The sequence below is a fragment of the Sorghum bicolor genome, chromosome 7 (genome assembly GCF_000003195.3).
Source record: "Sorghum bicolor cultivar BTx623 chromosome 7, Sorghum_bicolor_NCBIv3, whole genome shotgun sequence".
Lineage (NCBI taxonomy): Eukaryota > Viridiplantae > Streptophyta > Magnoliopsida > Poales > Poaceae > Sorghum > Sorghum bicolor.
The window spans coordinates 8,302,661-8,591,018 of record NC_012876.2 but is presented as its reverse complement, the minus strand read 5'-3'; the positions used below and the strand labels follow the sequence as shown (position 1 = coordinate 8,591,018).

The 288,358-nt window shown below is 44.2% G+C and overlaps 14 protein-coding genes across 23 annotated transcripts in view; 5 read left to right on the top strand and 9 right to left on the bottom strand.

Moving 5' to 3' along the window:
- Positions 6,019-7,886, bottom strand: LOC8085153 (5-pentadecatrienyl resorcinol O-methyltransferase-like). The gene is made up of 2 exons (XM_002443972.2): positions 6,988-7,886; positions 6,019-6,535 (listed from the first exon to the last, which is right to left on the bottom strand). Exons 1-2 carry the CDS (start codon positions 7,807-7,809, stop codon positions 6,236-6,238), a joined length of 1,122 nt encoding a protein of 373 aa, XP_002444017.1. The 5' UTR covers positions 7,810-7,886; the 3' UTR covers positions 6,019-6,235.
- On the top strand, positions 67,892-93,282 carry LOC8085150 (general transcription factor 3C polypeptide 3). 4 transcript variants are annotated; one of them, XM_021464312.1, is made up of 18 exons: positions 67,892-68,507; positions 68,870-68,984; positions 69,537-69,644; positions 71,094-71,275; positions 77,852-78,047; positions 78,893-79,150; positions 79,659-79,805; positions 85,973-86,081; positions 87,059-87,172; positions 87,315-87,484; positions 89,153-89,271; positions 90,176-90,248; positions 90,333-90,410; positions 90,909-91,035; positions 91,302-91,416; positions 91,916-92,106; positions 92,185-92,297; positions 92,646-93,282. In XM_021464312.1, exons 1-18 carry the CDS (start codon positions 68,254-68,256, stop codon positions 92,913-92,915), a joined length of 2,739 nt encoding a protein of 912 aa, XP_021319987.1. In that variant the 5' UTR covers positions 67,892-68,253; the 3' UTR covers positions 92,916-93,282. The 4 variants fall into 4 exon arrangements, 3 of the variants coding, with proteins under 3 accessions (XP_021319987.1, XP_002445208.2, XP_021319988.1); XR_002454665.1 differs by lacking the exon at positions 92,646-93,282 and having other exon boundaries at positions 68,129-68,507; positions 91,302-91,405; XM_002445163.2 differs by lacking the exon at positions 90,333-90,410 and having other exon boundaries at positions 68,129-68,507.
- LOC8071169 (probable gamma-aminobutyrate transaminase 3, mitochondrial) lies at positions 102,198-108,821 on the top strand. The gene is made up of 19 exons (XM_002445162.2): positions 102,198-102,371; positions 102,908-103,029; positions 103,141-103,225; positions 103,369-103,441; positions 104,533-104,630; positions 104,867-104,959; positions 105,334-105,407; positions 105,807-105,845; positions 105,928-106,016; positions 106,092-106,168; positions 106,266-106,340; positions 107,210-107,257; positions 107,357-107,440; positions 107,524-107,611; positions 107,697-107,775; positions 107,860-107,950; positions 108,042-108,120; positions 108,339-108,454; positions 108,547-108,821. The coding sequence occupies exons 1-19, from the start codon at positions 102,327-102,329 to the stop codon at positions 108,619-108,621; spliced, it is 1,530 nt and encodes a 509-aa protein (XP_002445207.1). The 5' UTR covers positions 102,198-102,326; the 3' UTR covers positions 108,622-108,821.
- LOC8085149 (cysteine-rich and transmembrane domain-containing protein A) lies at positions 112,041-157,628 on the bottom strand. 3 transcript variants are annotated; one of them, XM_021465284.1, is made up of 2 exons: positions 157,205-157,628; positions 112,041-112,402 (listed from the first exon to the last, which is right to left on the bottom strand). In XM_021465284.1, exons 1-2 carry the CDS (start codon positions 157,525-157,527, stop codon positions 112,357-112,359), a joined length of 369 nt encoding a protein of 122 aa, XP_021320959.1. In that variant the 5' UTR covers positions 157,528-157,628; the 3' UTR covers positions 112,041-112,356. The 3 variants fall into 3 exon arrangements, with proteins under 3 accessions (XP_021320959.1, XP_002444016.1, XP_002444015.2); XM_002443971.2 differs by lacking the exon at positions 157,205-157,628 and adding an exon at positions 112,934-113,226; XM_002443970.2 differs by lacking the exon at positions 112,041-112,402 and adding an exon at positions 156,688-156,989 and having other exon boundaries at positions 157,205-157,622.
- Positions 118,281-142,383, top strand: LOC8085148 (protein DETOXIFICATION 16). Of its 3 annotated transcripts, XM_021465282.1 has the most exons (9): positions 118,281-118,654; positions 118,750-119,294; positions 119,392-119,478; positions 119,582-119,638; positions 119,726-119,964; positions 120,064-120,182; positions 121,161-121,250; positions 121,333-121,401; positions 121,513-121,843. In XM_021465282.1, exons 1-8 carry the CDS (start codon positions 118,373-118,375, stop codon positions 121,381-121,383), a joined length of 1,470 nt encoding a protein of 489 aa, XP_021320957.1. In that variant the 5' UTR covers positions 118,281-118,372; the 3' UTR covers positions 121,384-121,401; positions 121,513-121,843. The 3 variants fall into 3 exon arrangements, with proteins under 3 accessions (XP_021320957.1, XP_021320955.1, XP_021320956.1); XM_021465280.1 differs by lacking the exon at positions 121,513-121,843 and adding an exon at positions 142,150-142,383 and having other exon boundaries at positions 119,726-120,182; XM_021465281.1 differs by lacking the exon at positions 121,513-121,843 and adding an exon at positions 122,370-122,406 and having other exon boundaries at positions 119,726-120,182.
- On the bottom strand, positions 131,615-134,441 carry LOC110437090. The gene is made up of 4 exons (XM_021465283.1): positions 134,302-134,441; positions 133,826-134,216; positions 132,716-132,795; positions 131,615-131,783 (listed from the first exon to the last, which is right to left on the bottom strand). Exons 1-3 carry the CDS (start codon positions 134,307-134,309, stop codon positions 132,736-132,738), a joined length of 459 nt encoding a protein of 152 aa, XP_021320958.1. The 5' UTR covers positions 134,310-134,441; the 3' UTR covers positions 131,615-131,783; positions 132,716-132,735.
- On the bottom strand, positions 167,563-168,530 carry LOC8071166 (cysteine-rich and transmembrane domain-containing protein A). Its single transcript, XM_002443969.2, has 2 exons — positions 168,119-168,530; positions 167,563-167,958 (listed from the first exon to the last, which is right to left on the bottom strand). Exons 1-2 carry the CDS (start codon positions 168,316-168,318, stop codon positions 167,913-167,915), a joined length of 246 nt encoding a protein of 81 aa, XP_002444014.1. The 5' UTR covers positions 168,319-168,530; the 3' UTR covers positions 167,563-167,912.
- LOC8071165 (histone-lysine N-methyltransferase ASHR2) lies at positions 170,135-176,156 on the bottom strand. 2 transcript variants are annotated; one of them, XM_002443968.2, is made up of 2 exons: positions 174,846-176,154; positions 170,135-170,581 (listed from the first exon to the last, which is right to left on the bottom strand). In XM_002443968.2, the coding sequence occupies exon 1, from the start codon at positions 176,108-176,110 to the stop codon at positions 174,896-174,898; it is 1,215 nt and encodes a 404-aa protein (XP_002444013.1). In that variant the 5' UTR covers positions 176,111-176,154; the 3' UTR covers positions 170,135-170,581; positions 174,846-174,895. The 2 variants fall into 2 exon arrangements, with proteins under 2 accessions (XP_002444013.1, XP_021321501.1); XM_021465826.1 differs by lacking the exon at positions 170,135-170,581 and adding an exon at positions 170,588-171,445 and having other exon boundaries at positions 174,846-176,156.
- On the bottom strand, positions 179,877-182,658 carry LOC8085147 (protein INVOLVED IN DE NOVO 2). Of its 2 annotated transcripts, none has more exons than XM_021465844.1 (6): positions 182,069-182,658; positions 181,763-181,944; positions 181,200-181,289; positions 180,826-181,113; positions 180,466-180,682; positions 179,877-180,323 (listed from the first exon to the last, which is right to left on the bottom strand). In XM_021465844.1, the coding sequence occupies exons 1-6, from the start codon at positions 182,640-182,642 to the stop codon at positions 180,313-180,315; spliced, it is 1,362 nt and encodes a 453-aa protein (XP_021321519.1). In that variant the 5' UTR covers positions 182,643-182,658; the 3' UTR covers positions 179,877-180,312. The 2 variants fall into 2 exon arrangements, with proteins under 2 accessions (XP_021321519.1, XP_021321520.1); XM_021465845.1 differs by having other exon boundaries at positions 179,900-180,323; positions 180,461-180,682.
- LOC8155534 (homeobox protein Hox-A13) lies at positions 184,314-184,935 on the bottom strand. Its single transcript, XM_002488921.2, has one exon. It carries the CDS (start codon positions 184,785-184,787, stop codon positions 184,314-184,316), a length of 474 nt encoding a protein of 157 aa, XP_002488966.2. The 5' UTR covers positions 184,788-184,935.
- LOC8085042 (equilibrative nucleotide transporter 1) lies at positions 195,367-197,507 on the top strand. The gene is made up of 2 exons (XM_002445159.2): positions 195,367-195,995; positions 196,582-197,507. The coding sequence occupies exons 1-2, from the start codon at positions 195,455-195,457 to the stop codon at positions 197,304-197,306; spliced, it is 1,266 nt and encodes a 421-aa protein (XP_002445204.1). The 5' UTR covers positions 195,367-195,454; the 3' UTR covers positions 197,307-197,507.
- On the top strand, positions 260,120-263,629 carry LOC8071164 (AUGMIN subunit 2). Its single transcript, XM_002445158.2, has 6 exons — positions 260,120-260,416; positions 261,328-261,438; positions 262,299-262,403; positions 262,564-262,632; positions 262,751-262,864; positions 263,102-263,629. Exons 1-6 carry the CDS (start codon positions 260,318-260,320, stop codon positions 263,402-263,404), a joined length of 801 nt encoding a protein of 266 aa, XP_002445203.1. The 5' UTR covers positions 260,120-260,317; the 3' UTR covers positions 263,405-263,629.
- Positions 264,502-268,375, bottom strand: LOC8071163 (methylsterol monooxygenase 1-1). The gene is made up of 5 exons (XM_002443966.2): positions 267,919-268,375; positions 265,874-266,196; positions 265,646-265,793; positions 265,513-265,545; positions 264,502-264,852 (listed from the first exon to the last, which is right to left on the bottom strand). Exons 1-5 carry the CDS (start codon positions 268,246-268,248, stop codon positions 264,778-264,780), a joined length of 909 nt encoding a protein of 302 aa, XP_002444011.2. The 5' UTR covers positions 268,249-268,375; the 3' UTR covers positions 264,502-264,777.
- The window catches only part of LOC8071161 (probable LRR receptor-like serine/threonine-protein kinase At1g56130), a 6,264-nt gene continuing 815 nt past the window's right edge, over positions 282,910-288,358 (bottom strand). The window contains exons 3-24 of the mRNA XM_021465779.1: positions 288,220-288,291; positions 287,988-288,056; positions 287,832-287,903; positions 287,475-287,546; positions 287,331-287,402; positions 287,180-287,251; positions 286,815-286,886; positions 286,648-286,719; positions 286,489-286,563; positions 286,307-286,378; positions 286,144-286,209; positions 285,977-286,042; positions 285,821-285,865; positions 285,675-285,739; positions 285,208-285,587; positions 284,926-285,124; positions 284,685-284,843; positions 284,467-284,585; positions 284,130-284,340; positions 283,800-284,031; positions 283,564-283,714; positions 282,910-283,468 (exon numbers count right to left, since the gene is read on the bottom strand). Coding sequence (XP_021321454.1) covers positions 283,109-283,468; positions 283,564-283,714; positions 283,800-284,031; positions 284,130-284,340; positions 284,467-284,585; positions 284,685-284,843; positions 284,926-285,124; positions 285,208-285,587; positions 285,675-285,739; positions 285,821-285,865; positions 285,977-286,042; positions 286,144-286,209; positions 286,307-286,378; positions 286,489-286,563; positions 286,648-286,719; positions 286,815-286,886; positions 287,180-287,251; positions 287,331-287,402; positions 287,475-287,546; positions 287,832-287,903; positions 287,988-288,056; positions 288,220-288,291 — 2,773 coding nt within the window. The 3' untranslated portion in view covers positions 282,910-283,108. The remainder of the gene's footprint in view (positions 283,469-283,563; positions 283,715-283,799; positions 284,032-284,129; positions 284,341-284,466; positions 284,586-284,684; positions 284,844-284,925; positions 285,125-285,207; positions 285,588-285,674; positions 285,740-285,820; positions 285,866-285,976; positions 286,043-286,143; positions 286,210-286,306; positions 286,379-286,488; positions 286,564-286,647; positions 286,720-286,814; positions 286,887-287,179; positions 287,252-287,330; positions 287,403-287,474; positions 287,547-287,831; positions 287,904-287,987; positions 288,057-288,219; positions 288,292-288,358) is intronic.

Genomic DNA, 288,358 nt, shown 5'->3' with positions numbered 1-288,358 from the left:
CTACATCAACTAGTGCAAGTACATCTAGAAATGATTGTCAAGTTATACTACCATAGTTCCCAAACACATCAGAGCAATGTATAGAAAACGATGAGTATAGGAACCTCCTCTCAACCAAACAATCCCACTCTACCAATCCACCTACGGGGGAAGGCCTACAAAGGATTCAATGGATCTATCACACCCATAATCTACCTCACTACCCGACATAACTAGGGATATCCACAGATAAGCAAAACATCTAGACACCGTGTCTACATATTGCCTACCACTCACCATATGATCAGTTAGATGAGCACTATACGAACCAGTGCATGAATATAATAGCAAACCGACTAAACTAGATGTATTAAAGTAGAGAATGAACATAATAATTAAACTAAGATGAAGAACAATGTTGCTAGTAAATATCATACAAACACAGATAACATAATAAGAAAGAAAAGCTTAAGAACTGTACTAGACTCTTCTCTTCTTGACAACTTCTGGAATCCAAGACTGATTAACACGCCATGACTTCCTCTAATCTAGATCTAACTATGCTAAACTATGAACTAGAAGGCTATGAGGAACTAGAACTTGAAGCTCTAGATGACTTGATCTTCAACTGGCTCAACCTTGAATGACTTGAATGAATTCTCTAGGGTTTTCAGGGGGAGGTCTGGCTCCACTTATATAGCCTGGTGGGATGCACGCCAGCCGTTTGATCAAACCGACTTCACGTAGGGCTAAGATTGATCCTCAAAGGCGGTGGAGGAACATTCCAGAAGGGGGGAGAGGGTTCCTCTCATGGGAGGACGGCTGGCCTGGCAGGTGGGGCCGGGCGGCCCCACCTGGAGGTGGCTTCGCCTCTCCTTTGCTCTGGTGTTTTCTGGATCCTTCTAGAGTAGTTTGGCACATTCCTGAGTTTTGGATAATTCCGTGGTGTAGATTTGTAGTTATGCCCCTTTTTGGTGTTTTCTGGTTCAGTCCCTGAAAATTGATAAATCACCAAAACTCGTGGAAATTGTTAGATAAACCCCTAGCCTTATAGATATTCATGTGTGTTTCATGCCTTTCGATATATAAAATATTATCTCTATCCACCGTCAACACTCCCTAGGTTGCTTCTAACTATCTCTGCCTAATACTCAAAAATCTTGGCATACTCTCCTTTGCAAGACTCATACACCCTTCTCATCACTATAGAATTTGCTCTCTTAACCTTGGACATTGATACATCTATGCCCATTTCAATCAACACAGTCTCTTTTATGTTCTGGAGCTTCCACGATGGATTTGCCTTAATGATATGCTCATACTTTTCTGCTATTCTTGGCCCGGTGACAAGTTTATTGTCTTTCCTTTTGGGGCAAATATGTTCATCAGTGTACGACTTGATCCGAAGTCTATCATCGTTTGTCTTCCTAGAGCCAAAGATGACCCCAAGGGTAGCCCTTCCATGAACATTTGGCTCTTATCCGAGACATCTCATCCTTTGGAAAGATCAAGTGTCTCCTAGCTTCTAGCCCATACTTGATCAAGGCATCCTTAAACTCTTTCCTTCCTGTGAAAGTCATGCCAACACAAAATACTAGAGTCTAAGCCTCACCATCATATCTTGCAAACCTACTATGTCTTCTAATACCTTCAGTTGCTTGATCAGAATCATAGCTGGCCTCTTCACTAGTGTCAAACAATGGTGGGTCAGGCTCATCTTGTAATGCATCTTCCTCTACAATTTGTGGGGTCTGCACATTAAGGAACCTTTCCCTTTGTTCTGTCCCAACATTGGCAGCAAGATTCTTTCTTAGTACACATGCAGTGCTCTTGAACTGACTTGCTTCTTCATCAGATTGAGATGCATCCTCATCACATACGCTATAGTCTTCATCAGATTCAGATATATCCTCCTCTCCTTGCATATATTCTTCATCACCTTCAGATTTAGATTCATCTTTGTCTTCTTCCTGTGAAGTCTTTGTAGTTTGATCATTTGTTCCCCTACTGCAAGCAGTAGACAACACTTGATCATCAACTGTCTCTCTAGATTTGTACATCCCAACAAACACCTCTGCTACTCCACTACCACTTATGCACTGAGACATGTGAACAGTTGATGATCAGTTGACATGGCAGTGCAAGACACTGGTGCAAGACACTGGTGGTTTACTTAAATCAATCGCTAGTGCAACAATTTATTACTATTGGTGGTTGATTTGAGTGAACAGTTAGTGGGTTTGTTTTATTAGTTATATCCGAAATCTAAAAAATTTTCAAGATTCTTCATCACATCAAATATTATAGCATGCATATACATGAAACATTAAATATAAATAAAAAATAATTAATTGCACAGTTTATTGAGCCTAGTTAGTTTATAATTAGATAATAATTAGCAAATACAAACGAAAATACGGTAGCCGAAAACTTTTCACCGAGAAACTGGGCTTAATGAACCGCGGGTAGCAACGGCTGAAAATTTTGCCTGTTGCTCTCACGGTCTCACCTACCACCGAATCTCCACCGCTCCCCTCATCTACCACCGTTCTCGTGACCATGAAAACAGTCCTGCCATCGTTGCTCGTGGCTATGAAATAACTCCTGGTCGGTTGTGTTTCTAGCTAGCTCTGCAGTCCACTCTTTCCCATCCACTGCAGTGGGATGAGCGTGACAATTTATAAAAAATAAACTCAAACCACACACACATATAAAAGAAGAGAGAAATAAGTATCCAACTTAAAAATCAACTCTAAGTACTTTGTGACATATGTTTTGTATAATAAGAGTATGTTTGGAACATAGGAATTTCATATAAATGATGTGGAAATTTTATAGGGATAAGTTTTAATTTCAATGGAAAGATGCAGGAACATTAAAAAAATTTCCCCGCTGAAACGGGACCTAAGATTTATATTTGACGATAGCCTATGCCACAATCATATACTATACGGGTCACAACCTCCTTAATTTATTTTTTAAGTACTGCAGATTATACAATTTGTAAAAAGAAACTCAAAATGTGTGTGTACATAAGGCCAGTCTCAGTGGTCCGTTTCAATGTACTATTTCCAAAACAAATCCGCTGACAGGGCATCAATGAAACGAATAATGAAACAACCTCCACAATACATGAGTTTCACCTTGACGTTTCCTAGGCTGGGCAAAGCATTTAATTACTGCAAAATGATTGGATCACATGCAAGATGGTGAAACGATTTAGCCCTAAGTGGGGATTTCATCTCGTTTCACCCCGTGGGAAACAACGCCCGCGGGGTTTCACCATGGTGAAGCTACCACTACGGGAGGCACTGGCTTCCCCTAGTGTCAAATGCACTCGGGGAAGGCTTAGTTGCACTCTGGGAAGCCTTCCCCAAGTGCAACACTCGGGGAAGACTGCCCGGGGGAAAGACGTCTTCCCCGAGAGCTAAAAATCATACACTCGGGAAAGGCTTTCCCGAGAGCCGTCCTAGCACTAGGGGAAGAGTTGACGCCGTTGGTGGTAGCCGGCGCCGTTTACTTGTTTTAAAAAAAATCTTCCCCGAGTGCAACACTCGGGGAAGACACCCTCTTCCCCGAGAGCCGCGGCCCAGGCACTCGGGGAAGACACCCTCTTCCCCGAGAGCTGCAGCCCAAACACTAGGGGAAGACAGCCTCTTCCCCGAGAGCCACTTCCCAGGCACTCGGGGAAGACACCTTCTTCTCCGAGAGCCAAGGCTTGTGCACTCGGGGAAGCCACTTTGAAAATTCTTTTTTTTTACTTTTTCATTTAATCAACTATATATATATCACAATCCAAAAATCAACATCAATATATCACAAACCACATTTATATATATCACAAATGACCAAATTTATACGAAATTCAAATATATTACAAACCACACGTTCAAGAGGACATATTATTCCAAGTTCACAAGTTTAATACATAAAAACAACTCCCAAGGCAGCTCACGGCGACTGTCCAGTGTGCGATGCCAGCGAAGGTTGGGACGCCCCAGCTTGCGATCCCGGCGACGGTCTAGGTGTGCATAGCATGCCGTGCGATCCTGGCGACCCTCCGACATGGTTGGACGCCGCCCCCGATGCATGCTACAAAAGAGAAGGCATTGGATGTGAGTGACAAATAAAAATGTAGAGTGTAAAGAAAAATTGGAAATTTCGGCAGTTTCCAAAACCTGCAAGAGAAACGTCGACACGAAGGCCGACAACCACATGTCTGGCACGATGGCCGACACATCAACAAATCCAGCACGAAGGCCGACACATCAACAAATCCGGCAAGAAGGCCATCACTAGGTTTTATGCTAAGTATGAGCAAAGAAAGTAAAACATCCATACTAATACTCACCGGAGTAGACTCTCGACGATATGGTGGTGGTAGTGGTGTAAGCAGCTGTGCTGGGATCTCCCAACCTTGTTGTTGCCCAAGTTGTATCTTATGTTACGACAACATAACCTTGTTGTTGCACAAGTGATCACATGTAAAGATGTCTAGATTTTAGACATTCAACATCGCAACTTGTTCCAAACCTTCTTAATTTTTTATCATAGCCTCTATATGTGATAAAATGACGCCCAGACAAGTTTTTTGATTTTTGGATTTTTTATGGATTTTATATAATTTAAAAACACTTTTTCCGTAAGTTGTATCTTATGTTACGACAACAAGATGTTTCACATTTCATTTGAGGTTTTGGATATGGCCTTAGCATATATAAACCAAATATCGAGAATATCATTTTTGAATAAAGAAATTCCATTATTTAATGCACCTGCAGTTCAAAATTGAAGTTTGCAAAAAAAATCAATGAAACGTAAAAAACAAATGAAATATACTTAAAGAAGTTTAAATATCACCAAATTTGAACAAGGAGTTTGAAATAATGTGGGAAGGCATCAGAAAAAACTGGGAAAAAAACAAAAAAAATAAAAAAACTTTTCCGAGTGCCTTTCTTGGCTCTCGGGGAAGGGCCTCTTCCCCGAGTGCAAGGCTCACAGCTCTCGGGGAAGCCAGTATTTTCGCCGAGTGTCAGGATTCAACACTCGGGAAAGAGCGTCTTCCCCGAGTGTTTTTTTGCTCTCGGGGAATATTTTTTTAAATTTTAAGCCCTAACGGCGCCGTTTGTTTGGGACGTCACGGAACACTTTTCTTCCTCGAGAGCGGCTCTTCCCCGAGTGTTGCGCTCGGGGAAGGTGACTTTTTCCGAGTGTTATTCTTTCCCGAGTGCAATTCTTCCCCGAGAGCAACACTCGGGAAAGACTGGCTTCCCTGAGTGCTCGATTTTTGGCTCTCGGGGAAGCCTTTGACACTCGAGAAATTTCGATTCTCCCGTAGTGTACTTTCTTCTCTCTCCTCTTCGTTTCATGCAAAAAGTGCAATTTTGCTGATATGACGGTCTAATAAATGTGCATGACATCCTGGTGAAACCCCCACTGAGACTGGCGAGAGAAAGTAGCTAACTTAAAAATCAACTCTTTGTGACATTTGTTCTGCTTAATAAGGCCTGTAGGAACTTTATATAGGAACGGGTACAAGAATTTTATAGGAATCAACAATTTCATGAGACATAAGAAAAAATCTCCGTTCCAAATGGGACCTATGTTTTATACTCGACGATAGCCTATATATGCCACAATTCTACACTATACGTGTAACAACCTCCTTAATTTATTTTTGAAGTACTTCACATTATATGGTCCTCGGCAGGAAGAATGCTGATAAGCTGGCAGAAAAAGGCTAAACTCCAGAACCAAGTAGGCTTTAAACAAATATCATTGTGTTATAGTTTTTAATACAAATTTGGACACAAAGTTACTTAGAAAAAATAGTTTTCTGGTCACAAATAAGGGCATTTTGGAAATTGGCAAAGTTTTCATAATATGGTTACTAATTTCTGTTGTGACATGTTTATAAAAATTTCAATGTTATGATATTGTGACAGTACTTTTTTCATGTCAATGTCCTACCACTCCAAACCAAATTCTTTGAAGAATGGTGTGGACCAATAATCCCATCCATCCAGACCTTCAAGCCAATAACAGAGATTCCAGAGTAAAGAATACACATGGTAATGACACAACAGATTGGTCATGCTCTTTAACAGGGAGCTAAAACAGAAAAAGGAAATTGAATCTGAACCCATACATTCAGACTGACTGAAATTTCACCAATGCCAACAACATAAAGTAACTAGAATACAATCACGCCATATGCTTTATTATTTCTCTAGCAGACTTCTTGTTTGCTGAGTATTCATGGATATACTTCAATGATCGACCAGAGGCCCAGAACCGGCATAATATTGTAGTCCTTAAATCCAGCTTCGAGGAATAGTTTCTTCCACTCTTGCTCATCTCTTTCAGCCCCACCAATTTTCATCATATTCAGATCACACAGTACTTGCGTCTCTAGAAGCTTGGTGTCTGATGGCTTAGATCCAACCACAATATCAATGATTATTGCCTTGCCTCCGGCATCTCTTGAAGGGATAGCTTGCTTACAATTCTTCAATATCTTGATACACTCATCATCGCCCCAGTCATGCAAAATCCACTGAAAAAAAACATTAATAGGTCAATCTCAGTTCATCCAATTCTTGTGCATTATGTATGGACACACCTTCACATGAACTTCTGAATTTTTGTTTTCTGAGTGCAGTCCCTTTCACCCTTTGATATCTAGAATGGAGTGCCTATTTAGTTCTAACACGATTTATTTGCTCCATTTTATTTATCCTATGAACCACTGCATGTGAAATTCAACAGTTCTGATCATCCATCCCATTATTCTCACGTCTCAACCGTCTCCAGGTTTTGGAAGATTTGTGTCACCTTTATTACCTTAAGTCTAGCAATATACAGCTAAAACTACTTGTATATTATGGTAGGTTCTTACGAAACTCAAAATCAAGTCAATATGGGCAGTTTATTAGAATGAGCATTTGAAATCCCTAATGTTATTATTATTATTAATGTTAGAAAAAATAACAATAATAACCACAATACCTTGAGGAAGACAGCATTTGCCGGTGGAATGCTCCGAAACATGTCACCCGCAACAAACTGCACGTTGTTGCTAACAGAAGCAGCAGAGGGAGCCTTGGCGACAACATGAGGGAGGTCCAGCACACTACACTTTTTCATACACGGGAACGCCGCCGCTATGGAGATGGAGGCTCCCCCAGCCCCGCCACCGACATCTACCAGCGAACCCATTCCATGGAAGATGTTACTGAGCTCCTTCAAGACAATCTGCATCAGGAAGCGGCTGTGTGCGGCCATGGAGTTGTTGAACGACACGTTGGCTGCATGGTCGCGCTCGGACTTCTCCCAAAAGGTTATGCCTTGCTTCAGGGTGAAAGGGCATGGGCCAGGCTGTTCATCATGCCGGAACCAGGTGCTGAGCCCCATGCTCAACACCGAGTCGCGGAAGGAGTTGAGTTGCTGGCTCAGCGTAGGGAACAAGCTCGGCGAGCTCTTGCTAATGAGGATGCGGGAGGCTGTTGTCAGCTTGTAGACAGCAGCAGGTTCATGCCCGGCTGACGATGCTTTTACAGTTTGTTCATCTGATGGCTGGATGGTGAAGATTCCTGCGACGGTGAGAGCGCGCATTAGGCGACGAAGTCTGGGAATCTTACATGGGTTGACACCAATCTCTCCGGCTATCTGGAAGATGGTGGCGGCGCCACCGTGGTGGTGGATCGCATCGGCAATGCGGAGATCCAAGGCAACGGCAAGTGCCACTGACTTCATATAGCTGAAGACCTGGTTGTAGAGCTCGGCTTGGGCTTGGAGCAAGTCCTTGCTCTCCTCGCTGATGAGAGCCATATTTGTATTGTGCTGTGAATAGATTTTTAGCAAGCTGAGAGGAAACCCGAAGTAGTGTTGTAGCTTGCAGGTTCGCTTGTCTTATAAGTGTAGTGTTTTTTCTCTCACGATAAATTAGTGAACAATATTTTCAGCCATGACTTTATAGACCAGCGAACAGGCTCGCCTCTCTCGTGACGGAATGGAATCAAAGAGAACTAGGATGATTTTCCGCGCGTTGCCGTAAATATGAAGAAGGAATATAAATATGTTAGAGTGTGTATTGGCTAGTTAGACGATTTGTATATATGTTTAGAGCATCTCCAGTAGTGCTACTTAAATCAGACTATGTAAATGTCTATTTGGGTAGCCACCTATTTTAATACTACCTAGATTTTGCTCTCAACTGCAGTAGTACTACCTAAAACTAGCTACCCATTTTTGTATTAGCAGAGGATGACTTCTAGGTCCTATAATCAGAGTATGCATGGGAGAGAGAGACACATGGGTGGGAGAGAAGTTCTAGGTAGTGTCTTTGACCCAACATGAATGGGTAGTGGAGATGAGGGATTTGGGTAGCCAACAAATCTGTTAGGTGAAATAGGTAGTCTGCTGGAGTGGATTTTTAACCCTTCACTATTCAGATTGGAGATAGGTCGTCTATTTAGGTAGTCTTTTGGTTCTTATGACTCTTATAGAAATAGGTGACTTGGTGAATGTGCTGTCCTCGCCGAGAGCCATATTCGGTTTGTATTCTGTTGTGGGTGGATTATATTACTAGCTATATATAGCATAGACGAAATCACAAGTAGTGTGATAGCTTGCATACAAGACCAAGAAATAAGAATTTATACGCTTGCCCTCTCTCATGAGTCACCGTGAGACTCAAAGAAAATCAAGCCACCGTGAAGACACTGTTGCAGACGGTGACAGCTCACTCACCTTGTCGCAGCATACAGTGTGTGCCTGCAATAGTATTTGTGCGCATGTCACTTACAGTGCAACAGCAAAAAAAAAGTCATCCAACTGATCAACAGGATATAGACATACTACCGGTCCTGATCCGATCCCGCAAATCATATCAATTGTAGTACAATTATTTAGATTCATTATTTGTTGGCACGTTCATAGAATTCCCCAATGCATTAATAACATACTTGAAGGAGAAGGTACAGAAAATATGCAAGGCTGGAAGGAAAATTTACTATCAAACACACATAAGAAAGTTTTAATAGCCATGCACGTATGGCACGTACGTGTTTACTATTGTTATAGGTGATGTTCTATTATATTATAAAAAAAAGTTAAAATTGTTGAGTACTCAAGTAAGATATGGTTTCAAAATATTTTGTTGCTAAGGACACGCCATGATAATTTTTTACACAAATTATATATTCATTTTGAGTTTGTACTAATAAGAAAAAAATAAATTGATTAGTATTGAGAGAGTCATCACTTGTAATTAATATATTCACGCAACATGATTGATACGGGAATTAAAAACTGGTTATATTACATGCGCACACATGAGTCTATATTATATATGGGTTGACACGAAAATATAGGAAAAAGAAAGCATTAATTAAAAATTAGGTAGTATCAACTTTCGTTCCTTAACACTACCAAAAAAAAAGATCTTGAGACGAGCCTCTGTTATTTTCAGATGCGGGCAGAAACTTTACATCTCTCCCAAAATACCTCACAATTTATGAAGTACGATCGTTTTATTTACACGTGCACCTGTTGATGTCGAATTAATCCCAGATCAGACATTAGCTAGGGCTAGAACGTTCAAACAACCCCTCGGACCGAAGAATACAGCAACAGGATCACACTTACATGATGAAAAAGAGAGAGGTTTATGAGCAAACCACCAAAGGGTAACCAAACACGATTAGGCGACCAAGAATGACTAGTTTTTGGGCAAACTAGCAAATGAACCATCAAAGCTCTCGCCTGGGAGGGACCTCGTCGGGGCAAGGACGACGCCGCTAGGTTGTCCTAGGTCCGCTAGCAAGCTGACGACACCATCCTTGGTCATTAGATCAAGAGATGAATAGCATGGGGTTGGAAAAGATAGGGCAAATAGAGGGTTTGTATTGTATTTTGATGATTGTGAGTTGGAATCCTCAATCGGCCATGATCCTCTCGTAGAGGGGTTGGTCTTATCCTAGTAGCAAATACTCTTAAGATGCAATTTTTAAGTTTTCCACGAGTTTGAAAGAATTAAAATCGATTTTGGATTCTTCTTGATTTGGACTACGAAAGTTAGAAGCTCCGATAGGGGTAAAAAGTTTCGGGGCCTCGTGAAAAGTCAGAACTTTCGACAGGTGGTTGAGAGTTTTAGCTCCGCCAGGGTCAGAAGTTTCAGGAGGGTGAGATTTTCTCTAGGGTGTAGCTCCTTCATCCACACTCTAAATTGGAAGTTCCATATATAATTTTTGACTCTCAACGTCCGTTCTAAGTTCTAACAACTTCATAAAATGAACAATTTTGGTTGTCAACAACATCAAAAGTTGTTTGTCTCTCAAAATCGATTAGGGGGCTGGCCTATTAATAAATCCACCTTTGTTACTTGGGCCAAATACATTTAGCCCAATCTAGCCCACTTAGAAAATTATAGGCCCCCTCCGATGGTGGCAGCTGATACAGATCAAGGGGTAGCGCTGGACTTTGTGGACGATATCTAGGGCTAGGGCTCACGGCTTGTGCTGATCCGGCAAGGAGGAGCGATGGCACACGTGGATTGCAGGAGCGGTGGTGGCTCATGGATCCGATGAGCACCAATTGCGGTGCATTGATGGGCTTGGCAGACCTCGTCGATGGGCTCAACAGGCCCAATTGATAGGCATACTATTTGTATTTCTTTAATTTATTAATAGAGGTGAGTATTGTGTCTAATTTATAGTGATGTGGATGTAGAGGCGACGGTCTACCGCCAATGCTTTCTGACCGGCTCAGAAAAATTCTTGTAGTAGTGTAATCCATTTACTTTGTTTTATATAAAAGTGCTGAAGGTGCTGGAGTTGTTAGAGATTGTTAGGTCAATGGCTACAAACGACATACTAATAGTCTCTAGGCCAAAATACAATTTCTGTAGGGAAATAGAAAAATGACTTTGGTTCAATTATGTTCTCTTTCCTAAAATAGGACACTAATGTTTTAGATATAAATGTCCAATGGGTGGCCCAGCACAGACCTGTGCAAGGCACAGCCTGATAGGGGTCTGAGGCGGGCATCGTGCCTAACCTATGGCCTCTAGGCACGACCTGCTGGGCTGGTTTTCGGGTCGGACCAGCTTAAGAAGCACGACTAGTCCAGTGTGCCGGGCCAGCTTGCCCCCCCCCCCTCGAGGGATCAACAGTAACGTCATTGTGTTAATTGGCTATTTTTCGTTATTGTATATGTGTATATGTGCTCTCTCATGTTGTCAATGTTAAAGAGGCAGTGATTCATTTTTGTTTTGTGTAAGTTGTAATTTTTTACATAGGGCCTGTTTGGTTCTCCTTGCTAAATTTTAGCTAGCTAAAATTATTTTAGCTACTCTTGGGTGACTAATGAAACTAAACTATTTTAGCTCCTTTTAGTCAATGTGTTTGGAACTTTAGCTACTAAAGTGACTAAAATTTAGCTAGCTAAAATTTAGTAAGGGAACCAAATAGAGCCATAGTGTTAATCGGTTACTAGGGAGCTCCGAAACAACCAAATGTGTGAGCATACATGTCGGTTGTTTTGTTGCTTTCAAATAACCGGTTATTTGGCAAGGACAGAACAACTGAAGTTTTTCCATACAGAATTCGGTTGTTTACTTTTTTGCTTCCAAATAATCGGTTGTTTGGAAGGGACAGAAACATCCGAATGGTCAGTAGACAGACTCGCATCCATTTATTTGAAGAAACACATGGGACACAGGAAAATCATTCTTCGTCCAACGAGTAATCCGGATCACTTTTTCCTTGCCCTGTGTAGTTCCTGGCTAAAAACTTTTAGTACTATCACGTCGAAAAGTTGAACACATGTCTGGAGCATTAAATATAAATAAAAAAATAACTAATTGCATAAGGTTACCTATATCATTTAGGAAGCGTATGCTATGACGTCCGGTGGCCCCCGTCACGAAGACCAGCATGGAGGTGGCGGCACCGTACATACAGGAGGGGCGGCGACACCGTGCAGGACGCGACTCGAAGAGACACGAAGGTGGGGGTGAGTTGAAAAAAATGAATAAGATTGGATTAGTGGGAGGGTTTAAGTGATTAATTGTCCCACACCTCCACCGGAAGCCATCGGATTAGAATCGTGTGCACTTAATTAGAGTTTGCATAGCTAGTTGGTTTTCATAGCATATGCTCCCTATCATTTAAGCATAATTAATTTATGATTGCATAATAATTACTTATAGTTATAAATATACTATATTATTTAAAATCTTTTCTTCTGACGAACTAAACAAGGCCCTAAAAAACTAGCATGCATGTTGGCACCCCGATCCGGACCACGTTTTCCTTTTCTTTTAGGATCCAACATGTGTTGGGCGTTAGCAGGCCGTGGCCCACTGAAAGCCCTAATACTAACCTCTATACTAAGTGTGTAGACTTAATGAGGTTGGTACATGCCAAGTGATGGAGCAAGTGATGATCATGGTGATGATGGTGATGACCACAAGATGATCAAGTGCTTAACTTGGAAAAGAAGAAAGAGAAAAACAAAACCCTTTGGAGATCAAGGCAAAGGTATTGATTAGGGTTTTGGTTTTGGTGATCAAGACACCATAGAGGGTGTGATCACATTTAGGATAGATAGCCGTACTATAAAGAGGGGAATTCTTTGGCTAAGCGGTTATCAAGTGCCACTAGGTGTTGTTGTTCATGTGCATGCATTTAGAACGTAGTGAGCTAACTTAACTCCCTCGAAGAAAATGATTGTGAAAATACTAACACACGTGCACTTGTTGGTACACACTTTGTGGTGTTGGCACACTTTAAGAATGAGGTGGAGTTTGAAGGGTAGAGAGAGGTTGGTTTCCTCTCTCCCTCCCGCTGAGCTTGCGAGGCGGGATTCGACGCTTTTGAGAAAATGAAGTGCATATCTTCTATTGCGCCGGTGGGAAAATTGGAGAAGTCACGGGAGTGTTTCTCGCACCGGACGCTGGCCCAGAAGCACTGGACGTTGTGTCTGTGCGTCCGGTGTGCAGGCTGCCTAGCTCAGCTAGGGTTAGGCACCGGACGCCAGGCACAGGACGCAGGCTGGAGCGTCCAGTGTTCTGAGTCTGGTGTCCGCGCGTTTTGCAATGCTCCCTGGGTTTAAGTCTGGTGAGCACCGGACGGTCCAGTGCTCAGCGTCCGGTGACCCCTCGTTTATGCAGACCTCCCTGAGTTTAGGACCGGTGTGCACCGGACGCGTCCGGTGCCAACTTAGGAGCGTCCGGTTGTCTGTAGGTTACCGTTAGACTCTGACGCGTGAGATTCAAAAGCTGACACGTGGCTGACTTTGGAGCACCGGACGTAGGTGTTGAGCGTCCGGTGCCCCCTGAAGAGCGTCCGGTGACCCCGAGTTTTGCCCAGTGAGAGAGCCAATGGCTCTATTTGTTTAAGGGGTCTATAAATACATGTTGGTCGGCTTAGGGCTCACTCTCTTGGCATTCTAGCATACATAACATCCTTGTGAGCCTAAGCAAACTCCTCCCACTCATCTCCTTCATAGATTATTCATCTTTGTGAGATTGGAAGTGATTCCAAGTGCATTTGCTTGAGTGATTGCATCTAATGGCACTTGGGGATCGTTCTAGCTGCGGTTTTCTTGTTACTCTTGGTGGTTGCCGCCACCTAGACGGCTTGGAGCAGCGAAGAAGCTTTGGCACGAGTTGGTGATTGTTCGTGGCCATCTCCCAGTGATTGTGAGGGGTCTTGTACCTTCCCCGGCGGGGAGCCGAAAGGTAACTCTAGTAAAGTGCTCGTGTCATTGAGTTACCTCACTTGTGGGTAGGTTCTTGTGGTGTCCTAGTGAGGACGAGGTTCGTGCTACACCTCTTAGCCACCGAACCACCAAGTGTTGGTCGACACAACGGGGACGTAGCGTGCCGGCAAGCACGTGAACCTCGGGAGAAAAATTGGTGTCTCAATTGCGTTTGATTGGCATTCTCCCGGTGCTTGATTGTTTATATTGGTGATTGGTTCATCCCCTACACGGCAGTATAAATATCTCATCCTATCTTTACTTACCGCAAACTAGTGTAATTAGTTTAGTTGCTTACTTTGCTTTGTGTAGCATAGTTCACTAGTGTAACTTGTAGAGACTTAGTTCTTGTGTGGATAGTGATCATAGCAACTAGAATTGTTGGGTAGGTGGCTTGCAAACACCTCTTTAGAGCTAGAGCAAAAAGCTTCGCTTTGTTATTTACTAACCTCTTGCTCTAGTGAGTTTGTAGAATTTTTAAATAGGCTATTCACCCCCCTCTAGCCATATTAGGACCTTTCACCCACATGCATGCTGGGCAGCCAGTGATTGCAATTTTGCATGCTGGTACGTCGTCCAGGTGCAGGTGTGCAATCGCGCAAGGCAGTAATCCCACGCTTAGGCGACCAAGAATGGCTAGTTTCCGGGCAAACTAGCAAATGAACCATTGAAGCTCTCACCTAGGAGGGACTTTGTCGGGGCAAGGACGACGCCGTTAGGTTGTCCTTGGTCCGCTAGCAAGCTGACGACACCATCCTTGGTCATCAGATCAAGAGATGAATAGCATGGGGTTAGAAAAGATAGGGCAAACGGAGGGTTTGTATTGTATTTTGATGACTGTGAGTAGGAATCCTCAATCGGCCATGATCCTCTCGTAGAGGGGTTGGTCTTATCCTAGTAGCAAATACTAATGCACTTTTTATGTTCTCCACGAGTTTGCAAGAATTAAAATCGAGTTTAGATTCTCCTTGATTTGGACTACGAAAGTCAGAAGCTCCGATAGGAGTAAAAAGTTTCGGGGCCTTGTGAAAAGTCGGAACTTTCGTCAGGTGGTTGAGAGTTTTAGCTCCGCCAGGGTCAGAAGTTTTAGGAGGGTGAGATTTTCTCTAGGGTGTAGCTCCTTCATCCACACTCTGAATTGGAAGTTTCATATATATTTTTTGACTCTCAACGTCCATTCTAAGTTCTAACAACTTCATAAAATGAACAATTTTGGTTGTCAACAACATCAAAAGTTGTCTGTCTCTCAAAATCGATTAGGGGGCTGGCCTGTTAATAAGTCCACCTCTGTTACTTGGGCCAAATACATTTATCCCAATCTAGCCCACTTAGAAAATTATAGGCCCCCCTCTGATGGTGGCAGCTGATACAGATCATGGGGCAGCGCTGGGCTTTGTGGACGATATCTAGCTAGGGCCAGGGCTCACGGCTTGTGCTGATCCGGCAAGGAGGAGCGATGGCACACGTGGATTGCAGGAGCGGTGGCGGCTCATGGATCCGATGAGCACCAATTGTGGTGCATTTATGGGCTCGGCAAACCTCGTCGATGGGCTCAACAGGCCCAATTGATAGGCATACTGTTTGTATTTCTTTAATTTATTAATAGAGGTGAGCATTGTGTCTAATTTATAGTGATGTGGATGTAGAGGCGACGGTCTACCGCCAATGCTTTCTGACCGGCTCAGAAAAATTCTTGTAGTAGTGTAATCCATTTACTTTGTTTTATATAAAAGTGCTGAAGGTGCTGGAGTTGTTAGGGATTGTTAGGTCAATGGCTACAAACGACATACTAATAGTCTCTAGGCCAAAATACAATTTCTGTAGGGAAATAGGAAAATGACTTTGGTTCAATTATGTTCTCTTACCTAAAATATGACACTAATGTTTTAGATATAAATGTCCAATGGGTGGCCCAGCGTGGCCTAGCACAGACCCGTGCAAGGCACAGCCTGATAGGGGTCTGAGGCGGGCATCGTGCCTAACCTATGGCCTAGGCACGACCTGCTGGGCTGGTTTTCGGGTCCGATCAGCTTAAGAAGCATGACTAGTCTAGTGTGCCGGGCCAGCTTGCCCCCCCCCGAGGGAGCACCCATTGCACTAGCGTCAGAGGAGACTATGGCCATAGATGGAGTTAGAGAGGGAGCCGTTGCGTGGATGCACCTAGCCGTGACCTCCACACGCTCACCGATGTTGGAGGGAACTGCTACCGCGCTCTACCCCACGTGCTTGACGAGTCTTGGCCGCTCGGGCCTCAAGGTTGTTAGATCTGGTGGAGAGGGAGGTGCGTCACCTATCAAGGAAGGAGGAGGAGGCGCAGCACTTGCTCAAGCTCATAGTGGGGAGCGCCCGAGTGGTTGGGGACTGGGGACTAGGGAGTGAGGCCACGAGGAGCCGACAAGCATAGAAAGTGATGTTGGAGCAAGGGAGGCGATGCACATGAATCTATGGCCTATTAAGGAGTATGTTGGGCAATACATATACGACCTATTAAGCTCCTAGTAGGCCTAGCATCGGGCCGAGTCATTTTTTGCAGGGTGGATCGGGCTACTCGGCGTGCCTAGCCAGCGGCCCAAGCATGGCCCTAAACATCGGGCCAAGCCAGCCCGGACCCACTCACCACCACGCGGGGCCATGCTTGGGTCAGGCCAAAAAAACCATGCTTCAGGACATGCCTTCAAGCTGCGGGCTGCATGGACATCTAGAGTTTGGGAACGACTGGCTTGATTGGAAGTATTTTTGGAAGTTCCCCATCTCACATAAGATTTTGAACTTTGGTTGGAAGCTAATGAATAATGGTTTGGCGATGCAAGAAAACAAACGACGAGGATCAATGGAAATAATGGATACATGGAGAGTGGCAATAAACCGGAAATGGCTATGCATGGTGTGGTTGGATGCCCACTACCCACATGCCATATGGCTAAGAGAAGCCACGCGAGGCCATTGGCTGCTGCAGGACGAGGAGCAGTATGTTTGCGTCACCCATGTTCGCTTGAGCTTATTATCTACTATTTTTATGGAACTGTGTTTTTCTCTTAGAATAAATCAACATCAGTCTCCATATCAGCATTAGCCGCACAAATGATGAGCCGGTTTTATTTTACTTTTACAAGAAATCTCAGTAGATCAAGGTGCCCAGGTGATGCTGCTACTCTGGAGAGCGTGGCAGACCCCAATTTTTTTTACATTTTGGTATTTTTTCTGAAATGAAAATTACATTTGGCTCTTTATGTGATATAAACTCATCTTTGAACCCTGGGGTCACTGTCAAAACTCATGGCTCCGAGATAACACATCTCGGTGCCACAAATCTTGGCTTTGAGGTGCTTGGCCATGCACAACAGCGCATCCTAGGTGGTACTGACATGGCTGGTACCTCAGAGCCACAGATCTTGGTGCCAACCTCGGAGCCGAGATCTGTGGCTCCGACCTCGGAGCCATGGATCCTAGCGCCGAGTTTGGATTCAGAAACCACTACCAATTTTTTCTGCTTGAGCTCATTTGTTCCTCCTCCCTCTCGGGTGCTTGCCCTCCATAGAAGCAAGTACATAATGTTGAAGTCTCTAGACAACTATAACTAGATAGCTATATATAGAATTAAATTAGCTAACTATATGATATAACTAGTTATCTAGTTTTACATTTAGATTTGATAGGTAGTTAGGTAGTTAGATAATGTAGTTAGCAAATTTATTTATATACATAGATAGAAAATTTAGATAGATATTTAGTTAGGTTACTAGGCGATGTAATTAGATAATGTATTTGGACTGTATGAATTTTGCTTATTTTGGATGTCTACAGACTTTGACATTATGTAGTTGCTTCTATGAAGGGCAAAACCCCGAGAGGGAGGAGGAACAAATGAGAGTAGGTTCATGCAGTAAAATTTATTTCTGAATCCAAGCTCGGCGCCAAGATCCATGCTCCGAGGTCGGAGCCACAGATCCATGGCTCCGAGGTCGGAGCCATAGATCCCGACTCCGAGGTCAGAGCCACAAATCTCAGCTCCTAGGTCGAAGCCACAGATCTCGGCTCCTAGGTCGGAGCCACATATCTCGTCTTTGAGGTCGGTGCCAAGATTTGTGGCGCCAACCTTGGAGCCAAGATCTGTGGCTTCGAGGTACCAGCCACGTCAATACCACCTAGGATGTCCTACTGTGCATGGCCAGACACCTCGGAGCCAAGATTTGTGGTGCCTAGATGTGTTACCTCAGAGCCATAAGTTTTGGCGTCGACCCTCAGGGTCCAAAGATGAGTTTATGTCACATAAGGGGCTAAATGTAAATTTGTTCTAGAAAAAAGGCCAAAGTGTAAAAAGTTAGGGTGGCAGACCAGAAATGATACAACCCATGAGACAAAGAAGATGTCAGTTAAGAGACCTGTTAGCTTTTTGTGCAAGTACAGGCTGGAACTATGCCAAACAGAATGATTTTTAGATAAAAGAATATAACACTTTGCCCTCCAATATTCACAAACGAATGATTATAAGCCGTTTACATACAAACTCACGGTATTTTGACCACACTGATCCACCATACGATGAAACAAAGTAAAGATATCTCCTACAACTAAAAAGAATAAAATGTCGACATTTTTTGGTGCAACATTGCTTTGTTTGGTCCGTCTGCCTCCACCTGCGATCCTCCAAACACACGCCGGTATGTGGGCGTCCTCGACGCATGCTCAATCACCCCTAATCACCGGCACCGAGGAATCACAGCAATCTCCATGCTCGTCTCGTGCGACTCCCCTCTCACCAGTGCTCTGTTGACGGTCCTTAAGTATCAAATTTAATTATCAAATAAACAAAGAAAAGGATCCAAATGAAATCAACATCTAGACTTAGGGTTTTATCTGACAGAATTCCACGAGTTTTGGTGTTTGTCTATTTCTGCAGGGGGTTATCAGGAAATATGGAAGAAAGGCCCACATGTCGGGATTACGTAAAGATATTAACGTGCTGCGCAATTATCTTACATCTAGAAGACTCCAGAAGCCATGAGACCGAAGCGGACGCGAAACGGGGCCAGAGGCAGGGCGCCCGCCCTGTCCTACTGGGCGCCCGCCCCCTCCAGGAGTCCAATCAGGACTCTGCTTTGCGGGAGATTTCCACCGACCTAAAGGATGAATCTAAACCATACAATCTATGTCGGTTTGATCCAATGACCCATATTCACTTGAAGGGACTATAAAACCAGACCCCCTGGCCCCTGGAGGAGGGAGCCTCTCAACCCTAATTCATTGTTCCATCAAGGGAGAAGAAGCCTCTGATCAAGATTAGAGCCACCACATCAATTAGACATCTAGATTAGCATAGCTACATAGGATTAGAACTAGAAGGAGTCAATCTTCGATTGGTTTCCGGATCTGTCAGGAGGATTCTTGGTAATTCTCTAATTGTGCTTCTAATTGCTTTCTAATTATCTTTGTTCTTCAATATTATGAATATGACTTTGTTCTACTTCAATATATTGCTTATGACTTTGCTCTACTTGCTTATATTCAAGATTATATTGTTCTTAGTTTATCATAGTTATGTACTTGGCTTAGTTAGATTCGATCTATATACATGCTTAGGATCGTATAGCGTTTATCCATCGGATCCATGGGTAAATGATAGATATTGTGTAGGCGTGGTGCTTATACCGTATTTATCTGCGATTGTACCCAATATGCCAGATCGTGGGGTGGTTCGTGATAGTGACAGCTTCATTGATTCTTATATAGTCCCCCTCTCGTGTATTGGGCTGGCAGAGCAACATTATTACAGGGGAGTGATTGCTATGTTTCTCATATTCCTTGCTAATATCACTATGCATGGGCGTAGTCTTGTCTCGCAATGATTGCTAAGTATGCTTGCACTAACTATGATAATGCTAGACTATATAGTTAAGAATAACTTAGGGAATATTCTTGTAGTTCGTTCTAATACCATGCTAATGACTTTCTAGAGTATCTAATTGAGGTGCTTATCATATTTATTATGTGGCTAGATCAGATTAGTTATCCTTGTCACTATTATTATTTCATATATCTTTTATGTGACACTTATCCCTGTATGAAGAGTTAGATATAATGTTCTCAATTATACATGCAATGATAGATGCTCAATCTCATATTCTATTCTGTAATCAATAGTGATGATTGCTAATCCCTTCCCAGTGGTAAAAATATAAATAACGATACCTGGAATACTTCCCGGTTAAAATGCTACATCGGTATTAATCTGTGCGCTTGCAGATCCCATTCATTATTTATTTAGAAGAGCAATTGCATATTTCAATACCGCGTCTCTTATATCATGCTGGGGATGACAACTTGGCTTAAGTGGTGTGAGGGATAGGTTTGGCATTTTTGGCACCGTTACTAGATTTAGAGAACTTAGTCTACTTTTGGTAATGATGTTAAGAATACCCAACTTGCTCCTCCTCTCAACGTGCAACTCCCCTCTCACCCCCCAAGGTCCCTGACATTGCTGCCATCCATGTTTGCCTCCGCATTGGCGTCCAGCGGTGGCGGCTACTGATGAGGTTCAGGCTCGATCTTCCGAGAGATAATTGGTAAATTTGATTTGTGCAGGACTCGACATTGGCTATCTGGCTTCAAATCAGCGTGATTCGAATCCTGCAACCGTTACACCACTGCTCTGTTGGTTATCAACCAAGTGCAACTTGATTGACCTCACCAAGAAGGCTGTTCCTGCAAGCGAATCGAAGAACACAAGCAAGAAGGTAAAAACTCAGAATCTAAAATTGCAAATATGAATGACGTGAATATCAATGGAGGGTTCAAGAACTCAGTTCCAAAGGACTAATCGACACAGTTGAATGGTCGAGATGGCGGACTAGAGGGGGGTGAATAGTCCTTTCTAAAACTTATCGCACCGGCTAACCGAAACAAATGCGGAATTAAAACTATCGGTCTAGCCAAGACTACACCCCTCTATCTAAGTTCTCTAGCACCTTGTAAAAGATCCTAAACAAGCAAACAAGGTGCTACCTTAGCAAGAGCTCACCTAATCAATTCTAGAAGCAAGGTCACACAAACCTATGCAACTAGTACTTTGCAAACCGAGGGAGCTCCTACACAAACTAGTGAGGCAAAGCGCACAAAGCCTAAGCTCACTAGCAAGCTCAATAACAAGGCAACTAATGCCAAATTAGAGAGTGCAACTCACTTAGCTACACTAACTAAGCAATGTGACTAACAAGGTTACACAAACCAAATTAGTCACGTAAGGGAACTACTTCTAGCTACACAAGCAAGAAGGTAACTAGCAAGCTACACAAGCTAACTAATTACAAGAGCAACTACACAAGCACAAGTATATGAATGTAAGAACAAGCTTGTGTTAAGGACTTGCAAACCAACGGGAAGAACAAATGTTGACACGATGATTTTCTCCCGAGGTTCACTTGGTTGCCACCAAGCTACGTCCCCGTTGAGACAAGCTCCAAGGTTGCCGCCGGTCCTCTTGCTAGTGGTGACCCGCAAGTCACACTCTCCCACGTGGAGTGCTTACCACAAGCTCTAGCACTTGACCCGGCCGGACCACTTGTCGCTCTTCACGTCTCACTCAACTAGAGTTGCTCTTCGCGATCCCCGTAGGGTGAGCACCGTACCCCTCACAATCTCTTCTCCGGAGCACCGCACAATCTCCTTGCGTGCTTCGACGGAGTCACAAGCCACCAAGCCGTCTAGGAGGTGGCAACCTCCAAGAGTAACAAGCACCACCGGCTTGCAACACGAACACCTAGTGCCACTCGATGCAATCTCTCAATGCAACGCACTAGAATCGCTCACTCACACAATCGGATGAACACTATCAAGCATATGTGAGTTAGAGGCTTTCCTAGCACTCCCCAAGCATGGACACTAAGTCCCAAGGGTGCTCAGCATCAGCCAAGGCCAGCCACCACTTCTATTTATAGCCCCAAGGGCTAAACTAGCCGTTGCCCCTTTACTGGGCAAAACACGTGGGCACCGGACGCTCACAGGGAGCCACCGGACGCTCAACTCCCAGCGTCCGGTGCTCAGGCGTCGGCCACGTGTCACTAGCCGTTTGAAAACGACCGTTGCCGCCAACAGCTACCACGCGCCTGCGCCTGACACAGCACCACCGGACGCTCAGCTAGTCCACACCGGACGCGTCCGGTGCACACCGGATCCGTGCGCAGAGAGCTCCGCGAACTCGCACGGTCACCGGACGCAAGCCACCGGACGCACCCTGAGCGTCCGGTGCTCACCGGACTCATGCGCAGAGAGGGTCGCCAAACCGCCCGCACACCGGACGCTGAGCACCGGACTCTCTCCGGTGCGTCCGGTGCACTCTGCTGCACCTGACAGCACACCGGACGTTAAAGGCCAGCGTCCGGTGCCGCCTCGTAGAGCGTCCGGTGAGTGTTTCCTACTGAGAAACACTCCCGCGACTTCTCCAAATTTCCCACCGGTGCAATAGAAAATATGCACTTAATTTTCTCAAAAGCGCCGGACGCTCTACCCTAGGAACACCACCTCCTTTGTAAAGTGTGCCAACACCAACAAGTGTACACCACCAATGCAAGTGTGTTAGCATTTTCACAAACATTTTCCCAAAGGAGTTAGCCTCTCAAACTTGCCACGCCACTCGATCCTAACACGTATGCAAAGTTAGATCGCTCAAGTGGCACTAGATGACCGATTTGCAAACAAGTTTGCCCCTCTTGATAGTACGGCCATCTATCCTAAATCCGGTCATAAACTTCTCTACACACTTATGACCGGTGAAATGGAAATGCCCTAGGTTATACCTTTGCCTTGCGCTTTCCATTCCATCTCCTCCAATGTTGATGCAACACATGCACCAACCAATCACCAAATGATATGATCCACTTCATATCATCACGTGACCGTATTGGTTCATCGATCTTGACCTCACTTGCTCTTCACCGTTGCCTCGGTCCATCGGCGCCAAGTCTTGCTCAAGCTTCACCGTCACATGCGGTCCCTCGCTTCAAAGCCTCTGACTTGCCCTTCACTCTTGCAACTGGTCCATCGAGCCAAGCCTCATCTTGATCTTCTCCACCTTGGTCACATGACTCCATGTCATGTCTCATATGCAATGAGCTCCTCCATCATCACATCATCACCTGTGGACTAATCTCCTGTGTATCTCACATAAACACTATTAGTCCACCTAAGTTGTCACTCAATTACCAAAACCAAACAAGGACCTTTCAACAGTGGAGGAGATCAAGAACGGGGGCCCTGGATCACTGTAAAGGATTTGTCACCATAGGTACAATAAACGATTATGTTTCTTAATGGAAAACTAAACTCTAAATAAAACCCAAGTCTAAACATCGACGGTTGTATGGAATATAAAGGAGAAGCGACCTAGGGTTGGAGGTGACCAGGGGGATGGGCTTAAGGCCTTAATTCGATACATGACCAAGTTGGCCTAAAATAGGTGACACAACACATTGTCATGGACATAAAGATTAATCCACGAAAGATCTCGAGCTGAGACCAGATCCAAAACAACGGCGTCGTTGTCCCCTTTCCAACAAGTCCAAGATCACCCTGTTTCGATGTCGTATGAAGAAGTTATGATCAAAACACTGACGATGTGTTTGCTGAATCTGAGAGTGACGTGGTAGTTGAGTTGGAGATGAATTGCAACTTGAAAAAGACAATGGTGTCAATGTATCTAGCGTGGTGATGTTCTCATCATCCTCCCCTTCTTGAATTGAAATTGATAAGGTTCAGGCCCAATCTTCCGAGAGGTAATTGATAAATTCAATTATGGAGAACTCGACGTTGGCGATCCGGCTTCAAATCAGCACGATTCAAACCCTGCAACCATTACACCACTGCTCTGTTGGTTATCAACCAAGCACAACTTGATTGACCTTGCCAAGAAGGCTTTTCCTGCAAGCAAATCGAAGGACACAAGCAGGAAAGTACAAACACGCAATCTGAAATTGCAGACATGAATGACGCGAATATTCAAATGAGGGTTCAAGAACTCGGTTCCAAAGAACTAATCAACACAGTGGAGGAGATCAAGAATGGAGACCCTAGATCACTGTAAAATGATTTGTCACCACAGTTACAATGAACGATTTAGTTTCTCGATGGAAAACTAAACTCTAAACAAAACCCAAGTCTAACAGCGGCGGCTGCATGAAAAATAAAGGAGAAGCGACCTAGGGTTGGAGGTGACCAGGGGGAGGCGCCCACAACATGGGCTTAAGGCCTGAATTCGATACATGACCAAGTTGGCCCAAAATATGTGACGCAGCATCTTATCATGGACATAAATATTAATCCACGAAAGATCTGGAGCTAGGACCAGATCCAAAACGACGACGTCATCGTCCCCTTTCCAACGAGTCTAAGATCACCCCGTTTCAATGTCGTATGAAGAAGTTATGATCAAAACACTGACGACGTGTTCGTTGAATCCGAGAGTGACGTGGTAGCTGAGTTGGAGATGAATTGCAACTTGGAAAAGACGATGGTGTCAACGTATCCAGTGTGGCGATGTCCTCATCATCCTCCCCTTCTTGAATTGGAGTCGTCATCGACTCCATCTTGGCGATGTCCTCATCATCCTCTTCTTCTATAATTGGAGTCGTCCTCGACTCTTCCCCATCAACAAACTCCTGCAAAAGGTTAGTGACAGCAGGCAATGCACAAGACATAATAGGTTGACAGAGCATAGTATAACATGGTACATCTGGATTATCACATAACACAGCAGTAGTAGAAGTTGTAGCAAGTAAAGCACCTCCATATAACTTATTTTCATTATTTTTATCAATGTTTGTGGAAGGTTTATTGTTAATCTCTTTAGCATGTTTAACAATATCCATTGGTGACAAAGGCAGCAAAGTAATGTTCTTGTTCTTATGTATGAAAGTGTATGTATTAGTTCTACCATGGTGTAAAGCATCATTATCAAATTCCCATAGACGTCCTAACAAAATTGAACAAGCTTGCATAGGCACAACATCAAAATCAGCAGTATCATGATAACAACCTGTGAAGAAACTAATGCGGGCTGATTTAGTTACCTTAGTCTTACCACTATTATTGAACTATTGAAGTTTATATGGATACGAATGTTGTCGTGTGATTAAACCAAGCTTCTCAACCAAATCAGAACTCACCAAGTTGTTGCAACTCCCGCTATTAATGATGGTGAGAACACGACAACCCTGCACAACAAGATATATATGGAACAAATTGTGGCGCTGTAGCTGCTTCTCTTCTTCATGTACCACACGTGAACTCAACACACGCTGCACAAGAAAGCTAGGATAGCCCGCAGAGGCAGCAACGGAGTCAATGGCGATGGTCTCTGTATCTTGATCGCCCTCGGTGGAATCTGTAGCAATGTTAGCAGCAAGGGCTAAATCATCTTCAACATCACTAGCACTTATATATCCAACCTCGATAGCAATGAAAGCACGGCGACTGGGGCAATCCTTCATGACATGTCCCATGCCTTTGCATCGATGGCAAATGATTTTAGCGTTGGGTGAGGAGGAACTAGTGGAAGCATCCAGAGTGGCACCTTTCTTCAGTTGTGGGGGCTGCACATTAGACAATTTACTTACCCTAGAAGAAAATGCAGGTGTAGATGGTTGTGGTGCAACAGAAATCTTGAGCGTCTCTAGCTCAGAACGCTGCTGAAAATTCCTCCCATTATTAGACCTAAAAGAATGGTGTTGCTTGCGTCTCTATACTTCACGTTCTGCCTTTATAGCAAGATGATACAATTGGAAAAATTATGTCATTCTTTGTAATCAAGAATGTTTTGGATATCATGATTTAAACCACCAAAGAATCTAGCACTAGCATCAACATCATCATCATGTACACCACAACGAGCTAAATCAATAAGCAATTCTTGATACTATGCTTCTACACTTTTATCTCCTTGTTTTAAAGTTTGCAGTTTAAGATGTAAATCACGTTGATAATAAGGAGAAACAAAATAAGATTTCATACGTTGTTTTAAAGCATTCCAAGTTTGAGGCAAAGCAGCAACATTATTAGTATTGCAAAGATCACTCCACCAAAACAAAGCAAAATTAGTAAACTCACTAGTAGCAAGTCTAACTCTATGCTCAGCAGGCACATTATGAGAATCAAATTTTTGTTGAACAACAAGCTCCCAATCTAAATATGCCTCAGGATCAACATTACCGGCAAAAGGAGGTAGGCTAAATTTAATTTTAGCAAAAGGATCATTATTACCATGGTTATTACCTCCCATACCGCGACGATTGAAGTTGTAGCGGCGACGGTTGTGTGCATCATCGTCATCGTCCACATCTTCATGATCAGATAGATCTCATCTGCATCTTCATTATCACCACGATGAGATTGAGGGCGTTGCTCAATCTGTTCAATGCGGGTGACCAGATTGTTCACAATGAATGTTGTAAGTTCACCCTTGGACACACAATCATTGAAATCCATTGGAGATTCTGCCATGGTTAGAAAATAGAGAAAAACAACAGCAAAGGATTATCCCTATAAACTAAAAGGAACCAAGTGGTGGTGGTAAATGTGGAATACAAAATCAGAAGCGGCTTACCACAGTCTTACAAGTGTTTTTACTAAAGCCAAACAGGAGCAAAACCAAATTGGCAAAGTAATCTGTTGTTGAGCGTGGGTAAACAGTTGCAAGATGAACCTGTGCTGACTAAAGTATATGTGGAGCTTTGGACAGGCACAATTTAAGTAGCAAGGATTAGCAATATTCGAATGCAGAGTTAGCTAAGTTCAATAAGTATCCAAAGGACAAATCATAATTGCTGGCTAAAACGTGTCTAGACGTAGCGCAACAAGGTGAAACAAAGTATGATGGAAGGAACTCAGCGAACAAGCAATAGAGTAGATTTTTTCCTTTATCCTAATTTTTTCTGGATTTTCCCAAAAGGCACCAGTAGGAATGAAGATTTTTTTTTATTTTTTTACTATTTTTTTATATTTTTCTCTAAACAAGGATCACAAAAGATGTAACCACAAAATTTGGCAACTACAACTGAGGTCAGATGTGGTCTACAGAAATTCAGAAAGTTCTCTAAAAAGCGTGCAAAACCCTTGTCAATTTTTTTTTATTTTCCTGAATTTTTTTGGCAATTTTAGCGAAACCAAACAAGTCTTTGCTGAGTTTGGGTCGGGTCCAAATGGTGTCAAGAAACTGCTGTAAAAATTTCAGATTTTTCTGATAAACGAGTAAAAAGTTATGTCTGTTTTACTCAAGGTATCTCAAGTTATGTTTTTTGAAACACGGCGGCGGCGGCGGCGGTTAGGGCAAAGCGTCCCTAAACTCCAACACCGATCACAGGATGAATCTTTCCTGTGACTAACAGCCGCCTGATGATGTAAGGAGGGCTGCGAAGCAGGCAAAATAACAGCGGCTGGCAACCTATCTAGGGTTAGCGCGGCGGCGAGAGATCACACAAGACGGCTAGCGGAGGCAAGTTGAGTAATGTGGTGGCTTTGACTTATTGTTTGGAAACAGTGGATGTTATAACGGCGGAAACTAAGACCAACAATGGTGCAAATGAACTACGACGACGAACACAATCAAAACCAGCAACTAGACTCAACCACAGACACAAACTCAACAAAGCAAATCTGAAAACAAAATTGTAAGGCACAATGGGTGATAGGACAGCGGAAAATTAAACTATTTTTTGGGCTTTTTTGGACTGTAGGTAATGAATAAATATGAATCGAGGGTAAACAAGATTATACCTCGCGGTAAACCTGAGATCTCTGATACTAATTGATGAGGTTCAGGCCCGATCTTCCGAGAGGTAATTGGTAAATTCGATTTGTGGAGAACTCGATGTTGGCGATCCAGCTTCAAATCAGCATGATTCGAATCCTGCAACCGTTACACCACTGCTCCGTTGGTTGTCAACCAAGCGCAACTTGATTGACCTCGCCAAGAAGGCTTGCAAGCGAATCGAAGAACACAAGCAAGATGATAAAAACTCGCAATCTGAGATTCAAATATGAATGACACGAATATCAATGGAGGGTTCGAGAACTCAGTTCCAAAGGACTAATCGACACAGTGGAGGAGATCAAGAACGGGGGCCCTGGATCAGTGTAAAAGGATTTATCACCACAGTTACAATGAACGATTCAGTTTTCCAATAGAAAACTAAACTCTAAACAAAACCCGAGTCTAAACAGCGACGACTACGTGGAATATAAAGGAGAAGCGACCTTGGGTTGGAGACGACCAGAGGGAGGCGCCCACAACATTGGCTTAAGGCCCGAATTCGATACATGACTAAGTTGGCCTAAAATAGGTGACGCAACACCTTGTCGTGGACATAAAGATTAATCCACGAAAGATCTAGAGCTGGGACCAGATCCAAAACGACGGCGTCATTGTCCCCTTTCCAACGTGTCTAAGATCACCCCGTTTCGATATCGTATGAGGAAGTTATGATCAAAACACTGATGATGTGTTTGCTGAATCCGAGAGTGATGTGGTAGCTGAGTTGGAGATGAATTGCAACTTAAAAAAGATGCGTCGACGTATCCAAAGTGGTGATGTCTTCATCAGCTACTTGCGAGGTCGTCATCCATGTTTGCCTCCTCATTGGCGTCCAGCGGTGGCGGCTAGTCCTCGACGTTTGACGAGCAACTGGATCTCGAGATTTACAGGTGAGACTGCCTAGGGACGAACCCCACACCGCCACGCACGACTCCTCCTCTCCTCTTCCCCATGGGCAAGGCCCCAGGCCACTGGCCGCCACGCCGCTGACCACCAGGCCATGCCGCCCCCATGACTCGGGGCAACCGGCGTTGCAGCCACCTAGGCCCACCTAGGCCGGACGTGGGTGCTAGCACCGCCATGGTCGCGTGCTCACTCGTGGGCTCGAGTGGTGCCGCCAGTCAGGACCATGATTCTTCGTGCCTCTGATTCCCCCAACAATTTCGTCCTGATTTACCTGCTGGCCATTGATCCTGCCCTCTATACTGCTTTTATGTTAGATTGATGCACTACTTTTTAGTTCAAGCAAGTTATCATCATGGGGAAGAAGGTGAGTCTGTGGCCAGCCTGGGCAATGGCCAGGAGCCAGCGCCGCTTGCCTGCGCCGCCGTCGCCGACGAGCGATGACCCCAAGAAACTTGTAGCTCCCTATCCCCACACGCCCGTAGCACGCCCGCACAGCCGGACTTGCCATCCCACCATCACAGCTCATCGCACACGTGCTCGGTTCGCACTGCTCCCGCAGCTCGCTAGCTTCAGGGAAGGGATCAGTTAGATAGGAACAAGAGACAATGACACACTCGTTGATACGGAGAGGTGGCGTTCAATGCTTTCTTCGTGCTGGACACCGAGAGGAGACAGGGATCCTGAAGCAGCCGTCCATATGCAAGCTCCACAAAATTCATGTGGTGATATATACACTTCTGATTTAACAAGGGGAAAAGGTAAACTAATGCAGTACAAATATTTGGTCGTGATCAGAACCTAACCAATATGTGCTGCTACAGAAATACACTTTTACTTGATATCGTGCCACTTGTGAATTAAAATAGACAACTGATTATGATGTTAAACATGTTTTGTTTTCGTACGTGTTTTAGACAAATAGTTTCATATGTGTTTTTGTTTCAAAATGTTTGAGATTCTATGCTTATTAATGTTTCAAATATTTGAATATGTAACACCAGACTCACTGAACATGGAGGCTGCCTCTTTGCCATATAAATTTGTTTGAACCAACAACCTTCTATACTGACCAAACTGAACTTAGCTTGAAATGTGAAATCCCAACTTTAGCTTGACATGGGCTTCACATGTATAGTAATTTTTTTTCTAATCCTTAGTTACACCTAATACTAGCCGATTCCTATGCTTATACCTGCATTTTTTTCTATGAATCCTTATTTACACATAATCATTGAGATATGCAGTTGTATTAATTTGTTATACTCGACTGTAAAGCTACTGATCTAATTTAGTAAGATGTATTGCACACATGTGCATGTGGTGTATGTGTTGTGGATTGGCCAAATAAAAGCTATAGGTATTGAAAGAAAATAAGAGAAAAAAATTATGGTGGGGGGGGACGGGCAAGGGTGCCGAAACAGCCCCCTAAAAAAATTATAATTACCTTAAAAACTAAAATTGTCGCCTTGCATGAATGACCCGCCCCCGCCACCCCCCATCTCTGTCCTTTGCCGCCCCGAAGAAGATGACCTCCGCTCCGTCTTTGGCCCTGTCGGCGGGCCTCCGCCCCCTCTCTGAGGTGGCTCGTGGTCCGGAGTTCGCGGCGTTTGTCTTCGCCTCCTTTGGGCGCCCTGTGGCTCTGTCGTCGGACGCCCCTGATTCTTTCACTTTACTTGCTGCTTTTGGCCGCTGCCGCTTCAGTCTATCTGAAGAATCGGTTGCTCAGACGCTTGGCTCGATTCTCGGTTGCGCTTCAACCCCTCTTCGTGTGGGTCTTGTGGAAGACCAGATTTTCTTCTTCTCGGTCTCTTGCAAAAAAGTGGGGCTTGAAATCTATAAGTTAAAAGGTTTCAAACGTTTGGAGTTTGAGCTGTTCTTTCAGTTGTTCAGTGATTCTGGGTTATCTTTTGCTCACAAGCACTGCAACCCTGTTGTTGAGTTTTCTTGGCAGACTGTCCGTCGGAACCCCTCCTTTGTTGAGGTTGTTGGTGGCGCTCCGCTCTCGGGCGCTAATTGCATCCCTCTTGGTTCTTCGCCACTGCAAGGTCAGCAGGTTATCAGCCGAAGTCAGCATTCGTGGCCTGAAGTTCTTTAGCTCCAGTAAACCCTGTGACTGTCAATAGAAGAACTGCTCATGGTGCTTGGCAACCCTCAGTCTTTTCTCGGCTACAGTTTCCTGATCCTAATGGTGTGCAGTCACCTGTTGCTCAACGTCCCTTGGTTTTCGATCAATTGCAACTTCCTGTTAGTCCTTATTCTTCGCCTGCGCTCAATTGTTCAACCCAGCAGCCTGCTTCCCAGGCCGATGATTGCTTGGACTCGAGTTTGAATCTGAATCCTGACTTGAATATTGGGCTACCAGTTAATACCTCTTCTATTTCCAATGCTGAGTTCGCTATGGGCACTGTGCAATGCCAGCGCTGTCTCTCTTCGTCTCACCCGAGGTCGGCCTGTCGTGCTCCCATTAAGTGTTTCAATTGCCTGGGCTGGGGCCACGTTGCAGAGGCTTGCCCCGTGGGCTGGAATGCGCTTCAAGAACGTGTGAAGGGGCGTTCTCTTGATAATTTTTACAAAGACTTTGGCTCTGGTTTTGATTACTCGGCTTAGTTCAAGCTGGAGAATATGACACTGGGCCCGGTGGAACCACCACGAATGATTCACCTCCTCGACCTCAACGATGACCCCTCGGCTTCTACAGAGCTCTTTATACCTTTGCTGCCACCGCCAACGGGGGTTTCGGCTACAATCCACCCTGCTCTAGATTGTACTTCCAACCCCCAGTTCCCCTCCTCTCCGGCGATTTATTCAGAGAGCTCCACCATGGCGTACTTTCGTGCCAATCCTGCACCCTTCATCCTGCCTGGTCAATGCACTCGATGTTCAAGCCCGTAAGCCGATGGAGAGGGTGGTTCTGATGAGGCCGCAACCCAAGATTCATGATCTCGCTATCGTCTCCATTGAGCAAATGCCAAATCACCAGGTAACCTTCCAGGCAATCCGCGATGTGGTCTCTGATTTTCTTACCAATGTTCAACGGGTCGAGTTCACGGATATGCAGCCAACCCATCTTGGTCAAGCGTTTGTTCACTTCAAGAATGTTTTTGATAAAGACCGTTTGATAGAATCGGGGCCTTTTGCTTTTGGGGATATCTCTATTTATTTTGTGGATCATAACAAGGGAAGAAACTGGAGGGCAGTTAATTTTAATAGAGAGTGTTGGTTGCTCTTGCTTGGCTTCCCCCCAAAATATAGGCAAGATGATTTTGTTGTTACTTCGGTCAGTGGCTTTGGCAGAGTCATTTCTTGGGTTGATGATGAAAGATACCTTACTCGCATTCTTGTCAGAGCTCGTGTCATTGATCTTGAGTCTATTCCTCAGTTCCTCGTTCTAACTGAGGGCGAGGGCTTTCATGGTGAGTCTTGGACTATTCAGTGAGTGCTCCAAAGAAACATGCTTGGTGCTGAGCCACAAGATGAGGATCCTGCTCCTAGTGATGGCGATTTTCCACCAGGCGGGCCTTTTGATTTCTTCGGTTTTGGGCAGCCTGGGAACGGCCCTGGCTTTCATCAGCACAATATGGCAGAACAGAACCCCCCTGCTGGGGCCAATGGTGGCCTCCCTGGTCATGGATTTGTGGACCCTCAGGACATTCAGGAAAATGATGCTCAAGCTCAGGAGCCTGATAACATTTGGGCCAATTAGGAGCCTCTCAACCCTGCAAATTTCTAGGCCAATGTTGAGCCTGCTTTCGCTGCAGCCCCCAATCCCTGATCTCAACCTCAATGCTGGTCCTGCTGCTAACCCCCCAGTGATATATCTTAATGCTCCCATGGACATGGAAGAAATGATTATTGACCCTGTTTTTGGAAACCCTCAGCCAAATGAAATGTACTTGGAGCTCAAAGATTTCCTAGAACAGATCAATGAAGCTGAGGAAGATGAGGAAAATGTTGAGGAAAACCTGCTTGAGGCTAATGTTGTAAACTTTGCTCATGATCCCCTCGATATGGAGGTCAACATTCCCATCTTAAATGGGCCTGCTGATAATTTTCTGCCCCTGGAAATTCAAGAGGATGATCTGATGAATGATGAAGAAATTCAAGAGATGATAGAAGAAGAAGCAGCCCAACCCGCTGATCCCCTGGTTCATAACCTGCAGGTGGGCTTTGTCTTTACAAATGTCAGCATTCCTGCTTTTGGGCCACATGTGACTAAACCTAGTAAGGCCTCTCTACTTTGTTTGGCCCATGGGCTAGATCTTTTGAACCGAATGCAAGTGCTAGAAAATTTATCATCCCTGCTGGTTGGGCTAAGTTCTTTGCTGCTCTATTGCTCTCCCCAAGTCACTTTGCCTGTGCTAAAGATTTGTTGTCAAGCAGCTCCCTTCTTTCATGTCTCAATGATGGGAGTGGTTTGGAGCTTTCCCTGCCCAGGAAATGCCCCACTGAGAAAGCTCCTTTTTTCTCCCTTTTGAACTCCAAGATGAGGCCTCTGAGGAAGTCCTTTCTTATGCTCCTCCCCTTGATGAAGATACTGATTCCAGTTCCAAAGCATCCAAAGGCAAGAAGCAACCCAAAGGAAAGCCAATTCTGAGTGAAAACAAAGTTAGGAGGAGCCCAAGAATCAAGATCAAGAAGAAGGGCTTTAAGCCCTAGGAACAAATGTGTACTCGTAGAGATTGTGTTGGTTGTGGTGCTGCTCCCACCTCCTTGTATGGGAAAACTATCAGGCAGATAGGTACCTCTCTATGTGATCTTGATGCTAGACTAGTCTCTGATGATGCTCTGAGCAGGATCAAAATGAACCCTGCAGCTGGTGGTATCATTGGGAGAGATAATCCCCCCCGAAGCTCATCCAAAGCAGGTGTTGCCAAGACCAGGAAGACCCCAGGAGTGAAGATTAAAGATGTTGCTTCCCCATCCCAGAAGAAAAGGAAGATGCCAAGGGCTTCTCATGATGAGAACTCCCCTGCTGTGACCAGCGAGGAAGAAGATTATGACAATGAAGGTTGAACAATGTGTTGTTGCTGCTGGTGGTGACCTTTAGTCCCTCCCATTTTGCTAGTCTTCTTGTGGTGGTTTGATACCCCACATCCTTCTTCTTAATGTTTTCTATTTCCTTTTGTTTTAATCATCTTGGTGTACTGAACCATAAAGTTAGTATAGGGTCAAAGGTTTTGCTGATTACTTGCCCGTGTTCGTACTAGTGTTATACACTATCGTACCTAGAAGTGCCACTTCCCCCCTTCTCTATGGATAGGTCCCCCTCTGTTAGATCCTAGAATGTGTTGTGCTCGAATGTTAGGGGGATCAATGCTGAAAGAAAGTGGGATTCAATCAGAAGCAAGATTGTTGAAAGTAACTGTGATGTGGCTTGTTTCCAAGAAACCAAGAGGGAGTTTTTTGATAGATTATATATCAAGCGGTTCTGCCCGACCTCGCTTGACTCCTTTTGCTACCTCCCTTCTGTTGGTGCTTCAAGGGGATCCTTGTTGTCTAGAAAAGTGCTGTCTTTGAGGGAAATGAAAATTTTCATAACAGTTTTGCTATCTCAGTAGAATTCACTTCCATGATGAATGGTGAATCCTGGATCCTGACCTCTGTCTATGGCCCTTGTGACAGCAAAGGAAAAATTGAGTTCATGCACTGGTTTGAGAACATTCAAATGCCTCATGATGTTGAATGGCTCATTGTGGGTGACTTTAATCTCTACAGAAAGCCCAAAGATAGAAATAGGCCTGGTGCCAACATTGCTGATATGTTCCTGTTCAATAGTGCTATTAGTGCTCTGGGATTGGTGGAAATTCCACTTCATGGAAGAAGGTTCACCTAGACTAACAAGCAGCAACCACCTCTCCTTGAAAGGCTTGACTGGTTTTTCGCATCCCAAGAATGGACCATCAAATATCCTGATACCCATGCAAGATCACTTGTAATGGAGGTCTCTGATCATTGGCCATGTGTGATCCAGGTTAAAACCTTAGTCCCAAAAGGAAAAATCTTTAGATTTGAAAACTATTGGATGCAACATGATAGTTTCCTTTCCCCTTGTGGCTTGTGCTTGGAATGGTGATTTTCCTCGGCAGGATGCAGCAAACAGGATTTCTACTAAATTCAAGGCCCTTAGAAGTTGTCTTAGGTCATGGCAGTTGTTGGTGCAAAACTGATCTGCAAACACAAAGGGCTAATACCCGATTCAAACGTTGAGGCGTGCCAGCCGATTTAACCTTACTATCGGCAAAGGTGATAACTCGAATACTTTAGTCCTGACAACAGCGATGCGCCCGGATGTCACGGCTAAGAGGTACTCACGCGGAACTCGAGAACACGCCGAGCTTAAGTCGACGAATTCCTAAGAACTCGTAATAAAAGGAAAAAGTATGACGAAGTCGTCGAAAAAGTAGATGCTGGAATATGAGTAAAAACGTGTGTTTGGTTGATTGATAGATAGATCATTACAAGGTCCTAGGGTCTATATTTATACCCTGCTCAAAGAGCTTCAACCAGACACGACTAGAATTCGAATTCCAAATTACACGGAATCCGTATACAAAACGACTTAAATAAATAAGGAAATAACAAAGCTATCCCCCGTGACGAACTGAAATTCTTCCACAAACCGACCGGCAGCTTCCGGACTCCCCCTTTGTATCATCGGCAGACTCCCTTGCCATAATCATCGGCATAAACACACCATCGCCCGTAAACTTAGTCACGTTCAACCTCTCCTTTATCGGCAACCATTCTCATCGGCAACTCATCCTGTAAACCACACACTGCCGTCTTATCCTGCCATCCTGGACACGTGCCCAAAAACGGTGTCAACACATGCCCCCAATTTCGGAGTATGAAACTATTAATGCTCCGAAATTCTCTGCAGTAATGATGCCTTTTCCCCGCAATTAATGCTCCTAATCTGGTAACCGACAACCTCAATCTGAACAACTCCGATCCTATTCTCCTGCAGATTCCTCGAAATCCTCAACTTCCTGAACGGGCATTTCCTTCTCATCCGCATATCGGCAATATTACCGTTACGAAGCCCTACCGATGGACTAATCAGGATGTTCGTACAAACGGTTACCTTTACTTTATCCGCCCATCGGCAATATGACCGTTACAGTACGCTGCCGATGGACCGACCAGAAGATCCCGCACAGTAAAATATCTCCAGGTAATGACCGCTTCCCGTCAAATCACCTGCACAATCCCTTGATTATCGTGCGAACAGTTACCATATCTACCTGAGCACCCTCGGGTTTCTCGGATGCGGCAAAGAGATAAGTCAGATTTGCCCTTGCCCGTTTTGTTCTATAAATAGTTCCTTCTCGGGTACTCCTTCTCCATCACATCATTCCACCTTCCCAACTTTTACTTTTCCAGCGGCGGCGCCATTCAAAATCTTCAATACCTCCGACAAGCACTCCTCCTCATCAACTCCGGTGCCCTCAAACGCTCTCCTCGCGGCAAGATGGCCATTAGCTTCGTCGTCCCTGAGGTCAGATCTCCATCCTGTCTCCTGTATTTTTCTTCATCCGTAATTCATTTTACTGAATATTTTCCTTTTCTTCCCCCTTTTTTATATTTCTTTTACTCCCAAAACCACTAGGAGCTGTCTAACAAAATTGTCATCCCCACCGATCAACCACACCTTCAATGCCTCGGCCCTCTAGGGGACCCAGATCCAACTGATCTTATTAACGCAGAAACCAACAGGATCCCCTTCAGAGCCGAAAACTTTTCTTTAGATCTGTGGAAAGACACCTTCCGCTCTTGGCCTAGCCCTACCGTAGGGTGGAAAGATTGGTTCTTGAGGGTCAGTAACTCTAATGAAGTCCGGTGGGGTGAGAGAAAGCTAGATCAATGCATTAGGTTATCCATTGCCGATATGCACAGGAATGAGTCACAGTTGATAGCTGCGTCTTACTTTTGGTCAGACACCCTCAATGCTTTTGTCTTTGGCCACGGCCTTGCTTCTCCTATCCTTGCCGATGTAGCCATGCTCACCGGTCTAGATGTATCTTCTGCCGATAGCACCCACTTTTTTGATACTGCTCCTAGTGCCAAAGTGGAGACTCGCGCTATCGGCAGCTGGTCAGGGTACATTCAGAAGTATCGTGGGAAAGGGCCTGTCACCATAAATGAACAAACCACCTTTCTGAACATGTGGCTGGACAAGTTTGTATTCTGTGGTCGATCGGCAGGACCGACTTCCGTCTATCTATCGGCAGCAGAGAGACTGGCTAACGGTGGCCGATTTCCTCTCGGTCGATACTTGCTTGGCGCTGCTTACCATCTTCTCCATTAGGTGACCCAGAAACTCCTGCTCGGCCAGTCTATCGGCAACTTGGGAGGCCCCTAGTGGTTTATTAATATGTGGCTCAATCTGCATCTGCATAAGCGCCTCGACTTTAACTTGTTCACACAGCGTTTCCCAAGAGATATAGCTGAAAATCATGTGTTGGGTGAAGAGGAATCGGCAACACGCGCCCCCTTGAACTTTGGCAAAGCTGTCATAGTTCTACCTGGTTCAGGGGGTAATCCAGATCAGATCGGCCGATTCTTCCAGATTCTGTATGAGGGTGTTGATATTTGGGAACGCAATAAGGAATTGATCCGCAAGCGCACGGATATCGGTGAGCACTTCACCCGGGAAATTATCCAGAGTATCGTATTTATTTTTTTACCACTAGGAGAAAGAGTGCATCTGACTAACCGGTCTATTACTACTAACCTTTACGCACAAAGAATGTCTTTCGATGTGAGTGATAAATAGAGAATACTGCAACCGTAGTCTCCTTCTAACCTTGGTAAGGATGATCTACTGTTCTAATGGGGAGGCTAACGGAATCTAGACAACACAAAGGATGTTCGACCCGCACCTATAAACCCTATCCTTCCTGCTAACGAGATGTGATCTACAAAGGTAGCTCGGAATTGTCACGTTCCTCACTACTACCACGGTCCAGCTAGTCAGGGAATATCTATGAGTACCCCAGCCTAAACACCACGTTTACGCCAGCAATGATTACTCTAAACTCTACGCGAAGAGATTAAAGTAAACTCATAAACCATAAGAACAATAAAACAAGAACTTACTAGAATTTAGAAGTCGAATTACTGAAGAATCCTAGGAGCAAGCTTCGGGTTAGAAGAACTTGATCCCGCAGGTACAAGCTTGGAGTAGACACCGACAGGCCGGGCTTCCTCCACTCTTCACCTCCACTCTATCTCTCTCAATCTAGTAGAAACTAGAAGATCTATTTCTACCTTACATTGGTTGCTAAGCCTAAAAAGAAATATTAATTAGAGAAGAGGTTTTCCTTCGAGGGCACCCCTCAGTCTCTATGATAATTTCTTCATGTCTTCTCCAGGGGCCAGGGGCCTTGCTTATATAGTCCTCCCCTTCTATGCGTTTTTGGGTCGATAGGCGAGGTGGTACTATGTTTTTCTTGATCCAATAGGTCGGTGGAATATCCCGAGCGAAAGAGTCCTGATTTGGCTCCAACAGGGGGGCGGGCGCCCTGGGCCTGGCCCAGTTTTGCCTCCGCTTCGGTCTCGTGGCTTCTAGAGTCTTCTAGATGATGTAAAATTACGCGATGCGTTGATATCTCTATGTAATCCCGACATGTGGACCTTTCTTCCTTATTTCCTGATAACCCCCTGCAGAAATAGATAAACAACAAAACTCGTGGAATTCTGTCAGATCAAACCCTAATTCTAGGTGTTGGTTGCATATTGGTCCTTTCTCTTGTTTATTTGATAATTAAAATTGATACTTAAGAACCGTCAACAAATACCCCCATACTTAGGCTTTTACTCGTCCTCGAGAAAAGGATGGTTAAGAAAAATATCTGGGGTAAAACATTTTAAAGCATTCTCTATATAATTGCAGGGTGTCAAAAATCCACTGTGTACCATAGTCAGGGATGTATATGGTTAAGAGTAAAGATCCTTTCTTCTCAACCCTGCCACTTGGAGCTTTTGTATATTTTTGAAAGAAAATTAGCATACCTTTTTATCCTCATAGGTTCTCAGATCACTCATTATCTTTTATATATCTCACTGAGGTTGTTTTATTTTTTGCAAAAATTCTCAAGCATACTTACTTTGCATCTACTGCCTGATCAAAACGGGATCCGAGGAGGGGAATGTCATACTCTTAGATCAAAGACTTTGAAAATTAAAAACTTTGTCAACTCTTACTGGCATATTGCTTATTAGAGGGACCATGGGCTATCATTTTTTTTAAGTGGATACCGAGGTACCCCTAATTCTACTGCCGGACACTTGTCCATTTTTTTCTGCGAGGTTGTCGAGCACTTGCTCCTTTTTATTTCCTCGAAATATTTCTATTTTTGCATAGCCCATGCCTCTAATGCAATAATACTTCGGAAGAGTGAATCTTACTGAAATAATATCTTGATCTTGGGAGCATGATAAATCTCTCAACAAGGGTCTAACTCATTTTGGACAAACTCAATACAGAGCAGATAGCTTTTATAATCATAATTAATATTTCAGTTTTATCAGGCATATAAAACACTGAGGATGGTAGCTATAATTTTGAATATTTTGAAATAAATTCTCCAAGCAACAATGATATCAAGAATAAGAAACTCATACTCTACCATCACATATTCCATATTAACTTAAGTAACACAGGGTTTTAAAATGATTTTATAACAATTGCAAGTTTTCAGGAAATATCACAGATTGAGATTAATCATGATTAGAAATATTTTAATCCTTTTATTTTATCATGTCGGAAACAGTAATCTGCATAATCCAAAATAAATGTATGTACGAAGTAAAGTGTGCAAAGTGTGTACCTGAATGGTGGAGTGGTGTAGTTGGAGTGTGTTTGGTATGTCGAGGGATCTCCTCCATACTTGTTTTCTGCTTTCTTACAAAAATAAAGTAGAGACACACAAGACATAATAATAATAATAATAATAATAATAATAATACTCTTTATTGATCTTGAGGCATTTATTACAAAAGACTGATAGCAAACTGATAATAAAAGTAAACCCAAACCGAATTTAAAGATAGATAACTAAGATGTATTGCCTCAAGGTCTAATCTAGATAACTTAGCGGCGCTCTAATTCCTTGATCTTCTTGTTGGCACTGGCAAGATCCTGCCTAAGGCCTAGTATAACGGTGTTGTGGTTAGAGAGCTGCCTAGTGAGGGAATTAATCGAGGACTAGAGGTCTATGATAACTCTATCTAGCCTGCGAACTTCCTCATCAATATCCATTATAGTCTTGCGATGCTTGGGAGGTGTCTCAAAAGCATTGAGAGAGTGCTTCGGGGCTGCCTTTGGAGGGATGAAACGGACTTTGGCTGCTCTAATCCCTTCAAAGTAAGGCCTTTCCTCCTCCGTAGTGTAGCGAATACTGCTGATCTCGCCGCTTCGGTTGGTCTTGACTCCAACGACCCTCTCATTGGGTCTAGGTGGAAGGATCCTTGTGCCGATTGGCACCTTGATAGTGGTCTTCGTCTTGGATGATGATCCTGTGAGGAGTAGGGGTTGTGGCGGTGCGGTGAGAACTAGTTGAGCATGGTAAGATTGGGCGGAGCTGCGTTGGCGTAATGGCATGGCTTCTAGCTGACGCTCTGTGTTGGTCGGGACGAGAGCACGGGCATCGGGGTCTTCCACTGGCTCCATGTTGAGGTTGAAGGGGACGACTTCCCAATCGTCGTGGTACTTGTCGGCCATTGGAGTAGCAAGGAACTAATAAAATTTTAATTGAAAGAGAGCTAATCAAGCTCTAATTGAAGGAGAGAAAGCTGGGTGGCTTGGTGTTTGAAAACTGAGGTCAGGGGTCTGTTTATATAGGGGTCAAAAGGGTGCCTCAATGGGTTGTTCGGGTTGCTCCCGTCGATGTGCGTGCAAAACTTTCCATCCGAGGGATTATTCGGATCACCCTAAGTGCATTTTCCATAACAGAGAAAGTCGGGACCGAGGGGGAACAGGGGTTGGGCGCCCGCCCACTTGACCTGGGCGCCCGCCCTCTCTCTGGCCCCACTGTGGGCCCACTTCTCCGAGCGTGTTTCTAGATGCGGAATTATTTAGAAAAATATATATATGACCCAAAACCATCAGACCAAAAGTGTCGGGCTCTAATTCTCCATGGGAAGGTAAAAATGGACTACGTCTATTTCTTCAAATTCCTCATTAGGCTCTAAAAATAATTTAAGACGTTGACCATTTACCTTGAATAACGTACCTTCACTATTTTGAAGTGTGATAGCTCCGTGGGATGATGAATTGATTACCTTAAATGGTCCTTCCCATTTGCTCCGGAGTTTTCCATGCCCGAAAAGCTTTACCCTGGAATTAAAAAGTAATACCTTATCTCCGGGTGTGAACTCCTTCTTCTTGATTCTCTTGTCATGCCACCTTTTGACTCTTTCTTTGTAGATCTTTGAATTGTGATATGCCTTCTCTCGCCATTCTTCCAATTCTGATAGTTGCATTCTTCTATAATCTCCAGCAACATCTAGGTCCATATTCCATCTCTTTATGGCCCAGTGTGCTTTGAACTCTAGTTCAACAGGTAGATGGCAAGTCTTCCCGTACACCAATTGGTATGGAGACATTCCAATTGGGGTCTTGTATGCTGTCCGGTATGCCCAGAGTGCATCGGGTAACTTGTCTTTCCATGCCGTTCCCATTTCATTTACTGTCTTCTGAAGAATATTCTTGATTTGTTTGTTGGAAGTCTCTGCTTGGCCACTTGTCTGAGGATGGTAGGGGGTAGCGACGTTGTGACGGATTTCATGTCTTGATAGATATTGCTTGAAGCGTTTGTCGATGAAGTGTGCTCCTCCATCACTTATCACTACTCCGGGAACTCCAAATCTTGGAAATATAATTTCTTCAAACATCCTCTTTGAACTGACGTTGTCGGCATGCTTGCAAGGTAACGCTTCTACCCACTTGGAGACATAGTCAACTGCCACCAAGATGTACTCACACTTCTTTGATGGAGGAAATGGACCCATGTAGTCTATTCCCCAGACATCAAAGAGCTCAATCTGAAGGTTGTTGGTGAGTGGCATTGCATCCCTTGTATTTATGTTTCCGTGCCTTTGACATGGCCCACATCTTCTGATATATTGCTTCGTGTCTTCATACATTGTAGGCCAATAGAATCCACACTGCCAGATCTTTGAATGTGTACGGAATGCTCCATAATGACCTCCATATGGTGATGAATGACATCTGTCGATGATCCTCCATCCTTCCTCAGTGGTCACACATCTCCTGAGTAAGCCATCAGAGCATACTCGGAAGAGGTATGGCTCATCCCATATATGTGAACGACTTTCTTGAATAAGCTTCTTCTTGTTTGCTCCTGGTGGTACATACCCTGAAACCATAAAATTAACAATATCTGCATACCAGGGGTCAGACCTGTTAATCCCATAGAGCATGTCGTCCCGGAGTGAATCATTGATGGGGGTTTCCTGTGGACTCTTAAAATACATTCTAGACAAGTGATCAGCAACAGAATTTTCTACTCCCTTTTTATCTTTTATTTCTAAGTCAAATTCTTGGAGTAATAAAATCCATCTAATCAGGCGAGGTTTAGCATCTTTTTTAGTGAGCAAATATTTTAGTGCAGCATGATCAGTGTAAACAATTATTTTAGCTCCAACTAAATAAGATCTAAATTTATCAATGGCAAAGTCAACAGCCAGAAGCTCTTTTTCAGTGGTTGCATAATTAAGTTGAGCTCCTGTCAAAGTTTTACTGGCATAAGCAATTGCATGATGCTTCTTATCTTTAGTTTGTCCCAATACTGCCCCCACAGCATAATCACTAGCATCACACATAATTTCAAAAGGTAACGACCAATCAGGGGGTTGAATGATTGGTGCAGAGATGAGTGCTTTCTTTAATAAATTGAAAGATGTTAAACATGCATCATCAAATTCGAAAGGAGCTTCCTTGGCTAGCAAAAGAGTAAGTGGTCTAGCAATAAATGAAAAATCTTTTATGAATCTACGATAAAAACCAGCATGGCCAAGAAAGCTTCGAATTCCTTTTATATTCACAGGTGGAGGTAGTTGTTCAATTACTTCAATTTTAGCTTTGTCTACCTTAATCCCTCTTTCAGACACTAAGTGTCCTAGCACTATTCCTTCTCTAACCATAAAATGACATTTTTCCCAATTAAGGATTAAGTGCTTTTCTTCACATCTTTGCAAAACCTTGTCTAAGTTTTCAAGACAACTATCAAAAGTTTTTCCATAAACAGAGAAATCATCCATGAAAACTTCCATAATCTCTTCAATCATATCAGAAAATATAGACATCATGCATCTTTGAAAAGAAGCTGGTGCATTACATAACCCAAAAGACATTCTACGGTAAGCATAAGTTCCATATGGGCATGTAAAAGTGGTTTTGCTTTGATCATCAGGATGGATCGGGATTTGATGATACCCTGAATATCCATCTAAGAAACAAAAGAATGAATGGTTTGCTAACCGCTCTAGCATCTCATCTATGAAAGGCAAAGGAAAGTGATCATTTCTCGTGGCTTTATTTAGTTTTCTATAGTCTATGCACATCCGCCATCCCGTGACGGTGCGTTGCGGAATTAGCTCATTCTTTTCATTCATAATAACAGTCATGCCTCCCTTTTTAGGCACAACTTGTACTGGGCTTACCCACTCACTGTGCGGCACAGGATATATAATCCCTGCATGCAGCAACTTTATAACTTCCTTTTTAACTACCTCTCTCATAGTGTTATTTAGTCTACGTTGGGGTTCTCGAGAGGGTGTAACAGAAGGATCTGTTGGAATACGATGGGTACAAATCATAGGACTGATTCCTGTAAGATCTTGAAGTGAGTAGCCGAAAACTGAGTGATGTTTCTCAAGAATGGTCATTAATCGCAGAGTTTGATCCTGAGTGAGTTTATCGCTAATGATCACAGGGAACTCTGGATTATTGTTTAGGAAAGCATAGGTAAGACCGGGTGGTAAAGTTTTAAGCTCTATGGGAGGTCTAGGTGTTTCTGCAAACTCATCTAAAGGTTCAGGCTCGGAAGGTTCGTCTTCTTCTTCTGTGAAGAAAGGAGTTTCGTCTTCTAGGTCTGGTTCATCTAAAAGCTCTAGAGATGCAGCCTTTACTTCCTCCATAGGATCAGGCAAAAGATATGACTCGGCCTTATTATTTAAGGAGTGTGAAATTATTATTGGGAATTTAAAAGTTTTTCCAAAAGAAATGTGTAGCTTTCCAGTATGACCTTCATAAAGGAGTCTTCTAAAAGGCTGTCCTATCAACAGGTCGAAGTCCCATGTATCAAGGATATAGAAGTTCAAATGAACCATGGAGCCTTCTACCGTAAGAGGTAGGATATTAATAATTCCAAGACTGGGGACTAATCGTCCCGAAGATTCCTTTATGACCTTTGTTGTGGGGGTTAAGACAAGATTTTTAAATAGTTTAAGTGCAAAGGATTCAGACATAATGTTGATCCCCACAACAGGATTATAGAGAGCATTAAATCGATCAGAATTATAAGCACAGCGTATAGTTATAGAGGGTGTGTCCAAACGGATCACATCAGAGAAAAGCTCTGATTCCTCCAACCATTCGCTACTCATTACTGAGATAAGCTCTCTTAATTGATATTCACTTGGCAAATAAATGCTAAACTGGCCGTTTTGGGGTTTGTCAATAGAATGGTAGTTTGAAATATTTCCAAAATCGGCAAAAAGATCGGATTCTATATCCAGCATGAAGTCCGGTAGTGGAATTTCTTCCTCTTGTGGCTCAGAACTTGGGATAGCTAAAGTAGATGAAGAATTTGGCAGAGTGTCTACTTCGGCTTCGTAGGTTTCATCATGAAGGGTGTTATCCATCTCAGCTTCTAGGATTCTATCTAGGATCACTCTTGCTTCATCAGCAGGGATGCGAAAGAAAGAACCTCTAGACATTGTGTGCAGCATTTGTTTATGATTTTTATGAAGACCTCGAAAAAAAGTGAAATAAAAGAACAGGGTCTTCAAGATTAAGGTTTGGACCAGATTCTAAAAGATCAGAAAAACGTTTCCAGGATTTTTCCAAGTTTCATTATCTTTTTGTTTAAAAGATAGGACTTCGAGTCTAAGGTCGGCTATACGGTCAAGGGAATAGAAATCTAGACAAAAGTTGGCTCGTAAAACTCCCCATTCACCTTGTTGTTGACTTACCTTCTGACTGTACCATTGTCTAGCTTCTCCCCTTAAAGAAAAAGGAAAAAGCTTCCAACGTAAAGTTTTATCAGAAATGCCTTCAATGCGAAGACAATCACATGTTTGCTCAAAATCTCTAATATGAAGGTAAGGGTTTTCGTCTTCCTTTCCTGAAAAAGATAGGTTTTGAATCATGGCAATTAACCTAGAACTTAACTTATACTGGGATGTTTGGATAGGCTATGATGATTCCCATGGTAAAAGGTCAGTTGCTAAAGGGATTGCAGACTCATGGATCGATTTAGAATTTTGGTTTTCCATAAGGTAAGAATAAAGAAAATAAATAAAGGATATAAAAGATAAGAAAAGATAAAAGTATAGATACAAGCTAATAGTAAGACACAGGTTATCTCAGCAACCGTCTTTCTTCCCGGCAACGGCGCCAGAAATGCTTGTTGATATTTGGGAACGCAATAAGGAATTGATCCGCAAGCGCACGGATATCGGTGAGCACTTCACCCGAGAAATTATCCAGAGTATCGTATTTATTTTTTTACCACTAGGAGAAAGAGTGCATCTGACTAACCGGTCTATTACTACTAACCTTTAGGCACAAAGAATGTCTTTCGATGTGAGTGATAAATAGAGAAGACTGCAACCGTAGTCTCCTTCTAACCTTGGTAAGGATGATCTACTGTTCTAATGGGGAGGCTAACGGAATCTAGACAACACAAAGGATGTTCGACCCGCACCTATAAACCCTATCCTTCCTGCTAACGAGATGTGATCTACAAAGGTAGCTCGGAATTGTCACGTTCCTCACTACTACCACGGTCCAGCTAGTCAGGAAATATCTATGAGTACCCCAGCCTAAACACCACGTTTACGCCAGCAATGATTACTCTAAACTCTACGCGAAGAGATTAAAGTAAACTCATAAACCATAAGAACAATAAAACAAGAACTTACTAGAATTTAGAAGTCGAATTACTGAAGAATCCTAGGAGCAAGCTTCGGGTTAGGAGAACTTGATCCCGCAGGTACAAGCTTGGAGTAGACACCGACAGGCCGGGCTTCCTCCACTCTTCACCTCCACTCTATCTCTCTCAATCTAGTAGAAACTAGAAGATCTATTTCTACCTTACATTGGTTGCTAAGCCGAAAAAGAAATATTAATTAGAGAAGAGGTTTTCCTTCGAGGGCACCCCTCAGTCTCTATGATAATTTCTTCATGTCTTCTCCAGGGGCCAGGGGCCTTGCTTATATAGTCCTCCCCTTCTATGCGTTTTTGGGTCGATAGGCGAGGTGGTACTATGTTTTTCTTGATCCAATAGGTCGGTGGAATATCTCGAGCGAAAGAGTCCTAATTTGGCTCCAACAGGGGGGCGGGCGCCCTGGGCCTGGCCCAGTTTTGCCTCCGCTTCGGTCTCGTGGCTTCTGGAGTCTTCTAGATGATGTAAAATTACGCGATGCGTTGATATCTCTATGTAATCCCGACATGTGGACCTTTCTTCCTTATTTCCTGATAACCCCCTGCAGAAATAGATAAACAACAAAACTCGTGGAATTCTGTCAGATCAAACCCTAATTCTAGGTGTTGGTTGCATATTGGTCCTTTCTCTTGTTTATTTGATAATTAAAATTGATACTTAAGAACCGTCAACAGAGGGCTTGGCCAGAGATGAACGACCATGGTTGGCCTATGATGACCCAGACAGTATGCTCCCCCTGGCCTTCAATCCATTTGATGAAGCTCTTGACAGGGATAATGAGGTGATGATGGCAATTGTGACTCCTAGAGCCATACCAGTGAATTTCTTTGGTAGCACAAAAACCTCTCCCCAAACTTATGAATTTTACAATCCATCGGCATTAGCTCGTCAGTTAGCTTTCGGCCAGTTGCCGATTGCGCTTTGTTATGCCGATGTGATAAAACCTAGAGAGCCCATCACCAACTTTCTTGAGTGGATTCGAGTAGCCCAACTACCGCCAAATGCCGATACAGATGCAGATCTATCAGAATGGGTGCCAGCTGCTTTTATTACTCAGGCATACAAGCTATGGTGGGCAGAATGGAAAGAGCATCTATTCTGCAGGTCAGCCCTTTCGTACCGCGGCATGATTGACCCCGAATACCAAGTCCCCGACGACGCTGTAAGTATTTCAAACTGATGTTCCAATTTTTCAATCCTGTTTCCATCGGTACCTCACCTTTTTTTTCCTTTTGCAGGTTGACAACACCCCCCCATCGGTTAGTAGAAGTGGTAAGCCGATTGACTTGTTTCCACCAGGCCCGATCTCCTCAATCGGCCACAATGCTCCCACTCTGGCTTCCATCGTGCATCGGGGTGCACGCCTCAAGAAAGTTACCACCAGGAGAACTCAGACATCACCAACGGTAGCTGCTTCCACTCTGGCGCAGGCTTTCAAGGCAATTTGTCAAACCTTTTTATTCACACTGACCATCTTTATATCGGTTATATTTGTGCTCATAAACTCCTTTTTGTTATTGCAGCAAACCGGTGCATCGGCAAAAGTCAAACGCCAAGGTGCCGATGCCCCCCAGTCTAGCCAACCAAAGAGGAAGGGCACCAAAGGTACTAAGGCTGGAACAAAGCGCCAGAAAGTGGCAACTCCCCCTCCTCCTCCGGTATCTCCAATCCCGGTGGAGTCTTCCCCTTCTTCTCCAGAAGTCCAGACGCAGCAAGCACCATCTCCCCAACCAATGCAGGAAGCACCACAGATGGAAGGACTCCAGCAAGAAGAACCTCAGTTTGAAGCACCTCAACCAGAAGACGTGCCGGCCGACATAGGCGATCAAACTACCGATCCAGCAGGTTCAGTCATACTATCGGTAGTTTCTTCAATTCAGACAAGTATCATCCCTCCTCAGGGTAACGTACTCTCTTCAATATTACTGCCGATGAGCTTCTCCTTTTCGATCTTATAACCCCTTCTGTCAACTTTCAGCTGACGTCGTTCCATCGGCAACTTTGGTCGATCAACCTGTAGTTCCATCGGCATCTTCGGCCGATCAGCCTGCAGCTCCATCAGCACCTCCCAGTCAAAGACAAGAGATCGCCTTGAAGCAAGTAAGTCATCCGTCTATCATCAGTATTATTTGCCGATTCTCCGAATATAAACTAACTTACTTTGTCTTCCTTCTTAGGAACAAGATTCTCCTGACAGCCTATTCTCCTTCGCCATCGACATCTCTGAAGAAGAAGAAGGTGAAGAAGCAAGTTCCTCCCAAACAGTTGGAATCACATCGGCAGAGATCAGGGCCAAGCTGGAAGAACTGTCAGCCCTCCTTCACCAAGACACGGCTCAACTGATCGATGACTCTGATCCAACCAAGGTTCTATTCAGGACTCTCAGAGGCCAGATTCCAGCCGATGTCGAAGAAATCCTGTTCCAAGCCGCGCATCTAGAGAGTCGTCAGCTGCAGTACCAGAGAGCTACTCGGCGCATTGCCGGTAGAGCTGCTCAGACCCAGCTTTCTGAGGAAATGATGAAAGAGAAACTCCTAGCCGATGAGAAGCACAAGAACATCGGCACCCTGAAGTCCTCAGGCGATGCATTGAAACAGAAAATCTCTGATCTATCGGCCAAAAGAGAAGCCCTGCTGGCCGAACTCAAGCAAGTAGAGGATGCCCTATCCCAAGCCCAACAAGAAGAAATCCAACTGCCAGAGACCATCAAGCACCTCGAGCAAGAGCGAAATGCCCATGGTCGCAAAGCGCTGCAGTTAAAGAAGAAGCTGAGGCCGATAGAAGGTTCTGCCGATGATGATGTCAAAGAGATAGAAACAGCCAACCAAATCAGGCTGCGCGCCATATCGGCGATCCAGGCGCTACTAAACGTCTGAAGCTTTCATCGGCAACAAATCTTCGCTCCTCTGCATTTCAGTTTCCTTAATGTCTTAGTCTAGCCGATAAGACTGTTATCGGCATCTTTTGAAACATTAAGTCTGGCCCCAGATACATTTTAATCCAGCCGATAGGAGTGTTATCGGCACTTAAACTTTTATGCATCGACCCATATGCTAGGGTAGTACTTCTTTAAATATTTGCCATTTAATGCTCTGGGAAATTCAACTCCTTCGAGGGTTTCTAGAATATAGGCGTTACCAGGAGCCGATCGACTTATCCGATAAGGACCTTCCCAATTAGGAGACCACTTTCCAAACTTCGAACTTTTAGTCCCGATTGGCAAAATTAATTTCCATACCAAATCCCCATCGACAAACTCCTTAGCCTTTACTTTCTTATCATACCATCTAGCAACTCTCTTCTTATTTTCTTCTATACTCATTAAAGCCTTTAACCGATGCCCTGCTAGATCATCTAACTCATTGGTCATCAAAGTGGCATAATCATCGGCAGCTAATTGATCTTGAAAAGATAATCGCCTAGATCCAGCCTTAATTTCCCAAGGCAACACTGCATCATGTCCATACACCAATTGATAGGGTGACACCTTGGTTGATCCATGACAAGCCATCCGATAAGACCACAACGCTTCATTTAATAATGTATGCCACCGCTTAGGATTTTCTTCAATCTTTCGTTTAATAAGCTTGATAATTCCTTTGTTAGACGCCTCGGCCTGCCCATTGGCTTGAGCATAATAAGGAGAAGAATTCAACACTTTAATCCCCATACCGATTGCAAACTCATCAAACTCCCCTAATGTAAACATAGTGCCCTGATCGGTAGTAATTGTTTGAGGAATCCCAAATCGGTAAATAATATGCTCCTTCACAAAATCAATCATATTGGCCGATGTGACTTTCTTCAAAGGAATAGCCTCAACCCACTTAGTGAAATAATCGGTGGCAACTAGAATAAACTTATGCCCTTTGCTAGATGGTGGATAAATCTGGCCGATCAAATCAATAGCCCATCCTCGGAATGGCCAAGGCTTTATGATAGGATTCATAACCGATGCAGGTGCCCTTTGAATATTACCAAACTTCTGACATCCCTGACACCCTTTGAAATATTTAAAGCAATCCTCAAGTATAGTCGGCCAATAATATCCATTCCTCCTAATCATCCATTTCATCTTAAAAGCCGACTGATGTGCTCCACACACTCCTTCATGGACTTCTCCCATCAAACTTCTAGCTTCATCATCACCTAGGCATCGGAGAAGAATTCCATCAATAGTTCGATAATACAATTCATCTTCGAGGAGCACATACTTGGTTGCTTGAAATCGAACTCGTCTTTCAACTTTCGTAGATGGATCTTTCAAATAATCAATAATTTCTTCCCTCCAATCATCGGCACCGATTGCCGATATTGTATTAATCATAGGCTGATATCCCGAGGCATGCTGAGCTAACCGATTGGCTTCTTCATTATGCAATCGAGGAACATGCTCTAATCAGAAATCTTTGAATTCCTTTAACAGTTGCATGCTTTTTTCGAAATAAGTTATGAGAACTTCACTTCGGCATTCGTAGCTCCCGGCCAACTGATTTATAACCAACATAGAATCCCCGAAGATTTCAACAGCATCAGCACGAACATCTCTTAACAACTCCAGTCCCTTGATCAAAGCCTGATACTCAGCCTGATTATTTGTTGATGTAGCAAGAATCGGCAAGGAAAATTCATACTTCCTCCCCTTAGGGGAAACTAATACAATGCCGATTCCTGCCCCCCGGTCATATGTAGACCCATCAAAGAAAAGCGTCCAGGGCACAATTTCCAAGGCCTCCACCACACCGCAATGCTGAGTCACAAAATCAGCCATAATCTGCTCTTTAACTGCCTTAGCCGATTCGTAACGCAGATCGAACTCTGACAGCGCTAAAATCCATTTACCGATCCTGCCACTCATAATCGGCATAGATAGCATGTACCGGACCACATCATCTTTGCAAACGACAGTGCATTCGGCCGATAACAAGTAATGCCTCAATTTGATACATGAAAAATACAAGCATAGGCATAGTTTCTCAATGGCCGAATACCTGGTCTCAGCATCAATCAACCTCCTGCTTAAGTAATAAATTACACGCTCTTTCCCTTCAAATTCTTGAATTAAAGCTGAACCGATAACCGTTCCATCGGTAGACAAGTACAACCTGAAGGGCTTTCCTTGCTGAGGTGGAATTAGAACTGGAGGACTCATTAGATACTTCTTGATTTCATCCAGAGCCAACTGCTGTTCTTTTCCCCAAATAAATTCTTGATCGGCTTTCAACCTAAGAAGAGGACTGAAAGCATGAATTTTACCAGACAGATTAGAAATAAACCTCCTGATAAAATTTACCTTACCGATCAAGGATTGGAGTTCGGTCTTGTTGGTAGGGGCTACTATCTTATTGATGGCATCAATAGATCTTCGACTAATTTCAATCCCCCTTTGATGTACCATGAAACTAAGAAACTGCCCTGCCGATACACCAAATGCGCATTTATTAGGATTCATCTTCAATCCATGCTTTCTTGTGCACTCTAACACCTTTCGTAGATCGGCAAGATGCTTTGTGAAATCCCGAGACTTAACCACCACATCATCAATGTAAATTTCCACCAGCTTGTCGATGAACTCATGAAATATAAAATTCATGGCCCTTTGATAAGTAGCACCAGCATTCTTAAGGCCAAAGGTCATGACTATCCACTCAAACAATCCAACATGACCAGGGCATCTGAACGCAGTCTTCGGAATATCTTCTTCAGCCATGAATATTTGATTGTACCCGGCATTACCATCCATAAAGCTAATGATTCCATGCCCAGCCGCAGCGTCAACCAACAGATCGGCAACTGGCATTGGGTATCCATCCATCGGCGTAGCTTTATTAAGATTCCTGAAATCAATGCAGACCCGAAGTTTCCCATTCTTCTTGTAGACCAGAACAACATTGGAAATCCATTCGGCATACCGACACTGCCGAATAAACTTGGCTTCAATAAGTTTGGTTATTTAGGCCTTGATGTCAGGAAGGATATTAGGATTACATCGGCGAGCTGGCTGCTGATGTGGCCGAAATCCAGACTTAATAGGTAACCGATGTTCAACAATTGATCGGTCTAAACCAGGCATCTCGGTATAATCCCAAGCAAAGCAATCTTTATATTCCTTTAACAAATCGGTTAATTGCTGCTTACACTCAGAATTTAACTTAGAACTAATAAAGGTGGGTCTAGGCTTATCACCACTACCTATATCTACTTCTACCAACTCATCGGCCGATGTGAATCCCTGGCCTAACTTTCCATCATCGGCGAACCTATCCATTAAAAATCTTCATCAGAACCGACTGCTTGGATTGGTGGAATTTCGTAATCGGCAACCTTGAGAAAAACTTTTTCCCAAACTTCTCCTGAAATACACCTGGTCCTCTCATAGGTGTCTGCCTCTGCCGATGCAATAACATAAGAAGAATCCCCCGGGACAATCTCAATTTTGTCACCTACCCACTAAACCAAGCATTGGTGCATTGTAGATGGGATGCAACAATTGGCACGAATCCAATCTCTTCCCAACAACAAGTTGTAAGCCCCCTTTCCACTGATCACGAAGAAAGTTGTCGGCAAGGTCTTGCTGCCGATGGTCAGCTCTACACATATTGCTCCTTTGACTGGAGACACGTTCCCTTCAAAATCTTTAAGCATCATATCGGTCTTGGTCAAATCCTGATCTCCTTTCCCAAGCTTCCGATATACTGCATATGGCATGATATTGATAGCAGCCCCACCATCAACTAGGATCTTGGTCATTGGCTGCCCATCGATCCTTCCTTTGACGAACAGAGCCTTAAGATGCTGTCTTTCGTCGTCGGCAGGTTTCTCGAAGATAGCTGTCATCGGATCCAGAGCCAGCTGAGCTATTTGATCGGAAAATTCCAACTCATCATCACTGGATGGTGCAAGAAACTCCATCGGCAACATAAAAACCATGTTAACTCCTGCCGATGGACCTTCCCTCTTAGTGTCTGGTTGCTGCTGACCTCCAGACTGACCAGAGTTCTCGCCCTTACTTAGCTCCTCTTGCCTTTCGCGTTGCAATCTCCTTTTCTGTGTCTTGGTTAATCCTTCAGGACACCACGGAGGAAGCGGCTTCTGCCTTGCTGCTGGGTGTCGATTCTCTCTTGACTCCATCCGATGCGTGTTAGCATCCCTGCAGAATATGAACTCATCGGGAACTCGTGCATTAGCCATCTCCTCGAGCTCTTCCTGGTTCCTAGGAAAATACTGGACACGATCACCAAGCCTATCGTGTACGCTGAGCCTGCCCCCCAACCGATCATGAACTGATGCTCTCCCTCTGATCGGCCCATTAGATTGCCGATTGTCATCATGATAACGCCGGTTGGTTCTATCGTACCGATCATAACCGTTGCACTCAGGGCAGTCTCTGACGATGGGAAGCTTAATATTCCCCTCCCAACAATGGATAAAGAACGGACAGTTCCAATGATCTCTATGCCGATTCCATTCCTGTCGGCGTCTCTCTTCCTCCCGACGATAATCTTCTTGCTGGCGCCGGTACCGATCTTCCCGTTGCTGCCAGCTCTCTCGAGGCCTTCTATGAGTTATAACGATGCCAGACCGAGGACGCCTCCCTGAACTGGTTCCTTCCTGGACCAAGCCCTTACCTCTTGCATCGGCAGTAGTAACTTGATGCTGAGGATCTACCGATGCACTTTTCTCGGCTGCTTCCGATGTTAAGACCTTGGCCTTCCCCTTGGCATCCAACATGTTTGTCGGGAAAGGATGTTGGTCTATCTTCATTGGCTTCTGGATCTTGGAACTGTCAAACTTGATTCTCCCAGACTCTATGGCCGATTGTAGCTACTGTCTGAAAACTTTGCACTCATTGGTGTCATGAGAAGTTGCATTATGCCACTTGCAATATTTCATCCTCTTTAACTCCTCAGCCGATGGGATCACGTGATTAGGAGACAGCTTGATCTGACCTTCCTGAAGTAGAAAGTCAAATATCCTATCGGCCTTAGCGGTGTCAAAAGCGAACTTCTCTGGTTCCTTCTGCCCAAAAGGGCAAGACATCGGCTTCTTGTTTTTCACCCATTCTGCCAAGCCGATGACTGGTTCCTCATCAGAATCTGAGCTTGTCACTTCATCGACAAATGACACTTTCTTATTCCATGCTCTTTTGGGCTCGAAAGGCTTGATGTCTTGATCAGAAATCCTCTACACCAAATGACTTAAACTTTCGAACTCCTGAGAAGCATACTTATCTCTGATATGTGGCAATAAACCCTGGAAAGCCAAATCGGCTAGCTGCCGATCATCTAGAACCAGACTGTAACATTTATTTTTGACCTCCCGTATCCTCTGCACAAAACCTTCAACCGATTCATCATTGCGTTGTCTCAATTTGACCAAATCGGTAATCTTTTTCTCATGAACCCCAGAAAAGAAGTATTTGTGGAATTGCTTCTCCAGATCAGCCCAAGTAATCACTGAGTTAGGAGGTAATGATATGAACCAAGTAAAGGCCGATCCAGACAATGATGATGAAAATAGACGAACCCTCAATTCATCCCTGTTACCGGCTTCTCCGCATTGAATGATGAATCTGTTGACATGCTCCATAGTTGACGTGTCGTCTTGCCCAGAAAACTTAGTAAAGTCTGGTACCTTGTACCGATGCGGAAGCGGGATCAAATCATATGCAGGAGGATATGGTGTCCGATACGAGTAAGTGTTGACTTTGGGTTTTATTCCAAATTGATCTCTCATTACTTCAGCAATCTTATCGGCCCAATACGCATCGGCATCTTGCCGATGAGGCGGCTGCGGGTTCGGCACCTGGTGGTGAGCTTCCACGTGTCTGTTTGGGGCACGATCCGCAAGGAACATTGGGTTGATCATCTGGCCTCCAATATGTGGACCACCAAACTGCTGTCCACCGATTTGCTGCCCCCCGAGTTGTTGTCCGAGATTCATCGGCTGACTGGGGATCCCCTGATTCTAGAATCCGGGATAGATCTGTCCTTGCTGGAATCCTGTAGCCTGGTAACTCTGTTGGGGCGTTTGTGGAAAGACTTGCTGTCCAAGCCATCCATTATTAGCGTTCATCGGCATAGGCGCCGCCGATGATTGGTAATTGGGCACCATCATTGAATTGACATACCCCGACTGGGCTATAGACCTCTGTTGCATCAGCATTGAATCTGCCGATGCATTAGCCATCTGGAACATTGAATCTTGAGGATTCCCAGTGTGAGGCCTTGCTGTAGTAGTTGTAGTATACCGAGGACTCTGATTCAACGGCGCATTGGGAGGCGCCGATGTCATAGGAGTCTTGCCCCTCATGTCGGTTATCTGTGATGTACCCGGCGTCAACTCTGGGGGCATACCACAACCCCACCAGTTGGGAGGAGGAGTCAACCCAGACATTGCCGATGCCAACATATCTGTAGTCAGTTTGTTCTTCCCTCCTAAGGTCTGCGGGTTGGTTGTCATCGGCACAGATTGTGCATTAGTAACTCCCAATGTACCTGGAGGGACGGTAGATTGAGCACTCGCAGCGGCCATAGCAGCCGATGGAGCCGTGACCTCCGGTGATGTTGGCTGATGATGAGTGGGGCCCATATAATCTGGTGGGATTTGTCCTTCCTTGAAGGTTCTTGCTACGGCATTGAAAACCGTATTAGACAGTACGCCAGCTTGGTTGATCAAAGCTCGGTTGATAGCGCTATTAACCATATCTTGAAGCTTGCCAGGATTGGCTTCGAAAGTAACCTGCCGTGGCGCCGGCAGTGCATCTTTCTGGATCACTTCGCCGCTCCTGTTCATGCTGAAGGACCTTAGGCATTGCAGCTTGTATTCCTCCATGGCTTGAGCAATAGCTTGCTTCTGCTCATCCTTGAGATTGGCTTCCGTCACGGGGATGGCGTTCTCTTGATCAAAGTCAGAGATCGACATATTGAACTTGATCTTGAATCTGTCCCACTGGGCGTGCCAAAAGATGTGTTGGTGCAAAACTGATCTGCAAACACAAAGGGCTAATACCCGATTCAAACGTTGAGGCGTGCCAGCCGATTTAACCTTACTATCGGCAAAGGTGATAACTCGAATACTTTAGTCCTGACAACAGCGATGCGCCCGGATGTCACGGCTAAGAGGTACTCACGCGGAACTCGAGAACACGCCGAGCTTAAGTCGACGAATTCCTAAGAACTCGTAATAAAAGGAAAAAGTATGACGAAGTCGTCGAAAAAGTAGATGCTGGAATATGAGTAAAAACGTGTGTTTGATTGATTGATAGATAGATCATTACAAGGTCCTAGGGTCTATATTTATACCCTGCTCAAAGAGCTTCAACCAGACACGACTAGAATTCGAATTCCAAATTACACGGAATTCGTATACAAAACGACTTAAATAAATAAGGAAATAACAAAGCTATCCCCCGTGACGAACTGAAATTCTTCCACAAACCGACCGGCAGCTTCCGGACTCCCCCTTTGTATCATCGGCAGACTCCCTTGCCATAATCATCGGCATAAACACACCATCGCCCGTAAACTTAGTCACGTTCAACCTCTCCTTTATCGGCAACCATTCTCATCGGCAACTCATCCTGTAAACCACACACTGTCGTCTTATCCTGCCATCCTGGACAGGTGCCCAAAAACGGTGTCAACAGCAGTCCCGTCTCTCCAATCTCAAAGCCACAATCTCAAACATCAAGTTGGTCATCTCTCTCCTGGATGTTATTGAGGAGTGGAGAGACCTAACTATTCAGGATTGGAACTTCAGAGACGTTCTTCATCAGAAGTTGTCCAATCTACTCTATCAGTAGCAGATTTACTGGAGGCAAAGAGGTGCCATCAAGTGGGCAAAACTGGGAGATGAGAATTCTAAACTGTTTCATGCTAATGCCTCCCTCAGGCATAGAAGAAACCAGATCCATGCACTCCAAGGGGCAGATGGAGGCTTAGTGTATGAGCATACCTTAAAGGCTAATCTTATTTCGAAGGACTTCAAGGAAAGACTGGGAACCTCTAGCCCCACACTGTTGTTTTTGATTTGGACTCTCTCCTGCAGAGCAATATTGATTTAAGCTCTCTTGAAATTCCTTTTGGCCATGATGAGATCGACGGGGTAATCAGGCTTCTCCCTATAGATAAATCCCTTGGACCTGATGGTTTTAACAATGAGTTTCTCAAAAAGTGCCGAAAAATCATCAAGTTGGATTTCTATCAGTTGTGTGATGGCTTTCACTCTCTAAATGTTTGCCTTAGAAGCATTAATGGGTCTTTCATTACCCTCATCCCCAAAGTAGATACACTAGCCAGGATCAATGATTACAGACCCATTTCACTGCTCAACTCCTCCGTCAAGCTGTTGACCAAGTTGCTTGCAAATAGGCTCCAGCCACTCATCACCAGGCTAATCCATCAGAACTAATATGGATTTATCAGGTCCCGAAGCATCCAAGACTGTCTTGCTTGGTCTTTTGAGTACCTTCATATGTGCCACACATCGAAGAAGGAAATTGTAATTCTTAAACTTGATTTCAAAAAAGCTTTTGACAGAATTGAACATGTGGCTATGATAAGAATCATGAAGAAAATAGGGTTTGGAGAGAAATGGCTAGCTTGGATGGATCTAATCTTCTGCTCTCGAACTTCCTCTATCCTCTTGAATGATGTCCCTCGTAAAGTCTTTCATTGCAAAAGGGGGGGTAAGACAAGGTGATCCCATTTCCCCCCTTCTCTTTGTGTTGGTAGCTAATCTCCTTCAATCCATTGTTGACAAGGCAAAAGACTTTGGCCTCCTTAAGTGTCCCATCCCTCTACAGTACTCCTCTACAGTCGAACCCTGGGATAGCATGACCTCGACTACGTAGTTCTTAGTCATGATCCGTCTTCTCCGGCGAGGTTTACCCCTCCGCCACAGGCTTGGGTGAACGAGAGAGAGGAAGATTAGGGTAATATCTTTGTTAATCTCCTAATGTCTCACGATTACAGAATATATATAGCCTGTAGGTCTAACAAACTTGGTAACTAATAAAAGGGAAACAACCATCCTAAACTTAAGGTAACAACCAGGGACTCAAATCCTATTTGGTAACTAATAAAAGGGAAACGACCATCCTAAACATAAGGTAACAACCAGAGACTCAAATCCTATTTTCCTCCTAGCCACGCTCGGTGGTCTCCTCCTGTGCGCCAGCCCTTCTGGCCACGCGTTTGGCAGCACGGCGCACGTCCCGGGCCCTTCGGTGGCGGGTGTACGTGCATCCCCATATGACAAATGACATATCTCTAAACAACCATAGATGTTGATGGTAGATTTTTAATCATTGGTTTCTAAGGTGGTGCTTGGTAAAGTGAAATATAAGTTGTACTTGCAAGACATTTGACCATACAAAGTATTATGGTTACCCATGACAATGCCTAATCGGAGCTATAATGCACATAAGATATTTCTTTCACAGTATTGTTTTTTTTGAAACTTTATTTCAAAGTGTTGTTATCTTATCGTGCGACCCGTGTGTTTTTAGTACAAAATGTTAGTTATCCCGTAGCAATGTAAAACAAAAGAACAAGACTTAAGTTTCTATCTTAAGCTGACTTCATCGCCCAAACTTGCTGCAAAATTTCAACATGGCTTCGCGCAGGCGAGTGCCTTCCCCTAGTGAAGACAAGACCTATACATCTTGTACAAATGTGAAGCTCGACGGCCCAAGAGGATGGGGTTGCATTAAACCCACCAAAAAAACATTGTGTGAAGCTAGACCGCCAAAGCGGCGCCTCCAAAGAAGAAAACAATGATAGTCACAGATGTTTCCTACCTCAAAATCCGAGGCAAGCTTTACACCTGGAGATCAATATGAAGAGGAGGGCTGTGGAGTGCTATGACAACACCTCTAATAAGGGACAAGGCACCCAAAGACGTCACCAATGTTGAGACCAGTACCGATCATCAGCAAAGCTTTCACCAACACCTCGACAATCCACACATAGAAATAGTTCTCCACCCACACATCGGGAACCACGCAACTCGCCTGAAGACCATGACATAGCCACCCTCGAGGTCTATGACGGGTCACTGCCCACTATGCTTGCCTTAGAAAAGCCATCATGCAACGCCTATGTGCGATCACCAAGCAGTTCTAGGACACAAGTCATGGAACCGGCTGTCCCAAGAGTGGCTTACCATCCAGCCAAATCGCCAGCCTAACTTCCACCAAAAAGCCGCACATGGCAGTAGAACCTCGTTGTGGCCTCACCCAATCGGTTGTCGCCATTGCAAGGAGCCAGCAGACACATCGACAGGGGAGCCAAGATGGAGAGAGCTCACTGGCAGCCCTGCTATCACGCGCAACGCCCACGCCAATGCACATGTCGGTGGCCGCACCCGCACGCTCATGGCAGCCCCACTCAGGTGCTTGACACTTGCTAGCACCACCACACCACGCACAGCATCACCTCACTACGCACAGAATCAACTCCTCGCTTATGCGAGCCCACATGGTCGATGATCCTCGTCGCCACTATGTAGACAGTTGGCCAGATCAAAAAAGATTGCTGTGTCGCCCTCTTCCTAGTTCCTAGCACCCGCATGAGTTGGCAATGTGCTCTGGTGACGACATGCCGGAGGGGAGAGAGGAGGGGTGAGGGTGGCGGCAGTTAAATGTTCACAAAAAGTGTGTAGTAAGCAAAATGGTTTTATGTCTCGGTGAAGTCTAGATCAGGGTGAGCAACGACGTTTCTCAAATTGTTAAAAGAATAACCTTTTTCAACTTATTATTAGGGGCATACATAATAAAAAAATCAAATGGCAGGGGATCAAAATCACACAGATTCCAAATAGGAAAATAAAATCAGATCGGCAAGTTGTGACTCATGACCTTGTAACAAACTAACAACCCCCGCTTGCCGCTGGTGCCTCGAAAAGCATTGAAACATTGTTTCATCATCATCAAATGCATACATTGATCATGAGGCTTCAACCTAAATTGCATTTTGGCTTCACACCACTTCTTCATTCAAGATCAAAGAAGTACAGTCATGAGTTCTTCGTGCTAACAGCTACTCACCTTAATTATATATAATAGCATCCGCCGCTTATATAAATATACAATGGAGCACTATGCTTTCCCATGATTCATTCAAAATGCCTCACCTTAACTAAGCAAGATGCTAGAGTAAACTGAACCACCAATTTGTGACGTGATCTGGAGATTACTAGAGCAATCGCTCTAACAACTGAGCTATTGCCCAAATTTCAATTGCTAAAAACAATTGAATTCATTTTGTAGTTCTTTCAAAAATGTCTAGAACCAAGATGGAAGGTCTGGTGCTAGAATTTATACTCATTTTTTGTAGAGAAGACCGATATGCTATGGTAATTAATCAAGATGGAAAGTTGGTGCTAGAATTTATTTTCCGTATAGAAGATACACCAACTAATTGCATATGCACAAAACCCAATCAATCACTTCACTTAGGTAGTGTAAAAGATGAACTTCTTTATTTCAAGCGAGTTTCATTGTAAATTTGTGTGTTATGATTGATAATTATTGCTAATGTAGGTATGTATATCAATTTTGAAATCAGATTTATAGTGTGAAATTTTGGTAAGAAAAGTGCTTGCCCACAATAGGCCACATATTTTCTTGAATAGTGTGGGTTATGCTAATTTGGTGTAGAAGTTCTTTGACCAAACAAAGAGACCATACACCCAAGAGCAAACGAATGAGATTTACTAAAGAAGAAAAATATATACAATAGAATACTTTGAACATAGAGAGCCACTTGGGAAGGGATCCTGTGACTAGATGTATTTCTGCCATTGATGAATGGTGGAGAAAGAGAAATGCGGTGAGTAGTCATTATTTTGTATTTCTTTACTTGAGATGTCATATTCTAATTGTTCTCAGTTAATGTTTCAGGCTATGCCAGGTTGTATGACTTTCAAAACTGTAGTACTTGAGCATGAGGACATGATACACATAGTGTTTGAAGTTATTAGTGTGACTAATGAGACTTCGTATGTTCCTAGAACTAATGAGTCTTTGTATGTTCCTAGAACTAACAGGGAGCATGAGGAGCATGAGGCCGGTGATGGTGATGGTGATAGTGAGAGACTTGAAGTGAGCGGTACACCATACCAAATGCTAACAAAAGGCCAGCTCAAGGATTGGATGACCTGGCTCATCAAAAACTGCATGAAGCTAGGTTTTTGTCTCATTTCAAGGATTGCATAGGCGCCATTGATGGTACACATATACATGTAACTGCATACATTAGACAACATGTTATGCTTCACAAAATGTCATGGCAGTTTGTGACTTTGATATGCGGTTCACATTTGTTGTCACTGGTTGGGCTGGATCTGCTCATGACACTTGGGTATTTTTTGATACTTTAGTCACCTACAATGATAAATTTCCATATCCACCTCAAGGCAAGTATTATATCGTTGATTTCGGGTATCTTAATAGAAAAGGATATGTAGCACATTACAAGAGAAAGGTATCATGTGCCCGAATGGCAACATGGTTGCCATCCAGTGGGATCGAAGGAGGTGTTCAACTAACTATGCTCGTGCATCCCTTCCGAAATGTAATTGAGTGGTCATTTGGAGTTTTCAAGATGAGGTGGTGCATTCTCTTGCAACTTCTTAGCTATCTAACTTAGAAGCAATCAAAGATTATCGTTGCTTGCATGGCTCTTCATAATTTTATTAGAGACAATGTCATAAATGATGAACATTTTGAAACCTATGTGGAAGACATTAGTGGTATTGGGTCCCAAGTTCCTACAGCTGAAGGTAGTGTTTCAGTGGATGATACGGATACGGGTGCTTTTCGTGATGCTATTACTTCTATTTTGGTTGGGTGATTCATTATTAGAAACTTGAGTATTTTCTAGCACTTACATTACTCGTATTGGTATTATTTTGGACTGTTACTATACATTGCGTTTTAATGGAACCATATTTCTACCTCAGGCTTCACATATATTGCCATCATTGCCTTTAGATCATTGTAGGTATCATCAGCCTCAGGGGTACATAGGTTATTTTACATCACGGACATATAATTTACCAGAATTAATTAGTACAACCAAACACTTTATTTAGACAACAGATTCTCCAAATCGTGGCTTAATCCTGCTCAACTTATAAGTGAAAGCTCAAATAAACAAGCCCATAATAATACCACCCGCTAGAATAGGCTTATAAAATATACAACGGGGCCATATGTTTTTCCATGATTCATTCAAATTAAAACGTTGTAGCTTAGCTATACAAGATGTTCGAGTGAACCGAGTCACCAATTTGTGACATGCTCGGTCAACTTTGTGACATGCTCTATCAACTGAGCTATTGCCCAAAGTTTAATTGCTAAAAGGAATTGAAAGATCTTTCATTTTGCATTTTTTTTCAAATGGCCAAAAGCAAGATGGAAAGAGAGTTCTAGAATTTATACTCATTTTTCGTGATAAGATATGGTACCATACTAATTGCTCATGCCCCAAAACCCAATTGTGCAAAAGACGAGCTTCTTTATTATCAAGAAACTACAATTGTAACCATATATACCAATTTTGTGATGGGGTTTATAGTTCGAAATTTGGGTTTGGCTTTGTTTTTTCAGCAGTCGTATAAGGTTTCCAAATTTTTGATACAATGAACACTACACCTTTGTAATTTTATTGTTATTTTTCAATTTTTTAAACACCACACTTTTGTAATTTTATTGCTATTTTGCTCTCATATGTTAACTCTTATCTTACTGGCTATTGAAGTGCATGCATAATGCGAAAAAATTAGATACAAATACTAGAGCAATAGAAGGAAACAAAAAGAGTTACATAGACTCGCCTTTGCGCTTGTGGTCTGTGCCATTAGGTTTATGAACTTTCTGTAACCGGAATTTGGCACCTTATCCCTTCAGTGGCGCCTTCTAGATAACGTGGCAGCACAAGCGTGGAGCTGACTAGCTATGAGATTTTAGACATTTTACAAAGAGCATCTTGCCTTGTGCAGCTTGTATATGCATTCTCTCTCTCTCACTCACTGTCCTGTCACCCACACATGATCTTCTCCTACCTCTAGCTTTTCTCAACATTGCCCTTTTGCAGAGCCTGAGCATGGGCACGCCATGGAGGCGGTGGTGTGGTGTGCGGAGTCTGCGTGCGGTGAAAGTGCATAGGGCTGCGACTGCGAGTGAGCATGGCCGGGCACTGCACCGTCAAGCACCAACATGTGCCACTAGCGGGTAGTGATACGTGTCAAGTGAGCAGTGCATGTCTGAACCTGGTGAGCAAAAGCGTGGGCCGACAAGCACGCGTGATCAATAAAGATGAAGGTCACATTGAGCAGGATGCATTGCCACAACAAAGACACCATCACCGAGCCTAGTGCCTCCACCTTGATCTCCTCATCCATGTTATCTCCACCCTTGTCAAGGTGCGGTTGGGCCGACCATGATGGTTGAATTCCTTGATCATGGAGTGCCAAGCTATTATTTTGTACTACCACAATTACCCTAAGGTACAACTTACAAATACGTCATATGATTCTAATAATTATTTTGTAAGTTCCTTGAATTCTCATATTGATGTTTCTAGCTATGTTAAGAATGAGAATGTTGCATTGGTTGATGTTTATTCTATCATTGGTTCTCATCATGCAAGTTCTAATTCTGGTTATTATATGCAAAAGCCAATGTCAACACTATATATTTTAAGTTTTAATGATACTAGCGGCATATACAATATACATATGTTTGTCCTTATTCATGTAGGCCGTCAATTCACGACATGTGATTTCATCACAAAATATATCATTGAATAAAAAATTGACTATAATAATGTTAAACTAGCCAATTAATCCCAACCCTCATGGCCTCATATGGTGTACGATATGCTAATAGAATGGGGTTACACCTACAAATTATGCACCATATGCAAGTGCCCATACTTATGATTCAGTTTCATATGTTACTAGTAACTCTAGTCGGGTCAATGGAAATTTAGCAAGGTATGCATACTAATGCTCATGATTTGGCTTCATAGGTTGCTAACAACTCTAGTCGGGTCAATGAAAATTCAGCAAGGGTATACGGATGCTATTGCTCATGATTCGGCTTCATATGTTGCTTCTTGCTCTAACAGAACTAATAAAAATTCAGCACATGCTGCAAACCAACATGGCTCCTCTACATGGAAGATGCCTGCTTATCATATATAGGCTATACCCATGCTACGGTTAGATTTAATGTGGGCCAGCCCATATATTATCTAATTAAATCAAATAATTTTAAGGCTCATATTAAAATTAATTATGAGCAATATTATTAGTCCCGTACAAGTTATTGACTAGATGTTGACGTACTTATATATGCGGACTGTGTCAGACTATATTGAGAAAGTCGAGAAAAAGCTGCCGTGGCGTATCATGATCGGCCCAAGCCTGACGCGGACGTGGTGCATGCATGAATTGGTTTTTGCCACTCAAACCAATTATAGGTAGGAGTCACCAGGGTTTCTGCCTCTAATGAGGAAAGTTATGAGGTAATGACAAGAATTTTTTTTTGAATAAGATGAACGATCAAATTTAGAATAAAAAAAGTCAATTGTACTATAATTTTAAACGTAGGAGGGAGTAGATAGGACGATGAGCTCACAAAGATAGCTAAACATGATACCTCAGTGATACAATTTGATGTTTGATCAGTCGTCATATGCACTGAATTTACCTATCAGTATAATTTATGTCTTTCCCAACAGACCAGCTTAGGCCTTGTTTGGGTACGGTGCTCATATATCTATGTCAATCTACATATGTTGGAGTGCATTGTTATGAAATTTAAACTAATTAAATTCCTCACCCACCCACCCCCAATACACATGGATTAGCTCACATTTGCTGATTTGCACAGAACATCTAGATCAGACTGTTATAGGGGCTTGCCAAGGTAACAAGTGCTTGTCCGACAGAAGGTTCACAGAGATAATAAGTACTTGATCCGATAAAAGGGTCAAGCCCTCACTTGACTACTTGAGTACGCCTTCACCTGTTATCACTTTTTGTGTTTGACCCATGGTGTATCTTTATTATTTGTGCCTACAGGACTCGGTTTCTCACCTTCATAAATTAAGTATCCTAGGTTCTATCCTCCATTTTTTGACAGTAAATGGTTGTGTCAGGTCCTTCATAAAAGGTACATAGCTGAATGAAAAGGTTGAAGAAGGTCTGTCCATTGTTGAGCAACGTCTCTCAAATAGTTGAACAAGAATAAACTCTTTTCAACTTGATATGAAGGGCATATCTATATCTATACCTAATAACAAAAAGACAAAATTTTCGCCTTTTTTCGTCCCATTATTATAAGCATGGTGAAAATTGGATAGAAAACTGCTTCCGATCGAGAATCAATGTTTTTTTCCTGATGCGTGGCACAAGGGAAATTCCGAATTGGACTCCTGGGTGCATGGATATGTCTCTTTTTATTTCCTGTTTTCTATTTTTTTTTCAATATTCTTCAATTTTTCTTATAGAAACTAAAAAATATATCTAATCTATCTATATATCAACTTCTTGAAATTCCTTTAGATTCATTCCGATATGTTAATAAATTAATTGAATAAATTTCTAACTCAATTCGACCGTGTTAGCTTCGATCATGTTAGCTCACATAAATACAAGTCATCAGAGCAAATAGTTCACGTGAATACATCGGTCTCTGAAAATTAACAGTATCTTATTTTCTTCCTTGAGTCCCAATCTCATACGCTTGGAATTGCGGTCGCACCCTTCATATCTTATATATACGTGTCTTAGATTCATGATGCGTATTGATACAACTTAGAACAACTTATTGCATCTAGGTCTAGCGAGATACAGATTCGATGTTTCGTCGCAATGCACAAACACGATTGCTATGTCTAATATTAATTTAGTTTTTCATCCGTTCACTGGTTTCGGCAAAAAATAAAACTGCTTCCCTACTATACCGTTCTCCGTTTCCATGTTTTTTATTCAGAATTTTTATTTTTATTTGTGCCTTATCTTTTCTTCTAACATTTTTCCATTTTTGTTTATTTGTTCTGAACTGTTATCCACAAGTTAATTACCTAGAGTAGCAAACGGTCTAACTAATCAATATGTGAACTAAAATATCTTAAGTAGGTTCTTGTCTAATTTAGTCTAATAAATATAATCCTATAATCCTCAACGGGGGCTGCCATGTGGAAAATTAAGTACTTGTTGTCTTTATTTGTTCAATGGACAGATCAATTGTTCACACGTAAACAACTAACTACTTGCCGTCTTTAATTAAGTATTAGAGCTACAGATTTTTAAAGATCCTCCCACATGGGTAGTATGAAAACTAAAGTTAATAAGTTATGATAATATATCTATCAAAATTATATTCTATTAAATATATTTAATAGGATATTGATATATTATTACCATCATCTACCATTTATATTATTGTGTGTGTGTATTGTTCGTTGTTGTTTTCATAAATATATGATAATTTTTCTAGCATTGCAATGCACAAGCATGTTTTGATAGTATATAATAAAAATGAATGACAGGGGATCAAAATCACACAAATAAGGTTTCCAAATAGGAAAATGGAATCACATTGGTGAGTAATGGCCCTATTATAACCCTCGCTCTTGTCGCCATTGAAAAGCATGAAACATTACTCCATCAAATCAAATGCATATATTAATCATGATGCTCTCATCCAAATCACATTTCACTTCACAATCATGCTGCTCCCATCCAAATCACATTTCACTTCACACCGCTTCCTCATGCACAGAGTACAACTATGAGTTACTCACGTTAGTTATACATAATACCCACTAGAGCAGGCTTATAAAATATATAACGGAGCTATAGGTTTTTCATGATTCATTCAGACTGCCATAGCATAGCTATTCAAGAGGTTGGAGTAAACTGAACCAACGAGTGTGTCATGATCTACATATTGCTAGAGCCAATGCTCTAACCAACCGAGCTATTGCCCAACTTTCAATTGACAAAAGCATCCGATCTAGTCAATGAGCTATGCTCAACTTTCATTTGTTAAAAACAATAGTTATTTTCTTCCCAACATGTTGAGAGAAAAAAATGAATAGACTTTACTAGAATTTGTAGTCATTTTATTAAGGACGAGGACTCAAAGCATTTGACATGATAGACACCTTTTGTAATTTAATTGGTGTTTGGTATGAAATTTGGGTTTTCTACCATATAAGAAGTGATTTATAATTTCTCTCATATATTAATTGTTATTAGCTATTGAAGTGCATAATTGAAGGAAATTTAAATTGAAATCTTAAAGCAATAGAAGGAATACAATACTATAGCTTTTTTCGTAAACTATAATATAGTAGCTAATAAAAGAACAAAAACAAAGAAGATAAATTTAGGTGGGTCCGAGATTCTTAGGGTCAATGTGGTATGACTCTGCTCACTGGTGGAGTAGCTTCTTTTGGCTTCAACTGATGGTGCAACTTCATAGAGCTAAATCTTCATAGAGCTAAATCTTCATAGAGCTAAATCTGGTTTAGTAAGAGTATCTCTAGAAGTTTCGTATAATTTACTTGCTAAACTAATCAATTTAGCGAGTTAACAAAAGAAATGACAACCTTAATTTTTGTCAACTTTCTTAAAATTATAGTAGAGCCCACATTTAGTTATTTTTTGGTTATATTATGTTGTTTATAAAAAGATTGAAAAGAAAATTGCATCTGCTCTCAGCACCGCACTAACGCGAGCACCGATTTTATCCCACTGTTTGCCTCGGCCAGCTGCCTACGGTCGGCAAGGCGTGCTTCCAGCCAAACGGCACACGTGAAGGCAGTAGGCCATGCCTTCCAACCAGAAATCAATAAACAAGCAGAGGTAAGGACTGGATGTGGCTGCCAGACCAAAGGTGGCGGAGAAATATATCACGCTAACAATAGATCTTGCAGCGAAAACAAACTCTCGTCCGAGAAGTACCGTGAAAACAGGTCGACAGAGGAGAGATATAGAGTTCTTTCGACTTTAGAAATCTATGAGCTGAGAAGGATATTTGACAACTTTTTTTTATTTTTAAGTAGCTCTTTTACTTTGTTGGAGGAGACTAAAAATTAAGATAGGGAGTTGTTTTAACAAGCTCCAGTATAGAATTGGGTAAAATAGCTTTTATGGGTAGTTTTTTTTTTGAGAGGAGTTTTTATGTGTAGTTGGAAACGGTAAATAGCTCTTGGCCTCCGCCGCACCTCCGGATGCGAAGGATCCCTACCATACGGCCCATGGGCTCTCCGCGCGCGCTCGATAAGCCTCACTCTCACAGCGAGCTCGCCGGCTCCTTATTCCCCGCCGCCGCCGCCGCCGCCGTCCGAGCTGCCGGCGACTACTCAGTTTCGGTGCTGCTTAGGTCCATCACGTGCCCTACGCGCTCCCGCTCTCGCCCAGTCATCTAGCCGTTGCTTCACGCCGGGCGTTGCGACCGTATACGTGGCGAGCGCCGAGGTGGTCGGAGGAGGGCGGCGGGTTTTGCTCGGAGCAGCGGCACCTCGGCACTGTCCTGCGCCCTGATACTACCACCGCCACCCGCGCGTCACTACCACCTCTCCGCTGATGTCGGCTGTGACGGAGGATGGCGACCAGCGAGGTTCCGCCCTTGAGGCGGGGGATCGCGGGCGCGACGGGGATGAGGATTTCGACGAGGATGAGGAGGACGGGTTCGAGTTCGGTGACGCCGACGAGGCGATGCACTGCGTGGAGATGGCGGAGAGGAGCACCACCGCCGCGGCGATGCGTGCCCACGCGCAGGACTACGAGGCGCTCGCCGCGCGCAAGCGCAAGGCCCTTGCCGAGGACCAACCCCAGAGGTGCGGAAATTTCGATTGCGTCTGTCAATACTCGAATGGTAATCTGTGTAGACATGCTGGCAAACACAATTTTGTTGCTCATCATCCGTCTAGTATGATTCGGCTTAGATTTTTATTAAATGCAACTTTATGCTTACCTATCTATTTCGATGCTTATATTTCAGTATGCTTCAGTTATTCATTTTTTTTTGTGGAGCTCTCATGATCCTCTGTGATTCTTTTGGATGTCTTTTTTGAAGTAATTCTCTTGGATGCCTTTTATAGTTAATCTGTTTCATGCATTTGTGCGAACCATCATGTAATTTGTTACAGGGAACTGTCTTTGTAGTATATGTGTTTTAGAACTCTTGGTCATCTTCCAGGGAGGAGGGTTCCAAAAGGCCAAGACAGGATCAACTTTCAGAAGCGGAAGCAGCAACCATGTTCGACCAACTGATGGAAGGCTTTGGTCTTCGGCGCAAAAGAAGGTCGAAAGATGTATGCTACTCCGTTCCTTAAGTCATTTGGTAAAATTCTGCTAGAATAATCCTCATGGTATTCAGTCCATGGAGAGAACAAACAAAGTACACTTCTTTCCATACATCTTACAGGAATGAAGTACATACCAGTAGACCCAAACTATCTTGGAGTTCATTGGCTGTAGAATTCCTCAGTGTCTATCAGCATCATGGCCTGTGGATGGTGGTTTCATGCAGGAACTATGAATACCATCTTGTTAATGTAAAAGTGTCTCAGTCAGAATTGACTGACTGAGAGACGTGCCTGTTGTTTTTTTATGCAACGTTCTATTCAGTTGAATTAAAGTATGTTCCCTTTCATTTCTAGCTACATTTGAAGATATATTAGCTGTTTCAAGCTCTTTGCCCAAACTGTTTTCGACTTTTCGTACTTATCTGAAAAGCGATTATTATGTGGATTATAGCAATTGATGTGTTGTATGTGTTCAATGCAGTTTGTCTTTTTTTTTGTTATCATATTTATCGCATTAATAAATCAGTTTTTTTTCTCATTTTCTTTCATTTTTATCAGGGCAAGAGAAGGGGAAGAAAGAAAGGAACAAAGAATAAGGGCAGCGCTGAAGTTATTAAAAAGTTGGGTGATGCTACTCTACTTTTTGCTGAAGAAAAATTTAACGAGGTCTAAGATCTAACTTTTTTACTTCTATAAATTATATTTTTGACAAATAACAAGTAATTTGATGCATAGTTTGATATGTTACTTTCCCAATTCAATACAGTATTCCTACCAGCAAGGTCATGACCTTACTTCTTTGCATGCTTATTTATCCTGGGATTGAGTTTCTGCACCAAAAATTATGTCGTACAATAAATAGTTGTTCCGCTGGATTGTTTGTTAAGATGACCATGATAACTGCTGCTATCATGAGTATTTTGACAAATAGAAGTTGGCATGCATATAGCAACTAATCTGTCATTAAGCAAGTATATCACACTGCATTAGCCCGTTATAGACATCCAAACTCTTAGCTTCCAAATGTTATTATTTCTATGTATGCTATATTCACTGTGAGCTAGTTTATCTTGCAGCTCACATCTAGGAGGATTAGTATTTTGGGTTATTTTGATCGGAGTATTTTTATTCCTAGAAAAATGAGGATTACTAGCTCAAAAAAGAACTACTACCGAAAATAGGAGGATTACGAGCTGATTACTTAATATGTATTAAACTTCCTACCTGGAATACTGAAGTTTCATGGTTGAACTTGTTTTTGAGTAGGATACTAGTGGGTACTGGGTTCGTTTTGAACTCCTTTTAAAGCATCATTATACATGGTGTCTTTACCATTTAGCCTGTGTGGTTAACTGGACCTAGTGACCTCAGGTGAACTCTTTTGCGTCACCTCACTACCATGTCAATTGACTCGAGACCAATGTTTTCAAGTCGTCCAGTCAGACCTAGTGGCCATGGGACCGACTAGGACGATTAATCATGATTAATCGGACGACTTGTATGAGTAGGCGGTACCCCTAATCAGTCACCAGGGACCGATTAGGACGATTAATCGCAATTAATCGGATGACTTGAAAACATTGCTCGAGACATAAGAAATGGCTTCTGTAGAGCTTTGGATTGTTGAATAATAACTCATCTTGTTTTACGATTTCAGGATTATTAACAGTAGTGTCTGTTTGGTTTAGGTTCTATGAAACTCAAGAGCTTTTGAGTAGCTATTTTTTCTATCTCACCTTTTTTTCTAGGACACATAAGAAGAAAAAGAAAGGGGGTTCTCGTACAAAAATCTACTCACTCACTCCTCACACCTTGCAGCGAATTACACACACCTGTTTTTTTACATAAACAACCCGACCACATCCTAGAGCCTTCTAGAGCGCTAGCCTCCAATTGGCTCAAGGGTAGCAAGTTAAGACACCCTGAGCCCAAACCAAACTCCATAACCTTAACCTTTTAATTCTTCCCTAGCAAGTGTCATCACCTCATCATGGTTAGGTAAACTGCCATCTGGGACATGAGTAGAACTGTGTCGTCTGCAATTTTGGTGCTCCGATTCTTTGTGATGTTTCAATTTGTCTAGCATTAACATTGTGCCGATGCCCTTTGTTGCAGGCAATTCCTATACTACATGAGATTGTGCGAATTGCGCCAAATTTGTCAGATTCATATTATCTACTTGGTAGCATTTATAATGAGATCGGTGAACTAGATAAAGCCATAAACTTCTTGATGCTTGCTGCATATGTTTCCCCAAAAGATGCATCTCTGTGGAAGAAACTCATTCCTTTGGCAAAGTGAGTTTACTTCGTACTATTTTCTGTTGACCTTATCTTTGTGAAGAAGTGTATTGACCTTGACGAGTTTGCCTCAGTTTTCTGAGAGAAATCTTGCATACGGAGTTAAATGAGATGAAATCTTCATACATGCTTGAATGTGGATGCACTTGGCATCTATATTGTGATTTCGTACAAGTTGCATATGTTTAGATTATTTATTGCAATATAACCTTTCCATATTCAGTGCGATGCTTGTTAGGTGAGTTGTAGCCATTAGTTATTTATTTGGTTCCCTTCATTAAATGTAGATTTGGGGTGATGAGGAGGCACATTGGAATTGCTGCTTATAGGCTTTTAGTTTTTGTTGTGTTCACTCTATAGCAATACATCTTGGATCAGTCTTTAGGCTGCTAATTGTTTTTTATTTTTATTCCAGATTTTAATGTGGCTGTTTAATGGAATAATATGCCTTTTTTGTGAGAACGTGTGGTAGGGATGCTGATGTGCAGCCTACATGTTGGTAGTTCAACTCCCCTTTCTCAAAAGAAAAAGGCCACTCTTGTGCTATTTTCATGGTCGCAGCATGATACGCTTGCCATCAGTGGCGTGTCGTGGATAGCTAAGCTTTGTGGCCTTTTACCAACCCTGTGGGAGAGAATCATCTATGTTTCTGTCAATGCCTCTGCCCTCAGGGGAGGCTTTCCTCCAGGGGCCGATTTTTTTGCTTTTTCTTTTCCTTTTGCTCTTGCACCCTCAAGTTTTCCTTTGATATAGTGTATCAGCATTCTACATTAGACATATGTTGTGAGTGTTAGAGTATATGAGTATTAGGCCCATGAGGCTAGGCCCATGAGGCCCATGTATCCCTAACTATATGGCCACCCTGATTAGGGTTAGCCCAATAATGAAATCAGAAAGTCTAACATGGTATCAGCTTAGGGTTTTCTTCCTCCCCTGCTCTCTGCCCACCCCAGCCGCCGCCACCTCTGGCTGGCGCGCCGCCGGCGGCCATGGCCGGCCGGCCTGATCCCCCTCCTCCTCCTTTCTACTTCAACCACTTCCCTCCTCTCCTCCCCTCTTCCTGGGCGCAAATCGCGCAGCAGACGCCGCCCAGAGCCGCCGCCCCTGCCTCTACTTCTTCTGGCGCAGCTGCTGGCCTGGCCGCCGGAGCGGCTGCGGCTCTGGCCGCGCGCGCGGAGCCGGCGGACGCCGCCCAGGATGGCGCTCGCGCGGATGCGGACGGAGCCGCAACCGACGTCCGCCTGCAGGCGACCGCGCCGCCCGGAGCTGGCCTTCAGGCCGCTCTGGCTGGTGACCAGGACGCGCCCGACGCGGCCACCGCGGCTGCCTACGCCCGGGGTGCCGCTGCTGCCATCGCAGCTGGCCTGGGCATGCCTCCGGATGTCTCCTCTCTGCCGCTGCTCACGGCCTCGGGGCCTCTGCCCAGGGGACCGGCCCCTGGTCTGGCAGCAGGGACGCGCGCGGGAGCTCCGTCCGCGGCCCCCTTCCCTGCCCCGCCTCCGCCGCCCGTGATGCACCGTCCGGACTCCTCCCTGCTCGCCGCCCTCGTCACTGCTCGTGCTGCGGCTGCGGAGGGCCGGGCCCGCGTGCGTGAGGCCGCTCTTGCTTGGGAGCGTGAGCGAGACGCGGCCGACGCCTTGGCCCGCCAGATCGCCGACGCCGAGCAGTTCCTCGGCCTTCCAGCCTCACCTGACGTCGGGACCACGTCCTCGGGATCGGCTTCGGTCGTCTGGCACGATCCAGCCGACCCCCACGTGGTGCAGCTCCACTACCAGGCAGGGGGCGTCCAGAACATCCGCCTCCTCGTCCCGGTCGTCCTTGAGCCCGAGTCGCCCTCCTACGCTCGCTGGAGGGACTTGGTCCTCCTCACCCTCCGCCGCTACGCCCTCGACGACCACGTCCTCCTCGACGCCGCGGGGGCGGTCCCGACCCCCTCGTGGCTTCGCCTCGACAGCGTCGTCCTCTCCTGGATTCTGGGGACGATCTCCCTGGATCTCCACGACCTCGTCCGCAACACCCCGAGCGCTCGCGGGGCCTGGCTGGCGCTCGAGGGCCAGTTCCTGGGCAACGCCGAAGCCCGGGCTCTGCGGCTCGACGCGAGCTTCCGCACCTTCGTCCAGGGCGACCTCTCCGTCAGCGAGTACTGCCGCCAGATGAAGGGTATGGCGGACTCCCTCGGCGACCTCGACTGGCCCGTGGAGGACCGCATCTTGGTCCTCAACGTTCTCCGCGGGCTCAGTGACCGATACTCCTACCTCCGGACGTGGATCACCAGGCAGCGGCCCTTCCCCACCTTCCTGCAGGTCCGTGACGACCTTGTCATGGAGGAGCTTACTCAGGGCCTTCAGCCTGGGTCCACCTCCGCTTCGGGGTCCTCGTCCTCCTCCTCGACTGCTCTCGCTACCACTCCACCTCGTCCCGCCACCCCACCACAGTCGTCTCTTCTGGGTCCTCTTCCCCCCGGGCCGAGCGGGGGTGGGGGGGGGGCCGTGGCGGCCGTCGTCGTCGTGGTGGGGGACGTGGAGCAGGTCGTGGGGGCAACACGACGACGCTGCCACCTCCACGAGGTGCACCCTGGCCATCCTACAACCACCCATGGTCAGGGCGCATCTCCATGTGGCCGTTCCAGGCTTCCGGTGGCGAGCCTCGCCCGCCGGCGGCCATGCTTGCGGGTGCTCCCCCGGGGTTCCCCTCAGTGACCCCGTGGGCGGCCCCGTTTCCGGCGTCCTCGTGGGCTACTCCACCGACGCCCTTGCCCGGGTCGGCCGGCTGGGACCAGGCGGCCTTGGCGCAATCCTTCAGCACCATGGCCCTGACACCCCCAGTCGGGCCGGAGTGGGTCGCCGACTCTGGGGCTACTTACCACACCACTCCTAACCCCGGTATACTTTCTTCTGTTCGCCCTCCTTCTCCATCTCTCCCTTCGTCCATTATGGTCGCTAATGGGTCTTGTCTTCCTGTCACCTCTGTGGGTGCTGCCGGCCCCCATGTTTCCTTTCGTCTTCCTGATGTTCTTGTTGCTCCTTCTATGGTTCACAATCTTCTTTCTATTCGTCGTTTTACAGCTGACAATTCTTGTTCTGTGGAGTTTGACTCTTCTGGTCTTACTGTGAAGGATTTGGCTTCCCGGCGTCCTCTGCTCCGATGTGACAGCACGGGGCCCCTTTACACTCTTCGCTTTCCGGCATCTGCCTCGCCTCCTTCGCCAGTTTTGTCAGCTGCCTTCGCCACCACCACCTCCACTACTTGGCACCGGCGTCTCGGCCATCCTGGACGTGATGCTTTGATGCAGCTTAGTCGTAGTTCCGATATTCGATGTACTCGGGCTCACGATGAGCATTTGTGTCATGCGTGCCAACTGGGCCGACATGTTCGTCTTCCTTTTCCTAGTTCTTCTTCTCATGCGGCCCGCATTTTTGACCTTGTACATTGTGACTTATGGACCTCTCCTGTCATTAGTATTTCTGGATACAAGTACTATCTTGTGGTGGTGGATGATTATTCTCATTATTCCTGGACTTTTCCTTTACGTGCAAAATCTGATGCTTTCCCCGCGCTTGTCCACTTTTTCGCTTGGGTGTCCACTCAGTTCGGCCTCACTATCAAGGCTGTCCAGTGTGACAATGGTCGGGAGTTCGACAACTCCGCCTCCCGTGCCTTCTTTCTCTCTCACGGTGTCCAGTTGCGCATGTCTTGCCCGTATACATCCTCTCAAAACGGCAAGGCTGAGCGCATGATTCGCACCACCAACAACACCGTGCGCACTCTCCTGCTCCAGGCCTCTCTTCCTGCTCGCTTCTGGGCCGAGAGCTTGCACACCTCCACTTACCTCCTTAACCGCCTTCCTTCCGCTGCTTGTCCAGCTCCCACACCTCACCACGCTCTCTTTGGTACCCCTCCTCGCTATGATCACCTTCGAGTCTTTGGGTGTGCGTGTTATCCCAACACCACCGCCACCGCTCCTCATAAGCTGGCACCCCGTTCGACTCTCTGTGTCTTCCTTGGGTACTCCCCGGATCACAAGGGGTACCGACGCTACGACCTTACCTCTCGTCGAGTCCTCATATCTCGCCATGTGGTGTTCGACGAGTCGATCTTCCCCTTTTCCACCACTGCCACTCCTGCTTCCACCTCGGAGCATGACCTCTCCTCTGTGTTTCCTACTGACCCAGTGGTCCAGCCACCGTTTCCGGTGTTTCCTGCAGGTACTGCTACGTCGCCTGTCGCCCGTGACACCTCGGGGCCTCTACCCTGCCCGGGTCCCGAGGTGTCACCTTCCGGCCCGGCCCCTGCGCCTGATGCGGGTCCCGGGTCGGCACCTTCGACACCGGCCCCACCGGTACGCTTCGCCCAGCCGGTGCGTGTCTACCAGCGACGTGCTCCCGACGTGGGGTCGGCACCTTCGACAACGGCCCCACCGCCACGTTACGCCCAGCCGGTGCGCGTCTACCAGCGACGTGCCCGGCTGGCGCCGCTGCCTCCGGCGGCGCCGGTGGCCCCCTCTTCGCCGGGGTCACCTGCGCCACCGGTGACGTCTTCCCCGCCGGCGACACCGACCCCGCCGCCACGGCACCCAGCTACTCGGGCCGTGACGCCGGTGTACCACCCACCGCTCCTTCACCGACACCCGCGTCATGTTCACCCGATGGTGACGCGACATGCGGCTGGGACCCTGCAGCCCCGGGCTCTTGCGGCGATGCCTGGGGACTCGCAGGTCTCACCGGTACCCTCTTCCGTCCGCGAGGCCTTGCTGGACCCTCACTGGCGCCGCGCGATGGAAGAGGAGTACGCGGCCCTCCTCGCCAACCAGACATGGGATCTGGTGCCACGACCGCCGGGCTCCAACATCGTCACCGGCAAGTGGATCTGGACCCACAAGCGCCGGGCTGACGGCACACTTGAGCGGTACAAGGCTCGCTGGGTTCTCCGGGGCTTCACTCAGCGACCCGGTGTCGACTACGACGAGACCTTCAGCCCGGTGGTGAAGCCGGCCACCGTCCGCACGGTGCTCTCACTGGCTCTCACGCGCGGGTGGCCCGTGCATCAGCTGGACGTCAAGAATGCCTTCCTGCATGGCGTTCTTACTGAGACAGTCTACTGCAGTCAGCCGGCGGGATTTGTTGACTCTTCTTGTCCTGACATGGTGTGTCGGCTTAACAAGTCTCTCTACGGCCTCAAGCAGGCCCCCCGGGCGTGGAACCATCGGTTTGCTGCTTTTCTGCTGACTTTGGGGTTTGTGGAGGCCAAGTCAGATACCTCTCTGTTCATCTATCACCATGGGGCAGAGACTGCATATCTGCTGCTCTATGTTGATGACATTGTCCTCACAGCCTCCACTGAGTCACTCCTTCGGCGGATCATTGCATCACTTCAGCAGGAGTTTGCCATGAAGGATCTGGGTGCTCTACATCACTTTCTCGGGGTCACTGTTGAGCCTCACCCTGCTGGATTACTCCTTCACCAGCGGCAGTACACTCTTGATATCCTGGAGAGAGCTGGGATGACTGACTGCAAGCCCTGCTCCACTCCGGTTGACACACAGGGCAAGATATCGGAGGCTGAGGGTATACCAGTGACAGATCCCACCGCTTATCGGAGTCTTGCCGGGGCACTTCAGTACCTCACCTTCACTCGGCCGGATATCACCTATGCAGTACAGCAGATCTGCCTCCATATGCATGATCCTCGGGAGCCACACCTCGCCGCTCTCAAGCGGATCCTACGGTACCTCCGCGGCACAGTCGACTTCGGTCTTCTCCTTCACCGACGGTCGTCCTCCACCGAGCTCGTCGTCTACACCGACGCCGACTGGGCCGGGTGCCCGGACACCCGCCGCTCCACCTCCGGCTACGCCGTCTTCTTAGGCGGCAACCTGGTGTCTTGGTCGTCCAAGCGACAGCCGGTCGTCTCCCGCTCTAGTGCCGAGGCGGAGTACCGTGCTGTCGCCAACGGCGTGGCTGAGGCTTCCTGGCTCCGTCAGCTCCTCGCCGAGCTCCATAGCCCTCTCTCCCGGAGCGCACTGGTCTACTGCGACAACGTCAGTGCGGTGTACCTCTCCACCAACCCGGTCCAGCACCAGAGGACCAAGCATGTGGAGATCGATCTACACTTCGTACGGGACCGGGTCGCTGTCGGCGATGTTCGGGTCCTCCACGTCCCGACCACCTCCCAGTTCGCCGACATCTTTACCAAGGGTCTCCCGTCCTCGACATTCACCGAGTTCCGTACCAGCCTCAACATCACCAGTGGCTAGTTGTGTCTGTGGGGGGCTCGTGTGTTGTACCTCTTTTCTTTCGTGTCCAGTCTGCGAACTCCGCTGCGACGGCAGTTCAGACTGCGGGGGGATGTTAGAGTATATGAGTATTAGGCCCATGAGGCTAGGCCCATGAGGCCCATGTATCCCTAACTATATGGCCACCCTGATTAGGGTTAGCCCAATAATGAAATCAGAAAGTCTAACAGTGAGCAATTATAACTTCCATTATTTGCTGATAATTTGACACGATTTTGCCTTTTCTTTGAGCCATTCTAAATAAAATAGGGATAGTGGCCTCATCGACTAGTATTTTACAGGAAAAAAGGGGATGCTTCTCTGGCAAGACACTGTATTTTAAAAGCAATGAGAGCAGATCCAGAAGATGTAGATCTGAAGTATCTTTGTGGTGATATGTATCGCAATCTTTGTGACTATCAGAAAGCTGCAGAAATATATGAACAGATAGTCAGAATTTATCCTGCCAATATTGCTGTTCGTAAAGTAGCAGCACAGGTATGTCACATATGTCAGTTTGTTCTGACTATCACTTGAAACTAACTGTAACTTTAGTGATTAGTGTAGCACACATTGGTAACCGTCACCTTGTAACAATCTGACATGCTGCAAGGGAACATGTTAAAAGAAGTATTAGCTTATCTGTTCTTGGTCAAATTTTTCTGAAGAACACACTCCATATTCTCCAGTGCCAATTTGCCAGTCCACAATCCACATACCTTGTATTTCTTATGCATGAATTCTTACAGGATTGAGAAACTACTAGGAAGTTGTCTCACATCAGAATTAGCCTGCTTTTATATTCCAATCAGAGACCAGTTTAGCCCCTAAATTTCCATTGATTGTATATATTATTACTGCTCATGTTCCCATCTTCTGTTCACTTGGTTTTGGAAACTTTAAGCAAACTATTCCTTTTTCTTTGCAACCAGTGGCAAACTAGCTTTTTTACCAGATTAATCACAGTTTTGGTGAATTAGTACTACTCGCTGGAGATAGATGGGCCATGAGGCCAATACATGCGCAGTTTGCTGGGTGAATATCAAACTCTTTAGATGGCCTGTTTACACTTGCAAATATATATGTAAACCTTCATTAATTTATCTTAGCTACTGGTGTTGTGTGTGTGTGTGGGGGGGGGGGGGGGGGGGGGGGAGTATGGCCTCTACTAGGCTCTGCCAGTTTTGCAACATAATCCTGCGTTGTTTCAATCTAAGGGTGGTTATGTTCTGGCAACCTTTATCTCTTGCACCTTTTATTCCCTGAAGTATGATTTTGGTATTTATGTGTCATTGTACTGGGTTGATTTTGGGCTACTTGTTGATTCATTCTTTTTCTTTCAGATGTACAGAGAGTGTGGTCAAATTGACAAAGCTATTAATTTGTTGGAAGACTATGCCAATACTCAAACTTCCAACATTGATTGGAGTGTTCTAGATTTGTTGATATCACTTTATCTAAGAAATAATGTTCTTAGTGAAGCACTAAGGCAGATCAAGAGGGCTCAGCTACAATTGGGATCTCAAGAGAAACTACCAGTACAATTGCAGGCAAAAGAAATAATCTGCCATGCATATTGCGGTGACATGAAACATGCTGAGGTTTGTTCCAGACTTTTCTGTTGTACGTATATCATACGATGGAATTCATCTTTGTTAGATTGAATCCCTTCCCCTGCTCTCTTTGGTTCAAGTAAAGTCATGCCAGAATTCCCTAAATATGTACACCCTCTGTTCATCAATATAAGGTGTATTTTGTTTTGAAATGGTCAAACATTACAAATTCTGACCAACAATTAGTTAAATTATATGCATGTTCCACGTAGGAAAACTATGTAATATACTAATATTCAAAATCCTTTTTAAATGATGTTGATTCTGTAGCAATTGGCAGTATTTTGGAAGAAAAATCAATGGCCATAATCTACTTTTGATGACTCATTCTAAAATATGCCTTCCATTACTGGATGGAGTGAGTACTGAAGAAAGAGTGGTAAATTTGATTATTTATTATTAGCTTGCTTACATAGTGTCATTTGTTCCTCAAAGCTCACTCTAAAATAATACAGATCTGATTAATTAGTTATCATGACACATAATTTCTGTGCAGATTTTCCTTCGTGATGTGCATTTGGAGCCATCAAAAGAAAACATTGATGTGATTAAGGAACTTGCAAGCACTTTAGAAAAAATGGGACAATATGAGTATGCAGTAAAGTTTTACCTGCTGATTGAAAATGTTGCTACTCATAATGATGTGAGTGATTGATCTCCTTGTTTTCATCTCTCACCAATATTTGTATGTGAAGGTTGATTTTAAATCTGAGTGGCTGGAATATCTTTATTTTCCAATTTAACTCAAGTATCGTGGCATTTTTTGGAAGTCCTAGTATGATGCATTTGAAGTTTTGAACTGGATCTTGCAATTGCTGTTAAATTTTCTAGAGAGTGAAAGCAATGAAGATTGTGTGGAAACTGTAGATTGGTTATCAAGGTACAGGGGTACATTTATATATAGTCCATAGATCTTGGGTTTATAGAAACATAACCAAACAAGATCCCCTCCCCTATTCCTATCCATAATCTGCTATACCTATTGTAGAGAGATAGGGAAACACCTCACACCCTCTTAGGGGGGGGTTGACCTTTCATATATATAGCCCAATGAATATAGGACTAGACTATATATTGTTGAAATTCTGTTGTCTATTGATTGGGCTTACCCTAGAATGGGTAGCTCTATAGTTTCCATACATGAGCCTCATGGGCCTAATATACTCTACTCCAACAGCCCCCCACAGTCCTGACTCCTGAACTACCGGCGCAGCGGAGTTCCTGACTAGACAGGAAAAGAACACACAGAACACACGAGCCCCCGCACAGACGCAACTAGCCACTGGTGATGTTGAGGCTGGAGCAGAACTCGGTGAAGGTCGAGGACGGGAGGCCCTTGGTGAAGATGTCGACGAACTGGGAGGTGGTCGGGACGTGGAGGCCACGCAGGCGAGGCTGGAGTCCATGGGGACGCCGGGTGAAACCCCGGAGATGCGGCGGCGAATATGGCGGTTGACGGGCGAGGGTCGCCCCCCGGAGCCTGGTAAGGTCATATGGAGATGCGCCCCGACCACGGGTTGTGGAAGGTGGGCCAGGACGCAGCCCGTGGGGCCGGCGGAGCCGGATTGCTCCCACGGCCCCCTCCGCCGCCACCACGGCCCTTCCCATGACCACGCCAGCCGCCACGGCCCCCCCACCCCCGCTTGGCCCGGGGGGAGGAGTATCGAGTAGAGACGACGGCGACGGAGCAGGCGGGCGCGGTAGTGGAGTGGCAGCCAGTGCGGTCGAAGACGTCGAGGACCCCGGAGTGGAGAGAGAGCCTGGCGTGGAGGTTGACCCCGGCTGGGGGCCCGAGTGAGCTCCTCCAAGACAAAGTCGTCACGGACCTATAGGAAAGAGGGGAAGTGCCGCTGGCGGGTGATCCACTTCCAGAGGTGAGTGTAGCGGTCGCTGAGCCCGCGGAGGACGTTGAGGATGAGGATGCGATCCTCCACGGGCCAGTCGAGATCGCCGAGAGAGTCCGCCATACCCTTCATCCGGCGGCAGAACTCGCTGATAGAGAGGTCCCCCTAGACGAAGGTCCGGAAGCTCACGTCGAGACGCAGGGCCCAGGTCTCGGCGTTGCCTGGAAACTGCCCCTCGAGCGCAAGCCAGGCTCGGCGAGCGTTCGAGGAGGTGCGCACGGGGTCGTGGAGGTCGGGGGAGACCGTCCCGAGAATCCAGCTGAGGACGATGCTGTCGAGGCGCAGCCATGAGGCGGTCTGAACCGCAGCCGTGGCATCGGTGAGGACGTGTTCGTCGAGGGCGTAGCGACGGAGCGTGAGCAGGACCATGTCGTGCCAACGTGCGTAGGAGGGCAACTTCGGCTCGAGAACGACCGAGACGAGGAGCTAGATGTTCTGAACCCCCCTGCCTGGTAGTGAAGCTGGGCGACGAGGGGATCGTTCGGGTCGTGGTGGATGGCCGTGGTGTGGGACAAACCAGAAGTGGTGCCCCCATCGCGCCCACCAGAGGAGGTGGCCTCGGCGTCGTTGGAGGTAGAGAGGCCGAGGAGCTGCTCCGCCTCAGCGATTTGGCGAGCCAGGGCGTCGGCCGATGCGCGCTCGCGCTCCTAGACAAGGGTGGCCACACGCACGCGGGTCTGACCCTCCGTGGCAGCGGCCCGGGCAGCGACAAGGGTGGCTGCAAGGGCAGAGCCGGGCTGCTCCATGTTTGACGACAATGGGGGTGGGGCAGGGAACGGGGCCGTGGCAGTGCGCGCCTCTGCGCCTTCGGCCCCAGCGCCCTGAGGAGCCAGGTTTGTGCCCTCCGCCCCAGCACCAGTGGGAGTCCAGGGCGGCATCCCTAGCTGGTAGACGTCCCCGTTGCGGGCGGCCTGGGTGTTGGCTGCGGCCAGAGTAGGGCTGTGAGTCCAGGGCGGCATCCCCAGGTGGAAGAAGTCCTCGGTGCGGGCGGCCTGGGCGGTGGCCGTGGCCAAAGCAGCGTCATGGAGGGCCGTGACCGCCCCGACGCCGTGTGCAAGGAGGCCGCGCGTGCCAGGAGGGGGCTGGACCGTGCGGCCCGCGCCATGCGCCAGGGAGGCGTCTGCGCCGTGGAGCGCGTCGTGGAGGGTCGGAGCAGCACCCGCGCCGCCCAGGAGCACGCCGGCGGCCACTGCATCCGCGGCGGCGTCAGGCAGGGCGGTGGGGGCCGAGTTCGCGGCATTGGGGTTGGCATCCTCGGCGTCCTGAGCTTCGACGACCTCTGCCATGAGGGCAGCCGTAGCAGAGGCGGCGTTTGGAGGACGCTGGGCGTACCCAGGGGGTCTGTGCGCCCAGGCAGAGGGGAAGAGCGGGGGAAAGGACGAAAAGTAGGAGGGGGAGGGTGGAGGACCGCCGGCCATGGCTGCGGCGGCGGCTGGCTGCTGGCTTGGAAGGGGAGGGAGGAAGGAAACCCTAGCTTGATACCATGTTGAAATTTTGTTGTCTATTGATTGGGCTTACCCTAGAATGGGTAGCTCTATAGTTTCCATACATGGGCCTCATGGGCCTAATATACTCTACTCCAACATATTTGTCTAATACCCGCCTGCAGTCACAGCGGGAGGATCTCGGACGCAAAGACTGGACTTGAAGTCAGTGAACAACTATACAAGTAAGCCTTTGGTCATGATGTTTGCGAACTGGTGAGTCGACGGGACATGGAGCACCCGAACTTGTCCCAAAGCAACCTGGTCATGGACGAAGTGAATGTCAATCTCGATATGCTTTGTGCGACGGTCATGGATAGGGTTAGCTGTCATATAGACAGTGCTAACATTGTCGCAGTAGACAACAGTCACTTAGGTGATGGGCGAGTGAAAATCCTGTAGAAGCTGGCGAAGCCAACAACACCGCTCGGTACTCGGCCTCAACACTGGAACGAGACACCGTTGTCTGGCGCTTAGATGACCAAGAGATCAAGTTGTCGCCGACTCGCCGAGGAAGACACAGTAGCCGGACGTGGAGCACCTCGAGTCCGGACAGCTCGCCTAGTCGGCGTCAGAGTACGCGGTGAGGGAGTCCACCGGGCCAGAGCTGAGGTGGAGGTCGGTGGACAGAGTGACCTTCACATAGCGGAGTATGCTCTTGATCAACGCGAAGTGAGGCTCGCGAGGATCATGCATGAAGAGGCACACCTGCTGAACCGCGTAGGTGAGGTTGGGACGAGTGAGTGTCAGGTACTGCAATGCACCGGCGAGACTCCGGTACTGGGAGGGGTCGGTGACTGGAGCTCCATCAGTGGCGGAGAGCTTGGCCCGAGTGTCAACTGGTGTGGCTGTAGGATGAGACTCGGCCATGCCTGCTCGCTGGAGTAGGTCGACGGCGTACTGGCACTGGGAGAGGAACGAACCCTCTGGCGACTGCGTGACAGAGATGTCGAGGAAGTGATGCAGATCGCCGAGGTCTGTCATTGCGAACTCGGAGTGCAGCCGCGCCATGATCCGCTATAGGAGACCTTGTGTGGATGTCGTGAGGATGATGTCGTCGACGTACGGGAGCAGGTACCCTGTGGCGCCTCCCCTTGGAGCACAAAGAGAGACGTGTCGGAGGCGGAGGCGATGAAGCCAAGTTGTCGAAGGTATGCTGCAAAACGATGGTACCATGCCCGAGGGGCCTGTTTCAGGCCATAGAGCGAGAGCTGCAGAAGACAAACATAGTCAGGTCGAGCAGGGTCGACGAAGCCGGGAGGCTGCTGGCAGTACACCATCTCTACCAGATGCCCATGGAGGAAGGCATTATTGACGTCGATCTGGTGAATTGGCCAAGAGCGCGATGCTGCAAGGCTTAGAACCACACGGATTGTGGCAGGCTTGACGACGAGGCTGAACGTTTCGTCGTAGTCGATGCCATGGCGCTGAGAGAAGCCACGAACCACCCAGCGCGCTTTGTGGCGGGCAAGCGATCCGTCGGAGTGGAATTTGTGTTTGAAAATCCACTTGCCCATCACAATGTTGGCGCCAGGAGGACGAGGAACGAGATGCCATGTCCCATTGTCGATGAGTGCCTGGTACTTGTCAGCCATGGCAGCACGCCACTGGGGGTCAGCCAAGGCACTCCAGTAGTTCGCCGGGATCGGCGAGACGACGGTGGCGGAGAAACCGTAGCGCTGAACCGGCCGGATAGAGCCGTTCTATGACCGAGTGACCATCCGAGATGGTGCCTGTGTCGACGACGAAGGAGCAGGTGGCACCACTGGCGGAGTAGGGGCCGACAGCACCAGCGTTCGAGCTTGCTGCTCCGGCTGTGGTGGGGCAGGTGCCGTGGCCGGAGGCCGGGGGCGCCGGCTGTACTGCAGGTGAAAGTCCCTGGCTGGAGCAGGGGCAACTGCCGGTGCAGGAGCTGCTGCTGCAGCAGGCTGTGCAGGAGCCGCTGCAGCCTGTGGAGGTGCTGCTGCAGCAGGCTCTCGGGCCGGCAGCACAGGCCCGCGAAAGAGTATAGCGGGATCGTCAAGCAGCTCCTCAAGGACTGCCTGAGCACGGTGTGGCTGCTCAGGAACGGTGCTCGGTGCAGGAACTGTGGTACCTGCAAGTAAAAAGTCTAGGTCGCTAGGCAATGACCTAGTTGAGTAGAGCCCGAAGGGAAAGCAAGTCTCATCGAAAACAACATGATGTGAGATGATGATGCGCCGTGTTGAGAGATCGAGACAGCAGTACCCCTTGTGGGAGGAGGGATATCCAAGAAACACACAAGCTGTGGAACGAGGAGCTAGCTTGTAACAAGCCGTGGCTGTCATGTTAGGGTAGCAAAGACACCCAAAGACACGAAGATGAGAGTAATCTGGTTGTGTGCTGTAGAGTAGAGCATGGTGGATAGCGTTGCGAATGGCGGTGCAGGGTCACCGGTTCAGCAAGTACGTTGCTGTGGCGAGTGCCTCAACCCAATAGGGTGGAGGCATGTGAGCATGAATCAACATGGTGCGGCTGATGTTGTTCAAGGTGCGAATAATGCGTTCGGCCTTGCCATTTTGTGGAGAGGAGAGAGCCAGCCGGCTATAGAAGCACACAGCCCAGGCCCAGTCCAGCTATGTACACACACATACATAAACACATATATGTCTAACAAAGAGCAATTGAGTCCTATGAATCATTGGAGAGGGAATCAGAGACAAGTGTAGTAGCACAGTCGGTATTACATTAAAAATTTTCTTTGCAAGAAAGAGCTATGGTCATCTCAAGGGGCATAAGTAAAATTTGAATCACCTATGCATTGCTAGAGAGAATATAGGATGAACATGGGATGCAACATGTAAGCTAGTATATTCGTAGGTTGATATTGTACCCTTGAAGTCTAGGGCCCTTCATAGTTGGTACAGAAAAAAAAATAGTGGAAAGCAGATTCTATGGTTGATCTTAAATGTAAATGTCATGAAATATACATTCCTACGTTTGAGAGCTCACTTTATTACATCATCCTGATATACTAATTGGCTTAAAAGGTGTTCTGAAGTTTATACATTGCCAATAGAAGTCTTGTGGATACTCATCAATTGAAGTGCAAACATGTAGCTTTGTTTGCTGAGACATGTTCACCAAATATTTTATAGCTTGCAGGTTAGCATATTGGTTGGAGCATATCCAGAGTGTCAAAGTCAACATGCTATTTTCTTTTGTGCTTGTGCATATTGATACATAGATTGAAGTCTTTAGATCACCTTTTAATGGACTTTGGCCATGTAAAATGTGTTCAGGTTCATTAACTCCTGAAGAGTTTAGAAGATTTCTGGAACAATTTATTCAGACATTCAATGTCTGCTTTAAGTTCTTGATTTTTTTTTTGGTTCAGTTGCTTCTTTGCTTCACTTTCTTAATTCTTCTCAGCTGATTATACTATGTACTCCTACTTGTTCCAGGGTGGCTTATACTTTGATCACAAAGAAATGGGTAGTTCGTATGTCAAGGTTGCTCAGTGCTACATGGTCTTGGGGGACAAAAAAAATGCTATTCCTTATTTTTATAAAGGTTATGTTCCATTACCTTGAGGAAGCACTTCTCTGCTTGACATTAGTTACAGATGGATTCTAAAGGTTTATTGCCAGTGTGAATTGCACCATATTTTTGAGCATTAATATTACCAGATATCCTTAATTTGGGATGGCTTTATGAAAGGGACTTTACTTCTGTGGCTACCTAATGGAGAGGAGCTATCCCCAGCTTATGTTCTATCATAATTGAATTATTATGATTCTGACTACACTAATAATACTTGACTCTTATCTACGTATTGTTGGATGCATAGGCCAGTGCATAGGCTGCAACGTAGGATACATGGTATGAATGTATGATACTGTTGGGACGAAACACTCCCTCCATTGCATGGTAACATAATCCAGTATCCAAGACAGCCTGTGTTCACTAATTGCAGCATGTGATATGATCAAATTGTAATGAACCATGTGCCAAAGATACTGCTGCACCCTGATGCAGTAATATACAAACTCCAAGACATTGGATACAGAGACCAATCAGTATCTCTAGTATGTTACAGATTTGTTTTTTGTCATTATAAATCCTATGCCATAAGCATTTTATCCTAGGAAGCGCACATTAAATGAGTATGTTTCCATGCACTGGACTAGCCTTAAAGATTAGTCTTTGTTAATTTCATCAATGATGCCAAAGGGTCTCTAGCCTAGTGGTTAGAGCACCTGGGTAGCATCCAGCAGGCCTGGGTTTGACTCCCTGTGGGAGCGAATTTAAACAGGTCTAGAATAAAAAAATGCAAAAAAATAGGTTGGGATTTCCCCTGCTGACTTCGGTCAAAAAAATCATCAATGATGGACCTTCTAAGGGGTCCATCTTTCTGTGCTTTATAGTATGTTCAATACTGGGTTCTGGCATGCATAGTTATCAAAATAATGAATATATGCTGGTGCTTTAGTTCTGTGTAATGTGTAATTGTTGACATAGTGTATGTCTTCTCTTCTTTTTCACCTCAGCCTTACAAAGCATGAAGGACAATATCGATATAAGATTGACCTTATCGTCCCTTCTTATTGATGATGACAAGACAGATGAAGCTGCCACTCTGCTTTCTCCCCCCAAAATTCCAGGTATAGTACTTATTAAGATGTTTTATGCAGCTAATTGATGTCTTTTTCAGTGTTTTTCTATGCAGTTGTCACTTTACTTCATCCTCCCAAAAGTCCAGGTATAGTAGTTTGCTGTTTTATCAACTAATGCTGTCTTTTGCAGAGGCGCAGTCTGCTAATACTCCAGACCAACAGAAACCTTGGTGGTGTGATGGGAAAGTAAAGATGCAGCTTGCAAAAATTTATTACAATAAAGGCAAGCTGGAAGATTTTGTGGACACAATTTTTCATCCTATTCTAGAAACTTTGAATGTTGAATATGCTAATCGAAAGGTACATATGATCTTTTCCATATATGGTTTTCATGTATTGCTTGATGAAGATGTGTGTAGCATTATTGTTATTTGTTTCGTCTCTACTGTTTTTATACCTCCCTTTTCAATTGCTTCCATTTTATGGAAAATATGCCTTTTTGTTTCTTTTTTTCTCATGCCAGGATTGTTTTTTTTTGAACTTTAAATACAGCAGGGGAGACCCCTACTGTAAGGATTTTATTATATTAAGAAACAACAAAAAGAACACCACCACTGTACAAAGGGGAAGTGGGGGACAAGAGGACCGAGGGGCATGCCACACTCTATGCCAATAAGTACTGCAGCAATATCTATCTTGAAATGCCTCCTGAATTTACTAATTTTTATTCCAAGTAGTTATGACCCTACAATTTGCGATCCTGCCATTGGAGATCCAATCTGGTTCAGAATTGTGATTTTAACAACCTTATAATGGATTCTCATCAACTCATTGTGATCCATGGTATTGTTAACCAAAAAAAAAGCATGTCAAAGGCTGCAAATTCTACTAATGGAACAGTTTTGGTGTTTTGCACAAAACATCATGAAGGTCAAACTTTGTGAAATGTGTTGAATGGCCGATGAAGTGAGTATGGGAACTTTGTATAGTGAACATCAGAAAATTGGTTACTTATATATATATATATATATTTTTGAACGCAATGGCAGGAGCTCTGCCTGTCAATTAAGGTAAGGAAAGAGAGTTTATGTACAAGCAAAGGCACTCCAAAAGGAGGGTTTAAGGCCCCCAGAAACAGGGACACTCCCCAGGGCCAAAACAGCGGCTAAACATAAGCGAAAGCTCTCTTCCTTTGCTCTATATCTTCCTTTATTCTTGTGGCCACTTGCGACACTGTTTCTATGGCGTTGTTGAAGATTCTCCTGTTTCTCTCTTTCCAAATGTTCCAAAAGGTGTAGATTACTACCCCATTGAGTCTTCTGCGTTCGAAACTAGGCACCTTCCTTGCCGCCTCTTCCCACCATGCTCTAATATGGATGGGGTTGGCCTGAGGCTGCTGCTGTTGTAGTTCAGTGAAGTTTTCCCAGGAGAGGATTTGATCCCAAACCGCCTTAGCAAAAGGGCAACATAGGCATAGGTGGAGGCCGGTTTCAAGGGGACCGTTGCACAACACACAGTTTGCTTGGTGTGGCCATCCTCTCTTTTGTAGGTTGTGCGCCGTAAGAATTTTATCTTGCACCAAAATCCAGGCAAAGATCTTGCATTTGTTCTCCACTTGTGCTTTCCAAATGAGTTCATTACTGAACACGACGACGGAGCCTTTGAATTGAATTCTATAAGCCGAACGGGTGGAGTAGATCCCATCCTGTGTCCAACGCCAAGTGATGGAGTCCTTAACGCCCTCCTGAAGCTGCACATCCTGCATACGTATCCAAAGGGACACAAATTCCTCTAAGTGAACAGTCGAGGTGATTTTCCCCCTTAGCGAGCGCATCCAACTATTGTTCCTGAGCTCTTGTTGCACTGTTCGGTTTTTTTACTTATATATTTTCTAAATGTATAAGATACATAAGTCATGTTGTTTTCTTGATGAGCAATGTGATAGCCAGAGTTCTAAAAATATTTTGTTGGTGAGCTGGAAGTTTACTATGTGCTTTCAAAACATATAGCTTGTTTCTAATTGAGCAGGTCAGGCCAATGAAAAAGCTTCCAAACACTGTTCTGCATGAAAGAGTCAAAGTATTGGGTGAGCAACGCCGGGATAGTGTATTTCAAGGATTAAAGCCAATAGCATCACCTGATGAATTGTAAGTACAACATTGGCCATTTCTTATGTTTAGTTGATAGTTGATACTAATTTTCTACAAGCATAGTTAATACAGAGTGTTTATGGCATGATTCCTAGTACCTGATGCAGGGCATGATTCGCTGTTTCCATAGATTCCACAATTGGTTATAACATTTTGTTTGCATAAAATGGTGATTTGGTGAATATGAGAGGCAAATATATCTGTATTATAGAGTACAGACTATATCAAGTAAAGATAAGCACTTCATCATGCACTATTCATGAATGCTGCTGTTCCTTTGGTTTTGGTTCTCCGCAGTATGGGACCCAGGCCATGATATTTTTTGCATTAGGTTATGGTACATCCATGCCTCCTTTTTTTGTAATTACTGTAACATGAACTAGGAATTAGAACTCAGAATACCAAATTAAAATTTAATTTTGTACTCCTATGATCAGTACAAATCCATATAACCTGACAAATCCATATAACCTGACAAGATAGAAGCTGCACAGAAAACCCTGAAAATGTTTGTCCATGTATTTAAATTTTCAGTCAAGGACTCACGTAGCAGAATGCACTTGTGTGTATTGTGACAATTGTTTATATGTTCTGAATGATATTATTTTATGAAAACAAAATAAGTAGCCTCCTCTGGTAAAGGTCTAATGATGCATGGGTTGTGTAGTATATATCTGGCTATAATTGCGACGTATGATCATATTCCTGTGTTGTCCATGCACATGATAGAATCTGTTGCACATGTTCCTTGTTCTTTGTCATTGCATAAATTTTGTGCTATATTAACAGTCTTAATCTCTTTCAATTTTATATAATTGACTCCGTTCTATCTCTGATTATTTTTTAATTATTTGTTTCACTTTTTCCATTGACGTTGCTGATATACTGTTAAATTCAATAGAGTAAAGGCAAACAGAGCAAAGAAAATAATTGAGAAAAGGGCAGCTGCAAATGAGTTAAAACCTGATGATCAGGTATTTTTTTTTCTTCTGCTGTTTGTAATATTGTAGGTAGTTTCCCCAATAAGACCTAATACTTTTCTTGTTCAATATTTTTAGCCAAGAACAAAGCAAGTTCCTCCTGTTCCTGGTCTACTGACAAATGTGGAGCAGGAGCATCATCAGCTTGTGTTGAATGTTTGTTTCTGCCAGATTCTCCTACTTTTTTTTTGCCTAGGTTTCATCTTCACAGTTGTCTATTGTACATTACATTAGCCAATGATCATACAGTTTGAGTAAATTACACTAGAGGTTTCTAAACAAGTTTGGCAGTTGAAGCTGACAACACATAAACATTGCCTATGCTTTGTCTGCATCTGTTGGATACCTCAACACTCATAAGTAGAAGTCTCGATGGGATTGAGTGGGCAGGAATGTTTCTTCATGACCAAAAAATAATTTTATTAAATCAACATTGCCTGCAACTTCATTTTCCAATAAGGATGCATTTACTTATTGTGACAACTTCTGCACTAAAAGCTAAAATAGTCCTTGCACTAAAAGGATGTATATGCTTTTGTCTTAGACTCCATTCTTATTTTGTCACATTATTTTTTGTTATTTTGCTTATTGGTACTTTTTTTTAGTATTATCCTAACTATTAATTGTTCCCTTTTCTGACCTTTATCTTTATAGCTTTGTCGAACATTAGCTTTGCTGCAGCGATATTGGGATGCACTGCAGATTATCAACCGAACTCTCAAACTTGGAAATGACACACTCACTGATGACAAAAAAGAGGAACTCAGATCCTTGGGTGCTCGTAAGATCTATTAACCTTACCGTAGCATACGATACAACATCGTAAAATTGGATCGTTAAAGAACACCATCTTGTGCTTTCAACTTGAGACTAGATATTCTCCAATGGAAAGGGTTTTGGACTTACTCCATCTGTTATTAACATTATAACAATATTTTGCACATCTTTTGAGGGCTGAAAGTAAAAATAATAACAAAAAAATATAGCATAGGAAAGAGCAGGTGGAGCAGCACTTTTAATTCGATAATATTCAATCTGATTTTGCAGAAATAGCTTATAGAGCTCCAGATCCCAGTCATGGCTTTAAGTATGTCCGTTATGTTGTTCAGCAGCACCCATATTCTCTTGCTGCATGGAATTCCTACTATAAGGTGATATCAAGGTGACTATTTAGAATACACATTATTCTGTATTTATGTATTACGCTAGTGAACATTTCATTCTTGTAGCCTTGCACATATTATGTATAAGTTGACTCACTAATTCTGTAAGACCTAATCTACCGGGAGGTTACTTCAACTGCTTGTCAATTGTTATAAGGCTGATAATGGACCTATCATGACTCGTTCCCCGATCTTTGAATTCTGAAGTTGAGAATGAAAAGAACCCACCTGAATTACTGGCACAAAAATATGTTGGCCTAATGGTGACTACACTGTTCAACATCCAATTTTTTTGTCCCATTCTGGAATTTATGCTGATAAGTAAATGTTCTAGCTGATTGTCATGTCAATGCAATATATTCAAGGACCCTTCAGCAGCATTGAACTAATGAACTCAGGACACCTTGTTTATATATTTCTAGCTGTGGGACAAAAACATATGAATGAACATAGTTAGCCGTTCAAAATTTACATTTTATATTGGCATTTGCTTTGCAGAATAGAGGACAGGTTTCCACAGCATTTCAAACATCTCCTTCGGACAAGAGAAGCAAAACCTGACTGTGTGCCTCCGATAATCATATCTGGGCATCGATTTACTGCTATAAGTCAGCATCAGTCAGCTGCTCGGGATTACCTGGAAGCTTATAAGTTGGACCCAGAAAACCCTCTTATTAATCTTTGTGTAGGTATGTCACCAGTGACCATAGTTGTTATCAATATGCATCACTATACAGGATATGGATCATATTGTTAAATCTTTGTAGGCACTGCCTTGATTAGTTTGACCCTTGGCTTCAGGCTTCAGAATAAGAACCAGTGCATTGTCCAAGCTTTTGCTTTCCTGTACAGATACCTTCGCCTTTGTGATAACAGTCAGGTTTGGCACTAAATTTCTGATATTTCCTGCGGATAATGCTCTTCCCTTCAGTCCCGGACATAGTAGCCAGGAACTTGGAATGATGCCACATTCCTTGTCCTGGGAATGTCAATCGGAACAATTATATTCCTGCAGTGTAAAAACCTTCCACAAGTATTGTACCATGTTCCTCGATCCAAGTGCCTCCACCCTGTTGATCTAAGAACTTTTTAACCAAGGTCCCAAGAATAGGAATAGGATTTTCTGTTTCCATACTGATTTAATGTGTTGATTTAGCATGTTCCTATTTTCGTTGTGGAGTGCCGGCAATTTGGTGAGTTACAGTGGAATTATGTTTGTGTGTCGTAGGAAGCCTTGTACAACATTGCTCGGGCATATCACCACATTGGCCTGAATACCTTGGCAGCTGTTTACTACGAGAAGGCTTTGGCAATCGAGGAGAAAGATCATCCCATACCTAAGCTTCCATACGAGGCTGGTTCACGTGTGCCAGAGGACCTGAGGCCAGGGTACTGTGACGTGCGTAGAGAGGCAGCGTTCAATCTGCATCTAATCTATAAGAAAAGTGGAGCTACCGATCTTGCAAGACGGATTCTGAAAACTTACTGCACTATCTAAAAGTTGGTATTGGACAATGTTGTTGGGATCTGAATATCAGACCCTTCAAGGTTCCTTGCATTAGCCTAGGGGTAAAGTTGTTGGGATCTGAATATCAGATCCTTCGAGGTTCCTTGCATTAGCCTAGAATCAAGCTAGTCTATAAAGCTAGAACATCGATGTAACATGTCAGTAGTGACTTTAGATGTGTGTAGCTGAATAATTGACAACATGCTCAATCCAGATGTAAACAGTATATATTCTGGTTTCACAATGCTGTGTTATCAGCAAGTGGTTCAGGGATGCTTTGCTTCATGTGATTGATTGGCAATTCATGACTGAATTTTTGTATATATGGAAAATATGAACAAAGACCGAATTGCTTCCTTGCCTGAAGTCTTACCGATAAGATCTTTATTTCGCCATATGTAGAAGCTTCCTTGTCTGCCATTGGGATTTGGGAAAAAAAAATTATGGTTGTTGAGTATTCATACCTTCAAGATTCGGATCTGTCTGGATAATACCTGTGGATTTGATGGTTGCTGTGATGTCTTACCGAAAACTGCAATTTGCCCCGAGTACAAACAAAACAGCGAAGATATTTGTGGTTTGATATAATTTGAATTCTGAACTGAGTCATAATCAATTGTTCATCATGCAAATAAGCAACATTTCTTGTGCAATATAAGGGTATTGCAACTCCTGGTGGAATCATGCTGGGATGCACCACGCCAAACTCTAAAGTTAGGTTGATTGGAGTTGATCAACAAATGGACTGGATAAGAAAATCGAAGGAAAGAACCAGTGGCGATTTAGCACGGGGATATTCTAGGAAAAGTAAAGTGGAATCTATGGCACAGCCAAAAAGCAGCTGCAACTTGCATTGTTTGTATTGCTTCAGGGCCCAAGCACACTCGGCAACCATCTTTATCACCAGCATCACTATCTGAAGTCACTAATCTGCTGACACTGACTCAATGTCTCCTTACCCTTTTCGTATGCTTTGGCAATATCCTAATCAACTTCAATAATGTGGTATTTTTCAGGGGATTTTTTTTTGGCTAAGGTAGTGTAGAAATTTCACAGTGTGATGGCCTGAGGAAACTATTCAATTACCATAGGGACCCGAAAAAATGACCTTGTTCCAAATGGATTCTAATAATTTATGGGGAAAAGGAGTTAGGACACTAGTTCAATATGTTTATGTGGGTGCTACTGACACTGAGGTTCTGGAGTTGGTGGGTGAGAAAGAGAAACCGTTGGTGAACACAAATGTTGTACCTAGTGTCTCCCGCGCCATCTCCAATCAATTAAAATTCCTTATAGTCAAGTGCCATTTAATTTACGCTTTTGAAGTAAGAGCATCTCCAAAGAGATTTACTTTCTAAATCATTATTTAGAGAGTTATTTGAGTAAAAATCATTTTCTGTATCTTTGTATCCCTAACAACTTTTTCATACCTTAGACCCATCCTCACTCGCTATCTTTGGTCAGTGAGAAATGTAAAAAGAGATGTACTCCCTCCCTCCTATAATATAGTGTATTTTAGTATTCAAAATTTTTCCTCAAATATAATACATTCTAGAGAAAAAAACATATTTTGCATTAAATATTTTTCATTTATCAACCAATCACCATTAATCACATTAATGATAACGTCTTAATTTGTCCTAAAATTACTAGAATGCACTGTATTACAGGACAGAGGGAGATATATATTTAGATATCTAATTTAAAAGGTTGTTGGAGGATATTTTTGCTCACAAGAGCATCTCCAACAGATATGAATATGACTTGCCATCCTTCAAAATTTGGCAAAACTAGAGAAAATCAATCTCCAACAGTTTGCCAAAAGTGACTTGCCAAACTTGTGAGCTGCCAAATCACGATGTCGCGCGCGTATAATTGCACACGCGAATCCGAGTTGCCATCGCTCGTCCGCGGCCGCGTCTTCCTCTCCCGCATGGTCAATGAAATTTTCTATCGTGTTTCGGCGCGAGTCCCACGCGCCTCCATCAATATAGTCCGTCGTCGTCGCCCAAGTCCAGTCTGTCCGCTCCCTTGCCCAAGTCCAGTCCATATCTCCCTCGCCCAAGTCCGCTCCGTCGTTGCGCCCAAGTCTGCTCCTTCGTCGCCCAAGTCCAGTCCGTCGTAGACCTGGAGGCGATCTCGCGCGCTACCTGGCTCGACGACGCGATCTGGTGTTGAGGTTCGTGCTCCTCTTGAACCTAGGGTTTCGACCATGTTGTTCTTGTAAAATATACTAGAACGAGATACCTCAACCGGTACTTGATACATGTTAATATAGTGCCCTTAGGCTTGTACAACAAGTTGATTACAATAGATATACAGATCAATAACAACCACAAGATCTCTCTAACAACCGTGATCTCTCAACCACCATATCTAGGGTGACTCAACTAACTCTATCTTCTAACACTCCTCCTCAATCTCAACCTCCCACAAGGTTTAGATTGAACCTGAAATGCTTCATCTTGGCAGTGCTGATCGGTTTAGTGAAACCATCCGCTACTTGATCATTCGAACTTATGAACCGAATGTCTAATAGTTTTTGCACCACCCTTTCTCTGACAAAATGAAAATCTATCTCAATGTGCTTAGTCCTTGCATGAAACACTGGATTCTGTGATAAATATGTAGCCCCAATGTTGTCGCACCATAACCTTGCTACCTTTGAGTGTGGAATTTGTAACTCAGTAAGCAACTTCTCAACCCACATAACTTCTACAGTGGCATTAGCCAATGCTTTATACTCAGCCTCTGTGCTTGACCTAGAGACTGTCGACTGCTTTCTAGCACTCCATGAAACCAGATTAGGACCCAGAAACATGGCGAAACCCCCTGTTGATCTTCTATCATGAGTACAACCTGCCCAATCTGCATCAGTGAAAGCACTGACCACCATATAGGAGGACTTATTAAAACACAGCCCCAGTGAGATAGTACCCTGCACATATCTCAGAATCCTCTTGACTGCACTCCAATGAGCTGTGCTTGGTGCATGAAGATACTGACATACCTTGTTAACTGCATAAGCAAGATCAGGACGAGTGAGAGTCAAGTATTGTAAAGCACTAACAACACTCCTGTAGTTTGACGCAGCTTCAAGGCCGAGAGGGGAACCATCATTCACACTTAGCTTTTCTGATACCAACAAAGGCGTATCAATCGCTTTACTCTTATTCATCCATGTTCTTTTTAGTACATCTGCTGCATACCGCTGCTGTGACATGACTAGACCCTGCTCTGTCCTCTTCACCTCCATCCCAAGGAAGTAATGAAGATCTCCTAGGTCTTTGAGTGCAAATTCCTTCTCCAGATCCTTGAGTAGAGCAGACGTTGCTTCACAGGATGAGCTTGCAACTATGATGTCATCTACATAAACCAGAACAAACATGACTGTGTGTCCTTTGTAGTAGAATAGTGACGTATCAGCTTTAGAAGGTGTGAAACCCAACTGAACAAGCTTACTACAAAGTCGTGCATACCACGCCCGTGGTGCTTGTTTGAGGCCATAAAGGGCTTTATCAAATCGACAAACAAACTCAGGCCTATTCTTATCTCTGTATCCAGGTGGTTGATGCATATATACCTCCTCCTCAAGCACACCATGGAGACATGCATTTTTAACATCAAGTTGCCGTAGGGACCAACCCCTTGACACAGCCACTGAAAGGATGAGCTGAATAGTGGCAGCTTTCACCACAGGACTAAAGGTGTCTTCATAGTCAAGCCCATACCTATGCTTGTAGCCCTTAGCAACCAAACAAGCTTTATATCGGTCAATCGTGCCATCGGCATGTTGCTTGATCTTATATACCCACTTGCAACCAATCACATTTTTACCTTGTGGAGGTGGTACCAAGTGCCAAGTTTGATTCTTCATCAACGCAACATACTCACTGTCCATAGCAGAGATCCAATTTTGATTAGCAAATGCCTCGTTTACAGAAGCGTTCTCCTGATTCAACACCACTCGCCATACACCATCGAACTGTGCCATCTGAGCGCACTTTCGGCTTTGTGATGCCATGCTGGAGACGTGTGGAGGGCCGGAGATGTTCTGGTGATGGAGCTGTGAGATGTTCTGGTGATGGAGCTACAACTGTAATGGAGGTAGCAGTCATCTCCTCCACAGAGGATCTACCCAGGCGATCTGCCTGGGGACCTGTCGCGGGATTAGTCTGTGGCAGACCAGGAGGAGATTCGTCTGAGGTGGCTTCAGGTGACGGTGTAGAGGATCCTGAGCCTGGAACAGTGGACGGCGCCGGTTCGCTGACCTCCCCTTCCAGTGCTGATTCCAAGGATGATCCATGTCATGGCACAGACGACACCAGGGGAATGTTCCCGCCTGAATCATCTCCGGGACTCACGCCGATGGTCTCCAGGCCTCCCCAACACATGAAATCATGTGAGTTTGGGACTGTTTCTTCAGTATTTTCTTCCAAACTCAATCCTGCAGTACCAGATGCCATCAAGGGACTAGACGCCCCATTAGTAGGACGAGAATTATCATGTTTATCTACTAAAATTGCATTCCCAAACTCAGTAAATGTTGGTGCAAGGCTAGGAGAAAGAAGAGCAATCTCAGCTCGAAGGCGAGAGCCGACATTGGGGTGAAGTGAGGCAAAGGGAAACACAGCCTCATCAAACACATCTCTGGAGATGTAAACACGCCCGTCACTTGGATCAAGACATTTGAACCCTTTATGTTGATTACTGTAACCAAGAAAACACACTATTTCGATCTGAACTAAAGTTTCTTGGAATTATAGGGTCTAAGATTTGGCCACACAGCACACCCAAACACCCGTAAGAAAGAATAATCTAGATTTTTTAAGGAGGGGCTCATATGGTGTCTGGTGGTCAATTACTTTGGACGGGAGTCGGTTGATCAGAAACGTTGCAGTTAAGAATGCCTCATCCCAAAACTTTAGAGGCATAGATGCGTGAGCAAGAAGAGACAGACCCATCTCAACTATGTGCCTATGTTTCCGTTCTGCTGCACCATTTTGTTGGTGGGCATGGGGACATGAAACCAAGTGAGCAATCCCTATGCGTGAGAAAAAGGAGTTCAAGGCTTTTTTACTCTCCACCCCAGTCGGACTGGACAGCACGGATTTTTGAGTTAAATTGACGTTCAACCATGTTCTAGAACTCATTAAAACAGCGAAAAACATCAGATTTATGACGCAATAGATAGATCCAAGTGTACTTGCTATAGTCATCGATAAAGCTTACATAGTAATCGTGCCAACCAACAGATGTTGGCACCGGTCCCCATACATCGAAGAAGACAAGCTCAAAAGGACTCGATGACACACTAGTATACTTGGGATAAGGTAATTGGTGACTTTGACCACGCTGACATGCATCACATATCATTTTATTCTCTTGATCCCTAACAAACGAGAGTTTATGACGACTAAGGACTTCCTGAACGACAGGTGTAGCAACATGTCCTAGACGACGGTGCCACAGGGAGATGCTTGGTTTGAACACACCAAGCACCTACTTACTGGATGAAAGTTTTAGGGGATAGAGGCCGTTCTCACATCGGTCGCTGTGAAGCATCCTCCTCGTGACCTATTCCTTGACAAGAAAATGATTGGGATGAAACTCAACAAAGGCATTATTATCACGGGTTAGGCGATTGACAGAAACTAAGCTTTTGTTGGCATGAGGAACATGAAGAATATTATTTAGATGGATCTTACTAGTTTGGGAATGCAAAGTAGTATGACCAACATGATTGATTCTCATACCTACTCCACTTGCAGTGTGGACTTGATCGCCTCCGACGTACTTGTCACGAACGCTGAGTTTCTCCAATTCACCGGTCACATGATCTGTAGCCCCCGAATCCATGTACCAATTGGTGTCAACTCCATATGAGTTTGTGGTCGCAGACGACACACTTTTCTGTGGTGACCCGGTGAAGTTTGGGTCAAAACGCTTGAAGCACTTGACGACAATGTGACCTTCTTTTTCGCATAGCTGGCAGAAGACGCCGGAGAGGAAGTTGCTGTTGCCGTAGCGCCCGCCACCTCCACGGCCGCCCCTGCCTCCACGGGCGAAGCTTCCACGATTTCCGTGGCCTCCTCCTCATGACTGATTGCCATGTCCTCCCTTTGCAGCAAGGTTTGCTGATGACTGTTGACCACCACCGCCACGAATCTCCATCTGCTGCTCAAAGCTCACCAGCTGGGTATATAATTCCCCAAGTGAGATCGGTTCAACGTGTGAGGCCACTACAGAGACCACTGCATCGTACTCGATGTCCAGGCCACTAAGGATGTAGGAGACCAGCTCCTCATCCTCTAACTTCTTCCCTGTCGATGTCATCTCGTCGGCTAGAGTCTTCACCTTTTGGAAGTATTCGCTGATCGTCGACGTGCTTTTGGAGACCGCTGTCAGCGCCATCCATGTACTAATAATGCGTGTGCGAGACTGCGACGCAAACATGTCCTCAATGGCCGTCCACAACTCCCGTGCAGACGCCACTGTGGTGGGAATCTGACCAGAGATCTCCTTGGACAGAGATCCAAGAAGGAAAAATAGGACCGACTAATCCTTAGCAACCCAGGACTCATAGTCAGGGTTCGGCTTCGCCTCCTCCTTGCTATCGCCTTCCACCTTGAGAAAGGGTACTGGCGGCACCGCGGTGGATTCAATGAAGGATGCCACCTGAGCGCCGCGAAGCGCCGACATGACTTGGAGCTTCAATATGGGATAATTGTTGTGGGCTAATGTCTTAGTCATGGTGAAGGCGAAAGAGGGGGTAGCAGATGTATTGGACGACGAGGCTAGATGAGGGAACGCCATGGATTTTCCTCCGTTAGGAGTTTAGGCTCTGATACCATGTAAAATATACTGGAACGAGATACCTCAACCGGTACTCGATAGATGTTAATATAGTGCCCTTAGGCTTGTACAACAAGTTGATTACAAGAGATATATAGATCAATAACAACCACAAGATCTCTCTAACAACCGTGATCTCCCAACCACCATATCTAGGGTGACTCAACTAACTCTATCTTCTAACAGTTCTCACCCATTGCAAGTAAGCGTGCTATGTCCGCCTCATTCGATACCTAAGGTATTCATCACCAAAAACTTCAATAACTGCCCGAACAAACTTACGCACGCAGGCTCTCAAGTGCAGTACTTTTGCCAATGTGAACGTACTCATCTATCGCATCAGCTGGAACCCCATAGGTGAGCATACGCATTGCGGTAGTGACTTTTTGGAAGCAACTCAATCCAAGAACATTGGCCGCATTTCTTTTCTGGACAAAGTAATCATCATGCTCTTCTATAGCATTTATTATGCGCTTGAAAAGCTCTCTAGACATCCTGTACCTGAAGAAGACAACTAAAGATTAAGAACTAAAATAAAATTTTAGCATGTGAAACAAATTCATGCAAAATTGTAAGAGCAAGAACCTTCGACGGAACATTTCGGGAGTGTATGTTGGATTGTCTGATAAATAATCTTGGTACATCCTGTTGTGGCCGCCTTCTCTATCACAGTACATAACTCTATGACCTTTGATAGAGCCATCGTGTCTTCCTTTTTCATTGGAGAAGGCTTGCACAATTTGAGCAGTCGCTAATATTAGGGATTCATCATCATCAGATGATGAGTCCTCCAATACTCTTCACGCACGGGATCTCTTCCTAGGCATGATTCCTGACCACGAGTAGAGAGGATGAAGAATAAAACCTAGATTACCTAACCGAACATAGAGATCAAGAAGAAAGCCTAGATCACCTAGACTGCTATAGGATGGTCGAGAGGGGCAATGAGATGGAGTCTTGGCGGAGTAGCTGACCTGCGACGGGAGGATTACAAAGGGCATGGCGATCCTGCTGTGGCCGCGTGAGGAAGGCGGACGGGAAGTCGTGGTCGACCACGAAGAAAGCAGATCGCGGTCACGATCACACTCGCGCAATGAAGGGAACGTGTCGGGGGAGTACCAGTCAACAACCGGACCTGGTGGGCCCTCCTCTTTTTTTTTTGTTTTGGCAACTTAAAATAGGGAATTGTTGGAGATGGCCTCTTTTCAACTTGGTAAATTATTATAACAACTTGCTAAAAGACAACATTTGGCAAGTGAAATATACATAACTGTTGGAGATGCTCTTGCCATTTGCCACCGCAACTAGCATCTTTCTCTTTCTTCATTTTTTTATCAAAGTATGTAATATGCATATATGTATTTTTTATCACTCTTTGATAATATCCTATTTGTTTTTTTAATGTTAAACGATGAACGAAGACCAACGGTGTTGTTAGGCCTTAAACGACCATCAAATATGAACATAAACGTCACTAGTAAATGGCTAATTGATTGACCATTTAGTTTTCTTCTTAAATTTTGTGTACTTCTTTTCTCGAAAACTATTTTTTTTTGTACTTGCTAGAATAGTTATCTTTTACATGCATAAATATGTATACTTACTAGTATATATTTTGATTTTTCACATGCACATATAATTTAGTGGAATATACAAAACCATTTAATCCATTTTACTGTATTTAAACACCATCTAAATGGTCTAAATGACCGATTGTTTAGGCTGTTTGTTTACCATCTAAATTTTAGGGTAACATTGGATAACATCAATGAATCGAGTCTGTAAATGACGCCACACTGACAAAACTTAAAGTAAAACCATGAGATGGCTAATTTCACTAATCTTGTCTAGAGAACTTACTAGCTATAGGTATTCTTTTAATTATTATGTATATATCATTAAGATTTTTTTGTCATTAAGTGTCTTGATGATCTTTTTTCACCTATTCGTATTGTTTGGGTGCTTACTTTTTAAAAGAACAATTTTGTGGCTCGTTGAAAAACAAGCTTTTGAAGACTTAAAACAGTTTTTATAGATTGGATTTTGGATTAATAAAATGTGATGCTCCCTCCTTTTTAAATTATAATACATTTTGGTTTTTTCTAGAACCATTGATTTTTTTTGCTGCATGTCCCTAGACATAAATTGTATATCTAGATACAAAGCAAAATTTATATATGTATAGAAATGTCAAAATATCCTATAATTTGAAATAAAGGGAGTAATAATTGATACCCGATTTTCACCTCATAATAACTAACGCCGAACACAAGCTAAATTTCAGGGCAGATTCATTGTACATGCACGTACGCGTGTGCGATTCCCAGGATGGACGTAGCAAATCTTAGCCCCTTGTCCCCCGGGGCCCGCAATTTTCGGATGCGACAGAAATCCACGGGATAAAATTCCACCACGTCCCCGTCGTCCTCCACCCAGAGCTTGTCCCTCTCGCTTCCTCCCCAGTTTCAGCTTCCAAGAACCCGTGAACTGAGTGAAGTGGAGTGAGGAGGTTGGCGGAACCGGAACCCCGGGCCCCGGCGAGACGAGATGATCGCACAAGGCCTCCGCAGATCCAGTGCCGCCTCCTCCCAGGTGATGACCTCTCGATCATGGTCGTGGATAATGGAGATAGGCGGCTGTGTCCTCAACCATGTTTGGTTTTTCAGGCCCAGCGCCAGCGGTGCGCACGAACTAAAAAAAAAAAAAAAGCTGTTTTCTGTATTTTTACGAAAAAAATCGTTTGGGGTCAGAAATGGGACGTAGATAAGGTTTTTAGTTAGGTTAATGGCAGAGAAAAAAAAGGATTTCTTGTTTTTTTTTTCTTGGCCGAGCAGCTGATGCCTGATAGAGCAGAGTTAAGCAGCTTATGTGGACTCAAATCTTTTGTGTTGATGCAATTGGTTCCATTCTTGATATTATTGTTATAACCTCTCCTTGCGTGAACTGAAACTGTAATGGCTTGGTTCAAGATCATTACTTCCTTTCGGACAGTTTTGACGCTCGACCTCGAGTAGTTCAGAACAGAGAACACTGCAAATAGTTTTTGTTTCAGTCTGTGTCCTTTTAAGCTGTTATATCTGATCCCCTCTCATTTTTCTTTGATCACTTTTCCTCACGCCGCCATGCAGGTTAGCAGGCTGGTGAAATACATTGCTAGTGCTGGAAGGTTGCAAGGGGGACATAGTTTTTCAGAGTCACCTGCCAGATGTTACAGTTCTGAACCTTCACTTCAGGCGACAGAAGAAAATGGGTGTGTAGAATTTCCAACTGCAGGATTTTGACAGTTTACTGTGAGCTAGGTTGTAACGTCTGTGCAGATATGATTTGTCCTGTTTATGCTAAAATATATTCTGTATGTCAGGTTTAAGGGGCATAGCATGCTGGCTCCATTCACAGCAGGATGGCAGAGCACTGATTTACATCCATTGGTTATAGAGAGATCAGAGGTTTGGCGCTCTTGCACTGTACAAGTTTTCGGTTCCTTGTTACAGTGCAGCACAGGCTTTTGAAAATGGATATTAGCATGTTCGTTTCTTGTCACATTGCAGTGGTTGTCAGTGGCGCCTTACATCTTGTGGCCCATTTGCAGGGTTCTTACGTTTATGACATCAATGGGAAGAAGTATATAGATGCTCTTGCAGGACTGTGGTGTACAGCTTTAGGTATGTGCAGACTTTGGTGTCAGATTTGATGTGTAATTGGAGAAATCTATATGATTGATTCCCAGATTTGCAATGTAGTGAAGTAAAAAGTAGATAGTATAGGGCCTTGTTTAGTTCCGAAAAAATTTCGGATTTCGCTACTGTAGCACTTTCGTTTTTATTTGACAAATATTGTCCAATCATGAACTAACTAGAATCAAAAGATTCGTCTCGCGATTTACAGACAAACTGTGTAATTAGTTTTTGTTTTCGTCTATATTTAATGCTTCATGCATGTGCCGCAAGATTCGATGTGACGGGGAATCTTAAAAACTTTTTGGATTTCGGGGTGAACTAAACAAGGCCAGGTGTTGTCTGTTGATAAACTTTCAACAAAAGAAATAGAACAAAGATACTCCTGAATTGACTGAAACTGTACTTCAGTAGAAATTGACTGACACTCACTGACTGCTCACACTTGATGAAACTCTGCTGCAATGGTAATGAACAAAATTATCAGCTAATACAAGTCAATTGTAGGCCTCTAAAGACTAAAGATGCAGTATCTTTTGTTACTGATGTGACACCGTGACCGGTGGCACACACACTGCATCATGGTAACAGTAACATACATATTCACATTGTTACTCGGGCATATGGTGTGGGTATTGGCTCTTAATCGGGTGTGTGTGTGTGTGTGTGAATTTTTGGCTCTGACACACAAAAGAACAGCACATAATTTATGTTAAAGATAGAAAACATGGTCCAAATACATGCTGCTGCCTGTACTCATTGCCTAACATACAAATCCTTGGCACCGGGTCCAGCGATGGTCATGGGCTCATGGCAGCTCCTGCTCACCTGCTTCCTGCATGACCTGCTGCACTGATGGCTTGTGTCCACACACTTTTTTTTCCTAAAGGGCAGCAAAATCGTTGCCACAAAATTTATTAGAAGAAATGGTCCATTTTTTTAGGAAAAAACGGCATCAAAGACACAGTGGTATGTGTGATTTGAAAAGAATGTTTTGAACCTTGCCAGTAACATTTCTGTCTGCTACATTGCGTGTTGTTAGCCTTAAAATTTGTATGCACTGTTCACATTGTTTTCAGGTGGTAATGAGCCTCGACTAGTCAAAGCAGCAACTGAGCAATTACACAAATTACCGTTCTACCATTCCTTTTGGAACCGTACAACCAAACCCTCATTGGTAATATACTTTTGACATTTTATTGTCCATCTCTGCACAGCGTATTTTTGTTGATGATTTTCTCTTTCAAACTTTTCCATTGTCTTACAGATCATTTCTGTTCCTATTCTAATATTCGATGAAAGAAACAAGGGGTCTTAATGTGGACCATTGCATCTCTATGGATTTCTTATTATGTTGATAAATTGCTAGTTTGCAAGCCTTGATAATTAACTCCCTTGCGAATATCGTTACAGGACCTTGCAAATGAAATTCTCAGCATGTTCACTGCAAGGGAAATGGGAAAGGTGTTCTTCACAAATAGTGGTTCAGAAGCAAATGACTCCCAGGTATGATCATTGATAAAATAAAAGAATACTGAACATTTGTTGGAGTTTATTCCAGTCATATTTAAACAGCGGCTCTTTATATCTAAAAGCTCTTCTCGAGTGCAAAATAATATGAAACAATGTACATTTTGTAAAGAACATATTATAGTTTAATCATGTGGACTTCATATTCTATTTTACTGAAATGTTACCAATATTGATGGTTATGTGTGTACACTTCTGTTTCATCCTTTTGAGAAATTACCTGTACATGCTAAAAAGGGCTATATTACTGATTCCTGTTTATAACTGCTGCTTATTTTCTCCATTCCTGCTGATCTTCCTGTGGTATTTCTTTCCAGAAGATGGGCTGACAGACATGTTTTTTTGAACAGGTTAAACTAGTGTGGTATTATAACAATGCACTGGGAAGGCCAGACAAGAAGAAATTTATTGCTCGCTCAAAATCGTGAGATCCCATTTCCTTTCTCTATCCAACTGTCTTCCAGCAGATATTCTTATCACTGCAAATCTTTGTCTATCGTTACTTGATACTCCAATTCAATCACTTATTGGTTGATAACTTGGGTAGAATATACCATATTCTTGAAGGCCAGTAAAAATTGCTTAGCATATCAGTTCCAGATGATGATAGGGTCACAACATGCACCTTATTGTGTTTGCTGTATCATAACTAGAAACAAAATGGACAGTCAAAGAATTAAATTATAATTGTCATTCATCTGCATTCATGTATTATCTCAGTGCTAATATTTTCTGTAGTGCTGAAGGTTTATAGTTTTATTTTAACAAAGTCTTGAAGTATTTTGAATGAAATTACAACCTTTCTTCTTCATTGTTCTTACAGGTATCATGGGTCAACCTTGATTGCAGCTAGTTTATCAGGGTAACAAACTATCCCATATGTTCAGTTGTTCTCATTTGAGTCAGTTCACACGTATTTGTCACAAATTCTTCTTTATCTGTAGTCTGCCAGCGCTTCATCAGAAGTTCGATCTACCAGCACCTTTTGTCCTGCACACAGACTGCCCTCACTACTGGCGATTCTGTCTTCCTGGTACCCTGCTTCTACTGTTTTTATGTACAATACCCCCCAGGATGTTATGCTTACTAAATGACTGTTTTGATATAGATGAGACAGAAGAAGAGTTTTCAACTAGACTTGCCAACAATTTGGAGAATCTTATCCTCAAAGAAGGACCTGAAACAGTAAAACACTATTTATATATTTTTTTGATAATGGAACAACCGTTCTTATACTTTTACATATGTTTCAAAAAATTTCTCTTGTCTTTGCCTTTTTCAGATTGCTGCTTTCATTGCTGAACCTGTGATGGGTGCTGGTGGTGTTATCCTCCCTCCAAAGACCTATTTTGAGAAGGTGATCTACAACAGTATGTGATACAATTTTTTTTCATGACTCCTAAGAAAACATAGCAAGGGTTACTGTAATTCTGTGATTATCTTTTCAATGTCACAAACATTGACTTTAATTGGATTTAGCTCCCAATGCTACATGGAATTTGGAACCAGATCTTTCATCCCATTAAGTGCTTGTTTGAACAAACCCAGATCCTTCTTAAATTAAGTCTTGGCGCTTAATTCTGTTATTATCTGTGATTAAATTCAATGTTTGTGACTTAATTTAAGAAGGATCCCATTGAACAAACCCAGATCTTTCATCCCACTAAGCGCCAAGACTTAATTTTCCATGTGGATTAGGAGGGATTGTGGAAGGAGCTCATTTCCCTCTCCAATCCACATGTAGGGCTTGTTAGGACCGGAGGGCACTAAAGGGGAGGTTTGGGGAATTAACTGAAGGAACCTGTATTGGGATTTGGGATGGAATGGGTATCCAAACAAGCGCCAAGACTTAATTTAAGAAGGAAACCATAAACACACTACATTCTTTCCATTAACTGGAATGTAAAAGTTGGAGTATTCTTTGTATCATTCTTTACTCTGGATGTCTGAATCAAGGGTTGCATCGAGGATCCAATTATCGCTGCATGTTCTCTCCAGTTTTTCTGTCATTTATCTCACTACTGAAAGAAGGTGTTTCTGATTCTTTATGTTGTAACAACATATTCCTTGCATCGCTAGCTTCTTTGTATTGTTATACTTTTACAAAAAGAAAGGTGTTTCTCAGTGCAATTAGTATAGCTTAGGTTGTTTCAGGTCAAATGTTTTTACTGCCGTGCTGCATTGCTGCCTCTTTTGATCTTATGAAATTCTGTTCCTTCTAAACAGATTCAAGCAGTTCTGAAGAAGTATGACATCTTGTTAATTGCGGATGAGGTAATATATGTCTATCCAGAAAAATGAAAAAGTCTAATTCTGGACTAAGGTGAGGATATTGCTAGGTTGAGAATTTACTGAGTCAACATCTTGTTTTAGGTCATTACTGCATTTGGAAGACTAGGGACAATGTTTGGTTGCGATATGTATAACATTAAACCAGATCTTGTCTCCATAGCTAAGGTTAGTTCAATATATACTTATTATTTACGAGTACTTTTTTTTTATAAACTAATGGAAAACTTAATGCACTTTTCCTGTAACAGGCTCTTTCTTCTGCATATATGCCAATTGGAGCAATTCTTGTAAGCCCAGAAGTAACAGATGTAATCTATTCGCAGAGCAATAAACTTGGTAAATCTAATCCCATCGTGTAAACTCATTTTTCTATTGCTACTACTACTACTATATTGACAAGAGGCATATTTCTTTATTAAAGGTTCTTTTGCTCATGGCTTTACATACTCGGGCCATCCAGTTTCTTGTGCTGTTGCTGTGGAAACCTTGAAGATATATAAGTAAATGACTCTCTCTAATGATGGAAAATACTCCTTTTATGTCAACGTGTGTGTCTGATTAATCCTTGATATACTGTCTGTTAGGGAAAGGAATATTATAGAACATGTTAACAAAATTGCTCCAAGGTTCCAAGAGGGAATCAAGGCCTTCTCAGGAAGCCCAATTGTTGGGGAGGTACACATCTAAATGAGTAGATTCTTATTTTTACATATTTCAGAGGATTCTTTCTTGTTTATACTAATCCATTGGGCGCTCCTCCATACAGATACGTGGTGTGGGACTGATACTTGGAACTGAGTTTGTTGACAACAAATCTCCAAATGATCCATTCCCAGCTGAATGGGGTTTGTTGCTTTATTGATTTCGTGTCCCATTTTTCAAAAAATTTAGAAATAATCCAACTTTAAGGCTTCCCAAGATGTTCTCTGAAGAATTACTTAATGTTCATGAATTAGTGTAGCATATCAAGGCAAAATTTGTCACTGTCCCAGAGTTAAAAGAAACCTTGCTGAGTTATTTGATGGTGATAGTATACTGATTTTATTATGATTGGTAACTCCAGGTGTTGGTTCGATCTTTGGTGCTGAGTGTGAGAAGCGTGGGATGCTCATCAGGGTGGCTGGGGACAGCATCATGCTGTCACCCCCACTGATCATGACTCCCAATGAAGTTGAAGAAGTAAGCCCGTTTAACATTTCCCAGTCACTTTTGCCTACCGATATAATCATTTAACCAACATGAAACTAACAAAAGTCTGATTGACCTCTTAGATCATAAGCAAATTCGGTGATGCCCTGAAGGCCACAGAGGAAAGGATTGGAGAACTGAAATCCAGGAAGAATTAGCCAATGCTGCTGGTTGTAACGATGGTGAGGATGATGACACCAATGTTCAGCATACAGTGTAATTTCAAACTTTATTTCAATAAAGTGCTGGAACCAACTGTTCCTTGTTATCGAGCAATAGGGAATACCGGAATACATCTACTTAATCAGAGTAGGATACCCTTGACTTTGTGCTGGTACAGGTGTACAGGTTTTACAGATATATAGTGCTATCTAGCTTGGTTTATATAATGTAGGGCCACAATTTTTTTCCGAAAACAAACTGTTACCTTTGGACATCCAAATTTCTGGTTAGGCTAACCAATAAGTAAAACAAATTAAGGGCACCATTTCTTGATTATATACAGTAGCTAAAACATTATGGTTAGCATCAATATCGGTTGACATCAACTTGACTACTACTGATGGTTGTGAAGTATATACATATATCTTATGGTTAGGTTGGCCTTGTGTTTGGGTTTAGTTTGGTTGGAGCTTTAGCGTTAGGTGGCTTGCTTGATCTTGTTGTTTCTCTAAGTTGGAATTGGTCCATATAGGGGCAAATACGGGTTGAATCTGTGTTCAAATTCATCTGTTTGACAGTCTTTGTTGTTTACCAAGGGTTGAATTCCCTTGACAAGGAATGTTCCTGTGATTGACCGTCAAATGGTTTCGTCTAAAACAGCAGGGGTAAGTCATTAGGGGGACTATATCAGGCTAATACTCATTTTCATCGCCAGAATACTTCAGCCCAACCATACACAAGCTGTGCAACTTTTTTAATCAAATGTATTCGAATTCTGTACCAAATTTAAGATTGAATAAAACAGAATAACATATAGACAGGCAGCATCACCTTATACAATTAAGAACATTGATTGAATCAACGACTAAGCACAGGTATATACAAACCACGCTAGAAAAATATCCAGTCTGTCGTCATGTATACTCCATCCCAAATTGGACGTGGAAAGTCAAAGCATATCAAATTTGACTAAAGTTATAGTAAAAATTTAAAAAACTTATGATATCAAATATGTATACTATAAAAATATAATTAATAAAGAATCTAATAATACTTAGTTACTATTATAAATATTATTGTCTTATCATATGAATTTGGTTAAACTTGAGATGCTTTAACTTTTTAAGATTTTTAAAATGATTTATAATTTGGAATGGAGGGAGTATCACAGGACGGCATGACCATATTGATAGCAGCACATTGTGTCAATGGACATATTTTTTTTATTTGTGACAGATCGTGTTTAAACAGCCGCACGTCGCAGCAGCACAAAGGGATGGAAATGCAACTCAAATGATCATGGTGGGACCTTCGAGAAGGTAGGAGTTCAAACAGATCACAATCCTTGATTTTTTGATAAATAAAATAATTATGTGATTAAAATAATTTTTATATACGAGAAAAAAGAAATTATCTAACGTGACCAAAAGATTTCCTTGCTTACCTGTTTTTGTCGCATGGAAGGCAAGTAGGAACACTGGATCACACGTACATATTCTACCGATCTATCCTTAAATATTTTGATTTGGCAGCCATATATTCTTTTGGATTTTATAGTCCAAACAGATTGACCCTAAACTGAAATATGGAATTTTGGGGAGAATCTTAATTTAAAATTGCAAAATGAATGCTGTCACTTGATTTTCTCATCCTTCTTAAAAATTATAATTTTTTCCATACCTCTAGGTATTTCGTTTAGGATCGATGGACAAAAAATATTCAAAAAAAAAATCTATGAAAAAACTTATTTTTCTTATACTAAGGTAAATTGGATTACAAGTGTTGGACTTTGCGCTAAAGAGTCTCTATCCTAGTGGTTAGAGCACCATAGTAGACCTAAGTTTGGCTTCTTGTGGGAACGAATTTAAACAAGTCTAGGTTAAAAATATATATAGAAAAGGTTGGAGTTTCCCCTGCTGACTCCTGTCAAAAAAATGTATGACTTTGCCTAACACATTTTTTTGGAAGAATGTTTTTTGAAAGTCGTTCAGCCAGGAAATGACAATGTATAAATTTGCAATTTCTATAACAAAAGTGCAATAAAAAATAACCTTAGAAAAATATTATAACTTCACATTCGGAAGAATGATTTTTGGAAGTAGTTCAGCCAGGAAATGACAAGGTATATATTTGTAATTTCTATAACAAAAGTGCAATAAAAAATAAAAAAAATATTATAACCTTAACCTCATGTTCAAGTTCAACACACGTATGGGACCATATACCTGATTAGTAAATCTAATTACGCATGTCATTGATCGTTACTCATCACATTGGAGCTAATTGATCCAACTACAAGATATGTTTCCTACTATTTTGTCTACTTTATAAAATAAAAAAATACATGAATATATATTTTCTTTTATTACCTCAAAGGTAATATGTAGTAATAGACATTCAGATCTATGCTTCACACTTATTTGGGAGTACCATAGCAAGACCCTTTACAGTGAGCATGTCAAGCCACGGCTGGGGAAATAACAAGAGCACCAAAGTTAGCTAGAAAAATGACATACATGAGACCTGTTGGGTACTGTTGAGCTTCTGTGCTGCTACAATTCTTATGGTGCTCTGCTTGATGTATTATGAATCCTCTGTTTTGCCGAAAACATCGGTGCTCGCTCGAGTCCAGCCGAACTGTCAGTGTAGAGCCAAATGATAGAAGAAAGAAATGAGGAACCACATTTCTTTGTCAAACAAAGGTGTATCATTTTCAGTGTACCTAGCTATGATGTTTGGGAACTGCTGAAGTAGCTATGGTTACTATCTAATATACATTTTGTCGTCATCAATTTGGCCACTTTGTTATGGCTGAAGTGCTTGTCTCATTGTATGCATGTATGTAGTGGGTTTGGTTGGTCTTGTGTTTTGGGTTGATTGAAGCTTAATTTGGTGGGTTTGGTGGCTAGCTCCCGTTGAATTTCCAAGAAGGAATGGGTCGTCAATGTCTATACAGGCTGCAAACATACGTGCACGGAGTTGTATTTGTTTATTTAGAGGCCAGAGCATGGGCAGGGCAGGTGACATTTGTCAGTTTGACATGCTTTTTTCTTCATTTCTGAGAGCTGAATTCGTTTGGTACTGTAGATTATTCTTCTGAATGACCAGAACGGAAGGTGGTCAAATTCAACTTTCGCTCGTTGATCAGAGTAATCAGCGATTTAGCATCATAGAAATTGATGGCATGTGGGGTTTATTAATTATAATATCAGTCTGTTTTCCCCTTTTCTATGTTTTGAAGTGTGGTTAAAACACAGAACATATATAGCTGCGCCGAAAGGAATATATAGCATGTGTGGTTAAAAAAAATACACGACGTATATAGCTGAACCTGAACCTGAACTGAAAGGAAATGCAGGTATAATTAAGTATGACGAAATTGAAGAAACGGAGTCAGATGTAATGGAATAATTAATATCGGATGGTGCAAAGCAAGAGGATTATATATTAAGAATGGCTCAACAAATACCCAACACATGCGTTCATACACGGGTAAAACAACAGGAGTGAATTCGAAGGCGAGTATACTCTCTAGTAGCTACGACGAGTAGAATATACATATATGTATATAAATGAGACACAGGCACACAAAAGAGCAGCACATGATGGTCATCAACCGCCGGTCACCAGCTAGCTATAGCTACTATGCCCTGCCCTGCAGGACAGGGCGATGGAGCACGACAGCTAGCAGCTTCCCCGGTGGTGGATCGATGACGCCGCCGTCGTCGTCCTCAGAAGCACATGTCGAGGACGCAGCAGCAGCAGATGGCGGCGCAGCTGTGATCGATCGATCAGCAGAACAAAGAAGGGGTGGTGTTGTTAGCATACAGTACAAACACTGCAAATATATTACACGCGCGTGTAGTTACTCTCATCTATATATCTCTAGATTTTAGGTGTATATGACCGGACGAAATGTATATAGACAAAGTATATGATCATACTAAACCATCTAGAGTGATATATATGTTAAGTATGCATACATACATAGAGTATATGATTATACTTATTGTATATAATATAGTAGTGGCATTTTAGTAATATATTTAAAATATAATTTTTTTTGAAAAATTTTCGCGTGGTAAGATCTAGAGTATCTTAATATGAGTATATAAGCATACTCAAACCGATAAACAAGTATGAATACATACACAATGTAGTTTATTGAGGATGAGAGTAACTACACGTACGTGTACAAAGGAATTTCCATATATATATATATATATATATATATATATATATATATATATATATATATATATATATATATATATATATATATATATATATGATGGTTGCTACGCTCACCATCCTTTCCAGAAACCGTCGTCGCCGCCGCGGCTGGTGGTGGTGGTCTGCTGCTGCTGCTGGCCATAGGCGTACGCGCCGCCGTCCTGGGTCGGCGGGTACGCCGGCGGTGGCGCGACGTAGGCCTGCTGCTGGCCTGGCGGTGGGTACGCGGTGGCGGCCGGCGGCGGGTAGCCTGCTTGGTAGCTCATGGCCGGTGGATGGATGGGTGGTGGATGGATCAGCAGCTAGCAGATGGAGCTGGACTAGTACCAAGCAGGCAGCCAAGCAGAGCAGGTGGAGGTGGACTGAAAAAGGTAATCGTAATATATAGAGGCCGGAGAGGGCTGGAGAGCGTCGTCGACGTGGACTGATCGTTGTGTTGGCTGATCGATCCGGTGAAACGGTTAGCTAGGGAAGGCGCGTTCAGCAGCGGCGGCTGCTGCAGTGTCTCACTGTGTCACGGTCATCTAGACCATAAAGATTGGACGCGCTTTTAATTTTTAATTTTAATTTTTTGAAAAAAAGAAAAATAGACTCCGAGGAATGCGTCTTGTGTCTAGAAGATCGGCTCTACGTTCCTGACTATGAACGTTCGTTGGTGGACTGGTGGTGGGGAGGTCTTATAGTACAGTTAACCACACCACCGGAATTCCTAGCTATGCCGTGAGTCGGAGATTTTGCCGTGTGCTTTTCATCGGACACACGGCAAAGATCAATTTTGCCAAGTGCCACAAGTCCGAAGCATGGCATATCGAAAACTTTCGGCATAACGCCTCTTCACCGTGGGCTAAATTTTTAGCGCACGGCAAAGAGGACGAATTTGTCGTGAGCCGAAGCAAAGCCCTCAGCAAAAAAAAATTATTTCTTGTAGTCAACTAATAATTACTCTTCATCACTTGTGGAGGACTTTCATCATTGTGCAAGACGGTTACCACAGTCGCTAGCCCAATGGTATTCTGGGGATTTTGTGCAGGCGCCACTTTCCTGGCATTGTTCAACATACCGGAAAAATAGAGCCAGTCTACACATTTGCGCATTATACCTCCGCCCGCGACACAGAGGATCGCAGGGGCAGGGTCTTTGACAACAAGGCAGTGCGAGTGTGCACGGAGCTATGGATAAGTCTTTGTATAAACCTAATTGCTCAATACATCACATTCACTGCACATTTTTCAAATAATAATTATGACATATCGTGTCTTTATGCAGGATTTCTTCAGATGGAAACCTGGATATGAGGATGAGGCTCCCCAAGTGGCTTTCAATGCATGCCACAAGCTCGTACTGGACATGCACTACGAGTGTCGTGTCCAGTCCATCGTGACATACCACGCCCAGTACCTTTCTCGGAAGGTGACCAAAACTGAAGCCAGAACCATGATGCTGACCAAGGAAGAATTCATGAAGGTAAATATGCAACACTAATAATATTTTCTTTCCTAACTAAGATTAAGTAACCTTAATATGATCTTCTTATATGTCACATGCTTGATGTCGTGTAGGTTCCTCCGTGATGGTGCAATGCGAATGTCCGTTGCTGGGAGGCAATTGTGGACAGGTGGTTCACTCCTGGGTGGTCAGAGTCGTACAGTGCTGGCAGGGAGCGGCGCGCCCTGATGCAAGGTCCATCACACCATCAAGGCAGTCTTAGCCTTGATGGATACAGAACTAAATGGGTAAGCTAAATCCACTTCTTTCGTATAATGCTCAATTTGACATAATTTCTAATCATCCTGTTGTTTCTTTTGCAGTTGCAAGCACATGATGGGCAGGAAGTCTCCACCTTCCAGGCGTACGTAATGGGACACCAGGATAAGTACAAGACGGCCACTCGCTACAACCCAGATGCCCCAGCCTCGTCGTACAACAACCCCTTTGTCCATGAACGCCTCACTCAGTACATAGAGAAGACAAAGGAGGTATATGGGCCAGACTACGATCCCGCCGCCATGACATTGATGGAGAAGTCGTCATGAGGGCGAAAGGAGGGAAGGTTCGTGGCCGGTACATGATTGGCGACGGCAGCTTGGATTCCAGCACTGTTCCCAGCCTAGCTCAGATCCGAGCAAGGAGCACAAGCTCGAGCGCGCCCATACGCCAACGGCCGAACGCTACGATGAGCATTGTGGCATCTCTCCAGGTAATTTCTGTTTTATTCGTCGTTCGTTGATTTCGACATACATTTGCTTTGCATTATAACATTGCCGTCAATTTTATAGGAGCAGCTGGCCGAATCAGAGAGGCTAAGGGAGGAACAAAGAGTTAGGTAGAAGGCAGAACAGGAGGTTGTTCAATAGAGGATGAACGCGATGTTCCAGTACATGCAAAGTCTTGGAGCAGCTGTAGGTCAACCTCCTTCACCTAAGTTATTCCAACCTATACCTCCTATTGTCAACACTCCTGTGAGTTTGCCTTCTATTTATAACGTTTGTTAAGTCTATATATCCATTGTTAGATAACACTTTTATTTATAATCTTTGTCTGACATGCAACATATTCAACTTTGTGTAGAATCAATCGGCGGCGTCAAATGATCCACCTCCTAGGAAACAAGGAGGATCGGGGTGGGACGCATGGAGCGGGCCAAGGTAGGTGGATTGTGATACTTGATTGCCGGGGGACCAATTGTTTGATGGACTATGGACTTGTGATGGTTATGGACATTATGTGATGCTTGTGGGATTACATGTGTTGTTCATGGAGTTTATGTGTTGGTTGTGGCCTACATGTGATGGACACGGAGTTTATGTGATGGATTTGTCGTATTTATGATATATATGTGATCTGTGATGGTTATGAATATATATGTGATCTGTGATGGTTATGGATATATATGTGATGTGTGATGTATAATGTGATATATATCTGTTGGTTTTGATGACGAAACAACAAAACAAGAAAAAAAATGACCATAGAGGCCGTGCGTTGCACACGGCAAAGAAACCCTTTGCTGTGTGCTATTGCCCACAGCGCATGGCAAAGATGGTGGGCAGAACCACCTGGGAAGTGTCTTTGCCGTGTGCTCTTGCCCTGGCACACGGCAAAAGTTTTTTTTTGATTTTTTTAATTAACAAATATGTCGTGCGCCTGGTCAGGTTGCAGACGGCAAAGCTCTTTTTTTTTAAAAAAAATAATTATTTTGCCGTGAGCCTAGTCAGGCAGCACACGGCAAAGTTCTTTTTCCTTTTTTTAAAAATAATTACTTTGCCGTGAGCCCTATGATCTGGCACACGGCAAAGCTAACCGTTACTGTTCCCTCGGCTGTTAGGTTGCTTTTATGTGCCGAGTGCCACAAAGACACACGACGTAATTTTGCCGTGTACCCGACGGATGGCGCACGACAAAGAAGGTCTTTACTGTCTGCTACTGTGCCGTGCGATGTTTACCGTGCACTGTCCACGGCAAAGTGTTTGCCATGCACTTTAGGCACTTTGCCGTGTGGCTCAGACACACGGCAAAGCTCTTGAATCCAATAGTGCGAGACTAAACAACGCAGTCATTCCGTCCAAAAAAATGCGTCTTGTCTTATATTTTACAATTTATAACATATAAATATCTCTCTCAACAATTATATGTAAATATAATCCATATTTTACATAAGAGGAAGTACCCAAAAACCAGAAACAAAATAATCTGAAAAAAGGTTCCCTGTTCACTCGCAGACGGTAATAAATTTTATGGTTATTTTGGTTTCTACTCTCCGCTAATCAAATTAACTGTAGGAATATAATTAATTACACTGATTGTACTTCAGTTATTTAATTTTATAAAATTGTGTTTGGTTTATTGTGACATGTTATATTTTAACAATTATGTATTTGAGTTATTAGTCTCTTTTCAATTATTAGATAATGGAAGTGTTACCAAATTTGCTTTATGACCATGCGCTAGGGATGGAATGGGCCGTGTTGATCCATTGGATTAGTTGACCCGACCACAAAAGCAAAGGCCATGGGTTATATAGGCCGACCTCAAATCCTAAAATGGGTCAATAAAGCCAAAATCAATGGATACGATGGGTATAATAATATTTTGTCTTAATTTGTTAGTTTTCTCCCATTTTTTTCTGAATAAGCACAGTTGGTCATGACTTATAAGCACGTCCATGCTTAGAACTATAGAGTAATATCATATTTTAGAGGCCAAAACAGATAAAATTAAAATCATAATTAACTTGCAAATTTATTTAATTTATTGTAGTGCTAATAACCCTAATATGTTATCATGATATTTTCAATCTTTTATCTCATTTTTAGAAATATTGATAGTATTTATAGCTCACGACAACAAGAAAATATTTGAGACAATTCATGGCACCTATTTGGCAATCAGGCTATATAGCCTTTAGGTAAAATAGGCAGATCCATATGGTTCCTAAAATTGGCCTTGAGGCCATGGGACGGGTACAAGACAAGCTGGTGTTGGCCCATTCCTATCTTTAGCCTATGCTGAAACGTTGGTTAGATCAGTTAGAAATAACCGAATACCAAATTGCTTAGTTTGTAAGAATTTCTTAGATCTAGTCAGTTCCCATTTTCTAGAAACTGAATTAATTTCTTTAAGAATTGGTGAACCTGCCTTGTTGTTAGGCCTTGTTTACTTGCAAAAAATTTTGCAAAATGTGAACAGTAGCACATTCGTTTGTATTTGACAAATATTATCTAATAATAGGCTAACTAGGTTCAAAAGATTCATCTCACAAATTACATGCAAACTGTGTAATTAGTTATCTTTTTGGACCAAAAATAAAATGTGTTTTTGTGTTTTGGAAGTAAACGGGGCCGAAATGTTTTGGCCCCAAACTGTGCAGTGCCAAACTAAGGCATTAAATAGAGGCTTTTTGTGTCTCTGTTTTGCAAAATATTTTAAAACTAAACACCAAAACTAAAAAAATTGGTGTTAGATTTTTGATGAGCTGTCCAGGGTTTTGGGGGTTTTAGGGTTTTTTTTAAAATTTTTCATGAACACAAGGCCCAAATCAGCCGAACCAATGAACCGAATGCCAAGACCCAGTGGTGATGCATATGCAGGGTTGAACCTATTGTCCTCACATAAAAACTAAAGTCGACCGATAGAAACGAAATCACTAAGATTTTAGTTGAAATGCTGGATTTTTTTTCCTTTTTTCTGTGTTTTTTATGAACTGATTGTTTTAAAATTCCTGTGTTCCAAAAGGATCTAAGCCAACACGTGGACGAATCTTGTCATCGTACCACTAAAATCCTACGACGTTCACATCCTCCCATCCCACTATCCCAGGCCCCAGCTCCTACTCGGCAGCACTCGGGGCCGCCGCCGCAGGTCCGGCGACTCCGGCCCGCGCTCGGTGTCGGCGGCAGCGGTGGCGGTGGCGGCGGCGGCGGGCCGTTTCTTGGGAGTTGTTTCACTTGCACCTACAACTGCATAACAACCCTTGGGAGTTGAGATCGGAGCTCATCAACCGAATCAGTTTCCCCAATGGCCCACGAGGCAGGCGCGGCGCTCCTCGAGACGCGGCCGCCCTCGGCGGCGGAAGGCTCATCACATTGGTGCTGGTGCTGGTGCTGGTGCTGGCAGGGCCTCGCCGGGGCCGAGGCGAAGCGGCTGGCGCGCCTCGCCGGGCCGATGGTCGCCAGCTGCTTCCTGCAGAACGCCGTCAACGTGGTGTCCCTCATGTTCGTCGGCCACCTCGGCGAGCTTCATCTCGCCGGGGCCTCCCTCGCCATCTCCGTCACCAGCGCCACCGGCTTGAACATCATCGTACGCACGCACGCACGCCAGCCATTATTATTCTGACTGACTGATTTACTGTTTGCCTCGCCTATAATTCGCATCTCCTCTGTCGCTCGCCGCAGACCGGCATGGCGTTTGCGCTGGACACGCTGTGCGGCCAGGCGTTCGGCGCGCGGCAGTACCACCTCCTGGGCGTGTACAAGCAGCGCGCGATGCTGGTGATCGGGCTGGCCTGCGTCCCCTTCGCGCTCGTCTGGGCGAACGCCGGCCGGATCCTCGTGTTCCTCCGCCAGGACCCCGCCGTCGCGGCGGAGGCCGGCGCCTACGCGCGGTGGCTCATCCCGTCGATCGCGCTGTACGTGCCGCTGCAGTGCCACGTGCGGTTCCTGCAGACGCAGAGCCTCGTCCTGCCCGTCATGGCGAGCTCGGGCGCCACGGCGCTCTGCCACCTCGCCGTGTGCTGGGCGCTGGTGCACAGGGCCGGCATGGGGAGCAAGGGCGCCGCGCTGAGCAACGCCGTCTCCTATGGCCTCAACCTGGCGATCCTGGCCCTGTACGTCAGGCTGTCGAGCGCCTGCGGGCGGACATGGAACGGCTTCTCCGTGGAGGGGTTTAAGGAGCTGCGTCAGTTCGCCAATCTTGCCGTGCCGTCTGCGTTTATGATATGGTAATTAATCTTCCTGTCCATGACACGCTTGATGATCAATCAACTGGTGCACCACTTGAGATATAAACAATGTGTCTGTCCATTCTTTGATGCGCAGCGTGGAGTTTTGGGCTTTTGAAATCATTGTCCTGCTGTCTGGTCTCCTGCCGAATCCTCAGCTGGAGACTTCAGTGCTGTCAATTTGGTATGATCACACTCACACGTCAAGATTCAGAAAAAAGACACACTCTGAATCTCTGATAGTCCGATGTCTGATCTAGCTAACCAAGAAGTGTTCAATTCTGCAGCCTTAACACTTCGATTCTGCTGTTCATGGTACCACTGGGTCTCAGTTATTCTGTTAGGTGACTTGCTGCCTGTCTTAATACAGTTATTTACCACCCCTATAATGATCCTTTGATGAGCCAATTGTCTCTTCTTTCTCCATGCAGCACCCGTGTTTCGAACGAACTTGGTGCCGGGCAGCCTCAGGCTGCAAAGTTGGCTATGAGGGTAGTCATGTGCTTGGCATTATCTTCAGGATTCCTTCTGACCATGGCCATGATCCTGCTACGCAGTGTTTGGGGACACATGTATAGCAACGAGAAGGAAGTTGTGGCATACATTGCTAAAATGATGCCGGTTCTTGCAATATCTTTCTTCATAGATGGCATTCATGGCTCTCTCTCAGGTGGACAACCAGATATTATATACATACATACTGAATGCATGAGTAATTTCATTTGGGGAATCAGAATAACAATCTTGTGTATTTCAACACCATTTTCAGGTGTGCTCACAGGCTGTGGCAAGCAAAAAATCGGTGCAATCACTAATCTGGGCGCATTCTACTTGGCAGGCATCCCCATGGCCGTGCTGCTTGCCTTTGTCTTCCATATGAATGGAATGGTATGTTTCATTGTATCTAGGATTCTTTCTGCAACATCTCATCTTCAAACTTAGCACTCAGAAATTAAAAGAATGACCTCCTTTAGCATAATCCCTAGTTATCATCTGTCATATACATAATTGCTATAGCAATGGTACTTTTATTCTTCATGGCACATGCTGCAGGAATCTTAGTTGACTGTGTATTGTGTATCGAAATCGAAATGACTTATAAACCAGAAAACAAAAAACTGTCGCTGGAAACAGGTAGGTCTCGTCGAGGACTACAATGACCATAGTAAAGTTTCTCATCCGCTTTTTAATCTCATTACAAACTCACAGATAAGCAACTGTTTTAATTTGTTTGGAACCATGGGAAATACTATCTTTCACGGTTTTAATTTTGAAACTTGTGACACATCTTAGATATTTCTTAATTCGAGCTGTTAAAAGAAAATATAATATCATATTGGTTCAAAGAATATGTGACAGATAATAAGTGTTCTATACTCCCTCTGTATAGATTTTGAAGTCATTTTGGATATGGTTCTGGTCAAACATTAGGAATTTAAATCATCGATAACTTTTAAATTGTTGAGTTTGTAAGTATAAAAATTATATAAATAGATTTGTGTTAAAAAATACTTTCATAAAAGTATACATATATTATTTTTTTCTAAATATTTTTATAAAAATAAAAAGTCAAAGTTATGTTTTGGAGACCATGTCGCTGTCCTGAACGACTTATAAATTCTATATGAAGGGAGCATGTATCTAAGTGTTTCACTCAGTTCGTCCCAAAATATAATGCTTGCACAAGTCGCTTTCAATAGTCTAACAGTATAATATTTTAACTCAAAGTTCCTAATCTTTGACTAGCAATTAGTCTAACAAATAAATGTATATGATACAAAAGTGGTTAAATTGAATTTAATTTTGGATGCGCATTCTAATGATCAAACTTTTGTTGCCATGAACAATATATTGTAATTCTAACAGGGCCTTTGGCTCGGCATGGTTGTCTGCGGTAGCCTCACCAAGGTGCTCTTGTTTGCATCTGTTGCATGGTTCATAGACTGGAACAAGGAAGTAAGTTGAGTGCACCAATCAATCTATCAGGAGGCTTCTCTAGACTAGCCAAGATGACATGCGTTCCTGTTTCAAATTTCAGGCAGTGAAGGCAAAAGATAGGGTGTTCAGCTCATCTCTGCCAGTGACATGAAACTTGAAGCACTGTATGGTAAGTTATTGGAGTCAACTGCAAGGCCTAATTTGAATGATGGCAAAAGTTATATTGCTTTTGTAGTAACCATGAAACCATGGCGACTGTTTTCTATTGACACTTTTTTAGGTTTCTTTGTAGGACTGTCTACACTAGCTTTAATATACATCCTCTTACATGTCTCAGCTTTTGTGGGTTAAGCCATAGAGATGTGATCTCACGCTAGGTTGTTACAAACGGTTTACAGCTGTGGCGACAATATTCTGAGTCTTATGGCTTAGTAAATATGACATAGTTTTTTACTGAACTCCAAGCAAATCTTTGTTTGTCTTTAGAAGAACTTACTAGCTCCGGTTCTAGGCGCAAACTATAGCACCATAATTAAGGACAGACAAAAAATGCAACTTGCATGTTGTTGTTTGGAGATGATGGTCATGCAAGTGTTTGTAAACCACACGGAAGGATATTTATCAGTAGATTGGTTTTTAATAGTACTGTTCTATTCTACAAACTATTGTTTGTTTTCCTCAGTATCATGGGCTGTGGTGGTTTAGGTGCGTTTGAATTGAGGGAGGTGGTTTAGGTATTGAACTTGGAGCCTCTCCAGTTCGGCGATTGTTGTCCCCTCTGCACGAAGTCATAGCTCTACTCTGGTTGATACTTGATAGGGATGTGAAAGACAATATTATACATCCATAACTCACCACCTTCATCATTCACGACTCCATTCACGACTCCACTGGTTAGGCTGGCACCCGCAAAGGTCTTAGGCAAGGCGGTTGCTAGTTTCATTCTCGTTTCTGCTTTTGGTTGGGTGCTAGTATTGCAGTGGGTTTCGCAGTGAGATGCATGTCATCCTGCTAGAAATTAAGAAGCAAACCAACTTTGTTTGCAACATCTGTTTTTCAGATTGGCCTTATGATTGATCGGTAAGAATATATATAACTGTGTGTACTTGTTGACACCGTTTTTGGACATGTACCCAGGATCGGTAGAGTGTAGATCGGCAAGATAGGGTGACAGTGACTGGTCTACAGGGGAGTTGCCGATGAGGGTGGTTGCCGATGAAGGGACAACTGAATTTGACTAAGTCCATGGGTGGTGACGCGTTCATGCCGATGGTCAGCGTTAGCTTTTACCGGTGGCTACGATGAGGAGTCTGCTGATGATTCGGAAGGAGAACCTGAAGGTTGCCGAATGGTCCATGGTGGTGTCCCAGTTTGTCACAGGAGGATAGTTTTATGTTTTCCTTAGTTATTTAAATCGTTTTGTATACGGATTCTGTTTAATTTGGAATTCGAGTCCTAGTCGTGTCTGATTGTAGCTCTTTGAGCAGGGTATAAATGTAGACCCTGGGGCCTTGTAATGAGGAATCTATCAATCAATCAAACACAAGTTTTTACTCATATTCCAGCATCTACTTTTTCGACGACTTCGTCATATTTTTTTTTCATTACGAGTTCTTAGGAGTTCGTCGACTTAAGCTCGGCGTATTCTCGAGTTCCGCGTGAATACCTCTTGGCCGTGGCATCCGGGCGCATCGCTGTTGTCGGGACCAAAGTATTCGAGTTATCACCTTTGCCGATAGTAAGGTCAAATCGGCTGGCACGCCTTAACGTTTGAATCGGGTATTAGCCCTTTGTGTTTGCAGATCCATTTTTGCATCAAAACATCTTTTGGCACGCCCGGTGGGACCCTATTCAAGATCAAGATCAAGATCAACATGTCGACTACCGAGTTCGACTTGGAGAATGTCATCCCCGTGACGGAAGCCAATCTCAAGGATGAGCAGAAGCAAGCCATCGCGAAAGCCATGGAGGATTACAAGCAGCAATGTTTGAAGGCCTTCAGCATAAACAGGAGTGGCGAAGTGATCTAGAAGGAAGCACTGCCGATGCCTCGGCAGGTTACTTTTGAAGCCAATCCTGGTAAACTTCAAGACATGGTTGATAGTGCTATTAACCGTGCCTTAATCAATCAAGCTGGTGTGCTGTCCAATACGGTTTTCAATGCCATGGCTAGAACTTTCAAAGAAGGACAATTGCCACCAAATTATGTTGGTCCTTCTCATCATCAGCCGGGATCACCAGTTGTCACAGCTCCATCGGTTGCTACAGCCGTTGCGGGCGCAGAAACTACTGTTCCTCCAAGCACATTAGGAGTCACTAACGCGTAATCTACGCCGATGACAACCAATCCATCGACTTCAGATGGGCAGATCAAGCTTGCTACAGATCTATTGGCATCGGTGATGTCGGGATCGGTCCCTCCTCCTAACTGGTGGGGTTATGGTATGCCTCCAGAGTTGACGTTGAAGACACCTAGCGTATCTCAGACAGCTGATGTGAGAGGCAAGGCTCCTATGACATCGGCACCTCCAAATATGCCGATGAATCAGAGTCCCCAGTATACTACGACTACTACTACAAGGCCTTACACTGGGAATTCTCAAGCTCCAATGTTCCAGATACCTAATGCATCGACAGATTCAATGCCGACGCAATAGAGGTTTATGACTCAGTCAGGGTATGTCAATTCAATGATGATGCCCAATTACCAAACATCGGCAGGGTCTATGCCGATGAATGCTGATAGTGGATGGCCTGGGCAGCAAGTCTTTCCACAAATGCCCCAACAGAATCATCAGGCTACAGGGTGTCAACAAGGCCAGATCTACCCTGGGTTCCAGAATCAAGGGTTGCCCAACTAGCCGATGAATCTTGGTCAACAGTTTGGTGGTCAGACAATTAACCCCATGTTCCATGCAGATCGTGCGCCTCAACGACATGTGGAAGTGTATCAGCAGGCGCCAGATCCACAACCACCCCATCGGCAAGATGTCGATGCTTATTGGGCCGATAAGATTGCTGAAGTAATGAGAGACCAATTTGGGATAAAATCCAAAGTCAACACTTACTCTTATCGGACACCGTATCCTCCCGCATATGATTTGATTCCACTGCCAAATCGGTACAAAGTACCAGATTTCACTAAGTTTTCTGGACAGGATGACACATCAACCATGGAACATGTCAACAGGTTTATCATCCAATGTGGAGAAGCTGCTAACAGGGACGAGTTGAGGGTTCGCTTGTTCTCGTCATCATTGTCTGGATCGGCATTTACTTGGTTTATATCATTACCTCCTAATTCAGTGATTACTTGGGCCGATCTAGAGAAGCAGTTCCACAAGTACTTCTTTTTTGGAGTTCATGAGAAGAAGATTACCGATTTGGTCAGATTGAAACAGCGTAATGATGAATCGGTTGAAAGTTTTGTGCAGAGGTTGCGAGAGGTCAAGAATAAATGCTATAGTCTGGTTTTAGATGATCGGCAGCTAGCCGATTTGGCTTCCCAGGGTTTGTTGCCACATATCAGGGACAAATATGCTTCTCAAGAGTTCGAGAGCCTGAGTCACTTGGTCCAGAGGATTTCCGACCAGGATATTAAGCCCTTTGAACCTAAGAGGGCTTGGAACAAAAAGGTGTCATTTGTTGATGAGGCAGCAAGCTTAGATTCTGATGAAGAACCAGTCATCGGCTTGGCAGAGTGGATAAAGAAAAAGAAGCCGATGTCTTGTCCTTTTGGGCATAAAGAGCCAGAGAAGTTCGCATTTGACATCACCAAAGCCGATAGGATATTTGACTTTCTACTTCAGGAAGGCCAGATCAAGTTGTCGCCCAATCATGTGATTCCGTCGGCTGAGGAGTTAAAGAAGATGAAAACTGCAAGTGGCATAATGCAACCTCTCACAGCACCAATGAGTGCAAAGTTTTTAGACAACAGCTGCAATCGGCTATAGAATCTGGGAGGATCAAATTTAACAGCTCCAAAACTCAGAAGCCGATGAAGATTGATCAACATCCTTTCCCAGCAAACATGCTGGATGCTATGGGAAAGGCCAAGGTCTTGACATCGGAAGCAGCTGAAAGAAGTGCATCGGTGGATCCTCAGCATCAGATCACTACTGCCGATGCAAAAGGAAAAGGCTTGATCCAGGAGGGAACTAACTCAGGAAGGCCTCCCTGATCTGGTATTATGATAACTCATAGAAGGCCTCGGGAGACTTGGCAGCAACGTGAGGATCGGTATCGGCGCCAGCAAGAGGACTATCATCGGGAAGAAGAAAGATGCCGACAGGAGTGGAATCGGCACAAGGATCACTGGAATTGCCCATTCTTTATCCATTGCTGGGAGTAGAACATCAAGTTACCTACTGTTAGGGATTGCCCTGAGTGCAATGGTTATGATCGATATGACAGATCCGACCGGCGCTATCACAATGATGATCGGCGATTTAATGGGCCGATTAGGGGGAGAGCGTCGGTTCATGATCGGCTAGGGGCAGGCTCAGTGTGCACGATAGACTTGGTTATCGTGTTGAATATTTTCCCAGGAACCAGGCAGAGCTTGAGGAGATGGCTAATGCACGGGTTCCTGATGAGTTCATATTTTGCAGGGACGCTAACACTCATCGGATGGAGTCAAGGGAATATCGTCGTCCCATCGGCGAGGCAATCACCACTTCCCTCGTGGTGTCCGGAGGGATTGACTAAAACACAGAAAAGGAGACTGCAGCGCGAAAGACGAGAAGAGCTGAGCAAGGGCGAGAACTCTGGCCAATCTGGGGATCAGCAACAATCAGATCCTAAGGGGAAAGGGCCATCGGCAGATGTTAACATGGTATTTATGTTGCCGATGGAATTCCTTGCGCCGTCCAGCGATGATGAGGAGTTGGAGTTTTCCGACCAGATAGCTCAATTGGCTCTGGATCCGATGACAGCCATCTTTGAAAAGCCTGCCGACAATGAAAGGCAGCATCTTAAGGCTCTGTTTGTCAAAGGGAGAGTTGATGGTCAGCCAATGATCAAGATATTAATTGATGGTGGAGCCGCTATCAACATCATGCCGTACGCAGTATATCGGAAGCTTGGAAAAGGGGATCAAGATTTGACCAAGACCGATATGATGTTAAAGGACTTCGAGGGAAACATGTCTCCGGTTAAGGGGGCAATATGTGTTGAGTTGACCATCGGCAGCAAAACCTTGCCGACAACTTTCTTCGTGATCAGTGGAAAGGGTGCCTATAATCTGTTGCTAGGGAGAGATTGGATTCATACCAATTGTTGCATCGCGTCTACAATGCACCAATGCTTGGTTCAGTGGGTAGGTGACAAGATTGAGATTGTCCCGGGAGATTTTTCTTATGTCATTGCATCGGCAGAAGCAGATACCTATGAGAGAACTAGGTGTATATCAGGAGAAGTCTGGGAGAAGGAGTTCCTCAAAGTTGCCGATTATGAAATTCCACCGATCCAAGCAGTCGGTTCTGATGAAGGTTTTTAATGGATAGGTTCGCCGATGATGGAAAATTAGGCCAGGGATTCACATCGGCCGATGATTTGGTAGAAGTAGATATAGGTAGTGGTGATAATGTCACACCCGGTTTTAAGGAACAAAACCAGGCTAGCTATATGTGTGCCCAGAAAGTCCACACATACAACAACAGAAAGGAACAGTATCAGAAACAATGTTATATAGCGAAAACATACTTATAATTAACACTTACATCAGAGTATCGCGGAACGATAACTAATCTTCAGGCTCAATCTTCACAGGGACGGTTGACTGGGGGTAACATATGCCTAGCACTTCTTGTATTCTGAGAACATCCTTAATGATTCCATCACTCTTCTGATCAACTCTTACTAGTAAACTGGAGTGGTGGGAAATAGCAAGAGTGAGCACATATCGTACTCAACAAGTATAACCAGGGGTTCATGAGGGTCAAAAAGCTGACACTGGTTTGACTGCAATTAGCTTTTAATGGTGGATAGCATGTTCATAATTAAGTAGCAAATGTCAAGGTAGCATAAATAATCCATTAATCACATGATCAAGTGTAAGCATAATTAATTCATAGCATAAACAATAATCAAATGAACATAACAACTTAATAAGCTCATCGTCGGCGCAGCAAGAACCCCCAAGGCCGCTCATAACCGTGAGCACGGCTAGTATACTAGTTTTAACACTCTGCAGAGGTTGTACATCTTTACCCATGAGTCATGATTTACCCTTTCGCCCGAGGTGATCAGCCTCTTAACCCACTTCCAAGGAAGGTCGGCAGGGATCACTATGAAGCCTTTCAAAAGTTCGTCTAACATGTTAGGGCCGCAAGGTTTCCTTTGCGAGCAGATATAGATACCCCCCTTCCGAATGGCACAATGACGCGCAGCCTATACACATAGGGACAGGGGCTCGCACTATACCCGTGTCGGTTCAGCCCCTCCGCCCTTTCGGGTAACCTCTAACAAGCTAGAAAAGGTCTTCATACTGAGCTAAAGCCAGAGCCATTATAGCCCTCATGGTTGCACTGTTGTCCCGGTGATCACTTACAGACAAGATCTCATACAGTTATTTGTCATTCTTTTATGTTCATTGCATAGCTATTAATCATCTTACAAGATCATGGATCATATCAGGCACTAGCACATCTACAACAAATGCATATCAAGTAGGTAGCAAGGAATCCAGGTAACAATCATCTATGATTTTGCTAAGGTCGACAAGGTGATAGCATGCATATGATATATATGTGTAGTTATAAGTGAATAGGTAACAAGGATGATCCCAAGTTATACTTGCCTTAAAGACTTGCTCAATTCTCACACCATCAGCTTTTGGTCATCATCTTCTAATCTTCCACGTCCACGGACAGTTCTTGTCTATTCGTATCAAGCACCACACATAGGCAAACATACAAGCAACAAATAGAACACTAAGAACAATACACCATACAAGACAAAAGAGCATACTAAAAGAGAATCAACGCTACAAGATCACTACAAACACCGAAACGGAACCAATCGTTAAAAGAAATGATTAACGATACTTTTATACTATAAAAGAGAAGCTTAAACATTTAATTTATTTAAGTAAATAAAATAATGTAAAAGTTATTAATTCAGATTAATGTGAACATATTTAATTTCAAAAGTCAAGTTAAAACTATTTTATTTATAAATATTTAGATTTCTTTTATGTCAATTCAACACTAATATGTAAATACAAACTGACATATGAGAGCATCTAAAATCTAATCGAATTTAACATACATGTTTGGACTGAATAAAGAAAGCATAAATAAAATGAGAGCAACTAAATGAAATCATCATGTGTTGAGGTTTATCCAAGCAGATCATATTTCCAAGGACATTAATGTTGGTATTGTTCATATTAATATTCTTTATTAAGTCCAAGCTTATATACCTGCATCACTTTCAATTGAAGATATTAAATAAATATTAATTATATTACATCTAGATTGAATTTATATGAATCATAACTAAGAAACCTATAATTTAATAAATACATATACATATTTAAGTTAACAAGTAATTATAAAAAGATCGAACATAAACCTAAATTACTTTTAATTAATTAGAAAGGACACTAAACAAACATTAATCAAATTAATTATATTCATAAACATGAGACATGGGAAATAAGTTTGCTAGTATGTCGCTTTAGTTGCCTTGATCACAAAGCAATAAACACGAAATTACAACTCTACGTCACTTTTAATTATAAAGTTAGTTACCTATATTAATTAATTAATTTAATAAACAACTATTTATAGAAAAGCATGTGACATGAAAAACATTGGCACTATTATGTAAAGCACATCGACGAATCTAACGCAACCTGAACCATTTAAATAGGACGTAAAACGAATGAGCAGTGAAGATTACGAACCGGTGGCACTTCTGTAAATACGTGCATCTTCTTCCTTGCTCCATGTGCATCTGGACGTGGCCTCCATGGCCTCTGCTCTGCAGCAACTCGCACAGGGAAAGAGGAGGGGCTCAGGGAGGGTCCAACCTGGCCATCCGGCAGCGGCACGCGGTCATGTGGAGGGGTGCTGGGCCCTTGGTGACCAAGGACAATGGCCCTGCTCGGCCTGCACTCAGGCAGCAGCCATTGCGGCACCTGCCCTGCGCAGGGGCGCACGGCCAGAGAACCGGAGAGGCGGCACGGTGGAGTGGGGCCATGGTCCACGGGCGGCGGTGCTGGTCCGAGGAAAGGCAACAGCAGCCGGAGATGAAGGAGCGAAGGACGCCGGCCATCCATGGAGGGCTCACCGGAACTGAGGAAGATGAAGAGGACGACGGTGAGAGGTGACGTTCTCACGAAACGAATTGGGTAACGGTGCAGAAAAGATCGACACGAACCTTGTCATGGTCTTGGAATCTGTGGAGGAGGCCGAGGATGGCCGAAAAAGCTCGCCGAAGAGTTCGCCGGAAGTTCGTCGGAGCTTTAGGTTCGAAACTTCGGCTTTAGATCTAGGACGATAGGAGTGGCGGCTCGCGAAACGGGGCGTATTTCTGGATTCAGCGCGTCGAGGGCTACGCCGGCATATATATAGTGTTAGGGTTTTGGGTTGATGGAAAAACGAGATATTTTATTATTTTCGGAATTAATTAATTTCGTGAATAAAAATAATTCCAGAAAGTCCAGAATTGATATTTAAGGTCCGAAAAATACTCCGAAAGCTCCAAAAATTATGAGAAAATTCTTAGAGATATTTTAGAACATGAGGAACCCAAGTAAAGTATTTAGAGCTCATAAAAGATATCTAGAAGTATCTAAAAATTAGATTATGCTCACAGAAAAGTGGAACGAGTTTTAGGAAAATGCTGAAATAATTTTCGGTAACTCTTTAGAGATTGATTGACGGGTGAGGAACTGAAAGGAGTGATTTTGGGTTACACAGAAAAGATTTTGGGAAACTCGAAAAAGCATAGGCTGGAAAACAAAGAATAAAGATGTGCCGAACAAGGAGAAAATTTATTTTTTTTATATCTTCATGAGCACTCAAATACAAAACTAAATCAATTTTCATCTATTTTAAAAGGAGCAGATTTTAGGGTGTTACAATTCTATCCCACTTAACAGGAATCTCGTCCCGAGATTCGAAGAGACTGGAGATAATGATAAAGGTGATCATCTAGGTTACTTTGAGACTTTTGGACGAGATGATTTAGGGATTAATGATTAACAAAAGTTGACAAAGATATTAAAGATTGGCTCTCAAGATTAATTAGGATTTATGACATGAGATCAAAGGATTGAAGATCAGCATAAGTGAAAAAGAAAGATCAACGAAGGTTAGAAAGACAAACAAAGGTTGATCACCGCGTCTTTGCCTTATGAAGTTTAAAGTAAAGGAGCGAAGATCAATTAGAGATAATATAAAAGATAAAGATACATCTTATAGTGCTCAGACTTTCTTAATTCAAGATTTATGAAGTTTATGATAAAAGATTAGAAATTAGCAAGGATTGATATGGAGAATGAAGAATGATTTTTCAAGGTTATTTTGAGCTCTATGATAAGAGGTGATAAGATGACTGTAAACTGACAAGGGTTAACTAGAAAAATAGTGATCGATCATAAGGAATCCAAAGATCGATGATAAGAAAACTAGACGGGGAGGATGAAGTTGACCTTTAGATCATTATATCATAAGGTAAACAATCAAGGGGCAAAGACTAACAAAAAAAGTATAAGAAGATGAAGATTGATGAAAAAAAATAAAGATTGATATACAAGAAGAATAAGATTAATCATTAGGTCATGTCTTGAAACTTGAGATACTTAAATGACGGTAGCGGATGCTACCCCACTTAACAAGATTGAGCTACTTCTCAACACGATACCTTGCGGGCCTCCTTCAAAACATAAAAACAGAGACGACACACAAGCAACACACCAAACAAGACAAGCACACAACACACATCGATACTACACGTGTTTCTTCAATAATGGTGGTCATTCCTAAAGGGCAGATTAGAGATGATAAAAGGTCATCGAATTTTTAATAGAGCAAGTTTTGAAAAGTTAAGTAAAACAAGTAAATAAAGGCCAAGGTGATAAACAGAATCAGCTCAAAGGAAGCTATTCAAGGAGGGGATACAATATGACAAGGATTGAGAAATAATCAAACTCAAAGAGCCAAGGGATAATAAAATAGTTTTATAGCAAATTAGACTTTTCTAACCGACCAGTGCTACCTAGGCATACGTCCTACAGTCAACACTGCTCTGATACCACTCTGTCACACCCGGTTTTAAGGAACAAAACCAGGCTAGCTATATGTGTGCCCAGAAAGTCCACACATACAACAACAGAAAGGAACAGTATCAGAAACAATGTTATATAGCGAAAACATACTTATAATTAACACTTACATCAGAGTATCGCGGAACGATAACTAATCTTCAGGCTCAATCTTCACAGGGACGGTTGACTGGGGGTAACATATGCCTAGCACTTCTTGTATTCTGAGAACATCCTTAATGATTCCATCACTCTTCTGATCAACTCTTACTAGTAAACTGGAGTGGTGGGAAATAGCAAGAGTGAGCACATATCGTACTCAACAAGTATAACCAGGGGTTCATGAGGGTCAAAAAGCTGACACTGGTTTGACTGCAATTAGCTTTTAATGGTGGATAGCATGTTCATAATTAAGTAGCAAATGTCAAGGTAGCATAAATAATCCATTAATCACATGATCAAGTGTAAGCATAATTAATTCATAGCATAAACAATAATCAAATGAACATAACAACTTAATAAGCTCATCGTCGGCGCAGCAAGAACCCCCAAGGCCGCTCATAACCGTGAGCACGGCTAGTATACTAGTTTTAACACTCTGCAGAGGTTGTACATCTTTACCCATGAGTCATGATTTACCCTTTCGCCCGAGGTGATCAGCCTCTTAACCCACTTCCAAGGAAGGTCGGCAGGGATCACTATGAAGCCTTTCAAAAGTTCGTCTAACATGTTAGGGCCGCAAGGTTTCCTTTGCGAGCAGATATAGATACCCCCCTTCCGAATGGCACAATGACGCGCAGCCTATACACATAGGGACAGGGGCTCGCACTATACCCGTGTCGGTTCAGCCCCTCCGCCCTTTCGGGTAACCTCTAACAAGCTAGAAAAGGTCTTCATACTGAGCTAAAGCCAGAGCCATTATAGCCCTCATGGTTGCACTGTTGTCCCGGTGATCACTTACAGACAAGATCTCATACAGTTATTTGTCATTCTTTTATGTTCATTGCATAGCTATTAATCATCTTACAAGATCATGGATCATATCAGGCACTAGCACATCTACAACAAATGCATATCAAGTAGGTAGCAAGGAATCCAGGTAACAATCATCTATGATTTTGCTAAGGTCGACAAGGTGATAGCATGCATATGATATATATGTGTAGTTATAAGTGAATAGGTAACAAGGATGATCCCAAGTTATACTTGCCTTAAAGACTTGCTCAATTCTCACACCATCAGCTTTTGGTCATCATCTTCTAATCTTCCACGTCCACGGACAGTTCTTGTCTATTCGTATCAAGCACCACACATAGGCAAACATACAAGCAACAAATAGAACACTAAGAACAATACACCATACAAGACAAAAGAGCATACTAAAAGAGAATCAACGCTACAAGATCACTACAAACACCGAAACGGAACCAATCGTTAAAAGAAATGATTAACGATACTTTTATACTATAAAAGAGAAGCTTAAACATTTAATTTATTTAAGTAAATAAAATAATGTAAAAGTTATTAATTCAGATTAATGTGAACATATTTAATTTCAAAAGTCAAGTTAAAGCTATTTTATTTATAAATATTTAGATTTCTTTTATGTCAATTCAACACTAATATGTAAATACAAACTGACATATGAGAGCATCTAAAATCTAATCGAATTTAACATACATGTTTGGACTGAATAAAGAAAGCATAAATAAAATGAGAGCAACTAAATGAAATCATCATGTGTTGAGGTTTATCCAAGCAGATCATATTTCCAAGGACATTAATGTTGGTATTGTTCATATTAATATTCTTTATTAAGTCCAAGCTTATATACCTGCATCACTTTCAATTGAAGATATTAAATAAATATTAATTATATTACATCTAGATTGAATTTATATGAATCATAACTAAGAAACCTATAATTTAATAAATACATATACATATTTAAGTTAACAAGTAATTATAAAAAGATCGAACATAAACCTAAATTACTTTTAATTAATTAGAAAGGACACTAAACAAACATTAATCAAATTAATTATATTCATAAACATGAGACATGGGAAATAAGTTTGCTAGTATGTCGCTTTAGTTGCCTTGATCACAAAGCAATAAACACGAAATTACAACTCTACATCACTTTTAATTATAAAGTTAGTTACCTATATTAATTAATTAATTTAATAAACAACTATTTATAGAAAAGCATGTGACATGAAAAACATTGGCACTATTATGTAAAGCACATCGACGAATCTAACGCAACCTGAACCATTTAAATAGGACGTAAAACGAATGAGCAGTGAAGATTACGAACCGGTGGCACTTCTGTAAATACGTGCATCTTCTTCCTTGCTCCATGTGCATCTGGACGTGGCCTCCATGGCCTCTGCTCTGCAGCAACTCGCACAGGGAAAGAGGAGGGGCTCAGGGAGGGTCCAACCTGGCCATCCGGCAGCGGCACGCGGTCATGTGGAGGGGTGCTGGGCCCTTGGTGACCAAGGACAATGGCCCTGCTCGGCCTGCACTCAGGCAGCAGCCATTGCGGCACCTGCCCTGCGCAGGGGCGCACGGCCAGGGAACCGGAGAGGCGGCACGGTGGAGTGGGGCCATGGTCCACGGGCGGCGGTGCTGGTCCGAGGAAAGGCAACAGCAGCCGGAGATGAAGGAGCGAAGGACGCCGGCCATCCATGGAGGGCTCACCGGAACTGAGGAAGATGAAGAGGACGACGGTGAGAGGTGACGTTCTCACGAAACGAATTGGGTAACGGTGCAGAAAAGATCGACACGAACCTTGTCATGGTCTTGGAATCTGTGGAGGAGGCCGAGGATGGCCGAAAAAGCTCGCCGAAGAGTTCGCCGGAAGTTCGTCGGAGCTTTAGGTTCGAAACTTCGGCTTTAGATCTAGGACGATAGGAGTGGCGGCTCGCGAAACGGGGCGTATTTCTGGATTCAGCGCGTCGAGGGCTACGCCGGCATATATATAGTGTTAGGGTTTTGGGTTGATGGAAAAACGAGATATTTTATTATTTTCGGAATTAATTAATTTCGTGAATAAAAATAATTCCAGAAAGTCCAGAATTGATATTTAAGGTCCGAAAAATACTCCGAAAGCTCCAAAAATTATGAGAAAATTCTTAGAGATATTTTAGAACATGAGGAACCCAAGTAAAGTATTTAGAGCTCATAAAAGATATCTAGAAGTATCTAAAAATTAGATTATGCTCACAGAAAAGTGGAACGAGTTTTAGGAAAATGCTGAAATAATTTTCGGTAACTCTTTAGAGATTGATTGACGGGTGAGGAACTGAAAGGAGTGATTTTGGGTTACACAGAAAAGATTTTGGGAAACTCGAAAAAGCATAGGCTGGAAAACAAAGAATAAAGATGTGCCGAACAAGGAGAAAATTTATTTTTTTTTATATCTTCATGAGCACTCAAATACAAAACTAAATCAATTTTCATCTATTTTAAAAGGAGCAGATTTTAGGGTGTTACAGATAAGCCTAGACCTACTTTTATTAGTGCTAAATTACATTCTGAGTGTAAGCAACAGTTAACCGATTTGTTAAAAGAATATAAAGATTGCTTTGCTTGGGATTATACTGAGATGCCTGATTTAGACCGATCAATTGTTGAACATCGGTTACCCATTAAGTCTGGATTTCAGCCACATCAACAGCCAGCTCGCCGATGTAATCCTAATATTCTTCCTGACATCAAGGCCGAAATAACTAAACTTATCGAGGCTAAATTTATTCGGCAGTGTCGGTATGCCGAGTGGATCTCCAATGTTATTCCAGTCTACAAGAAAAATGGGTTTGCATTGATTTTAGGAATCTCAATAAAGCTGCGCTGATGGATGGCTACCCAATGCCAGTTGCCGATCTGCTAGTTGATGCCGCGGCTGGGCATCGGATTATCAGCTTTATGGATGGCAATGCGGGATACAATCAAATATTCATGACTGAAGAGGATATTCCAAAGACTGCATTTAGATGTACTGGTCATGTTGGGTTGTTTGAATGGATAGTCATGACCTTTGGCTTGAAAAATGCTGATGCTACTTATCAGAGGGCTATGAATTTTATATTTCATGAGTTCATCGGTAAGCTGGTGGAAATTTATATTGATGATGTGGTAGTTAAGTCTGGAGACTTCACAAAGCATCTTGCCAATTTGCGAAAGGTGTTAGAATGCACAAGGAAGCATGGTTTAAAGATGAATCCCAATAAGTGTGTATTTGGTGTATCGGCAAGACAATTCCTTGGTTTCATGGTGCATCAAAGGGGATTGAAATTAGTTGGAGATCCATTGATGCTATCAACAAAATAGTTGCTCCTACCAACAAGACTGAGCTCCAATCCTTGATCGGCAAGGTAAATTTTATCAGGAGGTTTATATCTAATTTGTCTGGTAAAATTCGTGCTTTCAGTCCTTTACTTAAGTTGAAACCGATCAAGAATTCGTTTGGGGGAAAGAACAACAGTTGGACTTAGATGAAATCAAGAATTATTTGGTAAATCCTCCGGTTCTGATTCCACCTCAGCAAGAAAAGCCCTTCAGATTATATTTGTCTACCGAAGGGATGGTCATCGGTTCGGCTTTAATTCAATAATTTGAAGGGAAGGAACGTGTGATTTACTATTTAAGCAGGAGATTGCTTGATGCTGAGACCAGGTATTCGGCCATTGAAAAGTTATATTTGTGTCTTTATTTCTCATGTATTAAGTTGAGACACTATTTGTTATCGGCTGAGTGCACTGTCATATGCAAAGATGATGTGGTCCGATATATGCTGTCTATGCCGATTATGAGTGGCAGAATCGGTAAATGGATTTTGGCACTGTCGGAATTTGATTTGCGTTATGAATCGGCTAAGGCGGTTAAGGGGCAGATTATGGCCGATTTTGTAGCTCAACATTGCGGTACAGTGGAGACTTTGAAAATTGTACCTTGGACGCTCTTCTTTGACGGATCCACGTGTGATCGGGGGGCAGGAATCGGCATAGTGTTAATTTCCCCTCGGGGAAGGAAGTATGAGTTTTTTTTGCCGATTGTTGCCACGTCAACAAATAATCAAGCTGAGTATCAAGCTTTGATAAAGGGGTTGGAATTACTAAGGGAAGTTCATGCTGATGCTGTTGAAATCTTCGAAGATTCTATGCTGGTTATAAATCAATTGGCTGGAAGCTATGAATGCCGAAGCGAAGTCCTCATAACTTATCACGAAAGGAGTATGCAACTATTAAAGGAATTCAAGGATTTCCGATTAGAGCATGTTCGTCGGTTGCATAATGAAGAGGCCAATCGGTTAGCTCAGCATGCCTCGAGATATCAGCCCATGATAAATGCAGTGTCGGCAATCAGTGCCGATGATTGGAGAAAAGAAATCATTGATTACTTAAAGGATCCATCCAAGAAAGTTGAGAGACGTGTTCGGTTTTAAGCTACCAAGTATGTGCTCCTTAAAGATGAGTTATATTACCGAACTATTGATGAGATTCTTCTCAGGTGCTTAGGTGATGATGAGGCTAGAAGTTTAATGGGAGAGATCTATGAGGGAGTGTGTGGAGCACATCAGTCGGCATTTAAGATGAAGTGGATGATCAGAAGAAATGAGTATTATTGGCCGACTATACTTGAGGATTGCTTTAAGTATTTCAAAGGGTGTCAAGGATGTCAGAAGTTTGGTAATGTTCAAAGGGCACCCGCATCGGCCATGAATCCCATTATTAAACCTTGGCCGTTCCGAGGATGGGCTATCGACTTGATCGGCCAGATTTATCCACCATCCAGCAAAGGACATAAGTTTATCTTGGTTGCCACCAATTATTTCACCAAATGGGTTGAAGCTATTCCTTTAAAGAAAGTTACATCGGCCAATATGATCTATTTTGTGAAAGAGCATATTATTTACCGATTTGGGATTCCTCAAACAATTACTACCGATCAGGGTACTATGTTCACATCAGGGGAGTTTGATGAATTTGCAATCGGTATGGGAATTAAAGTATTAAACTCTTCTCCTTATTATGCTCAAGCTAATGGGCAGGCCGAGGCATCTAACAAAGGAATTATCAAGCTTATTAAGTGGAAGATTGAAGAAAATCCTAGGAGGTGGCACATGTTGTTAAATGAAGCTTTATGGTCGTATCGGATGGCTTGTCATGGATCGACCAAGGTTTCACCTTATCAGTTGGTGTATGGGCATGATGCGGTTTTACCTTGGGAAATTAAAACTGGGTCTAGGCGACTATCTTTTCAAGATCAATTGGCTGCCGATGATTATGCTACTTTGATGATAGACGAGTTGGATGATCTAGCAGGACATCGGCTAAGGGCTCTGATGAGTATAGAAGAGAATAAGAAGTGAGTTGCCAGATGGTATGACAAGAAGGTAAAAGCCAAAGAGTTTGCCGATGGAGACTTAGTATGGAAACTAATCTTACCGATTGAGACTAAAAGTTCAAAATTTGGGAAGTGGTCTCCCAATTGGGAGGGTCCCTATCGGATAAATTGATCTGCTCCTGGCAATGCTTATATCATAGAAACTCTTGAAGGAGTTGAATTTCCCAGAGCGTTGAACGGCAAGTATTTAAAGAGATATTACCCCAGCATATGGCTTGATGCATAAGAGTTTAAAGTGTCGATAACATTCCTATCGGCTAGATCAAAGTGTGACTGGGGCTAAACTCAATGTTTTTAAAAGGTGCCAATAACAGTCCTATCGGCTAGACCTAAATATCAGGAGGATTGGAAAGAAGAGAGCGGAGTATGTTGCTGATGAAGAGTTTACATGTTCAACAGCGCCTGGATCATTGATATGGCGCGCAGGCGGATCTGGTTGACTTCTTCTATCTCCTTCATGTCATCATCGGCAGAGCCCTCCACCGGCTTCAGCTTCTTCTTCATCTACAGTGCTGTGCGGGCTTGGACATTTCGCTCTTGCTCAAGAAGCTTGATCATTTCAGGCAGCTAGCTTTCTTCTTGTTGGGCTTGGGACAAGGCCTCTTCTACCTGTTTGAGTTATGCCAACAGGGCTTCCCTTCTCGCCGATAGATCAGAAATCTTTTGCTTCAATACGTCTCCTGAGGATGTCAGAATACCGATGCTCTTGTGCTTCTCATCGGCAAGGAGCTTTACTTTCATCATTTCCTCAGAGAGCTGAGCGTGAGCAGCTCTATCGGCAAGACGCTGGGCAGCCTTTTGGTATTGCAGCTGATGGCTCTCTAGGTGTGCAACTTGAAAAAGGATTTCTTCGGCATCGGCGGAGATTTGGCCTCTGAGGGTCTTGAACAAGGCCTTGGTCGGATCGGAATCATCAACCAATTGGGCTATGTCTTGATGAAGGAGGGCCAATAATTCTTCTAACTTCGCCCTGATTTCTGCCGATGTGATTCCAACTGCTCGAGAAAAACTTGCCTCCTCGCCTTCATCTTCAGAGATGTCGATGGCAAAGGAGAACAAACTGTCAGGAGAGTCCTGTTCCTAAAAAGGAAATGAAATAAGTTATTCTATGGTCAAGTATTGATAAATAATATAAATAGAGATTGGATAACTTACTTGTTTCAGGGCAATCTCTCGCCTCTAACTATATGATGCCGATGGAACCACGGGCTGATCGGCTGGGGTTGCCGATGGGACTATGTCAGCTGAAAGATTAACAGAAGTAATTATAAGACGGGAAAAGTAGGTTCATCGGCAATGATTTCATAGAAAGTATGTTACCTTGAGGGGGAGCAGTACTTGTTTGGATGGAGGAGACTACCGATGCTATGATTGAACTTGCTGGATCGGCAGTTTGCTCGTGCACGTCAGCCGATGTGTCTTCTGGCTGAGGTTCCTCTAGCTGGGGTTCTTCTGCGTGAGGTTCTTCTTGTGGCTGAGGAGAAGGTATCTGCTGTGTCTGAGCTTCTGGGGAAGAAGGAGAAGATTCCACCGGGATCGGTGATTTTGGAGGAGGAGAAGGCACTGCTGTTCTCTGGCGCTTTGCCTGGGTTCTGGTACTCTTGGAGCTTTTCCTCTTTGGTTGGCTGGACTGGGGGGCATCGGCAGTCACACCTCTGGTTTTTGCCATGTGCCAGTTTGCTGATACCACAATGAAAATTTGTGAGTACAAGTATAACAGATGTAAGAATGGAATCGGTATGGGTAAAAGAATTTTAAAATTTTTACCTTGAAGGCTTGTGCTAAAGTAGAGGCAGCTACCGATGAAGATGCTTTCGTCCGCTTGGTGGTGACCTTCTTGAGGCGTACACCCCGATGCATTATAGCGGCCAGCGATGGAGAGTTGTTGCCGATCAAAGAAATCGGACCCGATGGAAGAAGCTCAATCGGCTTACCACTCCTGCTAACCGATGGGGGTGTGTTATCAACCTGTAATATAACATAGAAAGTGAGTTACTGATGGAAGTAAAAGTGAAAGGATTGAAACATCAGTTTAGAAATACTTACAGTGTTGTCGGGGACTTTGTACTGCGGGTCGATCATGCCACGGTACGTGAGAGCCGATTTGCAGAACAAATGCTCTTTCCATTCTTCCCACCATTGTTTGTATGCCTGAGTAATGAAGAGGGCCGGGATCCAATCTGATAGGTCGGCATCTGTGTCGGCATTTGGTGATAGTTGAGCTATTCTGGTCCACTCAAGAAGACTAGTGATGGTTTCCCTGGGCTTTATCACATCGGCATAACAGAGTGCAATCGGCAGCTGACCGAAAGCTAGTTGACGGGCTAATGCCGATGGGTTGTAGAATTCATAGGTCTCGTTGGAGGCTTTCCCACTACCAAAGAAGTTTACTGGTATAGCTCTTGGAGTGATGAGTGCCATCATCACATTGTGATCTTTATTGAGAGCGTCGTCGAAGGGATGAAAGGTCAGAGGAAATCTTGTGTCTGGATCTTCATAAGGCATCCATGCTCGCTATTCTTTGGTCAAACCCTCATAAAGAGTCTGAAAGAATCGGCTGACTTGATCTCTGTTGCCTCCAGTACCAGGCAAGACTATGACGGCTTCGCCATAGTTTAAGGGAGGACGGGTTGCCGATTCTTCTTCATCTAGCTCATGATCCTCTGCTATATCCTGGGGAAACGCTGTGCAAAAAGGTCGAATTCCAGTCGCTTATGCATATGGAGGCTAAGCCACATGTTGATAAACCACCAAGGCCCCCCTAAGTTGCCGATGGATTCACCGAGCAGAAGTTTCTTGGCTACTTGGTGGAGAAGATGATAGGCAGAGCCAAGCAGGTATCGGCCGAGTGGAAATCGGCCACCATTAGCTAATCTTTCTGCTGCCAATAGGTAGACAGAGGTTGGTCCTGCCGATCGACCACAGAATACGAATTTGTCCAGCCACATGTTCAGGAAGGTGGTTTGTTCCTTTATGTTGACAGGCCCTGTTCTATGGTACTTCTGAATGTACCCAGACCAGCCGCCGATAGAGCGGGTTTCCACTTTAGCACTAGGTGTGGTGTCAAATATGTGACTACTATTGGCAGTGGATACATCTAAGCCGGTGAGCATGAGCACATCGGCAAGAGTGGGAGAAGCAGGGCCGTGGCCGAAAACGAAAGCATTAAGTGTGTCTGACCAGAAATATGATGCAGCAATCAGTAGTGATTCATTCCTATGCATATCGGCAAGGGACAACCTGATGCATTGATCCAGTTTTCGCTCACCCCACTGAACTTCGTTTGAATGGCTGACTCTCAAGAACCAATCCTTCCATCCCTTGGTAGGACTGGGCCAGGAACGGAAGGCATCTTTCCACAGATCTAGAGAAAAATTTTCGGCTCTAAAGGGGATTCTGTTTGTCTCTGCGTTGATCAGATCGGTAGGATCTGGGTTCCCTAGCGGGCCGAGACATTGGAGGTGTTGTTGATCGGTAGGGATGACGATTCTATTGGACAGATCCTAATAGTTTTTGGGGGTAAAAAGAAGAGCAAAAGAAAGAAAGAAAAAAAGTATTCAGTAAGATGAACTGCGGATGAACAGGAGTGCGGTGAAAATATAGGAGAGAAGTAGAACTGACCTCAGGCACGGTGAAGTTGATGGCCATTTTCTCGCAGGGAAGAAGATCGAAAACTCGAGGGTTGTTGGAGGAAGTTCTTGCTAGGATTCTTGGAGTCCTCGAACGGTGCCGCCGCCAAGGAAGTGGATGTTGGGGCTGTAGAATGATGCAATGGAGAAGGAATACCCGAGAAGGAACTATTTATAGGACAAAACGGGCAAATCTGACTTATCTCTTCGCCGTATCCGTGAAATCTGAGGGTACTCAGGTGGATATGGTAACTGTTCGCACGGTAATCAAGGGATTGCGCAGGTGATTTGACAGGAAGCGGTCATAATCTAGAGATATTTCACTGTGCGGGATTTCCTGGTCGGTCCATCGGCAGCTCCCTCTAACGGTAATATTGCCGATGGGCGAATATGGTGGAGATGTCCAATTCGGGAGGTTGAAGAATTCGAGGAATCTGCGGAAGAATCGGGCCAGAGTTGTTCGGCTTTAACGGTCGGTTACCAGATTGAGAGGATTAATTGCGGAAAGGCATTATTACTGCAGAGAATTTCGGAGCATTAATGATTTTATACTCCCAAATTGGAGGGCATGTGTTGACACCGTTTTTGGACATGTACCCAGGATCGGTAGAGTGTAGATCGACAAGATAGGGTGACAGTGACTGGTCTGCAGGGGAGTTGCCGATGAGGGTGGTTGCCGATGAAGGGACAGCTGAATGTGACTAAGTCCATGGGTGGTGACGCGTTCATGCCAATGGTCAGCGTTAGCTTTTACCGGTGGCTACGATGAGGAGTCTGCTGATGATTCGGAAGGAGAACCTGAAGGTTGCCGATTGGTCCATGGTGGTGTCCCAGTTTGTCACAGGAGGATAGTTTTATGTTTTCCTTAGTTATTTAAATCGTTTTGTATACGGATTCTGTTTAATTTGGAATTCGAGTCCTAGTCGTGTCTGATTGTAGCTCTTTGAGCAGGGTATAAATGTAGACCCTGGGGCCTTGTAATGAGGAATCTATCAATCAATCAAACACAAGTTTTTACTCATATTCCAGCATCTACTTTTTCGACGACTTCATCATATTTTCTTTTCATTACGAGTTCTTAGGAGTTCGTCGACTTAAGCTCGGCGTATTATCGAGTTCCGCGTGAATACCTCTTGGCCGTGGCATCCGGGCGCATCGCTGTTGTCGGGACCAAAGTATTCGAGTTATCACCTTTGCCGATAGTAATGTCAAATCGGCTGGCACGCCTTAACGTTTGAATCGGGTATTAGCCCTTTGTGTTTGTAGATCCACTTTTGCATCAACAGTACTGTAAATCTGTAGGGTGAAATTTGTAGTCATCATATAGTTTTAAAAACTAAGAAGATGAAATGGGTCATCATTATTACCTCAAAATCACCTGTTTCTCAGTTTGGAGATATTCTTTCTCGAGGTATTTGACGAGGGTTTGGATTGCTTAGACGTCCCACAGATGTTTTGAAAGTTCAATTTTATTAAATGGGGGGAAAAATCACTCAATGACTAGTTCTATTTATTTTAAAACTCTGGAATATTTGTGATCGGAAAGGGAAAACTATCGTTCCTAGCCACGTCAAGTCAACCCTATCAATTGTGGACTCCTAGCACGTATGTGGACGTGGGGATTTGGCAACATATATCACTGGCTTGCGTATTGACCACGCCCATCAGTCGCGTCCACAAAGAAAACAGTAGTCATTATTGTCATACGAACATGGTCAACACACGATATGTGTAAAGGCTTGGCACCGATAAAGTTTAACTCATATCACATCAAATATCAAATATTTGGATACATGTATGGAGTAATAAAATTAAAAACACAGTTAATGAGTAATTTGTAAGATAAATCTTTTAAACCTAATTAATCCATGATTAGATACTAATTGTCAAATAAAACAAAAATGCTAAAGTACATGTTAAACTTTAACATCCCCAACCAAACACCCTCTAAGTCATTGGTCACTTATAACCCAAGTCGTTGGTCCAAGAAAGGTACGTCCCTCCATCGGTTCATTTCGATGCTTGCCTTCCTGGCTGAACAGAAAAATCAACCACGTCCACAAAGCATGCCAGGCAGACCAACCGGGTTTGTTATGCTTCACACCACAAAACCATTTATAAAGAGGTCTTCTTTTTTTCATCCGCAGAGGAACTTCATCTAAAAATGATCTCCCATACGAGCCGCTGATATTTTCGGCCACCTCTACAAACACCCCTATTTTTATTTTTTTTAGTAAATTACACTCACCATACAACAAGTATCTAAGTGGGTGCATGTTAGTCCAACATCTTGTAATTTGTCCAATTTAATACAACAAAGATGGGTGCATATTGATCCACAATCTTCTCATAAGTTTAATTTGATACAAGAACTTGCTTATTCGTGCATATATGGTCCAAGTATTGTAACAACACATCTATGTACACTCTGAATCACTGTCATTGCAAGTTATAGACCCTAGCATGCTCATCTCATCCATCAATCAGCTTCAATCGTTTACTATACGATATCATTTATGAATCTGGCCAAATATAAAAGGTGTCATTATAAAAGGTGTCATTGATTTCATAAATATGAAAAATTTCAAACCGATCATTTTTCTTTTTATACCATAATATTGTTTTAATCCCAACCTATTATCACTCATGGCTGGCTTGAACTGATACATGGGTTGTCCATCTCATAAGAATCAGAGACCGAGAGGTTTTTTCAAAAACGAGAATCAACAAAATTTGGTTTTGGTTTTTTTCGTTTGGTTCTACCTATAACCGAACTAACCAAGTTCTTATATAGATTTACCAAGCTAAGAAAAAAATAAAATAAAAAGCGGTTGCCACCGTTTAAAGGATGTAGTAGACAAAAAAAAAAGATGATGTAGTAAACACAAAAAAGAAGACGATGCACAGTTGCACCCGTCCAAAGGTTAGGAAAGGTCTAGAGAGGGAGAGGTTAATTGGCTTGTAAAAACTTAAAACTCAATTCAGCGGATTAGCATAATGCAGAGGTTCCACAAAATTTCGCGAAAGTTTTAGAAGGATAAGTAGTGAGCATTTGATTCCTTATAAGCTTACCACTTTATGTTAATGGTATGACTTTTCCTATATTAAAATTTAAAATAGAAATTGAATGTAACCCTTTATTTGGCCAAAGTCTGACAAATGTTATCATAATATAGTAAATAATTCAAGTTGAGTGATGGACGAGATTAGCGTGCTAGGGTGTGTAGCTTTCGATGACAAGGATTTAGAGTGTACAAAGACACTACTTGGAACATACATGCATCAATAAACTAAATTTTTACTTCAAATTAAACAGATTAGAAGATGTTAGACCAATAAGCACCCACCTAGATAGTTGTCGTATTAAATTGGACAAATTAGAAGATGTTGGACTAACATGCACCCACTTAATTAGTTGTTGTATGGTGAATGCAATTTACTCTTTTTTTTCAAAAGATCCGTTGCTGGTTTTTATTGATAAGAAGAAGCATTATTTACAATGTTTACATTGCGCCACGAGCGCCTTTTTGCAGCGTTCCAACGAACCCAGGAAGCCACATCACCCCTGCAAGCTAAGAACCTAATTTACATATCTTGCTATGACAACTAAACATGCCTCAACGGCCCTGTTACCCGCCCTCACCCAAACTCTAGCCTCTTCTTGGATTTTGATCGGAAGACCTGGTCCGGTGACTTGTCGACCTTGTTGAAAACCGCGCGTTTCTCTCTTTCCAAAGCTCCCACACCGTTAGCATGACCATGGATCGGATTCCGGCACCTCTGGTGCTGTCAGTGCTTGTAGAGATATCAACGTACCACTGACCCAGGTCAAATGTTTGCATCCAATTTGCCGGGTTTGTAGTTGGTGCTGCAATCCAGGTGCTCACCTTGGACCAGACCTCTCTTGTGAAGCCACACTCTTGGAAGAGATGCGAAACCATCTCCAAATTTCTCCAGCAGAACTGACAGAAGTAATCGTTAGGCCATTCTCTTTGCTGCAGCCACGCCGCTGTTTAGATCTTATTCTGAAGCATCAGCCATATGAAGAAGCGGCATTTTGGCGGTACTTTCGTCTGCCATATGGCTCCTGCTGTGGTAGAGTTTGTGTTCCCAACGAATTGCAGTTCATATGCGGATCTTGCTGTGTAGTGTCCATCTGACGTATGTAACCAGATAACCCTATCTTGCTACGTTGGTATAAGCTCTACCTGCTGCAGTCACCCCCACAGCGCAACGAATTCTGCTATCAAATGCTCAGTCAAGCTATAGTCTACATCATCAATCCATTTATTATCCGTCAGTGCTTCCTTGACTGACCTATTCTTCCTTTTACTGTGATTGAATAAGGCCGGGTAAAGCATCGCTAGGGACTGCCCTTCCATCCAGCTTGATTGCCAGAAAGAAGTCGACTGGCCATCTCCTAAAAGGACTTTAGTTGCTGCGTTGAAAAGTGCCATGTCCTCCTTGTCTATTGGCAGATCAAAACCTTTCCAGGCTCGCTCTCTCGAATCCCATGATTACCACAACCACCGGAGCCTCAAGGCCTACTGAATTTTTCAAGGTCAATTATCCCCAGTCCTCCATATGTAGTAACGCCCCTATCTTTAGAGGCGGTTGGATCTATAACGGTCTCTCAAAATAGGAGCAGCACAGCAGAATTCATAACTTTTTCAAACTAAGTTGGATGAAGAAAAAATTATGTCATTTGAATCCAGCAATTTTTTTTAAGTTCTCAAGTTTTGAAATTCAAATTTTTCAAGACGATCTCAGATGGAGATGTGGCCAAATCCAAAGTTATAAATCTTGAAATGGTAATTTTTCAATTGGATGATATATGGTTCCAAAATTTAGTTTGCCTCACTTATTGATATTCAATTTCGTCAAGCGACTCTGGATGGAGGAAACAAAAAAGGCCAATATTGTAAGATTTCGAAGAGTTATAATACAACTACGTAGTTGACAATTTTTTGTTTAAACTCATTTATTCAAGGAAAATTATGTTTAAATTTATTCACATTTAAAATTCAAAATTTTCAAACTACCTCTGTGGAGAAACGACCATAACTAAATTTATAGTACTCGACGATCTACAACTTATGGTTGAAAACCTTTTTCATTTAAATTCTTTTAATATTCTAAATACTTATTTTAAAATCAGGTGAAGTGAATATAAGAAGAATATTTAGCCCTTTTGTCACAAGGTGACTTTCACTACCCTAAAACTGAATATCCTTGGGGGAGCAGTAATTTCCTTGAGGGACAAAATTAAACCCCTAAGGATATATCATTACCATGAGGGTTGTATAGAAAATGTATATTCTTGAGTGCTAAACCAAATCGCCAAGTTAAATCCATATTTTCTTGAGTGCTAGTCGAAACTGACAAAGTAATTCTATGTTTCCTTGAGTGCTATTACAAACTGTCAAGGTAATTCACATTTCCTTTGGTATAACTAGAAACTACCGAGGAAGTGCTAGTTTTCTTGGGTGCAAACCCTCAAGTAAATTATTGTAGCCACTAAGGAAAAAAATTCTCGTTGCATTGTTATTAGTTAGATATTGCATTTTATAGATATAAATGCTCCATTGACATGTTTGGAAATGATATAATTTTTTTAGTAAAATAATCCAATAAGAAGTGGTACTTAAATAGCTAGAACAAGAAGTGGTACCTTTTCCACTTACCAACCAGCAAGCACTCGGCAGTGATAAGGGTGGCAATATTACTGTTTTTTATAGTGTAGTAAACTTCTGGCTTAACATTGCTGATGAAGTTGTCGATAAATTTATTTAGACCAAACCTAAATAAAATAGAAGTAAATAATTGCTTAACTATAGATAAAAGATGGATTATATCTCCAACTTGTCACCCGCGGCCTCATCAGAGAGGAAAAAGAGAGGGCCCCTGGCAGCTATAGCCGCCAGGGACCTAGAGGCAGCAACGACTACGCTACTATGGAGCCAAGACGGCGGCCACATCATGTTGTTTATGTGAAAACCTTTCATGTTGTAACGGGAGGTGAGGTTTCGATCAATTTTGTCTTCTCTGTCCCTTCTATATATGTTGGTTTAGCTTGGCCCAGGAACTACTAGCGATGGGTTGACGCAGCCCATATTTTTGGATGGGATTAACCCATCTTGTGTTTGGTTGAAGAGGTTGGGTTCGTTCCAACTAAAAACCAACTCCATCTGAGCTGACCAGTGGTGATTTTTGATGATTTTGTGCAGAGTTTAGGAGCTTTAGAGTTCGATGAACTAACAATATATGGTTATTCTGAAGATATGATTGTATAGGAAGAATAGTGGTTACTAAGCATGGTATCTAAAAAGATGTGAATTGGCCAGAGTGTTTTTGGCGACCATGTGTTCATAAACTTGTTTCAATCTTATCAGCTTATCTCACACAACGTAATTTGTACAGAATTCTGCACAGATACATTAGCAGTAGTTTAAACTGCATCACTGTACACACGATCTAGTGACATCTTAGTAGAGTACTATGGTATTGTCTCTCATGACAACTGAAATTCATAAACCTGTTCTGTACTTTGTATGGCCAAGTAAACTAATATTTGGTAGAATCGCTGGTTCAAAAATCAAGTCATTTTCAGTTTTCAGAACTGAATGAAGTGGTCAGAGTAAGATTTCATAGTTTGGTATTCTGAAAATTTAAACACTAAAAGTTGATAGAAGGATTGATGGGCTTAGCAAGAAACAATGATGGTGATACTGGGTAGAATTGACTGGTGCCAAAACCAATTTGCATTCAGATAAACAGTCATCTTGTTGTTAACAAAATCGAAGATACCACACCGATCAGTAGTCGAGCATAGTGGAGAATCTGAAATTATGAAGAACTTGAAAGTATAGCCCCATGACTTACAAGTGTTGTTTTAGAAGAAAAAAAATTCTTTGTTTCCCTGAAGGTGTAGGAACAATACATTTATAATTGCAGCACAAATTGATTGGTATCACTTTAGAATTCCCTGCCACTTTGACTTGGTTGGCGCCAACCAACCAATTATGCGTTCTGCAAATGCTCTTCTAGACGGCATCAAGGTAGTGTTTGTAAGTAGTAATCCTAGCGCATGGACCTGCTAATTTAGGACTGCATGTTTCCCTTCTACTGCACGTTTATTTTGCTTCAGTCTGCATGCGGATGAGCACCGGTGTGTGATCGCCATCTCGCGTAGGAGTAGTGGCGGGAATATCTCGCATGTTTAGAGGATGACCGGTGTCTATGCGTCATCGTGGGCACGGGGATGGACGTGCTCGCGCACGGTGTGCGCCTGACCACTGGATGGTCCTGTAACTCTGAATAAATATAGCATCAATACAACAGAAAAAGCAAGCTCAGTTATTCGCAGCGCAAAACCTCTTGTGTTCCAAGTGTTCGCTGTCTGTTTTGTGTGCGTTTGAGTTTGCCTGTGCAATCTCTGTTCACCGGCTGTCAAGAACACCGGGTAGAACTAACAATTGGCATCGGAGCTGTAAGAGAGAGACCTGTTGGTCGCGATGGTGTCGCCGAAGGCAAAGGGCTCTTCACCGGCGCCATCGGACAAGAAGGGCAAGAAGCACGGGGGCAGTTCCGGGAGCAAACCCCCCAAGCGGGGCAGCAGGTCTCCCAGACGCTCACCGTCTCCCGCCCGATCTCCATCTCGTCGCTCGCGTTCTCGCCGCGGTCGCCGCTCACCAACGCGGCGCCCACGCGAGGTCGTCGTCGAGCGCGTCGTTCGGGAGACGAGTGGCTCGGGAAATTGGCCACAGCTGACCAAGACGAATTACGATTCGTGGTCGCTGCTGATGAAGTTGAACTTGCAGGCACGCCACATATGGGAGGCCATCGAGGAAGACGACGTGGACTTCCACGACGATCGCTCCGCGCTCGAAGCTATCTGCTCCGGTGTGCCCCAGGAGATGGTACCCACTTTGGCGACCAAGCCGTCGGCCAAGGAGGCATGGGAGGCCATCCGGTCGATGCGCATCGGCGACAAGCGCGTAAGGAAGTCGACGGCGCAGAACCTGCGAGCGGATTACGAGCAGATCACGTTCCGCGATGGGGAGTCTGTCGAGGACTTTGCCTTGCGCCTCTCCAACATTGTGCAGCGCTTGGCGATCCTCGGGGACCCTGAACCGGAGCGGAAGGTGGTGGCCAAGTACCTCCGCGTCGCGCGCCCAAGGTACAGGCAGCTCGTTGTCTCCATTGAAACACTCCTCGACATCGACACGCTCTCTGTTGAGGAGGTGACCGGGCACCTGAAGGCGGCCTCGGACGACGAGCCGTCTCTGGCAAAGGACGTCTCCGGCAAGCTACTGCTGACGGAGGAGCAGTGGCTGGAGCGGTACAAGAAGGACGGCGAGTCAGGCCGGGGGAGTTCAAGCTCCGGCGGACGAGGCAAAGGCCGGGGTCGCGGCCGTGGCGGGGGCGGCGGCAACGAACAAAGGGCCGGTGCGAACTCAGCCCAGGGCGCGGGCGACGACGCCTGCAAGGCCTGCGGGAAGAAGGGGCACTGGGCCAAAGACTGCCGAAACAAGAAGAAGCAGGAGCAGGCCCACATGGCCCAAGACGATGAGCCCACCGTGATGTTCGCCTACGCCGACCCTAGCGAGCAGGAAGACCCATTCCCCGTCGCGCCGCCGCCTGAGTTCACCATCGACGACTCCGGCCAGCTCCACTTCATCGAGAGGAGAGTCTTCGCCGCCTTCGACGACTCCGCCAACCGGGACCCGAAGCGATGGGTCCTGGACACGGGTGCATCCAACCACATGACCGGCGCGCGCTCGGCATTCTCCAACCTCGACATTGGCACTGTCGGCACCGTCCGCTTCGGAGACGGATCCGTCGCCAACATCGAGGGGATCGGCACCGTCCTGTTCGCCTGCAAGAACGGCGAACACCGCACCATCCCCAACGTCTACTACCTGCCCCGACTCACCGCCAACATTATCTCGGTCGGGCAGCTCGACGAGACCGGCTTCCAGGTCCTTGTCGAAGGCGGGGTGATGCGCGTACGAGACGAGGAACGCCGATTGCTGGCCAAGATCCACCGCAGCCCAGGCCGGCTCTATGTGCTCGACGTCGACATTGCACAGCCGGTCTGCCTCGCCGCGCGTGGTGAAGAAGAGGCATGGGTGTGGCATGCTCGATTCGGGCACCTGCACTTTGCGGCTCTGCGGAAGATGGGGCGGGAGGGGCTTGTTCGTGGCATGCCCCTGCTGAACCAGGTGGAGCAAGTGTGCAGCGCCTGCCTCGCCGGCAAACACCTGCGAACACCTTTTCCGCAGTGCGCTGCGGGACGCTCATCGGAGGTGCTGCAGCTGCTCCACGGCGATATCTGCGGCCCCATCACGCCTCCAACTCCTAGCGGCAATCGGTATTTTCTGCTCCTCGTGGACGATTACTCACGTTACATGTGGATTTGCCTACTGCCAAGCAAGGATGTAGCACCTTCTGCGATCAAGCGAGTTCAAGCTGCAGCCGAGCGCAAGAGTGGCAATGGCTCTGCGCACCGATCGTGGCGGGGAATTCGCCGCCACCGACTTCGTCAACTACTGCACCGAGCTCGGGGTCCATCGTCAGCTCACGGCGCCATACACGCCGCAACAAAACGGCGTCGTGGAGCGGCGAAACCAGACCGTCGTCGGCACCGCCCGCAGCATGCTCAAGGCGAAGGGTCTGCCCGGCGAATTCTGGGGGGAGGCGGTCACCACGGCCGTGTACCTCCTCAACCGTTCCTCGTCCAAGAGCGTGGGTGGCAAGACCCCCTACGAGCTCTGGACTGGAAGTGTCCCCGGCGTACAACATCTGCGCACTTTTGGCTCGATCGCGCACATGAAGGTGACTACCCCAAGTCTGAAGAAGCTCGACGATCGAAGCCGGCGTACGATCTTCGTCGGCTACGAACCCGGGTCCAAGGCGTACCGGGTGTACGATCCGGTGTCACGACGCGTGCACATCAGCCGCGACCTGGTGTTCGAGGAGAAGGCACAGTGGCGCTGGGACCAGGAACAGCGCAGTGGGCTGGACGATTTCACTATCGATCATCTACCCCTGCCTGTGCCGGCCACAACAACGACGACATCGTCAAGCTCGGGTTCATCGGCTGGAGCATCGTCATCAAACTCACCGGCGCAATCAACTCATGGCTCCCCAGTACGCAGCACCAGGAGCGCGACGCCGGCACCTGCACCAGGCCACGGCTTGCCAGTACCAGGCTCTGGAGGAGCATCACCTTGCACGCCTCCACAGCAGGGCGCGGACTCAGTGGAGTTCGTGTCACCCCCCGGCGCTGGTGCCTCTGATGCACTGGACGCAGACCACGACGAGGACGCCCCACTCCGCTACCGAGCCGTCGACAACGTCCTGGGGTCAGCCTCTCCACCCGGGCTGGCTGCACGAGAGCTGGAGGAGCAGCTTATGCTGGCAAGTGAAGCTGAGCCGGCAACCTTTGAGGAGGCGATGCGACACGAAAACTGGCGCCACGCCATGCTCGACGAATTCACCTCCATCGAGGTGAACGACACCTGGGCGCTTGTGGAACCTCCTCCAGGTGTGCGTCCGATAGGCCTCAAGTGGGTCTACAAGACGAAGCGGGATGAAGCCGGGCTCGTCACCAAGTTCAAAGCCCGGCTCGTCGCCAAGGGAAACGTCCAGCGCCAAGGCATCGACTTCGACGAAGTATTCGCGCCAGTGGCCCGCCTGGAGTCCGTGAGGCTCCTGCTCGCACTTGCTGCGAGTGAAGGCTGGACCGTCCATCACATGGATGTGAAGTCCGCTTTCCTGAATGACGAGCTTCTGGAGGACGTCTACGTCGAGCAGCCACCAGGGTTCGTGGTGAAGGGCCAAGAAAAGAAGGTACTGCACCTGATCAAGGCCCTCTACGGGCTCTGTCAAGCCCCACGAGCCTGGTACTCCAAACTGGATGAGTCACTGATCAAGCTGGGTTTCGCACGGAGCAAGTCAGAGCACGCTGTCTACCTCCGTGGCGTAGGTGCACATCGGCTGATCGTGGGCGTCTATGTAGATGATTTGGTGATCACTGGAGGTAACCCACACGACATCAGCACATTCAAGGAGGAGATGAAAGCAACTTTCAAGATGAGTGATCTTGGTCTTCTCCATTACTATCTTGGGCTGGAGGTGATTCAGAAAGAAGATGGTATATCTGTCTGTCAGAGCGCCTATGCGGCAAAGATCCTCCAGAATGCTGGCTTGGCTGGGTGCAATCCAAGCCACACTCCCATGGAAGAGCGTCTGAAGCTCAGTAAGTCCAGCTCTGCTCCTAAAGTTGATGCAACAATGTATAGGAGTATTGTGGGCCCTCTCAGGTACTTGGTAAATTCAAGGCCGGATTTGGCGTACTCTGTGGGTTATGTTAGTCGGTTCATGGAAAATCCGACTACTGAGCATATGGTGGCTGTGAAAAGGGTGCTGAGGTACATTGCTGGGACTCTGCACTTCGGCTGCCATTATCAGAGGAGGAAGGAAGCTCAACTCATTGGCTATAGTGACAGTGACTTGGCCGGTGACATTGATACAAGGAAGAGCACCAGTGGAGTCATCTTCTTCCTCGGCACCAGCATCATCACTTGGCAGTCTCAGAAACAAAAGGTGGTGGCCTTATCGTCGTGTGAAGCCGAGTACATAGCTGCCACCACAGCAGCCTGCCAAGGAGTCTGGTTGGACCGTCTGCTCGCTGAGTTCAGAGGGGAGAAGGTCAAGGCCTTCACTTTGAAAATCGACAGTGAGTCTGCCCTTCAGCTGAGCAAGAACCCGGTTTTCCACGACCGCAGTAAACACATCGACGTGCGATATCATTACATCAGAGAATGCGTCGAGGAGGACCGGGTGATACTTGAGTCCGTTGGGACAGTTGAGGAGCTGGCGGACATTCTGACGAAGGCTTTGGGGCGAGCTCGTTTTTGCGAACTACGATCCAAGATCGGCGTCATCAATGTTCAGGGGATGCACAAGAATTAGGAGGAGAACTGTAAGTAGTAATCCTAGCGCATGGACCTGCTAATTTAGGACTGCATGTTTCCCTTCTACTGCACGTTTATTTTGCTTCAGTCTGCATGCGGATGAGCACCGGTGTGTGGTCGCCATCTCGCGTAGGAGTAGTGGCGGGAATATCTCGCATGTTTAGAGGATGACCGGTGTCTATGCATCATCGTGGGCACGGGGATGGACATGCTCGCGCACGGTGTGCGCCTGACCACTGGATGATCCTGTAACTCTGAATAAATATAGCATCAATACAACAGAAAAAGCAAGCTCAGTTGTTTGCAGCGCAAAACCTCTTGTGTTCCAAGTGTTCGCTGTCTGTTTTGTGTGCGTTTGAGTTTGCCTGTGCAATCTCTGTTCACCGGCTGTCAAGAACACCGGGTAGAACTAACAGTGTTGTCGCTCAGAGTTCACATATTCATTGTTCCTCTCATCACCCATAGCTGCAACCTCAACCTGGCAATGGCAAGTGTACCATGCCTCTATACCAATCTTCCATTCCATGGCTCCACGAAAGCACGGCTGCCAATCTTCCTTTCAAGGTTGAAATGAAGTGCACAGGTCATGTCGTTTAGCTGCAAAGACGAACCCATATCAATACAGCAAGCCGAGTTGCAATAACACGGCATAATTTTCTCATATTTTCTTTTCGACATAGAGGCAACACAGCTCGACAGTGGGCATTTCCTAGCTTCAGAACAAAGACCAAGGTAGAACTTTCAGATTCATGTAAGCTTGCAACTATTTTAGCGCGAGTCAGACCCTCTCCCAGAGCTGTCCTACTTATTCTGAGCATCCAACAAGACTGAACATGGACCCACTTTGATGGCATTCATCATGAGAAAGTTGAAGAGGCTTGTAATGTATGTATTGCACTGGCAACAGATGGGTTCAACCCATATGGTTTGATGGCTGCCCCATACACGTGTTGACCCGTGTTCGTTATCCCCCTCAATCTCCCTCCCGGCTGGGTGAACGCCGCGTTGGCCTCTTCTGTCCAAGAGAATTTTTCCGATGCTTTGAGAAGTCTAAAGAAAGGAAGCCCTTTTTCCCCAGCCTGGAGATAAACCGGCTGAGAGCAGCCATGCACCCCGTGAGTTTTTGGACGTCTTTGACGTTCCTGGTCGTCGCATATCGAGCACCGCCTTGACTTTTGAGGGGTTTGGCCATATGCCGTCGCGGCTGACGACGTTACCGAGCAGTATACCAGAGGGAACCCCGAAGATGCATTTTTTGGGTTAAGCTTCCACTTGTATTTATTCGGCGCTTTAAAAGTGCGGTCTAAGTTGTCGATCAGGGTGCTCGCGTCCCTGGTTTTGACGACAACGTCGTCGACGTAAGCCTCGACGAGGTCATCACGTATCTCGTCGTGGAGGCATTGCTGAATAGCGCGTTGATAGGTGGCTCCGGCGTTTTTGAGTCCGAAGGACATGGTGGTGTAGCAATATGCATTGAAAGGAGTGATGAAGGAAGTTTTAATCTGGTCGTCTTCCTTTAGCGAGATCCGGTGATAACTAGAGTAACAGTCGAGAAAAGAGAGGAGTTCGCATCCGGCCGTTGAATCGACCACCTCGTCGATACGAGGGAGACCAAAAGGATCTTTAGGACAGTGTTTATTGAGATCAGTGTAATCAACGCACATTCTCCATTCATTATTCTTTTTCTTACAAGGACCGGATTGGCAAGCCAATCGGGGTGATACACTTCTTTAATAAATCCGGCTGCTAAAAGTCGTGAGATTGTGCCAAGAGATGCTTTCCTAGATGGAAGCCGAGCGGCCCAGCGGGAGGCTGAGCGGGAGTCCTAGGAGAAGAGGTTTGTGGACATGCTTCAGTTCATACAGGCTCTTAGGCCCATACGGTTGCAGCTGTGCCACGTGGGCTAATGGCTCCACCTCTACCTCCCCTCATGCAAATGCTACTCCTGTGAGTAAATCTCACACATGCAAGTAATTTATAGATTAGCTATTAAAGTAATTCTGTCTCACATGTAATTTTTTTCTCTTTGTGTAGCCTTCGTCAGCAGGTTCGAATATTTCACTTTATGGCACTCCTCCGTCAGGAGCATGGGGGCAATGGCCTCCTCAGTGAGTCGCATTTGTATTTTCATGTTTTATTCACTTAGTGTTGCACTTGGAATTTAGATGAACTTAGTGTGATACACTTGTGTTATTTGAACAATTGTGATGGATTTGTTGTGTGTAATTGATCGAATTATAGGGATATATGTGACATATATGTTGGATGTGATATTTGTGATATATATATATATATGGTGATGGATGTGATATATATATGTGATATCTCATATTTATATCGTTGGAATGTAAAAAGCAAAAAAAAATATTTTTAGGTGGATTTGCTGAGTACCTGGGCCTTGGCACTCGACAAAGCTGGGTAAAAATTACAAGATTTTCCCAGCTTTACCGAGTGCCAAAGGTCAGGCACTCGGCAAAGATTTTTTTTAAAAAATATTTTCTTTGCCGAGTACCCTCCTAGAGGCACTCGGCAAACATTTTTCAAAAAAATATTTTCTTTGCTGAGCGCCCTACTCGAGGCACTCGACAAAGATTTTTTTAAAAAAAAATATTTTCTTTGCAGAGCTCGGCAAACATTTTTTTAAAAAAAATTATTTTCTTTGCCGAGTGCCCTGATGGAGGCACTCGGCAAATATTTTTTTAAAAAATTATTTTCTTTGCCGAGTGCTCCGCTCAAAGCACTCGACAAAGTTTTTTTTAAAAAAAATTATTTTCTTCACTAAGTGCCCTACTGGAGGCAGTTGGTAAAAAAAATCTTTGTCGAGTGTCCCGCTGGTAGGCACTCGGCAAAGGCACCGTTAATGGCGGAACCACGGTGATAGTGTTTTTTCTTTGCTGAGTGCCGCGGCGGCACTCGACAGAGACTTTGCCGACATTTTTTTGCCGAGTGCTTGAGGCATTAGGCAAAGGCTCAGTCTCCGGTAGTTAATAGATGATATATTATTACTAACGGTTCTAATAGAACTGTTGGCGAAAAGCATTTCTGCATTAGTGCAAGAAGACACTTTTGGCCCCCAATCATGGATGCGCTTATAATTTCCTCAAAGGAATACAGTATATAAACTATGTATATAATTCAACAGGGGTACGGTATAGAGGTGGAATAACAACGTGTAGAACTAATAGGCATATGTACAGGAAACGTCATCAATGATAGTCAAAGAAAAACGAATGGATCAGCGACTGCTGAACAAAAGAGATATGTAGATACAATGCAACCGCACCAGAAATTAAAGCTGATCGACTACGAATCACATGATACAGGACTGCATGACCAATTGACCATTAACAGCAACACTAACACAAAGATACACAAGATGTCGATGGCCAACGATCATATATAGCTGGTTTCCTCTCAGAAGCACATGTCGAGGACGCAGCAGCAGCAGATGGCGGCGCAGCTGTGTGACGACGACGATGGGAGCGAGACAGGCATGAAAACAAAGCAAGGTGATCAGAACGCGCTTCACATCTAGAGGACGATATATATTGTGATGAGTAGCATATATAGCATGCAAATTAAAGACGTATTCACGCGTAGGCACAAGCTTCAACATATATGCTTGCTAGCTGGAGAAGAAGGGAGAACACTGTTAGTAGTTAGTTAAGCTCTCACCATCCTTTCCAGAAACCGTCGCCGCCGCGGCTGGTGGTGGTCTGCTGCTGCTGCTGCTGCTGCTGCTGGCCGTAGTACGCGCCGCCGTCCTGTGTCGGCGGGTACGCCGGTGGTGGCGCGACGTATGCCGGCGGTGGAGGCGCGCCGCCGTAGGCCTGCTGCTGGCCCGCCGGTGGTGGGTAGCCTGCTTGGTAGCTCATGGTGGGTCGACGATCACAATTCACAGCTGCAAACCTGCGACGAGCTAGCGCTGTTGTTCTGATCTCTAGGGTCAGATTGCAAACTGTGGGTGGATGGATGGACGGTGATGGTAATCCATTCATGCATGCTTCCTATCCTATATATAGAAAACAAAAGAACAGGCCAGGCGCAGGCGGCCGGCCGGCCACGCGGTATCCATATCCTCCATCGTCACCGGTTGCTTAGACGCGTTCTCGCCTTGTTGTCTAGCTAGACGATTGATGAGTTGTTGATTACCCAAAAAAACAACAAGGGTCCTGATGATGGAGACACGGCACGGCTAGTCGATCGGCTACAGCTAGCTTCTTTGTTGCCTGTATCGTTTAGACGAGCCTTTTCAATCACACATCTTTTTGTTGTTATTGTTAAAACAAGGAAGCGAATTTTCAATCACGGTTTCTCTTCTAGGCTACTGGCTACGTACCGCGCGCGATATCTGCATCTGTTGCTGCCATGAACGTTCCTGGTGTTGATCTGTGGAGGCCATGTGGAGCCAGAGCGCGCACCCGGTAGGAGTTGCCAGGACGGCACGCCTCTGCTGGTCAGCCACCAGCGTGCAGTAAGGCGTGGTCGGTGGTTGTGGTTCAACCAACTGTACACCAGGCTTGGAGTGCCGTCACCAGACCAGACATTATTTCAACAAAGAAGAAAAATGCCTTCACCAGATGATCCATCAGGGACTCAGGTCAGGTGAACCGTGCGAAACTGGCTGTGGGATATTAAAATATTTTCTCTTTGCTATGGAACATTAATTTATTTGCTGTAGGACATACCGTCTAGTGTATCTACAACCAATTTCACATATTTCGATGTCCCATAGCCAATTTATCATATTTATATAGTGTCATATGACAAAATTCGTCAACATATAACTTACAAGCTGTTTGGTTCAACAAAATGTAACGTAATAGAATTACATGCACCGGTGTAGGACCCGAGCGCTTCTTTCTTCATCGCGTCGCGATTGCATATAGGCCGGCCGGCAGCCATGGTCGTCGAGGTGTTTCAAGATCCGCATGAACTCCTCCTCCCTCGCGTGCTCCACCGCCCAACAAAGGAAGGAACTCATGCCGCTACAACTTAACTCGGCGTCCCCGAGAAGTTCGTCCTCCCCACCGTACCCCCGGCCGGCCGCTAGGGACAAAGATGGGCCGTTAAGGCTTTTTTAAGTTGCGAAAATTTTTTGGATTTCGCTACCGTAGCACTTTCGTTTTTATTTGACAAATATTATCCAATCATGGAGTAACTAGGCTTAAAAGATTCGTCTGTGCAATTAGTTTTTGTTTTCATCTATATTTAATGCTTCATATATGTGTGGTAAGATTCGATATGACAGGAAATTTTGAAAAGTTTTTGATTTTTTGTGGGAACTAAACAAGGCCTAAGGAGGAGGAGGAGGTGGTCCTCGTGATGCCTAATGCTGCTGCACCTGCAGCACCGCCGTCGTCGAAATAACCGTTTCGATGACAACGATCGAGGACATAATGGTGTAAAACATGGTGGAACGAGATACCCCTCCAGGGTCTCGGTTACGTGTTATATATTGCCGGGAACAGCCCCACGGCGTGGCGTTTACATCTAGGTTTGTTACAACAAACTCACACCAAACTCCAACAAACAAGGTGGAGGCGCCAGGCTAACCTAGCCCTATGCTAACTAACTCATCATCTAACACTCCCCCTCAATCTTAGCCACTAACAAGGTTAAGATTGGATCTGAACAACTTTAGTTTCGCAGCAGACAATGCCTTAGTGAAACCATCTGCCACCAGATCTGCAGAGTTGATGAATCGTATATCAAGCAACTTTGCAACTACTCTCTCCCGGACAAAATGGAAGTCAATCTCAATATGTTTCGTTCTGGCATGAAACACTGGATTTGCAGAGAGATATTTGGCTCCCAGATTATCACACCACAGCCGGGCCATCCGAGGATGAGGAACACCTAGTTCCGTGAGCAACTTTTGAACCTAGACCATTTCTGCAGTGGCATTAGCAAGAGCTTTGTACTCGGCCTCAGTGCTGGACCTAGAGACCGTAGCTTGCTTCCTAGCCGTCCAGGATACCAGATTGCTCCCAATGAATACTGCAAAACCTCCAGTGGAGCATCGGTCATCTACATCTCCTGCCCAATCGGCATCAGAGAAGGCACTAATCAACATGGAGTTGCACTTGTGGATTTTGAGCCCATGATGCATAGTTCCACGCACATATCGCAAGATCCTCTTCACTGCACTCAAGTGGACTGTGGTTGGCGCATGCAGGAACTGACAAACTCTGTTGACAAAGAAAGAGATATCGGGTTTGGTGAGGGTTAGAACTGCAATGCCCCAACCAAGCTCCTGTAATGAGTTGCATCTTCTGGTCCGAGAGGGTCCCCTGCAGTGAGACTAAGCTTCTCAGAGGTCGGTAGGGGTGTGTCCACTGGTTTCGCATTATCCATCCTTGACCGCTTGAGAACATCTGTCACATACCGCCCTTGGGAGAGGACTAACCCATCTGAGACCTTCTTCACCTCAATTCCCAAGAAGAAATGTAAATCTCCAAGATCCTTCAGTGCAAAATCCTTCTGAAGATCCCGAAGCAGTGCTTCTGTAGCCTCCTGAGATGAGCTAGCCACTATAATGTCATCCACATATACCAGGACAAACAGACTATGTACACCTCGATTGTAATAGAAGAGAGATGTATCAGCTTTAGACGGTACAAAGCCCAGAGACACCAGCCTTTGGCACAGACGTGCATACCAAGCTCGTGGCGCCTGTTTTAGCTCATACAATGCTTTGTCCAATCTGCATACATAGGATGGATGTGATTTGTTAGCATACCCTGGAGGTTAGTTCATGTAGACTTCCTCTTCCAAAATCCCATGTAAAAAGGCATTCTGGACATCAAGTTGACGCAAGAACCATCCCTTCGACACTGCAATGGATAGAATCAATCGAATAGTTGCCGCCTTAACTACTGGACTGAATGTGTCCTCATAGTCGACACCGTAGCGTTGCTTAAAACCTTTTGCTACCAGCCGAGCTTTATAACGATCAATTGTCCCATCAGCTTTCCTTTTCACCTTGTATACCCACTTACAACCGATTATGTTCTTCCCTTTTGGCCGAGGAACTAGATGCCAGGTCTTGTTCTTCATAAGCGCTTGATATTCACTCTTCATTGCTTCTCGCCATCTAGGATCAGCCAGTGCTTCATTCAGGGAATTAGGTTCTTCAGGCGAAGGTGACACCTGCATACACCACCTCACCGTGCCATCAGTATACTGTTTGGGCTTGCTAATTCCCTGCTGAAGTCGTGTGACAGGGCGCTGGACAGGAGCATCAGCTGCAGAAGATCCAGAGGACAGAATCCCACCAGAATCCGCGCCTGCCAGACTCCTTCCCACGCTTGGATCTGTCTGTGGATGTTGTGGCGTCGTTGGAGCCGGTATAGTGGACGGTAGCGATGTAGAAGATCCTGCCTGAGTTGTCTCCTAGAGTACAGATGTGGTGGAGGCCTCCACATGCCCAGCCTACTCTGACTCCAAGGAAGATCCGTGAGGCGCGACCGTTTCAGCGGTCAGGCAATCCCCTCCGAGTGCTGTGTTGCCGCCGGGTGGGGAGCACATGAAATGACGCCCTATGCTCCCCCTTTATCCATGATTTGAGCCCGAGTTTCCGCCAATGCCTGCATCAACAGAGCCAAAACTTGGTGCAGGGTGAGTACTAGATAAACAATGATCACGTTGGTCAAGTAAAGTTGTATCCCCAATATGAGATGGATTAAGGAGGGCATCAGGAAGGATAGAAATCTCTGCACGGAGACGTGCACCGGCATTGGGTTCAAGACTAGCAAAGGGAAAAACATGTTCGTCAAACACGTCACGGGATATGTAGATTCGGCCTTCCTTGGGAGCAAGGCACCGAAAGCCCTTATGAAGTGTGCTATAGCCCAAAAACACACATTGTTTAGACCTGAATTCTAGTTTTCTGGTATTGTAAGGACTCAAATTTGGCCAAACAGCACAGCCAAAAGTTCACAGAAAACTATAATCAAGGGAGTGACCAAGGAGACGCTCGTAGGGTGTTTCATTGTTGATGACTTTGGATGGCAATCGATTGATGAGGTACACGGCAGTGGAAAAGTCCTCATCCCAATATTTGAGTGGCATAGACGAATGGGCTAGAAGGGTGAGACCCATCTCGACTATATGGCGGTGCTTGCGTTCAGCAGTCCCGTTTTGCTGATGGGCATGGGGACATGACACATGGTGTTCTACCCCAATACGTGTGAAAAAGGAATGCAAAGCCTGATATTCACTCCCCCAGTCTGTTTGCATAACACGAATTTTGCGATCAAATTGTCGCTCAACCAGATTTTGAAAAACATGAAAGCATTGGAATACTTCTGACTTATGCTGCAGAAGATAAATCCAAACAAATTTTGAATGATCATCAATGAAGCTAACATATTAGTTTTTGCAACCAACAGAAGTTGGGGCAGGCCCCCATACATCAGAGAAAACAAGGTCCAGAGGACCGGATGAAACACTACAAGACTTAGGGTAAGGCAATTGATGGCTCTTGCCTTGCTGACATGCATCACACACCCTATCTTTATTTGAATCTGGAAAAACTAGAAGCTTGTGGCGACTAATGACATCCTGGACTACACGAGTGGAAGGATGCCCTAGCCGTTGATGCCACAAGGAAGCCGAAGGCTTCATGACACCCAATGCCTGCTTATCTGTGGTTGGCCGCAAGGGGTAAAGGCCACCTTCACATCTGCTGCTGTGGAGGGTGGTCTTCGTCACCTGATCCTTAATCAAAAAATGATGAGGATGGAATTCAATGAACACATCATTGTCTCTAACAAAACGATTAACAGAACAAAGGTTTTTGCTAGCCTTGGGAACGTGTAAGACATTGTTGAGATGAAAGGATTTATCTGGGGTACTAACAATACTATGACCAACATGAACAATGTCCATACCTGTCCCGTTCGCTGCATGCACCTGTTCACCGCCGTGATATCTGTCATGCACGGTCAGTCTTTCCAGATCGCCGGTGATGTGATCTGTTGCATCGGAGTCGGTGTACCAGTTCGTGTCGACGCCGTATGAGCTGGTGGCCGTCGACGCACTGTTCTGCGGTGGACCGGTGAAGTTCCGGTCGAATCTCTTGAAACAGCGAACAACTGGATGCCCTTCTTTGTCGTAGAGTTGGCAGATGACACCAGGTTGAAAGCTGTTGCGCCAGCCATTTCCGCGACCAGACCCGCTGCGATCACCACGGCCACCGCCGCCGCCGCCACGACCACGTGACTGATTGCCACCGCCGCGACCTCCTTTGGTCGCCAGATTTGCGGAGGGATAAGACCCTCCATTTTGCAGCTCCATACGCTGCTCGAAGCTGACAAGCTGCGAGTGAAGTTCGCCAAGAGTGATCGGCTCAACCCGTGCGGTGACCGCGGTCACCAGGGGGTTGTACTCGTGGTCGAGCCCGGTGAGGATGTAAGACACCATCTCCTCATCTTCGAGTTTGCGGCCAGCCGCTGCTAGTTCCTCAGCGAGTCCCTTTATCTTGGTGTAGTATTCAGCAATCGAGGAGGAGCCCTTGGAAGCAGTCGCAAGGGCCATGCGCGTGCTTATCATCCGTGCACGCGACTAGGACGCATTCACCCCTTCGATGGCCGCCCAGAGCTGTGCCGCCATCGTCGCGGACGACACTTGGGCGAAAACCTCCTCGAAGAGGGACCCGAACAGATAGCTCAGGACCATCTGGTCCTTTCCCACCCATTCGTCATACTCCGGGTTTGGGATGGGATGCGTCGCCTTCCCATCCGCCTTCTTCTTGTCGTCAGGCTCCAGAAACTCCTGCGGCGGGGTTGCCGTCGCTTTGATGAAGCGCCCTAGTTGAGCACCTCTGATGGCGGACTCCACCTGAGCACGCCACATCGCATAGTTGCCGCGGCCAAGCTTCTCTGACACCGGGATAAACTCTAAGGCAAGAGAGGCCAGGGCAGCCGATGAAGAGGATTGAGCCATGGATCGATCTCCTTATGGACTAGGCTCTAGATACCATGTAAAACGTGGTGGAACGAGATACCCCTCCAGGGTCTCGGTTACGTGTTATATATTGCCGGGAACAGCCCCACGGCGTGGCGTTTACATCTAGGTTTGTTACAACAAACTCACAACAAACTCTAACAAACAAGGTGGAGGCGCCAGGCTAACCTAGCCCTATGCTAACTAACTCATCATTTAACAAATGGAGCTGCTCAGCAAGCAATCAGCACCTGCGTGCTGTATGTAGGGCTCCGGCGGGAGGGAGGTAGGTGGTGGATCTCCAGCACCGGATTCATCATCGCTGGGGAGTGGACTCACACTAGTAAAAAAAGTGCTCAAAGCCAGCGGTGGAACATAATTTTTACAGGCGGTTTTAATTAAAAAACGTCTGTGGAAAAAATGAGGCTTACCCGAATATAAAACCACCTGTGAAAATTAATTTTTACAGGCGGTTTTTCTAACAAAACCGCCTGTAGAAATCATGTATTTCTACAGGCGGATTTCTTAAGAAACCGCCTGTAGAAATATGATTTCTATAGGTGGTTTCTTAAGAAATCCGCCTCTTGATTTTTTTGAGCTTTTCAAATGACTTCGTTTGAAAAAACCGTCAAAATAAAAGTTGTAGATCTTGAAAAGTTATGAAACTTTGTAGTTGATAATTTTTTCATTTGAAATCATCTTGTCATCGAAAACTACGTTTGAATTTCTCAAATTTGAAATTCAAATTTTGTAAATGACCTCGGATGAAGGAACTACCAATATAAAAGTTGTAGGTCTTAAAAAGTTGTAAAACTTTATAGTTGACGACTTTTCTATTTGAATCCGTTTAGGGCCTCAAATAATCAATTTATGCTTGGTTTATGATAGTATGTGGGGAACTAAACTCTATTACAAACACAAGCGAGTGATAGGTGGAGTGGTAGAGGAGGCTACGCGCGAGGGTGAGGTCTCAGGTTCGAATCCCACCGACCGCGTAGCACGTGATTTTACGCGAAAAAATGCGCGACTTCCCTGTATTAAAATCTTTTTTTCCTATTTAAAAAAACTGATTTCATAATTTCTGGAAATTCTACAGGCCACCAAATACAGGCGGTTCGCCAAACTGTCTGTAAAAAGGGGTTTAGAACGGCCTGTATAGTTTGTTGCTCCCTGAAGATTTGTCGCTCAGCGTTCGTCATCGTTTGGTGTGTAACTGCAGCTCATGCACTTGAGCTTATATTCTGCATGATCTAATTCATTGTTTACGGTTCTAACATCATTCAGTTACATTACCGTTTGCATTTACATTATAAACGCAAACGTTATGAAGTCGATATCATCGTGATCTGATTTCACGTTGCTATCATCTTTTAAATAGTAGCTAGAGACTAGGATCCGATTTCACGGTATCGCTTTACACTGCGTGCGGCCCTGTTTAGTTATTGAAAAAATTTATAAAATGGCTACGGTAGCATTTTTGTTTGTATTTGATAATTATTGTCTAATCATAGACTAATTAAGCTCAAAATATTCGTCTCGCAAATTACAGGTAAATTATACAATTAGTTATTTTTTATCTATATTTAATGCTCTATGCATGTGCCGTAAGATTCGATGTGACAGAAAATCGTAAAAAGTTTTGTAAAATTTTTGGGAACTAAACAGCCCCTTGTGTTAGAACCAAACACAATCGACGACTTGCATGATGGTCACGAGCAAAATGGACAAACCAAACAGCGCCTAAAATAATAACGTTTTTCATGGCTGAAATAATGGTTTTGAAAACAAAACATTGACTACTCCTTTCTGTCCCAAAATATCTGTAAAATGTAGAAAAGGTACACTCATATAAAACAAAATTTCAAGATAAATATACTCATATGGTTATGGGATATCATATCCAAAATCAACACATCAAAAGTGATATTTTTTTCCACGAAAGAAGAATTATATTATATGATAACTAGATACATCAGACATGTTACAAGCACTTTGGGTTACAATATAGTACCTATGTTGTGAAAAGTACAACTCAAAACCTAACCTGTTAGATACTTTGCAGTATGGATGACCGCGTAGACAAACACTCGGCAAATGGCCTAAGAACAAATGTCTAACGAACGACGGCCGACGGCCAACATTCCAGTAAGCGGAATTGAGGAACTTCTTCTTTCTGGTGTCTCCTTCTTCTTCTTTCTACCACTGAAGAGTGAGGAAGACTAATCTGAAAATTATTCTCCCTAGTCCTTCATTGTGGCTAGATCTAACCACAATAAAACGGATAAGAGACTGGAAAAAATTATTCCATGGTGGCAACATCATCTCCGCCTTGATGCCGCCGTCCGGAAACAAAAGTCTCCATGTCGTCATGTCGAAGAAGATGCTGACGCCGAAGTTGTCGCCCTTATCTTCAACGGAGCCGCCATGGAGAAGACGATTTCACCTCTCTCCTTCACCATCACCGGAGAGGAGAAGGAGAAGATAAAACTCCAATACCAAAACAATTAAGCATGAAGAGACACTAACCTAGACTCGATCTACTAAAAAAACTTATTAAAAACAATGGATCATCACTCCCTTCAACCTCCGATGGGATATCAGAGAGAAAGGAAGGGAGACCAGCGGTGATGGACGACGGGAGCTGCCTGGCGGCGACGCTAGGGCATAAAAACGCTAGGCAGGGAGGGGATCAGGGGATCCCGTCTGACCCACATCAAAAGTGATATGGATATCCAAAATCAACACATCAAAAGTGGCGTGTGTTGGCATAAATTCTGGTCACACACGCCATGAAGTGCTACATAGCTCGGGCCCACATGGCTGAGGCACACAGCGTAATTGAAAGAGGTCCAAACAGCAAGGTTGGTCAGAGAGCAACCCCTCCAGAGAAGACCCATCGGAGAGTAGCGTAGCAGGGGAGTGTCTTAGAATTAGCAGGACCATCTAGGCAAATCTCATCAAGAGAGACGTGCTAGACAGCAGGAGGTTGGAAGAGCTTGGTCAAAGAAGAAAGTAGATTGATTTTTTATCAATTGGATTGGACACCTCAATATGTTGTGATTACATATAGAGGGGTTGGTCTTATCCCCATAGAAGACCAATATCTTACACGCAATCCATAAGTTTCTAATAAAATCGGACAAGTTCCCATCAAAATAGAATTGAACCGACTCTAAAAGCAAACACCGGCACATGTCGGTTCCTAAATTGGTTAATAAGGCTAGTTTTTTTAGGCTCCATATGCCCTTCCTGAAGAAATCAGCCTCAGCTGGTTTTTATTGGCCAACCACGCACCTCCCAAACTATTCTTGGCCGGTTTTCTCTCGATTTTGTACATTTGGCCCAAATTTTATTTTTTTTAACTGCATTGTTCTTTTTACTCACTTGATCATATTTGCTCTCAACGTATGTTCTCTGGTATTTAAGCAAAGCAATATGAGTTTACAAACACATAACAACAATAGCAACAATGCCAACTCCAACAATTGTTTTATTCTAGGGGCAATGCATGCATTGACCATTTTTTGTTCTAGAGGCGATACATATATCGGTCATTATTGGACAATGCGTAGGTTTCTTATTTTTCTTTCAAATATCTTCCTTTAATTGGTCTTAGGAAATTATCACCTTACAACATCTCTTTGTATGGACCTTCCCGACTTAGAGATCACTTGCCAAGCCTGTTGCTCTTTATCCCAAGTAGTAAAACTTGTTGCGCTACTCCCTCCATCCCACAAATAAACACATTTATTTGACTTCTATGATTTATGTTGACTGTTTGTCTTATTCAAAAAAAATTAATAAATATTATTTATTTTTTATGACTTATTTTATTGTTAGATATATTTTTATAATAATTTATTTATTTTATTATTTACAAAAAAATAAATAAGATAAATGGTCAAACATGAATCATACCAGTCAAAGAAATGCATTTATTTATGGGACGGAGGGAGTACGTCCCAACTGGAGATGCATTTTTGTCTAAAACTCGTATATATGTATGATTTGGACAAACTAGAACATTATGTTCCTCGTATTTAAAATGAGATCATAAGATTAGGTACGTGAAGTGGAGAGGCATGGACTCAAGCACGTGTTTATATAAAAAAAATGTGTATACATTATAAAAAAAATGGTAGGTGCCACGTGCATGGGTGGGCCACCGGGGAATAATAATTCACAATAGATAAATCTGGACAACAAGTACTCAATACACGTACACTACACATACAGCAGCACCAGAAAGAAAAGCTATGACTATGCATCACGGGTCGATCGTCATCATAGACCATTGACATCAACTCAGCATGTCGTGAATGATATGATGATCACACTTTCTATCTCACGGAAAATAATAAAGGAGAGAAATTGCGCCACTAATCATCGATGAGCAGCTGGGGTGGATGTCGTTGTCTATAATCGTGATCGATCTTCAGAAGCACATGTCGAGGAGGCAGCAGCAGCAGATGGCGGCGCAGCTGACAGACACACATCACGGAGGGCAGTAAATTAAGTTAGCAAAGAAACGAACGCATGCCGGCCGGGTAAAAACGGCTGAAGCAAGTAAGCAACCAACAAAATTAGCCGAGATATATATAGAGGGTCGTCCAAATGCAAGAAGAGATAATGCTCGCTCACCATCCTTTCCAGAATCCGTCGCCGCCGCGGCTGGCCGTAGTCGTGGCCTGTTGCTGCTGGTGCTGGTCGTACCCGCCGCCGTCCTGCGTCGGCGGGTACATGGGCGGCGGCGGCGCGACGTAGGCTGCCGGCGGTGGTGGCGCCCCGTAGTAGGCCTGCTGCTGACCTGCCGGCGGCGGGTAGCCTGCTTGGTAGCTCATGGTCGGTGTGGGTCGGTGGATCAACCTATACAGCAGGCGCTGAAGCCGCTGCTGAAGAATAGCTATATATAGGTAGCTAGCTAGCTAGATCTCTGTAGTGTTCGCTGTGTGCGAACGGCTATGCTGGCACTGGCAGATGATGCAGAAGTGGACGGCCGGGCCGGAGATATGGATGATGGTTCCTCGTCGTCCTAACCGTGCATGCATGTATATATATATAGGAGCCTGCAACGCGCATCATATCCATGGCTTTGCTTAGACGCGTCGTCGCCGTCGCCGTCGTGCAGCCGTGCTCCTCCTGCCGACAACAAACAATAAACGCGTCGAAGGAAAGGCCGCCGCGACGGAGAAAAACAACGGTCGCTTTCAGCGGGGCGGCGGCCGGTCGCCTCCTAGCTCATGGTCGCGCGTCGCCTCCCGATTGGACGCGTTTTCTCAATTGGATTTAGATCCTGTTTAGCATAGCTCATCTTTACAATATTTGTCTTTTTTTTAAAAAAAAAGCTTTATGAGTAACTTTTGAGATATAGTTAAGCTATTTTGAAAAAATTATTTAATAAAATAGCTTTACCACCACCTTCCTGCATGGATGAAACAAAGAAATTCAGGAGAGGGCTAAGATAAACTACTTTTTCCGTTTTATTCTAACTTATATTTTTATGAAAGAAGAAAAATAGCTTTATCTAAGAAGCTGTTTTGAAAAAAATGATTTTATGTGAGTAGGAAAATAACTGTTTTGAAAAAAATTGGTAAAAAAACAGTTCACAACAGGTCTGTACCGAATAGATCCTTAGGTTCTATTTGGTTACGGCTGATTTTTTTTACCACTCATCGTATCGAATGTTTAGACATATACATTTAGTACTAAATATAGATTATTTATGAAACTAAACACACAGCTAGAAGATAATTTGTGAGATAAATCTTTTAAGCCTATTTAGTTCATTATTAGACACTAATATAATTATTAAATACAATAAAAATACTATAGTGCATATTAAATTTTAACACGTACGTGCCTTGTGCGGCAACTAGGACCGAGGATACCTCAGCCACGTGGAGGAGGGACCGAGGACGGCAGAGGCTTGACGGATCGGAGCTACTGGACCGTCCAGATTGCCGCGTTGGTACCGACTTGCGCTGACGCGGCGGAATTCCATGCTTCAGTGGTGGTAGCGAATGACGATCGCTCGCATCGCCCTGACATCTCACATCTGTCAACGGTGGTACACACAACGTAATCGACAATTCTCAGGTCTAGTTTCTTTATTTAATTAAAGAAGGAAAAGATTGTATATAAACTAAAGATAAAGCATGATACATCTTTACATTACGTGATAAATAATTATGGAAAAATAAATACAATATGTTGAAGAAGCGTCCGTGCTCTTCCAACTTTTCTCATCTGTCAACCTTTATGCTGATCAACAACAATCATGCACACGGCTGCTATAATAGTGTGTCAGGAGTTGCAGCCACAAAAAGGAAAAACAAACCTCTAAATGGGGTTCTTAATCTGGGCGCATCGGTGCTCCCGTCTGTGACTAATCATGCGCACAGGAAAAGCTCCTACTCTGCTTCCCTTCTCTCACAAAAACAAAGGTACGCATGCTAACAAGATAGCTAAGCTTATCAAGCAGACTTTTTGATTGGAACCGTTAACTTTTATGCATGTGTTCAGTGAGATAGCATCTATATCTCTTTCAACATTCATAGTTAAGCATCTTGCATTATAATGTCCTATTCCTCTCAACTGTAAGCGATCAGGAAAAAAAAGTTGAACACCAATGATCAATACTTTGGGGGCAAACAAGCATCAAAACAAAAGATTATAATTCAACCGGAGTACATACGGACATCCCCTAATAAAAAAAGGTTAGTAATACGCCAGCCATCTGTTCTCCCAAAAGTAGCTAATATTCTCATTGAAGAAAAGTAGGTAATATTCCTATCGCGCCACAGTCATTTACCAGACTTCAGACCGGCTAAGTTCAGACCACATCAGGAAAACTGATTAACATACCATACCATAATGCCGAACTCGGTCACCTATCCAAGTCCATGTCCTTCCCAGAATTGAATCACGAGAAGCTCTACAGCCCAAAGAGGAATTCCAAAACACAGTACAAGGCTACAAGCTAAGGTTTGGCCTACATGGTATTACATGAACATTTCCTGCCTTCAGATGAACCGAACCCATTCCCTTTCAGCCAAACAGCTCATCAAGGGGGAAGGAATTGCCAGGCTTCCTTCACCTAGAGTTCTGCCATTAAATGATTTGCATATCAGAAAAATCAGTGACATATATATATATTGTTCCAATTCTGTCCACAATCAATGTAAACATGTAATGTAGTCATTTTTCCTTGAAAATGGAACATAGCTGATTGTGGAGCATGATGAAATGTTAATAAATGATGAGAACCTTTACAAGGCTCAAGGTAAACATCAAAACAGGTGAATTTTATTATCACAGTTTTCTCATCAGTATGACCCAAGAGGACAATTCGTAGAGAAATTTGTAAGTCCTCAAGCCTAGACACTGTTCAAATTGGATATCTCCATGAAACTAAAAATGAAATGATGTGCCATTTTGACACTCCATCCCACTCTCCTAAGTAAGCTTATTGTGTTAAAACAGAAGACCTTGGCCACAGGAATGACAGGATCCAGCCTAATTAACATGAACACTACTAAATTAAGGTGGGTGGGGATTAGCACCACTGACCATCCCCTAGGGATAAATGGCCTATCATCGATGAACTGCTTACTCCCCCTCTGACTTGGTCTTGGAAGAGTTATGGACATTGGCCCATTCTCATTCGCTTTACATGGCTAGAGATCATCTTCCAACTTTCTCCACTTTTATCGAAAGGCTGACATCGTAAGTTCAGAGATAATACATAATGCCTTGTTTAAGAAGCAGGACAAATAATGTCACTACTAAAGGTATAATAGACCATCATTAGCTAAGAAAGAAAGAGTAGTGTTTCTCTCATGCTGGGGACATAGATTACATATTTGATCTAAAAAACAAACATTAACTAATATCAACAGGAGAGTAGAGTGTTGAGGGCTTCATCAACATGCTCATGTCCATTGAAAGTTTTTAATTTTGCGCTCCCTACTGCAATCATCGGCATAGTAAACAAACCCAAGAAGAATTAGTAATGTGCAGAGTTAATCATCCAAGTATATGACCATAAAGGGATTCATTAATTAAAATTGATTCATAATTATCCTTCTTGAGAAACTAGCCTTGAAGCCATTACAGTTTGCATATGGCTATCTTTTTTTACAAAAACAACATTTTGATCCCTTCTTAGGACCATACTCGCTCTTGACCTTTTAGATTTGTTATTATTGGAATTGAGCTTCATCTTATGGCTTTGGGCAACAAGTTGTGCATAATCCTTTGCCCAGTGTTCAGTCTCTCTTCTATTAAATCAAAGAATTGCTTAGCCTTCAGGGATGGCTCTCCTAACACTAGCACAACTACTCTTCGTAATCATAAGTGACACCCAGTTTGAACACTCTCATCAATACTTATCAGACACATTCCTTAATCGTTTCAGCAAAGGTGTTGTCATAATCATGGGAAACTGTCAGTGCGACAGGAGTGTCTTCATGAATGACATGCTCATAGTCCAAAAAAACTGAACTAAGAGGACCATCTGAACCTCCTCCTTCCATAAGTTAGTCCAGGTGAGCTGAGGGATGCCCTTAATCTTACTGGCAACCTCTAAAAGACTTTGAGCTAACTCAAAATAAAATGACATAAGTGAGGGTATGTAAAAATAATGCCGTGCATGAATTTAACTATATGTTAATCTGATTAAAAGCATGCTAATGACAACTCTAACTCGCATAACAATTGGCAGAACACAACCATAATCTTGTGGCACATGCAAATGGATCAATGTTGGTCAAAGCATACGCATGCACCACAAGGTTATGCTTTTGGTTTGTCTGTGTTTGCCCATCAGTGATACAAATTCGAGCTATCATTATCATGCTTTTAATCAGACAAACTTAGAAATGAATTCATGCATGACATTATTTTTGCATACCCTCATGTCACTTTTTTTTGGATCAGCTCTAAGTCACTCAGATAGTCAGATGCTGCTCCCTCAGCTCAACTGGACAACTTTTCATTATGGAAGGAGATTCAGTTGGTTTTCTTAGTCCTGGTCTTACGGACTATGATCACGCCATTCGTGAAGATGCCCCTGTTGCCCCAACAGTTGACACTTATGATTATGAAAAATAGCAATGGGAAAGCTCAAATAGAGAGTCACTTATGATTATGAAAAATAGCATCATTGCTAGAGTTAAGGGAAGCAATCCTTGATTCTGACAATGCTAAGCAATTCTTGGGTTTGGTAGAAGAGCGGTTCAAAACTAGGAAAATGGATTATGCAAACCATTTTGCCAAAATAAGATGAAGCTCAAAAGGATTATGCACACCTTTTTGCCCAAAGCCATAAGATGAAGCTCAATTCCAAGAAGCAAAAGTCCAAAAAGTCAAGCGATGGGTATGGTCCTAAGGATCAAAATGTCACTTCTGCAAGAAAGATGGGCATATGAAGAGGGACTGATGCATTCAAGGGCTAGCTCGTCAAGGGTAATAATGGTGAATTCTAATTAATGAGTCCCTTTATGTTAAAACTTGGAGGGTTAACTTATGTGCCCTTAGACACATTATTAGTTCTTCAAAGAGATTGTTTACTATGTGGATGATGCAATTGGGAGTGCAAACTTAAAAGCATCCAATGGACATGAGCATGATGATGAAGACCTCAACACTCCCCTATTGCTATTAGTTAGGGCATGTTTGGTTGATAGCCACAGGTTGTCACGCCACACCTTAAGCAAACCAAAGTTTGTGGTGAACATTTTTTGTCACCACATTTTTGGCAACAGCCACACTTTGCCTAAGGTTAGGTTTGACCAAATGTGGATATCAACCAAACATGCCCTTGACGTTTGTTTTAGATCAAATCATGTAATACAAGTCCCCAACATGAGAGGAACATTACTCTAGTTTCTTTATTAGTTGATTATGATCTATTATACCTTTTGGGAACTATAGATGTTTGATTGAATGTAATAATAGCATTATTCGTCCTACTTATTAAGCAGTGCATTCTTTACACATTGCCTCTGCATGAATGATTCTACTGTGTAAATATGTGCTATGTTAACAACAAGTATATACGCTATGTATCTTAGAAAAAAACAAAATCACTTACAATTTGGAACGGGGAGAGTAGTGTTCATGTTAATTAGGCTAGAGATTCTATGGCTAAAGTCTTTTGTTTCTAACATGCTGGTACTGGTGGTTTATTCATGCAATGTCAAATCACTTTTCAACATTAGCCCTGGGCGTCTGCTATAAAAACAATGTAATCTACACACTCCAGTACTCCCTCCGTCCCAGAAAGGATGGAATTCTGGAGTTCAAAACATGTCTCAGAAAGCATGTAAACGTAGTTTTACGACATCAACTTTTTAGCATGGGACCCATCAGTCTAAACAAAGCACAGAATGCAACCACCACACAGCATCCCAGTCCATGCATCTCAGTCATTCTCAGCCATAAGCTAAACACCACGGACTCCCGCACTTTCTAGAAACATGGAAGTGCTCACATCAGAACTCTGTAGAAGTGCTCACATTCACCAGATGCCAGGGGCGTATGCATAATTTTACGTCTCTACTAACCTAACCTTGAAACTCGAGATTTCCATCCTTTATGGGACGGAGGGTGTAAAAAAGCTAGCTCACATGAGGAAAACTTGACCCAGAATGATTTGAGGCACTAAGTGTATGGCAGAACTAACAATCTAAAAGAGGAGGATTATGTGGCTTAAATTTAGAAACAACAACAAGTCAATAGCTCACTCGTACAAATATGCAAACTGGAAGCGGTAGCACAAACAAGTGAATAATGATAGCAAAGTGCTGATGGTGGTAAATTATTTTACTTGCTAACAAAAAATATTGGATCGCAGAGTGACAGTAATCAACATCCACATGACTATAATCTCAATCCAAGGGAATAATCATAATCAGAGGATCCCACAAGGGGATATTCTGAAGGGTGTTTCAAAGGTCAAATAACACATTTCATTATTCTAAAGAAAAGAAGTGCCAAACTGCAAGTTATTAGTATAACTTAACTCCTGAGTACTGACATTGTCCCCCTTTCCTGAATTCAACCAGGGAATTAAGAGAAACCACAAAAAAAAATATCTACATCCAACTATGTGCAAATTACTAACTAGAAACAAAATTGAGACAGATTAGATTATTGATAACATGGTTACAGCAGCAACCTAATCAAATCCTTACATACATGCTCTAAATCAGAATATTCCCAACTGAACATTATTTTCTTTAACTGTGTAAAATATGAAATCAAACAATAGAATGCCACTAATTGTACTCGGCTTCAGAAATATTACTAGAGAAGTGAACTAGCAAGCCCAAGAACAGTAAAACAGAGGAGTGTAGCAAATTCTTACCCACTAAAGGAAGCAGCACACAGATCAGTATGTTTTCATCACTCATCGTCCTAATGTACCATGCCAGAAGTGCCCTCATCAGGCATGGCATCCTCTTCCTTCCTCAGCTTCCCACAGAGATTGCATTCAAACACATGGGACAGGTCCCCATTCGGTGAGGGTGGCAATGGAGCAAGCATACCCCAGCAACCCTCATTGTCACATAAATACCTAACAAAGAAGTAGGCATGTGGGAAATCATCATTGCCATCGGTAGCACCATCCCCCTCTTCCTCCTCCATCCCATCATCACCTCTATCTCCAGCATCGTCCTCACCCTCCTCTTCCATGGTGTCATCCCCATCACCTCCATTGTTATCATCATCATCATCCTTCCACTGGCTCTCCACCTGACAGCGATCACACTCACACCGGAACCCATAATCCTCCAGCAGCCTGCGCTGCCTATCAGCATACCTCCAATTGGCCGCAAAGTAGCTGATGCAGACCTCCCTCCCCTCAGGTATGTCATGGAGTGCACGCACCACAATGTCAGTGTTCCCCGGCCCAGGCCTGTCGGGGTAATCGAAATGGCACGCATTGGGCAGGCAGTCATGGTTGAACAGCGAAGCACGGGGGTACACCGCGTAGGCCCGCGCCTTCAGGAGCTCGAGCGACATCCCAACGCGGTACGGCTCCATGATGGCGAAGCTGTTGGCCCGGTCCTTGGCAAGGAGCGCCGCCGTTAGGTCTGGCGAGAAGCCCTGGGGAAGCATGTGCGGCGGCGCTAGGGCCGCCACCGCAGCGTGGAGCCCCGCGGCGTCCTGCGCGCCCGGGGGCGGGGGCGGCGCCGAGGAGAGGGAGAGGATGGAGTGGATGGTTGACTCTGGGAGGGAGTAGGCGGAGAGGAGGAAGAGGAGCGGCTCTTGGATCGCCTCGGTGGGGGCCGCGGCGGCGACGCCGGCGCCGCCGCCGTGGGACAGCGCGGCGCAGAGGAGGCGCGGGTGCGAAGCGGCGGCGCATGCCGGGGAGCAGAAGGCGGCGGCGCGGCAGGAAGCGCAGGGAACCGTGGCGGCGGCGGGGAGGGAGCGGAAGCAGGCGGAGCAATAGGAGGCGAGAGAGGAGAGGGTGGACGGGTAGAGGAGGACGGGAGGCTCGGAGAGGAGCACCTCACCCTCGCGGACGTTGCGGGCGGCCACGAGACCGCGACCGCGCCCCGGGAGGTCGGCTACGCGAAGGGCATCGCCGGCGGCCGCCGTGGTGGGGGTTTGCGGCGCACTCTCCATGGTGGCGGCGGCAGGGGAGGTTTTGCGAGGGGCGCGTGACAAAACAGGGCTTTAAATGGCAAAGATGGGCTAAGAAAGAAATCATGGGCTGAGCTTGGGCTTGTGGAGAAAATGGACCACAAATTCCAAAAAGAACTACAAATATTGTTTGTAAGTTCTAATAATATTTTAATACAATTAATTATGTTTTAAGTTCTAAATACATATATTTGGCTATGGCATGACTCTTTTACCCTTGGGCTTTACTAACATGGTCTGGCTGGCTGCCCTGGCCGCTCCCTAGTCGTACGTGACATGGCTAGCCGCTGCCTGGCCATGGCACCACACCAACATGTACAGCTTCCTAAAAAACTCCAGCATGTACAGTATTCTATGCAAAATAAATTAGTAAAAAGTCCATTTATTTATGCTAAAATTCATGGTTTTATCCATTGCTTGAATGATCTTTTACCCATTTATTTTGCATAGAATATTGTACATGCTGGATTTTTTTAGAAAACCATACGTGTTGGCGTGGTGCCATGGCCAGGCCAGCCCAACCATGTCACATAAAGGGAGCGGCCAGGGCAGGCAGCCAGACCGCGTTAGTAAGGCTTAGGGGCAAAAGAGTCGTGCCATGGCCAAATACATGCTACACTAGTCCTTGTTGGAGTATAGTTGTGCAGGAGTACCACCCTCTTGATCCACACAAGGATCAAGTGCTCTCTAGTGGTTGATCCTTCTCCACTCTAGAACAATGGATTATCGGTGAAGTGTACAACAATTTAGGCATCCCACAATCACCGCCGAGATCATTAAGCTCCTTTTTTGACCAAAGATCACTAAGTTCCTTAACACCACCAAGTCGCCCGAGTGATGTTGAATATACCAACAAGCACAAACTCGCACTTGACCTAACCAAGCCTAGTGAGATGAGTCATGAGTGGATGGACACTTGATACTCTCAAATAACTAATGGAGTCCTTATTCTTCAGTTGAAATCCAAAAAACTCCAATAGGCCTAAACCCTCCCTTGGATATCAATATGTGTAGCTCACTGGTCAGGTGTCCAAGAGAGCCTCAATGCATGAGTGGCGGTGTACTATGGGCCACCAACTAAAAGCTAGACGTTTGAAATCCACTCAACTGAAAAAAAAACACAGCAGAATTCTCCGGTGTGTTTTCTTGTGTAGCATAGAGAAATCAAGTGCCCTTCCACAGACTCAAACAATCAACTAGTCATTACTATAGTACGGGTCCTCTACTGCAGCACCGGAGAAATTCGATGAGCACTGAGCAAAGATGCACCAAAAAAAACATGCTCTTTGTTTTTATTATCCGGTGACCACCTGAGAGATCCAGTGCTTCAAATTAAGATGACGACGGATACCTAAAATCCGACTACCCGATAAAGAGGCGGGTAGGAATGAATTTTGTATCCATAGGTATGTTATTGAGCAAAATCCTATACCCATTGGGTATGGTGGATATGGGTGTGGGTGTACACAAACCATACTCACCCAGCCGCGAGTAAAAAGTACTCACCAAAATAACCAGACACCCTTATCATTTTAGCTTATATAGCCCACAAATTTGGTCTAAATCCAACTAAAACCTCCTAGTATATATATGAATTTGATGTTTATTATATGAATATTAGTTTATAACTTGTTGTAGGCTTGGAATGATTTATTTTATGTGTGAATCTCAGATATTTATATGTAATTCTTGGTATGCTCTCGGGTGCAGATTACCCGTCAGGTAGAATTTGTCCACGCGGGTGCGGCTACAGGAGCATTTTTCTACCCGTGTGCGGGTAGGGTAATTCGACGGGTGAAATTTAGACTTCACGGGTGTGGGTATTGATAGCCACTACCCATCAGGTACGTACCCGTTGTCATCATGAGCCTTAAGGACCTCTTGAATCGCTATGCACCCTCTTTGTTTTCTTTCTCTTATGTATCAGAAGTATAAACCGGTGTTATGAGAGCAAACCCTAGGTAGGCTTTGTTCCGTTCCTTTGGTGCCCACACTAGATAAAACTAGTGCTTATAAAATGTGCCCAAATGCATCCATCAAGCACTTTGAGTTTAGATTTGGGTTTCATCTATTCTTGAACTTCATTTGAACTACCTAGTGCTAACTTTCACAAGTGTGCATTACATCAACTCTCTAAACTTACCTAGGTGAAGCTATTCGTTCATACCCATTTATAATACAACCAAAGGAAAAAATAAGAACATAAACTACTGTAAGTTTCTCTCAATGTCAAACGACACTTATAATTAGTCCATCCTTAACCTTGATACGTATCCTTTGAAAATCTATTGAAATCCAAGAATAGGGGCATGAAACCCATAATTCCCAATCGATCATCATCATTGTGACCTCACTAAGTAATGTCTTTGTAAAAAAACACGTTAGTTACAATGATTGTATCATCATTAATCGTTAAAACTGAATAGGGATCAAGTTGGTTTCACCCATGCTTTCGAAATCCATTCCCATAAACTAAAATTGATAAAGTCAAGGTAGGACCCATAAATGTGGATTTTGTTGAGTACTATCCAGAGGTTGAAAGGCGCCAGATATAAGAATCCTTGCTCTATGAAACACAAGATTGTTCCACAATTCCCAAAATTTGACAATAATAGACACAGTAAAAACTTCTCTTGTTATCAAAAGTCCAACATGATCGATGAGGGCCATCCTCAAAATACTATTGTTTACCCTTCTTTTGCTCACAAGGGCAATAATTGTGGAGTAAGATCAACAATTCTAAATTGTTAATTGAGAATGCATATATATGTTAGGTGTAGCCATTATGATTTTTGTGAATTGTTTAACAGATTGTTGTCCACTGGCCTCAGTACTAATTATCGTTTTGATGCTTTTTACCTGTTACTTCAATAATCATTAGTCATTACTAGTTGCAATCAGGGTGAAAACTCAGATGACGACACCTGTGGGCACCGCTTCCTACTTGGAGGTGTCCATCCTGCCGTCTTAGAAATCTTGCATCGTGCTTAGTCCCTCGACCGGTGGTGGTGGCACCTAATTACATCTTGTTGAGAAGTCGGAGGTGCTGTGCTGAGGTGTCAACGAGCTCGACAACGATGACTCATAGTTGTGATAGTCGTGGACAGTGGACGGAACGAGGATTTTAATGGTAGATTTTCTTAACATGCCTAGTAGTTGTTTGGTGCTTTGACAAGGCTTTTCTCTCATGGTTGATCTTTTGTTGTAAAGTTTTTGGTCCTGGTTTCCCTTATAAACAAGGCCAATTTTCTTCTTATTAATATATGCACGTTGCAATTGATGGTTCCAGATCTTTAAAAAAAAAGTTGCAATCATGAGATAGAAAGACAGGCCAAAATAAGTCTAAAATATTATATTATCTTGTTTTCTATATGTTACTTGTACTTACTAGTAATCATTTCTCTAATTTTCAACACTATCACGTGATCAACAAAGTATGCTTTTGACTGTAAAAGAAAAGAGATAAAGAGAGAAAAGTAAAAAAAACGTACCTTGGCAATGAAAAAAGGAAAACGAGTCAATGATTAGATAGACAATTTAAAATGTATATAATAATATTGTTTCATATGAATATTGCTTCTGGATGGAGGTTTGTTTCATATGAGTACTGCATTTGAATGAAGCTTAAGTTTTGAACTTTTCGTACATTATCATTGTCATGTTTATACCAAGCAGAACTGCATTTTAGTTTTACTCCAGAAAACTAAGAACCGAGCTGTCCATAAAGTGGTTAACATCCCAGAAATGTAGCAGCATTCATATGTCCATGCCACAACAGGAGAATCCAGACTGACTAACAGCAGTCATATACCGATATATGTCCATACCACAATGGCAGAATCCAGAGTCTACTCACTCATCATCATGAGTTAATTAAAAACGACGAGCTAATATCGAGTTCATGTTCCAAGCTCAGGAGAACCGAGAGCACAAACAAAACACAGAAGCCACCAGCCAACCAATTGGCTCAACGCTTCCTCTTGCAAGTCTTCAACTGCTTGATCATGTACTGGATTCCTTCCTTCAGCGTTGCTCTCCGGCCCTCCTTGTTGTTCCACAGCACTTGTACAGGATAGCGGTCATTGGGATTGTACTCATTGATCTCAAGCAGTGCCTTTGCTACCAACCCATAAACTTCTTCACCGTGCTCTTCTTTCAGCTTCCGGAGCATCTCATCATCCTCATTAAGAAATTCCTGAGACAGAGAATACCCATCAGATGTTACCAGCGAAAATTAAAACTGCAAGCCCACTGTTATGAAATGATGACTCGAAATTATAAACAGACAGAACTAGGGAAGCAGGATAGCAATTGCAAGTGATCAAGGACGGCCATACCATTTTTTTTTCCATCCACCGTTTTAACCTTAATAAAAGGGTGCCATTTTGGGTTTCTAATTTCAGCATCCAACTTTGAGCACAGGAGAGCAGAAGTGACTTCTGCATCCTCTTTTGGTAACCTTTTCCCACAAGCTTTTCCAAATGCTTTGGGATCAAGCTCACCCATTCTCTTTGTACTTATATTAGCTTGGACTGTAACAAGCACCTGAAAGCCCTGAAAAGCACGCAACAAACCGGAAAGAAAATGTGCATGAGGTATGTTGTCAAAGCAAAGTATACCTAAGGTGCCTTCATTGATTTGAGACAGCACAACAGAGAATAAAATTGGATAGCTGGTCAATTAATGTGGTAGCTTACATCTATCAACTCCTTCCGAGCGTGTTGCAACTCATCATTGCTCTTCCTTTCCTTGATAACCAGAGTTTTGTTCAGAGCCTCCATGTCTTCTGATTCAGCAACCTTTTCTTTCAGTTCCTCAGTGAGTTCATCCATCTTCTTCTTTGATTCAGAATCCTGCTCACCTAGCATATGCTTCATAACTTCCAGTTTTCCTTTCAGTGTCTGTATTTCTAACTCAAGCTTCTGTTTGGCATCCAAGTCCTGCTGTAACTTGAGAATCCTTTCATGAGCAGCTTGTTTCTCCCTCTGCATTTCCACACAGTAACACACTCATAGATGTTAGCTTCTCAAGAAATAACATGAAACAATACATATTTGACCTTGAACCAAACCTTGTGTTCTTCCACAAGCTTAAGCACGTTCTCATCGGCCTTCTGTTGCTCCATTGTTGCCATCTTAAGATGCTCAGTTTCAGTTTTGTTCTGCGCTCAACCACAAAAAAAAGTCAGGCATAATAAGTTGTACGAATAGCACACTACAGGGAAATTACAATAGCACCCATATCATCACGAGCATCATTGAATCCCATCCAACAAAATAAAATGGTGTTATCAATCTAGTGCCCAAAATTAATGATTGCAAGGTCATACAGTGGCCAAGGTCAAAGATGGTGACGCCGTACATATGTAGATTGTTTTACCAGTATCTTTGCATGAAACTAGAGGGAATCATTCCCTTCCCGTTCAATCACAAGACACAAGCAAACTCTACAACTTCCCTGCATCTTACCCGAACCCTTATCGCTAAGCCATATGCAATTATAATCTGAAAACAAATGCAGAAGATCTACTAATAAAGTACATGCTAGACACTAGAGAAGAAATGCTGTGATGCACTCCCTACAAAATTCAAAAATTTTAACAGGAAAGAGCTACAGTAATAAACGTGTACAAACCTTTTCCTTCTCTTGCTGAAGATTCCTTATGTCTGAATCACTTTGCGAAGCTATGTCATCAAGATGCTGGGATCTTAAGTCAAGTTCGTGCATCCTGGACTCCAACTCTTTGCGGAGTTTTTTGTTCTCATCGAAGACCTTCTGTGAATGCCTTCGAGAATCTTGCTGCATCTTGTGAATTTCTGGTGAAGGTAAAACCAAAAGTTTAAAAGACCATTAAACAACTGGAAGTGATGACAGAAATGCAGCTATGCTGAGTACTAAACACTAACAGAACATATAAATAATAAAAATATGAACAGAAACCTTCATTATACTTCTGGAGAATTTTTTCCCTTTGCTCCATCATCATGTCAAGCGATGCTGTTGTCTGATTGTACTTGGATTTCAGTTCTTCCACATGCCTGTTCTTTACTTCAATCTGGCTAGCTAAATTAGCAACAAGTTTATCAGTTTTCTGAGCTTCTTCTCTTTCAACAACACCAACAGTTTTCAGATCACCATTTTTTCGCAAATAGGCTCCTATAGGCCCTTGGCATCTATGATCATCAGCTCTTGCAACCCATCCAAACATCTCTAGCCCTCTGTAATTCTTGAGCTTCCAATCCCTTTTGCCATATCCCTCTGCCTCAAAATGATTTTCAAAGGCGAGCGCATTCTTGAAGCCAGTCCAGTCTTTTGCAAACTCAACAATAGCATTTCCTGTATGACCTCTATGATTCCATAGAGGACTAACCTTCTGCGGGCAGAAGCGTGAAAGTTGCTCTTTAAGCCGGTTTCCACTCTGTCCAACTAGGCGCCCATCCTTCCACTCAGTAGGCATGTTAACTAGAACACCCATCAAAGGCCAGACAAATTGATCTTCTGAACTAGAGCCCATTTTCAGAGAGAATGGAAAATTGCAACGACCTAGAGGACAAATAAACAAGAAAGTAATTTCAGCATTTTTTATTAGATGGGTCAACATTGCAACATGAACTCAGAATAGAAGAAAAGTTTAACGCGAGAATCCATATTCAGGTTTCACATTAATTCATAAAGTTAAAATTCCACGAAGCCTGAAAGTAAGGATTAAAAACTGATATATATTCTTAAAAAATGACACTGAGGCAACATATATATAGATGATGCATTCAACTTATGAAGTCATGCACCCCACAGAAAGGAATAAGTGATGTGTAAATATGATAATCCAGTAACCACTCAACTGGATATAAGACTAGGACTTCAGAAAACAATCCACAGAAACAAAAAGGGCAGCATTTCGGCCTGCTCTACACTGCTTTGGGCTAACAATCTTGGCATACGGAGCCACCTCCCACGCGTACGTCACCACCCAACCGAAATCCCCACGAGATATCTAAACCCTTCTGCACGCCGCCGACGATCACCGCACGGCCGGCTGAGCAACGAGGAAACCAGCATAATTCCCCGGCGATCCGCTCCCACGGTGGAACCTACAGGCCGGGTTTTCCATCCAAATCACGCAGGGATAATTAAGCACCATGCATAGAAACCACTTCACGGACGCGGGTGAAAGAAGCTAGCAAGAGGAGAAGAGGTGGAGTAAGTGGCGGTGGTCATCAGCTCACCTCCGGCGAGCGGCGCGGCGGTCGGTAGAGGCAAATGCAAGGCGTGCGAGGAGGAAGAAAGGGTTTTGTGCTGCCCCTTCACATTTGCCCTCTGCTCCAGTTGATACTCGATCGAGTGGGTGCCTGCGTTTCTGCGGACTCGTAACTCCAAGCGTCCAACAGTGGTTTGTTTTTATACTATTTGATTTGAAACCGGCGTTAAGTGGTGATGAAGCTAATTAAAGTGGCGTCAAGTGGAGATGAAGTGAGCCGATCACAAAAAAAAATGGAGATGAAGTGGCGTTTCAGAGCAACTCCAACCCACCTCCTAAACAGACCCCTAATCTAAATCTAGGGACTTGTCTAAAAAATCCACTCCAGCCCACCTCCTATTTAGGCCCTCATTTTTCATGCCATCTCAAATTATAATTTCAAGTCCCCAGATCCACCAGCCCCCTATCCCTTCTCTCTCTCCCGTCCGCACGCGCTCGCGAGCGGTGTCTTCGCGTGGGTCGCCCGCGGGGGCCGTCACCGAGGCACGGCGTCATCAGACGGTGCGCCGGGCACAGGCGACGACAGAGTCTGCGGCGGCGGCGGCGTCCCTGCAGGATCCAGTTGCGAACTCCATGTGGTGGTGCCGGCGCCGGCGGCGCCCCCAGGGCGTTCCTGACATGGGAGGACGTGCGCGTGACGGTGGCTGGCGGCGGCCCGCGCGGGGCGCCGGACGTGAGGATCCTGGACGGCATCAGCGGCCACGCGCGGCCCGGGGAAATGAGTGTCTCTGCGAACTCGTCGTCGTCGTCGGAGTGCAGGTCGAGGACGGAGACCGGGCTGAGCTGGCGCGATTAGTCGACGTTCATGTCGGCCTTCCACCCCATCCGCTCCTCCACCTCCTCCCCATCGTCCCCGGGAAACACCATGGCGCGAGGGTCGCACTCGCTGCTGTCCCCGAGGCGGCGGCGGCGGCGGCTTCTCCGGCGCTAGCGCCTCGCACTCGCTGCTGTCCCCGAGGCAGCGGCGACGCAGGCGGCGGAACTCGCGGGCGCCGCAGGCGCTGGCGCCGGAGAAGCCGCCGCCGCCGCCCCGCCGAGGTCGTCCCAGCGCAGCACGCGGCGCATGGCCCTGCTGCCCAGCACCTTGCTTAGTGCCGACCTGAGGCCGATCCCGACGCCGCCCGGCGAGCTCCTCTTCGTGAACCTGTGGTTGCAGAGCCTGAGCAGCCGCCGGCACGCGGCGGCGGGGCAGCAGCCTGTTCCTCCTCCTGCTCCTCCAGCTGCTGCTGCTGCCCCGCTCCCGCTCGAGCCACGGCCGCGCCGGGGCCGCCTTGCCCTGGCGGTTCCTGCTGCTCCTGAAGCAGCTCCGAGAGCCTCCTCAGGCCAAGCGCGCGCGAGAGAGAGATGGACGGAGCGCCGCCGCGGCGGCGGGGGCAGGAGAGGACCGACGATGATTTGCATTTTGGGTGTTGGGCTGGAGTTAATGTAGAATTTGGGTCCCTATTTTTTGCAGGCCAGCATGCAAATGGAAAAAATAGAGGTCCAATTTGCATGCTGGGCTAGAGTTGCTCTCAAAGAGTAAAAAGAAGGAAGCTGAAAAGAGGATATTTGGCTGCCCCGACGTTTTGGAGGCACTTGTTTTTCAGGAGTTTTATTATTGATATGTCAGTTCAAATTTTCAGTACGTCCCACAAGAAAACGCTATGTAAAATTAAAAAAAAAAGATAAATTCACTAGGATCCCCAAATTTATTTAGGGTGTCAACTGTCAAGTAGGTCTTATCTTAAAAAAAAGGTAGACATGACTGGTGCCGCCACATCGACTAGCCATTAGATGCTGTTAGAACTCACTATTGGAGATGCTGGTAACCGGTGCATATTTTCAACTCAGTGGATTTCAAACATCTAGTTTTTAGTTGGCGCCCATAGTACACTGTTGTAGGATCGAGATGACCAACTAAGGGAGTTGAATAGTCATTTCCAAAAATTAATCGCATGAGAACATTTAAGAGCACAAGTGAATTAATGGTCTAGCCTCGACTGCATCTCTTCTGTCTAAATTTGTTGGCTATGCTTTTCATCTCTTCTATCTAACGATCGGGAAAATAAGTCGTTAGAAGCAACCCACTCACTCTTCTCGAGAAAATCCATGAGAAAAATGAGTCAACTATGCTTTTCATTTTATGTTATCTTTCTGCATGGGCCTATGCTTCAGCAATAGCCCCTAGAACAAGGCCTCTACTTTTTATTTGGAAGCTCTCCCTACTTTTTGGGGCCTAGCTTTCTAGGTTGAACTCCAACCGTAGCCCTCAAAATAGAGACTCCAAATCCATTTTCTCAATGAATGACAAATAGGACCCACGTGTCATAGACTTACTTGGCTAATAGAAAGACATCGATGCCACAATGGGGACGAGCGTTGCGGTCCCGAGTTGTCCTGACGACGTCAAGTGAAGCGGGGACTCACTCGCCCTGGGAGGAGAGAGGGAGCTGGCCATGGCTGCTCACTGCTACGTGGGGAGGAGAGAGGTAGGCTCAGCTTCCTTTGCTGCAGACCTAGATGCCTGGGAGGGGAAGGATGCCGAGGATGTCGAACGACGAATAAAGTCGCAAAGGCCATGGATGCTGAATGGCGCGCTCCTGCAGGGCCGAGTGGAGGAGAGGGGAGGTCACAAACACTGGTAGCAAGGGGTTGCTCTTGCACGATGGAGAGGGTCATGCATGGCTAGGCGACACACTCATGCCGAGAGCGAAGGGGAGAGCCATGGGGAGGAGGGGAGGAGTCGCGCAAGGCCTCGAGGATGTGAGCACTGCTGGAGATGAAACAGAGCACCGGAGGGAGTGGAGGAGCCACCGAAGAGGCGCCGTCGCACTGGGCCAACAAAGGGGGATGACCAAAGAGGAGGGAGGCGCGGGCCGCGCGGCGGAGGCGAAGGAGGCAGTTCCTTACAAACATGGAAGGAAACAACCGAATGGGGCTTAGAGGGTGACCTAACCAGAATGGGTTTGAGGGTAGGATTTGGGTGTCCAACTAAATTTTGGGGCTCTAGTAGGGGCTGTGCTAGAGCATATTTTTTTGCCTATGATCCTATATTTAGCTATGGGGGTTTAAGTAGGGGCTCTGCTAGAGTTGCTCTAAGACAGTTAGTTAGGACAACAGTTTAAACAAGTGCAGTTTGTATGTACTGAGCAGCGCACTTAGACAACAGAATAGATGTACAATGACTATACTATTTATGTAATTCACCAATGGACACACAAATCATGATGATCAAGCATAAAATTCTGTTTTATTTGGTTGCTTGTTTGAGAAAGAAAACACAGTAAACCCGCTATTTGCTCACAATAAAATAGAATGCTACTCCTTTACCGCCATTTGCTCACAATAAAATAGAATGCTACTCCTTTACCGCCTACCGGACTGATCATTCGTTTCTACTTTACCGTCTTATCCTTTCACACATGAACATAGCTGGCCGCCAAAGGTCACCCGTCTTCTCCCTTCCTCACCATTATCTTCTGTTACTGCCCTATATGGTTATTGCCCGTATATGTTCAGATCCAGTGTGACAGAGGCCATGAATCCAAGCTTCTAGACGCCATTAATATTGGTTTAGAGCCTGGAAATACAAGCCCCGGCCTGTGACCTCCTCAATTAGCCTGAGAGCTCTCTCCAAAGAGGAGATGTGCTTGGGAGCAGATCTGGCTTCTGCGCCTTCACAGCGATGGGAGGAGGCAAGGGTTAAGGTCACGTCGCCACCAGACACCATGCATGCATGATAGGGAGCGGCGCGTTGTGGCTGGTGGCCTTCTGTCAACTCATTTCTGGTGTATATACTAATTATTAGCTTATGATGAATAAAGTGGTGATGAGTCAACTTATTTCATTCCACAAACCAAATACAAATAGTAAAGAGCGAGAAGGTGATAGATCACCTAATTTTTCAAACCAAACACACTCTTAACGAACGAGACAACGACACCCTTCTCTTTCTTCACTCACAGCGTGTGGTGTGGCACGAGCATGGTCTGGGATAAGGCAACGGCGGAGTGTGGTGCGATGGCGTGGGGGCGAGCGAGATGTAAGCGGACAAGCAAGGAGGCTATCCCGCTCACGAATGCTGGCGCGGATGAGATGGTACCACATCACCGAGCAGCATACAGGTGCGGGGACCACATAAGTCTAGGAGGAAATTGCCGGTTTCCTCCTAATGTTGAGCATGCAGCCCGCGGACCAAAGGCACGGTCCAAAGCACGGTGATTTGGCCCGACCCGAGCACGGCACGGCCCGATCCTAACTAGGCCCGGGCCGGCTCGAAGCATGTAGCGGGCCGTGCTTGGGCCGACCCCTCGGCCCGCTGGGCGGCACGACACGGCCCGCTTTTAACAGCAGGCACGATGTCGGCACAGTATCAGGGAATTTATGAAACTTGAAGTATCAGGTTCGATGACTTGTGAAACTTGTGACTTTTGGCAAGTAAAATATAATCTAAGAGTATATTGTGTTATGTGAATTGTGAAGTATTAATGTGTCACACCCGGATGTAAAAGAGCATTCGGGTGCCAAATCACATGTGCGCCAGGATCTCAAATTCACACACATGGACCGACATCATCAATGGTACAAAACACAGTGTTCAAACGAATTACATAAATGAGAGTAAAAGTACCATTATTACAAGCCAAAAGTTTATCAAAGTGCGAATGGGAAGCATAAACTAAACTGTTCCATAAATAAAGGGGTAACTAAACGTCGACGTAGCAGGACCACCTTGCCACAGGAAGGTCGACGGTAGAACCACACGAGCCTAACAACCAGGAGACTCAGGGTAGTCCTCAGGGAAAACACAATTGTACTCCTGATCGTCCGAGCAACCTTTAATGATTATAGCAAGGGTGAGCTCATGTCGAACTCAGCAAGCACAGACGGAAAGTAATGACATGCAAGGCTTAAAACAAGGTAAAGCTGACTTGGTTTGACTGCGGTAGCATTTTAGTTGATCACTTTTACTTAAAACTATTATTAGAACAACCTATTACTAAATATGAGTAGCATAAACCCAACCCTTAATTAGTATAAGTAGTGATTAACATCTTTTAAATGATTAACCTAATAATTATAGAAGTCCAGGGATTAACCCCAAATAATAACACAGGATAGCAATCCTGCCAACACGGAATAGTCATTCCGCCAAAACACGAGGTAGCAACCTCGCCAAGGTCCATCTCCAAGTAACCAGTGAATCCAATTTGCTCATCAAGTGAGGGTCTGGGCCGCTCGTGACCGTGAGCACGGCTGATATATCAGTTTTACACTCTGCAGAGGTGTGCACGTTCACTCCAAGTCGTGATTCCCATTTGCCCGGGGTCGCGACTCCCCAAAACACTGCCAAGGTGAGCAGGTAGGGTCTCACTACGAGACCTTTCACAGGGTCCAACTAATAGGATGCCACTCGCAAGTTTTCGCCGGGGCGCTCGACAGTCGATACCCATAGCCATGGCGTACCGATCAACCGACAACTTAATATTCATTACCCAAGTTACTTCCTCACGCCTACCCGGAAAGTAACACCCTACTAGTGGAGGTCCTGCTAATTAGTCAAGCCAGAGCCATTTAGCTTGGAGCTGCACTGTAAGTCCCAGGGGGCCGCTCCCTGACTAAGTCCTTACGGAGAGCAGAGACGGGTACGCCCGGCAAACCGGACCACCAACGGTACCCGCTCCCCCTGTCACCACCATCATCACGATGCTCATAAGCATCCAACATCGCCATCACCGCAGTGACCAAAGATTCAGCACAATTTAAGCATCAAGTTGAGTAGAGACTAATACTTGTTTAGGCATGTGTATAAGATGAGTAGAGCAGCTAAGCAAACCTAGTATAGCCTAGTCTACCCAAATACATAACCCCAGGTGAACAAGGAATAGTAAGTAAAGCTAGTCATGTCCTTAGGGTTTGCATTCACTGGACACATGCATATAAAGTAAATGACATTAATGAGTAGGTTCAAAATGATCCAACGGTGTCTGCACTTGCCTTGATCGATGTCGGGTTGCTCGAACTCAGCGGGATCCTGGACCTCTTCCTTCACGAACGTCTCGTTGGCTAAACGCGACAAACATCAAGCATAGGAACAATACATGCAAGCAAACAAACTTAATCAAAAATAGTACACCAAAGCATGCGAAAACAGAAAGCAACTGCACTCGAAACGAAACCATAGCGACCAGAATCACCTAAATCGGAGTTACGATGTAAAAGTTATGGCTAAAACAAGTTGAATGGCATTTCTGTAGATAAACTGAACTATTTTTCGTAATTAAAACTAATTAAAAACTGAATTAAAACTCATTTTGGATTAAATATATAAATTCTAACCGAACCAGGGGTTAAACTGCAAAAACTAAGGGCATAAACTTAAATACTTTTGAAAGGACTGGACTGCGGGTTAATTTTGAATAAGCCCGAGGGCTTTTCTGCAAAAGCGGCAGGGGCGCGCGGGGACCGTGGCCGTCCTGGCCACGTGGCGGCCGGCGATTGGCCCGGTCCATGGCGGCGCTGTGGACCGGGGGGGGGGGGGCTCGGGGGACCACCGGTCCATGGTGGACCGGGGAGAGGCGCGGGGGCGGCGTGGACTCGGTCCAGTGGACCGGCCGTGCGGGGCGGCAGGCCGCGGTCCACGGTGGACCGCGCGCCGGTGCGGGAGCGGGGCGCCGGCGGCGGCGCCATGGCCGGCCGCGGCGAGCTCGCAGCGGCGGCGCTGCGGGGCACGGCGAGACGAGCCGAGGGCACGGGCGGGGTCGGCGCGACACGACGAGCGCGAAGGCGAGCTCACCTCCGCGAAACGACGAAGGCAAAGAGAAGCTCGACGGCGGAGCTTGCGGCGGCGGATGACGGCGGCGGGTTTTCAAAAGGCGGCGGCGCTCGGGATTCGGCGAGATGGCGGCTAGGGTTATAGGGGCGCGTGCGGGCGAGGCCGAGGCCTTAAATAGGACGGTGGTCCCGGGGTCCTCGAAACGCGAGCGGGCGCGGAAGCCGGAGTCGGTTGCGGCCGAGTCCGTTCCGGCCGGAGGAGGAAGACGGCGGGTGGGTCCCACCTGCGGGGCCCACACGTCAGCGGCAGGGGCTGGCCGCAAGGGGAGAGGAGCGGGGCGCGTGCTGGGGGGCGCGGTTGGGCCGCGGCAGCGGCTTGGGCCGGGGGGAGAGGCACTGCCTTTTTTTTTTCTTTTTTTTTTAACAGATTTCTTCTATTTAACTCTTTCTCCAAAACAAAACAAAACAAGCGCAAACAAATAAAATCAAGCAAAAATTATGCTGCAGCATGAATGCAAACTCAAACATGTTTCTACCTTATATTTAATTTTTATTTAATTTTGTAAATTATTTAATAATTCCCAAAAATTCAAACTGAGCCAAAATTAAATCAAATTTTAAACTGAATTTGAAATTCAAAAATTTGGAGTGTTATATAATGTCTGTGACTTGAATATAATGTATTTATGCTTTGTTAAATTCTGTATTAAATTTGGTGTTTTTCATATAGCGGGCCATGGGCTGGTCCGAAGGACTATTGGGCCTCGTGCCTTTCGGGCCGGCCCGACATGAAAATCAGCCCACAGGCCGTGCCTGGGCCGTCAGAAAGGCACGATGGCCTGTAGAGGCACGCGGGCCATACGGGCCCATGCCGGGCCGAGCCAGGCCGGCCCGTTGCTCATTTTTATTTCCTCCCAACACGAAACTGGGCTTTCCTCATGCATTGGATGCCGACTAGACTTGGTTTCGGAACGTAGTATTTTAATGACAACTGATATGATATGGCACCTTCATTTAAATTCCATGGAAACCATCCCTCTTCTCATTGGGACTGCCGTTATCTTTTAGGCCATTTTTAGTAGGGTTTCACCAGGATGTCATGCACATTTGTTAGAGCGCCATATCAGCAAAACTATACTTTTTACATGAAACAAAGAGGAGAGAGAAAGAAATAGTTTAACTATGGTGAAACCCCGCTGGCGTTGTTTCCCACGCGGTGAAACAGGATAAAATCCTCACTGAGGCCTAAATCGTTTCACCATCTTGCATGTGATCCAATCATTTTGCAGTAATTAAATACTTTGCTTAGCCTTGGAAACAACAAAGTGAAGTGCTTTATTGTTGGGGTTATTTCATAGATGGTTTCATTTCAATCTTGATGACGTGTTGATATGTGAAACCGTACAGTGACACTGTCCATTGAGACTGGTCTTGAGGGCTAAATTAAAACTTTATCGATTCTTGTATGTGGGTTGTGAAAATAAATAGCCTAGTACTTTTAGGCCATTCTTAGTGGAGGTTTTATGACCCAATTTTCAACGCATCCCTATTTTGGAAATACTCTCTCTGTCCCTGAAAGCTTCAACTCCTAGAATTCGTGCCAGTTAAATTTTTTTTAACTTTGACCAACCTTATAGAAAATAGCATCAATATCTATGACATAAAATGAATATCTTATGAAAATATATTCTATGAGAAATCTAATGGTATTAATTTAGTACTATAAATCTTAGTGTTTTTTTCTATAAATTTGGTCAAAGTTTTAAAAATTTGACTTAGGACAACTCTAGAAGTTGCAGCTTTCAGGGATAGAGGGATTAGTGTAGAAGACCATGAAACTCTTTCTACTCCCATAAAACTCTTATCACCTCTCTCTCTTTGTTAATACAGTGCCACATCAGTATATTTAATGTCCATAAAACTCTAATGAAACACCATTAAGACCGCTCTTAGTGATGAACTATTCAGCTGATGGTTTCTATGACTCGCTGATGCTAATTTGTTAGGAGAGAAAACATTATAAGTCTAGTTGATAAGTTCTAAGCAGATAGGGCTACAATCCTAAGTTGTCATCAAGGAGCTAAGTATGTAGCAGCTACGACAGGTGTTACATAAATAGACAACTTTCATATCATTTTAATTCCATAATTTAACATTATGACGATGACATATAAAAGATTATTAATTATAGAAATTATGATATCAAACATGTTCATAGCAATATGGGATATGTGAAACATAACAACAATGTAAGACATATATCTCAAAACAGCGATAAACATGAGACAACATGTGAAATGACGAAACAAAACTACTGAAACAGATAGGCAATGGTATACGGAACGACTTGACTAAACCAACGAAATAAGCAGACAAAGCATATATCTTATAGCAGAAACAGACACACAGGATATAAACAGAAATGACATGATTCAACATATGAAACATACTGAGGGCAGAACGCGAAATAATATAGATGAACTACTGAAACATGTACGATCTAGAAGACGAAACACAGTAGAAAGATAAACAGATCATACCCTTCCATACGCTCCGAGGATCCCGATCCTTGTCCAACTTGCATGATGTAGAGGATGAAGATGATCTCTCCACCGGGAAGAAGAAATCCGCCCGCGTCTGTGTGAGGAAGACAGTGACAGCGCTCGAATACGACCACGAACAATAGCGGCGGTTTGGGCAGTCGCGATGACGCTCCCCTAAAACCTAATTGGCGATCCCCCGTGCAAGGTCTCGAACGGCAAGGGCATCAGAGGCACCTGCCCTCTCGCTCATCCGTGCGCGCGGAGTTACGAGATGAAGATTTCTTCTTTGCTGTTCTGAGTTGTTCTCTCTCGTTATACCAAAGAGATTAGAGTCTTCTATTTATCCTTGTGGCTGGAGTAAAAAGAAAGAGGGGAAGGGACTCCTAGTTGGCGGCTGAGAAGACAGACATCTAAAGTGTTTAACTCAGAGTTGTAACTCCCTCAGTAGTGAGTTGAAACTTTCGTAATTAGTGGGTGCTGAAAATTAACACAACCACATCATGCCACACCACGCCACGCCACGCCTTTGTTATTTTATTAACTTCTTAAATTAATTGAAAGACTTTTGGAATTCTAATATGATATAACTCATATTATCCACAATTATACACCATAAAATATATTAATTTATTAAATCTAAATAGACTTAGCTCATAATAAATTCAACAGCAGCTTCACTGTTTTGTATCTATACCATGTCAGATTGCCGAAGCTAGTTACTCTATAATTAAATAATGTTTGTCAAATAGAAATAAAAGTGCTATGGTTGCCAAAACCGAAAAGTTTCTAAACAAGTCAGGCAATTCTCACGACAGTCCGAATGCCTGGGGCTTGTCGATTTCGTGCTGGAACGCGCAGCCCGGCTGGCACTGGGACACCCTTTGGACAGAAGCAGGCCGGAGCACGAGCGCACGTGGAGTGGTAGTTGGGGTTGTGCGTGCGTGGCGTGTTACGTGCACGCAAACATTCCGTGAACGTGATTCTCCAGTCTCCACGGCGGGCGCTGCAACTGCAAGAGAGTCCTCGTACGTCCTTGACTCTGGAATCTTGGAATAGGGTGCTCGTGATCTCCGAATCTCCATGGACAGAGACCAATCTCTTCTTCAAAATATAGGCCTCGTTCAGTTGGTGAAAATTTTTAGTTTTGGATATTATATTATTTTGGTTTGTATTTGTTAATTATTATTTAATTATAAATTAATTATATTTAAAAGATTTGTCTCATAAATTATAAGTAAAAGTATATATTGATTATTTTTTAATTTATATTTAGTGCTTTATGTATGTGTCGTAAAATTTAATGTGATAAAAAATCTAGAAAATTTTTTAGAACTAAACAAGGCCATAAACTCTAAGGCCTTGTTTAGTTCCCCAAATTTTTCAAGATTCTTACGGCACATGTATGGAACATTAAATATAAATAAAAAAATAACTAATTGCACAGTTCACCTGTAATTTATGAGACGAATCTTTTGAGCCTAGTTAGTCCATGATTGGACAATGATCGTCAAATAAAAATAAAAGTGCTACGGTAGCTAAATTCAAAAAAAAAATCGTAAACTAAACAAAGCCTAAAGTCATGTGATCCATCCATCAATCAAATAAATTAAAGCAAATGCCAGTAATCAATTCTTCCCACCCACTCTTGCTTGCATGCACGCCATGCGGTATTTGTTTATCATCATCATCCATTGCAGGAAATCTTTTGCTTTTATTATGGCCTTGTTTAGTTCCGAAAAGTTTTCACTTTTCGGAACTGTAGCACTTTTGTTTGTTTGTGACAAATATTATCCAATTATAAACTAACTAGGATTAAAAGATTCGTCTCGTGATTTCCAGCTAAACTGTGTAATTAGTTTTTGTTTTCGTCTATATTTAATATTTCATGCATGTGCCATAAGATTCGATGTGACGGGGAATCTTGAAAACTTTTTGGTTTTCAGGATGAACTAAACAAGGCCTATATTTTATTTACATATCATTCACCAGAACGAAAATGTGACGGCAGCAGAAGTGTGCCAAGTAGGCAAGTAGCATCCGCATTTCTCCGTTTGGTCATGATACCTCTTTGGTCTTTATGCACTTTTGACTTAATTAATCCTATTTTGCAATGATATTACTATGAACCAAACTCTTAAGAGGTTTTCTTTTGACATTATATTGTCTATAGAAACGTTTCAAGTTTATCTCAAAATACACTGTCCAAGGGAACTCTTTTTTTTTAAAAAAAAATCTGGAATAAGAGCACTGAGTAGAAAAGAATACTTGATTTTGCAGCATACAGTCCTATACGTACACCACTTGTTATATTATTATTACATGTTAATTTCACAATTTATACATGTACTAAACAAATAAATAGATACCCTTCATATTCTTGTACCATTGTGAAAACTACTTAGGTCCTCTTTGGATTGGAAGAATTTCTCATGTTTCTTATGTAAAAATCAACTGTTTTTTATGAAATTTCTGTAAAATTCCTGTCTTTTAAGGAGGCTTTACTCTTATTAGGGTGGAATATGTGTACAGCAACGATTTAAACTCAAATAATTCACAAAAATAAAATATTTATAAATTCAAATAAATCAGTTTTTCCACCTCCCGTAAATATCCAGATAATGACCCCACCTGTCAGCGGGACAAATAGGCTACAAAAAGTCCACAGGGCACAGGGCACCCATCCACAGACGAGGAAGCAAAGAAAACCCCACGCAAAAGCAACCAACTCCAAGCCCAACATCCACTCATCCGAGATCCCCCCCAACCGCAACCATGGCCGGCGGCGACTTGGAGACGGCGGCGGCGCCGCTGCTGCCCCCGCCGGCATCTTCCCTAGCGGACGAGCCCTCCTCCGCGAGCCCGCCCCCCGAGGACCGGCTCGGCTTCGCTTACCTCATCTTCTTCACCCTGGGCGCGGGCTTCCTGCTCCCCTGGAACGCCTTCATCACCGCCGTCGACTACTTCGCCTTCCTCTACCCGGGCGCTCCCGTCGACCGCGTCTTCTCCATATCCTACATGGTCTCCGCCTTCCTTCCCCTCGTCGTCATCGTGCTCTTCTTCCCAAAGTCCAGCGCCCCCTTCCGCATCAACACCGGGCTCACGCTCTTCACGCTCGCGCTCCTCATCGTGCCCGCCATGGACGCCGTCTACGTCAAGGGGAAGCCCGGGTTGTACGGCGCGTTTGATGTCACTGTCGCTGCCACCGCCCTGTGCGGGATCGCCGACGCCCTCGTGCAGGGAGGCGTCATCGGCTTCGCCGGGGAGCTGCCCGAGCGCTACATGCAGGCCGTCGTCGCCGGAACCGCCGCCTCAGGTAGGTGCTCTCTTTCCCCCTCCCTTCTGACCTCTCTTTTTTTTCTCTACGCCGGTCCAATTGAAGTTACCCAGTTCTTCAATTGTTCCTCAAAATCACCTTAGTTGAAATGTTGAATTGCCAATTGTAGCTACCTGATTTTTTAATTGTTCCTTCATGATTTCTCTCATCCTGCTTCTAGTCAAAACGGTCAACTGGCAGTTGCCAGTAGGTGTCATCAGAAGTTGAAGCAGAATGTATGGTGTTGGCCTATCGTGGTTCTTCAATTGCTTCGAATTAAGGTGGTTGTGTTGTGTGTATTTGGCTCAAAGCTAGTATTAGATACATATTGGGGATCGGAAGTCGAATTGAAAAAGATAAGAGCACAAAATTGCAGATGCACAGCTTATAAGCTTGCAAGCATTAACCTGAATAAACTGAAAATGGAGTAACTTGGGCATAGTTTGACGCCGCGCCTATACCAATGCAATGCAATTGGTGGATGTGGTTTCTGTGTGTGTTTCTCAGTGTGTTTGATGTTTCAAGGATTCAGTTAGTCGACAGATCCTAATGCTTGGTACATTTCTGCATGGATTTCATTCTGCAGGAGTACTTGTCTCGGCAATGAGAGTCTTTACCAAGGCGCTCTACCCACAAGATGCCCATGGGCTAAGGCAAAGCGCGATCATCTACTTCATCGCCGGCATAGTGCTCATGATCATCTGCATTGTGTGCTACAATGTGGCGGACAGGCTTCCGGTCGTCGTGTACTACAAGAACATCAAGAGAAGGGCTCAGAAAGCAGAGGTTGGCGGTGGCATGACTGGTCCTGCTTGGAGATCGACTCTGTGGAGCATTGTCGGGACGGTGAAATGGTATGGAATAGGAGTGGCTCTCATCTACGCCGTCACACTGTCCATTTTCCCAGGGTACATCACAGAGGACGTGCACTCTGAGGCGCTCAAGGACTGGTACCCCATCCTCCTCATCAGCGCCTACAATGTGTTTGATCTTGTTGGCAAGGCCCTGCCCGCTGTCTACCTCCTCCAGAATGGCAATGTTTCAGTCGCGGGATCCTTTGCACGGCTCCTGTTCTACCCGCTCTTCTACGGCTGCCTGCACGGACCAAGTTTTTTCCGCACTGAGATCCCAGTCACCGTGCTGACATGCCTCCTGGGGCTTACCAATGGGTACCTGACCTCCGTCCTCATGATCCTCGCGCCCAAGGCTGTGCCCATCCACCACTCGGAGACTGCTGGGATTGTCATAGTGCTGTTCCTCGTAGTTGGTCTTGTCATTGGTTCGTTTGTGTCTTGGTTCTGGGTCATCTGATACTGGGGACCTCTCTCTGTCACGTCGATGTATCATAGCACCATGTTCGTGTTCTCTGCTTTTGATTTGCCACACAGTGACAACTTGTTAGTGTACTGTAAACCCAGGTGAAAAGATCTGGGAAATCTGTAATTTATTACAACTCATGGAATTGATGGTGACCAAATGTTAATGTGAAGAATCCCAGCTCCTTATCGAACTCTTTAGTTTCCTCTTTATTGCAACATCATACCTGTGCTCGATTGTCTGTCAAATTGGATGTTGCATGTTGCTTGATTTTATTGAAAATTTCACTGTCATCAGTTTCATAAAGCTACAAGCAAGGGCAGTTCTGGATCTGTCCAGCTGGCGTCCCATGAGAAGCCAGGCAAATTTATCAATATTTAGCTAACTTTAACATCGGCCAAATTATGTAGACATTATCAAGCATCGTGGCCAAGTATTCTTTATCCTGTTCTTCGGAATAATTTAGCTGACTTTACGTAGGGTGCTCCCTTGGCTGCTGCTTCCTATTGTCGCACTCGCACCACCAACAAACAGACAAACCTGAACATGCCATTTAAAAAACACTTCTCCTATATTTCAACTGCCTGAATTTTAAGATAATTTCAGAAAACACCTTGTACAACTAACTAGTACAATTAAATTGTTAAATTTGTGATTTGTTATTTGTCTTTATATCATAACATATTAAATTTTTGTCTTGTCTGACTATAAAAATAGTTGTAAATTTAATTGTCTTGTCTGACTGTAAATTTTTGTAAACTTTTGTTGGGTCTGTGCTTTTGTCTAATGAGGTTTTTAATTCTCGGAACAAAAACTTATTCTTGGAACAAACTAAACCTGCAATTTTAATGTAAAATATAGTCTTTTTTGGCATGTGTAGACCACATTCTTTCATGTCGTAATACCTCCCATACGTGCTACAGTATGAAAGGCTTGTTATTATGTTCAGTGCCAAAGAGCTCCAATGCCTGATCCAACAATTGCTCATCGCTAACCCCACTTTGGAAAACTTCAGTGATCTGATTCCAGTTCCAGCAGCCATGGAACTCACTTGTTTCTTGATGCACCCCCAACGAATGTTAAGCTGGTTACAGACTTACAGTTTCTTGCTCTATTACTTTTTGTGGTACTGTTATAAGTATCTGTAATGTCTCTCCAATACAGGTATGATTTCTTATCATATTTCCATCAACTGGATGAACTGAATTTAGGTGTCTTCTGCATGCGACCAATTCAATCGCACTTTGGACCAAGCAGTTTGATAGGTGTCATCATCATCAATATCAATTGCCTCTTTTTCTTGTGAACCCATTCGTAGACCGGTAGGCGACATCGCACAACTCATTGGAGCAACAACTAAATGGAAATTTTTAGGAAGATGGCTTCCATTGGGAAAATAGAGAAAGAAGGACTTCACTAAAAACTAACATATATATGTGGAGAAGGTCATTAAAAAAAACTGTGTACTTACTGATTTCGCCCCTGTTAACCTGAAATAAAGCGAACTGTGTAATTGCTGATACGGTACATCTACTATCAAGGTAAGGAACTTATTTATCAAGTGTGAACTGTGTCTTGCTGATTGGCTGTTTGAAACACTCTTCTTAGATCTTAGCGGTCTTTCAGAGCTAACAAAGATACCTTAATAAAAAAAAGAACTAACGCAGATAGATAATTATCTAGTCTGCCTAATTACAGAGGTTGCAGTTTTGCACTCAGTCTCAAGATTCAACACGCCATACTCGAGAGTTCACTGACTGATGCATTACTGGCACATCATGAAGGCTAATGAATCTTCAACGACTACTCACAGGTAGTACTTTTAGATTGGAACCCTTTTGTTTCAGCCACGCATGACATTTCAAAGTGTCGTATATATACTGCAATCTGTTTTTTTTGGTGGTGGTGTGTGCGTGCGCGGGGGGGGGGGGGCGCGTGTGTGTGTGTGTGTGTGTGTGTGTGTGTTAAGGGTGTTGGTTTTATTTGGTTAATCGTATAATAGCCGGTGGGGTGTGGCACGGCTGGCATGGGGCTCACCGGGGTCTTCACGATGGGACTGCAAGAAAGAAAGAAATGAAAGTACCGGTTCAAAGTGAAATGTGCGTAACAAGTGGTGTCAGTGGCGGATCTAGGATTTTAATCATGGGGTACGAACGAAAACGATATAGTTTATCGATATGAACATAACATAATTGGATCACTAAACGGTGATAAAATAGTTGTGAATATAGAGTGTTAAGGTTGTTATATAAACTGGGTAGACTAGCAATTATGTATAACAATGTATTATACATGTATATATTATTAAAGAGTATACATATTAAATGTTTTTCAAAAAAATTTGGGGAGACATGCTACTACTCTAGAACCGCCCCTGGTGCTAGTAGGTAATTTCCCCCAACTTCACTAAAGTTGGTTTTTCATAACACCTATTGAGGTGCTCCATGAAATTCATAGAGCTGGAGGCAGATCCATAGATTTCGTGGAGCTGCTCTACTGTGGATCTGCATGGAGCTGGAGGTGTTTGCCGTGACAACTGGATCTAAAGCTTTTTTTTTGGATCTAGAGCTCTCCCAACTAGGCTCTATGTCTTTCTTTTTAACTAACCTTCTACATCAGCAAAAGGATGTACTAGGAATTGGGTTAAGTGGTAAAACAGTGAAAAACTTCCTAAACATCCATTCGACTCTTTGAGTATGCATTCACTAAAAACTAAAAATGAACCTATTTGCCAAATAGAGGGCATAAAATCAATGCAAGTTCTTTAACATTATGAAAAATACGGTGAAAATAAGATTTTGTTTCTATCAATAGAAAAAACATAACTTTGCTTGTTTGGCCAAGATAAGAAATCATGAATCTACCATGAATCATGTTAGAAATGAGCTTAGTGCTCTTGTTGAAGTGGATAGTTTCATATAAAAGTCAAAAGTTTTTATGTTGATACGTCTTATAGCTATCGGCGATAAAAATAAGGAACTAACATATCTAACAAAGAAACTCAACGAAAAGAAATATAAAAAGGAAAGAAAAACCCTAAGTATTGGGCTAGTCAATGTTTGCTAAAGTATGTGACATCATATATAGTCTCGAAATAAGTCTCTAGTCCAATAGAATCCAAAAATTGAGTGTGGCCTAAGCATACCCATACTGGGCCCTCTTTGGGCCGCTCTGGTGTCCTGGTATCTAATATCTAGTTGGGCCATCCCATACCTTTTGTGGCATGTAGTAATATAATGACAGCTTAGAAAGCCTAAATTTGTTAAATTCTAGACCCTTTGATTTGGATTGGACATTACAGATTAAGATTATCATCACTATATAAGAAATCAAACCCTAGAGCGTGACCCTCATCCCACTCGCCGCCGCAATCTCCCTAAGACCGCTATTCCCTAACCCCTCACCATCTTTCTTTCCCTTTCCTTCATCATGCCCATTGTCGGTGTAGCCGTCGGCAAACACCTAGTCGCCCTCCTCCCTCAACTCCAATCGCTTCCATCATTAGATCCACACACCACCACTTTCCATCCCCATGCTAACCCCAATAGCATCCTTTATCACCTTAGCCGCCATTCCGCTCTCATCCACCACCCACCCACCCACCACCAAGGCGGCTGCCGCAACCACCTCACCACCCCGCATGCTATTTACTACCACCATTAGGCCAACAACTTCCCTAGGTCATCGATTGAGATACTTGCCTCAAAAATCCATTCTAGGTAGCTCCAAATCATAACCCTAACACCATATCTTTGCCAAGAAAGTAGTCATTGGAGGGAGATAAGGCTTGAACTAGCTTGTGAGATGTTAGAAATAGATGCCACGATGGTGGATGCTTGCCCCCCAGACCTCCCAGATGATGTTGTTTGTGAGATCCTTAAGTGGGTGTGAGACATGGTTTCTGTAACAGAACCGACCAAATTATAAGAGATTAAGCCTAATAGTGACCATTTGCATAGTCGAACTATCACGCTTAAGCCCATATAATCCCGGTAGTCCGTGAAATCTCGAAGGATTTCAAACCACACATCACATATACAACCAAGATCGTAATAAGTTTAGCGGTCGCCATCCACAAGCACATCCAGATTACAACATTCATAAAATACATCGGAGTGCTTAAAGTTATTACAAACCAAGTTCTTCAAGTAGCGGAAGCTTCATAGTTTGAAATTACAACACACACGATAAGTCTGATACAGTGCCATAGTTCGGTCATTCCCACAAAAGCAAAAGAAGAGACGGAGTGACCATCGCCCTTGGTCTAGTCATCACCCATAGCTGGGTACAGACAGAGGATGCAATAACCATAGTACATTTGACCATCTGCAAAACAACATGGGAATAGAACCCTGAGTACAAGAAGGTACTCAGCTAGACTTACCCGTCATAAACCTAAAACAAAGACTCATCAAGGATCATGAAGGCTATTTAGTGGGGTGGCTGACAACCATTTTGCAAAGACCGCAAGGTTTTATTACCCAACCTACATAAATCTTTTCTTCTTTAAATCTGCTCAAGTTGAAAGTATCATTATCTATTACCTAGGTTTGCTCCTGTGCTATTACAAGCAAGTATGAGACTATGATAGTACCTCATCACAGCAGTCATAAACCCGTTTCATTATAACCCAAGTGTTCCATAGTCCTTACTACGAGGACAGGGCTCATGTCAAGTGCTCACTATCCAGGAGCGATGGCGATTCGAATCGATTTCTAACCAGCTGGCGAGGTATTCCCCACACAAACCACACTCACTGATCAAGTGAGCTACAGATCACCGTATTACACTATCCAGGACCAATTCGCGGGTTCGGCAGGCACCGCCAGTACCCGAGGACCGTTCCGGCGACCGAGGTATCCAAGGTATACCAAGGTTGCGCGTCGCGCCCTCGTCGTTCTCCTCAACCACCACCAATACAGCGCATGGCGGCTCGATTCCCGGCCCGGATAGTGTTCAGGCTTCGCGGTCGGAACGACTTATCCTTCCAGCTAAGTGTGGGGCATGCGTTCAACATGACAAGAGGGCCGTCAACGATCGGTCCTTAATCGACACAGGCAGGGGCACCATGGTCAACCCACCATAAGACCCTGCCCGGTCTCCAATTACATTCCACACTTGGTTATTTCTTTCCCCAAGCAACCACTGCTTAAACAAGCAGGTATCCACCTATATCTCGCAGGTGACAGGACATCACCCGACTTCTACCGGACTAAGCAAGCTAAGCATAGACTCCGCGCCTGTCTACATAGGACAAGGTAGATAAACGAGCAGGGATAACAAGGAGGACATATGCAGCAACGGTATCAGGCAACTCCTATCACTTAATATGCAATACAGTAGAACAGGTATAACACTTTATATAAGTTAGCGAGAATAGGGAGACTTAGAATGCTCCGGGGCTTGCCTTTCTCAAACGTGCTGGGTCGGTGATCCGGACACTCCTGCAAATCCTCTCCGGGTTCCTGTGCTTCCGGAGGTTCCTGCTCCTGAAGCTCCTCGGGTTCCTCGGTTCCCACCTCGTTCTCCTGCGAGCCTGTATGATGCATACATGCTCATGAGGGGAGTGCGAGATGCCCGAGTGGATGCTTACATGAGGGAGTACCAAAGGAGTCATGTTATGATGCATAGGTAATGCACTTGGTCATGCTTATTACAAGGTAGTCAACATCATCCAAGAATAAACAATTGAATCAAACATTTATTACAATCTCTTCTATAATTATTTTTCAAATGAAATCAGCAACCTACATGATGCTTCAAAGATACACCAAACCCAACTTAGTCCATTCAACCCACATACACAACCATTCATAATTTTCTTTATTCATTTCTAAGCCCATTAAAATCACATGCAATTCTGTTCATCAATAAATTCCAGAAAAATTACAGGAGACTACTAGCTCATCATAAAGTCTACTGTAAATTTTTCATAATTTTTGGTTACTTATTTTGAGCCACAAAAATCACAAGATTAATGAATAAGGCAAGTATAATCACCCTACTGTGATATAAGTGTCAAACAACAGATTTCATATTTTTACAATTTATCTAATATCATAAGAAATACCCACAAAATTTTCCAGATTTATTGCATGACCCATTTAATTATTAAAAATCATAAAGCACTGCCATGCAAGCATTTAAATTACCATAAATTCATTTATACACCAAATAATATGTAACAATATTTTCTCAGTGAGTAAACACACATGCAGAGCCAGCAAAACAAGTTTCACATTTTTCTGAGCCATATTTCATTTACTATGCATTTTCCAAGTTTAACAAAATCATGGATAAAATATATTCACACAGAAAAGTTGCTCCAACATGACATGCAATTACATCAAACTGTAGATCTGGAAATATAGAGCACACCAAAATTTATTTCATTCAATTTGGAGCTGTAGAACTCAAGATATAGATTTTACAAACTTTAAATCAATTTCTGGAAACACTTTTTCAAGAAAACCGACGAAAAACGCTACGCTCACCCAGATCTACACCCACCGGGGTACCCCTGCGACTGACAGTGGGTCCCCGACCCCACCAGTCAGCGAGACCAAGAGGGAGCTCACCTCCGACGAGCGGATCTCGCCGGCGGTGAGGTCTCCGGCCACGGGGTGAGCAACAACGTGCTCCCCGCAGCAAGACGCACCCAGCGGTACCCTTGGATCGACTAGAGGACGGCCAGAACACCTCCAGCGAGCATGCATGGCGGCACGGCGGCGCTGCTCGCCGTGGCCAGGCTGCTCCGGCGCGGTAGAGCGTGCGCAAACGCCTCTCCGAGCTTCCTCACCTTCCTACCGACCTAGCGCAACAGAGAACGAGCGAAAAGACGCAGGGAAACGCTAGATCCGCCGCGGCGGAGTACTCCGGCGAGCTCGGGGTAACTCCGGCGAGCGATTCACGGCGCTCGACGGACTCTCACCTCGGTAGAACGTTCGCACGAGCTTACCCTAGCGACGGCGAGTGCCCTGGTGCTCTCGGCGTCGAGCTTGATGCTCTGGTGTGGCCGGCGACGAGCGGCGGAGCTCTCTCCGGCAATGGCGCGCGGAGGAGCGGCTGCTGCGGCGCGGTTCGAGCGGAGGAGGAAGGAGAAGGAGGGCGCGGGGGACAGAACGGGCGAAATGGTCTGGGAGCCAGCGCCGGCGTCCCGACCAGGGGGGTTGGAGGCCGGCCGCGGCGCGTCCAACGCCGGCGTACGGCCGCCACGTGGCCGGCGCCGGGTGGAGCAAGGCGGGCGCCCCGCGCGCGGGAGAGAGGGGAGGGGGAGCGGGCCGCGCTGCCCAGCTGGGCCAGAAGGGAGGCGGGTTGGCCCAGCAGCGCCTGCCCCCTTTCCCTTTTTTTTTAAAAAAAATTTCTTTTCTCCAAATTCTTTCTAAATTCATTTGTACCAATTTAAAATCATTTTCACCTCTTGCTCCCAAAAACAAAGTTGTTCCAAAACAAAAACTCTACCACTTTGCTTTAACAAGCAAGACCAAATTCCAAACAGAATTTGAATTACAAGTTAAAACTCAGTTCTAGGTTTTAAATAAATTCTTTTTGGATATTTTTGTATAATTTCCATTTCTCAATTTCCATAGCTCCAAAAATTGCACAAAAAAATGTTCTTAATTCTTCTTACACCTAAAGCAACCTAATTTGAATATTTTACTATTTTAGAAACAAGTATCATATTTTTAACATATTTAAACTCATGAAGTGAAGCACATCAAATCATAATTTGACAAGAGTGTCATGCTCATGATGCTTATGCTTGATGGAATGCTTATGCATGGCTTTGGTGAGACTAAGTGCATGCTTAACACCTAGGGTGTTACAGCCCTTCCCCCCTTAGGGAAATCTCGTCCCGAGATTTTGGGTTACTAACCATTTCTTATGAAACTTTGGGTAAACTGTTTTTAAGTAATCCTCTGTTTCCCAGGTGGCATCCCTATCGTCATGATGACTCCACACCACCTTATATGTTCTGACAATTCTGTTTCGGGTTACTCGCTCCTTGGTATCCACGATTCCCACTGGCTGCTCTTTATACTCTAAGTCTGCTTTTATTTTGATCCCTCGGGGTTCAATTCTTTGCTCAGGCACTTTCAAACATTTCCGTAGTTGCGACACATGGAAGACCGGAAAGATCGAGCTCATCTCTTCAGGTAACTGAATCTTATAGGCCACTGGGCCTTTCCTCTCTAGCACTTGGTACGGTCCCACATATCTGGGTGCAAGCTTGCTTCGAACTCGGAAACGTTGAACTTTCTTCATTGGCGTAACCTTGAGGTACACATAGTCACCTATGTTGAATTCAAGTGGCCTTCTTCTCTTATCAGCATAACTCTTCTGTCGTGATTGCGCTGCTTGCATATGTTGCTGTATAATCTGCACCTTTTTCTCGGCATCATTCACAAAGTCGATACCATAGTATCTTCTTTCGCCAGGTTCAACCCAGTTCAACGAGGTTCGACATCTTCGACCATACAAAGCTTCAAACGGGGCCATCTTGATGCTCTCTTGATAACTATTATTGTAGGAGAATTCAGCCAAAGGTAACCACGATTCCCATGATCCCTTGGATGATAGCACACAGGCTCTCAGCATATCTTCTAACACTTGATTTAGCCTCTCGGTTTGACCTGAAGTCTGGGGATGATACGCCGTGCTTCTTATCAGACTGGTCCCCAAGCTCTTATGCATGCGCTCCCAGAAGTGAGCAGTGAACTGCGGTCCTCTATCCGATATGATAGTTTTGGGAATACCATGCAATTTGACGATCTCAGCCATATATATATCGGCATACTCAGGAGGTCGGTAACGAGTCTTCACAGGGATGAAATGGGCCGATTTGGTCAATCGATCTATGATTACCCAAATCGAGTCATTCCCCTTCCTTGTGGTTGGTAAACCCGTGATAAAGTCCATACTGACCTCTTCCCATTTCCACTCCGGAACTGATAACGGTTGCAACAGACCTGCAGGTTTCATATGGATGGCCTTAACTCTGCAACACGTGTCACAACGGGCCACATAAGCTGCTATTTCTTTCTTCATCTTGGTCCACCAAAAGTGGGGCCTTAGATCTTGATACATTTTGCTGCTGCCAGGATGAATAGAAAGCTTAGAGAGATGGGCTTCATCCATGATGCGATTCTTCAACTCCCGATCTTTCGGGACCACTAACCGCTGTTGGAACCACAGTACCCATTCTCATCAACCCGAAACTGAGTCTTTGGGTCATCTTTGATCTTCTCTTTGATGTGGAAAATACCCTTGTCTGTTTTGTGACCTTCAATGACTTGACTCTCGAGTGAACAACTGAGTTGTATATGACATAAGACCTCAGGATGCATAAGATTGAACCCATCTTCAAACAACGGTTGAACCACTTGACAGTGTGGTTTACGACTTAGAGCATCTGCTACTACATTAGCCTTGCCTGGATGATAGTGAACTTCCAGGTCATAGTCCTTGATTAGCTCTAACCACCGTCGTTGCCTCATATTCAGCTCGGACTGCGTGAAGATGTACTTCAAGCTCTTATGATCGGTATAAATGTGACACTTATTTCCTAGCAGATAATGTCTCCAGATCTTCAAAGCATGTACTACTGCTGCTAACTCAAGGTCGTGCGTTGGATAGTTGACTTCATGCTTTCTCAACTGTCGGGAAGCATAAGCTATCACCCTGCCATCTTGCATCAACACACACCCCAGGCCACTCTTCGATGCGTCACAAAACACATCAAAAGGCTTCTCTATATTAGGTTGTGCCAGAACGGGGGCAGTGGTTAGCAACTTTCGCAAGGTGCGGAAGGCTAACTCACACCCTTCCGTCCAGACGAACTTATGATCCTTTTGTAGCAAACTTGTCATTGGCTTAGCAATCTTGGAGAAGTCAGGTATGAAACGACGATAATACCCGGCCAGACCAAGAAAACTTCTAACTTCCGAGACAGAAGTTGGTGCCTTCCAGTCCATGACTTCCTGCACTTTTGATGGATCTACGGCAATCCCTTTTTCAGACAAAATGTGCCCTAGGAACGGAACTTCCTTCAACCAGAACTCACACTTGCTGAACTTGGCATATAACTGATGCTCTCGTAATCGTGTCAGCACGATTCTCAGATGTTCGGCGTGATCTTGCTCATTTTCTGAATATACCAGAATATCATCGATAAACACCACAACAAACTTGTCCAATTCTGGCATAAAGACTGAATTCATCAGATACATAAAGTATGCAGGAGCATTTGTCAACCCAAAGGACATGACAAGATACTCGTACAACCCATATCTGGTGGAAAAAGCAGTCTTCGGGATATCTTGCGGACGAATCTTGATTTGGTGATACCCAGATCTCAAATCTATCTTAGAGAACACTCTTGCCTTGGATAACTGATCAAACAGGATGTCAATCCTTGGCAAGGGATACTTATTTTTGATTGTCACTGCATTGAGTGGACGATAGTCCACGCACATGCGCAACGACTGATCCTTCTTTTTCACAAACAACGCTGGACAACCCCATTCCGACGAGCTGGGCCGGATGAACCCTTTTTCTAGTAACTCCTTCAGTTGTTTCTTCAATTCTGCGAGTTCGTTTGGTGGCATCCGGTACGGCCTTCTAGATATTGGTGCTGTACCTGGTATCAACTCGATTACAAACTCTACCTCCCTATCTGGGGGAAGTCCTGGTAACTCCTCGGGAAACACATCGGGGAACTCACAGACTACTGGGATCTGTGGTAAAGGGACCACGTGCGTAGCACAGGAGATGCTAGCAAAGTCAAGACGACGGGGCAGAGGTACTTGAAAAGAGTTACTGCCCTGAGGTTCTCTGAGAGATAACATCCTCTTTCCAGTATCTATGACCGCATCCCATTCTCTCATCCATTTCATGCCCATGATAACATCCAAAACTAACCCAGGCATGACCACTAGATTTACCCGAAAGACTCGGCCACTTATCTCCAGGGTTGCCCCTCGGACCACTCTATTGGTCAACACATCTGCCCCTGCTGAGCTGATGCGGTAGCCATAGCCCAGATCTGTAACTGGTTGATTATGCTTTTGTGCAAATGCTTGACTCATGAAAGAATGCGACGATCCAGAATCAAACAAAACAACTGCAAGATGTTGGTTGACAGAAAACATACCAGCTGTTACCGGTTCTCCTTCCGGGATTTCCTCAATCGAGGTATGATGCACACGAGCTGGATATGTTGGCTACTGCCTCTTGGGGTAGGGACATTCCTTAGCAAAGTGCCCCATCTTGTGGCAGTTATAACATGGACCCTTGGGCGCATTGTTGACGGCAGGTGCTGCAGCTTGAATTGCCTTTGGCTTGGCAGGAGCTATCGCCACCTTGTACGGCTTCTGCTGTGTTGGATGCCCGGTGTTCCTTCTCTGCGGTGGTCGGAACCTAGCACCCGGGGCAGGAGGACGATACTGCTGTCACCCTGCCACTGGTGCCCTGGACTGGGATGATCCTGCTTCAAAAGCCCTTTTACGTGACTTGGATGCACTGTAGTTGTTGTTATTGTTCTCTTGGGTCAGGCAGTCACTGATATAGGCATTGAAAGTAGCCCTGGCCCCTGTACCCATGGTCTTCAGCATCTTTGGATTCAAGCCCCTCTGGAAACTAGCAATCTTCTTGGCCTCCGTGTTCACAAACTCGGGGGCATAGCGAGCGAGATTATTGAAGGCATGTAGATACTCTTTCACAGATTTCGTCCCTTGGGACAGCCTCATGAACTCCCCAACCTTCATTTCAACCACACCAGGAGGAATGTAATTTCCCCGGAAAGCGGTGGTGAAGCGGTTCCACGTGATTGGTGTCCCCTCTGGGTAGGTGGTACGGTGATGGGACCACCAAATCCCAGCGGGTCCTTGCAACTGATGTGCCGCATACTCAGCCTTGAGTTCTTCTGTCATTCGGAGAAGATGAAATTTCTGCTCCATAGTGTTGATCCACTCATCTGCTTCGAGCGGTTCCAAGGCCTCCTTAAAGATTGGTGGCTTGGTATCCATGAAGTCCTTGAACGAACTGTACTGGTTGACCTCCCGACCACCCTGATTATCTCCACGACGGGTGTTGTCAGCTATGTTGCGCAAAGCTTCTTCCATGTTGCGCTGCATCTGTTCCATGTTGCGTTGGCTTCCCAGAAACTGCGCGAAAAACACATCCGCAGTGTACGGGGGAGGCGGTGGTGGTGGCGGTGTTGGTGCTCTGTCCTCAATCCGTTGAGACCCACCTCCGGATGTACCTGCTCCAAGGCCCGGATTGCTGCCACCCCCGCCACGTGTTTGTACCATCTGCATACGCCAATGATAAGCAATCGTTAGGAGTTGCCATCAATCGGTAGAAAATGTGTAAAATCGTGCCATACTGAATTTACTGAGGGAATAAATTCACACAATAAACAAAGGCACAACAACTCATCATCCACGCACAACAACCCTAACAGATTACTTAACATTCACACAACAAGGTTCGCGTACATCCAACTTGCCAGCATACATACACTGGACTTTCAGCATCAACTCATAAAGTCTACACAGCCCAGATCCAAAAGTACATGACATGCCACGCAACATACATCACAAAAGAGGAAAGACTAGCTCTAGAGCCCTAGCATCTACTCGCTGTGGTCACTGTCCATGCCGGAGCCATCCTCATCCTCGTCACCACTAGCAGCTGCTCCTATCTCGGGATCCGCGTCCATCTCGTCCTCAGAGTCTAGCTCCGCTGCTCCAGGCAGGTGGTGAGGGTGGAGCTGGTTATGCAGCTGGTGGATCTCCTCATGCAAGTTCTCATTGTACTCCTCGGCATTAGCTAGCTGCTGCTCTAGCTCTAGCTGTCGGGCCCTCAAAGTGTCCTCCTCGTGCCAGGCTTCATTCCTCTGTCCAAGCACATGGACTAGCATGCGCTCGCAGTTCCTGTGAGCAGTAGTCACCCTGTCCTTCTGCTCCCGTACTGCAAGCATGTCCTGACTCAGCTCACTGTTCTTCTGGACTGCCTGGTCCCTCTCTCTGGTCACACGAGCCAACTCTGCCTGTAGCCTCTCAACCTCAGAGTCAAACTCACGCTGCAACTGACGCTTCTCATCCTGGACGGTGAGAAGAGACCCGGACAAGCGACCCAAACAACGCTCCAGGCCTCCATAGGTCTTCATCAACGCGTACATGGCACTCATAGCTGCACTGTCACTGTGCTGGTCCTCATCCGCACTCCTCTCCAGAGCATTCACCTCGGACTGATCCCACACCGAAGTGTAAGGGTCACCCCGGGGAAACACCCCAGCGAAGGCGTGGGCCAGCTCCTGTGGAAACCTCTCCATGAGGTCCCTCAAAACTGCGAAAGCTGCCCTGCTGGCACCGTGGAAAGGCGTGACACCTCGGGACTCGTACACCCAGCCGCCCCTAGCAGGGTCTCCTCCACTGGTAGGGACAACTGCCTCAATCCCCACCAGGGTCTCGTCACCAAGCGGCTCCTTATCCCAATAGTAGCGAGGCTCCCTTCCTTCGGGATACCCCATCGAACTGAGCACCCTCCAAAGCAAAGTGGGCATCCCAAACTCCTCTAGGAACTTGCTCTTATGTCGCGAGCTCCTAGCTGCCAACGGACGGCGAGGGGCCCGCCCACCAGTGGACTTGCGAGCTGTGAGCCTAGTGCGTGCCATCTGCTGCAAATGGAATACCGTGGGTAAGAGCGAGGATTACCTTTAATTATTTTATTTAGAATTGGGACAGATTAAATTAAGGGGGAAAGTAAGCAATGATATGAAATGAACATGATGCATGCACGAACTTACAATCTCACAAACTTAGAAAACAAAGGTTAACACTAAGCGGTATACGCGGTGGCACACAACGTTCTCCCATAACGTAACTAGCGTTCTAAGCGAGAACGTGGTTAGGGTACCTGCAGAAAACTCATTTCAGCCTACCCACAGTATGGTCGTGCATAACAAAATTTAAAACTATACACTTCACATACACAGACACCCGTCCATGCATGTGACGTGTCACTACCCACATCATCGCCCTAATGACGGCATCGCCTCTCAGGAGGGAATTCCCAGCATGCGGTACTGTTCCCAAGACACACCAACATGTGTGCATGACACAGCACGTGACAACACTTCCCTAGACCGGCAGTGTATCCGATCATGCTCTCACAACTCCCACTTACCATGGCGTAGAGGAAGAATTGATCCATACATTACCACTCAAATGAATGGCACGCATACTATTTGCACGCCGTATGAGCGACGAAATGAAAATATGATGCATTAACCCCCAAGTCAGTACTTAACTAGCCACCTTAGAGTCCTTAACTGGGCATAAAGGATATGACCATGGCACACTAGATGATTTTCCCAAAACTTAGTTTAACACCTTGATCCTTATTAATTACCAAAATCCTTCATCAGACCGGTTTAGATTTTGTTTAGAACGTGCTTATGAACAGTAACTCGCTAAACCTTGCTCCGATGCCAGCTGTAACAGAACCGACCAAATTATAAGAGATTAAGCCTAATAGTGACCATTTGCATAGTCGAACTATCACGCTTAAGCCCATATAATCCCGGTAGTCCGTGAAATCTCGAAGGATTTCAAACCACACATCACATATACAGCCAAGATCGTAATAAGTTTAGCGGTCGCCATCCACAAGCACATCCAAATTACAACATTCATAAAATACATCGGAGTGCTTAAAGTTATTACAAACCAAGTTCTTCAAGTAGCGGAAGCTTCATAGTTTGAAATTACAACACACACGATAAGTCTGATACAGTGCCATAGTTCGGTCATTCCCACAAAAGCAAAAGAAGAGATGGAGTGACCATCGCCCTTGGTCTAGTCATCACCCATAGCTGGGTACAGACAGAGGATGCAATAACCATAGTACATTTGACCATCTGCAAAACAACATGGGAATAGAACCCTGAGTACAAGAAGGTACTCAGCTAGACTTACCCGTCATAAACCTAAAACAAAGACTCATCAAGGATCATGAAGGCTATTTAGTGGGGTGGCTGACAACCATTTTGCAAAGACCGCAAGGTTTTATTACCCAACCTACATAAATCTTTTCTTCTTTAAATCTGCTCAAGTGGAAAGTATCATTATCTATTACCTAGGTTTGCTCCTGTGCTATTACAAGCAAGTATGAGACTATGATAGTACCTCATCACAGCAGTCATAAACCCGTTTCATTATAACCCAAGTGTTCCATAGTCCTTACTACGAGGACAGGGCTCATGTCAAGTGCTCACTATCCAGGAGCGATGGCGATTCGAATCGATTTCTAACCAGCTGGCGAGGTATTCCCCACACAAACCACACTCACTGATCAAGTGAGCTACAGATCACCGTATTACACTATCCAGGACCAATTCGCGGGTTCGGCAGGCACCGCCAGTACCCGAGGACCGTTCCGGCGACCGAGGTATCCAAGGTATACCAAGGTTGCGCGCCGCGCCCTCGTCGTTCTCCTCAACCACCACCAATACAGCGCATGGCGGCTCGATTCCCGGCCCGGATAGTGTTCAGGCTTCGCGGTCGGAACGACTTATCCTTCCAGCTAAGTGTGGGGCATGCGTTCAACATGACAAGAGGGCCGTCAACGATCGGTCCTTAATCGACACAGGCAGGGGCACCATGGTCAACCCACCATAAGACCCTGCCCGGTCTCCAATTACATTCCACACTTGGTTATTTCTTTCCCCAAGCAACCACTGCTTAAACAAGCAGTTATCCACCTATATCTCGCAGGTGACAGGACATCACCCGACTTCTACCGGACTAAGCAAGCTAAGCATAGACTCCGCGCCTGTCTACATAGGACAAGGTAGATAAACGAGCAGGGATAACAAGGAGGACATATGCAGCAACGGTAGCAGGCAACTCTTATCACTTAATATGCAATACAGTAGAACAGGTATAACACTTTATATAATTTAGCGAGAATAGGGAGACTTAGAATGCTCCGGGGCTTGCCTTTCTCAAACGTGCTGGGTCGGTGATCCGGACACTCCTGCAAATCCTCTCCGGGTTCCTGTGCTTCCGGAGGTTCCTGCTCCTGAAGCTCCTCGGGTTCCTTGGTTCCCACCTCGTTCTCCTGCGAGCCTGTATGATGCATACATGCTCATGAGGGGAGTGCGAGATGCCCGAGTGGATGCTTACATGAGGGAGTACCAAAGGAGTCATGTTATGATGCATAGGTAATGCACTTGGTCATGCTTATTACAAGGTAGTCAACATCATCCAAGAATAAACAATTGAATCAAACATTTATTACAATCTCTTCTATAATTATTTTTCAAATGAAATCAGCAACCTACATGATGCTTCAAAGATACACCAAACCCAACTTAGTCCATTCAACCCACATACACAACCATTCATAATTTTCTTTATTCATTTCTAAGCCCATTAAAATCACATGCAATTCTGTTCATCAATAAATTCCAGAAAAATTACAGGAGACTACTAGCTCATCATAAAGTCTACTGTAAATTTTTCATAATTTTTGGTTACTTATTTTGAGCCACAAAAATCACAAGATTAATGAATAAGGCAAGTATAATCACCCTACTGTGATATAAGTGTCAAACAACAGATTTCATATTTTTACAATTTATCTAATATCATAAGAAATACCCACAAAATTTTCCAGATTTATTGCATGACCCATTTAATTATTAAAAATCATAAAGCACTGCCATGCAAGCATTTAAATTACCATAAATTCATTTATACACCAAATAATATGTAACAATATTTTCTCAGTGAGTAAACACACATGCAGAGCCAGCAAAACAAGTTTCACATTTTTCTGAGCCATATTTCATTTACTATGCATTTTCCAAGTTTAACAAAATCATGGATAAAATATATTCACACAGAAAAGTTGCTCCAACATGACATGCAATTACATCAAACTGTAGATCTGGAAATATAGAGCACACCAAAATTTATTTCATTCAATTTGGAGCTGTAGAACTCAAGATATAGATTTTACAAACTTTAAATCAATTTCTGGAAAACACTTTTTCAAGAAAACCGACGAAAAACGCTACGCTCACCCAGATCTACACCCACCGGGGTACCCCTGCGACTGACAGTGGGTCCCCGACCCCACCAGTCAGCGAGACCGAGAGGGAGCTCACCTCCGACGAGCGGATCTCGCCGGCGGTGAGGTCTCCGGCCACGGGGTGAGCACCATCGTGCTCCCCGCAGCAAGACGCACCCAGCGGTACCCTTGGATCGACCAGAGGACGGCCGGAACACCTCCGGCGAGCATGCATGGCGGCACGGCGGCGCTGCTCGCCGTGGCTAGGCTGCTCCGGCGCGGTAGAGCGTGCGCAAACGCCTCTCCGAGCTTCCTCACCTTCCTATCGACCTAGCGCAACAGAGAACGAGCGAAAAGACGCAGGGAAACGCTAGATCCGCCGCGGCGGAGTACTCCGGCGAGCTCGGGGTAACTCCGGCGAGCGATTCACGGCGCTCGACGGACTCTCACCTCGGTAGAACGTTCGCACGAGCTTACCCTAGCGACGGCGAGTGCCCTGGTGCTCTCGGCGTCGAGCTTGATGCTCTGGTGTGGCCGGCGACGAGCGGCGGAGCTCTCTCCGGCAATGGCGCGCGGAGGAGCGGCTGCTGCGGCGCGGTTCGAGCGGAGGAGGAAGGAGAAGGAGGGCGCGGGGGACAGAACGGGCGAAATGGTCTGGGAGCCAGCGCCGGCGTCCCGACCAGGGGGGTTGGAGGCCGGCCGCGGCGCGTCCAACGCCGGCGTACGGCCGCCACGTGGCCGGCGCCGGGTGGAGCAAGGCGGGCGCCGCGCGCGCGGGAGAGAGGGGAGGGGGAGCGGGCCGCGCTGCCCAGCTGGGCCAGAAGGGAGGCGGGTTGGCCCAGCAGCGCCTGCCCCCTTTCCCTTTTTTTTTAAAAAAATTTCTTTTCTCCAAATTCTTTCTAAATTCATTTGGACCAATTTAAAATCATTTTCACCTCTTGCTCCCAAAAACAAAGTTGTTCCAAAACAAAAACTCTACCACTTTGCTTTAACAAGCAAGACCAAATTCCAAACAGAATTTGAATTACAAGTTAAAACTCAGTTCTAGGTTTTAAATAAATTCTTTTTGGATATTTTTGTATAATTTCCATTTCTCAATTTCCATAGCTCCAAAAATTGCACAAAAAAAATGTTCTTAATTCTTCTTACACCTAAAGCAACCTAATTTGAATATTTCACTATTTTAGAAACAAGTATCATATTTTTAACATATTTAAACTCATGAAGTGAAGCACATCAAATCATAATTTGACAAGAGTGTCATGCTCATGATGCTTATGCTTGATGGAATGCTTATGCATGGCTTTGGTGAGACTAAGTGCATGCTTAACACCTAGGGTGTTACAGCCCTTCCCCCCTTAGGGAAATCTCGTCCCGAGATTTTGGGTTACTAACCATTTCTTATGAAACTTTGGGTAAACTGTTTTTAAGTAATCCTCTGTTTCCCAGGTGGCATCCCTATCGTCATGATGACTCCACACCACCTTATATGTTCTGACAATTCTGTTTCGGGTTACTCGCTCCTTGGTATCCACGATTCCCACTGGCTGCTCTTTATACTCTAAGTCTGCTTTTATTTTGATCCCTCGGGGTTCAATTCTTTGCTCAGGCACTTTCAAACATTTCCGTAGTTGCGACACATGGAAGACCGGAAAGATCGAGCTCATCTCTTCAGGTAACTGAATCTTATAGGCCACTGGGCCTTTCCTCTCTAGCACTTGGTACGGTCCCACATATCTGGGTGCAAGCTTGCTTCGAACTCGGAAACGTTGAACTTTCTTCATTGGCGTAACCTTGAGGTACACATAGTCACCTATGTTGAATTCAAGTGGCCTTCTTCTCTTATCAGCATAACTCTTCTGTCGTGATTGCGCTGCTTGCATATGTTGCTGTATAATCTGCACCTTTTTCTCGGCATCATTCACAAAGTCGATACCATAGTATCTTCTTTCGCCAGGTTCAACCCAGTTCAACGAGGTTCGACATCTTCGACCATACAAAGCTTCAAACGGGGCCATCTTGATGCTCTCTTGATAACTATTATTGTAGGAGAATTCAGCCAAAGGTAACCACGATTCCCATGATCCCTTGGATGATAGCACACAGGCTCTCAGCATATCTTCTAACACTTGATTTAGCCTCTCGGTTTGACCTGAAGTCTGGGGATGATACGCCGTGCTTCTTATCAGACTGGTCCCCAAGCTCTTATGCATGCGCTCCCAGAAGTGAGCAGTGAACTGCGGTCCTCTATCCGATATGATAGTTTTGGGAATACCATGCAATTTGACGATCTCAGCCATATATATATCGGCATACTCAGGAGGTCGGTAACGAGTCTTCACAGGGATGAAATGGGCCGATTTGGTCAATCGATCTATGATTACCCAAATCGAGTCATTCCCCTTCCTTGTGGTTGGTAAACCCGTGATAAAGTCCATACTGACCTCTTCCCATTTCCACTCCGGAACTGATAACGGTTGCAACAGACCTGCAGGTTTCATATGGATGGCCTTAACTCTGCAACACGTGTCACAACGGGCCACATAAGCTGCTATTTCTTTCTTCATCTTGGTCCACCAAAAGTGGGGCCTTAGATCTTGATACATTTTGCTGCTGCCAGGATGAATAGAAAGCTTAGAGAGATGGGCTTCATCCATGATGCGATTCTTCAACTCCCGATCTTTCGGGACCACTAACCGCTGTTGGAACCACAGTACCCATTCTCATCAACCCGAAACTGAGTCTTTGGGTCATCTTTGATCTTCTCTTTGATGTGGAAAATACCCTTGTCTGTTTTGTGACCTTCAATGACTTGACTCTCGAGTGAACAACTGAGTTGTATATGACATAAGACCTCAGGATGCATAAGATTGAACCCATCTTCAAACAACGGTTGAACCACTTGACAGTGTGGTTTACGACTTAGAGCATCTGCTACTACATTAGCCTTGCCTGGATGATAGTGAACTTCCAGGTCATAGTCCTTGATTAGCTCTAACCACCGTCGTTGCCTCATATTCAGCTCGGACTGCGTGAAGATGTACTTCAAGCTCTTATGATCGGTATAAATGTGACACTTATTTCCTAGCAGATAATGTCTCCAGATCTTCAAAGCATGTACTACTGCTGCTAACTCAAGGTCGTGCGTTGGATAGTTGACTTCATGCTTTCTCAACTGTCGGGAAGCATAAGCTATCACCCTGCCATCTTGCATCAACACACACCCCAGGCCACTCTTCGATGCGTCACAAAACACATCAAAAGGCTTCTCTATATTAGGTTGTGCCAGAACGGGGGCAGTGGTTAGCAACTTTCGCAAGGTGCGGAAGGCTAACTCACACCCTTCCGTCCAGACGAACTTATGATCCTTTTGTAGCAAACTTGTCATTGGCTTAGCAATCTTGGAGAAGTCAGGTATGAAATGACGATAATACCCGGCCAGACCAAGAAAACTTCTAACTTCCGAGACAGAAGTTGGTGCCTTCCAGTCCATGACTTCCTGCACTTTTGATGGATCTACGACAATCCCTTTTTCAGACAAAATGTGCCCTAGGAACGGAACTTCCTTCAACCAGAACTCACACTTGCTGAACTTGGCATATAACTGATGCTCTCGTAATCGTGTCAACACGATTCTCAGATGTTCGGCGTGATCTTGCTCATTTTCTGAATATACCAGAATATCATCGATAAACACCACAACAAACTTGTCCAATTCTGGCATAAAGACTGAATTCATCAGATACATAAAGTATGCAGGAGCATTTGTCAACCCAAAGGACATGACAAGATACTCGTACAACCCATATCTGGTGGAAAAAGCAGTCTTCGGGATATCTTGCGGACGAATCTTGATTTGGTGATACCCAGATCTCAAATCTATCTTAGAGAACACTCTTGCCTTGGATAACTGATCAAACAGGATGTCAATCCTTGGCAAGGGATACTTATTTTTGATTGTCACTGCATTGAGTGGACGATAGTCCACGCACATGCGCAACGACTGATCCTTCTTTTTCACAAACAACGCTGGACAACCCCATTCCGACGAGCTGGGCCGGATGAACCCTTTTTCTAGTAACTCCTTCAGTTGTTTCTTCAATTCTGCGAGTTCGTTTGGTGGCATCCGGTACGGCCTTCTAGATATTGGTGCTGTACCTGGTATCAACTCGATTACAAACTCTACCTCCCTATCTGGGGGAAGTCCTGGTAACTCCTCGGGAAACACATCGGGGAACTCACAGACTACTGGGATCTGTGGTAAAGGGACCACGTGCGTAGCACAGGAGATGCTAGCAAAGTCAAGACGACGGGGTAGAGGTACTTGAAAAGAGTTACTGCCCTGAGGTTCTCTGAGAGATAACATCCTCTTTCCAGTATCTATGACCGCATCCCATTCTCTCATCCATTTCATGCCCATGATAACATCCAAAACTAACCCAGGCATGACCACTAGATTTACCCGAAAGACTCGGCCACTTATCTCCAGGGTTGCCCCTCGGACCACTCTATTGGTCAACACATCTGCCCCTGCTGAGCTGATGCGGTAGCCATAGCCCAGATCTGTAACTGGTTGATTATGCTTTTGTGCAAATGCTTGACTCATGAAAGAATGCGACGATCCAGAATCAAACAAAACAACTGCAAGATGTTGGTTGACAGAAAACATACCAGCTGTTACCGGTTCTCCTTCCGGGATTTCCTCAATCGAGGTATGATGCACACGAGCTGGATATGTTGGCTGCTGCCTCTTGGGGTAGGGACATTCCTTAGCAAAGTGCCCCATCTTGTGGCAGTTATAACATGGACCCTTGGGCGCATTGTTGACGGCAGGTGCTGCAGCTTGAATTGCCTTTGGCTTGGCAGGAGCTATCGCCACCTTGTACGGCTTCTGCTGTGTTGGATGCCCGGTGTTCCTTCTCTGCGGTGGTCGGAACCTAGCACCCGGGGCAGGAGGACGATACTGCTGTCGCCCTGCCACTGGTGCCCTGGACTGGGATGATCCTGCTTCAAAAGCCCTTTTACGTGACTTGGATGCACTGTAGTTGTTGTTATTGTTCTCTTGGGTCAGGCAGTCACTGATATAGGCATTGAAAGTAGCCCTGGCCCCTGTACCCATGGTCTTCAGCATCTTTGGATTCAAGCCCCTCTGGAAACTAGCAATCTTCTTGGCCTCCGTGTTCACAAACTCAGGGGCATAGCGAGCGAGATTATTGAAGGCATGTAGATACTCTTTCACAGATTTCGTCCCTTGGGACAGCCTCATGAACTCCCCAACCTTCATTTCAACCACACCAGGAGGAATGTAATTTCCCCGGAAAGCGGTGGTGAAGCGGTTCCAGGTGATTGGTGTCCCCTCTGGGTAGGTGGTACGGTGATGGGACCACCAAATCCCAGCGGGTTCTTGCAACTGATGTGCCGCATACTCAGCCTTGACTTCTTCTGTCATTCGGAGAAGACGAAATTTCTGCTCCATAGTGTTGATCCACTCATCTGCTTCGAGCGGTTCCAAGGCCTCCTTAAAGATTGGTGGCTTGGTATCCATGAAGTCCTTGAACGAACTGTACTGGTTGACCTCCCGACCACCCTGATTATCTCCACGACGGGTGTTGTCAGCTATGTTGCGCAAAGCTTCTTCCATGTTGCGCTGCATCTGTTCCATGTTGCGTTGGCTTCCCAGAAACTGCGCGAAAAACACATCCGCAGTGTACGGGGGAGGCGGTGGTGGTGGCGGTGTTGGTGCTCTGTCCTCAATCCGTTGAGACCCACCTCCGGATGTACCTGCTCCAAGGCCCGGATTGCTGCCACCCCCGCCACGTGTTTGTACCATCTACATACGCCAATGATAAGCAATCGTTAGGAGTTGCCATCAATCGGTAGAAAATGTGTAAAATCGTGCCATACTGAATTTACTGAGGGAATAAATTCACACAATAGACAAAGGCACAACAACTCATCATCCACGCACAACAACCCTAACAGATTACTTAACATTCACGCAACAAGGTTCGCGTACATCCAACTTGCCAGCATACATACACTGGACTTTCAGCATCAACTCATAAAGTCTACACAGCCCAGATCCAAAAGTACATGACATGCCACGCAACATACATCACAAAAGAGGAAAGACTAGCTCTAGAGCCCTAGCATCTACTCGCTGTGGTCACTGTCCATGCCGGAGCCATCCTCATCCTCGTCACCACTAGCAGCTGCTCCTATCTCGGGATCCGCGTCCATCTCGTCCTCAGAGTCTAGCTCCGCTGCTCCAGGCAGGTGGTGAGGGTGGAGCTGGTTATGCAGCTGGTGGATCTCCTCATGCAAGTTCTCATTGTACTCCTCGGCATTAGCTAGCTGCTGCTCTAGCTCTAGCTGTCGGGCCCTCAAAGTGTCCTCCTCGTGCCAGGCTTCATTCCTCTGTCCAAGCACATGGACTAGCATGCGCTCGCAGTTCCTGTGAGCAGTAGTCACCCTGTCCTTCTGCTCCCGTACTGCAAGCATGTCTTGACTCAGCTCACTGTTCTTCTGGACTGCCTGGTCCCTCTCTCTGGTCACACGAGCCAACTCTGCCTGTAGCCTCTCAACCTCAGAGTCAAACTCACGCTGCAACTGACGCTTCTCATCCTGGACGGTGAGAAGAGACCCGGACAAGCGACCCAAACAACGCTCCAGGCCTCCATAGGTCTTCATCAACGCGTACATGGCACTCATAGCTGCACTGTCACTGTGCTGGTCCTCATCCGCACTCCTCTCCAGAGCATTCACCTCGGACTGATCCCACACCGAAGTGTAAGGGTCACCCCGGGGAAACACCCCAGCGAAGGCGTGGGCCAGCTCCTGTGGAAACCTCTCCATGAGGTCCCTCAAAACTGCGAAAGCTGCCCTGCTGGCACCGTGGAAAGGCGTGACACCTCGGGACTCGTACACCCAGCCGCCCCAAGCAGGGTCTCCTCCACTGGTAGGGACAACTGCCTCAATCCCCACCAGGGTCTCGTCACCAAGCGACTCCTTATCCCAATAGTAGCGAGGCTCCCTTCCTTCGGGATACCCCATCGAACTGAGCACCCTCCAAAGCAAAGTGGGCATCCCAAACTCCTCTAGGAACTTGCTCTTATGTCGCGAGCTCCTAGCTGCCAACGGACGGCGAGGGGCCCGCCCACCAGTGGACTTGCGAGCTTTGAGCCTAGTGCGTGCCATCTGCTGCAAATGGAATACCGTGGGTAAGAGCGAGGATTACCTTTAATTATTTTATTTAGAATTGGGACAGATTAAATTAAGGGGGAAAGTAAGCAATGATATGAAATGAACATGATGCATGCACAAACTTACGATCTCACAAACTTAGAAAACAAAGGTTAACACTAAGCGGTATACGCGGTGGCACACAACGTTCTCCCATAACGTAACTAGCGTTCTAAGCGAGAACGTGGTTAGGGTACCTGCAGAAAACTCATTTCAGCCTACCCACAGTATGGTCGTGCATAACAAAATTTAAAACTATACACTTCACATACACAGACACCCGTCCATGCATGTGACGTGTCACTACCCACATCATCGCCCTAATGACGGCATCGCCTCTCAGGACGGAATTCCCAGCATGCGGTACTGTTCCCAAGACACACCAACATGTGTGCATGACACAGCACCTGACAACACTTCCCTAGACCGGCAGTGTATCCGATCATGCTCTCACAACTCCCACTTACCATGGCGTAGAGGAAGAATTGATCCATACATTACCACTCAAATGAATGGCACTCATACTATTTGCACGCCGTATGAGCGACGAAATGAAAATATGATGCATTAACCCCCAAGTCAGTACTTAACTAGCCACCTTAGAGTCCTTAACTGGGCATAAAGGATATGACCATGGCACACTAGATAATTTTCCCAAAACTTAGTTTAACACCTTGATCCTTATTAATTACCAAAATCCTTCATCAGACCGGTTTAGATTTTGTTTAGAACGTGCTTATGAACAGTAACTCGCTAAACCTTGCTCCGATGCCAGCTGTAACAGAACCGACCAAATTATAAGAGATTAAGCCTAATAGTGACCATTTGCATAGTCGAACTATCACGCTTAAGCCCATATAATCCCGGTAGTCCGTGAAATCTCGAAGGATTTCAAACCACACATCACATATACAGCCAAGATCGTAATAAGTTTAGCGGTCGCCATCCACAAGCACATCCAAATTACAACATTCATAAAATACATCGGAGTGCTTAAAGTTATTACAAACCAAGTTCTTCAAGTAGCGGAAGCTTCATAGTTTGAAATTACAACACACACGATAAGTCTGATACAGTGCCATAGTTCGGTCATTCCCACAAAAGCAAAAGAAGAGACGGAGTGACCATCGCCCTTGGTCTAGTCATCACCCATAGCTGGGTACAGACAGAGGATGCAATAACCATAGTACATTTGACCATCTGCAAAACAACATGGGAATAGAACCCTGAGTACAAGAAGGTACTCAGCTAGACTTACCCGTCATAAACCTAAAACAAAGACTCATCAAGGATCATGAAGGCTATTTAGTGGGGTGGCTGACAACCATTTTGCAAAGACCGCAAGGTTTTATTACCCAACCTACATAAATCTTTTCTTCTTTAAATCTGCTCAAGTGGAAAGTATCATTATCTATTACCTAGGTTTGCTCCTGTGCTATTACAAGCAAGTATGAGACTATGATAGTACCTCATCACAGCAGTCATAAACCCGTTTCATTATAACCCAAGTGTTCCATAGTCCTTACTACGAGGACAGGGCTCATGTCAAGTGCTCACTATCCAGGAGCGATGGCGATTCGAATCGATTTCTAACCAGCTGGCGAGGTATTCCCCACACAAACCACACTCACTGATCAAGTGAGCTACAGATCACCGTATTACACTATCCAGGACCAATTCGCGGGTTCGGCAGGCACCGCCAGTACGCGAGGACCGTTCCGGCGACCGAGGTATCCAAGGTATACCAAGGTTGCGCGCCGCGCCCTCGTCGTTCTCCTCAACCACCACCAATACAGCGCATGGCGGCTCGATTCCCGGCCCGGATAGTGTTCAGGCTTCGCGGTCGGAACGACTTATCCTTCCAGCTAAGTGTGGGGCATGCGTTCAACATGACAATAGGGCCGTCAACGATCGGTCCTTAATCGACACAGGCAGGGGCACCATGGTCAACCCACCATAAGACCCTGCCCGGTCTCCAATTACATTCCACACTTGGTTATTTCTTTCCCCAAGCAACCACTGCTTAAACAAGCAGGTATCCACCTATATCTCGCAGGTGACAGGACATCACCCGACTTCTACCGGACTAAGCAAGCTAAGCATAGACTCCGCGCCTGTCTACATAGGACAAGGTAGATAAACGAGCAGGGATAACAAGGAGGACATATGCAGCAACGGTATCAGGCAACTCCTATCACTTAATATGCAATACAGTAGAACAGGTATAACACTTTATATAAGTTAGCGAGAATAGGGAGACTTAGAATGCTCCGGGGCTTGCCTTTCTCAAACGTGCTGGGTCGGTGATCCGGACACTCCTGCAAATCCTCTCCGGGTTCCTGTGCTTCCGGAGGTTCCTGCTCTTGAAGCTCCTCGGGTTCCTCGGTTCCCACCTCGTTCTCCTGCGAGCCTGTATGATGCATACATGCTCATGAGGGGAGTGCGAGATGCCCGAGTGGATGCTTACATGAGGGAGTACCAAAGGAGTCATGTTATGATGCATAGGTAATGCACTTGGTCATGCTTATTACAAGGTAGTCAACATCATCCAAGAATAAACAATTGAATCAAACATTTATTACAATCTCTTCTATAATTATTTTTCAAATGAAATCAGCAACCTACATGATGCTTCAAAGATACACCAAACCCAACTTAGTCCATTCAACCCACATACACAACCATTCATAATTTTCTTTATTCATTTCTAAGCCCATTAAAATCACATGCAATTCTGTTCATCAATAAATTCCAGAAAAATTACAGGAGACTACTAGCTCATCATAAAGTCTACTGTAAATTTTTCATAATTTTTGGTTACTTATTTTGAGCCACAAAAATCACAAGATTAATGAATAAGGCAAGTATAATCACCCTACTGTGATATAAGTGTCAAACAACAGATTTCATATTTTTACAATTTATCTAATATCATAAGAAATACCCACAAAATTTTCCAGATTTATTGCATGACCCATTTAATTATTAAAAATCATAAAGCACTGCCATGCAAGCATTTAAATTACCATAAATTCATTTATACACCAAATAATATGTAACAATATTTTCTCAGTGAGTAAACACACATGCAGAGCCAGCAAAACAAGTTTCACATTTTTCTGAGCCATATTTCATTTACTATGCATTTTCCAAGTTTAACAAAATCATGGATAAAATATATTCACACAGAAAAGTTGCTCCAACATGACATGCAATTACATCAAACTGTAGATCTGGAAATATAGAGCACAGCAAAATTTATTTCATTCAATTTGGAGCTGTAGAACTCAAGATATAGATTTTACAAACTTTAAATCAATTTCTGGAAAACACTTTTTCAAGAAAACCGACGAAAAACGCTACGCTCACCCAGATCTACACCCACCGGGGTACCCCTGCGACTGACAGTGGGTCCCCGACCCCACCAGTCAGCGAGACCGAGAGGGAGCTCACCTCCGACGAGCGGATCTCGCCGGCGGTGAGGTCTCCGGCCACGGGGTGAGCACCAACGTGCTCCCCACAGCAAGACGCACCCAGCGGTACCCTTGGATCGACCAGAGGACGGCCGGAACACCTCCGGCGAGCATGCATGGCGGCGCTGCTCGCCGTGGCCAGGCTGCTCCGGCGCGGTAGAGCGTGCGCAAACGCCTCTCCGAGCTTCCTCACCTTCCTACCGACCTAGCGCAACAGAGAACGAGCGAAAAGACACAGGGAAACGCTAGATCCGCCGCGGCGGAGTACTCCGGCGAGCTCGGGGTAACTCCGGCGAGCGATTCACGGCGCTCGACGGACTCTCACCTCGGTAGAACGTTCGCACGAGCTTACCCTAGCGACGGCGAGTGCCCTGGTGCTCTCGGCGTCGAGCTTGATGCTCTGGTGTGGCCGGCGACGAGCGGCGGAGCTCTCTCCGGCAATGGCGCGCGGAGGAGCGGCTGCTGCGGCGCGGTTCAAGCGGAGGAGGAAGGAGAAGGAGGGCGCGGGGGACAGAACGGGCGAAATGGTCTGGGAGCCAGCGCCGGCGTCCCGACCAGGGGGGTTGGAGGCCGGCCGCGGCGCGTCCAACGCCGGCGTACGGCCGCCACGTGGCCGGCGCCGGGTGGAGCAAGGCGGGCGCCGCGCGCGCGGGAGAGAGGGGAGGGGGAGCGGGCCGCGCTGCCCAGCTGGGCCAGAAGGGAGGCGGGTTGGCCCAGCAGCGCCTGCCCCCTTTCCCTTTTTTTTAAAAAAAATTTCTTTTCTCCAAATTCTTTCTAAATTCATTTGGACCAATTTAAAATCATTTTCACCTCTTGCTCCCAAAAACAAAGTTGTTCCAAAACAAAAACTCTACCACTTTGCTTTAACAAGCAAGACCAAATTCCAAACAGAATTTGAATTACAAGTTAAAACTCAGTTCTAGGTTTTAAATAAATTCTTTTTGGATATTTTTGTATAATTTCCATTTCTCAATTTCCATAGCTCCAAAAATTGCACAAAAAAAATGTTCTTAATTCTTCTTACACCTAAAGCAACCTAATTTGAATATTTCACTATTTTAGAAACAAGTATCATATTTTTAACATATTTAAACTCATGAAGTGAAGCACATCAAATCATAATTTGACAAGAGTGTCATGCTCATGATGCTTATGCTTGATGGAATGCTTATGCATGGCTTTGGTGAGACTAAGTGCATGCTTAACACCTAGGGTGTTACAGTTTCACTCTTCCGCTGCACCCTTGTGTGCAAGAAGTGGGGTCGCATCATGGCCGATCGACAATTCCTCGAGAGCTCTAGGTTGCCGGTGGGTGACCGATCTTCGCTCCTTGGGTTCTTCGTCTAACACCACCAACTGAGGGCTAGCGTGAGGAGGAAGAAGATACCTAGGATCAGCAAATCTAGGGCATTGGCCTTTGTCCCTGTGCTAGAGTCACCCCTTGGGCAGGAACGTTGACTTCTCACCTCCTTCATCCATGATGATGTGGGCTTCCTCAACGATGCCAAGCCACTGGTAATCCACGATGGCCTCCTCCTCCTTTGCATCCTCCCTAAACCTAGGGACAAGAACCTTTTTCTTCGCTTATGCTTGTGCAACATGAAGACCGACAAGCATGATCTCCTCCCTCGCATTAACTCTAGTGTTTTTGATGATGATGGGCCTATGGGGTATGCCATCCTCACAGCCAATGATCACATTGCTGGTCAACACCAGCCAGCGGGTGGCTATTCCACCTTCTTTCGGGTGCTAGTGATTGGCATCCATCACATCAATCGAAGAGTGTACTTAGGTGACTTCTCCTCGGATGCCCCTACAAATAAACCCAATTGGAGAATCATACATGAACATTTGGACGATGGCCTCCACAGATGCCGCTTCATGACCACATTTGAAGGTGGCACATACTAGCTCTTCCATGGTGACGCTGATCGTAATGGTCCAAATGGGCAAAGATTCTTCACCTTTGGTGTAAGCATTAATACTAATGTAGAGCACCAAACATTTTATGCCATTCTCAATAATGATCAAGTGAAGTGGAGTGCTTGGTTGTGCACGAGATTCAGCAATGGAGATGAAAATCTATGTTTTTTTTGTACGCGACAAGCGCCTAGAAATTTGGGGCAATGGTGAAGATGAGGATGGCAATTTGATGATCTGCACCCATGGTGTCCATATCGATAGTTGAAAGCCCAAGTTTGGTTTTGGTAATTAATGACACCAAGTTGCTAATGCCTTGTGTTTAAGTGATTTGAGTTAGGCATAGCAACACATGTGATGAAGGTGCATGGTGGCATGGAAAGGAGGCCACATGATCACAAAGGAATGAAGCATGAAGTGGAGATCATGGTGATAGACAAGGAGTAAAGTGATCAAGGCAAAGGTATAAACATAGGGTTTTACTTTTGCCGATCTAAGTTGAGTAGAGAAGTGACTGACCGGACTTAGGATAGATAGTCGACTATCAAAAGGGGAAATCACAGTCATCTCTCGAATCAAGTGCTACTAGGTCCATATCTTGAGCATATGCATTAGGATCTAGTAAAGTGCTAACTTAACTCCTTTGATGAAAATGTTTGTGAAAAGCTAACACACATGCACTTTGGTGATGAACACTTGGTGTTAGCATATTTGCAAAGGAGGTGGAGTTCCTAGGGTTGAGAGGGGTGTGGGTTCCTCTCTCCCTCCCGCCGAGCTTGCAAGGCGGGATTCGGCGCTTTTGAGAAAATTAAATGTATATTTTCTATTGCGCTGGTGGGAAATTTGGGGAAGACGCGGGAGTGTTTCTCACACCGGACGCAGTGTGTGGAGGCACCGGATGCTGGCCTTTAGCGTCCAGTGTGCTGCTAGAATCTGGCCTTGGCAGCAGAGCGCACGGGACGCTCTACACCGGACGCAGGGGGACAACTGTGTGCGTGTCTGGTGGCTGTTAGGGTCAGCCTTAATTTCTACGAGCATTTCTCAGTGGGTCCGGTGCTCAGTGTTTGGTGTGTGCACGAGTCCGGTGAGCACCGGATGCGTCTAGTGCTCCGAGTCCAGTGAGGTCATAAGTTTGACAAACTCTGTGCGTACGAGACCAGTGAGTACCGGACGCGTCTGGTGGTCTGCAGGTGACTGTTAGAGATTGACGTGTGAGATTCAAAAGTGGACACATGGCTAACTCCAGAGCACCGGACACAGGGGGTTGAGCGTCCGGTGGTTCCCTACTGCGCGTCTGGTGCCTCTGAGATTTGCCCAGTGACAGAGCCAACAGCTCTATCTCTTTGAGGGGCTTATAAGTAGAAGGTGGCTGGCTTTGGGGGTTCTCTCTTGCACATCTGATTACTAGAGGCATACATTGAGCTAGAGAACACTCCCTCCACTCATCTCCTTGCTTGATTGCTAATCCTAGTGAGATTAAGTGAGATTCAAGTGCATTGCATTAAGAGTTGCATCTAGTGGCACTTGATTCTTGAGTTTTTTGTGGATTTCTTGTTACTCTTGGGTGTTTCCCGATGCCCTAGACGGCTTGGAGCAGCGGAGGTGTTGAGCTCGTGATTGGAGGTTGTTTCGAGCCTCACCAAGTGATTTGTGAGGGGTTCTTGAGCCTTTCCTGTGAGAGATCACAATTGACTACTCTAGTAGATTGCTCGTGGCTTGGAGGATCCCCATCTTGGGAGTGGATGTGCGGCACCCACTAAGGGTTTGGCTTTGGATTGCCAATTAGCTTGTGATCCATCAAGTGGGTGTATCGCCACAACGAGGATTAGCTTGCCGGGAAGCAAGTGAACCTCGGTAAAAAAATCTTGTGTCATCTCTTACCGAGGATTCTCTTGTGATTGTGATTGATTGATTGCTTATATATATATCTACTCTACAATGTTGGTATAACAATCACTCTCCACTTCTTTACATACTTGCTTATCTTGCTAGTTGTTTAGCTTGTATAGCTTAGTTCTTGTTTATAGTAGAGTTGTTGTGTAGCCTTCTCTTATTGTTGTGGTTTAGTGTTTAGCCTTGTACTAGTTTGTATAGGTGGCTTGCATAGCTTAGTTGAGCTAGTGCTAGAATTGCTTTGCCATTTGTTTTACTAACACACTTGCTTAGTAAAGTTTGTAGAAAATTTAAATAGGCTATTCACCCCCTCTAGCCATTTGGACCTTTCAACAATGAGGAGCTAGGGTTATTTGGGGGTGGAACTAGTGTGCCTTGCAGAGAAGAGTGGCACTATGCTTATACTCTATAATTCAGATCTTGACCATGCTTACCTTCTTGACATCCATTCAGTGTCAACAACAATGGTAGCTGGTTGGAGAGGGTCACTGAACTACAGGGCGGCTGTGCCTTATGAGATCAACTGGCTGGAGTTCTTTATGTCTAGGCTTGTGTCGACGAAAGCTAGTCGGCAGTCTACCTTGGGGTATACCCACGGTAGTAGTTTATCGGTAGACGGTGCGCGAACCACGAACTCGACGGTGACGCAAGACACGGACAAGCTTTTTATCCAGGTTCGGCCGCCGAGTTGGCGTAATACCTACGTCCTGCGTCTGGTTGTATTGATTTGTGCTGAGAGAATATGATGTCCTAGGGGGGTCCCTTGCCCCTCCTTATATAGTCTGGAGGGCAGGGTTACAGATCTGGAAACTAATCCTAGTCGGTTACAATTGCCATAGATAATTCGATATCAATTCCTATTCCAACCGGCTAGAATCCTGCTTGATCTCCACGTCTTGTTTCCTTGCGCGAAACTCCGAGCTGTCAGATCAAGCCTTGAACTCGTCTCGTAGTGGGCCAAGCTTCCTGGCTGAAGTCTAGCCGTAAGGGTATAGGGGTTTATACCCCCACAGCTAGTCCCCGAGCACCATGTATTGTGATGCAACACACCGTCTTGAGCTTCTTCGATCAGCGAGGCTAGGCGTCTTCAATAAGTGGGAGGATCGCCCAAACAGTTGCAACGGTTCCTTGACCAACTCGAAAGACAGTTGATCAACATTGACATCGAAGAAGCAGGTTGTTCGAAGAATGCCTGGTGCTCTTAAAAAAAAATTTCTTTCCTGGTGAAGTGTGCCCACTTTGCCTTTTTGAAAGGTAAAAGCATCAAAAAAGCAAGCAAATTCACCGCTAGGTGAAGTGTGCCCACTTAGTCCCCGAGCCTCGTAGTAGGTGACGCAGGCACGTGGTGCCAGGGTCAAAAGAAAATTCCCCAAAGTAGTTTTGAGACTGAGATGCATTGCTAGATGCATCGTACCGATGTAGTCCCCGAGCTTGCTGGAAGGCGAATTATGAGCCTTGTAGCAAGGTCTAAAGTGAATTTACCAGTCCCCGAGCATGTCATGCTCGCTTGCAATTGAAAAGACCAATCGACCAGTCCTCAAGCACTTAGTGTGCTTCTTGGAATTATATGTTGCTATACTGTACGACCAGTCCCCGAGCGTCGAGTGCTCAGTGGTCGGTGCATGCTTTAAAGCTTTGAGCTCATAGAATGAGCGACCAATCCCCGAGCGTCGAGTGCTCGGTGGTCGGTGCAGTCATTGAAGTTCCGAGCTAATAGACTGGGCGACCAGTCCCCGAGCGTCGAGTGCTCGGTGGTCGGTGCAGTCCTTGAAGTTCTGAGTTGATAGACTGGGCGACCAGTCCCCGAGCGTCGAGTGCTCGGTGGTCGGTGCAGTCCTTGAAGTTCTGAGTTGATAGACTGGGCGACCAGTCCCCGAGCGTCGAGTGCTCGGTGGTCGGTGCAGTCCCCGGATTGTTGACTCACTGGCGTATGTGTCTTCTTACTTTTGAAAAGATCTTTCCAATTAAAGTTGTCGTGACGAGGTCTCCTGACGATATGTCAGACGGATGCATGAAAAGTTGCGCCTGGCAACTGTACAACCGCTCTTTGCATGGTTTGAGAAAAGGAAACCATTAATTGGTAGGAAAACTCCGCCGCATTAATTGTCTATAATCATTATAAACCGAAACGCCGCGTCCGCCGCACGGCCTGCCCACTTCCCGAGAATGCAGGAAGTGGGAGAGGTGGAGTCGCGGGTTTATAAGGGCCTAATAGGTCCGCCTGTACCGCTTCGCCTGCCATTGCCTTCAAACCTTCCACTCTCATCTTCTCCAATCTCCTGCATCTTCCTAACTCCAGCCCACATTCGCACCTCTAATGGCGAAGAGCGACTCCAGGAAGAGGGCCGAACTGATGGCCAAGGAGTGGAAGAAGTCTCGCAGCACCACAAAATCTCTTGGTGACCTCGTCGATATGGAGCTTCTGCATGGCGCAGAGCTCGGCGGCTGGAGGGCACCGGAGGGGGAGAGCTACCCCGACCCTCGCGCCGGTGAGATCGTCGTTTTTGAAGATTTCGTTAAGAGAGGCTTTGGTGTTCCTGTACATCCTTTTCTTCAAGGTCTTCTTTTGTACTATGAGATCGGGATTTGCAATCTGCACCCGAACTCAATTCTCCTTATTTCCACCTTCATCCACCTGTGCGAGGCCTATGTTGGCATAGAGCCGCACTTCGATCTTTTCCGGTATCTTTTCTGCTTGAGGAAGAAGGGAGCAGTTGGAGGCTCCAAGGTTGCAGGTGGAGTATACCTCAACCTTCGTGATGGGATGAAGAATCGTTACCTGCACTGCCTATGGAACACTTCCTTGACCGAATGGTACAGGAAGTGGTTCTACGTCAGGGAGGAACCGGGCAGCTCCACGTTCTGCGACGTGGGATACATTCCCGAGAAGAGGACGAGCTGGACCGACCGCCCGGAGTTCGACGGTCCAGTGGCGGATCTCATGAAGCTGATCGACTGGTCGCGCCTAGACGGGCTTGGCGTGGTCGGCAACTTCATTTGCCGTCGGGTGATGCCCTGCCAGAAGAGGGTGCACTCGGCGTACGAGTATGCCGGAAGCGCAGACCCGACCAGGATGCGGTCGGAGATCTTGGAGAAAGCGGAGGTACAACAGCTGTTGAACGAGCTGTTTAACTTCGCGGATGGGGGCTTCATCCGTGGCAGTGATCGGGTGCAAGCCTTCAAGTTAGGACGACCAGCACCAAAGGTATGTAGCAGATTCTGTTTGATCATTCGTATATCGTCTGCAGTTGACTCATCTCTGTTGCTTTTGCAGGTCGGTGATGTCGACCGGTGCGCAGTGTATGTGTCACTGGCGCCGGGGATGGAAAATCCTGCGGGAGAGGTCCCGCCAGAGGAGGACGCTGCTCGGTGTACTCATTACACCAGCAGTGAGGAAGACCGAGCCCGCCCCGTCCCGACCTCCGAGGAGAGGGTAGCAGGGAAAAGGCCGTTGCCGGCAGATCCCTTGCCGACACCGGAGCTGCCGGCAGATCTACCGGCGGAGAGCAGCCAAGCACCGAAGCGTCGTCGGCTCGTGCGGATTGTCGACGACGACGACGACGAGGAGGCTGCGCCGTCGTTGGTCCGACGGCCTCGGAGCCGCCCAGACACTGCGCCGGTCGCCACTGATCGAGTGGCCAGCGGCGCCGCTGCCCCGCAAGTTGTCGAGATGGGGGCACAGGTGCCGACCGGCCGGGCGAGGAGGAGGTTCACCGCGACCCACCGTCGGTCAGACCTGTAAGTGTTCGACTTACGTATTTTGGACTCCTCTTTTTTTTTAACTTTTGTTCCTGTAGTGCGGCATCGGATGTCGACCCTGGCCAAACTGCCGGCCAGGGAACGGGCGAGCCTGCCCGCGGTTCTGGGGATGCGGCCCCCCAGACCACAGAGCAGCCAACAGCTGCAGTCGCGCCTGGGAGCACCGAGGGGCTCCCGAGCGCGGCGCCGACTACAACAAGCAGCCCGACCAGGGCTGGAGAGGCTCCCCCAACTGACTCCTCAGAGAAGGGAAGATCTCCGACCGCTCCTCCTGCCGGGGGGAGTGAAGTCCCCCCGCCGCCCCGAGCAGGAGCCTCTTCGGCTGCGGGCTCCCCAGGTCTGGTCCAAGGGCCAGTGATGCCTGGGACCACCACCGGGGGTGACGCAGCACAGGAGGAGGAAACCCGGGCGGCCTCCGATGACGAGGTGGAAGAGATCGAGGGTCGTCCCCGTGATGGCCGCCAACACGTGTATGTGTGGCGCCAACGCGGGGATCACTTTATCGGGCACGAGGAGCTCACCGAGTCCGAAGAGGCCGCCAGGGTAGAGCGCGCAGCCAAGCGCCTCGTCGACGAAGTCAAGGTAAGCGGCTTTTTGTGCTGCTGCGCATTCTTTTGCCTTGTCTTGCATGGTCGTTATATGCTTGCTTTGTAGGACGTAATGAAAACGGAGAAGTACCGGAAACGGTGCTTTGACCAGATAGAAGGCGTCGTGGCCGAGAACAAGGCCCTTGCCGCGGAGGTAGACCGGTTGCGGGCGGAGGTCGGGGAGAAGGTGGTCGAGATGAGTGCCGAAAAGGAGCGTCGTCTCGACCTCGCTCGTCGTTTGGCCGACCAGTACCGGCTGCAAGAAGGTTAGTCACACGCTCCGAGCAGCTTCGCGTGCTTGTATAGTTTGCTTTGCTGACTAGTTTAGGATTCACGCAGATTTGGAGGAGGAGGTGGCGAGCCTCCGACAAGAGAAGGAGCAGCTCAGCCAACAGCTCGCCGGTGCGCTGGAGTCCGGGCGGCGAGCAGAAGAGGAATTGGGTCGAAAAGACCGGGAGCTATCTGGTAATGGGTGCCGCCTTGCTGGTTGCTGCCTGCCCCTTTATTTGTCTGGTATGCCGAAAGTAACATTTCGTTTCGTTTGCAGTGCTCAAGGTGAACACCAAAAAGCACCTGGATGACCTGATCAAGGACCGGGACTCCTGGAAGGTCAACTGTTGCAGGATCTGGAAAGGAGTGTCCCCGGTCCTGGACCTGATCAGTCCCGAGCTCCCGGAGAGCCAGCCCCGCGCGCCGCAGTTGACCCCGATCGAGAAGGCGCAACGGGCGTGGGACTGGCTTCAGCAGTTTGTGAAGGACGCCGGGGAGTTTGCCGGCGCGCACGTCCTCAGCATGGTGCGCGCCCACTACCCCCTGGTCGACTTGAGCAGGTTGGAGAAGGGGTACCCGAAGGAAGTCGGCCCACAGGAAGCGGACGAACTTCAGGGTAGTCTGCTGGACTTGTCGTCGACAGTGATCGGCGACATCAATCTGTGCGGAACGGCCACTCCTCCAGACTAGCCGAGTTCAGATAGGTCAGCCAGGGAGTTGTCGGGCGCGTCCGTTGCGGGAGATGGGCGGTCGACGCCTGCGGTCTCGACCAGCCAGGCGCCGGTGGCCCCGACCCCTTCGTCCGGGCAGCAGGGCCAGGCGGGTGATCAGCCCGAGCAGCTAGGCCAATAGAGTAGTCTGTAGGAATAGACTAGTGTCTGCCCGTCAGGGTATTTATTGTAAACTTTGTATGTAAAGTTTGTAATAAAGTTTGCTTTTTGTCATGACTGTTGTTTTGAGCGCTGTAAGACTATCTGAGTGACGTGTCACCGTATTTGTCTTGGTTGTCGCTAAGAGCATCCGTTGCAGGAGTTTTGCCGAGTGCTGTGTGTGACAAGGTATGGGCCAAAAATAGAGAATTTCATTATCAAAAATTATAAGATACTTACAAAAGAAAGTCATTAAAAATCTTTATGGATAGAAACGTCGCAGTTTGTCGATGTGCCAAGAGTTAGGCACTCGTGTTCCGTCTGGGTATGCCAATCTGTAGGACGTAGGTCGTGTGACCTCGGTCACCACGAAGGGTCCTTCCCAGGGAGTGGATAGCTTGTGCATTCCCTCCTGGCTTGTTTTCCATCGAAGCACCAGATCGCCGACCACGAAAGAACGGTCCTTGACATTCCTGTTGTAGTATCGCCTGACTGCTGCGAGATATTTTGCTGTTCGGAGACACGAAACTAAACGCTTTTCCTCCATGCAATTGATTTCGAGTCCTCTGGCGTTGTCGGCGGTCGCCTGGTCGAAGTGCTCGATTCTAGGAGATCCGAAGTGTATGTCAGACGGCAAGACCGCCTCTGCACCGTACACCATGAAGTAGGGAGACACCCCTGTGTTTCGACTGGTCTGAGTTCGGAGGCCCCAGACCACTGCCGGCAATTATTTCATCCATCGACCGGGTGCTCTGTCGTTTTCGGTGTACAACCTTTTCTTTAGGGCATCAACGATCATTCCGTTAGCATGTTCAACTTGACCGTTGGCACGTGGATGTGCCACTGACACATATTTTATGACTATGCCTCTGTCATCGCAGAAATCCCAAAAAGTGGTGCCAGTAAACTGAGTGCCCAGGTCGGTGATTATGCTGTTCGGGATGCCGAATCTGTGTATGATTTGATTGAGGAACTCCACAGCCTTCTCGGAGGTTGCCTTGACCAGGGGCATGTATTCAATCCACTTGGAGAACTTGTCGATTAACACGAAGACAAACTTGAAATTGCCCGGGGCTGGTTTAAATGGTCCGATCATGTCAAGCCCCCAGCAAGCAAAGGGCCAAGACGACGGGATGGTTTGAATTTCATGGGCAGGTACGTGGGTCCTCTTAGCGAAAAACTGACATCCTTCGCAATGCCGAACCAGTTTTTCTGCGTCGCCGACCGCGGTTGGCCAATAAAAACCTGCTCGGAAAGCCTTTCCGACCAGCGTTCTAGATGCGGCGTGGTTGCCGCAGGATCCGGCGTGTATGTCCTCCAAGAGCTTGATACCATCATCTTGGGGTATGCACTTGAGCAGTACTTCGGAGCTTGCGTTTTTCCGCATGAGTTTTCCGTCGACCAGGATGTAGTTCTTTGATCGTCGGATGAGACGCTCGTTCTCTGTTTTGTCCTGAAAGCCTGTCCCGTCTGATATGTATTTGATGAACGGGATACGCCAGTCACGCCCACCGGTTGTCGGAGTGGCGTCATCTATGAGCATTGCCTCGGTGGGTTGCTTGTCGACCAGGGGGGAGCTTACGCTCGGCTCATGGATGTCCTGGACGAAAATACCCCGCGGGATTTGGGCCCGAGACGAGCCTAACTTTGACAACGCATCTGCTGCTTGGTTCTTATCCCGGACCACGTGGATGTACTCTATGCCATAGAAGTTAGTTTCCCATTTGCGAATTTCTTTGCAGTAGAGATCCATCTTCTCGTGGGTTGCGTCCCACTCCTTGTTGAGCTGGTTGATGACCAAAGCGGAGTCGCCGTAGACATAGAGGCGCTTGACCCCCAGTTCAACGGCTAGTCGTACGCCATGTAAGCATGCTTCGTATTCGGCGACATTGTTTGACGCCGGAAAAAGGATCCGAAGGACGTAGCGGAGTTTGTCCTTGTTGGGTGATACGAACAATATCCCAGCGCCTGCACCGTTGATGTTCAAGGACCCATCAAAGAACATTGACCAGTGGTCTGAGACATCTGGAACGGAAGGCTCGTTGAGATCCGTCCATTCGGCGATGAAATCGACCAGGGCTTGAGACTTGACAGTGGTGCGACTCTGGAACTCTAGGGAAAATGGACATAATTCCATTGCCCATTTCACGATTCTGCCATTGGCGTCTTTGTTGCGCAGGATGTCCCCGAGAGGAAAGCTGGTTGTCACCAGGACTCGATGGCCGTCGAAGTAGTGCTTCAGCTTTCTTGACGTTATCAGGATGGCGTATATAAGCTTCTGTATTTGTGGGTACCTGGCCTTGGATTCGTTTAAAACTTCGCTTATGAAGTAAACGGGTCTCTGGACCTTGAAGACGTGACCTGGTTCATCTCGCTCGACCACTATTGCCGTGGAAACAACCCTGTCGGTTGCAGCAATGTAAAGGAGTAGGTCTTCATTGGGCTGAGGCGCTGTGAGGACAGGCGGTGAAGTGAGGAAGGTCTTAAGCTGAGTGAACGCAGCGTCGGCTTCCTCTGTCCAAGAGAATTTTTCTGACGCTTTCAGTAGTTTGAAGAAAGGGAGGCCTTTTTCTCCCAGCCTTGAGATGAAACGACTGAGGGCGGCCATGCATCCGGTTAGCTTCTGAATATCCTTGACGTTCTTCGGTGGTCGCATGTCGAGTACGGCTTTGACTTTTGAAGGGTTTGGTCGTATGCCGTCGCGACTGACGACGTTGCCGAGCAGTAGACCGGAAGGAACGCCGAAAATGCATTTCTTGGGGTTGAGCTTCCACTTGTACCTATTGAGTGCCTTGAAGGTTCGGTCTAAGTTGTCGATTAGGGTGCTCGTGTCCCTTGTTTTTACGACCACGTCGTCCACATAGGCCTCGACGAGGTCATCGCGAATCTCGTCGTGGAGGCATTGCTAGATGGCCCTTTGATAAGTGGCCCCGGCGTTTTTAAGTCCGAAAGACATGGTAGTGTAACAGTATGCGCCGAAGGGTGTGATGAAGGATGTTTTGATCTGATCTTCTTCCTTTAACGAGATCTGGTGATAACCAGAGTAGCAATCTAGAAAGGAGAGGAGTTCGCATCCGGCCGTTGAGTCGACCACCTCGTCGATGCGAGGAAGACCAAAAGGATCTTTAGGACAGTGTTTGTTGAGATCGGTGTAGTCAACGCACATTCTCCATTCATTATTCTTTTTGCGTACAAGAACCGGATTGGCGAGCCAATCGGGATGATACACTTCTTTTATGAATCCGGCTGCTAGAAGCCGTGTTATTTCTGTCCTAATAGCCTCCTTTTTGTCACGAGCGAACCGTCGCAGTTTTTGCTTGATTGGTCTTGCGGTCTTCGAGACGTTTAAGGAGTGCTCGATCAGGTTTCGTGGGACTCCGGGCATGTCTGCGGGTTTCCATGCGAAAACGCTCACGTTGTCCCTTAGAAACCTGACGAGCGCGTCTTCCTATTTTGGATCCAGGTTAGCCCCGATGAGGGCTGTCTTCTCGGGGTTGCCTTCGACCAGCTGCACTTCTTTGTGCTCCTTGGATTTCGAATTCTTTCTGGCTGTCTCCTGCTCAGGTAATCGGAGCTGGTCGGGAGGCAGCTGTGCGGCTTGGTTTGCTGTTTCCGCCATGCGGATTGAGAGGTCAATTGCCTCGGTGATCTTGAAGCTTTCTTCTTCGCAGGTGTACGCAGTGTAGACGTTGCCTCTGATGGTTAGGACACCCTTCTCCGTGGGCATCTTAAGGACTAGGTATGAGTAGTGCGGGACTGCCATGAACTTTGTCAGCGATGGGCGGCCCAGTATGGCGTGGTAGGTCCCGTCGAAATCCGTGACTACGAAGTTGATGAACTCCGTCCGGAAGTGATCGGGTGTGCCGAATTGGACAGGCAATGTTATCTGTCCGAGGGGCACCGAACTTTGACCTGGCAAAACCCCCCAGAATTGGGCGTCGTAAGGTTTTAGTTGTGCCGGTGATATCTTGAGGGCGGGGAGGCTGTTGCGGAAAAGGATGTCGATGGAGCTTCCCCCGTCCACGAGCACGCGCTCGAATCTGATGCTATTGATGCAGGGATCAAGAATCAGTGGGAATCGTCCCGGCTCTGGGATAGCGGCCCACTGGTCCTTCCTGCTGAACGAGATCTCCCTGTGGGACCAGGCGGGAAATTTCGGATCTGCGATCAGCCCGTCCGTGCTGTCTATGTTGAGGCAGGCTCTCTTTAACAGCTTTCTTTCTCGCTTGGACTCAGTGGAGACCTCGCCCCGAAAATGGAGTGGACCACGTCGGTGGGGCTAACGTATTGGTGTCGGGGGTCCCTGTCTTGGTCCTCATCCTCATCTTCGTGGTCGTGCCCGTCGCGTTTGTTATTTTTCTTGGCGGAGTCCTCTTGGGCGGCCCGCCGTGTGTAGATACTTTTGAGGACGCGGCACTCTTCCATGGTATGGTTAGACTTTGGGTGTAGCTGGCACGGTCCCTTCAACGTTTTGTTGTAGTCGTCTTGGTAGTCCCGTCGTCCGTTGGGACGTTTGACCGTATTTACTTCGTGGTCGTATTCACGAGGGCGCTTTCCTCTGAAGTCGTCGCGGCTGTCGCGCCGCCGATCCCAACCCTCTCGGTGATCGCGGTTGTCGGAGCGGCGGTGATTTCTGTTGTCGTAGCGACCACGACCGTCATCTCGCCGAGAAGGCTGGTCGGGACCTCTCGCGTCGTCTCGGATTAGTTTTTCTGCGTCATCAGCATCGGCGTAATTTTTAGCCGTGGCGAGGAGCTCTGCTACCGTTGATGGGCGCTTACGCAACAGCTTGTTCCTCAGCGCTTCATGGAAACGCAAGCCCTTGATAAAGGCTGATATGGCCTCGTCATGAGAAATCTTCGGGATTTTGAGGCGCATATCCGAGAATCGTCGGATGTAATCGCGCAGAGGTTCATTCTTCCTGTCTCTTATCCTTTCAAGGTCATACTTGTTTCCGGGCTGCTCGCATGTGGCGATGAAGTTGTCGATGAAAGCCTGTCGTAACTCTTCCCAAGAGTCGAAGGAGTCCTCGGGCAAGCCGAGAAGCCACTGATGACCAGCCTGGTCGAGGACTACGGGGAAGTAGTTAGCCATGACGTGCTCATCTCCTGCCGCTGATCGGACGGTGATTTCATAGAGAGTGATCCAGTTCTCTGGATTTTCCTTGCCGTCGTATTTTTTAAGTTTTTCGAGCTTGAAATTGCGGGGTCACACGACCTGGCGGAGGTGTGAGGAGAACTGCCTTAGGCCCGGAGGACCGTGGGTCGCATCGTACTCGATGCGGCGCAGGTTTTCGTGGACTGCTCTCTCTGCGGCGCGCCTGTTGATGCGGTCCCGGGCATCTTTGGGAGGGATGTTGTGGCGGAGATCCCTGTGTTGATCTTCTTCTTCTTGGCCGCGTACGCGGTTCTGCTGGCGGCGGCCATCGGCGTCCCGACCACCATCGTCGCGCCGTGAGTCCCCTCGACGGTTGTCGGGGGAGCGGCTGCGGTGACGCCTGCTGGGTGAGGCCCGGCTACGATCAGTCTGGTCGGAGGCGACTTCCGTATAAGAGACGTCCTGGACTCTCTTGAGCAGAGTGGCTGTCTGTCCCATTGCGGCGATCAGGTGTGCTCGGATGCTGGTCCGGACTCCCTGGCACTCGGGGGTGTCAGGAAGCCGATCCAGGTTGGCCATGGCGACAGCCACGTTGGCGCTTGGCGTTTTGTAGACCGGCTGGTCCCCGACCATGTCAAAGGCGTCGTTGAGGTTACTCGGTGGCATCTGTTGTTGCTCGTCCGCACGCCGTCGGGCGCGATCGGCGTTACGCTGTTCGCGGAGTTGCCTCTGGTCATCTGTTTCTCCGTCAACAGCTGGTTCGTCGGCGCTGACATTGAAAACGATATCCCCTCGCCGGGGGGGAATATCGGGAATCGGTCGAAACCCGGAGGGTGTGAAGGAAAATCCAGGTCGTAGCCCTCGTCTTCGGTGTTTATAACCTCGGTGGGGACGGAGCCGGTGCTTGAGTTGGTGCTGGAAACCTGGCCGTCCCGTAGCTCTCGGATTGTCACCATGTTGACATGGTGGCGATTGTTCCTCGTCGGCGACCAGCCCGCTTTGCTGAAAACGGATTGGACATGCTGTGAGTAAACAGAGGCCGAGTTGTTCAGGCCGCGAGGATAGTCTTCCTTTTTGAGCTCGACGGATCGTCCTGAGGGGGTTGAGGTTATCGTCAGGGACGTTCCCAGCCGTTCGTGTGTGGCGACACGAGTTGGCCGGCGGGATTTCGAAAAATCCGCTCGAGCAGCTTGGTCGGGGCGGCGCAGAACTCCATCTATTAGTTGGGAGACTTCGAGTAGCTTGGAGTCAGCGCGATCGAGCGCTTGGAGGAGGTCCGAGCAGTCGATCTCCTTTCCCTTGTAGAGTGGGAACGGTGGTCGGGAGCTTGGTGCCGTCATGCGTGTGGTCGGAGACGGCGTGATCTCAGATTGGATCTGGATCTCTTTCGGAACCGTGGTCGCGAAGCCGCCGCTGCACGTCGTCCACGTGATCTGGCCGACGGTGAACGTGAGGCCTTCGGGCACGGTCGCGGAAGCTAGGATCGTGACCATCTTGTTCGCCGGAAAAGTTGCACGCACACCCCCTACCTGGCGCGCCACTGTCGACGAAAGCTAGTCGGCAGTCTACCTTGGGGTATACCCACGGTAGTAGTTTATCGGTAGACGGTGCGCGAACCACGAACTCGACGGTGACGCAAGACACGGACAAGCTTTTTATCCAGGTTCGGCCGCCGAGTTGGCGTAATACCTACGTCCTGCGTCTGGTTGTATTGATTTGTGCTGAGAGAATATGATGTCCTAGGGGGGTCCCTTGCCCCTCCTTATATAGTCTGGAGGGCAGGGTTACAGATCTGGAAACTAATCCTAGTCAGTTACAATTGCCATAGATAATTCGATATCAATTCCTATTCCAACCGGCTAGAATCCTGCTTGATCTCCACGTCTTATTTCCTTGCGCGAAACTCCGAGCTGTCAGATCAAGCCTTGAACTCGTCTCGTAGTGGGCCAAGCTTCCTGGCTGAAGTCTAGCCGTAAGGGTATAGGGGTTTATACCCCCACAGCTTGGTGTCCAACAACAACAGTAGTTATGTTGTATGTGAACTATGGTACTGTGTTCAATCTGTTTCACTTGGAGGTTCAACCATAACTATTTCTCATGTCATCGCTTGTTAATTAACTAGATCTTGTAAGTATGTGTGTTCAACTTGTGGCTGTGTCTCATGTCCTAGGACTTTACTAGAGAAGTGAATTTATTCTATTGAATTATTTAAGTGCATTGTTATATTAATCTATGAACTTTAAACTATACACTGCTGCACGTTCGGGCATTAGCACCGGTCGGGAAGGGCCTGTTGCCCCGGTTCCCGAGCCGGTGCTGCCCATTCGGGACTAAAGGTCCACCCTTTAGTCCCGGTTTGGGGAACCGGGGCTAAAGCCCTCCTTTAACACCGGTTGGTAATCCTGCCAGGGCTGCCACGTTGCAGGACCCTTTAACACCGGTTTGTATTACCAACCGGTGTTAAAGGGTTTCTTTTTTTTGGTTTATTTCTTCGGTTCTGTTTATTGTTTTTATATAATAATAATAGTTTTTTCAATACATATTTTTGCTGATACAATAATATATTTATATTACACACATATTAAGCATATATAAATGAAAATTATAGGTTTAGCTTTATAATTAAGCTTTGCCTATAATAAAATGAATAGGCCACATCAAAAATTAAATAGATATGTAAAAAGCTTTATATATATATATAGTTTTATAAGTACAAAATTCGTAACACATATATACATAGAGTTTTTTCTCCCAATGTCTAAAAACGATACAAATGATCATCGTTGTTTGGAGTAAGATTTTCGTTGCCGTTGAAGTGAAACTCGCCGTTTGGATTGATCACTTGCTCGCGGAGAAATTCTGCTATCGTCTCTTGGATAGCTTTGATTTGGTCTTTTGGTATGACCTTTTCCCTCAACCATTCCGTCTTTAATTTGAAATAAATAAAAAAAGTATTAGTTATCCAAGTTATTCAATATAATTTAGGAGATAATGAAAAGAGACATGTAACGTACTCTGAGCGTCTCTGTGGGTGTTTGATTGACTTGTGCCATCATGAATTTGCACACGTAATATACACATAGATTGTCCCCCCCTTCTTGTCTTAAACACCACTGTACGATATATATATATATATAAAATATTCACGACCACGACAATAAGAAGGCTAAAAGTTAGCGAAAGTTTGCTAGCTAGTAAGACTTACTTGTGGATGAATTATGTTAAGCGGCGCTTTACATCCATTGAGATGTTCACGGTCAATAAATCTTTTCCAAACCCTACACACAGCCATTGTGGATCGTGAACTAATAATTACAGAGTCATATTATGATATTCTTCTAGCTGAGATCGACATTACATACATTTGAATAATGTTTACCATTTGTTGATAATTTTCTTGTGGTTTTCTCATTGAGTCAAAGATTATCAACCGGTTCTTGGGAATTTTAATGACCATGAGTATCCAGTGAAAGCTGTTTACACACATATATATAGTCAGACCTATATATAACTATATAAAACTTGTCTCGAGTAATAATAAGTAAAATAAAATATGCATGCACTTAATAACTATATAACTCACTCGAAGTTGAAGGGGAAGAGTATTTTTTGTTTTTCTTTTTGGTTCACAAAGAACCTCATAAGATTGGTGCAGACTTCTGTCTCATGAGATGCTGTCCACATTGCCTGCGGAGCCTTGAAAACAATATAAGGGTCAACGAACCCAATACTATTGTCATTTCTGATTCTGAGCTCTCTCATTTTGTGCCTGCATATATACATACAAATCCTAAGTGTGTAAGGATTATATACATGTAATTAAAGAAGTTAGAAGTATAATAAAAAGAAAAAAATACTTACAAACAAAAGCAGCTGACAAGAGATTTGTCGAGAGCGTCGAGGTGACATAATTGGTGCAATTCTTCGAACTGCACGTATATGAGGTCATCTCCACGGAAGTAGTGATGTTGTGTAATACAAACAGAAATCCAATTATCTTCCCTTTTAGACGCCTCAATGCACCATTTGTTTATTGCAAACATTTATGTGCCGAGCTCATGTAAACGCTAAGGGTTGAATAGATTCATATCTTGCCCTCCATTGATCAACTACCTCAGCTTTTTCAAATGTTTGGCATCCAATAATGGCGGCAATTTCTTCCATATTTAAACCGCTCTGTCCAAAGTAACGCTCAAGCGAGTCTAGCACGGACAACGCTAAGGATTTCTTTTGCATCAAGTCTTCATTTGAGACGTACTGATTTGGCACAATCAAAGGGGGCACCGGTTTTGATACTTCTCCGAGCTGTGGGACCCCCTTTCCTACTCTCTTTCTAGGCTGTGAAGACTTGACCAGAGACTGCTCATAGTTCGAAAGTGCTGGCTTTTTCTGAGCTTCCCGCGTCTTTTGCTAGTCCGCCACCTTCTTTGGCTTTACATAAAAGTACGGCTTTTCTGGTTTTAGCCGCTTTTTTCTATCCTCCTTCAATTTATCAAAAAATTGTTTCACCTCAGCTTTGGATGCAGCAATTACCTCCTCTTCACTCTTTTCATAAGGTAATTTTTCTGGTGTCTTAGCTCTCTTTGCTAAGGCAGCCTTCTTTGGAGGTGGGACCGATGACTTCGGTCGTTCTTGGGCAGACCGCTTCTGACTACCTCGCTTTGGAGGCGAGGGGACCGGGACCGACCGTGTACTTTTTGGAGAGGGGGGTGCAGACGGTGGAGGTGGTGGGGCCGATCTTTTCGGTGTTGGAGAACGCGGTGGAGGAGTTGGAGACCTCGGTGGAGGAGTTGGAGACCTCGGTGGAGGAGGTGGAGATCGTGGTGGAGGCAGTGGCGGGGTCGGTGCGGCCGCCGCATGTGTTGGAGGAGATCCAGCATTGTCACCGCCCGCGGCACTATGATGCGCTGGGGAGAGAACTAGACTTAGGTTGGAGGAGTCCCTGCAAAGAAAACAATTACAAGTTTTGTGAGCAACCTTTTTTTAAATTCAATACATAATAAATAATATAAGAAGTAAAATCACACACAAACCTATGGTGAGGAATAATTATGAAGCGCTTGCGCCAACAAATAAACGTCTTCTCAGCTTCACCTAAGGTCTTCTCTCCGTCTCCCCCTTCTATTTCTAGAAGCACATTGCCACAACCTTTCTCAACCCTATCAACCGAGACGCTAGCATATCCACCAGGTACTGGTCGATTATGGATTCTTGAAGTTCTCGTTCGGTCGATAGGGTTGACAACAGCGATAGCCACCTTTTTTGTTGTATTCCCATCTGGAACATGCAGCTCACAGGTAGTAAAAGCCTCTGTGACATCATCCACGGGGAAGTGTAGCTTCGTGTTATCCTGAATGGTTGGTACTTCTGTGGATGCGCAGCTGCTTTTCAACTGGCCTGGGGGGCTAACGATGACCTCAGGTTGTGATGTACCTTGCCCTTTCGTCATTTGACTAAGTGCTGCTTGCACTTGCCTTTGAATCTCCGCCTCCATCCATTCTTCACGAGCTTTCTCGCGCTCTTCTGACTGCAGAACAAAAGCTTCTAGGCGGCGGATCTGCTCTGCCTCCTCATCTTTCTTTCTCTGGCGGCTTCTGTAGGTATCTTGATCAGCTTGGAATGATTGCAGCCACGGAACTGCCCCATAGCCTCTCGTACGCCCACCATGCTCAGGATTTTCAAGCGCATAGGTGAGTTCATCCTTCTCCCTGTTAGGCCTGAACTCACCAGACTGAACCGCCTCTCGTGCACGGACTAGTCTCTCTGCTGCTCTAGAGATTTCTTGGCCCCAAACTAGCGCTCGCTCCAATTCTTTGCTATTGTCTCGGGTGTGACCCCCTAGCAAGCATCTCCTGTTCCATTCGGTCTCACTTGGGAACAGCACTCTTATAACCACCTGATCCCATATGATGGTGGTATGTCTTTTTACTTGCATTCTCTTTGTTTCTAATGGCTCGTTTCTCGCTCTCTTCTGATGTTTTGTACTGCACGAAGTCATCCCAGAAGGCCCTCATCTTTACATATTGCTTGAGGTTGAAATTTGGAGTCTCGTTTTTCTTGACAAATTTATTGTACAAAGACTTCTTCCAATTCTGGAACAGTACCGCCATCTTCTTCATAGTCCAGTCATAAATGTGCACCTTCAACTCTTCATCGTTGGTGTCGAAGGTGAAAACGTCTGTGACGGTTTTTCAAACTAACTCCTTGTCACGATCAGAGACAACTGATCTCAGGAGCACCTCGCTTCTCTCTCCATTCACGAGCACTGATCGGTATTTGATCTCTCACAAGGTATCCACAGTGACTAACATATTTATTTGCATGTTCACCAAGTGGTCTGCCTGTAGCTATCTCAAACTCGGAGATTACATAGCGGCCCTCCAACGGCTTCTTTGGCCCTCGTGGAGGTACGCTTCTCCCCGTAGAGGTCGATCCGGAAGGCTACACGTAGATATAGAAACAAAAATACTAAATTAATAACCAAGTAAGTCTAAAACCTAATGTAAGAGATGCATTAATTATATATGTTTACATTTACATACCTCGCCAGTATTTCCTTCTTGTTGCACGACAAGTTGTTGCTCAGGCGCATTGCCCTCTTGTTGCTCAGGGGCATTGCCCTCTTGTTGCTGAGTCGGATTGTCTTGCATGATCTCGTTGTAATCAATAAAGTACTGACTACCGTCGTCGATTATATTTTGAATGGCATCTTCCATATAATCAGGATCATCATGAGGACGGTCAGCCATTTCTATGTCTGCAACCATACATATATATATTCTATATAAGATAAGAAATACACTAGAATAATAGACTAAAAAAATAATACTAACAATAACACTAGAATTCATAATATACTAAAACACTAGAATTCATAATATACTAAAAACAATAATATATACAAAACACTAGAATTAATAATATACTAGAATAATATACTAAAAAATAATACTACAATAATAGTACAATCAATAATATATACAAAACACTAGAATTAATAATATACTAGAATAATATACTAAAAAAATACTAGAATAATAGTACAAACAATAATATATACAAAACACACTAGAATAAATTTGGTGGGTAAACACTACCAGAATATATATTAGAGACTTATATACTACTAGTACTACTACAAATGAAAGTGTTGGAGTGCTCTAAAAATAATACTAGAATCTTTTAAGCAAAGTAATACACTAGAATAATATACTAAAAAACAATACCAAAATAATAGTACAAACAATAATATATACAAAACACTAGAAAATAAAATATATATTAGAGACTTATATACTACTACTAGTACTACTACAAATGAAAGTGCTTGCTCCAAAAAATAATACTAGAATCTATTAAGCCAAGTAATAGACTAGAATAATATACTAAAATATAATACTACAAAATAATACAAGAATAATATTAATATACTACAAATATACTATACTTTATAACAATTCAAAACACTATATGCATACTAGAATAATATACTAAAAACTATTACTAAAATAATATACTAGTAGTAGTATATTTTTTATGTATGTATACTAAAAACTATTACAAGAATATATATACTTTATATATATACAAATCACTAAAATTGTAAAGTGCCATATATATATATATATATATATATATATATATATATATATATATATATATATATATATATATATATATAACTGCGCTGTAGTACTAGTTGTGCCATATATATATATATATATATCATATTTCGATCGATTATCTCGGTTTTGGATCGGAGAGAGAGAGAGTCGTCTATATGTGTGTAGGGGCCGGACGGCGCGGGCTGAAGACGCGCGGTGGTGGACGGCGGCGCGCGGCGGCAGCGCTGGAGACGGTGGTGGACGGCGGCGACGACGAGAAGGGCTCTCTGCTCGACGAACGAACGGCGACGGCGAAGACGAAGGGCTCTGCTGACGAAGACGAAGCAATTGTCTAGATCTAGGGCGCCCACGGCTTATATAGGGGCGGACGCTTTAGCACCGGTCCGTGGCTGGAACCGGTGCTAAAGGGTCTTTAACATCGGCTGGTGTTACGCGGCGGTGTTAAAGGGTGACCCTTTAGCACCGGCTCGTGTTACCAGCCGGTGCTAAAGGGTCTTGCGCGGGCTAGGGCGGGGTCCTGAAAGGACCCTTTAGCACCGGTTCCCACTATGGGCCGGTGCTAAAGGCCCTGTTTTTAGTTTAGGTTTTTTAAAGTGTTTATATGTACAGTTTATATTATAAATTGTATAGTAAATTAAATATTTTGCATAATATTTTTTAAACAGTGACATATATTGTAATTTTTTTAATGTACACATGAAAAATTTTAACCTTAAATATCTTATTGTATTTTTATAATTTGCAATAATTTTGTAAGAAATGTTTAGTATTTTGTTAATGCAAAAATATATTATTCCAATAAATTTACAAAAACTATATCCAATCAACTGGAAATCTATTTTCACATCATATTGACATTAAACTTTTTATTTTTGTTATTTATTACTCGGAATGCTAGTGGGATATAGTTTTCATCAAATAAAAAATCTATTTATCATATAAAAATATATATCTTGATGAACACACCCTTTGACGGAACCCTAGAGGGTCCCAAATGAAAAAGTCATGAATACAAAGTTTGTTACACTCATCAAGTTCTACATTTTGTCTAATGGTCAACTTTCATTTGGAAAAGTTTGAACCATTGAATTTTGAATTTTCAGAGAATTCATAGCCACGCAGCGGTTTCGGAACCTTAGATGGTCTCGAATGGAAAAGTAATGAATACCAATATTGTTCCACTCATCAAAGTCTACATTTAATATGTAGAACATTTTTGCATTTGACAAAGTTTTGGGAAGGTGTAGTTGAAAATCCACAATTGACACATATAGTTTGTGTAAGATTCAAGATTTGGTGGGTATTGTTAACTTAATCTTTCTCAAATGGAAAAATTGTGTATATAAAAAGTTTAGATCTTGATGATATCTAACAACTTGGTATTCAAAATTTTTTCGTTTTAAGTAATTTAGTTTGTCATTTGACCAAGTTTGACCAAAAACCGTCTTGGATTTTAAAGAAATGTGCTTAGAATTGGCTCAAAATTATCTAAATAAAAAAATGGACAATATATAAAATGTAGATCTTGATGATCTCTAACAACTTTGTATTCAAATTTTTTTCATTTGAAGTCATCAAATGGGCCATTTGATCAAGTTTGATCAAAGTCAAAGCATTGGTTTTTACAAAAACACCCTTTGACCGAACCCTAGATGGTCCCAAATGGAAACGTCATGAATACAAAGTTTGTTACACTCATCAAGTTCTACATTTTGTCTAATGGTCAACTTTTCATTTGGAAAAGTTTGAACCACTGAATTTTGAATTTTCAGAGAATTCATAGCCACGCAGCGGTTTCGGAACCCTAGATGGTCTCGAATGGAAAAGTAATGAATACCAATATTGTTCCACAATTGACACTCATCAAAATTCACAATTCTCAAATATAGTTTCATACGATTCTCAGAATTCGTACATTTTACAACACACACTATTAAACATGACTTTATGTTAAGCCGACACAATAGTGAACTTCTTCTTGACGTATGACCCTTGGTTATGATCCTGCCATAACCATGGAGTATCCTCATTGTTTAACAGAATACTTGGGTCTTTGTTGACTATGAAGCGTGGAATTCGATCATCCCTTTCGTAATCGCCTGACATGTCTGACTTGTCCTCAATTCCGACAATGTTTCTTTTCCCAGAAAGTACAATGTGGCGCTTTGGCTCATTGATGATTGAGTGGTCATCATTTTTTCCTCTCTTTGGTTTCGTAGACATATCTTTGACATAGAACACCTGACTCACGTCTGCAGCAAGGACGAATGGTTCGTCTTTGAACCCACTATTGTTAAGGTCCACGGTTGTCATCTCATACTCCTTGTCGACTGTTACCCCACCTTCGGTCATCTTCACCCATTGGCACCGGAACAAAGGAACTTTAAAATTAGCTGCATAGACTAGTTCCCATATGTCTTCTATGCATCCATAATATGTTTGTCTGTTCCCATTTGGATCCGTGGCATCCACGCGTACACCACTATTTTGGTTGGTGCTCCTTTTATCTTGGCCAACTGTGTAAAATGTGTTACCATTTATCTCGTACCCTTTGTACGTGAGGACATGCCATGATGGTTGCCTGGCCAACAAATAAAGCTGCTCATCAATGTTTTCATCACCTTGACATTTTTTGCGCAACCAATCGCCAAAAGTTTCCATGTGCTGACGCATTATCCAAGCTTCATTCTTCTCGAGCCACTGGGACCGTAGGAAATCTTTGTGTACCTCAACATATGGTTCCACCTGAAAGGATCAAGATGCTCAAGAGGGGGGTGAATTGGGCTTCTCTAAAAATTTAAGCAACCTATAAGCTCCAATTCAACCCCTTGTGCCTAGTGTGACTAAGAGAGCTATCGGATAAAAAGTTTTGCAACCTAGTTCCAATCCTATTCTAACATGGCAATTCTAGGAATGTAAAAGCACAAAGTAAATGCTAGAAAGTAAAGGAGTAGTGGAAGAAAGTGCTCGGCGATGTTTTGCCGAGGTATCGGAGAGTCGCCACTCTCCACTAGTCCTCGTTGGAGCACCCGCGCAAGGGTCTTGCTCCCCCTTGGTCCGCGCAAGGACCAAGTGCTCTCTACGGGCTGATTCTTCGACACTCCGTCGCGGTGAATCGCCCAAAACCGCTCACAAGCTTGACACGAGCCACCCACAAGAACTCCGGGCGGTCTTCGTGCCTCCAATCACCACCGAACCGTCTAGGTGATGGCGATCACCAAGAGTAACAAGCAAAGAACTCTCACTTGACCCAAACAAGGCTCTAGAGAGTGGTGGATGCACACTTGACTCTTGGAACTCACTAGAGAAGGATTTTCTCAAGAAATCACTCAAATCTCAATCCTCTCTAGGCTCTTGCAACTCTCTTACTCCACAACAAGGTTCTCTGATGTTCAAATGGGCAAGAGAGCTCTCATGGACGAGGTGGAGGAGTATAAATACTATCCACGAAGTCCAAAGGTCGGCCAACCGTTTTCCACTGAAAACGGGGTCACCGGACGCACATTATGTTGCACCGGACGCACTGCACCGAGCGTCCGGTGCTTCATAACGGCTAACTGTACTTCTCTCTGACAAGTCACCGGACGCTAACTTCCTGCGTCCGGTGCACCGTCCGGTGCTCGGGGAAACATTACATGTTCCCTGCGCATGGGACTGGACGCTACCCGGTGCGTCCGGTGCTAGCGTCCGGTGCTCAGGGAAAGCTTGCACGCTCTCTGAGTAAGGGACCGGACGCTACCCGGTGCGTCCGGTGCTAGCGTCCGGTGCCTAACCCTAAGCACTGGCCTGTTCTAACGGCTAAGGACCTCACCGGACGCACTGACAGAGCGTCCGGTGCAGCGTCCGGTGCCCCTATGGGCACCCAAACTTCGTCGAAACGCGATCGCTCCAAAACGAAGTTGGTTCCTCTCGATCTAAGGACTATCTCTGAGCTGCCTAGTGCTAGGTTTACCAAGTGTGCACCACACCTAAACCTAAAGCCTTGCCTAAGTCAAGCTACTAGATCAAAGCCCCTCTTAATAGCACGGTCAAAGGAAAATAAAGTCCTAAACTACTCTAAGTGCCCTTCTTCACCATATGGCACTTAGACCTAGTCTAGTCTTGACGATGTCCATCCATCCTTTGAAAACCGAAACGATTTCCACTATTAAGTAGGCATGTACGTCCCTGTCCATCAAGTACCTATTTACCATGGCCTTACCTATGACTTTGCCTCTGCAAAACACATGTTAGTCAAGGTAATCAATAATGTCATTAATCACCGAAATCACTAGGGGCCTAGATGCTCTTTCACCACCAATGAGGAGTTCTGAAGAACTGTGTAGTGTGCTTTATTGAAGCAATCGTCTCCCGTACCAATATATGTTTTCTTCCCAAGTGTTCCCTTTCCGCTGAGTCTTCCCTCGTGTCGAGATTCAGGAATGCCAATTGGGTCAAGGTCTGGAATAAAGTCAACACAGAACTCTATGACCTCCTCTGTTCCGCAGCCCTTGGCAATGCTTCCTTCTGGCCGAGAACGACTATGGACATATTTCTTTAGGACACCCATGAATCTCTCGAAGGGGAACATGTTGTGTAGGAACACAGGACCAAGAATACGAATCTCTTTGATCAGATGAACTAGGAGGTGTGTCATGATATCGAAGAAGGATGGAGGGAACACCAACTCAAAGCTGACGAGACATTGAACGACATCATTCTGCAGAGTAGCTAGTTGCTCTGGATTGATTGCCTTCTGAAAAATTGCATTGAGGAATGCACATAGCTTTACGGTGGCTAGACGTACGTGTGGAGGTAAAATTCCTCTTAAAACCACCGGCAGCAATTGCGTCATTAGAACGTGACAGTCATGGGACTTCAAGTTCAAGAATTTCTTCTCTGGCACATTAATTATTCCCTTGATATTGGAGGAGAATCCAGATGGGACCTTGATGCTACTAAGACATTCAAACATGCTTTCCTTCTCTTCTTTGCTCAGAGTGTAGCTAGCAGGGCTTAAGTAATGACGTCCATCATCTGTCTTTTCTGGATGCAGGTTGTCTCATTCTTTCATGCGCTGCAAGTCTTGTCGTGCTTCAAGTGAATCCTTAGACTTCCCGTAGACACCCATGAATCCGAGCAAGTTCACACAAAGATTCTTTGTCAGATGCATCACGTCGATCGCGTTGCGGACCTCTAGGACATTCCAGTAAGGTAGCTCCCAAAATATGGATTTCTTCTTCCATATGGGTACGTGTCCCTTAGCATCCTTGGGAATAGATTCGCTGCCTCGTCCCTTTCCAAATACCACTTTTATATCCTTGACCATTTCGAATACATCATCCCCGGTTCGATCGAGAGGTTTGGTCCGGTGGTTTGCCTTGCCTTTAAAATGCTTGCATGTCTTTCGTACTGGGTGGTTCACAGGAAGAAACCGATGGTGGCCAAGGTACACGACCTTTCGACATTTTTTCAAAAATACACAGTCAAGGTCTTTATAACAATGTGTGCATGCATTATATCCCTTGTTTGACTGGCCTCAAAGATTACTCAGAGCTGGCCAATCATTGATTGTTACAAACAACAATGCTCGCAGGTCAAAGTGCTCTTGTTTGTACTCATGCCACACGCGAACTCCTGGTTTGCTCCATAAAAGTTGAAGTTCCTCAACTAATGGCCTCAGGTAGACATCTATGTCATTGCCAGGTTGCTTCGGTCCTTGGATAAGCATCGGCATCATAATAAACTTCCGCTTCATGCATAGCCATGGAGGAAGGTTGTAGATACATAGAGTAACTGGCCAAGTGTTGTGACTACTGCTCTGCTCACCGAAAGGATTCATACCATCTGTACTTAAGGCGAACCACAAGTTTCTAGCATCATCTGCAAAATGTGGGAATTCTCTGTCTATCGCTCTCCACTGGGATCCATCGGCAGGGTGTCTCAGCATATTGTCTATCTTACGGTCTTCTTTATGCCACCGCAACAACTTTGCATTGTCCTTATTTCTGAACAGACGTTTTAATCGTGGTATTATAGGAGCATACCACATAACCTTGGCAGGAATTTTCTTCCTATGACGTTCTTCACCCTCAACATCACCAGGATCATCTCGTCTAATCTTATATCGTGATGCCTTACATACTGGACATGCATCTAAATTCTCGTATTCCTCCCCACGGTAGAGGATGCAGTCATTAGGACATGCGTGTATCTTCTGGATTTCTAATCCCAAAGGGCAGACAACCTGTTTTGCTTCATACGTAGTGGTGGGCAATTCGTTGCCTTTCGGAAGCATCTTTTTTATGATCTTCAATAACTGCCCAAATGTCTTGTCAGATGTACCATTCTTTGCCTTCCATTGCAGCAATTCTAGTGTGGTACCCAGCTTTTTTGCCCCTCTTCAGCGGTGGGATATAGCGATTTCCTGTGGTCCTCTAGCATGCGCTCGAACTTGGCTTTCTCTTTATCACTTTCACATTCTCTTTGTGCATCACGGATGGCATCACCAAAAGCATCATCGCTCCGATCATCTTCTGCCGCTACCTCTTCTTCATTATCTCCCCCCATTGCAACATCATTGAAGCCACCGTACTCAGCAATAATATTGGCATGGTCCAATTCTTCTTCTTCACCTTCATCCATTATAATCCCGCTTTCTCCATGCTTGGTCCAACAAATATAGTTTGGTACGAAACCAGACTTTAATAAGTGCGAATGAAGAGTTCTTGGGTTAGAATATTCCGTCAAATTCTTGCACACGGCATATGGACAGCACATGAAACCGTCCCTCTTATTTGTCTCGGCCACACTTAAGAAATAGTGCACGCCATTAATGAACTCTTCGGAGCGCCCATCAGCATTATACATCCAATTACGTGTTACCATATGCATTAAATATAACATATATATATTATGAAAACCATACACACATATAGTTTCTCATCTTATTGCACAACATGTCTAAGATACATAGTTGATTAATTCAAGAAAGCTTGGCTACAACAAATACAATCGCAACTAGCACTAAAAAAAACCAAAACTAAAATGCACTTAAGCAACATAATTAGTTCGCATCCGATCCCAACTATAATAGATAGATCATTCGCTTGATCAACATCATTGAACTCCTTTCGTCAGCTCACTGCCTCACCACCTTCAGCCTCAACCACCTGTGCAAAAGATTTCTTAATGTGTTCAATATATTCTTCCTCCCAGTACCAACCTGTACATCCGCCGGTACCGTCCCACTGAAATTAAAAGAGAGATTCAAAAGTTTAATTAATATCATTTAAAAAAATAAGCACATATATAAGCAAATGTCTGGAAATAACTCACACTACGATCCGGACACTTGTAGAATATACGACCCTTGTTTACTCCCTCTTTCGACACTTTGTACTCCATCACAATCTTCTGCCCACACTTGCCACAAGTAATGAGAGGGAGTTTCGGCCGGTATCGCTTTTGAACCCGTTGAGAGACCGAAGACCCGGTCACGGTTACCATCTAATATCCATACTCAATTTTTAAACAATTATAAATTCCACATTTACTAGTAAACATGTATGATTAAAGAAGAACCTAATAATATTCTTTATTTGTCTAGTTACTTCAACAAATCTTCTAAATTATACAATGGACATTATGTAGTAATAAAAATAAATCAAGTGATATTAACAAACCAATTAATTTGAACTATCCTACTTTCTAAGATCATAAAAAGATACTATAATTCATTCTTGCAAACTACATTAATACTAGGTCAACCATGAAATATGATTATATATATATACTAATTCATGTGAATGATTCAAAATAACAAAGTAGATTTGAGCTAAAAATAATAGGAACATCACAAGCCAAAAACAACATGAAAAAGACAAGAAAGACTAAAGTTAGTCACCTCCAAGCACGAAGAAACGATGACGGAGTCGAAGAAGATCAACGATGGGCGTCGGAGATGAAGAACAAATGAAGAACAAGGAAGAAGAAGCTCCAAGAACAACAATGGTGCTCTCGGTTTCAAATGGGCAGAGGGGAGGAGAAGGCGGGCCTATAAACCGGAGCTTTAGCACCGGTTCAGGGCAAAAACCGGTGCTAAAGGGTCACCCTTTAGCACCGGTTTTTGTGCCAAACCGGTGCTAAAGGCTTTGCCTCGGCCCGTGGCACTGGCCGGTGCTAAAGGGGACCCTTTAGCACCGGTTGGTAACACGAACCGGTGCTAAAGGGTCCCTGCCCCGACAACACCTGTCAGTAGCCGTTGGGCAGGACCCTTTAGCACCGGTTCGTGTTACGAACCGGTGTTAAAGGGGCCTTTAACCCCGGGCCGCAAAAAGCTCGAGGTTTTTAGCCATTTTGGACATCGACCAATGCCTCCTTCTGTAGTAGTGATAGCCACATGTTTGTATGGTTAGCATACTCATCTATTCAGGTAAAATAAAATGGTGTTAATGATTGTACCTTCTTGTTGATGATATGGTAGTGGCATATTTTTCAGTTCATGTATGTCCTCACATAAAATTGTTGTAGTTATCACTTACCAATTGTTTCTACTGCTTGCATTTTTACAATAACATAAAGAAATGACCACTTGAGATGGTTCTCAAATCTCAGTTTGAACTGGATATTATAAAAGAATAGTAAGTCCTCATCCTTGATCATTAAGGTAGGCTTGAGCTGACATTTGACAAAGTATATATTTGTGGTCAGTAGGTGATTCCGTACAACAAAACTATTTGTTCTAGTTTTCATACATACTCTCTTATACAGCAAAATATACATGTGTAATTTGTTGTTTCATTATAATAGGTTACTTGGTGTACAAAGTACTGCAGTTGCTACAGATGCCGATTGATTTTCCTTAAACTAGATATTTCTTAATCATCTTAGTCCTTGTAGATTCTTTTATTTGTGGGCTGCTCATTCTTGGCTTGTACCAGGCTTCGAGTTAGGGGGTGTTTGGTTGGGGGTATTAAAATTTAACAAGTACTGTAACATTTTTGTTTATTTGGCAATTAGTGTCAATCATGGAATAATTAGTCTCAAAAGATTCGTCTCACAAGTTATTCTCTAGCTGTGTTTTTAGTTTCATAAATAGTCTATATTTAATACTTTATGCATGTGTCCAAATATTCGATGTGATAAGCGATAAAGTTTATCAGCATGAACCAAACATGGCCTTAGTTTGTCACAATTGTGCATTTCAGTCCTCTGTTCTTTTGTCTGACTGAGAAGTAACACCATCCAAAAATTGCTTAGGGTCTAGTTCCCACATGGAAAAAGATCCCATATGCAATTTAGTATTTTACAATTTCATCCTGTTTTCGTGGAAATGAGATAACTCAAAGATGTTACATTTAGAACAATAAGTATTATAAGTTTTATTGATAGAATTTACAATAATCCTTGTCTTAGTAGATCGTTATAACAATTTTGGTAGCCTCCAGTTTTATAAATAGAAGGGATTCTACAAATTCTCAACTCTTCCATTCTCAAGCAACACTGGTGACATAATGCAGTTTTTAATTATGGGCCTGAAAATAACATAAAAGTAAATAAGGTGCAATGTGCGTTGACAACATTTTTGAACTGTAGCATTGCCTAAACTTGATTTTTTATAAAGGAAGGAATTTGTTAACTCACAATTATTCCAATCGTGAACCCACTTCAAACCTTTGAAAAAGAAAGATACAACCTAAAAAATAAAAGGAGAGCATGACACTCTAATGATAATCAATTCTAGGACTAGATTGACATCCATGTGTGCCAGGAAAAAACATCATGACCTCTTATGCCAATTGTTGCCTGTTGTCACAACCAAAGCCTACAAAAAAAAAAGCTTATGGAGGATAACCCATGTGAGAAAGCCAATAAATGACTGAACGATACCACCTGCAAAGAGGAATAAATATGTTTTTTTTCTCAAACACCAAATTATTTCTAAACTAAAACAATAAAAAAGTAGTTGCCGCCTTAGTAAACGAAAGGTTTTAAATCCTGCCTAAACCTCCGAAGACAGATTCTGAACATATGAGAGATACTACAAGTTGAGAATGTTTAAAACAACATGTATGCATCCTGAAACTACACTGGCAAAATAATATTCAACGATCAAAGGTGCTTAATTGTCATTTTTGTGACAAAAGCAACACTTTTTCGTTGCCTTGCCAATTGCACTTTTCTAAGGTATCTTTTGTTAGAATCATTCCTGTACGAATATACCAAAGAAAAAATATCTTTAGTGGAGCCTTTAACATCCAAATAATTTTGTTCAAGTTGGGAGAACTAATTGAATCAAAGCTGACTAATGTGATTTCATCGAGAGCTAGGGTTCAAGTTCTAGCAGAACACATCATATTCATGTAAAAGAAGTTCATTCCAAGTTTCTAATTTAGATTTAATCAAATTAGAGATGTACAAAGACCTCAATTATGGTATGTTGTTTGTCTAGCAATCTTGAATAAGAAAGAATATTGTTCCCTCTAATGTGAGTTTCCCTTACCATTTCTAGTGTGAGTTCCCTTACTATTTATCCTTTTAGAATCTCATTTGGGACTGATGATTGTGAAGGTTCTAGAACAGTGATAATCCTATTTAATGTTCATAAAACAACCCCTGAAATGTGACTCCCTACTGTTTTCAATATCCCTAAGAAAAAGTCTTAGAGCCTAAATACTTGTCCCGAATTAAGTGTTGTGACTTGTGAGTAACTTGAAATTCCATTTACTAAGAAGTGAATATTTTTAATATCTAGGTCATGAATTTCTAACCCCCGGATCTTTCAATTGACAAAGTATGCTCCACTATCAAGGTGATACTTCCTCTTTTTGATTGTCAGTTTGGTAAAAAATTTTAGAGAAAAATAGTCTAACTTCATTAGCACTCTTAGAATTGCAAAGAAAGACATCATCTACTATGAAAGACTACTCAAAGTTAATCAATGTTAGGTGTCACACCCAATTTTTTTTTATTTTGGGTTGTGAACAGAAAACACTAAATAAAATAAATACCTTAACGATTTTCTATTTTTTTCAATATTTAGTTAGTTATTAGTTACTCCTTCAGTATCGGATTTAGAAGTCGTTTTGGACAAGGTTTGGGTCAAACATTGGGAATATAAATCATCAATAACTTTTAAATTATTGAGTATGAAAATTATATGAATAGATTTATCTTGAAAAATACTTTTATAAAAGTATACATATATCATTTTTTCTAAAAATTAGAGGTCAAAGTTGTGTTTTAAAGACCGTGTCGCTGTCCTAAACGACTTCTAAATCTGATACGGAGAGGAGTAGCACTTATGTTAGGAATGGTTTTATAATTTTTTCTAATCAAAATTTCTTAGGATTGTTGTATTCATGCTGACTGCATGGTTTTATTCGAGTTAAAATGATACTATAAAATATGTTTAAATGTTGAATATGTTTTGTCCTCTTTCCAAAAATGAGTCTTCAAAATTTTAAAAACAAGTTCTTTTCAAGGTGAGTTTAAGTTTGTTTTCAAAAGTCTTTGAAATGTAATTTAAATATGTTTTAAAGGTTGGTTTAGAAAAAAGTTGTTAAATTTTCAAATTAATTTTAAAACATATTCAAAAATAAGTTTAAATAATGCTTGAAGTTATGTTTAAAAAAGGTTTTAAAAATAGTTTATTTGTTTTTCCCTTTAAATAGCTTCAAAATAGTTTTCATATATTTCAAAAATAGCTTTAAAATAGTATGACATGACTTGGATTGGGTCCATATGTCATGCATTGAGATAGTGAGAGAGGGAGTCAGTGGGCGCTTGTTGGTGTCTTAAAGAGGTCAAAGACCATGGAGAAAGCAGAGGCATGGAAGGAAGCTAAGTTTAGTTGAATTTCGCCCGAAGACAAATTGAGTTTAGGCTAAAAGGAAAATTGAAGGAAAGATGGATACAATCTTAGACTTTACAGTTTTATATAGCTTCGACCCATGATATTTTAAAAACTTTAGTTTCCAAACTATATTTTACAATTTATTTAAACTATTTAAGTTTGAAAACCCTAGAAGCTTAAAACTTCATTAAAAAATTATATATATATATATACGCTATTTAAATATATTTTTAATTTGTTTCAAATATTTTATCCTTTTAAACATTTTGAATGTATTTGGAAAAGAATTCAAAACATTATTTTGCAAAGCATTAAAACTTTATCTCGGAAATTATTTGAAACCATTTTGAATACCAAATAATCTATTATTTTAAACCAATACTCTACTTTTGAAAATTTGGCTATTTTTATTTTCTATATATCAATTTAAAACTTTGCTTGTTTTTAAAATGTTTTTGGTTTGATGATTTCCTATGCGGAGGACGACTAAAGCCACAACATACTTTATTAAAAAAAAGCAAGTATTTTTAGCCGGTCAGGAAACAATAACGAGAAAATGGATGATTACGATATGGATGCTACTCACCTTTTCCATCAGACTGTGTTTTATTTAATCCTTAAATCACGTACTACTGCTTGTCTTTGCATAAACTAAGTAATGAAACATATCTCAGGCCTTGTTTAGTTCCTCAAAACCCAAAATTTTTTAAAATTCTCTATCGAATTTTTTGGCACATGCATGAAATATTAAATATAGATGAAAACAAAAACTAATTACACAGTTTGACTGTAATTTATGAGACGAATCTTTTAAGCCTAGTTAGTCTATAATGAACAATATTTATCACATACAAACGAAAGTGCTACAAAATCTATTTCCTAGAAAAATTTAGAACTAAACAAGGCCTCACTAGTTACCTTGTTTATTTGGCTGATAAGCCATGACAGAAAGTATTGTTGGCTAATTTATTATGAGAGAAAAACACTGCTGAATGGCTAACAAATTCGGATGATAAACCCCAAACGAATTCATCAGCGCCCAAGGAAAAAAGAACATCAAAGTTTTCAAATCTCTCCAACCAAATGGACATCAAACAATTCAATGAAATAACCATATGAGCTATAAAAATAATTCAATCAATTAAAGTATTGCGGATTGCAAACAAATGAGCAGCTCGCTTAGGGGGAGCAGCCATCTGGAGGTTCAAAAATCAAATTAGAGCTCGCCGACTCAGCCGTCCGAGCGAAAGCGAAGCGCGGCCCAACTCCCTCGCCAAACGCTCCTGGTGGTCTCCTCCGCCTCCCCCACGCCGGCACCCCTTGTAGTTGTAGACGACCTCGGCGCCGGCGACGCCATGGCGGCGGCGCAGCCGAAGCCGGCCAAGAGGCTGGGCGGCATGGCGGAGGCGCTCGCCATCGCCGCCGACCTCGGATTCCCCGCCCCTACCACGCAGGTCCGTCACACTCACACTCACACCCCACCGCGCCTCCCTCCCCGATCTGTCTCACAGCCTGATCCTGCCGCCCGCCTCTGGTTCGGTTCGAATCCCCGCGCTTCAGCCGGATCTAGCCCTTTTGGTCCGATCGCGTTCCGTTGCGAGGCACAAAATCGTAGGGTTCAGTTCGCGGAAGCGGTGGGCATCTGGAGAGGTAAATTCGAAATGGTTGTCAAAATGTATGTCCGGAGGTAAGCGTTGCGGCCGAAATCGTGGCATGAGCACACGAATTTCGTGTGTTTGGGCAGGTTTAGCATTTGGTTCGGTTAAGCGAGGTTGCGTAATCTTGGGTCATCTTGCGAAGAGAACTTGTGGGATGGTGCGTGTACAATTAGGCCATCCTCAGTGCAGGTTTCATAGCCCAGTTTCCAACACAATCATATTAATCATATTTTGGAAACAGTGCAAAAGAGTTTCTGCTCCCATGAAACTCTTATCACCTCTCTTCATTAATACGGTGCCACATCAGCATATTTAATATCCATGAAACTTCAATGAAACTCCATTGAAACAGTGCAGAAGAGTTTCTGCGCCTTAGGAATTAGGATACTCATTGTGCCGAGTTGTTGATCTTCTGAAACTTTGCAATCTTAGAACAAAATGCAAATACAATGAAAACAGGGCATTCCTGTGTTGCGCTATATCTGTTTCACTGTTTATTTTCTTTAGATTTGTTGCTTAAAATTTTAAATTTAGGTTTCTATGCTAACAATGCAAAGTCTGCACTTGGTGCACTGTACACGAGCATGCAAAAACTGAGGTGATGCTAATGAACAAATGGCCTTCTGGATTTTGCTGGGCATGGTGTGATGTGAATAGCGTGTTTCTCAAGTCCTCACTATTTCCGTCTGTTGTTTCTCTCATTGCAGGAAGATCAGACTAGCTCTGACAAAAGCGATGATTTGGTGAAAGTTCTGAGAGAACTGACTGTCGTGCAGAGGAACATTGCCAACTTGCAAGTGGAGCTACAAGGAAGAAAGGTGATGTTTTGATATCCAGTTGTTCGGCTTTACATGTTTGCACCCAAAGCTTTCATAATTTTTCACCTAGTGTTACGTTTTTCAGATCCTGTGTGACATTTCCATTTCATCATGTTTCTTAATGAAAACACTTTATATTCTTTATTTAAGGTGGTCAGATTATGATCCCTTTTCTGAAGTGTGCCATTTCTGGCTTGGTTGCTCATGAAATGAGATTCTACTATTCTAGGCAGAGATGAGACTTCCTAGTGAGTTACAGCATTTTTGGGATACAGTATATTCATACCAGATACCTACATGTTGACTGTTAGTATGAGCATTCCTTTACCATGAATACTTGTGGTCATACTAAAGGGGATTTTTTTTCTTTTACATCCAAAATTTATTTTATCTAATAATAAATTTGGTAGATGGCCACACTTACTGGAACTAAGTCTGATACTCTGGTCCTTGAAGAATGATTGAAAATGTCCGCATATCCTTAAGGGCTTAAGTCTAAACCTTTTTTAGCCTAGTAGATAATGTATGAACAATAGGGCTGGTGAGTCCGAGTGGTTCCTTGAGCCAGCCCTCAAACTGGCGACCTGGGTTTGATCCCCGGTGTTGGCATTGGGAGGCCCCTCCGTTGGCCTTCCTTCTGAAAAAAGATAATGTATGAACATGAACACTGTTGATGCCATACTAATATAGTAAGATGTGGGATTGGAAAAGGGAAAAGCGTTGTCATACTGTTTATGTTTGCCCATTAGCTTTCCAGCATGCTGTTTTCCAATAGTGCCATATCCATTTCCTATCTCTTTTCAGAGCTTTTCCTTTGATTCTATGGTATTATCATATTCATGAATTTTTGTTTGCCACAGGATGATAAAAACATTGCTCATTTGACTCATGTGAGTGAGATGGAAAAGAAGTGTGAATCTTTGGCCAGAATAACTACTATATTGAAAGATGTAATTCAGAACAAGGTAATGTAAGCCACATACCTGCATCTTATTATCCTTGCTTTCTTTCTTTCTTTCTTGAGCATCAAGGTTATATGTGGTTTTAGTCAGATTTGTCAAGACCAGCTGTGTATGCATTAGCCAGTTGTTCTACATATCTAAAATTGCAGCTATTGTCTATCAGGATCGCATTATTGCTCGGCTGCAACAACCTTATTCCCTTGACTGCATACCAGTTGAAGCTGAATACCAGGTAATCTTTTATGTTCTCTTGCAATTTCTATAGCAAACAGCATAAGAATGTTGGCCTACGCCTACTTATGCATATTCATTGCTTGCTTTGACTGCTTAATGTGCTGATCTCTTCTCAGAAACAATTCTCGGAGCTACTTCTGAAAGCAGCAAGTGACTATGGGGCATTGACAGCATCAGTTGGTGATTTCCAGTGGAGTCAAAACTTTAGAGAGTCACCAGCTGTCTGGGGGGTAAGTTAAATTATGTTTTTTCTAATAGTAGTCATAACAAATTCATCCTATGAATATGCTTTCCACTTGGATAAATATATCCATGCAATCTCAAGATAGCATATGGTTTATCATGAATCCATGTCAGGATAACAGTGCACTTTGTTATGTATTCATTGCGATTAACTAGCCTTACAACAACTCAAAATTCTTCTTGTACATATGTCGGTTTAAATTCCTCTATTTCTCTTAATGAAGGAAATGCTGCGACCGATTCCTGCTGCACTTGCTTCCTGCACCCGGTTCTTCGAGGCCATGTCCGCGATGAGGGAATCCTTCTCTACTCTTCAGAAACTACGTGTTGGCCATTCCTCTCTGGCACTGACCCCAAGTGGCTCCAGTGACGATTCGAAGTTCTTGACGCCGCCTCAGTGGAGAGACGGCGGCTCAATGCTCGACAGCTGGAAGCAAGTGGAGGACATGAACCCCGAGAGCGATGGACTTGCTGACGCCATGAACCAGAGGAGGCTGTCTTGGCCTGCCATCAAGAGGGACCCGTAGCTAGGTCGCAGCTCACCCATCAAACTTAGGTTCCATGTTGTATAAATAGGATTCCAACTTGTCTAGTTGTCCTTGATTCTCTGAATGTCTGTTTTCTGTTTTCGTTCCCATCACTTGCACCCATTTGGCATGTTCGACTTAACTGAGAAATGTTCTATAAGTTCCTTAAATCAATATTGTGGCAAAATTTGATATGTTTTATACTGATATATACTTGTCAAGTGCCGGGAACATGTCTAATCTGACAACTGAGTTCCTCTCTAGAAGTAATATGACTGAAAGGAGCCCAGGATATGTGCTATGCATATAGATGCTGTAATGTACATGTCTGACTCTGTGTAAGGCATCACTTCGTTTATGTCATTAGGTGCCAAATTGCATCAACTGTTGAGGGCGGCAGGATTAAATTTGATATGTACATTTTTGAGCGTGAAAAAGAATTTTTCTCAGTCTTCAACTTCCAATCCAAGCAAGAATAAACCGATGATATATGTTTATGGGTGCTAATGGGCCACAACCCATGAGTCATTTTATAATCCAACTCATCCTTTTATTCTTTAGTCTTTTGGTAAAAGAGAAACACCCTTTGTTCACCACGTTAAGCAGCATATCCTTGTTTTTATGTTAGTTTTAAACGAGATTTATATTCGAACTTGATCATACAAATGCCTACATTTCCAACATTAGACGACTATACTTTGTCTACCTCAAAGTGCTTGAGGAGCTGGAGGAGATGAAGAGGATGGAGAAAGAATATAAAAGTAAAATCTCCAGATGGAGGAAACACACACGCACACGCACACTGTCAGCTAGCTACATAGTTAGTACCATTACGGACACCCTTATCTGCTAGTATTTTGCTCATGGCTTTACTTGTTCTTGCCTACTCTACTGTATAGTGGTCGCTATGTGACTTTTCATCACCTAGCCGTTTTACCAAAGATAACTATTCTTTTTTCCGAAATAACGGCAAAAGCTTTGTCGTAGTTTTTATTAAGAGGAGAAAAAGAGAACAACAGTCACTTAGAAACCACGTGTAAAAACCTGACAATTATGCCAAGCAAAACCTACATCTTAAACGAGCAAGTACTTTTCCCTTAATTATTTATATGTAAGGTATAATAATAGACGCAGGTAGCATAATTAAGCAGATTACAAGTGAGTATAATGTACATGGCAGGGGTTGTACAAAAGCAGATTACAAGTGAGTATAATGTACAGGGCATAATTAAGTAGTTGTACTTATTAACTTCAGATTATTTGTCCATCTTAGGTTCCTTGAGAAAAAGGACCCGCAAGACTATAACAAACTGTATGTATAGATATAGCTAGGCACCATTATTCACGTGCAAGGGGCCGGGGGGTGACAAATCTCAGTCCAGCTTCGTACTGCTGAATCCGTTTCTGCCTTCTCTCTCCGTACTGTTTCTTGCCAGCTTTGCCTTCACCTTGCAGAAAAGATAGATATATCACGTGAGGCATGCCTGGATTTTTTTTATTGAATCACTAGTAGAAAAACGATTGAGATTTTTCTACTTTTTGTAAACACCTCTATCATATCTGCCTCTCTACATGAGGCTCAATTTACCAGCTGCTCTTGGCAGGGTGGGGCAATGAAGCATCTATGGAACATGCTCCCTCGGTCTCAAAATAAGTTTTGTGATGATGTCCGTGCTGGTTAAACTTATTTAAGTTCGATTGGATTTATAAAAAAATATTAATGATACTTTTATCTCTAAATAAGTTTATTATAAAAATAGATTCAATGATCTATATATCTCATGATACTAATTATGTACTATAAATACTAATATTTTCTTATATATGTTTTGTCAAAGTAAAAAAATGTTTGACTTCTTGGGAAACGAGAACGACATTTACTTTGGAACAGAGGGTGTATATCCACACAACTGGGTGCTAATATTTGTTTTCCAATTTTTTTATATGCTTGTTTTAGCAATTGATTTTTTACAGGGAATTGAGATATACAATTAATGTTGCTGTTGTAGCATTTCAGTATAAAAAAATAGAAAATTTCAGTGAACACAATATACTAGTATGTATGTATATATATGTATGTATGTACCAATATAAAAGCGCAAAGTTACCTTTGCTACGTTTGCCTTGTAGTACTTATAGCCCTGAAACACACACCCAAATCGGTGAGAGGATTTGTAATTATTGATATGTACACAATACAGTTATATAAATTTGGAACTGGAAATAACAAAGCATTATTACTTTATCTGTTCCGTATATGTAATCGCAGTAGGTGAAAATTGAGCTAAAGTTGCTGTTGCTTTGCCTTCCAACCAAGTGATGGTAGTCATGGAATTCTGCTCCTCCGTGGTACGGGATCAGCTTGGTGGGATCAAACGGGAAGTTGTACCTGCATCATGCAGTAGCACAATTAATTCTAGACTACTTGGATAGTAGTTACAGTATTAATTAAACTAAATTAAATTTTACCCGCAGTGGGCGCTGATGGCCTCGAAAATACTGACGGCAAACCAGAGCCAATGCGTGACGACGTGGCAGGGTGCGATGGTGGGCCCGGCGAAGGTAGGGACGCCGAAGACGGCGACCTCGGCCCAGTGGCTGTATGACGTGGCGAAGGACGTGGGCGCGGTGACCTGGTGGTGGACGTGGTGGATCTTGTGGTACCCCCACTCCGTGTGCAGCAAGCGGTGGATCCAGTACGAGAGGTAGTCCTCCACCAAGGCGTAGGCTACCAGCTGCACGGCTACCTCGCCCACTGATGGCAAAGGAAGACCCATCCGGATACCACCCACCTATACATGCATATATAGACCATGCATGCATGTCGATCCCATATATAGATATATGCACACACACACATAAATGTCGATGTATGATGTTGTATTGCATTCATAGAGTACAACAAACTAATTAGGGTAATTTATATACTCACACACAACTAGATCGAGATGAAATTGATAGTAACGGCCGGAAAAACTCCTCTTTTGTTTCTATTTTGATATATATATATATTTAGCGAAAACAGGAGTAGGTTTGAAAAAGCCATGATCGAAAGCGGACGAGCTAGAATCACATAATCTAATATTAAGTGTGCATATGTAAATTCAGACAACAATATATATACATGTATAAAGATCGATTTAATACTCACTTGCACTACCAGAATCCGGGTCTGGGACTCAGCAAAGAGCTTCTTTGCCGAATGCAAAAAAAAAAACACACGATAAAAAAAACACTCGGCAAAGAGGCTTCTTTGCCGAGAAAAAACACTCGGCAAAGTTCTTTGCCGAGTATTTTTTTGACACTCGGCAAAGAAGCATCTTTGCCGAGTCCTTTCTTTTGACACTCGACAAAGATCTTCTTTGCCGAGCATAAAAAAACACTCGGCAAAGAAAATTTTAAATTGAATTTTGAAGCTCTAAATGAATTCAAATAAAAAACTTTTCAACTATAAAGTTGTATTACTTTTCAAGATCTACAACATTTATTTTGATCATTTTTTCATTTGACAAAAGTCAAAATTAATTTGTTCACAAATTAAACATCTCTCTCTTATAGTTTATGAAACTATAAGATTCATAAAAAATATTAGAATCACTATATCGGATGAACAAATGACAAAACAACTAAAATAAATAGATCTTGATAAGTTATGAAATTTTGTATTTGCCAACTTTTTCATTTGAGTTCATCTTATCATGCAAAACTGCGTCTTTAGTTGAAAATTTTCAAATTCGATTTTTTCAAACAACCTTGGATGGAAAAACTCCCTAAATAAACTTTATAGATCTCAAAAAATATAAAACTTTGTAGTTGACAACTTTTTGTTTTGGAATCATCTTATCATGTAAAAACTATGTTTGAATTTCTCAAATTTTGTAAATGACCTCGAATGGAGAAACTCTCTAAATGAAAATTGTAGATCCCGAAAAGTTATGAAACTTTGTAGTTGACAACTTTTTGATTTGAAATCGTTTAGAACCTCAAATAATCAATTTACACATAATTTGGTATAATAATGAGAAACCGAAATGTAATATTGACACAAGTGATAGTGTGGTGCAGTGGTTAAGGAGTTAGACATGCGAGAGGGCCGCAATGTTGCGAAAAATTCTAAAACTTGAACAATAGATGGAGTCGAGTGGGTGCAAGCCCCTTTGGAAAAAAAATTCCCTTTTTTCCTTTTTTTTGTTTTTTTATTTTCTATCTTTGCCGAGTGCTCGATAAATGACACTCGACAAAAACGGCTTTGCCGAGAGTTTTTTTTTTTGCCAAGTGCCCTTTGCCGAGTGTGGCATTCAGCAAAGCCAAAAAGTCCGGTAGTTATTGCATGCCATGGGTGTTAATTAACACGTTAAAACACATATAACAACGTAGCTTTTTTTATTTCAGATGTGTCGAGCTAGTCATCGTTTGTAGCACGTGCACGTCCGTAATGAAACGACCCAAATTAATTAAAGCTAATTAACTGTGTGTGTATATATAGCTAGCTATAGCTAGAGAGAGAGAGAGACCTTGACGACGGGGTAGGAGATGAGCTGGTAGGGAACGAGGACGAGCAGGAAGACACGGATGGTGTCGCCGAAGTAGCGGGCGACGGCAGCCATGGAGAGCCGCACCCGGGGCTGCAGCTTGTACCTCATGGCGAACGCCGGCGCCACGCGCTCCAGGAGCGCCAGCGGCAGCGGCACCACCATGTGGGCTAGGAACAGGATGAAGGTGTTGTGCCACAGCAGCCAGTGGTCCGGCATCGCCGCCGAGTAGCGGAACCAGGCGGCCTCCGCCGGCGTCAGGCCGCGCCCCAGCGCCGCCTCCGCCTCCGCCGCCGTGCCGTAAGGGATCATCGATCACCGGCGTCCGTCCTGCCGCCGGCGAACCTAACTCGATCACTCACTGCTAGATATAGCTTATTTTTTTTTCCCCTCGCGAGAGATCTCTCCAAGCTCACTGACACGTACACCACTCACCAAATATGAGATCGATGCAGTACGTCGTTGAGCTTCAGGCTGCTTTATATATATACATATACAGGCTAGCTGTTTGGTTTTTGTTGGATGTAGTCGTCTGGATCAGGATGAACGAGGTGGCCCGTAGGTTTTTGCTAAGGGACGAGTTCACTCCGAGGATTATAGGGCGCGTTTGGTTCGTGGATGGTCACAGCTTGGCTCGCATGGCGTGGACAAGCCCGCTCTGGCTCCCCAGGTGCGAGAGCAGCTTGTTTGGTTCTCGTAATAAGTATGCATAAAGAGACTTGCTTCGAATGCTGTTTTGTTTTCACATCTACCACAAAAGTGAATTCTTGTATCTGCACGCTCGCTCATGCGCACGGCCAGCGCTTGGGGGGGGGGGGGGGGGGGGGGGGGGGGGCGCAGAAAACCAAGCGCGCTGAGTCGATCTGTATTTCGTTGGGTCTGGTTAAACTATGATCGTAACCGCTTGGTATCCAACAACGCTATTTAATCCAAAGGAGTCCATAGGGTCGGAGAACTGATCGGTGATATAATCCAAACAAGCTAATAATGGATTCACTATCGGGAATTAAGACTTTGTTGAGTGTTTTTTGGTTTGTTGAGTGTTTTTTTTTCAGTATAAAAAACACAAAAAAAAACACTCGGTAAAAAAGACACTCAGCAAAGAGCTTCTTACTGAGTGTTCATAAAAAAACCCCTCGTTCTTTGGTGTTTTTTGACACTCGACAGATAATTTATTTAAAGCATATTTTGAAGTAGTAAATTAATTCAAATGAAAAGGTTTTCTAGTACAAAGTTGTATAACTTCTTAAGATCTACAAATTTTATTTTGGTCATTTCTTCATTCGACAAAGCAACAGTAACATTGCTTACAAAATCTACATCTCATAAGTTTCATGAAACCACAAGAGAGATGTATAAGATTTATAAACAATGTTAGAACCACCATATCGGATGAACAAATAATCCAATAACCAAAATAAACTTTGTAGATCTCAAGAAGTTATAGAATTATGTGGTTGATAACCTTTTCATTTGAGTTCATCTTGTCATGCAAAGCTATGTTTGAATTTCAAAATTTTAATTTTTAAATGACCCGATGGAAAAATAACCTAAATGAAAATAGTAGATCTCGAAAAGTTATAAAACTTTGTAAAATCATCTTGTCAATGTTTGAATTTTTAAAATTTAAAATTTAAATTTTGTAAAAAACCTCAGATGGAGAAATTATCAAAATAAAAGTTGTAGGTTTAAAAAAGTTATGAAATATTGTAGGGCGCTGGCAATTGGAGCCTCGCCCTTTTTTTGCTATGTTTTGGGTGGAGGTTTTCAGATTTTTATTTTGCCAAGTACTTTTTTTTTGCTGAGTGTTTTTTAGCACTCGGCAAAATATTCGGCAAAAGCTTTTTATTGATGCTTTTTTCTATTGAGTGGCCTTTGCTGAATGTTACGCTCGATAAAAGGTTTGTCACACTCATCAAGGCCGCCATTTCCAGTAGTGATTATGTGCTCCCTAATTGGTGGAGGAGTAGATAGGCCTTGTTTACTTCCCAAAAATTTTTCAATTTTTTTTAATTCTCTATCAATCGAATCTTGCGGTACATGTATAGAGCATCAAATATAGATAAAAGAAATAACTAATTGTACAGTTTATCTGTAATTTGCGAGACGAATCTTTTGAGACTAGTTAGTTTATGATTGGACAATATTTGTCAAATACAAATGAAAATATTATAGTGCTTATTTTGTAAAAACTTTTAGAACTAAACAATGCCATAATTAAGCCGCTGGTGCAGAGATGCTGTTACCACGTGTGGAACACAAGGAGAGCAACTACACAATTATCTTTTTTACGACAACACGTATATTGTACCGATTAAAACACAGTATAAAGTTTTGGGATTGTACTTGTACGTCCCAAAGAACAGCGGTGGAGCTCCCTATCTACTACTAGAAAGGAGTTAAAAGACTTAAAGGAGTGACTCCGATAAAGTCGAGCGCTCCAAGGAGCAGATTCTCGGGGACATCGCTCCCTTGCTACCAAACGCGAAATTACGACCGTGCGGCGCGAGCGACTGCACGAGAGGAGGTCCGAGCGGTTAGCATGACAGAGTAGAGAGACAAGAAAACACTATTTCTATTTCTTTAAGTGCCGGCCGCTACAAATCGATCAATTCCTTAAGGGTCAAACCGTCAAAAAAATAAATTAGTAGTCAGATTTTTAGCATCGGTAAAAAATATAACGACACCCAAAGATATAGGTTTTCTTGAGTGTCAAGGTTTCCTTGAGTGCCGATGGCACCCAATAAAATATAAAAACACCCAAGAATAATAGATATTTTCTTGAGTGCCGATAACCCTCAAGGATATGTATGGAAAAAAGAAAAACAATCTTATATTTGTTGTAGTTGAGATTTGAACTCGTGACTTGAGATTTCAAGTGAAACTAACTTACCACTACACCACTTAATCTTTTGTAACCAAGTAAATGTTTCTTTCTTTTTGTTTTCAGTTTAGCGGATCTTGTAATAAATATTTGAGAACCTAAATGATTTTAAATGAAAAAAGTTTGAATTATAAAGTTTTGTATCTCATCGAGTACTATAACTCTGGTTTAGGTTGTATCTCTATCTGAGGTCATTTGAAAGATTCAAAAAATTTAAAGTTCAAAATTCTAATAATTTAAAACATATTTTATGGACCTCAAATAATTTCAAATGAAAATTTCATCAACTAAGAAGTTGTATATCTCTTCGGGCTCTATAACTTTGATATAAACTTTGCCTCCATACGATATTAGTATGTTACATTTTAGCTTTAAAATAAGCAGGCATCTCAAGCTAAGTGCTAGTATATGCATTCTCTAATGCATAACAACACGAAATTATAACTTTTATTGGATTAATTTACTAACAACAAATATATATTATTTTCCAAACATGTCAATGGAGCATTTATGTCTATAAAATGCAATATCTAACTAACAAGAATGCAATGAGTTCACTATATCGGTGGTTAAGAGAAATATGACTATAAATTATTTTTTTCCTTGACAGCTGTACAATAATTTACTTGAGGGTTTGCACCTAAAGAAACTAGAATTACTTTGGCGGTTTCAACTAGCACTCAAGGAAATACAGATTTAACTTGGCGGTTTGGATTAGCACTCAAGAATATGTATTTTCTTGGGTGTTTTATACAACCCTTAAGGTAATTGTATATCCTTGGGGGTTTAATTTCGTCCCTAAAAAAATTGCTTGCCCTCAAAGATACTCAGATATGTCTCATCCCGCACTCCCGCCCGACGTCGTGCACCCGCATCTAAACCCCAGTTGCCGGCGCGAATCCAGGTGCCCGGCCGCCCGTTGCACATCCCTGCTGCTGCTCTCGCCGCCGTCCAAGCCAAAGGTGAGGCAACTTGCTTTGTGTTCATTCTTCCTTATGCTCACATCTATAACCTGGACATGTTTCTTATTATTGTAGTTTGGATTTGAGTAAAGTTCATCAGCGATCCTTAAACTTATTCGAATGTGTCATCCTAGTCCTTGAACTCGCAAAACAAGTACTTAAATTTGTTTGGTTATCATCCTGGTCTTTAAACTTAAAAATCTCTCATATAGGTCCTCAAACTTGTTTAGTTGTGTCATCTCAGTCTCTAAACTTGTTTTTAAGTCTTATCTGGGTCAAAACAAGATGAATCTAAAAAATCTATATTAAAAAATAATTTATAACTTTTTCATATAAACTTAAATAAAGATAAACTTTATATTCCACACTCGGCCACTCCTATATCCGCAAAACATGCTGATCTAACCTTCATTTGATGAAGAATTGCAACTTTTCAATTGAGTACTGGTATATAACTTTGAGTCGCTTTATCGTTTTGTCCACACAAAGCCTTGTTCGAATAAGCTGATGCCCCTGCGCACAGTGCTAGCTTGAGCAACATATGGCAGCGCCAACGTTAAGGGCAGTGGAAATGAAAACTTTCCACTGACGGCTATCTGAGAACCACCAGTGAAAATGGATTTGCACAGACGGTTGGCTAAGACAACCACCTGTGCAAATACGTTTCCACTGGCGGTTTTATTAAGAGTACCGCCAATGGAAATACATTTTCACTGGCGGTTTTCTTTATAAAACCGCTTGTGGAAAGTTTTCAAATATCCTCACCCTTTTTCAAATATTCCCGTTCTTTTTTAAATGTTCCCTCCAAACCCTATTATATATTAAACCTATTGGATCATGTCAACTATAGGAACATACAATTTAATTCTATCATACATTTATATATATCAAAGTTTATGCTTGCAAAGATAAAGTTAAATGTATATACATCACACATTACATACATTAAAGTTTGCACCTCTGCTCTAATATTCATCTCGACTAAGGTTTAGTCTACTAATCTCCATTAGCACTCTGTAGTCTGGCCTTGCTAAGACGCTGGTGGCATCGTGATATTTTCCTTTGCATGGAATGACGTATAAAGCATCTTGTGTCATGTGTTTTGCCTTTTTACATCATATTTCTGGAAAGGAAGATTATAAAGATCATATATTTATTACAATAAGTAATAGATTTGTAACTTTAATGATAGAACTACATAAATAACTATTACTATATATTACCTTAGAAGGGTTACTGATGTATCTTTTGTTCTCTCTCATAAACTCGCACACATAGAATCCACAGAGGACCGATCCGGCTGGTTGCTTGTGGCACTATATATAATTGGCAAGTGGTTATTATGGTTATTAGTTCCAATATGTATGATATGATATGTATTCATAATTTTACATACGTATCGGCCATTTATAAAATATTTGCAGTGGCTGTCCTGGTTTTGATGACTCACATCTTCCGCCTTTAATCTTATAAAACCAATATGCCTTATGACCTCGAAAAGAATGACCATGTTATTCTCATACTCAATCTCATCCATAAAATTAAAGTATGAATGAACATTTCGGCTTACCGCTCTAAGATGGTCACTAATGCTGCATAAGTTGAAGGATTGTAATCTACGGAGTCTAGGACCGGCACCTTTTCATCCCTAGGATGAATGATGAAGCAGATCCAGTGGTCCCTACATGAATCAAATTTGTGATGCATGTGTATCGAAATTATTCATTTGATGTATGCAAACTCACACTTACCTAAAGTTCTACGGGCCATTACGGATTCCTTGTGTTGATACTGAAGCATTGCGTGTCCTAGGTAGACAACGTATGTGGCTTCAAAGTTCTTTCTTATTTTCTCTATATGTTGCTGAGCTTCTTGAGGTGTCAGCCCCTTTCATTCATCGTTATCCACACCCACTTTGAATGTGTTCTCATTCTCACATATTTTCATTGGGTTCAGATACCCAACTCTTTTACTGGCATTGGACTGTGGATCTAGACCATAACAGATCTCTTGCTGATCATATTGCATTCTACAAGACACACATGCATGTTAAATATTAAGAAATTGATAGAACTAACTAATGACAACACATGTATGTGTTAGTATGAGTGACACCTATAATGCAAACACCGTTACGAGCTGTACGTCGAGTCTCTGAAGATTCATCATCAACCACATGTCCTCGAAGGTAACAACGGCCGTTTGATGGCCACTAACAAAAGCTATTGGTGGTATAGACACGTTGAATGTGTTGATGCCAACAGCAGAAGCTCTCATGTACCAGTCATGCAACCTTTTTATACCAGCTGGGACCTTTTTCAGTTTATTCCAAGTGAGTAGAGGTTTGCCCGGTACATACGTATTAGGCATATTTGGGTAATCCTCTCATGTTGGCTTCCTGATATTTACGGTAATTATCGCAGGCTTTTGCGCTGACTTCTCGTGCTCAGCCAAGTCAATGGTCATCAGAAGCATGTTAGCTCATAAGTTTGGCATCCTCTGGGTTAGCAAACAAACACCTCAATTGATCGACTACAGGAAGGTACAACATCACCAAAACAGAAATCTTTTTTTATGCATAGTAGTCTACTTCTTTTTCTTTGCTGCTAGGTTCTAAACTCTGTTGGTTGTTCTTTTGGGTCTTCTTTCGCTTCTTTCCGGAGACAGCACACTCTTCCTCTCTATAGTCTTTATTTGTCTTGTACCTACTTGCACCATACTTTAGACAACTCTCCAAGTCCTTATAATCATCACCGTGATATAGAATACAATGATTTCTACACGCGTGGATCTTCTCGACACCCATAGTGAGCGGACTGATTAGCTTTTTTGCATAGTACATATTAGCAAGCACTTTATTCTCCTTTAGAAGCATATCAGCGATAATACTCGAGAAGGCATCGAAGCCAACACCAGACAGACCATATATAGCTTTCAATACCAACAAAAACTTTAGTACAGACCGTAGCGTCGTGAACTCTTTGGTATAACCCTTAGACTCATTGTATAGAGGCTCTTCTACAGCCTTCATTAGGTCCTTCATACCTTTCATTAACAACATATCAGGATCCGTATGACGATGCAACATTGTCTCTAAGAATTCTACATCTTCCACATCCGTAATATTTGACACAACATATTCACTATGGGGAAAAGATTGTTGTGTCTCATGTACGAACGGAAATCTGTTAGCAATCACATCTAGATTATCGGCGTCGATGTTCTCAGGGTTTCCAGTTATGTAAGGCGCAGAGCTACTCTCACCATGCTTTGTCTAAATCAAGTATTCCTTCATAAAACATTGATATACTAGATGATTCGTTCAGTGTCATCAAATACAACAATATTTTTGCAGTGTATGCATGGAAGGTAGATGTGCTTCGTCTTTGTTCTCCAAGCGTGGTTCTTAGCAACGTCAATAAATCTATGGACCTCGGGTATATATGATGGATCTAGTCTTCATAAATTATACATCCATAATGACATCTCTATCATTACCTAAATTAATATAATAAATTAATTATAATCAATGCAAAACAAGTATGATCATCCAGAGATATTTATTATATAATCTTTTGATCACCAACCTCCTTTGAAGAAATCAAGATAAAAACCTCTCACTTGTATATTTTCCAATTTGAAGACCTCAAGCAATGTTCGCTAAAAGGTAGAAGAATGATATTAACACAAAATCTTTTTTTTCATATTTTTCATTAAATAAACACTAAATCTATTTTATAAATAAATACATAGTGGATAATTAAATATTGGATAATTATATTAAATTGAGAAATGAAAACACAAACTATATAATTCTAAAAACATACAAATTTAAAAATGTAGATAAAAACTACATTTAAAAATGTAGATAGAAAGTATAAAATTAAAAATTTAACAAAGATAACAACTATTTCTCTCTCCACATAAATACACAAGAACACATAATTCATGGAAATACCTATATTAATCTTGGATAAAATAAAGTGAGAAGCAAAAATGGAAAGGGAGAGAGAAGAGACATCATCTAACCATCTTAAGCAACATCATTTGAGCAAATAAAGATATTAACCTAGCTACTCTTCTCTTTAACACATGGTGAAACCCTAAATCCAAAAAGTGGCTCAAATTGAGCTACAATGAACAAAAAGAGGCAAGAGAGACATAAATTAATCTTTTTAGCAAACTCCTTCCAAGAAATGAAGATCAAAACCTCTCTCCTTGTATTTAGTGAAAACTAGACCTCCAAAATAGCCTTCTATGGAAGGTGGCTGCGAGAAACAGCTCTGCTCGGGGAGGAAGAAGGGTATTTATAACAGAGATTTCACTGGCAGCTGACTTAAACAACCGCCTGTAGAAACTCATTTACGCTGGCAGTTGATTTCTGATTTCCACTGGCGGTTCAGTTAAGCCGACTGCCTTGACTTAACATAACCGCCAGTGTAATTGCCTGATTTCCACTGACGGTTCATTTAAGCCGACCGCCAATGTAAATCAATTTTCACAAGCGGTTCACTTAACTGAAACACCAGTGAAAATGTCTGATTTTCACTTGTGGCACCTTTAATAATTGGTTTATATAGGCGGTTTTATGAGTCGGGCCGGACGTTTTCTTTGCACTGGCGCGCGGTAACGAAAACCGTCTGTACAATGACACAATCACCGTCGTTGAGCTTTTTTTACTAGTGGTTTGGACTTAGAAACATGTTTTCTTATGGCACTTGGTTGTAATATTTTGGAGCCAAATAGTTTGGACATGGAAACATGTTGATCGTACTAAGGCCAGTCTTAGTGGGGGTTTCACCAGAATGTCATGCACATTTATTAGAGCGCCATGTCAGCAAAACTGCACTTTTTGCATGAAACGAAGAGGAGAGAGAAGGAAGGAGTTTCACCAAACTCCACGGGCGTTGTTTCCCACGCGGTGAAACGAGATGAAATCCCCACTGAGGGCCAGATCGTTTCACCATCTTACATGTGATCCAATTATTTTGCAGCAATTAAATGCTTTGCTTAGCCTTGGAAACAACAAAGTGAAATGCTTCATTGCTGGGGTTATTTCATAGATGGTTTCATTTCAATCTTGATGACGTGTTAGTATGTGAAACCGTGCAGTGACACTGTCCGTTGAGACTGGCCTAATATACTTGTGGCGTCCAATAAATATTTATTAATTATTGCATGTCAAATTCACGTAACACATGAAGAATTCCAGTACTCTCAATTTCTTACATAATACAAACCATAAGACCAGTCTCAATGCATATTTGATGAGAGTGTCATGCACATTAAATAGAGTGTCACATAAGCAAAATTGCTGATTTGGCAATATTATTAAATGATGGAGTTTTTATCAAATGAGAGAGGAGTTTCATCCCCATAAAATTTATGTGGCTCGGTTACCTAGTTTATAGTCTTGGTAACAGTGCCATGAAACTATAGTGTATCGTACAAATGTTAACATACTTCCACGTTGTGAGGGCATATATCGTACAAATGTTAACATACTTCCACGTTGTGAGGGCATATAACCTTAAAGTTAAATTTTACTTTACCTTATGGACAATTCCAGCAAAATCATCCATTTCAGATATCACTTCACAGACAGCTTGCCAAATGATTTTAAATCACTCAGAATCAGGGAGCACAATTGGGATCCTCATTAATATACTCCAATAGCACAGTTGATGTTCTCATCGACTGTTTGATCGGTGTATGTTTGTGAGGATTTGAGATCTTCAGTTATAGATTCTTGTATGAGTTTCACCGGACTCTTAAGACTGGTGCTACTTCTTTTAGGCCTTGTTTACTTTTATTTTTTTTTCAAAATAGACACTATAGTACTTTTGTTTGTATTTGACAAATATTATCTAATCATAGACTAACTAAGCTTAAAAGATTTGTCTCGTAAATTATAGATGAACTGTGTAATTAATTTTTATTTTCGTCTATATTTATTACTTCATGTAAGCGTCTAAAGATTCGATATGACGAAGAATCTGAAAAATTTTGTAAATTTTTTTAAACTAAACAAAGCCCTAATGTCAACCCGAACACCAGGAGTAGCGTCGCCACTTCCCTATTCTCATCCAGCTGAAAAACAGAAGCATGAATGAATAACAGAGAGAACCGTACCCAATAAAGGGGTGTTTAATTAGTTCCGTAAAATACAAAATATTAATTATTTTAGAGTGATGAAATGTAAAATATTAATTTTTTAGATCATGTTTAGTTCTGTTCAAAATACAAAAAAATATTATCCTCGTAAAACCTCCTGAGACTTTTTTGGATTTTTTTTTTGTCTTTTAAGGTCAAAATTCAAAATAAAGAATAGTCACTTTTCTAAAAATTTTTTTTGTATAGTACTCCCTCCGTCCACAATAATCCCATCTGTACGGTGCCAGTGATGTCAGCCCTACTTTTTAGGGGTAAAATTGTAATTTCGCATGTACAGTATCTTTCACATTTGAATTTTATATGTGAAGTTAATTGTGGACGGAAGGAGTATTTAGTTCTATTTTGTAAAATAATGAATTAAAATCTTTTTTTTTGGAAAAAGAAACAAACACCCTCTAAATGAAGTTTCTCGAATATATACAACAATATGGTGTGGTGGGCCCCATGATGTGTACGTGGAGGAGCTCCAAGAGCCTGGCTGCGTGTTCAACATGCAGGAGGAACATCGCCGCGCAGAACGAACATCGCCGCCGAGTAGCGGAAACCAGGCGGCCTCCCCCGACGTCAGGCCACGCCCCACCAGCGCCGCCTCCGCCGCCGCCGCAGCCGTAAGGGATCATGCATCCCGACCACGCCCCAGCGCCGCCTCCGCCTCCGCCGCCGTGCCGTAAGGGATCATCCCGGCTGGCCGGCCGGCGAACCAACCAACTCCCGGCTGCTAGCTTTTACTTCCCTCGCGATCTCCAACTGACACGTACACCAAATATGATGCAGTACGTGGAGCTTCAGGCTGCTTTATTATATATAAAATGGATGCTTTGCTCCCTGACTGGTGGGGCAATATATAATTAAGCCGCTGGTGCAAAGATACCGTTACCACGTATAATTATTCTTTTTTTATTTTTAAAGAACAAGGAGGAGTCTAGAGCCCCGACTCTACGGCCTTGTTTAGTTCGCAAAAATTTACAAAATTCTCCGTTAAATTGAATCTTTGGTCGCATTCATAGAGCATTAAATATACATAAAAATAAAAATTAATTGTACAATTTATCTGTAATTTGTGAGATAAATCTTTTGAGCCTAGTTACTCTATGATTAGACAATGTTTGTCAAATAAAAACGAAAGTGCTACAGTAGTCAAAAACTAAAAATTTTGCGAACTAAACAAGGCCACATATTAATTAAAATAAAGGAAAAGCATTTAATTAGTACAATAAAAGTTTTAAGGAACAAAGAAGATAAGAAAGAAAATTACAGAGGCGCTAGCATTCATGACACAATTGTTCATGAAACACATGCCTTTGCATCTATGCTGTTAAAAAAGAACGCAAGGGCGAAAACTCGTCCCGAACTGTAGGACGTTTTGACTTTTCTAAATATAAATAGCTTTTACTGTGCACTTAAATATACATTGTAGTATTTGATAGCATCATTTCTGTTCAACGCATTTTCTTTGTCAATTCCACACATGCAAATAGGAAAACCAATATATATTACTTTATCAGCTCCAGTTGTATTTTCTTATCAGACTTTACGAATGCTAGTAGTAGCAGTGAACTGCAACCCTTATCTCATGAAGTTGAACTGCATTTTCTTATCAATTGAACTGCTATCTGATGAACTGCATTTTTTTTACTGAAGATGGACTTAAAATACTAGTAGTTTAAGAACTGACAGTACTACTAGCAGTAGCAGTGATCTTATTTTGCTTAAACACTACCAGTAGATGGCTCCACGGTTCGGTTTTGACACATACACTGAAGCTGCCCTAAGAGTATGCTGTCTTCTCTGCCAGTTATGAGTACCAGCGAACCAGAAGATCAAGATGAGACGAGTTGCTACCATCATGACTCATTACCCATTGTTGTCATCATGACTAGTTAACTATGTAGTACTAGTATGTTACTCTATATCTGTGCGACCTGTTGCTATCGTCTTGTTCACTAGTTATATCTGAAAACTAGTGTATCTGTTCTCTGAAATGGTACCTAGTGTGAGTCTGAATGTGAATATGAATCAAAGTCTGAACTCCTGCTTTTAGTCTGTGGCGCAGAGACACCACTTCTATTTCCTATCTCCGGCAAAAAAAAAATGTCGCATGACTTGGCTACATGCAACACCATGGTATGCAAAAATCTATTTATAATTGATATTAGTTATATGCAAAACATTAGATAGCTTGTATACAATAAAATAGACCATGGGTTATATGTCATATCTTTTTACTTTTTACTTGTCTGTACGATGAATTCAAGAGATATACAGATCACCCCCATGGCTCACGGTTCGAGAGGTCACTGTAGTGGCTACCTGGTCGCTGGCGGATGTGGTCGTTTTTCTCTTCGAAATGACTATCTGGTCGTTGTGGATGGATGGATTATATTGTTGGTTGCTGAGCTCTCCATAGCGGCTACCTGGTCGTTTGTGGATGTGTGTCGAGCTCTCCGTGGTGGCTACCTGGTCACTCGTGGATGGATGTTGAGTCTGTTGGTGGATGCGTTACCACCATGGCTTCACCCAACCTTGTTGATGACCCTTGCGTGATTGTATTTTTTTTTGTGTGGCATGCTTAGTCGGTTAGGTCCTTCCCCCCCTCCCCCGCCCATGTATTCCTGCTGTTCGTTTCTGTCTTTGAGATTCCGTCGGTAATCCTAAGATTACCTGTGAGTCTATGTATCCGTGTGTCCGACTTTTGTTTGGCTTTTCATCTTAATGAAAAACGGGTAAAAGACCTGATCGCGAAAAAGAGAGGTCATTGTCCACGGAGATCGAAGTGTCGTTGTTGGATGAATCTGTTTGTGGATTTGTTCTTGTTAGCATGTACTTAGGTTCGTGAAATGTAAGACAAGATGACCCAACTTGAATGTGCGGGAACTTTACCAGATTTTTTTTTTGAATTTCACCGGGGGGATTACTCCCACCTGAATATATTCAAAAGGGCCCAAAAAGGCAGATTTACAGAAGTTTTGAAGCGGGGAAAAAAACAAAAACAAAAAAACGCCCAAGCGCTGGGGTTAAGGTGCCACAGATAAACAAGGAAACAAAAACAAGACGCGGAGACTACTAATCAGGACATATGAGCTCTTCGACGATGCCTCCAGGGGGGTGAATCACGCCGTAACGTAATCATCGTCAAGCAAGCCGGGGCTTGGCAAGGATTTCTCCCGAGCCATGTGAAGTAGTTGCAAGGCTCTTCAGAGACGCCTTCAAGAAGGAGAATCTCGTCCCTGGCTCAGAAAATTTGAGCTGAGCTTTCGCCCAGAGCCGTTGCCAAAGCCTTCGAAGACCCACCCGCGACTGAGGTGGTAGCCGGCCGCCGGCACACCATGCGGAGCCTTTCGGACGCGCCCGCGATGGTGGTAGGTGCGCACCGGCAAACGTCGACCGCCTCCGCTCAACGCGGAGCCATTCCGGACTCGCCCGCGATGAGGGGAGGCGCGCAAGAGCGTTCTCGCCTGAACAGAGGTGTCGGCCGCCGCCACACCGCGCGGAGCCGCGCCCGGACTCGCCCGCGGCGGTGGGAGGCGCGCGCCCGGACTCGCCCGCGGCGGTGGGAGGCGCGCGCCAACAAGGATCCCCAAACGTGCCGATCGCCGCCACACCGCGCGGAGCCACACCAGGACTCGCCCGCGACGGAGGGAGGCGCGCACCGGCAAGCCAGCATCCAGACGAGGGGGGAGCCGGTCGCCGCCACATCCCACAGAGCCATTGCCGGACTCGCCCGTGAGATGGGAGGCGCGCACCGGCACCACCAGCACGCTAACACCCAAGCAGTTGCCGAAGTCGACGCCGTTGCGTAGAAAACGCCGCCGGCCATCTTCTCTGTCGACGCAGCGCGCGTGGAATCGGAGCCTACACCGCGGGAGCAGGCGGCCCTCGTCGCCGTCCGCGAACTTCGCGATGCAGATCGCGCACTCGGCCGCCGCGGCCGCCGGCCCGGCGCCGCCGCCGCCACCGGACGAGGAGGAGGAAGAAGAGTGGACGAAGACGGGCAGCGCGGTGATGGCCAGCTCCACCCCGCGCCGGTCCCTGGCCTTGGGCGACGCCGGCGGCGACGAGGCCACCGAAGACGCGTCGTCCTCGCCGTCGCCGCGGGAGCGCGAGCGCGAGAAGAAGCGGCAGAAGTAGACGAGGAAGACGTTAAGCGCGACGAGGCACGCCGTGAGCAGCCGCCCGTGTGCCTCCCAGTGGATTCCGCCGGGCGGGACACCGCCGGCCAGCTCCCTGGCGACGAGGACCCGGATCCAAGGAGGGGGCGTCGGATCCGGCCCAAGGGGCCCCGGATCTGAAGCCTAAGCGCGCCGCGGCCAACCAAGGTCGGAGGAAGAGGAGGAGGGGAGGGAAGGTGAAGAGAGAAAGGAAAAGCTGCTATGGGGTGGCCTTTTTTGGGCTCCAAAGCTGGCCGCCGCCGCGAGCCGGCGGCAGCGGCGGCCCGGGGTGCTCGCCGGCCGACGGGGGTGGAGACGGAGGTGGGGAGTCGCCCCCGTGTCGCCCTGTACGGAGAGCGACGCGGGGGGGGGGGGGGGGGGGCTTTCTGCCTGATTTGGCTCCCATCTTACCAGATTTCTGATAGTGGCACATGCATTCTATGAAATGTAAGAGAGAGGAGATTTTTTTATAACAGAGAGGGGAGCTAATGCTAGGTTTGTATACTCTAAATACTAGGAGCACATGGTATTGCTGAAGATTGATTTCTGTCAGAAACAGCTAGGAAGTTGTGGATTATTACTTCTATCAAAAAGAATACGCGTCTTGTTTTTTGGTCGTTCAATTCCAAATTTAATTAGATTTATAAAAAAAATAGAGTAATACGTGCGTAAAATTTTCATCAACCAAACAATAGTAACATAACACACGACACGACCATTTTTTTTTTTTAAAAAAGAGATACTGCATGATATATAAGTTGAGAGTATTCTCAGCGTATTGTTGCTTTATGAAAGAAACAAAATATTTTCTTTAAAAAAAAGGGGGGCACAGCTCTGCATTCATTCAAACAAAATACTAATACCTGGTTAAGTGTGTTTTTTTTTTCTTATAACGTGCTAATCTAGCAAATCGACTTGTGTTCCACATATATCACAGAAACATGGTTCAACTATGTTCAAAGATTTGCCGTTCAGATCATATCAAACCCAGCAGCAGCCTGTAATCACCGTCCGTCGTCGATGATTCCAGTCATCGCCGGCGACGGAGTGAGAGGCGCGATCGTCTCCCTCTGCGTGCTGAACTCCCCGGTCGTGTCACCGGAGTAGTCGCTGGTAACGTAGCTGGTGTTGCCACCCCTGCGCTGCCACTCAGTGATGTAGCTTGGCTTGGCCACCACCTCGGTCACCTCGACGTCTCCGGTGAGCATCTTCACGACCCGCGACATCGGCGGCCGCTGGTGAGGCGAACCCTGCGTGCAGAGGAGGGCGACACTGATGACTCTGAGCGCCTCTTCGCTGTCGAATTCTTCCATCCTTGCGTCCAAGATGCCAAGTGCTTGGTCCCTTTCGTACAGCTCCCAGGCCTGCAAATCGTAGAATGCTTCAGCGATCAGTGGGTTTACGAGAATGAACTGAGGTGTTTTTCTTGGGCGTAAGGATGTTTGATCAGCTTACATACCCACTCAAAGAGATATATCCTGTCTTCCTCCAAGGAACTGTCAGTGTTTGATCGACCTGCGACGGTCTCCAATGCCACCACTCCGAAGGCAAAAACGTCAGCCTTTTCAGTCAGATGGCCTCTCATGGCATACTCAGGCGCCAGGTAGCCACTTGACAACGGATAGGGAAATTCAATCAATCAGATCAGGATGCAGAGCTGCGTTCATAATAAGGGCAAGGGTGGAATGCACTTACAATGTGCCTGCAATTTTAGTGCTGACGTGAGTCTTCTTTTCATCAAAGAGCTTGGCAAGCCCGAAATCGGAGATCTTGGGTGTGAGGTCGGTGTCAAGTAAAACATTGCTGGCCTTGATGTCCCTATGCACAATGCGCACGCTGGACTCCTCGTGAAGATAGGTTAGGCCTCTTGCAATACCTAGAATGATCTCGAAGCGTGTTCGCCAGTCGAGGCTCAAGCCACTGTCACCTGTACATTCAAAAACAAAACCTTGAGAAATGCTTTTTTTATAACTACAAATGTGGTTAAAGACATGTGGTGATGGGGATGAGTCGAAGTTAGCACACCAAAGAGTGCTCGATCAAGGCTTCCATTCTCATGGTACTCGTAGACCAGCAGGGGGGTGTTACTGTCAATGCAGCAACCATATAGCTTCACAAGATTGCGGTGTTGCACAGCAGAAATTGTGGCCACTTCTGTCACGAACTGGCTTTTCCCCTGATGAGATGTTTGAGAAAGTTGCTTCACAGCTATTATCCTCCCATCAGGTAGCTTACCCTGCAAAAAGAACTTATTATATATATGATTGACCATATAGGTTACTAGAAAGCTGCATTAGTTACCAACTTCTACAAAGAATTATAAGAAAGCTGCATTTGCAAGAGTAAATTGTGAGGGAGTAACCTTATAAACTGGTCCATACCCGCCTTCTCCAAGAATATTTTGAGAACTGAAGTTATCTGTAGCTAACTTTAGTTCAGCATTACTGAAGACGTTTGGTCTTCCGACCATGTTGTAAAGCTCTATTTATTTTGTTCCATTTCAAATGAGAAAGAATCAGAATCAGTCAATTGTAAGATTCGATGTCTAAATTACTGTATAAATGTATTTAAATTTAATACCTTCTTGCCGCTGTGCTACTCTTCTTCTCTTCTGTACCAGCATAAAGATTCCAGCTAAGGCGGCTAGTCCTACAACAGCAGCACCAATTACTATTCCAGCAATTGCCCCTGCTTTGCTTTTCTTTTTGGGAACACCATTTCGCACAGTAGGAGTAAAATCTGAAAAAAGGACGTTTAATTATATTAGCATCCAATAGGATACTTATTTCAAACTATATTCATAGATTGGGTTAGACAGTACTTGGTGTCACACTTAATGCTGAGATCATGGGTCCATAGTACCCTTGGGTTGGAATGCAACAAGTGCCCTTGCCTGCCCAGAAGAGATGGATTTCAAGGAAGTTTTTGGACACAGTTGCATTGTATTTCTTATACACTGCAACATAGGATCTTCCACCAGCCGTCTTCCTTATGTCAAAGTTCTTTTCTTTCAGACCACCCTGTACAAATGTCAAGTAAGATAACAAAGTCTTTTGGCTAGGAAACATCAAAACTCCTGATCTGTGATGCATGGGATACACACCTGGATGTATATGTCAAAAACTCTCCTTCCAGTGCTTTGCCAGGTGGGTGACTCTGGATAAGCAAACTCTGCAAACTGAAGCTCAACAGTGTAATTTCCATTCTCAAGTCCAATGCCATAGTACCGCAGTGATGATGGTGACATCCTTGCTGTTTGGAACAGTTCTGAATCCAGTGCATTCTGAAACTGCTGGGAACTATATATTATGTAACTTCCATTTGGTGCCTCATTAAATTTTCCTACATTGCTAACACCCCATCTTGTTTGACCAGTGACATAATATGATGCAGCTCCAATATTTGTAGGATCGATTTCGTAAAAAGTATTATCTGAGCCCGTCATAGATCTGTTACTTCCACAGTCTACGGCAAAGGAGGAATCTGCAATTAAGAAGTGTAAATATTAACCATATTGCAATCCCTGAGATCATGTCAACTGCTGAAGATGGTAAAGGATGAGAAATATACATTCCGGAGAACCACGGAAACAAGGTATATCTTGCTGGAGACAGTTTAGGCCTGAAGGTAGAATGCTGCACATTTGAACAAAATAAGAAGTTTAACGCTCTCAATTAAAAAAAATCTCAGAAGGCATAACTAAATTTAAAAAGTACCTGTTGTTGCTGATACCAAGAACGAAGTTGTTTGCCACCAAGTTCCTTTTTTGAAAAAAAAATAATAAAAATCAACTTGTCGAACAACAGAGTGATACAGCCTTGAGCATATCTATATTTTTGTCCTTCAAGGAAAATTTTGTACTTTCAACTTACAATTGCAAATTATCCTGGGTAGCCCAGGAAGGGAAGCTACCGGAGAGCTGGTTGTAAGAAAAATCTCTGCAAAAAAATAAAAATTACTACATATGAAATAAATACACAGTTCCATAATTTTAAAAATATAAAATTATGTTAGACAACACTGAAATTTCCTGACATACAAATTGTTTAGTGAAGGGCTTTTAACATCAGGCAGGCTTCCAGAAAGGCTATTATTTCCGAGAAACCTGAAATTTAATAATGTTCATGACAAACAAAACATGCAAGGATCAGCTTAAGAGTTCAGTTGTATTATGAAGATGATCTCTTAAAAGAATCCCTTACAAGAATCCAAGCTTGTCCAAATTCAGTATAGATTCTGGAATTTGGCCTGTGAGATTGTTAAAGCTCAAGTCCCTGTGCCATGAGACAGAAATATTACTTGAAACAATGCTCCTATTGAAATTTTGTGAAAGAAAAGCAATAGCATCAGATATTTGTACAATGGCATATAATGAAGTACTTACAATAAGGTCAATCCCACTAGATTAGAAAAATTTACTGTTGCAAGAGTATCAGATATCCTGCTATTCCTCAATATCCTGTAGAAAGATAACCAATGTCAGTACCATCTACACTGCCAAGATATGAAACTGTACATTTACAGTGAAAAGTGTGTCGCATACAGGACATTCAAAGACGTCAAGTTACTGATAAAGGACAATGAAGAGCTCCCATTTACAATATCACCGATCCGTCTGCACATGAAGATGTCTAACAAATTAGTTTCCGCGGCAAGCTTGACCTTATCAACTATCAAAGGAACAGGGACAACAATGGATGAAGTACTTACAAGCTTGTCAATTTGGTTAGATTGGACAGACTTTTTGGGATTGGGCCTTCAAAAGAATTTCCTTGGAACCTCCTACAAGTTCATAAATTTTTGTTCCTAATAAGCTGGCTGCTAAAAGATTCATTTGTCATTTGAACATAATAAATGTTAAACACGAAGTATCAGAACTTTTTATCAGCTAGTTTGATCTGATAACATGAAAATGTGTTACATTTTTATTAGGAATGAAAAGTGAAAAGAGTTATTGTGCTTATGCATAAGGAAAGAACATATGCAGAAAGTCCTATTGCCCAGTTTCCAAGAAGTCTTGGTTGATAAGAAAAAGGTACTAAGTGATCATGCAAAGCAATTAATAGTAATCTTACAAATCTTCCAACTGAGTCAGGCTCCCAATGAAATCAGGTATTTTTCCTGTGAATTCGTTGTCCGATGCCCAGCTGCATGCACAAGAAAATATATTACACTAAGAGTGTGATATTAGATCAGAAATAACTTGTTGCTTCTGTTTGAGCATACAGGATCTTCAATTTTTTAAGCTTTGAGAATGTTGAAGGGAATGGACCGCTGAAGCCAGAGCTGTCAAAATATCTGCAAAGATAATTGAATAAAATTTTAGTTCTTTCAGAAGTGAAGTTTGGCAATTCAAAAGATGCAAATTACATTTGCTCCAGTTTGGACAAGTTTCCCAGCTCAGAAGGAAGTTCACCGGTAAAATTGTTCAAGCTAATGCCCCTGAAAGAAAGAGTAAGTAGTTCAGACTGTGATACACACATGTATGTGATGCTATTAACAAAAAATAGTCATAGTTTTTTTTTTGTTTTAACAATCCATATGAAACACTTGAAACACCAAAAATACAAGGGGGAAATGATGTTGATGTGCCAATATTTATTATTTGAAGATGTGATTTATTTCACCTACTACTAAACATAGTCCAAGGTCGAGTAGCCATGCAAGGATAGCAAGTTTTATGTAGAACTTTGTAGATAAAGTATACAATAAGCAGAGAACTCTTACAATGAGATAAGATTGGTAAGGTTCCCAAGCTCCTTTGGAAGTGTTCCAGAGAGTGGATTGATAGCCAGAGATCTTGCAATGTTTTCGAAAAAAAATATGGTTAAGACAATCTGGTAGTAAATGAGGCACAATCAAAGTTTGAAATTTAATTCTTACAAGTACTGCATAGGAAATTTTCCCATGAATGATGGCACGGGACCTGTCAAATAATTCTGCTGCAGGTTCCTGAAACATCATCAAAGACACCAAAACAATTAGCCAGATAAAGAATAGCAGTGTTTACTGATTCTTGGCAGGCAAATAGGGCATTACTGTGAATAATTGTTGAGATTGATTTATTCAGGAAAAAATAACTTGAGAATATGTACAAGTCAGTCAGATGCCATACAAGTTATTGAGATAGGTAAGGTTCTGCAGCTCGGCTGGTATCTGACCGACAACATTCAAGGCATACACTTTCCTGCAGAAGCAAATAACATGCCAAAACGAAGGCCTCATAGAGTCATCGGGTGAAATAAAAGGAGTAA

Coding starts and splice junctions, on each gene's coding strand:
- LOC8155534 (XM_002488921.2), bottom strand. CDS start 184,787: ATGCAAATCATCGTCGGTCCTCTCCTGCCCCCGCCGCCGCGGCGGCGC.
- LOC110437090 (XM_021465283.1), bottom strand. Junction 132,796..133,825: donor TATTTACAGAAGTGCCACCG/GTTCGTAATCTT, acceptor TGATACGAATAG/ACAAGAACTGTCCGTGGACG.
- LOC8071164 (XM_002445158.2), top strand. CDS start 260,318: ATGGCGGCGGCGCAGCCGAAGCCGGCCAAGAGGCTGGGCGGCATGGCG. Junction 261,439..262,298: donor TGGAGCTACAAGGAAGAAAG/GTGATGTTTTGA, acceptor TGTTTGCCACAG/GATGATAAAAACATTGCTCA. Junction 262,633..262,750: donor CAGTTGAAGCTGAATACCAG/GTAATCTTTTAT, acceptor ATCTCTTCTCAG/AAACAATTCTCGGAGCTACT.
- LOC8071166 (XM_002443969.2), bottom strand. CDS start 168,318: ATGAGCTACCAAGCAGGCTACCCGCCGCCGGCAGGTCAGCAGCAGGCC. Junction 167,959..168,118: donor GACGGATTCTGGAAAGGATG/GTGAGCGAGCAT, acceptor TGTGTCTGTCAG/CTGCGCCGCCATCTGCTGCT.
- LOC8085147 (XM_021465845.1), bottom strand. CDS start 182,642: ATGGGCTCTAGTTCAGAAGATCAATTTGTCTGGCCTTTGATGGGTGTT. Junction 181,945..182,068: donor TCTCCAGAAGTATAATGAAG/GTTTCTGTTCAT, acceptor TACCTTCACCAG/AAATTCACAAGATGCAGCAA. Junction 180,324..180,460: donor ATGGAAAAAAAAATGGTATG/GCCGTCCTTGAT, acceptor TCTCTGTCTCAG/GAATTTCTTAATGAGGATGA.
- LOC8085153 (XM_002443972.2), bottom strand. CDS start 7,809: ATGGCTCTCATCAGCGAGGAGAGCAAGGACTTGCTCCAAGCCCAAGCC. Junction 6,536..6,987: donor CAAATGCTGTCTTCCTCAAG/GTATTGTGGTTA, acceptor GTTTTTTTTCAG/TGGATTTTGCATGACTGGGG.
- LOC8085149 (XM_021465284.1), bottom strand. CDS start 157,527: ATGAATGGATTACCATCACCGTCCATCCATCCACCCACAGTTTGCAAT. Junction 112,403..157,204: donor GACGGTTTCTGGAAAGGATG/GTGAGAGCTTAA, acceptor GATCGATCACAG/CTGCGCCGCCATCTGCTGCT.
- LOC8071169 (XM_002445162.2), top strand. CDS start 102,327: ATGATCGCACAAGGCCTCCGCAGATCCAGTGCCGCCTCCTCCCAG. Junction 106,341..107,209: donor CAAAGACCTATTTTGAGAAG/GTGATCTACAAC, acceptor CCTTCTAAACAG/ATTCAAGCAGTTCTGAAGAA. Junction 107,776..107,859: donor GAAACCTTGAAGATATATAA/GTAAATGACTCT, acceptor ACTGTCTGTTAG/GGAAAGGAATATTATAGAAC.
- LOC8071163 (XM_002443966.2), bottom strand. CDS start 268,248: ATGATCCCTTACGGCACGGCGGCGGAGGCGGAGGCGGCGCTGGGGCGC. Junction 266,197..267,918: donor TCTCCTACCCCGTCGTCAAG/GTCTCTCTCTCT, acceptor ATGCATGTATAG/GTGGGTGGTATCCGGATGGG. Junction 265,794..265,873: donor GCCATCAGCGCCCACTGCGG/GTAAAATTTAAT, acceptor TGCATGATGCAG/GTACAACTTCCCGTTTGATC.
- LOC8085042 (XM_002445159.2), top strand. CDS start 195,455: ATGGCCGGCGGCGACTTGGAGACGGCGGCGGCGCCGCTGCTGCCCCCG. Junction 195,996..196,581: donor CGCCGGAACCGCCGCCTCAG/GTAGGTGCTCTC, acceptor TTCATTCTGCAG/GAGTACTTGTCTCGGCAATG.
- LOC8085150 (XM_021464312.1), top strand. CDS start 68,254: ATGTCGGCTGTGACGGAGGATGGCGACCAGCGAGGTTCCGCCCTTGAG. Junction 79,806..85,972: donor ATGTTGCTACTCATAATGAT/GTGAGTGATTGA, acceptor TACTTGTTCCAG/GGTGGCTTATACTTTGATCA. Junction 91,036..91,301: donor ACTCAGATCCTTGGGTGCTC/GTAAGATCTATT, acceptor CTGATTTTGCAG/AAATAGCTTATAGAGCTCCA.
- LOC8071165 (XM_021465826.1), bottom strand. CDS start 176,110: ATGGAGAGTGCGCCGCAAACCCCCACCACGGCGGCCGCCGGCGATGCC.
- LOC8085148 (XM_021465280.1), top strand. CDS start 118,373: ATGGCCCACGAGGCAGGCGCGGCGCTCCTCGAGACGCGGCCGCCCTCG. Junction 118,655..118,749: donor CCACCGGCTTGAACATCATC/GTACGCACGCAC, acceptor CGCTCGCCGCAG/ACCGGCATGGCGTTTGCGCT. Junction 119,639..119,725: donor GGTCTCAGTTATTCTGTTAG/GTGACTTGCTGC, acceptor TTCTCCATGCAG/CACCCGTGTTTCGAACGAAC.